This window comes from Myotis daubentonii, chromosome 1 (assembly GCF_963259705.1).
Source record: "Myotis daubentonii chromosome 1, mMyoDau2.1, whole genome shotgun sequence".
In the NCBI taxonomy this organism is placed as follows: Eukaryota; Metazoa; Chordata; class Mammalia; order Chiroptera; family Vespertilionidae; genus Myotis; species Myotis daubentonii.
This window is the reverse complement of record NC_081840.1, coordinates 6,056-247,658: the sequence shown is the minus strand read 5'-3', so window position 1 is coordinate 247,658 and position 241,603 is coordinate 6,056. Positions and strand designations below refer to the sequence as shown.

The 241,603-nt window shown below is 66.9% G+C and overlaps 11 protein-coding genes and 1 long non-coding RNA gene across 28 annotated transcripts; 8 read left to right on the top strand and 4 right to left on the bottom strand.

Annotated features, from left to right (window-relative positions):
- Positions 1-15,067: 15,067 nt before the first annotated feature.
- On the bottom strand, positions 15,068-38,432 carry JAG2 (jagged canonical Notch ligand 2). Of its 3 annotated transcripts, XM_059684699.1 has the most exons (26): positions 38,069-38,432; positions 37,529-37,885; positions 29,815-29,872; positions 28,431-28,682; positions 27,903-27,963; positions 24,514-24,644; positions 24,254-24,373; positions 23,952-24,065; positions 23,612-23,725; positions 23,315-23,428; positions 23,174-23,220; positions 22,924-23,094; positions 21,978-22,128; positions 21,750-21,896; positions 21,554-21,667; positions 21,221-21,334; positions 21,029-21,142; positions 20,754-20,870; positions 20,309-20,336; positions 20,143-20,228; positions 18,933-19,046; positions 18,711-18,826; positions 18,034-18,282; positions 17,252-17,383; positions 16,555-16,711; positions 15,068-16,343 (listed from the first exon to the last, which is right to left on the bottom strand). In XM_059684699.1, the coding sequence occupies exons 1-26, from the start codon at positions 38,132-38,134 to the stop codon at positions 15,862-15,864; spliced, it is 3,726 nt and encodes a 1,241-aa protein (XP_059540682.1). In that variant the 5' UTR covers positions 38,135-38,432; the 3' UTR covers positions 15,068-15,861. The 3 variants fall into 3 exon arrangements, with proteins under 3 accessions (XP_059540682.1, XP_059540691.1, XP_059540701.1); XM_059684708.1 differs by lacking the exon at positions 23,315-23,428; XM_059684718.1 differs by lacking the exon at positions 23,612-23,725.
- Positions 38,433-42,911: 4,479 nt separating this feature from the next.
- Positions 42,912-49,067, bottom strand: NUDT14 (nudix hydrolase 14). Of its 2 annotated transcripts, none has more exons than XM_059684679.1 (5): positions 48,887-49,067; positions 46,655-46,698; positions 46,104-46,168; positions 45,590-45,827; positions 42,912-43,297 (listed from the first exon to the last, which is right to left on the bottom strand). In XM_059684679.1, exons 1-5 carry the CDS (start codon positions 48,965-48,967, stop codon positions 42,985-42,987), a joined length of 741 nt encoding a protein of 246 aa, XP_059540662.1. In that variant the 5' UTR covers positions 48,968-49,067; the 3' UTR covers positions 42,912-42,984. The 2 variants fall into 2 exon arrangements, with proteins under 2 accessions (XP_059540662.1, XP_059540671.1); XM_059684688.1 differs by having other exon boundaries at positions 42,912-43,225.
- Positions 49,068-61,251: 12,184 nt separating this feature from the next.
- On the bottom strand, positions 61,252-101,283 carry BRF1 (BRF1 RNA polymerase III transcription initiation factor subunit). Of its 3 annotated transcripts, XR_009451337.1 has the most exons (19): positions 100,959-101,283; positions 92,839-92,919; positions 87,082-87,255; positions 81,594-81,625; positions 80,101-80,173; positions 73,558-73,707; positions 72,738-72,831; positions 71,932-72,058; positions 71,490-71,529; positions 71,042-71,134; positions 67,674-67,943; positions 66,470-66,531; positions 66,126-66,207; positions 65,999-66,054; positions 65,014-65,264; positions 64,377-64,428; positions 63,748-63,925; positions 62,840-63,349; positions 61,252-61,954 (listed from the first exon to the last, which is right to left on the bottom strand). XR_009451337.1 is itself a non-coding variant. In XM_059684640.1 (18 exons), the coding sequence occupies exons 1-18, from the start codon at positions 101,140-101,142 to the stop codon at positions 63,312-63,314; spliced, it is 2,037 nt and encodes a 678-aa protein (XP_059540623.1). In that variant the 5' UTR covers positions 101,143-101,283; the 3' UTR covers positions 61,252-63,311. The 3 variants fall into 3 exon arrangements, 2 of the variants coding, with proteins under 2 accessions (XP_059540623.1, XP_059540635.1); XM_059684640.1 differs by having other exon boundaries at positions 61,252-63,349; XM_059684652.1 differs by having other exon boundaries at positions 61,252-63,349; positions 66,470-66,528.
- Positions 76,789-79,184, top strand: BTBD6 (BTB domain containing 6). Its single transcript, XM_059684667.1, has 4 exons — positions 76,789-77,244; positions 77,322-77,412; positions 77,497-77,615; positions 77,742-79,184. Exons 1-4 carry the CDS (start codon positions 76,883-76,885, stop codon positions 78,772-78,774), a joined length of 1,605 nt encoding a protein of 534 aa, XP_059540650.1. The 5' UTR covers positions 76,789-76,882; the 3' UTR covers positions 78,775-79,184.
- A 10,978-nt stretch (positions 101,284-112,261) lies between the features above and the next one.
- PACS2 (phosphofurin acidic cluster sorting protein 2) lies at positions 112,262-143,439 on the top strand. 6 transcript variants are annotated; one of them, XM_059684592.1, is made up of 25 exons: positions 112,262-112,670; positions 126,383-126,470; positions 127,048-127,137; positions 128,936-129,061; positions 129,744-129,906; positions 130,316-130,389; positions 130,558-130,614; positions 131,319-131,378; positions 133,001-133,158; positions 133,703-133,793; positions 134,017-134,091; positions 134,449-134,591; positions 134,928-135,060; positions 135,254-135,358; positions 135,429-135,535; positions 135,733-135,887; positions 136,130-136,240; positions 136,584-136,692; positions 137,280-137,312; positions 139,708-139,750; positions 140,692-140,734; positions 140,998-141,133; positions 141,643-141,869; positions 142,007-142,120; positions 142,732-143,439. In XM_059684592.1, the coding sequence occupies exons 1-25, from the start codon at positions 112,552-112,554 to the stop codon at positions 142,848-142,850; spliced, it is 2,679 nt and encodes an 892-aa protein (XP_059540575.1). In that variant the 5' UTR covers positions 112,262-112,551; the 3' UTR covers positions 142,851-143,439. The 6 variants fall into 6 exon arrangements, with proteins under 6 accessions (XP_059540575.1, XP_059540593.1, XP_059540613.1 ...); XM_059684619.1 differs by having other exon boundaries at positions 112,372-112,670; positions 130,558-130,638; XM_059684610.1 differs by lacking the exon at positions 137,280-137,312.
- Positions 143,440-145,214: 1,775 nt separating this feature from the next.
- TEX22 (testis expressed 22) lies at positions 145,215-153,186 on the top strand. The gene is made up of 3 exons (XM_059684570.1): positions 145,215-146,126; positions 152,355-152,471; positions 152,871-153,186. Exons 1-3 carry the CDS (start codon positions 145,965-145,967, stop codon positions 153,045-153,047), a joined length of 456 nt encoding a protein of 151 aa, XP_059540553.1. The 5' UTR covers positions 145,215-145,964; the 3' UTR covers positions 153,048-153,186.
- A 6,222-nt stretch (positions 153,187-159,408) lies between these two features.
- MTA1 (metastasis associated 1) lies at positions 159,409-193,553 on the top strand. Of its 3 annotated transcripts, XM_059684548.1 has the most exons (21): positions 159,409-159,580; positions 176,851-176,918; positions 179,411-179,504; positions 180,518-180,565; positions 180,681-180,807; positions 180,901-180,964; positions 182,555-182,672; positions 184,316-184,418; positions 184,616-184,715; positions 185,669-185,857; positions 187,105-187,179; positions 187,808-187,866; positions 188,198-188,313; positions 188,535-188,686; positions 188,775-188,964; positions 189,265-189,354; positions 190,046-190,198; positions 190,375-190,410; positions 192,570-192,601; positions 192,729-192,880; positions 192,959-193,553. In XM_059684548.1, the coding sequence occupies exons 1-21, from the start codon at positions 159,553-159,555 to the stop codon at positions 193,107-193,109; spliced, it is 2,145 nt and encodes a 714-aa protein (XP_059540531.1). In that variant the 5' UTR covers positions 159,409-159,552; the 3' UTR covers positions 193,110-193,553. The 3 variants fall into 3 exon arrangements, 2 of the variants coding, with proteins under 2 accessions (XP_059540531.1, XP_059540541.1); XM_059684558.1 differs by lacking the exon at positions 190,375-190,410; XR_009451324.1 differs by lacking the exons at positions 190,375-190,410; positions 192,570-192,601; positions 192,729-192,880; positions 192,959-193,553 and having other exon boundaries at positions 188,582-188,686; positions 190,046-190,185.
- A 3,276-nt stretch (positions 193,554-196,829) lies between these two features.
- CRIP2 (cysteine rich protein 2) lies at positions 196,830-201,815 on the top strand. 3 transcript variants are annotated; one of them, XM_059684526.1, is made up of 8 exons: positions 196,830-196,985; positions 199,210-199,304; positions 199,393-199,450; positions 200,149-200,289; positions 200,361-200,429; positions 200,518-200,612; positions 201,152-201,209; positions 201,297-201,815. In XM_059684526.1, the coding sequence occupies exons 1-8, from the start codon at positions 196,943-196,945 to the stop codon at positions 201,362-201,364; spliced, it is 627 nt and encodes a 208-aa protein (XP_059540509.1). In that variant the 5' UTR covers positions 196,830-196,942; the 3' UTR covers positions 201,365-201,815. The 3 variants fall into 3 exon arrangements, with proteins under 3 accessions (XP_059540509.1, XP_059540500.1, XP_059540519.1); XM_059684517.1 differs by lacking the exon at positions 196,830-196,985 and adding an exon at positions 197,214-198,345; XM_059684536.1 differs by lacking the exons at positions 196,830-196,985; positions 199,393-199,450.
- A 6,699-nt stretch (positions 201,816-208,514) lies between these two features.
- On the top strand, positions 208,515-210,199 carry CRIP1 (cysteine rich protein 1). Its single transcript, XM_059684505.1, has 5 exons — positions 208,515-208,690; positions 209,604-209,698; positions 209,775-209,832; positions 209,925-209,971; positions 210,081-210,199. Exons 1-4 carry the CDS (start codon positions 208,651-208,653, stop codon positions 209,963-209,965), a joined length of 234 nt encoding a protein of 77 aa, XP_059540488.1. The 5' UTR covers positions 208,515-208,650; the 3' UTR covers positions 209,966-209,971; positions 210,081-210,199.
- A 2,282-nt stretch (positions 210,200-212,481) lies between these two features.
- TEDC1 (tubulin epsilon and delta complex 1) lies at positions 212,482-218,206 on the top strand. Of its 2 annotated transcripts, XM_059684495.1 has the most exons (8): positions 212,487-213,111; positions 213,207-213,285; positions 213,632-213,834; positions 214,124-214,279; positions 215,458-215,556; positions 215,734-215,820; positions 216,300-216,473; positions 217,413-218,206. In XM_059684495.1, the coding sequence occupies exons 1-8, from the start codon at positions 212,971-212,973 to the stop codon at positions 217,740-217,742; spliced, it is 1,269 nt and encodes a 422-aa protein (XP_059540478.1). In that variant the 5' UTR covers positions 212,487-212,970; the 3' UTR covers positions 217,743-218,206. The 2 variants fall into 2 exon arrangements, with proteins under 2 accessions (XP_059540467.1, XP_059540478.1); XM_059684484.1 differs by having other exon boundaries at positions 212,482-213,111; positions 215,458-215,820.
- Positions 218,207-225,660: 7,454 nt separating this feature from the next.
- Positions 225,661-231,579, bottom strand: LOC132228297 (uncharacterized). Its single transcript, XR_009451320.1, has 2 exons — positions 231,501-231,579; positions 225,661-226,462 (listed from the first exon to the last, which is right to left on the bottom strand). It is a non-coding gene; the product is annotated as an uncharacterized LOC132228297 (long non-coding RNA).
- TMEM121 (transmembrane protein 121) lies at positions 229,222-232,739 on the top strand. Of its 2 annotated transcripts, none has more exons than XM_059684464.1 (2): positions 229,222-229,518; positions 231,262-232,739. In XM_059684464.1, exon 2 carries the CDS (start codon positions 231,417-231,419, stop codon positions 232,377-232,379), a length of 963 nt encoding a protein of 320 aa, XP_059540447.1. In that variant the 5' UTR covers positions 229,222-229,518; positions 231,262-231,416; the 3' UTR covers positions 232,380-232,739. The 2 variants fall into 2 exon arrangements, with proteins under 2 accessions (XP_059540447.1, XP_059540439.1); XM_059684456.1 differs by lacking the exon at positions 229,222-229,518 and adding an exon at positions 229,639-229,773.
- Positions 232,740-241,603: the final 8,864 nt, after the last annotated feature.

Genomic DNA, 241,603 nt, shown 5'->3' with positions numbered 1-241,603 from the left:
GTGCCCGGTATGGGCTCATCCCCAGTAGGGGGCGTGCAGGAGGCAGCCCCTCTCCCTTCCTCTCTCTCTAAAATCAATAAAAACATATTTCAAAACTGCTTGTATTTAAGAAAAGCACTTCTATTACGATCTCTTTTTTCAGTTCATTAGTTATGGAGCAGAGAGGGTGTGTGTTACAGTGCTTGTCTCAACATCTCATACATAAAACCCCAATATGCAAATAGACCGAACATGGCGCGGAACATGGCGGGCAGCGGCCGTGGCCGGATGGTGGAGCAGGTGAGGGGGGGGCGCCAGACCAAGGCGGGGCGCTGGTCGCTGTCATTGGGACCAGACTCTGGTGGTTACTGAAAATTCTTTGCTCCCGCGTGCCACGGTCCCGCCCAGTGCTCGCACCCACTGCCGGCGCCCAGCGCTGGTCCCAAGCGGTCGGCACCATCAGTGGGTGCAAGCAGCGGCTGCGGCCCGGTCGCCCCTGAGGGCTTCTCCACCTCCCCCTGCTCCTGAGGGGCGATCGGGGCAGTAGCTGCTGCTCACACCCGCTGACTGCGCCAGCCCCGCTCTCACCTGCTGCTGGCGCCAGTCCCAATTGCTCCGCCGTCAGCGGATGCGAGCAGGGTGATGCTTCAGCATGTCAGAGTGGCGGTGGGAGCGGAGCTGCGGGCAGACAGGGGACCCCGGGGCTGCAGTGGGAGGGGCCAGGTGGGGGCATGGAGGATGGGCTGAGACCCGCCCCTGTGCCCACTGAGCCTTGCAACCCACAGTTCCTTTCAAGGTGCACACATTCATGGACTGGATCCCTAGTTGTATATCTTCAAACAGCACAGTTAAAAGAATTGTACAGCAAAACCCAGGAACCCACCACTTACATTCCACAGTTAACAACTTACTGTACTTTCTCTTTCACAAATGAATCCATTCACCCACCCATCCGTCCATCTACCCACCATCTATCCTCCATCCATCCATCCACTATCCATCATCCATCCACCATCCATCCATCCACCATCCATCCGTCCACTATCCATCATCCACCATCCATTCATCATCCATCCACCATCCATCCACCCTCCACCATCCATCATCCATCCACCATCCATCATCCATCCATCATCCATCCACCATCCATCCACCCTCCACCATCCATCATCCATCCACCATCCATCATCCATCCACCATCCATCCACCATCCACCATCCACCATCCATCCACCATCCACCATCCACCCACCATCCACCATCCACCCACCATCCACCATCCATCCACCATCCATCCACCCACCATCCACCATCCATCCACCATCCACCATCCACCCACCATCCACCATCCACCATCCACCATCCATCCACCCACCATCCACCATCCACCATCCACCCACCATCCACCATCCACCATCCACCATTCATCCACCATCCACCATCCATCCACCATCCACCATTCATCCACCATCCACCACCCATCCACCATCCACCATTCATCCATCCATCATCCACCATCCATCCATCCATCATCCATCCACCATCCATCATCCATCCACCATCCATCCAACCTCCACCATCCATCCACCCACCATCCACCATCCACCATCCACCATCCATCCACCATCCACCATCCACCATCCATCCACCATCCACCATCCATCCACCATCCACCCACCATCCACCATCCACCATCCACCATCCATCCATCCACCATCCACCATCCACCATCCACCATCCATCCACCATCCACCATCCACCCACCATCCACCATCCACCACCCACCACCCACCATCCACCACCCACCATCCACCATCCACCACCCACCATCCACCATCCACCATCCATCCACCATCCACCATCCATCCACCATCCATCCTCCATCCACCATCTATCCACCATCCATCCATCCACCATCCACCATCCACCATCCATCCATCCACCCTCCACCATCCATCCACCATTTATCCATCCACCATCCACCATCCATCCACCCTCCACCATCCATCCACCATTTATCCATCCACCATCCACCATCCATCCACCATCCACCATCCATCCACCATTTATCCATCCACCATCCACCATCCATCCATCCACCCTCCACCATCCATCCACCATTTATCCATCCACCATCCACCATCCACCATCCATCCACCATCCACCATCCATCCACCATCCACCATCCACCATCCATCCACCATCCATCCCTCTTTCCCTCCCTCCCACTATCTATCCAACATCCCCACAGCTGCTAGACCTGCCATGGCCTGGGTCCCATTTCCCACCCTCCCCACCCCCAGTCCTCACCTGGCCCTGGGTACCAGCTGGAGAGGCCGTGACTGGGACCCTGGCCTTCCCCTCCCCACACCCTCCTCATCCTGCTCCCGCTGCAAACCGGCTAACCTGCTGGTGCTCCTTTCCGCGGGGGCAGGACTCCGGCCACGCGGCGGCTGGAAGAGGGGGTCCCGGGGGACCTGGGAAGGCGGGCGCCTGGGAAAGGGTCCCTGGGCTGGAGGCTGGCAGCGCCCCTGGAGGCCAGCCCGCTTGGGGCACAGTGCCTTCCTGCCGGTGCCTGTGTGAGCTTTGGCGCGGGGTCGGGCGCTGCCTCAGGCTGGGCTCCCCTCCCCACCCCCGCCCTCTGCTCCTGACAGCAGATGACGCACGCACGCGCCCCTGCTGGAAACTTTGTGGTTCAAAGAATTCCCCGCGCCCGGCCGCCTGCGGATGAGCCTCTCGGTCCCTTTCCCGGCAGGGACTGAAGCTCCCCAATCAGCCATCCGGCAGCAGGGGGGCCAGCGCCCCTACTCGGGTCCGGCGGGCAGGAGGGCAGGGGGCATGCCCAGGCCCGTGCGCTCAGCTCCCGCCCCGCCGCCTGGCGGCCGCTGCGCGCACTGCGCCCGCCCGCCTGACGCAGGGCCGCCGCGGAGAGCTGCTGGATGGACGTTGCGGGTCCCAGCGGGCGCGGCCCCCCCCATCGCGGACCCCGTGCTCACAGCCGCGGACACGCACGCTGCTCTCACTGCGCTTGTCCGTCCGAACTTCGCCCTGACTCCCCCGAGGCCATTTCCGCGACTCTCAACAAGAGACCGGCCAGGTGCCACCGCGCCCCAGCTCGTGTCCCAGAGACACGGGAACTTTCCAGACTCGCCCCCGCCCCGCCAGGGCGCAAACCTTCCCTCTGCTCCGCGCCCCCAGCGCTGTCCCGCCTCCCGCGCCCCCCCGCCCCCCCCGCCCCGCCTCCCCCCGCCCCGCCTCCCGCGCCCCCCAACCCCCGGCGCCGCCCGGCCTAGCCCCTCGGTAGCACCCTCCTTCCCGCACCGGGTGGGACCCTGGGGGGGAGCCACGTCCTTTCCACCTGGCGCCGCTGCTGATGTAACAGACCAGCCCAGGACCCGGCCCTCTTGCGAGCTGGGCGGATGAGCCCCTAGGAGCAGGGCTTTCAGCCTGGGACTTAGCATTCGGAACACCTGCTCCTTCCCTCCATCTGCCCCGCCACGCACACCGCGGGGGGGGGGGGCACTGGCCGCTGCTGGACCTGCAAAGAGGCCAAGCGGTGCTGGGCGCGGGGGGGGGGGGGCAGCTGGGAGGCTGCGGTCCGGGCGCCAAGTCCGGGGGGGCAGGCGGAGGCTGAGCTGCTCCTTGCCTGGCCCCGAGAGTCGCCGTTTCTTTCTTTCTTATTATTTTTTAATTCATTTCCGGGAGGAAGGGAGAGGGAGAGAGAGAGAAACACCCATGATGAGAGAGACTCACGGACCAGCTGCCTCCTGCACGCCCCCCACTGGGGATGGAGCCCGCAGCCTGGGCAGGTGCCCAGCAGGAATTGAAGCGCCGCCTCATGCTGGGACCTGCTCCCCCGCAGCTGTCCCCCGGGGAGAGCTCCCCACGCCCCTGTCCTCCGGGGAGAGCTCCCCACGCCCCTGTCCCCCGGGGAGAGCTCCCCACGCCCCTGGCCTCCAGCTGCCGCAGGGCCGGCTCCGCGCTCCAGCCCCGGCGTTCGCAGCCGCCCCGCAGACGCCGAGACCAGCGCTCTCCCGGGCCCGCTGTGTGTGGGTCTCCCGGACTCCGCTCCAGCCAGCAGCCCTCTGCTCCGCGCCCCCGCCCCCGCCCCCGCCCCCGCAGGCCTGCCCTCTCCCTGCCCCCTTCAGGGCCTTGCTCACCCACCTGCTCCAGCCCAGAGAGCGCACAGGTGGATTCGCACTACCGGTAGCCACCAGGGGGCGCCGTGCTCTGGGTGCTGAGTTAGGGTGCATCCGCACCCCTGAGCTGGGAGCTGGGCGTGGGTGGGGGGCTGGGGAAGACAAGACTGGCCTTCGGTTGGCACCGCTGGGCTTCCCGGGAACTGTGCCCACCTCCCAGGTGAGCCCACCTCCCAGGCGAGGAAGCTGAGGCCAGAGAAGGGGTGGCGCCGCGGGTTCTCCAGGTCCGCCTGGGCTCTGCCTCCACCTGGCTGTGTGGCTTTTGGAAAGTCGCCTGACCTCTCTGGGCCTCCGGTTCCCCACCTGTGAAGCGGGGCTGGGCAGGACCAAGTGCTGGACAGCGCGGGTCCCTGGCTCCTGCCGAGTCCGGCCGGGCTGTGGGTCTGGGTGCAGAGGGGTCGGGGGGGGGGGGGGGGTAGGAGGGGACTTCGCCGTAGGTTTGGCCCCACCCAGCAGGAGGGGCCTCTGACGGCTGCCCTCTCGGCAGCCAGTGGCCTGGTGTCCGTGGGGCTGGAGTCTGCAGGCGGGTGGGGCCAGCAGGGGACAGACCTCAGGGGAGCGCCTGGGGCTGAGCCAGCGCACAGGTTGCCACCCGCCGGCTGTGCGCGCGCGCATCCGCACCGTCTGTGTGTCTGGATCCTGTCGCTCTGCGCCCTCCTCGGTAGCATCCACCAGGACAGCCCACCCGCACCCTCTCCCTCTGGACCTGCCCGGGGCCCAGGAGGCCGGGGGAGGGTATCCTTCCCCTCTCCGCACTGAGGTGAGGGCGACAGGCCCGGAGGTGAGTGGCAGGGCCCCGGCCCCACCCTTCTCAGAGGCTCCGCCTCCTGGCAACGTGGACCCCCTTTTGGCTCCACCCAGCCCCTCCGCGTAGGGCAGCGGAGGCCAGGCAGCGGGTGCGGTCGGCCTGGTGCTGGCACCGGCGCGTTCCCACGCTCCGAGGTGCAGGTCCTGGCACCGGAGCCCACCCCACCCTTGCCCCGCGGCGACCGGGGCACCTGGAATGTGGCTGCGGACTCCATCCCCCGGGGCCGCGGATTCCTGTCTCTGTGGGCGAGGGCGGAGGATGCTGCCCGCCCTTTGATCCCTGCCAGCTCCGGGGCGGCTGCCCAGGCCTCGCCAGCTGGGCCACAGGGCGGGCTGGGAGCGAGGCCCCGGCTGGGCAGGGCTCGCTCTGCTCCCCTGCCCGAACCCCAGCTCCCAGGCCCTCCCCCTGCTCCCCTGCCTGAACCCCAGCTCCCAGGCCCTCGCCCTGCTCCCCAGGCCCAAACCACAGCTCCCAGGCCCTCGCTCTGCTCCCGGGCACCCTAGGAGCAACTGACCAGACCCCCCTCCTGCCCTCACCTGGGGACCTAGACCTGCCCCCCCTTTCACTCAGCCTGTGACCGCAGCACCAGCCACACACTCATCCCCCACCCACCCTGGGGTCCAGACCCCCCACTCTTCTCTGCCTGGGGGGCCTTGCCCTACTCCCTGACTCCAGCATCCCTTCACCCCGGCCAACCTGCCCTGAGCCCACTGGGGTGCCTGGTGCTGGTCAGGGCGATGGGCCACCTGAAATTGGGGGGACCCCGAGGGTCCTGGGCCTCACCCTGACTGCAGAGGCCCCAGCGCTGGCTGCAACCCTCCCCCCCAAATGTGCTTGCTTCCCGCCCCATCGCCCCAGCCAGCGAGTTCCCGGCTCAGTGACAGGCACCCAGCCGTGCCCAGCACCCTGACCACCCGACCGGACCGGGCCAGCTCCACGCCGGCGTGTGGGGCCGAGTCTCAAACCCCCAAACAGGAGGGGACCGGCCTCCGGGCGGAGCCGCCCTACACCCCGCGGCCAGGAAGGAGCTCGGGCCCCGCCTGCGGACCCCTAACCTGGGGAACCCGGGCTGTCAGGGCGGCTCTCCTGCCCACGTGACCAGAGGACACCGTCCCTACCCGGGCAGCCTGTACCCCAACCCCTGCCGGACCCCAAGGGGGCGCCTCCTCCGGGAAGAGGGGAGAGGGCGGGCCAGGTCGCCCCTGAGGGGCGGAGACGGTCCCGAGCAGAGCCAGGTGCCTGCGGGGGATGAAGTGCGGCTGGGCCCACGGGGGTCCGCGCCTTCCACGCGGCCGCACCCCGACCCCCAGCAGGCGGGGCGGCGGATTCCTGCGCGCTGGCCGCGCACGGCCCGGAGCGGGATGGGGCGGGGCGGGGCGGGGGGACCGGGCGGAGATGGATGGGGCGGGAGAACCGGGCGGGAGCGCCCACTCCCCTCCGTCTGCCCCCCCCCTGCCCCCGGCCCCGGGCCGCGCGCTTTCCTGCGGAGGCGGGCGCTGCGGGCGGAGGACGCCCCACTCCCGGGAAGGAGCCGGCCCCCCTGGAGCCCTTCGCGGGGCGACCAGGCCGTGCCCACCTCCCGCCGCAGGCTGCACCCGGGCCCGCTGGCTGGGGGTGACCTCTGGCCCCGGGAGGGTGACGGAGGAACGGGGCGGGGGCCTGGGCGGCGGCGCGGCCGGTGTGTCCGCGGCGAGCTCGCGCTGGGCAGCTGCGGGGCTGGGCGGGAGGCGGGCGAAGCCGTGTGGCCCGTGGCTCCGTCTCCATTCATTCATTTCACAGGACCTCCTGGTGCCAGGGTCCTCCGCACGGGGCCAAGGAGGTGCTCGCCCGCCCGCGAGGGGCCTGGACTCTGGGCCCAGGTCGGTGGGGCCTGGTGGGAAGGGCAGGGTCCCCCGCCTCCTCCGGCCCCCGCATCCCCCGCAGCCCCCGCCGGGCTGGAGGCTGCCCTCTCCTGCGCTCTGGGTCCCATAGCTCCCTGCACTGACAGCCCAGGTCAGGTGGGCGCTGGACACACCCTTCTCCCTGGAGGGGCTGATGACAGGAGGTGCTGGGCGGGAGGGGCCCGGGGACAGAGGGGAGAGGCAGGCAGTGCTGGGGGGCGGGGAGTCTTAAAGAGGCAGGAAGGAGCCCCAAGGGGCCAAGGCAGACCAGGGAGAAGCCCGGTGTCCGTGCACAGCAGAGGCGTGAGCGTCAGCGTGGAGGACGGCGGCGATGGAGGAGGCTGGGCTCAGGCCCTGGGGGGGGGAGGGGAGGTGTTTGAGCTGGAGAGCCACACGGTCAGGTGTGCGTTTTAGAAAGCTCGCCCTGGGGTCGCCCCGAAAGCCCGGGATCGGCTGCAGAATGACCCATCGTCCCGGGACCAGCGTCCACTCCATCACATGCCCATCCTGGGTATTAGCCGCGTCCGGCTTCCTGGGGAGACAGCGTCCTGCAAGGAAAACACTGTCCCTGTCCTAACCGGTGTGGCTCAGTGGATAGAGCGTCGGCCTGGGGACTGAAGGGTCCCAGTTCGATTCCGGTCAAGGGCATGTATCTTGGTTGTGGGCACAACCCCAGTGGGGGGTGTGCAGGAGGCAGCTGATCGATGTTTCTCTCTCATCGATGTTTCTAACTCTCTGTCCCTCTCCCTTCCTCTCTGTAAAAAATCAATAAAATATATTTTAAAAAAAGAAAACACTGTCCGCTGCGGTGGGAGTGGCTGGGGAGCGGTCAGTGGGGAAAAGGGGACACAGGTAATACCTCAACAATAAAGAACTTAAGAAAGAAAGTCACTGTCCATGTAGTTTGCATTTTGAGTCTTTTAGACAGATTTCTAGAACCCAGTAGACCAGACCCCTGGTCATCAGCTGAGGCTGCAGAACTGTGCCCGCTTGGCGACCCGCCAGCAGGAGAGCACGGGCACGGCTCCTCCCCTGCTGCTCAGGCTGACCCGGTGGGAGACACCCCTTCTTCTGCCTCCCCCACTGGCCCAACCTCTTAAACCTCAGCCCACCCGAGTGCTGCCCCTCCTCACCTGCCCCCTCCTTGTCCTATTCCCGCTCCCCCCTCCCCGCTCCCCTCCCTCCTGGCTGCCAAGAGATATCTCAAGTCACATCTGGCCGGCCCCGCCCCTGCTCTAAAGCCCGCCATAGCTCCCCATTGCCCACAGGATCAAACCCAAGCTCTCTGGGGAGACCTGCCCGCCCACCCCGCCCCTGCACAGCTGTTTACAGACACCGTCCCCCCCCCCCATTGTGCCCACCCCTTTCTCTGGCACTTGAGTACGGCCACTTCAGCAAACCCTTCCCTGCACTGCCCCTCCTTCCCTACCTCTGGGCTCGCCCAGCCCTGGCTGCCCCCACCTCCTCCCTGGCCTGGGACAGTCAGCGGCTGCCGTGGCCCAGGCTGCCTGGAATCACCCAGAAGCCCTGCCCCTCGGCCCCCAGGGCCACAGCACCCTCACTCCCATCTCCGAGCCCCGGCCAGACTCAGTGTCCCCCAGGCCTCACTGAGGGTTTGCAGAGTGGGACCCTGGCGAAGGTCAGGGCACCTGGCTGGAACACAGTGTCCCAGAGAGGTGTGGTGACTGACTTGGTGCCACGCAGGGAGCCGGGGGTCCAGGGGCTGAGCAGAGGGGAGCACCCCCACGCCCCCTCCAGGTCCAGCCAGTTCAGGCTCCCAGCCCTGTCTCCAGGCTCAGGGAAGAGCTAAGGTCTTCCAGGTCTCCTGCAGGGCCCAGCCCCAGCCCTGCCCCCCTCCCCCCACACACAGGCACACACACACACACACACGTGCACACACACGCAGAGAGGCACACACGTGCACACACACACAGAGAGGCATGCACACACACACACGCAGGCACGCACACACGCACACAGGCACACACACGCACACAGGCACACACACACACACACACGAGCTTGCCGAGCCAGGCCGCAGACAGGCACGCTGCAGCACGCCCTGGCATTCCGGGCCGAATGGGCCGGGAAGAACCCAGGCAGGCCCGGTCACCGCCCAGTCTCTCCCAGGAACGCCGGCCGCAGAGGGCTGAGCAGGAGCAGCCGCACGGCCTGCTGACCCGTGACCGACTGTGGGGGAGAGGGGCCGGGTGTGCTGTCCCGGAGCCACAAAGCCCAGCACAGGAGGGGCGGCCCTGAGCGAGGCCAGGCCCGGGCGCCACACATGGTGGGGCGGGCCCCGCCCAGGGGTGCTGGGGCCGGGGCACTCCGTGCGGCCCCAGATCCCGCCTCACAGCGCACAGCCTCCAGCCGGGCTCCGCACCCACAGGAATTTGGGCACCGAAACTGGCAAGTGCGGCCTAGGCAGCAGCAGGCCCCGTGAGCGGCGTGGCCCTCCCCGTCCGGCCCCGCCCTCTCGAGGGGGAGGAAGATGTCCTGGGTTCCAGTCTTCGCTACGGCCTGGGGCGACATGGCAGGCTCCCCCCCACCATAAGGGACTGTGGGCTCCAAGATGAGCTCAGAATGCGTTAGTTCTGTCCTGGAAAACACACCGTTCCGTTCCTGCTGTTTCCTTCCCTGAGGACCTCGGCGTCCACGGCCACGGTGAACCCTCACAGTCCGCCCGTGGCTCAGGCGGCGTTCAGCGCGCGGCCTACGTGGCGGCTCCCGTTCTCTCACTGCGCCGCCAGCACCTCCAGGCCACGGGGAGCCACAGCGGGAGGGCCGACCCGCATGCTCTCTCCAGCCTCAGCAACGGTCTGGTCCTCTGGCCACGACTGAGCCGGGGCCTGGCTGCTTCCTCCGGGAGAAAAATAAACCCTATTTGTGTGCCTCGGCTCAGTTCCGTTTTCTTTCTTTTTTTCTTCATATTTTCTTCATATTTTTATTGATGTCAGAGAGGAAGGGAGAGGGGGAGAGAGAAGCAGCACCGATGAGAGAGAATCATGGATCGGCTGCCTCCTGCACGCCCCACACTGGGGACCGAGCCCGCAGCCTGGGCCTGTGCCCTGGAGGGAATCAAACCGTGACCTCCTGGTTCATAGGTCGACGCTCAACCACTGAGCCACGCTGTCCGAGCTCGGTTTTCTTTTACTGAGAGCCAAACCATTGCTAGCAGGCAACACAGACACACACACAGACACACACACAGACACACACAGAGACACACACAGACACACACAGACACACACACAGACACACACACAGACACACACACAGACACACACACAGACACACACACACACGTTTCACAGATGATCTGATCAGCACCCTGGTTTTTTCCACAGAACCACTGATCTCAGAGCCTCTCCCTCATCAGAGCCTAGGCAGCGGCCGTCCACCTCCGTGTCCCTGTGGGCACCCATCCTGCACGCACACCTCCGTGTCCCTGGTGGCACCCGCCCCGCACACCACGCTCTCGGTAAGCACCCCGGCCTCCTGAGAAGGGGTCAGGCTTTGGCTATTACAGACGACGCAGACGGAAGAGCCCTCTCCACACGTGACACCGCACCCACACCGGGGGATACACCGGGGGATACACTCGCGGCTGCCCTTCCTTCCCGCCTCCCGCTGGCCCTGGGGGCATCATTCGCCTGCCCCTCCTCCTTCCTCCGCTCGGGCCTTACGCCCTGGTGTCCCCCTTCCGCTCTTCAGGAACTCCTCCCGTTACCCCGGCTCTCAGCCCGGCTGAGGCCGTGACCCCGGCCCCGGGCCCAGTGCTGGGCTCCGTCTGTGACAGAACGGAAACCGATCGTTCTGGGTGACCGGGGATTTTGTCATCCGATCTGCAAATCTGCTCCGTCGCCACCTTATGGCTCATGTTCTTCTCGTCTCCGTTGGCACCTAGTGATGCTGCCGGCACGCGCCCTGCGTGGGCCCTCCCCGGGCCACCTCCAGTGACCTGCCGTCTGCCCGGGCGGCCTGGGGCGTACGTGGAGGGATGGTGTCGCATTGAGGGCATGTGAGCGAGCACGAGGGTGGCCTGGCCGCGTGGCTCCGTGGTGGGAGCGCGTCCGTGCACCAAAGGCCGAGGGTTGGGTGTCGGGGCAGGGACATGCGAGGCCACAGGCTCCATCCTGGTCAGGAGGCCACGGATCGAGGTTTCTCTCTCACTGAAGTGTCTCTCCCCTTCCTCTCGCTCTAAAAACAACAAACAAACAAAGCATATCCTCAGGCCAGGATTATAAGAAGGAATTTTGAACGCGTGGTTTTTCCCATGAGCTGTGACTGGTCATGCTTCCTCCTGCCAGGCTATAACACGGGCCCACGGCTGAGGCAGGTCCTGGAAGGACCTGGATGGACGGAGCAGGTCTGTGACCCCCCAAGAGGGACAGACCCGGGGGAGCCCACGCCTGCTGGTTCCCAGCTCGGCTCCCTGCCCCCGGGAGAGGGAGGAGCGGCAGGCGGGCAGCAGGAGTGACGCAGAGGCACCGAGGGCCAGCAGGCGGGGACGGGATTGGCCAGTGACTCCCATGCGGGGGGTGGGGGTCCCCCACACCAGGCAATGCTCCCACACCAGCCGGGCGTCCAGGAGACCACCTCCCAAGGCACCGTCCAGGCCCGGGGGCACCTGTCCGTCTGAGGCTGCCATGACCCCCCTCGAGGGCGGTCAGTTAGCTACCCGAGTCCAGGGCTCAGGAAACCCAGCGACGCTCTACCGCGCTCCACGAAGGTCCTGAAAGGGTCTGAATCAACAGCCAGATGCAGCCCGGCCGGCGTGGCTCAGTGGCTGAGCGTCGACCTATGAACCAGGAGGTCAGGGTTCTGTCCCGGGTCAGGGCACAGGCCCGGGTTGCAGGCTCAGTCCCCAGTGTGGGGTGTGCAGGAGGCAGCTGATCCGTGATTCTCTCTCATCATAGATGTTTCCCCCTCTCTCCCTCTCCCTTCCTCTTTGAAATAAATACAAATAAATAAATGCATAAATAAATAACTAAGTTACTGTTTAAAAATAAAGAATTAGCTCTTGGAATCATTGATGAGCTCTAAGCATCCTCTGCTTTCCAAACCCATTCGCCTTTGTCTCTGTCGTTGCCCATCTACCTCCTTGTGGGCACCTGGAGAGGACGCCTGGGAACTGCCCGGGGCCCGGGGCCAGGGCCGCCTCCTGGGGTCCTCCTGGGAGCGGGGTGGGGTGCGCGAGCCCTCCTTCCCTCTGCACTCAGGACCCGTCTGCACCACGCAGGGCAGGGCCCTCCGGAGGCATCTCAGCCCTGGCCAGGGCAGGGATTGGAGAGCTCAGGGTGCAGCGAGGGCCACTTCCAGCTCCTCCAGCTGAAAAGATCGAATTCTGCATCTCCGGTCGCTGTGCCATCCCCACAGACTCCCCCCCATCCACGGGCACAGCCCCCCCCCCGCCCCGTCCGACTCCCAGACCTCCCCCCAGCGCCTGACAGGGCAAAGGATGGATCTTGCAAAACGTGTGACGCATAAGCCTCCTTTTCCAAATGACCTCTGTCCCACCCCCTCCCTCTCCCCCACCTGCAGGCATCTGAGGCTAATGGCAGGCCTGGCGGGGGTGCGGGGGGAGGGCAGGGGGAGGGGCGCTGGGTAGCATCGCACCTGCTGGCAAAGCAGCCCACCAGGTGAGGTCATGGCAAGGTCTTCAAACCGGGCAGGACTGGACCGTGGGGGCGGGGGCGGGGGAGCAGCTGCTGTTTCTGCCCAGCAAGACTCTGGGGTTCTGGCTGCCTCTGTCCCCCCACATCCCCTCCGGACTCCGAGGGACAGCTCTGCCCCAGTCAGGCCCCGAGAGGGGGTCGCACAGGCTCTGGGAAGTCAGCCGCCCGCTGGGATGCTGTCTCATCTGGGAGCAGGGCAACAAACAGCTCAAAGAGCCGAGATTCCCTGGTGCCGGGAGAGGCACAGCCAGGCCCCGAGCCGCGTGCAGACCGCGGGTGAGCTCCCCGAACGCCCTCAGCGTCCAGCGCGGCTCAGAGCAGCCAGCCCCCCGAGCCCCCCCTCCGCTCCCCCAGCCCCCATGCTGCTCAGCACCCGAACCAAACCCTCCGCGGGCACCTCATCCAGGTGAGCACGCGTCCTTCCAGCGCGTTCCACCGCCGTGGCCGTGGGCTCGCCTGTCCCGTCGTCCAACGCCCCCAAATGGCCCCTGAAGGCCTGCCCTCCGCAGCCGCGTGCAGGCCGGTGGGCTGTGCACACAGACGGCCTCCCCAGGCGGCCTCGGGCGCAGGGGTGCGGGAGGGGCCACAGGGCCTGCAAGGTGGAGTCGCACAACCACAGTCCTGGCGGGAGACCAGCCTGGCGCCCACTCAGCACAGGAGCGCCCCCGGGGAAGGAAGGCATGCGTCTGCTCCTGGCCCTCCCGGAGCCGGTGCCCTGACGCCCCCCGGCCCCCCGCCCCCCCCCGGAGCCAAACCATCGGCAGCGACTCCCAGTTCATGGCTCCAAGGCCAGGGGGCGGGGAGTGTGTGGGGTAGAGGCTTGGGGACAGGACGTGCAAGCAGCCAGGGAGACGGAGGGACAGACGGGCAGAGCGGGCACAAACGAAAGCGCGCAGCTCTCCGCGCTGAGTAAACCGGGGACGGTGCCGCCGGGGTGCGCAGGGACCCACGCTGGGGTGGAAGCCCCAGGAGCCCTACCTGGGGGGCGGGGGGGGGGCGAGAGCCCACGGGCCGGGAGGCGCAGGGAGGTGAGGATGGCCCTGCCACTGGCCGCATGTTATTCCCTCAGGTGCCGCCGATGAGGGGCAGGTCCCGTGCAGGAGGCTCTTGGCAGGGCCCCCCCCCCCCCGTGTCTCTCCCACCCGCCGAACACCCCGTGGCCACCCCGGAGGGGTTAATGGGCCTGGTCGCCTGGGACCTGCCCTCTGGGGCCGTTTCTTCGGAGACTGGCAGCCTCTCCGGCCCAGGCAGCGGCTCAGTCCCCAGGGCCCGACACAGAGAACGGGCGGAGGTGCAGGAGGGAGGCAGGATCCCAGCCACTGCTCAGCGCCGGAGGCCCCGGCCAGGACGCTGGGTCGGCCTGGCGGCCAAAGGACCCAGGCAGGGAGGGGGCTGCTCTAACCAGGAGGGGAGGACGCAGGAGGGAGGGCGGGTGCCACCAGGCCCGTGTGGGGCGCTGGCTCCGCCCTCGCATGGAGCCACCCGGGATCTGACGGGGCCTCTGGCAGAGCCGGCCTCATGAAGGAGCTGGCAGGCCTGCATGACCGCACCTCACTCCTGACTGCACCTGATGCCTGACTGTGCGCCTGTGTGCCTGACTCCTGTGTGCCTGATGCCTGACTGTGAACCTGACACCTGACTGTGTGCCTGACGCCTGACTCTGCACCTGACACCTGACTGTGTGCCTGATGCTGCACCTGACACCTGACTGTGTGCCTGATCCTGACTGCACCTGACGCCTGACTGTGCACCTGACACCTGACTGCACCTGACGCCTGACTCTGCACCTGATCCTGACTGTGCACCTGACGCCTGACTCTGCACCTGACGCCTGACTCTGCACCTGATCCTGACTGTGCACCTGACGCCTGACTCTGCACCTGACGCCTGACTCTGCACCTGATCCTGACTGTGCACCTAACGCCTGACTGTGCACCTGACGCCTGACTCTGCACCTGACGCCTGACTCTGCACCTGATCCTGACTGCACGCCTGACTGTGTGCCTGACGCCTGACTCTGCACCCGATCCTGACTGTGCACCTGACGCCTGACTGTGCACCTGATCCTGACTGTGCGCCTGGCCTGCGCACCACAGCTCGCAGGGCACCTAGAGAGCCCACAGACGAAAGTGGCTTGAGCCTGTGGCCACCGGCCGAGGCCACCATGCCACGTCCAGTCTGCCAACCGGCAAGATGGGGCCTATGGCCTCGCGACTTCATTCTCTCAAGTTTGACCTCGTAATTCCTTAAGCCGTGGCAGCTCTTCAGGGCTAAGGGACTACTTTATAAAGTTGTCAGCAGGGCGTGGGTGCACCTCGCTTCCGGTCCCGGGAACGCTCCTGCGAGGCACCAATACGCTGAGGCCCTGGGTCAGCAGGACCAGCCACACCGCACAGCCACCGCGGCCACGGGCCCAACGTGCTGCCCACACCCGGCCTCCTGCTCCTGGCCGGCCGCGCGGAGACCGCCCCGCCCACTCCAGGTAACACAGAAGCAGCCCCGAAGAACACGGGAGGCCAGAACGTTTAAGTTATTAAATCAAATATACAGAGTGATTCGTTTAATATGTACATATTTACAAAAATGCACTTTCACGGGGGGGGGGGGAGGGCCGGGGCTGGCGGCGGCGTCCTGTGCCCACAGCAGCGTGGACAGCGGCGAGGGGGTGTGAAGGCACTTGTCACAAGTTCAATACTGCCCGTCCCTGGAGAAGGGCCGTCAGGAAGGGCACTTCAGAACGCACAGTGGAGACCTCTAGGGCGTGTTCCGGCAGGAGCGAGTGAGGACGGGGGCAGAGGGAATGGCTGTGAGCCTGGAGGGGCTGCCGTGGCCTCGGGCCACGCCATCGCCACCGACAGCCACGGCCATGTGGTCAGCCACGGCCACGCGGTCAGCCGCGGGTGGTCCCACCAACAGCCATGGGTCCCCTGAACACCGTGGGCCACGGGTCCCGCCGGCGCTGTGGCCTGGAGCCACGGAGACCCCCACGTGAGGAATAAAAGGGAAGATCCTGTAAACGGGGCGCCACCTCTGGGGACAAAGTTTGGGGAGAACACGACAGCCTCTCCTGCCACACTGCGGACGCGACATGCGGAAACGTACAAAAATAGCCACTATCCGAGAAGACACCCTTGTTTTCCACCTGCCAGTCACTGAATAATTTATACAAGGTCAAAGGAACGTAGAAAATAAACATTTGTTTTTGGTTTTTGGTTTTTTTTACACAAAATAAAGAAACTATGCACACAGCCTCAGCCTCCTGGTCGGCGGTGGGCGGCGCCCGGCACGGGGCGGGGTCCGGTTCGGCCGCGGCGGCGCCTAGTCCTGGCCGGCTCGGCGGGCCTCGTTGACGCTCCTGACCGCCCGGTTGTCCACCTTGGGGCCCGGGGCCCAGCGGGCCGGCCTCCCGGGCGAGCGCCCCGGCTCTTTGGTGAGTTTGTGGGGGAGGAACTTCTCCGCCTCCAGGGAGTCCTCCTCGCTGCGGCCGGGCTCCTCGTCGTCCTCGTCCTCCCCGCCGCCGCCCCGGCCCGCGGGCCCCGGCAGCGCCTCGGCCGCCCTGCGCGGCGGGGGCGTGAAGTTCTTGCACTGGCACAGCACGTCCTTGTGGCCGCCCGGCCGCTCCCGCTCGATGGGGTTGCGGATGGGGTTCAGCGGGGCCCACTGGTTGTTGGCGCTCTCCTCCCGCGGCAGCCGGCTCCGCTCCCGCTCTTTCCTTCGCTTGCGGGTCCACCACACGCAGACGGCCACGCAGGCCAGACACAGCACGCTGAACACGCCGCACAGCACGGGCACCAGCAGCCCTGCGGGCGGGCGGCGGGGGTTCCCAGCCGGGGCTCAGCCTAGACCCAACCCCAGGCCCAGCCCAACCCCAGGCCCAGCCCCAACCCCAACCCCAGACCCAACCGCAGTCCCAGCTCCAGCCCCAACTCCAGGCCCAGGCCCAGCCCCAGCCCCTCCCCATCCCGGCCCTGGCCCAGCCTGGCCCACAGCTCCCCGGCCCCATGCACTCACCTGTGGAGGAGCCGCCCATGACCACGGTCTCCACCTTGACCTCGGTGATGGCCAGCAGCAGCGAGCTGTTCCCGCGCTGCGTGATGGCGGCCACGATGGCGTGCGCGGTGCTCTGGATCAGGCTGCTGTCGGGCAGGTCCCAGGCGGGGCTGAAGGACTGCGGCAGAGAGCGCTGAGGTACCTGCCGCCTGGAGGCCGGCCCCCACCCCAGCGCAGGACGGAGGAGGGCCGAGGCTCCGGCCCAGCGCACAGCCCACCGGCCGCGGTGCTCATGCGGGCGCTGCCCTGCACCAGGGCTGCAGGCAGCTCACAGAGCGGTGGGTCTGGCTGACCGCCCTTCCCACGGGCCCCGCAGCCATCACCATCGCCCTGGGCCTCTCTGTCCTCTCGGATCTGCACACCTGCCCCCGGGCCCCACCTCTGCCTGGCTGAATGCACTGCCCAGTGAACGGGCCCCTGACCCCCAGCCTCGCTCCCCTGGGCCTCCTCTCACCAGGGCACGCCAACACCCCTCTCCCCAGGCCCAGGCAGGGCACCCAGCTCCGTCCACTGCAGCGGGGTGGACTCCCACCTCTGGGTCAGTCACTCTGCCTTCAACTACCTGGGGACCGGCCCGGCCTGGGCCCTGCACCCCAGCCCCTCCCAGGCGCCCGTACAGAGCGGGACCCGAAGAGGGTGGCCGCCCGCCCGCACTCACCATGGCCACCTCCACGGCGCTGGCCTCCGTGGACGGCCGGTCACACAGCAGCACAAGGAGGCGGTCCCGGGCCACTGCCCGCGTGGCCGGCAGGGCGCGGATCCCCGAGCAGATGGCGCCCACCGTGGTGCCCTGGGCAGAGACGGCGGCACGTGAGCAGCCCGCGCATCCCCCAGCCGCCACGCAAGGCGCCTGGCAGGACACGCCCCGCAGCCCGGCTGGGGCCAGTGGGGACACAGGGGGTCAGTGGGGAGCTGTTTCCTGCACCAGACCCGAGTCCCACCCAGGACACAGCCCCCACCCACCCCCAGGGTCCGTCCTGGCGGAAGCAGCACCTGCAGGCCCGAGGGGCGGGGCCTCCCCACTCTGAGCCCCTCCTCACGGGCTCCGAGCACCCAGCCACCGGACTGCCTGCCAGCTGCAGGCTGGCCCCGGCCCCCCGGGAGGCTGAGGGGCCCAGATCGACGGCCCCCGGCCCCCGGCCCCCGGAGTCCAGGCCCCTGGGACGAGGGATCGGCAGGCGCCTGGCTGGGCCGCTCCTGGCTCCCTGCCGCCCCACAGGACACACTGGGCACCACGCCCCGCCTCATCCGATCCCATGAGGCCAGGCTCCCTGAGCAGCCACAGAAGCCACCGGCCCCACCGGCCCCACAGGGGCGGAGCCACGGCAGCGTGGAGGGCAGCCGGGAGCGGTCCCCGCCGTCCGAGTGGCCCCTCCGAGAAGCAGACGTGTCCGGGGCCCGCAAACACTCGGGGTGGGGGGTGCCGCCGGGACGGCTCACCTGGGGCACCTGGTCGCGGTCGAAGCGCAGCGTGAGGCGGGCGCAGTTGTTGTCCAGGTGCCCGGAGCGCGGCACGCAGGGGGTGCTGGGCAGCAGGGGCTCCTCGGGGCCACACTCCCCCCAGGCCGCGCAGGGCGGCTGCAGGCACTGTCCCGGGGCCCTCGCCCCACACTGCTGGCCCGGGGGGCACTGGGCACTCAGCGTGTTGGGCCGGCTGGCCAGCAGGCAAGGCTTCCGTCCGCACCACACCTGGGCCGGCACAGCCGACGACCCACAGAAGCCACAGCGGGAGACAGACAGACAGACAGGCTCGGGGTCAGCAAGTCCCAGGGCCGTGCCCACCCACCACCCAGGGCTCCGGGGCTGAGCCCAGCTCCAGCAAGGACCCCGCCAGGCAGGGAGGCCCCGTGGGAGGGGCCAGCAGCATGCAGGCCTGGGGCTGCTGGAGCCTGAGCAGCACTGGACTCAGTTTCTCCACTGCACAGCGAGGAAAGGGGCCTGGTGGTGCCAGGGGGCCCTCCTTCCTGGACGTCCAGCAGGGGGGGTGGACTTGGTTCGTCCTCCCCACCCCCTGGCAGCAGCTCCTGGGTCTCCCAGGGGATCGGGGTCACGGACAAAGGACGGAGCCCCTTGGGCACCAGGACGTCAGACCCGGGCAGAGCAGGGGCCCCTGGCACCTTGCTGCAGTCCCGGCGGCCATCCAGGCAGCGGCAGCTGTTGCAGTCCTCCACCCAGGAGCTCCCGTGCGGGAAGGGCACCCCCTGGGACCAGCAGGACCTGCCCAACACGATCACTGCGGGGAGAGGAGGCGGGTCGGCGGTGGCACTGACCCCGGAGACCAGGTCCTGCCCTGGCTCCTGCTTGGCACAGCCCCCACCCCCTCCATGCTCCCCGCCTACCCTCCTGGCACCGCGGGCCAGCGCGGCCGGGCGGGCAGCTGCAGCGGTAGCCGTTGATCTCGTCCACACACGTGGCCCCGTAGGCGCAGGGCGAGGACTGGCACTCGTCAATGTCTGCGGAGAAGCGGCCGCTCAGAGGCAGCAGGAGGACGGCGCCCGTGCCAGTCCGGGGAGCAGTCCCAGGTCAGCACGGCCTCCAGGTGCCCAGGGGTCTCTGTGCTGGGCCTGCACTGTCACCGTCACAGCCCGAGGCCTCATGGGCACCGGCCCCTCCGCTCCCTCCACCCCCGGAGCCGGGAGACCAGCCCCTCAGGCAGCCAGGACCTAGCCCAGCGGGTCCCAGCGGGGCACACGCCCAGGGGCACTGTGATTCTAAGGGGGCCATTCGAGAACGAGCTGTTAACAGTGAACCTTCTGCGTTTGTGGTTCTAGGGCCGTGGTCGGAAACTGCGGCTCGCAAGCCACATGTGGCTCTTTGGCCGCTTGAGTGTGGCACTTCCACAAAATACCAACTTCTGCGCATGGGCCACGAAGTTTTAATCGCACTGTACGTGTGCGCCCGCATGTGGTATTTTGTGGAAGAGCCACACTCAAGGGGCCAAAGAGCCGCGTGTGGCTCGCGAGCCGCGGTTTGCCGACCACGGTTCTAGGGGCCTCATCTGCAGCATGTACACACATGTTGTGACATATTTATGCATTTCAGTTTTCTATTATGTTCTGAAGCTTTATTTGCTATTTTTTCACATCACTGCATATTTTTTTTTAACGGTTTCTTAGTGATTTCTTCCTCGGGATTTAACTATCCTTTCGCCCTTTTATTTTTCTCTTTCACGGGTGCCGTGCTCTGTGGAAGCTTGTTTAGACCAAGCTCCTGGCCTTTCAGGCTTCCTCCACGTGAACAGTTAGTTCACTGTTTGAATAATAAGGATTCTATGTCACGCGGGGGGGCGGGGGGGGGGGAACCAGGATTTTAGAGATGCTTAGGTGGGGCGTGGCCACAAAAAGGTTGGCAACCACTGGTCGAGCCCCTCCCCAGGCAGCCCCAGAGCAAAGGGAGGTGTCGGCAGGGCACAGACCAGTGGGGACACTGAGGCCCGGCGTGAGGCAGGAGGGGGCTGTGTCCACACTGTCCTCCAGGGTGTGTGGACTCTGGGGACCCCCAACTGCAGACACCCGAACCCGAGCCCTGTCCGCCTGCCCAGCGCCTCACTGATGCGGCAGTCGGGGCCCGCGAAGCCGGGAGCGCACTCGCAGCGGAACCAGTTGACGCCATCGACGCAGACGCCGCCGTTGTAGCTGCGGAGAGAGGGCAGGTCTCAGGGAGCCCCCGGGCAGGACCAGCACCGGGTCCGCCGGCCCCCAGGGCTGCCACTCACCAGGGCAGAGGGTTGCAATCGTTGGTATCTGCATTCGAGAAAAGAGAAAGGAGGTGGGTGTGGCATCCGCCATCAGAGCCCACGCTGACCACGTGCGCGGGTGGCTGGGGGTGAGGGGCAGGGTGGCCTCGGAAGGCGACCTGAACAGCCGCAGGGGGGCTGGGCCTGGGCGGTGCCTGCAGCGGGAGTGGGCGGGTGGCATGGGCAGGAGCCTGGCTGCAGGCTGAGGGGTTGGCAGGTCCATGGAGGCCAGGACACCCAGGGAGGGGAATGAGGCTGCAGAGCTGGGGGTCAGGGGAGTGCAGCAAGTCTTGGGGTACGACTGTGCTTTGGTGGACAGTGCAGTGGGCACGCGCGTGGGCAGGGGCAGGAAGGGGCAGGCCCAGGGAGCCCCCCCACAGGCCCCACCCCCACGCCTCCCCCGACGCCCTGACCCCGAGCTCACTGTGTGTGCAGGTGCGGCCCTCCCAGCCGTCGCGGCAGATGCAGGAGAAGGAGTCCCCGCTGCCCACGCAGGTGCCCCCGTTCAGGCAGGGGTTGGGCAGGCAGCTGTTGTTCCTGGCTGAGGGGCACAGAGGGGGGTCCTCTCCATCCAGCCCTGGGCAGACAGAGGTCCACACCGCCCCCACCCAGCCGGGGGCAGAGCGAGCCGGGAACGGGGCCGCCCGCCTGCCCATCGCAGGGCAGCCCGTGCCCGGCCCCGGCGCCCGGGCCCCTCACCGAGGTTGCAGGTGCTGCCCTTCCAGCCGGGCGGGCAGGCGCAGCGGAAGGTGTCGCCGCTGTCGTAGCAGGTGCCGCCGTTGCTGCAGGTGTAGGCGTCGCACTGGAACTCGCCTGCGGGCACAGGGCTGCTCAGCGGGCACGCCTCGCAGCGAGCAGGGCCCGCAGGGCGGGGGCCGGGCGGGCACTCACGCGAGTGGCAGGTCTTGCCCTTCCAGCCGTCGTCGCACGCGCAGTAGAAGTCGTTGACCAGGTCGTAGCAGCGGCCGCGGCTGTGGCAGGGATCGGGGAGGCAGTCGTTGGGATCTGGGGGCGAGGACGCCGGTCAACAGGGGGTCACCGGCATTCAGGGAGAGCTGCCCGGGGCAGAGGCCCAGGAGCGGGTGGGAAAGACAGAGAGGGGGGAACGGATGCCAGGCCCAGGCCTGAGCTCCCGGTGGACCCCCGGGTGTGTGGGGAGCCCGACACACAGTGCGGGGCCAGGGGGTGGAGGGGGGGCGCGGGGGAGCCTGGAGGCCCACTCACTGGTGTCACAGAGCTCGCCCTCCCAGCCGCTGGGGCAGAAGCAGCGGAAGGCGGCCACCTCGTCGATGCACGTGCCCCCGTTGCGGCAGGGCTGGCCCAGGCAGTCGTCGATGTCTGCGGGAGGCAGGCGTGAGCAGGGCCCGGCTGGCCGCCCCCCACCCGGCCCCCGGCCCCCGGCCCCGCCACGGCCGCTCACTCTCATGGCAGTAGGCGCCCGTGAAGCCGCTGTCGCAGACGCAGGAGAAGTTGCCCCCGGGTCGGCTGACGCAGTGCCCATGGGGGCCGCACACGCTGGTGGGGGCCCCACCGGCCACTCCTGCCTCGAACCCGCAGCTGTCAATCACTGCAGCAAAGGGGAAGAGGTCAGCAGACCCAGCCCTGCAGGCCCCGCCCCACCTCCCCACCTCTGCAGGCCCCGCCCCACCTCTGCAGGCGCCGCGAGGGCAAGGCTCCCTGGGCACAGAGCAGTTCTTGCCACCCACGTCGTCGGGGCAGGCGCAGTAGTAGTCGCCCTCCAGGTTGTAGCAGCGGGCGCCGTTCTGGCAGGGGCTCGGGTCGCAGAAGTCGACATCCACCTGCGGGGAGGGGCAGCGTGAGGGCGCAGCCCTTGGTACGAGACGCCGGTGTGGCGTCCACTCGGCCTGGACACCTGGCCTCCACAGCCAGAGCCTCAGGGCCTCCCACCCGAGACGTCCAGGCCACTCGCTGGACGGAAACACCTGGGCCGCCAGGCCCCTCCCGCCACCGCGCTCGCGGCGGCCGCTTCCTCTGCCTCGGGCGGCATCCGGCCTTGGCCCCTCCCGCCGGCAGGAAGGCCGCTGCTGACCTTCCACAGGCCTGCCGCCTGGAGCCGGTCTGTGGGTCTCTGCCACACGGAGCCCCGGGGGGACCCCAACCACGGGCCCAGGAGGCCTGCTGGCCAGGAGCCCTGCCCTGTGCACCTGCAGCCCCAAGGCCAGGGCAGGTCAGAGGGAGGTGGGCACAAGCCACCCGTCTGGAGAGCATCCCGCCCCCCCCCCCCCAGGACCAGGCTCGGCACCTGCAGCCCCTCCCACTCGGGCACCTGCACCCCTCCCAGGGCCCCCCTCTCTCGGCGGCCTACATGCTCCACCTCGTCACAGCCACTCACCTGCCAGGCAGTGCGGGGCGCACAGGGCGTGTGCCAGGGCTTGGCATGACCAGCAGAGACCCTTCGCCCTTCCCCCCGCCTCCCCGCTCCGCCCTGCCAGGCCACCCGGACTGTGGGGCCTGGGGCTCCGTCTAGGGCTGAGCCCCGGACACTGTGGGGTCGGTCCTCACAGCAGCCTGTCCGGACCCCGGGGGCGGGCAGGGCAGCACAGGGCCGAAGGGCAGGCGTCCCCCGCACGCACCTCGCAGAGCAGCCCCGAGAAGCCGGGGGGGCAGTGGCAGCGGAAGCCGTCCACCAGGTCCTCGCAGAAGCCGCTGCGGCAGGGGCTGCTGGCGCACTCGTCCAGCGCGAGCTCGCAGTGCCGGCCGCCGAAGCCCCGCGGGCACACGCACTGGTAGCCGTTCACCAGGTCCTGGGCGGGCGACAGGGTGAGCTCCCGCGGGCACCGCCCCCCACGCCTCCCCGGGGGCCGGGCCGCGGCCACCCCTTACCTTGCAGGTGCCGCCGTGCTGACACTGCCCTCGGCAGTCGTCGATGTCTGGGGGACAGAGGGGCGGTCACGGGGGTGGGGTGGGGGGGGGCCGGGAGCCGCCCGCCCCCTCCCCCCCGCCGGCCCTGCCACCCGTACTGACTGATGTGGCAGTCGCTCCCCTTCCAGCCCGGGATGCAATCACAGTAATAGCCACCAATCAGGTTTTTGCAAGAAAAAGCGTTAAGGCACGGCTTCCCTTCACACTCATTGGCGTCTGCGGACGAGACAAGAGGGCGCCATGGGGCCTGGCCCCGCCGCCCCCGAGCCTGCCCCCCGCAGCCACAGCAGCACCAGCAGCCACAGCAGCACCAGCAGCACCAGCAGCCGAACGCACAGCCCGCGGTCCGTGCACACGCGTGCCCCACGGTCCGTGCACACGCGTGCCCCGTGGCCTTACCCAGCCGGCAGGTGGCCCCCACCCACTGCTGGGGGCAGAGGCACTCGAAGCCGTCCACCTGGTCCACGCAGGTGCCGCCCGCCGCGCACGGGTTGGAGGCGCACTCGTCGATGTCTGCGGAGGGACGGGGCGGGCGGGCGTGTGGGCGGCGCGGGAGGCAGGCCCGGGGCCTGGGTCCCGCGGGAGGAGGGCCGAGTGCCCGGGGCTTCCTGTCCCGCTCCCCTGGCCGCAAAGCCCACAGCCACATGGGTGGACGTGGCAGCCGCCGCCCCTCCCCAGAGTGCCCCCTCCACACCCCTCAGGCGCCGGCTGCAGCCCCCGCAGCCTCCCGCGGGCTCACCCAGCGCGCAGGTGGGTCCACTCCAGCCGGACGGGCAGCGGCACTCGAAGCCAGCGGGCACCTCGTGGCAGGAGCCCCCGTTGGCACAGGGGTTGGAGGCGCAGGCGTGCTCAGCTGCATCGGGAACCGGAGGCGGCGGTGGGTGGTGGGCGTGACGGCCCGGGGCCCCACCTTTCCACAGGGCTCCCCTCAACCCCCGAGGCTCCAGGGCGGGGTACAGGTGTGTCCAGGGCAGAAGGAGGCCGGAGCGCTGGGCCTCACGGGCTCCGGAGCTCCAGCCGGGCCAGGCCGAGCCCACCTACCCCGCTCGCAGTTCTTGCCCGAGTAGCCGGCAGGGCAGACGCAGTGGTACTGGTCCGGCTCCGCGTTGATGCACGTGCCCCCGTTGGTGCACGGGTGGTGGCTGCCGCAGTAGTTCAGGTCTGGGGAGCAGGGTGGGCGCTCAGAGCAGGCGCCCCTGGCTCTGCACCCTCCCGGCCACGGCGAGCCCCAGGCCTGCCCACCGCCCGCCGCCCACTGCCCTGCCCGCCACCCTGCCCGCCCGCCGCCCGCCCGCCGCCACCTTTGTTGCAAAGCAGGCCGCCCCAGTTGGTCTCGCAGTTGCACTGCCAGGGCTCCACGCAGCTGCCGTGCACGCAGCCGGGGTACGGGACGCACTCGTCGCAGAACCGCCCCTGCCAGCCGTAGCTGCACCTGGGGGAGTCCAAGGGGCCGGGGGCCCGGTGGGTGGGGTGGCCCAGGAGCGGTGGCTGCTGTGGGTGGCGCAGGGACCCAGGTGGTCACAGGGGCCGCCGCCAGGGCTGGCATCCGGCCTCTGATCTGGAGCAGGCCCGGGGCCAGCGGGGGTGACAGCCGCCAGCAGCCCCATCCCAGGCGCTCCCGGCCGCTGGCCAGGACAGTGGGCGCAGCTGTCCAGTCACTCCTGCCCGAGCTATTCTGGGACCTACCCCTGAGCGGGGCCCCAAGAGCAGGCGCCGGGAAGGGAATCCCGGCCGGGACCCCGGGAACGAGCGCCGACTCAGCCGCACCCCACAGGCACCCGGCCTCGCGGGCCAGCGGGTGAGGACAACGGCTCCTGCCGCCCAGCTGTGTGCTCAGGGCACAGCTCGCGACCTCGCCTGGAACCCAAGGGCAGTCATTTCCCTCCCAACAGAGCCCCACGGAGGGTCCAGCTCGCAGGGGGTGCCAGGCCCCCTGGCCGTCCAGGGGCCGGACTCAGGGCAGGGCCTGACCCAGGAAGCCACCTGCTCCCTGGCCGACGTCACGGAGGGACCTCTGGCTCTAAGGCCACGACCCCAGGCCCGGCCCTGCCCTGCTGTGGGCGGCATCCCCTCTGGGAAGGTGCAGGCGGAGGGCAGGCAGCCAGCACGCGGGAGGAACCGGCCGGCGTGTAGCCTCACCGGGCTGCCCCGCCCCGCCCCGGGCCCAGCCCTGGTCTGACCGGGACACAGCCGTCAGACGCCCCGAGGCCCTCCAGGCCCTGACCAGGACCTAAGGGCCTGCGGGCAGGAGTGACATCAGCCGTGTCCCTCCCACGCCGGCACCGCCACGTGAATGTATTTTTGGACAAGGAAGGAGCCACGACCCTTCCTGGGCTGCCCCCAGCCCGCGACCATCCAGAGGGGCACTGCCCGCCCCGGGGGCACAGGCACAGGGAGGCCGAGGCCGGTGAGAGGGGCGCCACCACCCAGACCGGGTGCCCAGAGGGGTCATGTGGTGGGGGCCGCGCACCCCCATCCGGACCCCCCAGGTGCCCGGGCTGGGCGGGTCCCCGGGCGTGCGGGGCCCTGGGTGGGGCGGCCTCCGCAGGCCCCCACCGCCCAGCTTCCCTGCCCAGGGCTCCAGGGGCCAGGGAGGAGGCGGCAGGAAGGCAGGGCCATCTCCGCAGCATCCGGTGGGGGTGTCCTCGCTGAAACCTGAGCCGCCGGCAGCTGGGCCTCACCCACAGGCTGTGGGGTGGGTGGGGGCTCACCTACCCCCATGCGGCCCTTCAGGCCCCCGTCCCCAGGAGTCCGCCCCGCAGCTTCCTGCACAGCCCACGTCAGCAGGGAGGGTGGGGCGGACCAGCTACCTTCCTCCCCGCTCGCCCCTCGGTCCCGGCCAGCCACCCAGGCCACAGCACTGGGCATCGAGGCTGTGCACGGACAGGGCGGGGCTGAGCCGGGTGTGCAGGCTGGGACCCGGAGAACCCAGGCTCCCGGCCACCAGTCAGCAGGCAGGCCTCGCCCTGGACAGCCGGACGGCCTCGCCCCCTCCCACCTGGGACATGGACCCGCCTGGGCCAGGCCCGCACCGGGTGCCCTCTCGCCCCTGCAGTGTCCCCGCACCTTGAGGGCCACGGGACGTGTCTGAAATCCTGCAGTGAGGGGCCGGCTGGGGGAAGCCCTACCCTGCCCTTCCCTGGGGCCAGAGCCACCACACAAGCAGCGGGGTCACCACCCCCCCTTCCTGGCTCCCAAACCTGCCCTCCTGTCCAAACTCTTTCCTGTGTGACGCTGGGGAAGTTACTTAACGTCTCTGGGCTCAGTGTTCTCGTCTGAAAAACACACAGGGAGGCAACCCACCCACAGGGAGGGCTGGGGACGCGGGGGATTCCAGGCCGGGCAGAGCGCCACTGCCGCCTGCAGCCCCTCCGAGGGCGACAGCCCCACCTGGCACGCCGGCTCCCAGGCCACCCGGCCGCCCTCGCTGCTCACACCCCGGCCAGGCCCCTCGCGCTGCCCCCTCCTGCTTCTCCACACCACAAACTGCCCCCCACTGCTCCCCACACCTCCCACTAGGGTCTCTCCCACCATCCCCCGCCCCCTTCAGGACCCCCATGTCCACACCTGGCTGCCCTGGCCATGGCTTCTCCCCGCGGCACACCTTCAGCAGGAGGCCCGGGCGCTCTGCCTCTTCGCCATCCACCCCCGCCCAGGGCTGTCCACCGCCTGCCACAGCGCCCATGCGTGTCCCGCCCAGGGCTGTCCACCACCTGCCACAGCGCCCATGCGTGTCCCGCCCAGGGCTTCCCTCTGCCTGCCACAGCGCCCATGCGTGTCCCGCCCAGGCCTGTCCATGGCCTGCACAGCGCCCATACGTGTCCCGCCCAGGGCTGTCCACCGCCTGCCACAGCGCCCATGCGTGTCCTGCCCAGGGCTTTCCACCGCCTGCCACAGCGCCCATGCGTGTCCCGCCCAGGGCTGTCCACCGCCTGCACAGCGCCCATGTGTGTCCCGGGCCAGGACTGCCCCCCATAAACCACCCCACGACGGAAACCTGAGGGGCTGCTTTGGAGACATGCCCTGGGCAGGCAGATGCAACCCTCCAACCAGATCTGTCTCCCCCGCCCCCCCGCCCCGGCTCCCGTGCCCGACTCCTCCCGCCTCATTCATGGCAGCTCCAACGCTCGGCCAAGGCTGGAAAGTGGGGGTCCTCCTTGACCTCCCACTCCTCCTCTCACCCCAACATCAAATCCACCCGCCATATCTGCAGGAGCCGCCCCCCTCGCCCTCCTGCTGGGTCACCCTGGCCTTGGCCCTGCAGCGGCCTCCCACCAGCTCTTCTTGCAACGGCCGGGTCCTTCCCTGCCCCTGGCCCAGCTCTGAGCCTCCAGCTTCCCGCGGGTCCCGCCTGTGGTTGCGGCCCCGGCCCCCACCCAGGAGCTCCAACCCCAGGCCCCCCGCTTCTCCTGTGCTGGGGACCCCCATCCTCAGGGGGCTCCGTTCTCCAGGCCTGCGCCTCGGACAGGACTGCCCTGGCCACGCTACATGGAATGGCCCTGCCACGCTGTCCCTGCGGGCCCTCCACACCCCAGGCTCTGAGGACAGCGTCTCCCCTGCACTGTCAGCTGCCCAGGGGCAGGGCCCACATCCCGATGCCCAGCACAGCCCGTGCACAGTAGGCGCCCCCACCCTCTGCTGAGGCAGGAGTGCGAATCCTGACGGGGTGAAGGGGCAGGTCAGCACTCACCTGCACTCCCCGGGCACGGAGCAGCCCCCGTGGAGCAGGTTGCAGCCTTGTTTACACACGGCTGCAACAGAAAGGGCAGAGAGCCTGCTGCAGCGGCAGTGCCGGGCCACCACCAGCCCCCCCCCCTCCCCTCCCCTCCTGGCACCCCCTGGCCCTGCCCGCCCCGCCCCTCCCCTCCTGGCACCCCCTGGCCCTGCCCGCCCCGCCCCGCCCCTCCCATCCCGGCACCCCCTGGCCCTGCCCGCCCCGCCCCTCCCCTCCCCTCCCCTCCTGGCACCCCCTGGCCCTGCCCGCCCCGCCCCTCCCCTCCTGGCACCCCCTGGCCCTGCCCGCCCCGCCCCTCCCCTCCTGGCACCCCCTGGCCCTGCCCGCCCCACCCCTCCCCTCCTGGCACCCCCTGGTCCTGCCCGCCCTGCCCCTCCCCTCCCCTCCCCTCCTGGCACCCCCTGGCCCTGCCCGCCCCGCCCCGCCCCTCCCCTCCCGGCACCCCCTGGCCCTGCCCGCCCCGCCCCTCCGCGGCGCCCGCACCTTCCTTGCACTCCGGGCCCATCCAGCCGTCCATGCAGGCCTTGTTGCCGTACTGGTCGCAGGTGTGGTGGCCGAAGAAGTCGTTGCGGGGCCGGCAGAACTTGTTGCAGGTGGGGCTGTAGTAGTTCTCGGCGCAGCGCACCCGCACCTGCAGCTCCAGCTGCGCCACGTGGCCGCTGAAGTGCAGGCTCTTCCAGCGGTCCTCGGGGTTGACCATGCCCGCGTGCGACACCCGCTCGATCAGCAGCTCCTCTTGGGGGGTGCAGAGTCAGTCGGGCCGCACCGGCTCCTGCTCCACCCCCAACCTGTGCCCACGCTGACGGCCCTCCTGTGCCAGTGCCCCGACCCAGCAGGGTCCACCCCTGGCCCCTGCGATCGCTGGGGCTCAGCCCCACTGCAGGCACACCCTGCTGCCCATGTCTTTTTCTAAAATGTATTTTTATTGATTTCAGAGAGGAAGGGAGAGGGAGGGAGAGACAACCCCACACTGGGGATCGAGCCCGCAACCCGGGCCTGTGCCCTGAGCGGGAATTGAACTGTGACCTCCTGATTCGTAGGTCGACGCTCAAGCACTGAGCCACGCCGGCCGGGCATCTACTGCCCATCTGAAAGCGCCTTCTGTCCGACCCAGCACCGGACAGCCAGGCCTCGCCTCAAACAACCACTGCACAGGGGGCGGGGGGGGGCACGAGCGGCAACCACGGGCACAGGGACCGTGGGACCATCCCCTACGCTTCTGATTGGCGTGGAACGGGGCTCAACGCCTCCCTGACCGGCCCCCGGCCCTGGACCGCACCGCCTCCCCTCTGCCAGGCAGGGCTGGGGCTGCGCCCTGAGCACATCCGCTCCCGCTGGCCCCAGGGCCTTTGCACGTGCAGCTCTGCTGCTGCCCGTGGTGCCTCCCACCTGCCTGGGAGAAACCGCTCTGCCCTGCACACAGGGCCCCGCAGGACAAGCACAGGCCGGCCCGCTCGGGGCGTCTCGGGGAGAGGGCCACCGGGCCCCATTCCAGGTCAGATAGGCAGAGAGGGGGGCACGGAGCTAGAAAGCCTCCCGGGGCGCCCACTCCTCTATGCCACTGACACGGCCCCCAGAACACCACCCACCAGGAGAACACCGGTGACGCCGGGGGCGGGGGGGGGGGGCGGGGGCGGGGGCAGCGCGTGCACATGTCTGCGGTCACCACGCGGCAGGGCTCCTGGCAGCCGGGGTGAAAGGGACACAGGGCTCCGAGTCCGCGGGTAGGAGCGCCTCCTAGCACCGGGGCCTCCTCCCCGCCACAAGGGCGAGGGCCTGGCCACACCCACCCCTGCAGCTGGGGGGTCGCCCCTGCGGGCGGCGCTGCCACCTCCCACCCTGCCCCGGCCTGGCGGCGGGAACTCACCATCCGGGGTGGTCTGGTTGTCCCAGTCCCAGGCCTCCACGATGAGGGTGAAGGAGCGCTACGGACACAGGAGGGGCAGTCAGGGACCCAGCCCCGCGCGGCCTGCGCTGTGCGAACGCGGACCTGCCCTGCCACCCCCTCGCCTGAGCCCAACTCCGCCCTCGGGGTCTGTCAGGGCTTCCCACCCAGCGAGGACCCCCGCCCAGCGCCCTTGCTGGACCCCCTCCCCCCACATCTCAGCCGACCACAGGCCAGCGCGGGCAGGAGGGCGGCTGCTCCCAGACGCAGGCTCAGAGGGCCGAGGGTCCTGGCTCCCTCGGCCGGGCAGCAGGGAGCAGGGGCTGGAGCAGCGGAAACAGGGCCCCCACCCGCACCCCCACCGGGGCCTGGGATGGGAGGGGCCGAGCACTGCTCAGGAGGAAGCTGAGGTCCTGCCGCCAGCCCACCCGAGAGGGTCCCCGAGGTCCCCGGCCAGGACGCGGGGCCCCAGCTCCGGGCCGCCCCTCCCAGGCTCACAGTGAGCAGCCCGCCACCGAGGCCTCGCCAAGACGACCAGGCAGCGAGGGCCGGGGCTGCACCGGCGGGAGAAGGCGGCCCAGGGACCCCTGCTGCGGCTCAGCCACGGTCACCGCCCCACCCACTCCCAGGACCATCTGGTCCTCACGCCCCGGCTATGTGATGGGGTGACAGCACTGCGCCACCCCTGGACCCGCCCCTCTGCAGGGGTAACCAGAGCCTTGTCACTCACAGGCACAAGCCTCCCAGGAGGGGCGGGACTTGGCCTCCCACGGGGTCCCTCTGTGGTTCCCCATCCATACCACTCGGCCACACCGGACCCTGGAGCCCCCCGGGCTGGGGGGCCACAGGCCACCCAAGGGGACCCTGCAGTGCAAAGACCAGACTCCTCCCCTCCCCCACCCTGCAGTCTGGCTGTGCTGGGGACCCACCCACCACCAAGGACCCAGGCCCACCCAGGCTGCTCCCACCACCACCCAGGCCGCTCCCACCACCTCCCAGGCCGCTCCCACCACCACCCAGGCCGCTCCCACCACCCAGGCCGCTCCCACCTCCCAGGCTGTTCCCACCACCCAGGCCGCTCCCACCACCACCCAGGCCGCTCCCACCACCCAGGCCGCTCCCACCTCCCAGGCTGTTCCCACCACCCAGGCCGTTCCCACCACCACCCAGGCCGCTCCCACCACCACCCAGGCCGCTCCCACCACCCAGGCCGCTCCCACCACCACCCAGGCCGCTCCCACCACCACCCAGGCCGCTCCCACCACTCAGCAGCCTCCTGCAGACCCTCAGGCCCAGCACCACCCCACCTGGCCCCCCTCCCTGCCATGGGCATCTGCCACAGCCAACCACACCCACTGCCTCTGGACGCCCAAGGCTGGCCCTTGGGGACCCTCTCCTCCCCCCACAAGACACTGGCCCTCCTGGGCCTCCCTCCCTCATTCGCACCCCTGCTCCTGCCCTGAGCCCCGTCACCACCAGTGCTGCCCTGGGACCCCCGATGATCCCCAGGACCTCACACCCACCGGCTGCCCCTGGGGCCCGCACCCACCCAGAAAGCATGGGCTGAAACTGGGAGCCCTCGTCTGCCCTCTAGGCCACTTCCTGCTGCCGCGTCCCACATGGCAGTCCCCAGGCTAGTCCCACCTCTTGAGTCTCCGTTAGAACCATTCCCCACCCCCACCCTCCTCCACAGGAAGCCGGGCCCAGCCTGCCCACCTCCTCCAAGGGCCGCCTCAGCACAAGGGCCCGCACACCCCCATCCCCAGGCGCCCATAGACCCGCTCTGTCCGCACCTCCCCATATGGGGAGCCCTCTCGGGGCTCCCCCAGCTCCTGCCCTCCTCACAGCCAGCCCAGCAGGTCCGTCCACAGCCCTGTGCACACACAGAGCCCTCCCTGGCACGGATGCCACCCGCAGGCCGCCTCCCCCGGCCATCCCCTCCTGGTGACAGCTGGAGCCCAGCTTCTTCCAAGCTTCGCTGGTTTCACTTATTCGTTCATTCATTCGTTCATTCACTCACTCACTCATTCATTCGTTTGCTCATTCGTTTCTTCCTTTACTCACTCCCTCACCCACTTGTTCCTCGTCCCTCCCTCCCCGCCTTCCCGCATGGAGCCTGCAGAAGGCTCGCTCTGCAGGGGGGCCACAGCCTCTGCCCAGGCGGACAGTGGGCCAGCGGGGCTCCAGGGGGGTGTCAGGGCAGGGCCCACAGTTTCCGCCGGGCCGGGGCTGCAGAGGGCGAGGGAGCGCAGCAGCGACACGGGGCCAGACTGCAATGCCAGAGCAGAGTGAGCGGCTGCAGGGGCCTGCGACCGCCAGGGTGGGCACTGCTGGGAGCAGGGGGCCGGGCCAGGGGGCCTGTGGCCACTACTGGCCAGCCCACCGCAGGGCAGGAGGCCGGGCCGGGCCGCCCGCCCTCAGAGCGGCTGCCGCCTCCCCACCTGGGCACCGGCGGGCAGGGAGCTCCTCCCGGCTCCCAGGAAACCCCACGCCACCCGTTCAGGTAGGGTTACCGCCACCTTCTTGGAGCCCGGGCTCCGGTTACCTGCTCCCGCAGGGACGTGCGCCCGCCCGCCCGCCCGCCCTCAGGGCCGCCGCCCGCCAGCTGGGCTCCTGCACCTGCACAGCAGGAAGCCACCCCGAGAACCTGAGCCGCCCGCGTGCGGGCCCGCTCCTCCCCCCGGGCAGCCCCCAGGACTCAGTTTCCCCTCGGCGGCGGCAGGGGCAGGGCTGTCAGCCCAGAGAGTCCACGGGCCTGGGCAGGGCTCGAGGGGGCCCGTCGCCCCAGGACGGGCTGGGTGGGGCAGGCGGCCTAGCAAGCAGGCAGAGGGACCCAGTGCTCCCCCCAGGTTTGGGGGGCCCTGGCCTTAGTCCCCAAAGGCTGGGCTACAGCTCCTCCTACAGCGAGCCCGCCAGGACCCGCCCGCACTGCACGGGCAGACCCCCACCCCACCGTCCACCGCCTCCTCCCGACCCTGACCCCCAAGGCCAGGTCCAAACCCTTCATCTGACCGTCAGACAGGGTGACGGGGCAGCAGCCCAAAGACGTGGAAATGGCACCGGACACAGGACCAGGTGCACACACCCCACCCCAGGGCTCAGGACTCCCGGTACCTGTGCCCCACCCCACAGGCCAGGGCATCCACAGGGGGAAGGCCCAGCACCAGCACGGCCGTCAGCCCGCTGCCCAGGCCCACGCCCCAGCCTGGCTTGGTTCCTGCACCGTCCCCATGGCCATCCGGCCCCCCACAGAGCGGAGCTGGTGTCTGCGGTGCCAGGAGCTCCAAGCACAGATACATTTCCTGAAACCCGAGCTCGGAGAGGCCTGGGCCTCTGCCGCCATTGTCACTGAGGGGGAGGGGGAGGAGGGGAGGAGGGGAGGGGGAGGGGGAGGGGGCGCCTCCCACAAGGCGTGGGACCTGAGAGATGGCAGGAGGGATGGACCACAGGCCCACACTCCACACCAGAGACCAGCCGGGGTCCCACCCACCCCACCCTCAGGGCCCTGTGTGAAGAGGGTCAGCAGCCCAGGTCCCCCAGGACCTCTGCCGACCGGCCTTGTGAGACGGCTGCCGCCAAGACTGGCTGATCCTAGTCACACCCGGCTCACCTGGGGACTGAGCTCACCTGGGGAGGAGGATGGGGATCCCGCTCACCTGGGGAGGAGGATGGGGACCCCGCTCACCTGGGGAGGAGGATGGGGACCCCGCTCACCTGGGGAGGAGGATGGGGACCCCGCTCACCTGGGGAGGAGGATGGGGACCCCGCTCACCTGGGGAGGAGGATGGGGACCCCGCTCACCTGGGGAGGAGGATGGGGACCCCGCTCACCTGGGGAGGAGGATGGGGACCCCGCTCACCTGGGGAGGAGGATGGGGACCCCGCTCACCTGGGGAGGAGGATGGGGACCCCGCTCACCTGGGGAGGAGGATGGGGACCCCGCTCACCTGGGGAGGAGGATGGGGACCCGGCTCACCTGGGGAGGAGGATGGGGACCCGGCTCACCTGGGGAGGAGGATGGGGACCCCGCTCACCTGAGGAGGAGGATGGGGACCCCGCTCACCTGGGGAGGAGGATGGGGACCCCGCTCACCTGGGGAGGAGGATGGGGACCCCGCTCACCTGGGGAGGAGGATGGGGACCCGGCTCACCTGGGGAGGAGGATGGGGACCCGGCTCACCTGGGGAGGAGGATGGGGACCCGGCTCACCTGGGGAGGAGGATGGGGACCCCGCTCACCTGAGGAGGAGGATGGGGACCCCCGCTCACCTGGGGAGGAGGATGGGGACCCCGCTCACCTGAGTTTTCAGGATGGATACCCTGCTCACCTAGGATCTGAGAGATGGGGACCCTGGCTCACCTGGGACCTTAGAGATGGAGAAGTCTGGGGGTGAGGACCCTGGCTTGGGCCTGGAGATTAGAGATACTTGTCTCCCCATCACCATCTTCCACCTCAGGCCCTGACCTAGCTCCCCAAGAGCCCTCTTATTGACCCAATCTGCCCCCCAGAGCCTGAGACGGTCCCTGAGAGCCACAGTCCTTTCCAAGAAGCCCCGGCCTCAACACTGCAGGGACCTCTGTCCGCTGCAGCCTGGCTCCCCAATCCTCAGGGCAAGGGACAAAGCCCCGGCCGTTTCCAAGCCCACCCAGTGGCCCCACCCAAGCAGGACTCCTGGTGGGAAGGCGTCGGAGGGAAGCAGGGGCCCGGAGTACACACAGGCCCCAGGAGGGGAGTGGGGCGGAGTAGGGTGAGGAGGGAGCCAGGGCTCCACCAGCCCCAGCCCCCAGCTCCCTGGGGGGCAGGGAGCACAGGGAGGAGGATGCTGTCTCCACCGAGGGCAGCACAGGTGCGGGGCGCAGGCCTCGGCCTGGCCAGTGGGCTGGGGGCTCGTGCAGCTGCCAAGCCCCTGGATAACTGAATGCCACGTGGCCGGATCCTGGGCCTCATCCCCCCCGACCTCCCATCTGGGACACGTGGCTCTGACAGGCCACCCCCCCCACACACACCCCTGAGCATGCGATGCCCCCTAGGGACTCCGGCCTCTTGCTGGGCAGCCAGAAGGGGAGGGAAGGAGAAGAGGCAGGCGGGGAGCGGGGCCGGGGGTCCCCGAAGCTGCTGTGTCTGAGGGTCTCAGGTTGGCTGTGCTGTCAGAAACAGGGTCAGCCCCAGGCCCCCCATAACACGCAGGGGGCCTATGCCCACCTCGGCAGTCCCTACCTCTCAGCTTTGCCTGCCACAAGTGACCCGCAGCCGTGCCCAGGTGGGCGGGCACAGCCTCCAGCCAGGCAGCAGACAGCCCCCTCACTCCCACTCGGTGGGGCCTGGCTGCCACCTTGTACCTCCATCAGCCAACGCCTCTGAGTCCACCACCCATCGGCCCTGCCAGACCTGGGGAGCCTGTGCACACACATGCACACACCGCCTCTACCTGCCAGCCACAGCCCAGCTCTGGGCAACGGGTGGCCCCGGCCTCCGAGGGGCACCTGTGGGGTGGGGACAGGAGAGCAGGGGCGTCCTCACACCTAGGCTGCCTCCACCTCCCACATCCCGGCCCCGGCCCAGCCTCTCGGAAGCTGAGCCTGAGGCCCACCTGTAACCACGGTGCAGCCAGCAGCCACCCAGCCACCAGACCAGCCTGGGGGACTGGCAGGGGCCCTGGGGGCGGCTCCCCGGATTCCTTGGGGGCCCACGTTCCACCTCCAGCCCCCCAAGGCCCTCCTCACGTTCCTACCCCAGGGACCCCGAAAGTCCACACTGGCTCCAGCCGAAGCCCCCCGAGGCTGGGCCCAGGCACATCCTCCGCTTCCTGCAGCCACAGCGACGGCCCCGGGGTGCCCCGGGTGCCAGACGTGCCTCAGCTCACAGGACAGAGCGGGACCGCCGCGAGCTGAGGCCCCGTGGCCGCGGAGCGGAAATACCGGGGCGCTGGCATCACCACCCGCTCCACGCCCGGGGTGGCAGCCACACCGTGCTGGGAGGGGAGTCAGGAGGGCCCCAACGCGCACTGCCCCATGGCCTTGCTCCCCCACTGGGGCCGGCCACTCGGCCCCTCCTGGGACATGGAGGGGGGGGACTAGCTGCGAGCGGGAAGAGGGGACCTGCCTGAGACCCAGAGCCCAGCACCCAGGGCTCCCTGGGAGCCGAGGGCCTGCCCATCCCATCCCAGGCCGGGCCGGCCGGGGGGCCCAAAAGCCACGAGGGACACGTGCTGGCCCGCCGCATTCCTCTGAGCCTCCCTGCCCCCGCGCCACGGCTGCCAACTCAGGCAGAAAACACATCCTCAGGTAGCGATCCGAAGCCGCCCTGGCTGGGCCCCAAGTGCAGATGACAGGCTGCGGCCCTGCTCAGACCTGCCTGCTGCGCCGATGTGGGGGCGAGAGGGCGGGCTTATCGGAACTGCCCCGGGCCCTCCCAGGCCCTCCAGGGCCCTCCCGGCCTGCCCCTGCTATCCATCTCAGGGGCGCATTCTCCTGCGGCCCTGGGGTCAAAGGCAAACCCAGAAGGCAGCCCGGCTCAAACGGGCAGGACCATGGCGGGGGGGGGGGGGGGGGGGGGCAGGGACAGCCTCCCTACCAGGTGGGCGGCCAGAAGGGGGAGGCTGCCTGGCCGGAGGTTAGAGGACTCCTGGGGGGCAGCCTACGAGCCTAACCTCGACGGGCCTGGCCTCGACTCCCAGCGCCCACTGGGGCACCAGGTGGGCACATTCCTGGTGCCTCCAGACAGCTGGTCCAGTGGGAAGTCCTGGGTCAGAAGACTGGGCCCCTCGATCACAGCCTGGAGCCCCGCTCCAGCGACTCCCCACTCCCAGGCCCACCCCAGCGGCTGCTGACCCTGCGCACTGGGATCCTGCCCCACCCAGGTCCAGGACTGCAGCACAGGGACCCTTGGGTGCCAGCCCAGGCCTCGGTTCTGAAACAGAACACATCAGCCACCTGGAGGCCTGGCCTGGCCACCCACACCCCGTCAGAGAGGCCCCGTCCATCTGTCCCAGCCCTCGTGCACCATGGCCGGGGGCAGCCCACACCCCTCCTGGCGCACCCAGGTCCAGGGCTCCAGCCCAACCTCCATGCCCCCACCCAGAGAACGGAAACAAGAAGCCACCACAGACGGGCCACAGTCACGGCCCCAGGGCCCCTACTTCTTCCCCTGGGGAGAAGGTGGGGGGGGGTCCTGGGCCAGCAGCAGGGGCTGCAGCCTGCACGCACGGATCAAGCCCTCCTGAGCCCAGCCCCCAACCCCCATCCCCACCCCATCCCGGGGCATCCAGGAAACAGCAGGGCGAGCGCAGACTGGCTGCGGGCCCAGGGCGGCTCCGCCGGGGCCTGCCCCAGACCAGCCCCAGCACGCGCGGTGCACATGCCTCCGCGGCCTGCCGGGCCCCAGGGCGCCTCGCGGCGCTTCCCCACCCAGACAGACACGCGCAGGACGACGCAGGCACACGCCGCGGGCCGCCGAGCATGCGGGCCGCCGCCACCCCACCCTCGCCGAGACCCCCGCGCGCCCACGTGGTGGGGCGCGGACCCGGCCCCACGGAGCACGCGCCGGGGATCTGCCCGCCGCGTGGCGCCCCCTGCCCGGCGCGCCCCGTCTGGGTGCGCGCGGCCGCACGCGGGGCCGGGGCCGCAGGTGCGGGAGGATCGGCGGGCAGGGTGGGGGCCGGCAGGAGAGAGTTGGGGCCCGGGGTGGGGGCGCACGTACCGGCCAGGCGAACTGGAAGGGGATGACGACGAGGGCCGGGTCCTGGTCGCCGCCGGCCCGCGCTCGCGCACGCACCCGGTCCCCCGTGGCACCCGCCGGCGGCAGGTAGAAGGAGTTGCCTCCCAGCACGGGCGTGGCTCCGTGGCCGTAGCTGCAGGGCCCCGTGGGCGTCACCTTGGCCTGGTATTCCTTGAGGCACACGCGCACGTACGTGTCGCACTCGTCGTGGCCGCAGCCCCCCGCGCGCGCGGTCCGGCCGTGGCCGTCGCCGTCGCAGCAGGCGCCGCTCAGCAGCTCCCCGTTCGCGTTCCGCAGCGCGCTCACCCGCAGCTCGAAATAGCCCATGGGCCGCGCCGCCTAAAAATAAGGCAGAGGGAGCGCGGGAGGCGCGGGCCGGGGTCGGCGAGCGGCGCCCCGCCCCCACCCGCAGCGAGCCCCGCCGCGCGCAGCCCCGGGGCTTCCGAGCCGCGGCGCCCACAGGCGGTGCCGCCCGGCCCCGAGGGACCGTCCGGTGCGCCCCGTCCGCACCCCGCGGCTCACCTGCACGCAGAGCGCCAGCAGCAGCAGCAGCCGCCGGGGCAGGCGCCCCCGGCCCCGCTCCCGCATCGCCGCCTCGACCCCGCGCGCCGCCGCCGCCACCCCTGCGCGTCCGGCCCAGCTCGGCCTCCCAGCGCCCGCGCGCCCTCCGAGCGGCAGCGGCGGCGGCGGCGGCGGGCGGAGTCGAGGCGGCGCCGCGCGGGCCTGGGCGGCGGCGAGCGCGCAGGAGCGGCGGGCTCGGGCTCGCAGGCGGCTGCGCTCGACCCGGCCCGGCTCCCTCCCGGCGGCGGCGGCGGCGACGGCAGCGGGTCCCGGCCTCGGCTCTGAGCGCCCGCAGCCAACAAGTTCGGGACGAGACTGACAGCTCGCTCGCCCATTCGTCACCCGCGCACCTGCATATGCATGAGGGGGCGGGGCCGCGCCGCGGGGTGGGGCCGGGGGGCCGGGGGCGCCGGGGCTTTAAAGGCGGCGGAGGGCGCCTCCTGCCCGCGCCCGGTCCGGCGCGCGCCTCCCGGGAAGCCGAGGCCGCGGGGGTTTCGTCGCCGACGCTTCGGCGGCCGATCCCGGCGAGCGGGGACCCGCGCCGCCCGGCGCCCTCTGCCCGCCCGCGCCCCGCCGAGTGCCGGGCGCCCCCTGAGGTCGCCGCCCGGTCCCCTCCCATCATGCGCCGCCGCGCGCTCCTCCGGGTCCCCGGGGAGAGGCCACCTCCTGCACAAACCAGGGCGAGGCCCCCACGCGCGGCGGGCGCGGCCTGGGGCCGGAGCCGGGCCCCACCGACTGCGCTCCCCCTTCGCAAGGAGGGTCCCCTCTCGGAGCCGCTCCCACCGCTCCGCGCTGGCCGCAGGGGGCGCTGCTCCCCGCCGACGCCCGGGCCCTCCCCGCCCCCCGACTCGCGGGTGGGGCAGCCAGGCAACCAGCGCTCCCAGCCGGAGGCTGCGTGTGCCGCTCGCGCCGGCACACGGGTCGCCACCACACATTCGGGGAGGGCCCGGGCCGGGCCGAGCTTGGACCAGGCTAGGCCCCCCCCCCCCCCCCAGAGGCTCCTCCTGCCGTCCCGGTCGCCAGCCCTCGCCCCACCTGCTGCCACACCTCCGGGAGCCATCACCAAGAGCTCCTGGTCTCCAGGCACCGCCTCCCCTCCACCCAGCAGGGCCCCCCAGGACTGGCGATCCCCCGGCTGCCGGGGGTCACGACGTGTTCCACAGGGGTCTTCCGGCCCGACTCCCACAGTAACGGACCCTCCAGCAGATCTGCCCCGGCCCTGGACTGGGTGCCGGGGGTGCGACCGCTGCGGGGAGCTAGCCATTGGCACAGTGAGGGGCCTGGAAGGCCCTAGAGGAAGAGGGCTCTGCAGGAACTGGTTCAGGGCCGGGCTGGCAGGAGGAACTCGGGGGACACGCACTAACCCAATGGCCCTGTGCCTCGGGGATGAATGCCGCCCTACCCGTCTCGCTGCCCATTGAGCAGCCCTGTCCAGAGCCCAGGCCTCAGGTGCATGTGGCCATCCCTAACCTGAGCCCCTCTGCCCGCTGGAAGGGGCAGGACACAAGCCAGGCACCTCCACACACAAAGACCCCTCCTCATAAGAGCCTGCGCCGTGGTCAGGGCACCCCTTTCTCCCTGCAGGGGTGGGGGTTCCCTGTGGAGGTCTGACTCCGCTCTGGCCTGGAGGGGAGAGGAGCCCCCACTTCCAGGGGTCCGAGGCTCCATCCTGCTCATGCCCACTGCCCCGCTACCCACCGAGGCCCTGGGCACCGAGGCCCGCACTGTCAAGCACTGAACAAGGCAGACAGTCCCTGCCCACCCTCAGGCGGGGGCAGACTTAAGTCGGGCAACCCAGGGAGGAGCCCAAGACGACAGGGGGTCAGCCAGGTGAGCAGCCGGGATGGTCCGTGCAGTGGCCCCAGTGAGGGCCAGTGAGAGACAATGGCCGAGGCAGAGGGGTGAGCGGCGTAGGGGAGGCTGGGGCGGGGTGGGCGCCAGGCTGAGCTGGGCCTCTCGGACTACGGTCTTCCTGCTAAGACCAACGGGAAGTCACAGAAAGCAGCTGAGCTGGGTTGGGCTCCACGTTGTGACTTACATTTTCACAAGGATCCCTGGCTGCGGGGGAGGGGTGGCAGGGGTGAGGTCCGGCAGGGAGGCCATAGGTGGCCACTGTCACAGGGTAAGTGAGAGGGGAAGGTGGCCAGTGGCCAGGCGGGGCCTGGAGCCGGAGGGACTGAGGACCAGGGAGTTCCAGCGTGCGCCTCCCTCACGCACCTGGGGCTGCTCAGGCCAGCTGGGGGAGGGAAGGCGGCCTCGGCTGCACCCCCATCCAGAAGCTCCTGTCTCTAAAGAAAAAAAAAAAAAATTTTTTTTAAAGCCCGGCCAGCATGGCTCAGTGGTTGAGCATTGACCTGTGACCCAGGAGGTCACCATTCAATTCCCAGTCAGGGCACATGCCCGGGTTGTGGGGCTTGCAGGAGGAGCTGATCAGTGATTCTCTCTCATCATTGCGCTCTCTCTCCCTTTCTCTCTGAAATCAATAAAAATATATTTTTAAAAACTGGAAGCTGCTGTCTCAGCCAGAGGCACCGGGGGTGACCGCACCCTGCATCTCAGGATCCAAGCTCAACCCGTCAGGAGAGGCCGCCTCCCTCGGGGTCCGGGAGCCCCTGCCCGCCCTGCAAAGCGACGGAGACAGTGGCCTGGCCCAGGGCCTCCCTCCACACCCTTTGGGAGCCGGACCGAGGTCCCTGTGGCCAGGGCAGCTGGGGACGGCAGACCCTGGACGCCTGCCTCCCTGCCCTGGATCTCACCCTAGGGGCCCAGAAGCCCCTCCTGCCTCCTAGGAGCCACGGCCCAGACCTAATGGTGCCCAAGAGGTTCAAGTCAGGGAAGGTGGCCTCTCCCGGGGGCAAGGGGACACACCCCCACACTGGCGGTTGCTAGGAGACAGGAACCCTTCCTCTGAGGGGTCCCTGCAGGGATTGCTGCAGCCTTGGGCCAGAGGGCTGCAAATCTAGGGGTGGTCAGGGCGCCTGCCTCCACCCTTGCCGGGCCAGGCTGCCCTGCCTCTTCCAGGAAGGCCCCCGTGATTGTCCTGGGGTCCACTGAGCCACAGCACCCCTCAGATCCCAGTTCCACCGGCCCCCTAGCCTGGGGCTCCCGCTCTGAGCTCCAGCCCCAGGGGTTCTCCCGGGTGTGCCCTGGGCAAGTGCTCCGCTTGTGCTGGACACCGCACGGATAGTCTGGGGGCCACTCAGCCTGGCCAGGGGGCTTCCGGCCGGCCGGGGTGCGGACTGCCCAGGATTTGGACAGAGCCTGCTGCGCTCAGGAGTGAGCTGTGCTTCCGCCCGCTTTGCGGTGCTAAATATAGCGCTAGGGAGGGGGGTTTCCGGTTACAGCCCCCCCCACCCAGTGCCGGGAAATCGATGCCAGTTCCATTAGGCTCCGTGGCGAGCCGGCTGACCAGCCCCAGGCTGCAGTGAGGGGCGGGGCTGCACTCCAGTCCAGGGACCCTGCCCTCTACCCCACCCTGCAGTCAGGGACTCAGCACATGCCCCAGGGCCCCAAGAGCCCAGGCCCTGCCGGACACCCCTCCCAGGCAGTGCGGCAGGCGGCCCAGAGCCGTGGGCAGTCGGGTGGGCATCAGGCAGGCGGTGCGGGAGGCAGGCAGGGAGGGGCGGGGCACAGCTCCTGCCCTGGGACAGTTCTTAGATGAGCGAGGCCTGGGGCAGCCGACTGGGGTCTCCTAGGGACAGAGTGCAGCTGCAGCGCCCTGGACCCCACAGTTGCCCAGCCCTGCTGGCCCCCTGGACACACCACACACCCTCAGGCCCCTCCCTAGCAGCTTGGCACTCACCTGGCTGGGCTCCCAGGAGGCCCCACCTGGGTCATGGCCGGCATTTGCATATAGGTGTGCTGCTGGGGTGGGTCTATTGGGCCTCAAATGCAGGCCTGCGCTGTGCTGCTCTGCTAGGCTCCGTGACATGCACCCCGACACCGCCTGCCTGGAGGCGGCCTGGGAGGGGCAGGGCGAGCACACAAGGGCAGGTGGGCCCAGCAGGAGCCCGAGGCAGCATGTCCCGCCCCCACACCATCCAGCTGCAGCCCAGGGCCCAGCCCGGGACACTGGGGCCCATGGCAATGCTCCGGCCACCCCGGTCCCCGGACCCGCCCTCCTGTGGGGACAGCACCCCTGGATTCCTTGCCTTTCCCAGGTCAGAGGTTCATGACGCCGGCTGTCCCGACCTGTCCCCAGGGCAACACCCCAGGGGCTGACCAGAGGGTGTGGGGGCTCTAGGGAAGGGCCAGACCAGGTCATCACCCTCAGGTGGGGCCCCATCCCCAGCTGATGCCTGTGACCATGGTGACCAGCACACATGCCCACAGCGGGCTCCTGGGTGCTGGTAAGTGGGCAGCGAGCCCACCTGTGACCCCCAGCGCTCGAGGCCACGCACACAGGCTGCAGGTGGAGGGAGATGGCACCACACTCCTGTGGCCCAGGGGACACGGGCTCTGGGGGTGCCAGCCCAGGCCATGGGGCGGGGGACCTCACTTCTCCAGGGACAGGGAGTGTGTGCCCCCTGGAATGCACAACCCACAGTTCTGCCCCCCTCCTGACTGAGGCCGGCTCAGCCACCACCCCAGAGGCCCCAGCTCACTCCCTGGCCTGGTGCCCAGGGGGCCCATCCCCAGGCCCACTGAGCTGCCCGCCCTGCGTGTGTACCCACCTCCCACCCCGGCCTGGCCTGCCCTTTGGCATAGCCACAGCCCAGGCTTCTGCTGTGGAGTTGAGGGCCCTCTGGAGAGCCCCCCGTCTCCGGGCCTCCCCCGGTCACAGCTCGGAGCCAGTGGACACAGCTGGAGCCACAGGAGCCTTTATTGGGCTGCAGGGTGGGGGCCAGGACCGGCCTGGCTCCAGACCCCCTCGGGGGTCACAGGAGACCCAGGCCGGGGCCCACACAATGGAGGAACCAGGAGATCCCAAAGATGACGCCGAGGGTCTTGGGGACGTCCGGGTTGTCCGAGAAGGCCTGGGCGCCCCCCAGGGGCAGGTGCACGACCTCAATGAGCTCGCCCTCCTCGGCCAGGCCCCCGCCTGGGCCACCCCTCTGGGCGTCTGTCACCTCCGCATAGAACATGGTCTGGCTGGAGCCGGTCAGTCCCACGCCAGCCCTGTGGGTAGAGACAGCGCAGGCTGAGCCACAGAGCAGCCCCCGGCCCTCTCCGCTCGGCACCCGCCCGCGCCTGGTGGAAGGAAGACAGCAAGCCACCGAGCTGTGAGGGCCACGCGGCCAGGACCTGCGCCACCCGAGGAGCTGGCCGTGGTCCAGGCCAACAGGGCCTGGGTCACACGCCGCAGCAGTGAGCTGGGAAGGGGGTCTGAGCCCCCGGGTAGACAGGAGACCGGCCACCCGACCACAGCGGCCGAGGCTCTGAGGGGCGCAGACGTGAGATGAGGGGGCTGCAGCTACTCACTGTCGGGGGCACCGCCCTCCCTGCCTGTTCACGCCAGGCCCTCAGCCAGGGCCTCCTTCCCGGTGGACGTAACCCCCAGCCCCCCGCCCAGGCTGCTGACGCCTCCCCACAGGGATGCCGGTTGGCTGCCAGCAGGGCCACACCAGCTGCCCGCGGGGCGTGGGCTGGGGGGCTTCCCACCGTCACCTGCAGGACACCACGCTGGGGGCAGCAGGTGCAGAGGCAGCCCAATCCCACGCCCAAGGGCCCTCAACCTGAGAGCCTGAGGGTTCCATTCGCAATGGGTGGCGGCCAGAAGGGGGTCCGGTCCCCAGGAGGGAGACCAGCGCCGAGGGCAGTGGCCTGACCGGCTGGTGGGGGGCAGGAGTGGGCAGCGTAGGGACTGCTGGCTGCGAGGACAGGGCGGTGCACGGGCCAGTCTGGATCGCAGGCCCATAATGGTGCGCAGGGGTAGAAGGGAACCAAGGGGGATGTCTGGGGAGTCAGGGGGACCCAGGTCTGCGGCGGCTGCCCTGGGAGACGCCCGGCACACGGGGAGGGAGCAGGACCGCGGCCTTCGCGCCCCACCTCCAGGAGGGCCCCTCACTGACCTCGCCCAGCTGCTTCCTCTGCCCTCCATCCCCTTATCTCCCTCAGACCCTTCCTGACGGCCCGTTTCCGCCGGCGGCACGGGCTGCCTTTGATGGAAGGCCGTCTGTGGGGTTTCCAGTCTGCTTCCTCCGGCGCTGAAGAGCCGGGCGTGGCCTCCGAACATGCCCAGCCAGGCCGGGCACCGCCTCCGCCCTCCCTCACTCATTCCGCAGCCCCTGACCTCAGGCGAAGGCCTGGGACCGGTCACCTGGGACTGCAGGCAAGTGGCCCGGCTCCACACTGGGCCCTGCTGTCTGTTCTGCCCCGGGAGGCCCACAGGGACAACGGCCTGATCTGCACTCCAGCCCCACCGCAATCCTGCTCCCCACAGCCCCCCTCGGCTCCAAAATGCACGTCTGAGCAGGCTGCTCACTGTCCACAACCTTCCATGGCTCCCCAGCACCCTGGGGATCGGGCATAGCCCAGAGGCCCCGCATGTGAAGCCCTTCTGCCAGGACCCCCACCTGCCTTCCTCCTTGCCCACCCCCCAAACCTGCCCCTACCCCAGGGCAGGCCCTTGGCGTCTCCCGGTCCCCAGCAGGCTCGGGGACAGGTAGCTGTGGCGGGCCCCACGGAGGACACTGCAGAGCATGGTCGGAGGCCCCTCACACCCAGACGTCCAGCCCTCCGCATGGAAAGCCTCAATCCATTGAACATGGAGGACCCTGTGGCTCACCTCCTACCCCAAGGAGGCCTGGGGGCCGCTGAAGCTGGGTCGGGGGGCCCAGCCCACCACTGTGTGCCCGGCGCTGGGCTGGGAGACAGAGCCCTAGGGGTGCAGGCCCTGCCTCCGGAGAAGGTGCCCAGCTCAGTGGGTGCAGGGCACTGAGGCCCTCCTGCCCCAGCCTCCCCTGAGGTCCGGACCGTCGCAACGGGCCCCGGGCAGGGGTGGGCTTCCCCCCAACATCCTGTCCTGCAAAGATGGCCCGGCGGTGGGCCTCATGGGATGTGGGCGACGGGGGGGCATCTGGACGTTGGCGGGGCTGGCCCTGAAGTCCAGCGTCCAGGCCACACCTCGTCCCCCTGCCCAGGACACAGCCTTTCCCTCATCCCCGAGCCCCTGTCAGAGCAGATCTGTGACTCACCCCCACCCCCAGGGCCCCATTCTTAATCCCACAGGAAGTGGAGGCATCTGTCCGCAGCAGCTGCCACCAGCCCGCCCCACAGGGCTGGGGGCCGCAGGGCAGGCGCATGGGCCCAGCCTGTCCCAGAACCAGCTCCCAGGCCCCAGGTTCCGGCCTGGATCACGACCTGGGTGGGTTCCCTCCAACCTTCCCCAGCCCCACGGTGAAAACAAGGGGGAGGCGCTGCCCTGCTTGCATGCCCCCGCGGACGGGGCGCTCACTGCCCGTGGCAGCCGGCGCCCTCCCCGGGGCAGGGCTGCAGCCGGCGCCCCTCGCTGGCCCTGCGGGTCCGGCCCGGCCCACTCACTTGTAGGTGGCGACGCGGCGCAGGTCGGCCGGGGCCAGGCGGTAGCCACACTCCTCCCAGGCCTCCTTGCAGGCCACCTCCTCCAGCGACAGCCCCGGCTGGTCCACGATGCCGGCGCACAGCTCGTACATCACGCCCGCCGAGCCCGGCAGTGCCTCCGGCAGCACCCGCGGCCGGTCGGCTTCCACAGCCGCCAGGGACCCTGGGAAGCGGCGCTCCACCTCGCTCATGTACACGGCTGGTGGGGGGGAGGGCAGACCATGGTCACGGCCACAGGGCGGCTGCCTCACCAGGCCTCAGTTTCCCCTGGACCCCTCCCCACATCTGCGTTCTAACCCTCGGAGCACAGGGGCCCCACTCCCTGCCCCGGGGCCTCCCCCGGCCTCAGGGGCCACCCTCACCCGGCCTCAGGGGCCACCCTCACCCGGCCTCACGGGCCCCCTCACCCGGCCTCAGGGGCCACCCTCACCCGGCCTCACGGGCCCCCTCACCCGGCCTCAGGGGGCGCCCTCACCCGGCCGAAACTGCTTCACCAGCACCAGGCTCCTCCGGGAAGAGTTGAACAGGAGAATGGTCACACTGCGGGGCGGGGGGTGGGGGGATAGAGCTCAGCACAGAAGCACCCCTCATCTCACCTCCCTGGGGGCCCTGTTCCCAGCATTCCCAGCCGCCCTCCTCTCCCCGGCAGCCTGGGAACATGGGGCCCTTGCTCAGATGGGGAGAGCGAGGCCCAGGCAGGACCAGAGCTGCCAGGGTCACAGTCAGGCTAGGGGCCCTGGCAGGAGGGGCAGTGGGGTGGGGAAGGCATGTTTGGAAGTTGGGGGCCGGGTGACTGACAGGACATGTGGTCCGTGCTGGCCGGCTGCCTGCTGACCACACTCCCGTGGCCAGGTCACTGTCGAGCCCACACCCCAGGGGTCAGGGGCCAGGCACCCAGACAGCTTCTCCCCGTCCCCCTGGGGTGGCCCACAGAGCAGGGGGAGTGGGGATGTGCGGGGGGGGGGGGGCACAGATGCAGAGGCAGGGTGCCCCCGGGCGTCAGAGGAGCCTGGGCTGGGCCCTCACCTGTCGTACGTCTTCATGAAGTCCCACGACTTCTGGGTGCCATTCTGAAAGAGGCAGGGTGGCGGTCAGGGTGCCCCCCCAACCCTGGGCACCCTGCCCCAAGGGCTGCCAGGACCTGGGAAGCACCCTGAAGCAGGAGGCAGTGTGGGCAGGGTCTGGGCTGAGGCTGCTGGGAGCAGGCAGAACAGACACTATGGGGTTCTAGCAGGCGGAGGGAAGAAGGCATCCAGAATCCTGCCAGCTGGACACCAGCAGGTGAAATGGACATTCACCTGGCCCAGCACCTCTCCATGGCATCCCTGTGGATGAGGCTGGACCTGGGCACTCGGGGCCCTGCCCTGTGGCTGCCCATCACCAGCCCCCCAGTCACTGGGTCAGCCCAGAGGCCCCAGTGAACTGCTGGCCCCACCCCGGGGTCTGTCCAGCCACGACATGGACATGGTCCTGACACGAGAGACCTGCATATATCTACACACACAAGAGAGGTGCCCTGGGGCGGCCCAGCAGGCAGGAGCACCCGGCCGTGTGCACGGAGGGCGCCAAGAGAAATTCCTGGAGGAGGTGACGCCACACAGAGATGAGGAAAGGGCATTCCAAGCAGGGGGGCCTCACAGGCAGAGGGGGGCTCACAGGCAGGGGGGGCCTCACAGGCAGGGGGCGGCTCACAGGCAGGGGGGGGCTCACAGGCAGGGGGGGCCTCACAGGCAGGGGGGGCCTCACAGGCAGGGCCACAGGTGGTCCCGGCAGCGTCGGGCCTGCGTCTGAGCTGGCGGGAGGCAGAGGTGCCCTGGAAGGGTGGTGGCAGCCTCGGTTCCCAAAGGGCAGGGAGGCCCGGGGCCCTGTGTGCGCCGGCTGCCCGGGAGGCCGTCCTCGGGCACTGCCCCCAGGAGCAAGCCTGGGCCTGCCTGCCACCCGCCACCCGGAGCCAGCCAGCCACCCACGCTGGCCCCAGGGAGGGCCTGCCCTGTGCCTGTGCCTGCTGTGCCCACTGCTCCCGCCATGCCTGTCCCGTGCAGGTCTGAGACCCTCAGCTCAGGATCAAAACATCTGCCGGACCTTCTGGTCCAGCCGGGGTGGGTGCAGGGGAGGGTCTGAGGCTGCCCCAACCTGGCTCCTCTTCTGAGGCCCAGACACAATCCTCTCCCCGTCGGACCCCAGGGGTGCCCCGTCTCTGGTCCGTCTGTCTGTCCATAGTACTCCCTGGCCAGGGTAGCTAACGACCAAAGGCTACAGGAGCTCTGGGTGGCATGCACTGCCCACCCGATGGCCCTGGCCCCCAGCCTGTGCCCAGCTCAGCGGTGCCTCAGGTCAGTCCGGTCGCCAGCACCCACCAGGGGGATGTCGCAGCAGGCGCCCACCGAGCTGTGCCCCTTCACGGGAGGTGGGAGGGGCTGCAGCCACGGCCCAGCAGGCATGTGCCCGACACGCAGAGCCCCAGCCCGGGGCGAGCACCCATCAGGCCCCTGCCCAGGAGACGTCAGAGGGGCAGCGACCTCCATGTTCCCACACTGCCCCTCGACTGCCTTGCCCGCCTGCCCCAGGCTAGGGCTGCCAACGAGGGTGCATCCTGGGGCCCCAGGGAAAGTGGGGTGCAGCGGCCTCTCTCAGGCTGGGCTCCAGGGGGGTTGGTGGGGGGCTCCGGGGTCACTGTGCTGAGAGGGCGGGGGCAGGGCCGTCTCCATCTGAAGGGCCTGCAGCGGGCAGCCCGCCCGGGCAGGTGGAGCTGCAAGAAAAGGGTGGGGACCCGAGTGGACAGAGCAGGTCCTGAGAGACGGCCGGAGGCGGCCACCCGCTGGACAAGGAGAGGGGGCGGCAGCCCGCGCTCCCAACAGGTGTTTCCTGGGGACCTGTTTCCACGTGCGCAGGAGGCGGCGTGGGCCCCGCGGGTGAGACTCGGGGCGTGCGCAGGAGGAAGCTCACGAGGCTCGCCACCCGCCCCGCCTCCGCTCCCTCCTCCCGGCTCCTCTTCCCGGGGAACCACCGCCTCCGGGAAGCGCTCCGTGACCTCGGAGGAGCCCGCAGTCCCGCCGCAAAGGGGGCCGGAGGTGCCCTGCGGGGCCCGCCCTGGCCCGGCACTCACGCGGCCTGGGAAGCGGGGCCACCCGCGAGGCCGGGGGCGGGGCTCCGCGAGGTGGGCGGGGCGGGCGCGGGGAGTGGGCGGGGCGGGCGCGGGGAGTGGGCGGGGCTCCGCGCCGCGGAAGGGACGGGCGGAAGCGGCGGCGGGCGGCTCACCTGGCGGTAGTGCAGCGTGAACGGCTGCAGGTAGGGCGAGGCTGCGCACCGGGCCACGGCCGCCCCCTCGATACGCTCCATGGCCGCGGGGAGCCCGGGGCGCGGCGGCCGCAGCGAGTGCGCGCGGGGCAGGAGCGGGCGGACCGGCGGGCGCGTGACGCCGCTCTGGGCATGCGCAGTTGGGGCGGGGCGGGGCGCGCGGGGCGGGGTGCGCTCGGCGAGTGGCGCGCGGAGGGTGCGGCGGGGCGGGCCGGAGAGGACGCGCCCGGGGAGCGATCGCGGGCGCTCGGGGCTCGGGACGGGGCGGGGGGAGCGGCGCCGCGCGCGGTTCTGCCGGGAGGAGCCGAGCGGTGCCTCCCCCGAGGGCCGGCCGCCGTCCCGTGATGGGTCGTCCGGGGGCCGGGGGTGGTGGAGGGGGCAGCCCCGGGAGGCACCGACGGGCCCTGAAGGGGGCAGGGGCGGACCTGCGGGAGGGAGAGCGCGGGGGTCGCCGCGGGGCGGCGCGTGGACACCTCCTGGGAACCTCGTGGCCGGGAGGCGAGAAGGCCGTGCCCGGTCGGCGTGGCTCCGGGGTTGGAGCCGGAGGTCACGTTGGATTGCGGGTCGGGCACGCGCGTGGGGGGCCTGCAGGAGGCAGCCGGCCCATGATTCTCACCATCGAAGTCTCTCTCCCTCCCTTCCTCTCCGAACCAATAAGAAACATTGAAAAGCGCAGGCTCGGGGAGGAGGGAAGGGAGAGCTCGGCCTCCCCTCCGGGCCCCTGGCCTGGGCCGCGGGCCACCCGCCCGGTGGCAGGTGCTGCAGCGGCGCCGGCCTCTGGGCTTGTCCCTCCTCCCAGCGGCCATCCCCGCCCCCAGAAGCCCTCTGGGCTGCAGGGCCCCCCCTTCCGCACGTGGATCCCAAGGACCCCCTCCAAGTGTGGCCTCGCCCCCCCAGGCGCTGCTGCGAGGGGTGCGGTGGGGACCTATGGCCCCAGGAGGGACGCCCAGGTGGGGCTGGCCATGGGGCCTTGAAAGCTGTCCCCATGTTACTATTGCCGCGTGAAAAGCACCCAGAATCCCGTGGCTTGGAGCGCCATTGACGGCCCTCTCCGGTCCGGAGTGGGGCCCCGGCCCGGCCGCAGCTCTCCTGGTTCCTCTGCAGCGAGGGGCAGGGCAGCTGGGCTGGAATATTCCGCAGGCTCCCTGGGATGCACGTCAGCCTGGCCTCTCCGCCCAGGTCGGGGGCCTCGCTTCGTGGCCGGAGCAGCCGGCTGGCTGGGCGTGTCGCTGTGTGGCCCCTCCCGTGTGGCTGGCGTGGGCTGCCCCACAGCATGGCGGTCTCAGCACACGGCCTTGGGCCAGCCCCTGGGAAGGCAAGCAGTGTCCTGCCCCCCTGTGTCCTGTGAGTCGCAGAAAGCCCTGGCCACCCAGGGTCCGGGGGAGGGGACTTCACAAGGGGGGGCACTGGGAGGCGGGTGCTGGGGGTTGTCAGACTCCCTGCTCCCAGCCTCGCCTTGGTGTCCTGGGGGCTGGAGAGCGAGCGCACGCCCGCCCGCCCGCCTCTTCCTCCGTGCACACGGCCGGGTGCTCCTGCCTGCTGGGCCGCCCCAGGGCACCTCTCTTGTGTGTGTAGATATATGCAGGTGTGTCTGTATACACTAGAGGCCTGGTACATGGATTCGTGCACCCGTGGGGTCCCGCGGCCTGGCCTGGGAGGATTGGGCCAAAACCGGCTCTCGGACATCCCCCGAGGGTACCGGATTGCGAGACCCCTCCTGCAGGCCCAGCTCCGGGACCTGGACGCCCACCGGCTCCCTCCTCCCTCCTCCCTGGGTCTGGACTGTGGGTGAAGCAGATCGGGCGACCGTGCCTCAGCAGCAACCGAACCCACAGCCGATTCCACGAGGAATTGCGCTCCCTCCTCTGCTGGTCGAGCGTCTGCCCCCTGGTGGTCGTTGCACGTCATGGCTACCAGGCCAGCGGTCGAACAGTTGGTTGGTGGCTTGGGCTTTTATACATATCGATACTTTATTGATTTCAGAGAGGAAGGGAGAGAGAGAGAAACATCAATGAGAGAGCATCATGGATCGGCTGCCTCCTGCACGCCCCCTACTGGGCATGGAGCCCGTAACCCAGGCCTGTGCCCCGACCGGGAATGGAACCGTGACCTCCTGGCTCACAGGTCGGCGCTCACCCGCGGAGCCACGGTGGCCGGGCTCCAGGGAGCCGCTCCAGGGAGCCTTGCTTTCGTCATGTGCGGGGAAGTAGCGTTGTCATAGTAACACAAGCCGAGGGCTGGCAGCGTGGGTTGCGGGATTTACGGGCCTGCGACCTGCCAGCAAGGCGCCCTCCCGCCCCCCGCGGGAAGCAGCCCCTCAGATGCCCCACGGAACCCCACGATTGGGAGACGGACTCAGAGCCGAGGCTGCCCCCGCAGCCCTTTCACGGCAGCCGAAACCGCGTGTCGTGTCCGTCGGCAGGTGATGGCGCACTGGCCGGTCACACACGGAACGTGGGGCACCTGCGAGGAGCGACACCGCACTCGCCACAGCATGGGTGAACGCCGTTGGCTGCCGGGAAGGGGCGGCCACGCATGTGAACTGCAGGACGGGCAGACCGCGCCGGTCAGAGGTGCCAGGGGCGGGGTGGGAGGAGGGCAGGGGCTGCTCGGTGAGGGCAGGGCTTCCTTTCGGATGAGAGGATGTTCTGGAACTACGTCGTGGTGGTTACACACCGTTACGCGTGCGCTAAATGCCACTGTACACGGTAAAGGGTTCGTGTTCTGTGGACGTCAGTTCAAGTTTTTAAACAATGACAATGGCCCCGTCCATGCTGCCCGTGGCCGCCCACGGCGTCCCCACCCGCCAGGCCGGGCCAGGCCGGGCCGCTGCGGACCTCGGGGTGGGGGTGGGTGAGTTTCTCCAGCGAGACGTGAGTCCGACCATTTTTCTGGAGTATCCAGTGCATCCGGGTGTCTTGGAACTGGGGCCGGGGGCCGAGGGGCCACGGGGCCTCGAAAAGCCACCCCTGACCTGGCATGGAGGGTGGCTGTGGAGGCCGCCGGGCGGAGGCCTGACGAGGAGGCCACGCAGCCGCCCCCCTGCCCCCCAGCACCCCCCCCCCCCCGCAGGGCCTGTACTTGGTCACGTCGACACCGAAGGATCGGGGGATCAGGGTGTAAACCCAGGAGCAGCTGACGGATCCATGTCAGAGGGTCCAGGCGAGTGGGGGCCTCGGGCGGGTCAGGGACACAGGCGCTGGGAGGACGCCCCACAAGAGGGGGCAGGTGCTGGCAGGGCGCCCAGGAGGCTCCCGCTGGCTGCCCCCGCCCTTTTCTGTGTAAGGGGTGAGGACGGGGTGGGAGGGGAGGGTGGCAGCAGCCTGGGCAGGTGGCCATTGGCCGCCTCCAGCACTCGGTCATTTCCCCGACGGGGCGACAGGCGGTCCGCAGGTGAGGCTGCAGGTCAGGGAGTTTCTGACGTGACAGGCGGGGAAACGGAGGCCACCGAGCCGGCCGCTGCGCCCAGCATCGGGGCCCATCAGTGCCTCTGCCTGGCCGCACGGACGGCGTGTCCACTGACCCTGCTCCACGCTCCGGTCTCGCTGAGGACCCCAGACCAGCAGGGGCCAGGGGTCAGCTCTCAGGCTTCCTCTCCGGCCCCAGCGCCCTGTGCCAGTTCCTGCTCCGACTCACGTGGCCGTGGCGGCCGAGTGGCCCCATGTCTGCCCTCGGGGAGCTGGGACGTCAGGCAGAGAACAGACTAGCCTCATCCAGAATGTCCTCAGGCACCCCCAGAATTGTGTCCCCCAAATATCAGGGCACCTGGGCCTCGCCCATCCCGGCTGACAAAATCATCCACCACAGAAGGAAAGGAGAAAAAAGTGATGGTTAAAACCACGCAGAAGGAAGTGTGAGTAGAACGCGCTTCGAGAGAATCATGGATCGGCTGCGTCCTGCCCGCCCACACAGGATGGAGCCCGAAACCCAGGCGTGTGCCCCAACCAGGAATGGAACCGTGACCTCCTGGTTCATAGGCCAACGCTCACCCACTGACCACACCAGCCGGGCCAGAACGCGCTTAACCTGCTGCGAAGTGTGCGTGCTCACAGAGAAAGCGCCCGCCGGCGTGGCTGAGGTCCTGGGTGCACACCCTGGGAGGGGCGAGGACGTGTGCGTGCGTGTGCCCGGGTGGGTGTGTGCACGCGTGTACATGTGCGCTGTTCTGCTGCTGTGGCGATGCCGTCCGACGCCCCTCGGGTCCCGCCGAGCCGCTGCCAGGGTGGAGGAGCCCCGGTTCTCAGCCGCTTAAATGTGAGACGTGGCCTCCGTGCGGAGGAGCCTGGGCGTGTCTCTGTGACACAGCACGGCGTAAAGCATAAGGCCTGGCCGCGGGGCTCGGGCTGAGCCTCGACCTGTGAGCCGGGAGGTCACAGTTCGGTTCCCGGACGGGGCACAGGCCTGGGCTGTGGGCTCCATCCCCAGGGAGGCGTGAGGAGGCAGCCGACCCATGATTCTCTCTCATGATTGATGTTTCTCTCCCCTCTCCCTCCCTCCCTGACATCAGTCACACACACACACACACACACACACACACACACACTCACACACACACACACTCACACACACACACTCACACACTCACATACACACACACTCACACACACACACACACTCACACACACACACACACTCACATACACACACACACACACTCACACATAAATATTCTGTGAGATCAGCAAAGCAGATGCTCGGGAGCCAGGTCATGACGCAGCACATTGCTGGGGCCCTGGGGGACGCAGGGAGCGGGGGGACAGGGCTGCTCCCCCCGAGGGCGCTCTCTCCAGGCGCCGAGAACCATCGCCTGGACCCTCTGACCTTTTTCACACTCTGACCTTTTACCCCCAGCGACACCCCCTTTAGTTTTGACAAACTGCTCAGCTGAGCTCCCAGGAGAGGGGGGGCTGAGAGATCCCAGGGCCGAGGGCCGGCCTCAGCCTCTCGGGGTTCCCAGGGGCCGTTCTGTGGCCGTCGTGGGGGGGGACATCCAAGCCCCCCGGTCGGGCACCTGGCAGCGTTCTGCGTTTCTGCTTCGAACCGCTGGCGTCGGTCAGAAGCCGGTCACGGCAGACACGCCGGGGGAAGCCGCCTCTCGGCTGCCCCGGAGGTGCCATCGCTGTGCCACACGCTCTAATCGGGACGCTGGCCCCAGAGGCAGAGCTGCCCTGCAGCCGCCTCCCCTCCCCGGGCCCCTGCGTCGGACGTCGCACGCTGGAGGCCAGGTGCCTGGGAGGTACCCTGTAACACCTGGCTGGGCCGGGCAGCTCTTTGCTCCACCCTCACACATGAAGGCTGCTGGGCTGGGTATAGGATTCTTCTTTCTTTCTTTCTTTCTTTCTTTCTTTCTTTCTTTTTTTCTTTCTTTCTTTCTTTTCTTTCTTTCTTTCTTTCTTTCTTTCTTTCTTTCAAGAGAAACATGTTGTTTTGTTTTAAAATATATTTTTTATTTCAGAGAGGAAGGGAGTGGAGTGGGGGGGGGGGAGAGAAACATCAATGATGAGCAAGAATCACTGATGGGCTGCCTCCTGCACGGCCCCTGCTGGGGCCTGTGCCCGGGCCCTTGACTGGAACCGAATCCGGGACCCTTCGGTCCGCAGGCCGACGCGCTATCTACTGAACCAAACCAGCCAGGGCTGGAATTCCTGGTTGGCAGTCACAGCACGTTCCCCCAGCCCGTGGTAGGCACTGCTTCGTTGTCTGCTCCGCCCACCCCCACCCCACCTCCGGTGTGGCTGCCTCCATCGCAGGCCACGGGGAGGCCTCTTTGGGGACCCCCAGCATTGATCTGGAGAACGTCCTATTTGGACGAGAAGAGGACGCGTCTGTCCGTCTGTTGCCTCATCCAGACGGACTGTCCCCGTCTGAGCTCTTGGTGTCTGGGGGTCGGCTGGCAGCTGGCACCGTGCTGTCCCCTGAGGCCGTGTTTTTGTTGCGTGTATGTTCCATTTGTCATCTGCTGTTCATGTCAAAGTACTGGTGCCCCTCTTTGTTCATGATGCTGTTATTTCCTTAAATACGTTTTTATTGATTTCAGAGAGAGGGAGAGAGAGAAACATCAATGATGAGAATCATCGATTGGTTGCCCCCTGCACGCCCCCTACTGGGGATCAAGCTGCACGTAACCTGGGCATGTGCCCTTAACTGGAATCAAACCCAGGACCCTTGAGGCCACAGGCCAACGCTCTATCCACTGAGCCGAACCGGCTAGACGTGATGCTATTATTTTTAAATCTTTCTTGTTTAGTAAAATGACTACCCAGCTTTCCCTTGGCTAACAGTTCTCCATCTTTTATTGTCAACGCTGCGTGTCCGACTGTTTTAAGCTTGTGTTGTGACAGCGGAGTACTGGTTTGCGTCCATTGCTGCCAGGCCCAACATAGGCTAGACTTCCTGCCCAGCCTAGCCCTGTCTCCCCCCCGTGGAAGGGTGCCCCCAGGACAGATGGGCACACGCAGGCCAGAGCCAGGCTGAGCTGGGGCAGCAGGGCAACAGCGGACCCATTGCTGGGAGTCCCCTGGCCAGGTCGGAGGGAGTGCAGAGTGGGTTAGGGTGACCCTCCTGGGGAGGGAGGGGGGAAGAGGGGTCAGGACAGCCCCTCCAGGTCCGGGGCAGGCAGAGAGCTGCGAGTGGCTGCTGAGGCCAGCTGCGGCCTCACTCGGGCCCCAACACAGGGCAGAGGCCGGCTCCTGAGACGCGCGCCTGTGGGCGTGGCTGCCCGGTCACCCTGGGGCTGGTGGCTCGACCCAGGTCCCAGTTCCCAACCTCCAGGCGCCCCTGGGTCTCGAAGGGAAACAGCTCAGCCGGGAGCCCCAGGAGCGCACAGCCCATCACAGGCCCGCCCGCCCGGAAAGCGGCCGGGAACAATGCCCTGCGTGAGACAGCCTTCCCCTCGGTGGGAGAAAATAGCGGTCACAGAATGGCGGTTTCCTGCGTTTGTGCGGGGCCTGAGGAGTGAATCACGCCGAGACCTCCCACAAAGAGGAGCTGCCGGCCAAGTCCGCCAGGGCGGGCCCCAGGGCGGGCAGGTCCGCCCCAGCCCCAGCCTCGGCCACTGACCTCCTCCCACTTCGACACCTGCAGAGGGGCCCGGGCTGGGAGGGGGCCTGTGGGCTCCCAGCCGAGGGCTGAGGGTGGAGGAGGGTGCCGGGAGGAGGAGAGCTTCTCTAGAGCCGGGGCTCTGGGGTCAAAGTGGCCAGTGACCTCTGCTCCCCGAGGTCAGGGCACTCTTGGGGCTCGGACCAGGGGCTGCGCTGCAGGTAGACGCACTCCCTGGGTCTCCTTCTGCACGCGAGCAGGGAGTGGGGGGGTTCCCTGGGGATGGGGAGGCGGAACAGTGCGGCCTCCGAGGGCCACCGGGCAGGAGTCCGGTCAGAAGGTGCTAGGTGCCCACTAGCGGGTCCTGGTGGCCCAGGTGGTCAGACCCAGCGCCAGGGGACATGTGACCTGCCAGGGGTGTGCACTTGCCCGGTGGTAGCAGGGGGACCCTGAGGGCACCCCTCCGGCCTTTCCCGCTGACCCAGAGGTGTGAGGGCGGGGCCTCAGTGGAGGAGCCCTGACCCCTGACCCCCACTGTGGGGCCTGGAGGGGCAGCTGCAGGGCCAGGCTCACCCCCCATCGCTTTCTACCTCCACACACACTCCCCAGAACCCCTCCTGAGACCCTCAGGGCTCAGCCTGTCAGCCAGACTCCCATCTCATCTGTCTTCAACCTGGGGAGGGGCTCACGTGACCCAGGAGGAGCCGGCCACCGCCCCTCCCTTCAGCCACGGACCCTGGTCTCCTGGGTGAGGCCCCCGGCTGACCACCCTCCTGCCTACTCCCGCGATTTCTGTCACCCCCACACCAAAACCTCACCATGGCCAGACCACCCCTGCCCTGCAGCTCAGGGTCTCGGCCCTGCATCACCCTCCCCACCCCTGCCCTTGCCGGGGCCGCGCGCCATGGAGACGATGGTGCCAACTACCTGCTTTGGGGACACGTGTCCCTCTCCTGGGGCATCCCTGACACCAGCGTGAGGCTCTGCTGGACGCAGGCTGCCACAGCCACCTGACGGAGGCCAACTGCTGCCCGCAGACCGCCAAGGCCTCGGTGCCAGCTGCGCCGGAGCAGGAGGGGTGCACCCCTCTCGGCCCCTTCCCCCCAGCCTCCTGCCTCCCCCTGCTTTCCCAGGGCAGGTACCCCGGAAGGGGACTGGGGCTCCCCTTTGATTCTTCACAGGTGTTTCCCCCGAATCTCTTCTACATCAGGTTCAGGCCCCACCTCTCCTGGGCCTTCTGGCCTTCAGACCCTCAGGCCAAGGTGCCAGGATGGCACGGCTCCCCCGCCCCCGGGTGCCCAGCCCTTCATCAACACTCGCTGCCCTTGGCAAAGGGCCTGCTGCGCTCCGTGCTGCGCCCCCTGCCCCCCCCCCGCCCCCCCCCACCTTGTTTGCCTCACAAACCCTTCTAGTTACTGCCACGGAGCTCAAGGGGGTGACTGCCACGCCAGCAGCCCCCACCTGCGGGCACACAGCCCGGGGTCCGGGCACGGCTCTCCCCGTGCTCCTGGGCCTCAGGCGGCGCCTTGGCAGCATTTAATTCCTGGGGTGCCCAGCTCTCCTCAGGGGCCCCCAGTCTTCCCCAGCCCTTTATTGCCTACGCCCAGATGAAGCCCCGCCACTTGCTGCCCCCGGTGGTGTTTCTGATCAGGTTGGATTGAGGCGGGAGGGCTTTTCGGGGTGGGATCCGCTGGAGAGGCGGGCACAGGGAGGGCCTGGGCGCCGTGGGCAGGGAGCCCGCGGGCTCGGCGAGCCACGGGGCGCGGATCCCATTCCCCACGCACCGCTCCTGTGGGTGAGCACGTGGCTGAGGCCTGTCCACAGCGCTGCGCTGAGGTGACGCACGCGCAGAGGGGACGAGGGACAGGGACGCCATGGAGGGCAGCACTGCCAGGCCGTGCCCAGCGGGGAGGGAGGGACCGGAGGCCGGCCAGGGGGGAGCACCTGGGGCTGTGCCCTCACGCCCGCCCCGCCCCAGCCCCGCGTCCCAGCCGGATCCGAGTGGGCTCCCCGTCCTGTGCGGAGGCAGCCGGTGTGTCCACCCCGGGGCGGAGCCCCGCCGATGCTGCCGTCACCCTGCCGGGGGCCGGGGGCAGCGGGCAGGCTGGGAGGGGCCCTCGGGCTCCAGGGGGGATGCCCACCCGGGTTCCCCAGGAGGGCACGGCCCGGGCGCCCGCTCCGGATGGCAGACTGACCAGAGGAGCGGCTGCGCTGGCCCAGCTTCGCGCCCCGCCCGGCCCCGGCCCAGGGCGCCCCGGGAGGTGCCGCTGCCTCTGACCCTAGGCCGGGGCGGCCTCGGCTCGGAGCGTTTCCGCCCGCCCGGCCCGCCCGGCCCCGCAGGAAGTGGCCGCCTCCCGAACAAAGGGGCCGGCGGACAATGGCCATTGAATTGGGCCGGGGCGCTCGCGCACGGACGGGCCGCCAGCTGCCCGCGCAGATAAGACCCCGCGCGCTGCGCCCGGACCCGCCGCTGGAGGCTGCGGCCCCGCCCCCCGGAGGCGGCCGAGGAGACCAATCCGGGAGCTCGCCGGGCGGCCGCCCCGCCCCTCCATCTGGCCCCGCCCCCAGGCCTGCCCGGTGCGCTCGGCCGGGAGTCGGGCTCGCTGCTGGGGGCAGGGGGGGGACGCGACACGACAGACGGGACCCCTGGCACCAGCCAGCAGGCCGTGCCCTCAACAAGCCCCGGGCCTGGTGGGCGCCTCCCCCCCGGACAGATGGTACAGGGAGGGCGGTCAGGACAGGGCCCAGGAGAGGGCTGACCGGCCAGGGAGCACTAGTGGGCAAGGAAGGCTTCTTGGAGGAGGTGACACTGTGTTAGGTTTCTCAGGGGAGGAGGGAGCATCCCAGGCATAAGCCTGAGTCGGGGAGAAGCCAGGTGTTTGCAGAAGGACAGGACGGGGGGGGGGGGTGACCACGGGGGGCTGGGTGTGCCCAGGCTGTGGGCAAGGCCTCCACCAGCACTGGTTGGCACCACCCTGACACCTGCTGCCCCTCAGGCCTGCCCTGGTGCAGTGGCTGTGAAGTGGCCATCAGCGGCTAGCCCTGGCAGAGAGAGGGCACACTGTATCCTTCCTGGGGCAGCCAGGCTGTGGACACTGGGGCCTGCACAGGCAGATGCAGGCCCACCAGCCCTGCCCAGCACTGGGCCCTGCCCTCAGGCCACAGGCAGTGGGAGGCCAATGGCTCCTGACTCTGGGGCGCCCAGTTCACAGTGACTCACCGAGAGCCCACCCTGGGGACATTCTGAGCCCTCCTGGCTGGCTGCACTGAGCACCCTATCCCAGGAGCCCTGCCCTCCTGCACCCACCAGCACCCCCCCCCCATGCCAGGACCCACTGGAGCCAAGCACACGGGTCCACCTCTGCCACACACCTGCTCCCACCCACACGCGTGGCTGCACCCCCTGAAACCACCAGGACACCCAGCCTCTGGGGACCCTGCCCCTCCCACCCTGAGGCCCTGGCCCCTCTCCTCCTGCCTCGCTCGCTCGCCCGCCCCCCCACTTCCTCCCCCGTGGCCCACTTGCCTCTCTGTGGCCTGACCAGCTGCTCCTTGGGACCCAGTGGGCCCCTCCCCCTCCCCCCACAGCACCTTGCCCCGAGCACTGGGCACCCTGGGCAACAACAGAACTGAAACGGGATGGGAATGAGGCCACGGCTCATCTTGGTCTGATCATGCAGGGCCGTCCCTGTGTCAGGGGACCGCCCTGGGGTAGATGTAAAGGAACCAGCTGTCTGGGGGGGGGGGCTCCTCACAGCACTGACCCCCCTCCCGGCCCCCAAACGCACACACACACCCTGCAGGTGGTTCCCTGTCCTCTCAAGCCCACCTGGCCGTCCTGCAGCGCCACCTGCTGGCCGGGGCCGGGACCGAGTGCCCCCTGACTTGCAGAGCCCGAGGTGCTGGGCATGGCTGTGCACCATGTGCAGGGCCTTCTTAGGCTGTGCCCTGCACCCGCGGCCACCACGCCCTCCCCAGCACCCAGAGACCCGGGCCGGGCGAGGCCTTGGATGCACCCCAGGCTGCTGAGCTCTGGACCCGCACGCCGGGCGGCCTCCACGCAGCCACTTGGCAGTGAGTAAGCTGGGAGCCCCCTGGGGGTTGGAGGGAGTGTTCCGGGAAAGGGCTTTGGTGGGGAGGGGGCCTGGCTGCAGGGGCGTGGGAGACACGGGACAGCTGTCTCTGTGAGCGCGTAGGTGTGCACGTGCCCACTGGCTGAGGCCGCGTGCGTCGGTGCCCATCTGCCCCCACCTCTGGCACCTGCCCTGACCCTGGGTCCCTGTCCAAACCTGGCCCTGCTGACCCACGGCCTCCTGCCCCAGGGGCATCCCCCCAGCCGCAGGCTCAGCTCCACCTGATGTGATGCCAAGGCCCGGGCAGGGGGAGGGGCCACGGCGGCCACCACCCTCTACCTGCTGGGCAGCCTTTTCCCAAGTCCCCCAAGGCGGCCCCTCACAGGCAAGGCCCACTCGCTGACCTCGAGTGGGGAAGCAAGGACAGTCCTGCCCGGGCAGCCCCTCACGGCCAGGACACAGGCTGGGGGGGTGGGTGCTGCCTCCGGCCACAGGCTTGGCCTCCTGCTCTCCCTCCAGCTGAGCAGCCGTGGCTGCCACCATGGACACGACCCTCCCGCCCACAGCCCCTCCCCAGGCCACAGCAGCATTCGCCGCTCGGCCAGTCAGCTGGGCAGTGTCAGTGCTGGGTTAGGGTCAAGGTTGTGCCAGGGCCAGGGTCAGGGCTGGTCCCACCGTCTGGGGCCCTGCCCTCCCAGGTCCCCGAGGACCCATTGTGTGGGAAGGCGGCTTCCTGAGCAGCGCCCGCTCCCAGCAGGAAAGCCATGAGCCTGCTCTGCCCTCTCAAGGGCTGGGCACCTGAGCCTGACGCCGCAGAGCCCCTCAGCCCCCACCCTTTGCCAGCCTGGCAGGGGCCCAAGCCTCCCCAGGGACCGGCCAACCCTCCAGGCACGTAGGTGCTAACTGGTCACGGAAGCTGGCGGCCACAGGCAGGCACGCCCCACCCAGCACCGGGTTGGCTGGGTACCACCCCCATGGGAACCAAGTGGACCCTCAGTGTCCCCCAGGGGCCGGGGCACACGTGCAAGATGGCTGTGTCCTGCTGCAGAGCCAGGCCCTAGCGATGGCCCCTGGCAGGCCGGGGACAGGCCACGTGGTGTGGCCCTGCGGGCGGGCGGCCTGTGGCAGAGCCGAGCAGCCACAACAGCACCATGTGTGAGGCCAGGCGCGGGGACAGATCGCAGGCCGGCCAAGGATGCGCACAGGACTGCGGTCTTGCAGGTTGTGGCTTTTATTACTCGGGGAACGGGGTGTCCTTGGGTGCAGGGCACCGGGTTGGGGCTTGGGGACAGGAAGACGGGTGGGGAACAGCCTGGGCAGAGGGTCAGTGCCTGCCCCTGCCTCCAGGCTGTGCTGAGGGCCACCAGGGGGCGGGCAGGTGGCCGTGGGGCGGAGGCGTGAAGACCTCCTGGGTTAGCCAGGCAGGACCTGCGGGCACGGACCCCTGGGAACTGTCCCTCTGGGTCTGAACAGCCAGAGTGAGTTCCTGAGTTGACCCGCTGGGACCCTGGAGCCTGGGGGGTGGGGGGTGGGGGGCGGGGAGCGCTCCACACCACTCCCCGGGCCAAGTCCCTCAGCGGCAGAGTGGGCTGCAGGCCCAGCTGACCCTGACCCACCGCCACTCGACCTGTGGGCCCCTCTCCAGGGAGCCGAGGGCCTGAGGGGGGCGGCCTGCTGGCCGGGCCTCAGGGTGAGGGCGGCTGGTCTTGGGGAGCTGGACAGCGGGTGGCGGGGCTGACAGCAGGCCGGCAGGGCTCCAGAGGCGGAGCCATCGTGGACTTTTGCCTCGCGGAGGCCTCCGTAGTCTTGGTAGCATCGGCCGGGCGGCCTGCTGGGACTGGGGACAGTCAGGAGTGTGGGCCCAGCTGGTGACCTTGGGCGGTCACTCACACCCCAGTCCTCTTGGCCTCATGGAGACCTGCCAGGAGCCAGGCAGGAGCCCAAGTTACCTCCAGCGCTTGCTCTGACCTTGACCCTGAGATGTTAGAGTGGCCTCTGCTCAGCAAGGGTCAGGGAGGCCCCAGGCCCCGTCCCTCTGCGAGCCCTGGCGGTGCCCACCCTGCAGCCCACCTAACAGGGCTGAGATGGGAGTGCCCTGTGCCAACCCCAAGGAGGACGCTCAGAGCAGCCGCTGGAGGGACCTGGCCTTCGGGCCGATGTGCAGATGGCATGTGAGTGCTGGGGCCACCGCCTGCCTCCTCCCTGGGCCTGGTGGAGCAGGTCACCTGGGGTCACAGGGTGGACGGAGGAGCACGCAGCCTGCAGGGTGTGGTAGTGGTGGCCTGCACTGGGGGGCTGTCCACAGCCTGCTGGCACCTGCCAGCCGCTGGCTGCTCGCTTGGGGCCTTGCCCCATCGCCCCGTTGGTCGCCCACCACCAAGCAGGTGCTCCAGCAGCGCCTGTCAGCCCCGTGTCCTGGGTGCGGGACCTGCTCTAGGACCTGCTCAAGTGCTCATCTCACCCTCGGGCAGCTGTCCCTCACCAGACCCTCCTCCCTCACCTCGACTTCTGCTTCAGCGCCCGCCATGCCGCCCGCCCTGCACTCCCCTCCAGCCCCACCTGCCCTCGCAGACACGTGGCCTCGAGTCCCAACTTGCAGCCTTTGCTGCACCCAGCAGGGGCCCAGCCCCCCAGGAGACTGAGTGCTGGGGGGGCAGGGCGAGGGCGGGGGCGGGGCCTGGCCTTCCGGGCCGGTCAGGGCCTGGGAACTCTAGAGCAGGGCGGCCAGGCTCAGGGCCCTGCCTGCCCGCCTCCCCTCCCTCTGGATGCCGAGCCCGATGCCAGCTCAGATGTGAGCGCCCACCTCTCCTGGCTCTGGACTCTGGGTGCAGCTCTGGGCGGGCCAGGGCCCGGCGGCGGGAGGGAGCCGAGGACGGCAGCTGGAGTCGAGGGCTGAGCACGGTGCTTCCCAGCGACAGAGAGCACGGAGAGCTGAGAGCCGTGTCCTGGAGCCCAGCCCAGCCTCCACGCCCTCGGACGAGCCGCTGGGCCTCCTGGGCCTCGGTTTCCTCACGGGAACAGGACAGTCACCCTGCAGAGGGTCTTGGGCCGTGAGACCCGCGTCCGACAGTCACGCAGGCCCGTTCAGGCCCGCGCTGCGAGGCCCATGCCGTGCATTGCTCAAAACATGGCGCCAGCACAAGTGCCGGGACGTCCCTCGTGACCACGAGGCTGCGGGGCAGGCGAGGCCACGCTCACACCTGGGCTTGGGGCCCGAGACCGGCCTGGCCCCTCGGAAGCCAGGCTGCACCACGGACGCTGCGCGTGCGATCAGCTCAGTAGCCGTCATCGTCGTCACCGTCACAGCCGTAATCTGCAGAGAAAGACGGCGGCCGCTGAGCACTTGCGCAGCCCGGCACCAGGCCCCGCCCCCGAGGCTCCAGCTCCAGCGGTGGCCTCGGCCACACAGCCCCACAGTTGATGGAAAGTCCCGCAATGGTCTCTGCGGGTCCCGGGGGCCGATGGCCTGGCACGTGGGCGGTGGGGGCCTGGCTTCAGGTCAAAGGCCTGTCTGAGGTGCACTGTGAGGTGGGTGGGACCCTACATCTCGTCTGTGGGCATCACTCCCGGGCACCCCAGGCCCCGGTCTCCCAGGGGCAGGCTCGGCCAGTCCATCTTGCCCACCTAGGGCCTCAAAACCCATAGTCCGCTCCGTCCGGAGTCCCTCCCCGGGTCGCCGGGGCAGGAAGCCCAGCCCCGCGGGGCCCTCACCGCTGCCGCCCATCATCTGCAGGGCACTGACGCAGGGCTCCCCGTCCTCCTCCTCGGGGTCCGGGTCCTCCTCCTCGGCGTCCTCCTCGGGGTGGTACGACACAGGCCCGCTCTCCACCAGCACCGCCGCGGGCCTCCCCGGGTCGCAGCCGCGGGCGGGGGGGTGTGGGGGCAGGGTCTGCGGGTGAGGGGACAGCTCTGACAAGGCTCCGGGCCACCCCCAGGGACGCTGACCGGCCCCTCCTGAGCCCGCACCTGCAGCTGCGCTGCGACCCGGGGACCCCTCTCCTGACAGTAAGGCGTGAAGACCCTGCCCCGGCGGGGAGGGCCGTCCCCAGACCAGCCTCCATCCTCAATGGACGCCGGCAGGACGGCTGCGCCCGGGAATCTGGCCTTGCCTCCCGGAGGCTCTCCGACAGCCCAGGACACGGCCGCAGGCTGGCAGGGCTGCAGGAGGCCAGGAGGACTCAGCTTGCGGGCCCCAGGCCCCCCCGGGACACTCCTCCCCGCGCCCTGGGCCTCAGGACCCCCTCTGCCCGCTGAGCAGCGTGGCCTGTCCCAGCTCCTCACTCCCACGTCTGTGGGGCTGCTGCTCCCCAAGGCCCCGCCCTGGCTGTGTCCACACACACCTCTCCCACGGCTGCCTTCTTAGCCGCCTGTGTGGACACCATTGGCCTCAACCTGAAAGCAAGCACAGGAAGGAGTGAGGGGGGCACGGGAGGGGGTAAGGGGGGCACGGGAGGGGGTAAGGGGGGCACGGGAGGGGGGCACACGAGGGGAGCAGGAGGAGCACTCTTGGGCCCAAGTCTGCTTTTCTCCTCCCAGCAAACAGCTCTGGCTGCCCCCACACAGGTCAGGGTTGGCACCCTCCAGGCCCACAGCAGGGGGCACCCAACTTGTGCTAAGAGCACCCCTCCCCCGGGCCTGCTTTCCCTCCCCATACCCTCCAAACACAGCCAGGGCACCTTTCCCGCTGTCACCTGCGAGGGGCCGAGCGAGGACCACAGCGCTCCCACCTGAGGCAGGCTCCCCTCCGGCCCCACACCCAGGGCTGGTGGCAGGAGGCGGGGTGGGGCGCAGAGCCCACGCGCAGCCCTTAGCCCGACCCTCCGTCCCTCCGGGCACAGCTGAGGGAGCCGGAGGGACCAGAGGATCGGCTGCACCCACAGGGGCCCAGCCCCGCGCTGGGTTTGAGCCGGCACTGACACGGTCCCTGGCACACGGCCCCCGGCACACGGCCCCGGCACACGGCCCCCGGCCCAGCACCTTTTCCCCACGCTGGCCCCGGGGTCGGCCCCGCTCCTGCCGGCCGGCTTCTTCCTCCGAGGCAGCTTCCTGGCCCCGGCCCTGTCCTCGGGCCCCGCGTCCGGCCGCTGCGCGCCGCCCTTGCTGTCCAGGTCGCGGAGCACGCTGTAGTTGATCTTGCTGGAGATGCGCTTCTGCTCCAGCATCTTCTCGATGGCCTCGCCGGCCGTGCTGGCCTGGATCGGCTCCTTGCGCTTGCACGGCTTCTTGGGCTGCGGGAGGCGCACGCGTTACCCCCAACCCACGAGGCACTGCCCAGGGCTCCGGGGAAGGAGGGGCTCATCCACCCCCAGGCTGCGCCCACCTCCTCCTCTCAGGACGGGGAAGGGGCCTGAGCCCCCGCCCCACTGCACCTCCCCAGTGAGGGGGCACTGCCCCAGCCCACCACGCGGCCCCTCCCCTGCCGGCCGGGGCCAAGCAGAGAGGACAGAGCAGAGCGCCTGGGCTGGGCTGTCACCAGCGGGGAGGGTGGGCCCTGGACGTGTCCTGGCGCTGAGCTGAGACCCTGCAGGAGCCGCCTCTGCCTCTCCAGCCCACCAGCCTCCTGAGCAGCCCCCCACGGGGCCCTGACATGGACCAGCTCCAGGCCCCAACCCTGACCCTGCTCCTGGCCTCCTGGCCTCCCAGCCTCCCTCTCTCTGGGTCCAGAGGTTTGCGTGAGCAGCCTTTCGGCTGCCGCGACGCCCGCCTGCCACACGCAAGCTCCTGTCTCTTCTCTGTCGGTTACAGGCCTGACCACTCCCCCAGGCAGCTCCAGCCAGACATCACCGTCCAACCACAGAGGAGCCACTCAGCCACGTTACTGTAACCCACAGGACGGGCAGGCGGGCCCTCCGAGGCCCCGAGGCCCCACAGCCTGCCTGGGGCTCCCCCACAGGAGTGCACAGCCGGCACCCGCCCCCACGCCAGCCCCACTCGTCGGGGCAGTGGTTCCGGCAGCGCCCACCTTCTGCTCCTTGTAGATGCCCAGCTCCTTCTCCTTGGCGATGCGGGCTTCCTTCTCTGAAAGGCCAACAGCGGCTGGTCAGCGAGGGCCCCCCCAACCCCGGGGCGCCAGGGCGGGCGGCACTCACCCCGCTGCTCCCGCAGGTACTCGGCGTTCTCCCGCATCCACAGCTCGGCCTTCACGCGGGCTTCCGCCTCGCTCAGGATGTACTGGGGAGCACAGCGCGCCTGAGGGCTCGCTCACCTGGGCGCCGGGCCTCCCCCCAGGAGGTGCAGGGACACCTTTCCACGGCGCTCCCAGCCCTGGGCAGCTCACAGGTCAGTGCTGGGTCCTCAGGATGGGCGGCCTTCCTGCCGCAGGGCCTGCACCCGGCCCGGTGGGACCCCTGTGGGCCTCGGTCAGGGGTCCCCAGGCCCGGAGAAGCCCCAGCCCCCGGCAGGGCGCGCCTGGGAGGGTGCCGAGCACACTCACCCTGTCGATCTCCAGGTCGTCGATGCCGCTGAGGTCCAGCTCGCCGTCCCCAGAAGTGTCTTCTAGAGGGAAGCACAGCGGTCAGCAGGCTCCACCCCCCACCCCCATCCCATCCTCTCCGGGCTCTCGAACTCCGCTTCCTCCTCACCAACCGCGGGGCTGGCGCTGCTCCTGTGTGTGCGTGTGTGTGCGTGTGCGTGTGCGTGTGCGTGCACAGGGAGAGGAGCTACGACCCCGACGCAGAGGGAGCTAGATCTGCCCCCACGGGCTGCCGGGCCCTCTCCCCGCCTCTGCTGAGCCCCTGCTGTCAGCCCACAGCAGGCATCTGGGGCCCCCGGGCACTCCAAGGCACCCCTTGTTCTCAGCTCCGGCCAGAATGGCCTCTGCTCCAGGGTCCGGTGTCCCCGCTGCCTCAGGACCTCTGCCCCAGGCCTGCGGGACCTGCCCAGGGTCCACGCACACAGAGCCCCTTTGTGGGGTGACCTGACAGGTTTAACTGTCATGCCACCGCCCCTCCCCCAGGCCACCACAGCCATTGGGCAGGCCGCCCTGCCACGCCTGCCCCGCACACGGTGAACCTCAGGCAGCCAAACAGCTTTGCTGAGCAGTGCCCAGGGGCCGGGCCCTCCACGGGGGAGTCAGGGCCGCCTTGCGCAGGGCCTCCCAGCAGAGGAGCAGGACCTGCCGCTGGAAGTGACCTGAGGGAACCGAAGTCCCTTCCCGGAGCGGAGCCCTGTGCCTGCCCAGTGGGTCCCTGTGGGGCTGGGCTCAGCAGGCGATGTCTGTCTGACCGTGGAGACCGTGCCCTCAGCCGGCGCGGCCCCACCAGCTTCGACAGGGCAGAGGATGGGCACAGGGTGCCAGGCTCCGTCCCCAGGGCCCTTTGTGACACGTGGCTGTGACTTCTCAGCTAAGATCTGCCCGCAGGACGCCTGTGCACAGTGCCTCTGGGTCACAGGGGGCAGGAGGGGGCCTGTGGCCACACCTCACAGAGGGCTCTGCCCAGGACCCGAGCCACAGGCCAGCAGACAAGGGTCCCAGAGAGTGATGCCCTGCTGGCAGCGGGGTGTCAGCACCCGCCGGGGTCACTGCTCACAGCCTGCAAGGTGGCCGCAGTGCCCTCCAGCAAGCCCACGTGCCTGAGGGGCGACCCACACCCACCACACCCAGAACCCCGCCCGCCCGCCCGCCCGCCCGCACTCACTGGGCTCCTGGCTCTGCGAGGAGATGCACTCGCGGATGGAGTCTGAGATGCCCAGGCTGGCCGCGGTGGGCAGGGGCCCGAGCAGGGACTCCAGGGCAGGCGGCTGGCCGCTCCCACTGGGGCTGCCCGCGGCCTCCGCGCTGCCGGGAACGCCGCCACCGAGCAGCTCCCGGTAGAAGTCCTTGTTCAGGTGGCTGGCAGCGGCCTCCAGCTCCTCGTCCTCGGCGTCCTCCTCGCCGAACAGGCTGGCCGTGGTGTCCTCGATGGGGCCTGGGGCACAGTCCGCCCGTCAGCCCGCAGGGGCCAGGCCCCGCTGTGGGAACACTCCCCCGGCCCCGCGGGCGCTCCCGCCGCTAACTGAGCTCCTGAGGACGAAAGCGCCTCCGTGGCTTTGTCACAAAGGGCGCCCGCCCGCCGTCCACGCCACCGACCCCGGCTACGCCTCACGCCTCACGCCTCACGCCTCACGCGAAGTTAACACGACGCCACAGGCTTGAACGCAGCAGCTCGGAGGACACCCCCCAGCGACAGCGGAGGAGACCTCTGAGCCTGGGACTCCCCCCGAGGGCCTTTCCCTACTGGTTCTGAGCAAGTGGGAGGAGGGGAGACGGAGAGGGAAACCGCTGAGAGAGACCCTCGCTGGGATGCCTCCCACACGCCCCCTGGCCGGGGCTGGGATTGAGCCTGCAACCCAGGTACGTGCCCTTGGCGGGAATCGAACCCGTAACCTTTCAGTCCAAGGGCTGACGCTCCATCCACTGAGCCACACCGGCCCGGGCACGTTTGAGTTTAGATGAAGCAAAAACTTCTTAGAAATGGCACTGAACGCAGAATCCACAAAACACCGATCAATCGAATTTCCTCAGAACTGGGGACAACGCACAGACTTACTGCAAAGCACACGGCTGACCAGGACGTGTGTCTACGAGACGAAGCACTCACACTCCCTGCCGAGGACACGCCCGACAAAAGCGGCCAGACTCAGCCGGGGAGACCGCTGTGCGCAAGTGAGCACGTGCCCCCAGGACGCCGGGCGGCCACGTGGGCAGCAGAAGGGGCGGGGGTTCTCGGACACACGCGTTCGCCCCCTCGGCCCTGCCCAGGAGGGCACACTGTCCGCACGAGGTGGTGGGGAACGTCCACAGCGCTCGGTGCCGTCCAACACTGTCCTCCGCCGGCCGGCCGGGTCCGCACCGCCGCCTGGAGAGGGACAGGCGCTGCCGGGGATGAGGCCAAGCCCGGGCGACAGCGGAGGGGGCGCGGGCCCTGCGGGAGCAGTCACTTGGCCGCCGCCCACAGCACAGGCCCCTGGGGAAGGGCACCTGGGCTCTGAGGGCTCCTCACGACAGGGCTCAGGTGGCACGAGTGTCCTGCTTCCATCCTGACACGCGTCCCCTGGGACAACCACTTGCTCCCCAGACAGCAGGGCAGTCACGTGGGGACCACGGGCTGGACACTCCGGTGGCTCCGCCCTGCGCACGCAGCACGCGCCTGAGGGAGGGAGGGCCGCCTCTTGCTGGCTGCCCCCCTGCCCCTGCCTCCCAGCCGCCCCAGCACCCCACTGGGAATCCCTTCCCGCCCCATGTCACCAGGGCACAGCGACGCAGGACAGCACATGGCGCCGTGGCCGCCACGGGCTCACAGGCATGGCTCAGGAGGGGGACCCAGGAGCGGCCCCGCAGCCAAGGCGGCCGGCTGTCCTGCTCCATGGGCGCTGAGCCCGGGTGGTCGGTGGGCTGCCGCGCCCGCCACCCTGACCACGCAGCCGCGGTGCGGGAGGGCTGGCGAGGAGGCTGGAGAGAGGAGCATGGGACACATCCGGGAAACTGGTGGACAAACACGACACCGGACCAGGGCAGAGAACACCCAGACACAACCTCGCTCAGACCGCGAGGGCGCTGCACCCACACGGCCAGCGCAGGGTCGCAGATGGGGCCGTGTCCATGGGGCTTAGAAAGCGGAGTCGTGGCCGCAGACAACCCCACAGGGGTGGAGCCCAGGCCTAGGGCATCACCCATGATGCCCGGCCAGACACGCAGGGCACGGCTCACAGGAGGGACACGCCAGCAGCACTGCCCGCATCACGCGATGAGTGCGCAACACAGAAGGCACCTCCCATCCGCCCCGGAGCTTCCACCGTCTCCCGCGGCTCGAGCACCGAGGAGAAACGGGACCTGTGCTGGGAGCGCAGACGGCCCTGCGTGCTCAGCCCAGTTGCAGGAGAGACCACGGCTCAAACACAAGACGCAGCAGCAGCAGGTCCATGTAAAGCCAGTGACAGACGTGCACTAACTCATCAAGAAAGACCCAGAAACAAAGCTACATACAACAACAGAATAAGATAGAAAACGACCGTGGAACAGTAAGATCAAAAGTATCCTAACAGCCGGGCCAGTGTGGCTCAGGGGTTAAGCATCAACCTATGAACTAGGAGGTCAGGGTTCGATTCCCGGTCAGGGCACATGCCCCGGTTGCAGGCTCCATCCCAGTGTGGGGCGTGCAGGAGGCAGCTGACCAATGATTCTCTCTCATCGCTGATGTTTCTTTCTTTCCCTTCCTCTCTAAAATCAGTAAGAATATATATATTTTTTAAAGTATCCTAAGAGCCCTGCCAGTGTGGCTCAGCAGTTAGAGCGTTGATCCGCGCACCAAAGGGTTGGAGGTTCGATTCCCGGTCAAGGGCAGGCACCTGGGTTGTGGATTTCCTCCCGCCTACGGTGCCAAGAGGCAACCGATCGATGTGTCTCTCTCACATCGCTGTCTCTCTCCCGCCTCAGTTCTCTCTGAAAAAGCTACGGAGAAAATGCCCTCAGGTGAGAATTCACAACCAACAACAGCCCAACCCACTTGGTCCATCCTGTGCAGAAGGGGAGCAGGCTGGAGGCAGGACGCAGCCCTGGAGAGGAGCCAGGGCGCCTGCCACCCAGACCGAGTGTCAGGGCAGCATGCCACCACCTGCTCCCGGGCCTGAGGCCGGGCACAGGGACCCGCCCAGAGCTGCCCAACCTGGACAGGGCCGAGCCCTGGGCAGGGGACGAGGGGGCGACCAGAGAAACATGAAAGCACACGGGCACCACGCTGTGCAGGACGCCACAGCAGCTCTGCAGGTGCCAGGGGCACTGACGGTGCCTGGGGTGGGGCTGGACAGGACGGGCACTGAGGGGCACCATGGAAACGGGCCCCAGGGGCCTGCGGCTGCATAGCCAGGGCTGAGCTCTACCACAGGCAGTGAGCAGGGCCGGCCTGCATCTGAGAACAAGAGCCCAAGGGGACGTCAGCCCAGAAGGCGAGTGGACTGGGACCTGGGTCCCGGACAGGGGACACAGGCTGTGGTGACAGGGCGGACAGGGAGGGGCGGGCGCACTCACCGTCTCTCGCCAGGCTGGCCAGTGCCCCCTTGGCCTTGGGCCGGCTGTTTTCGAGTTCAGTCTCGATTTCGTCCTGGTAGCTGGAGATTTCCCCTGAGAGACCAGTGAAGAGCAGGAAGTGAGCACAAACCCCTTTCCTGGACCAAGGTGTCTGCGGGCAGGACAGAGCGAGGGGTCTGCGGGCAGGACAGACGGAGGGGTCTGCGGGCAGGACAGAGCGAGGGGTCTGCGGGCAGGACAGAGCGAGGGGTCTGCGGGCAGGACAGAGCGAGGGGTCTGCGGGCAGGACAGAGCGAGGGGTCTGCGGGCAGGACAGAGCGAGGGGTCTGCGGGCAGGACAGAGCGAGGGGTCTGCGGGCAGGACAGACGGAGGGGTCTGCGGGCAGGACAGACGGAGGGGTCTGCGGGCAGGACAGACGGAGGGGTCTGCGGGCAGGACGCTGCTCACCTTCCACTTCCTCCAGTTTTCTCGACAGGACTTGTTCCAGCTGAAAACCAAGAGGCGAGACCCTGAGCTGAGGGCCAGGAGTGACCAGGATGTCAGGCGGACGCGGCGCCTGCAGGCCGTTACTGGCACAGGGCCCGACGCCCACCTGGCTGGGAACACGCTTCACGGGGCTGATCAAGGCCAGGGCCGCAGGGTCAAGGGCCGGGGTCCCGACCAGGGGACGTGCACAGCTGTCTAGACAAACCTCCCAGGCCCGCGCCAGTCGCCCGGGGGACAGCCTGGGAAGGGGATCCCTGTGCCCCTCCCCCCGGACCGCCATGTGCACCTCCCCCCACACACGGGCACGCATGCAGACCACCGTGTGGCAGCGCAGACGTGCAGCGTGAGGTCGCAGAACCGAGCGCTGACCGGGAGGCGCAGGCCGCGGCGCGGGTGGGCCCACCTGCTTCGCCCGCAGCTTCCGCTGGCCAGCCGTGTACGACGGGGGGTCACACTCCTCCTCCAGGTCGATCTTCATGAACTCGTCCACGGTCAGCTGACTGGTGGGGGTGTCTTCGAATTCCGTGAGCCTAAGACAGAGATGGGACAGGCGCCCTGCTGCCCTGCACAGCACTGACGCCGGCAGTGTAGGGCGCGGCCCCGGCAGTGCTGGCCCCAGCAGTGCCCTGCCTGGCCCTCCGGCAGCCCGTCCGTCCCGCTCAGTCCTGCCCACAGCTCAAGCCCGACTGGGAGCAAGGTGGACGGAGAGGCCGGGAGGAAGGCTGCCGGGGGGCCGTGTCCCTGAAGGTTAGCTCCCAGCACCCTGCACCCTCCCAAACCTGAGAGAATTAAAAGAACTGCACGCGGAAGAGGCACCCACGCCCACCCGCCTGTGACAACACGGGGGACAGGCGGCAGCTACGGCCTGTGCAGCTGAGCCGGGCGGCCGGGGCCTCACTGGCCCCTCGGAACGCGGACCTGGGGCCTGTGTTTGAGCTCAGCTTCCTCAGGTGACAGCCACACTGAACAGGACACGGTGAGGCCGCCCTCAGTGCCCGTTCCTGGCCCGCTTGAGCCTGGGCGATTCTATAAACTGCCGCCCACCTGACCTGCTCAGAGGGGCCGCCAACTGCCGGCGGCCTGGGTGAGGCCCCAGGAGGGACCTGGGCAGGGAGAGGGCGGCCCCTCTGTGCTGGAGCCCTGACCAGCAGGCCGGGCGGAGCCGGAAGGAGGACGCAGCCTGCCCCGAGCCTGCGCACGGCCACCCACCTCTTCCTCAGCGTGGACTCGCACACCTTGACCACGCTGATGACCTCTTTGACGGTTCTCCGGAAGTCGTGCATCCTGGCTGCGACCAGAAGTGCTGGGAAGGAAGCGGGGGTGAGGCAGCAGAACAGGTGCCTGCGACCCAGATGTCAGCTCCCTGCACTGGGCGCTCTGTCCTGTCCATGGTGGCTCAGGCCAGAGCGGGTGTCAGACCCTGAGATCCACACGCCGCTGCCGGGCTCACACGTGCACGCGTGCTGCCCACCCTCCGCGGTGAGGCAACCAGCGTGTGTCCTGCGGACCCGGAGCCGCAGAGCCGTCAGCAGTGCTGGCCTGCGTGGAAGTGGAACTGAGGCCTCGGAACTGGGACGGGGAGGGCCTGTGCTGGGCGGGTGGCCCAGGGGCGGGGGCTGATCCTGGTCTGCAAACTCAGAGACCAGGCTCTGGACGGAATGACCAAGGGCCTCGGGCAGCGTGCGCCCGCTGGAGCTGATGGGGGCGCAGGGGCCCTTGGCGTCCCAGGAAGGAGTGGGCCCTGGGCACTGGGCACAAGGCCAAGAGGAAGGCAGGGGACTCCAGGTCCAGGGCTCCAACAGACCCAAAGGCGTGTGCGGGCAGCTGCCACTGGATACAGTGGACAGCTGACCCCTGGGGGCCGGGGAGCCAACCCGAAAGCAGGCACCCCAGCCGTCAAGCCCCAGGCCCCGCCCCTGCCCCGGCCGGTGGAGGGCACCTGGGAGCAGGTGGGAGCCCGAGAGGGTGCAGGAGGCTGGGAGGCAGCTCTGGAGACAACCCAGCACCCCGGCGGCCAGCAGGCCCGTACCTGCTCCGCAGAGGCCCGAGGGGCGCCGGCCGGTGTGCATCCAGTCCCGCTTCATCCTCTGCAGGAGCCTCATGGCCGTCATGGACACTTCGTGGTTCTTCTCGCCGAACTCCAGCAGGTGGGCGAAGCGCGGGATGTACAGGCAGGGGTCTGCGCAGACACGCGCCTCAGTGCACGCCGCCCCCCCCCCCGGGGCCACCCTCTCCTGACCCTCCACCACAGGCTCCCCAGGACCCCTCCCCGGAACCGGCAGCCCCTGCCTCAGGGAGGGGTCCTGGCCGCCACTGCCCCAGGCTGGGCGGCTGCTGCCTATTGGCGCTGCGAGGCCAGCCCACTTGTTACGTGCTTACTGGCCGAGGCTCCTCCCTGCGCCCTTTTGTCTGCGTGTGTGTCTTCGCCCAAGTGCCTGCTCCCTGAGGGAGGCAGCCTGCTCGGGGGACAGCGCACAGAGGCCACGCGCAGGCGCGCCCCAGGCCAGCTCTGCGCTGGGACGAGGCTTTCTGGGGCCTCCAGCCTCTGAGACAGCAGCACCCGCCATCCTCCGAGCGGACAACTACAGCGGCCCAGCTGGACGGAGGGCTGTGCGGGCGGCGACGCAGCACACAGGGGAGACCGGGGACAGGACTGTCCCAGAAGGCCTTGCTCCCGGGGCTGCTGGGGGAGAGGGCAGAGGGCAGGCTGGGAGGCCCGGGAGGGGCTGGTGAGCGCATTACAGCCCCCACAGCAGCAGGCAGAGGGAACAGGCCCGGCCGTGCCTCCCTCTGTCCACGGGGCTGGTGAGCGCATTACAGCCTCCACAGCAGCAGGCGGAGGGGACAGGCCCGGCCGTGCCTCCCTCCGTCCACGGGGCTTCCGTGCCTGAGCTGGGCCTGGGCGTCCCGAGACCCTCCAAGCGCCGCCACCCGAAGGTTCGAGGCCACAGACAGTGGCACCAGCCCCTGAAGCAGCGCATGTCCCTGAGGGACTGCGTGGACCCCAGCGACACGTGTCGCACCACCAGACCCCACCGCCGTCCAGTCAGCACAGGCGGCTGCGCCTCTTCCCTGTTCCAGGTGCGCAGATGGCAGAGCTCAGGCGCCCAAGGCCACACGCCCTGTGGCCACCACGGCGACTGGGGCTTGAGCCCAGGCAGCCGGGAGCCACAGCCCACGTCCGCCCTGGTGTCTCACTCTGGATTCGTTTGGGGTTTATTTTTTTATTTTACGGTTTATTTATTTACTTTCCAAAAACCTTTCCTGTTGAAAGCATTACAGGCGTCCCCTTTTTCCCCCACTAACCCTTTCTAGCCGCCACCCCCCCCCCCCCGCCCCAGGCCTTCACCACACATGGTGAGTCCGTGGGCTCTGCAGACTCCACACAAGGTCTTTGGTTTCATCTCTGCCCCTCCCACCCCCACGCCCCGCCTTCCCTCTGAGATTTGTGTCTGTGTGTGTGTGTGTGTGTGATTTGGTTTCCAAAAAATATTTTGGGGAGAAAAGCAAGATATGTTTTAAAAATAATGTAACTGTTAAGATTTCTAACTACTTTTAAAAAACATAAGCCATCAGAGCAGGGGGTGAAAAGTGCATTCAAAGAGCCTGCCCTGGTGGGGGTGGGGCTTTGGCATAACTTTAAAAACACCGGTAAAGACAAACCCACCAGGAGAGGGGGTGCCGGGAGGGACAGGACATGTGGACGGGAAGGAAACGGGCGAAAGCGGCAAACCCCACACACAGCACAAGACCTGAGTGGGACTCGTCGCTCGGAGAGAAGGCAAACTCAGGGGTGTGTCTGAGAGACACTGAAGCGAAGCAGAAATGCCCAGAGCGGAGGGGGGCCGCGCCTCACAGCAGGGCCGTCCGTCGGCGGCGTGCAGGGCAGTCAAAGGTGCAGAGGAAATAAGCACCTCACAGGCGAGACAGACACCCGGAGAGACAGCGAGAGCGAAGCACAGCAGAAAGTGCTGGAAACAAGTTCCAATCCAACAACGTGAGACTTTCGCACACACCCTGAGCTGACAGACTGACAAGGGGAAACAGGCGACCCCGTGTTTACCCATGTCCTCGGCCCTGCCGGGTGCTGGACGGTAGGAGCGTCACCGCGACCAGCCACGGCTGTGGGTTTGACTCATGGTCGGGCCGCGGGCAAGAGTCACCCAGTGAGTGCACACGTGGGAGGAACATCAAACCCATGTTTCTCTCTCTGCCCGCCCCCCCCAGCTCCATTTTTAAAAAAATATATATTTTATTGATTTTTTACAGAGAGGAAGGGAGAGGGATAGAGAGTCAGAAACATCGATGAGAGAGAAACATCGATCAGCTGCCTCCTGCACACGCCCTACTGGGGATGTGCCCGCAACCAAGGTCCATGCCCTTGACCAGAATCGAACCTGGGACCCTTCAGTCTGCAGACCAATGCCCTATCCACTGAACCAAATTGGCCAGGGCTCTCAGCTCCATTGTTAAAACAGGCCCTGACGGTGCAGCTCAGCTGGTTGGAGCGTGTCCTGCACACCAAGAGGTGCGGGTTCACCCCGTCAGGCCCAGGCCCAGGCCCAGGCCCCGATCCCATCCTCCGTGGGGCGGGCGATTACGGGAGGCAGCTGATCAACGTTCCTCTCACATCCACGTTCCTCGCCCTAAAGTCAGTAAGAACATGCGTCCTCAGGTGAGGATTTCTGGAAAGGCACTAAGGGGGGAAGTGTCTTCAGGTCACCTGTCCGATAGGGATTAACACCGGGACGCAAAGAACCCCAAGGACTGGCTAACAGCCAAAACCTGATTAGAAAACGGGGAGAAGCCCTGGCCAGGCAGGTCCCCGCGGCCCGGCGGCGGGCGGGACCCCAGCTGGGCGCACACAGGACCCACCACTGAGCCCTGGCGGCGGCTCAGCGGGGAGCCTCCTGTCCACGCAGGAGGGGCGGGCTGGATGGGGGGGGGCGGGGCGCGTACCGTCAAGCAGCCCATAAACAAACGTTTAAAAAGAAAGAGAAGGGGCCGAGGGTGTGGAGCATCCCTGCTCCAAGGAAGTCACCTGGAGCCGGGGCGCAGCTCCAAGGCCGGCCCTGCCCTGGGCCCTAGCAGTCCCGCGGGACACGGGGCCACAGGGCCACCGGGACGCGGGGCAGGGAACGCCGCCTCCACCCCTGACCGCCGAGGGGCGGGGCCGCGGGCGCGCTCGTCGTGCGTGGGGGGCAGAGCCAACCCCGGGGGCGGGGCCGCGGGCGCGCACGTCACCGCGGGGCGGGACGGGGCGGGACGGGGCGGCCCGGGCGCGGTGACGCGCAGCTGGACCGGCGCCCCCAGCGGCGGGGCAGGCGGCGGGCGAGGGAGCGGGGCCCGGGCCCATGCTGCTGCCCCTGGCCTGTCTGCACGGCCGGGTGGCGCAGTGTCTGGCCGCGCTCCTGGTGCTGGCGGAGCCCACCCCGAGGCTCCGGCGCGGCCCACGGACGCCCGGCACCCCGCCCCCGCGCGCCAAGGCCCTGCCCGTGAAGATGGCCGCGGAGCTGTACGCGCCCGCCGCCTCCGCCGCCGCCGCCGCCACCGCCACGGACATTGCCAACAGCAACGCCACCACCGCGGTCAGGAAGGGCCCGCCCAGCGCCCCGCCGCCGGCCCCGCCGCCGCCCCCGCCCGCGCTGCCCGCGCCCGACAACAACAACGTGGAGAGCCCCAACTGGCAGTCCTGCCACCCGACCCTGCGCGAGAGGTGAGCCGCCCCCCACGCCGCGCCCTCGCCCGCCCCCCTCCGCGCCCCGAGCCCAGCCCGTGCCTTTCCCTTTGCAGGAACGCGCTCCTCTTCAACAACGAGCTCATGGCCGACGTCCACTTCGTGGTGGGGCCCCCGGGCGGGGCCCAGAGAGTGCCTGCCCACAAGGTTGGTGGCGGCTTGGCCCTGGAGCGCCCCAAGGCCCCGCAAGGGTGGGAGGCCGGGGCTCAGGGCGGCTTCTCTCCCGCACAGTACGTCCTGGCCGTCGGTAGCTCCGTCTTCTATGCCATGTTTTACGGGGACCTGGCAGAAGTCAAGCCCGAGATCCACATCCCGGACGTGGAGCCCGCGGCCTTCCTCATCATGCTCAAGTAAGGGGGCTCCCCTAGCGAAGGGCGGGTGGTTCCACCGCCTGGCGCCCCGCCAGCCTCCGGGAGGGGAAGTCCCAAGGCCGGTGCCCGCTGCCCGGCGGCCGGTGACCGGCCCTGCCCTGCTAGGTACATGTACAGCGATGAGATTGACCTGGAGGCGGACACCGTGCTGGCCACGCTCTACGCGGCCAAGAAGTACATCGTCCCCGCGCTGGCCAAGGCCTGCGTGCACTTCCTGGAGACCAGCCTGGAGGCCAAGAACGCCTGTGTGCTGCTGTCGCAGAGCCGGCTGTTTGAGGAGCCCGAGCTGACCCAGCGCTGCTGGGAGGTCATCGACGCGCAGGCGGAGATGGCCCTGCGGTCCGAGGGCTTCTGCGAGATCGACTGGCAGACCCTGGAGGTCGTCGTCACCCGGGAGGCCCTCAACACCAAGGAGGCGGTGGTCTTCGAGGCCGTGCTCAACTGGGCCGAGGCCGAGTGCAAGCGGCAGGGCCTGCCCGCCACCCCCCGCAACAAGAGGCACGTCCTGGGGCCGGCCCTCTACCTGGTCCGCATCCCGACCATGACCCTGGAGGAGTTTGCCAACGGCGCCGCCCAGTCGGACATCCTGACGCTGGAGGAGACGCGCAACATCTTCCTGTGGTACACGGCGGCCAACAAGCCCCCGCTGGACTTCCCGCTGACCCAGAGGCGGGGCCTGGCCCCGCAGCGGTGCCACCGCTTCCAGTCCTCCGCCTACCGCAGCAACCAGTGGCGCTACCGCGGGCGCTGCGACAGCATCCAGTTCGCGGCGGACAGGAGGGTGTTCGTGGCGGGCCTGGGCCTGTACGGGTCCAGCTCCGGGAAGGCCGAGTACAGCGTGAAGATCGAGCTCAAGCGCCTGGGGGTGGTCCTCGCCCAGAGCCTGACCAGGTTCGTGTCCGACGGCTCCAGCAGCACCTTCCCGGTCTGGTTCGAGCACCCGGTGCAGGTGGAGCAGGACACCTTCTACACGGCCAGCGCCGTGCTGGACGGCAGCGAGCTCAGCTACTTCGGGCAGGAGGGCCTGACGGAGGTGCAGTGCGGGAAGGTGACCTTCCAGTTCCAGTGCTCCTCCGACAGCACCAACGGCACCGGGGTGCAGGGCGGGCAGATCCCCGAGCTCATCTTCTACGCCTGAGGCCGCGGGCGGGCGGGCGGGCGCTGGGGGGACGGGGCCGCTCGCTTTCCCCCGCGGGACAGGCTTCAGGACTCCAGACCGTTTGTGCGCAGCTGCTGTAGCCAGAGGTATAAGCGAGACGTTTCCGCACGGCCAGAGCCCAGTTCTGAATCCAGGGGCTGGGCCTCATCACCTCTCCTGCACGTTGGGGTGCACACTCAGGTGGAGGGCGGATTTGGGGGCGTGGGCAGCCTGGACCCCACCGGAGGTGCCCACCCCACCTGCTCTGTGGGCTTGGCCGTCCCTCCCACCCTCCTAGATCTTGTTCTGAGTTGTTCTAAGCTTAAGACCTTCCCACCAAATCTAAAACCTGGGAAAAGTCATTTAATATCGTTTCTCTTGAGTTTTAATAAAGTGAGAGCCACAGGCAGGTAGGTGCTGCAGTGTGCTCAGTTCTCAGCCGCCCGGCAGTGGAGGAGAAACCTACGTGGGAAACTGCTCACTGGTCAGAAGCAGCTGCGGCCCAGGGAGGCCCGTGTGCGCAGACCTGCCCTCTGCCAGCAGGCGGGGCCTCCCCCACCTGGGCAGCTGGCTTCCCAGGGCTGCAGCCAGAATGCTCTGGAAAAGGCCAGAAGTCTTGCTCTTGGTCCCGTGTCCTAGTTGCTCAGACGAAGCCCTCCTCTAGGACGGACTCGGATTCGGGGGGGGGGGGGGGGGGGCTCGCAGGGTCCCAGGGTCCAGCCCCTGGAACATGCCTGGCAGCGGGCTCTGGCCTCCAGCAGCTCTCCCTGGGCCAATGCTTTGCTTCTGCAAACGCAGCAGGATTCCGGGGGGGGGGGGGGGGGGACCGGCGACACTCAGCGGGGAGAGGGCCTCCCCGTCCTGCAGCCTCCAGGCCCTCCTACTGGACCCTGCCTGCTCTCCTGGACGCCAACAGGCACAGGAAGAGGCCTGCCCAGCAGACAAAACCGTGCTCCTGGCAGAGCTCCGCCACACAGGCGGCTGTGCGTGCGAGGTCCACCTGCCCGGGCACCTGGCTGCCCGGCGCTTTCCCCACCCGCTGTCTGCACCCTCGTCCACACAGAGGACTGACTGCGGCGTTTGGTTTTAAATCAGAAATAACCGTCACTGCTGAGCTCCTGGGCGCTTTCCCCACGCGCTGTAGCACCCACCCGCCCGCTGTCTGCACCCTCGTCCACACTCACAGAGGACTGACTGCGGCGTTTGGTTTTAAATCAGAAATAACCGTCACTGCTGAGCTGGCAGCATCGGGGACACGTTTCTTGCCTCGCCCTGTGCGCGCCCTCGCACACCCCCTCCAGCCCTCCCCGGCGCGGCCCTGCCTACCTATCGCGGGCGCGTTGATGCAGAGCTCTCTGGCCAGCAGGAGGAACGTCTTCCCCAGCACGTACACGTTCACCTGTGGAGAGCCGGGGGGGTGGGGGGGGGCGTTCGTATGAGGAAATGTCCGCTTTATCCCTTCAGAACGTGCACTTCCCTGTCCAGCTCTGAAGAACCCCCTGCGGCCCCCAGTCCGGCCTCCTCCAGCCCAGCAGGCCCTGGTGCCAGGGGTCCCGCGGCTCCTGCTGGAGGGTCCCCCGAGTCCGCCAGGGAGTGCTGGGCCTCAGGGGGGTGAGTAAGAACAAAACGGGAGCCCAGCCCTCGGCCTCTTCGTTCCCTCTCAGTGGGCAGCCCTGGCCGTGTGAGCTCCCAGGGGGAGGCCCTCACAGGGCAGGCTCCTCCCCCCGGAGCTTCAGGTCTGAGCAAAATGTGTGTCCAGCCTGAAGCTGCGGGTCAGCACGGGGACTGCCGTGGGCCCCGGTGAGCGGGACCATCCACTCCAACCGCCCTCTTCGTCTGGACACCTGACTGCTCCCCATTTCCAAAGCTGGGACCAGAATACACCCGCCAGCAGGCCCCGCGCACTTCCTGCCGCCTTGCCGGGCAGGTGCCGGTGCCGAGGAAGCCGCCTGCCCTGGGCGCCCGCACGTGCGGTGCCGCTTCTCACCCCGGGGCTCTTCCCGCAGGACCTCTGACGCCCCGGCCGTCGGGCGGCTGAGGGGAAAGTCTGCCTGCCCCTCGGCCCAGGCCCCGAACCTGGGGACACTGGATCGGGGCGGGCTTTGCCCACGGGGTGGGATGTGGGGACCCCGCTCCCGCATCCTGTCTGTCCTCGATGGCACGACTTCTCTTTCGGGCCCCTCAGTGGATGGTCACCATGGGCTGACCCAGGGCAGGGGACATGCAGAACCTCAACGGCCCGGCCCCGCCCCCGAGTGTCCCACCTGCTGTCCCTCCTACTGGGCCCCCCGTCACAGCCTTTGGGGATGAGGTCCTACAGCAGTGGTTCTCAGCCTGGGCTGAACATGAGAATCCCCTGGGAATCTTTTAAAATCCTGATTTCTGGGCCTCATCCTCTGGAAATCCTGTTTCTTAGTGATGGGGTAGGGCCACAACATGAGCAACAAAGAAACAGAATTTCCGGAGGACGAGGCCCAGAGATCAGGATTTTAAAAGATTCCCAGGGGATTCTCATGTGCAGCCCAGGCTGAGAACCACTGCCCCACAGGAAGGCGCTTCCTGGTGCCCAGGGGGCGAGTTCCTCTGAACTGACTGTGGATACAGGTTTGGAGGTTGTTTAAAGCGTCCACGTGAGTCCGTTGCTTTTCTTTAAAAGAACTGCCCTTGCCCAAGACCAAGTCCCACCTGGGTCTCTCCCCCGGTGCTGAGGCTGGGCCAACAGGGACCCCGGTCCAGTGCCCCCACCAGAGAGCACGCCCTCGCGTGTCCCTCACCTATGGACCCCCGCATCCCCGAGGACAAGGGGCTCAGGGACTCACCTGGAGCAGGTCGCTGAGGTCCAGGAGCATGTCTGCAGGGGAGTCAAGGAGCAGTGCACCTGGGAACCTGCACTGGCGCCACCCGGGGGGGGCGGGGGGCGGGCGGCAGGTGACAGAGCCTCCCAGCAGGACAGGGAGAGCCCACCCATCAGGTGTCCCTGCACCGGGGGGCCCCGGCACAAGTGCAGGGCAGCATCACTGAGGACTAGGGCTGGGACAGGCTGTGCCCGAGGGGCGGCCGGGGGACCGGCACGGCCCTGTGCTGGCTCTTGGCGATGACTCAGACGCCACCAGAAGAGGCCCTAGTGACTCAGACGAGGCACACGAACCCGCTCGAGCCGCTGAGGCGAGCGCTTGTCCAATCAGAGTGCTGCCGGATCTGCGGCGCTGGGTCCCGCAGAGAAACCCTGAGGCCCTGCCGGGAGGGCGGCCCAGCAGCCACACGGCCACATGCCGATCTCAGGCGTGACTGCCGTGGGGACAGGACACGGGGAAGGCGGGACGGCCGCAGGGACTACAGCGCAGCGACCAGTGACGCGGAGACAGCAGAGCAAACTGACCGCAGAGGCTGCAACGTGGTCCAGCCAGGCGCGCTCGGGCAGGGCGATCAGACAGGACGGCGGGAAGGCCTGGGCAGCGGGGGGCGGGGGGAGGGGGGCGGATGGCCGGGGCACGCACACACTACGGTGACGCAGACAATGTGCGTCTGTCAGAGTGACGTGATGATGTATGACGTGTGGATGCAGGTCCATCAGTGTGACATGCCACACGTGTGCCAGGAGCAGATGGGAGCTGGGTGGGGCTTGGGGGAGGGGGGACACGGGACGACGTAGCACTCCCGTAAACCTAAACTGCTCTAGAAAAGGAAGCCTATTAAAAAAACTATACATAGCCCTGACCGGTGTGGCTCAGTGGATAGAGCGTCGGCCTGCGGACTCAAGGGTCCCAGGTTCGATTCCGGTCAAGGGCATGTACCTGGGTTGTGGGCCCATCCCCAGTGGGGAGTGTGCAGGAGGCAGCTGATCGATGTTTCTCTCTCATCGATGTTTCTAACTCTATCCCTCTCCCTTCCTCTCTGTAAAACATCAATAAAATATATTTTTTAAAAAAAACTATACATATAAAAGGCTAAGCAACCAGCGCACCAGCTGGCACTGACCACCAGGGGGCAGACGCTCGACACAGGAGCTGCGGTGACTTGGCAGCGGTGGTTCCCCGGAACCAGAGAGGAGGGAGCCCCATCACCCGAGAACCACCCCCTCGCAATCCAGGACTCCTCAGGGGATGTCGGAGAGCCGATTTCGCCCAAGATCCCCGCAGGCCAGGCCGAGGGACGCCACCTGCCCGTGGGACCCCGTGTACGCCGCTGTGGCGCCACCCCAGGTGCCAGCGGCCAGGGAGGGAAGGCGGGAGGTTGGCTCCCAGGGTGTGTCCTGCCCGTCTCGCCCCGCCCCGCCCCATAGCCGCCCTCTAATTCACTTCCTCTACCCGCCCAGGAGCCCATGCAAAATAAAGGCAAACACGTGGGCAGAGGCTTGAGCAGGCGCTTCCCGAGAGAAGCAGCGCGCCAGCCTCCCTCCCGGCTCCCGCGGCCACGAAACAGACCGGAGCCGCCTCGGCCTCGCCCTGCGCGCCAGCAACTGGGCCCGCGCCACCTGGGCGATGGCAGCCGCTCCAGGAGTGACAGAACCCGGCGCGGGAGGCTCCGGCCCGAGCTCACGGAGCAGGGCCCACACTCGGGAGGGCGCTGACCAAAGGGGCGCTGGGACCGGCCGCGGGACGATGCTGCCCTTTCCCGAGAGGCCCGGTCGCACGACGCACGCCGGTCAGACTCACCCCGCCACACCACCAGGACCCTGGCATCGCCTTTTATGCCCAGCAAGGGCTGAGCCTCGGGGCTCCTGACGCCCCCTGCAGGCCTGGGAGCGCAAGGCGGCAGGGCTGCGGGGTGACCGGGCCAACCTGCGCGGCTGGGGAGCAGGCACTTTAGGAAGGAGGCTGGAAGTCAGCCTGACCAGGGTCAAGGGTCAAGGGTCAAGGTCAGGGACGGCAGGCGCCTGGCCACCAGCTGGGAGGAAGCTCCTCCTCTGAGCAGGACCGTCTGAGCCACCAGCTCCCGACCCGCACCCCCATCCCCATGGCCTCACCCCAGGCAACAGCCATGCATGCTCTTGGGGCCCAACCCACACGTGTTCCCCACTAATGTGCACTTGGGGTCTTCTGTCGGCCTGGGCCATGGGCCACTGTCCTCTCGGCAGCCTCTGCCAACCTCCCCTCAGGGACGCCAGGCCAGACTCGCTGGGACAGGCAGGTCAGGGGGACCAGCCTTCTCCGCCTCCCTCCGGGTCCCTGCGTGTTCTGGTGGGTGGCGCTGAGTGTGCCCTCTGAGAAGAGACGCAGCAACGTGTAGAATGATGGTGAGCAACACCCGTCAGGCTCAGGCCGGCCCTGAGAGTCCACAGACCCAGGCGGTTCTTGGAAAGGGCGTCCGCGCCCACCGGCTGCCTGGTGCCCGGGCCCAGTTCACCACGAGGCCATCGGCCTCGAGACCATCACAGACGGGACATCACGGGCTCAGACTCACTTCACTGGTGGAGACGTTAACAGGGACGTCAACAGTCAGAACTAAAAGAACAGATTCCTCCACCAGAGCACCCCGCGCTTCGCCAGGCGCCCAGAGACAAGAATCGCCCAGTAGGCCTGACCTCCAGCTGAGCGGTGGGCGGGCAGGGCAGGGAGAAGGCAGCCGGCACCTCCTCCCCAGCCCCAATGGGCCCGAGAGGGTGAGTGCCCGGAGCACAGCGCCATCAGCACCGACCGGAGCCTCGCGGAGAGGCCTGCCCAGCACCGCCGCCAGCTGCAGGGCCCCTGGCTCCGGGTGAGCCTTCCTGCAGGGGCACCACTCAGCACAGGCCCCGCCCCGCCCGGGACAGAGCCCCATGAGCAAGCCCCTCCCCTCTCTGCACACACTGACCCCCGCCCCACAGAGCCCACACGGGGGGAGGGGGGGGGACGGGGACAGGAGCCTCTGGGCGGACCTGAAGGGCACCTGTGGGCAGAGCCGGGGCTGGCACTCTCACCAGAGCTGCGGCCCCAGCACCTGACCTGGAGGACCTGCGGCCGCACAGGACCTGCAGCCCTGCCCCCACCTGCCCGCGTGGCTCTGGGTCATCCCCACAGCAGCCAGGGGAGCAGGGGATGCCGAGGAACAGAGGACCCCTCGGCGGGACCCTCAGCGCCACGGCCGTGTTAGCACAGGAGCCGTGGCAGCCAGGCCCGTGCGGGAGGGAGGCGCCCGCGCTCTAACTGCAGGCGATGTGCACACACCCAGGCACAGGCCTTAAACCCAGGGCAAGCACCGAGGTAAGCAAACCTGTGTGACTAACAAAGCTCTTAAAGCAGAGGTTCTCAACCTGTGGGTCGCGGCCCCTGAAAATACATCCTGCATATCAGATATTTACATGACGATTCATCACAGGAGCAACATGACAGTGATGAAGTAGCAACGAAAATAATTTTGTGGTCAGGGGTCACCACAACATGAGGAGCTGTGTGAAAGGGTCGCGGCGTTAGGAAGGTGGAGAACCACTGCAAGGGAAGCAACAGTGGAACTCGATTTCTCTAAGAGGAGTCGGGGGAGAGGACAGCGAATGGATAAACCTGAACCGGATTGAAAATCCGCCATCACCACTGCTCACAGACCTGAAAGACGGAGACCGACAGGCCGGGAGCCCCCAGCACGGCCGGTGGAGGGAGCGGGTGACAGAGGGTTTCAGGACGTGGGAAGTCATTTCCACCAGGATGGCCCGCAGTCCGAGCTGCATCCTGAAGTCAGTGGACATCGGGAGACCCATCTCCCTGCCCTGCCCGCCCACCGCTCAGCTGGAGGTCAGACCTACTGGGTGACGCTTGTCTCTGGGCGCCTGACGAAGCGCGAGGTGCGCTGGTGGAGGAATCTGTTCTTTTAGTTCTGACTGGCGGCCGCGTGTGGGCGGGTCTCGGCCTCACACCACCAGCCAAACCCATGAGGGCAGCCTGGCCCTCACGGTCACACTACAGCTGGTCAGACAAGGACACTGTCTTCAAAGCGACCAACAACTCCTGAGTCCAGGATCTAAGAAGTAACCATGGAAATTAGAATACATTCTGAACTGAACGACACATCAAACTGCACATTGCGCCCTGGCTGGTGTGGCTCAGTGAATAGAGCATCCACCTGTGGAATGAAGGGTCCCGGGTTCGATTCCAGTCAGGGCACATGCCTAGGTTGCGGGCTCGATCCCCGGGAGGCGGCCAATCAATGATTCTCTCTCATCACTGATGTTTCTCGCTCCCCCTCTCCCTTCCTCTCCGAAATCAATAAAAATATATTTAAAAAGCAAACAAAACAAAAACAATACTGCACGATGCTGAACAAAACCCACCTGCAGAGAACTTAGGGTCTCAAACGCTTACGTTAGAAAAAAACAACTAAAATCGTGTGTCTCAAGGAGCTGGAAAAATAGTAAATCAAACCCAAAGAAAACAAAAGGAAAGAAAGAAAAAGAAGTCACTGAAGTAAAATCAGTGCTGAACACGGGTAAACAACAAAACAAAAGTTTGGTGTTTTAAGGAAGTGGGGAGGGGGAGCCTCCTACGCAACCGGGGGACGCGGCTGCTGGCTGAGCGGCCTGGCGGGCCCCAGCGAGGCAGCATGGAGCTCGGGGACACACCCACGTGCCAGCTCCGTAGGTGCCAGCTCCGAAGGTGCCAGGAGGCCCGAGGGGGAGAAAGCAAGTGGCGATGGAAGCCCTCACACGGACAGTGCGCGGGCACCAGCCCTGAGCCCCACAGCTAGTGGTGAATCGTGCGGTACGTGACTACCTCCCCGTAAAGAGACTACCTGGTAACCCCTTGCAAGACAAACAGACCTGCTCCTGGACAAGACGGGCGGAGGGCACCGCAGTCAGCCGACAGCGGCCCAGGGAGAGAGAGCAGGTCGAGTCTGCAGGGAGGACCTGCCACAGGCCCGAGCCAGAGACAGCCACCGCCCAGGCGGCTCCCTGCGTCTCCCCAACAGGAGCAGCCCTGCTCACGCCCGGCCCGGCCACGGCCCCCTGAGAGAACAGACCTCACTGACCTGAGCAGAGGGGCATGCGGTGGCCGGGGGACAGCAGCTCAGGCTCGGGGAGCCCGCCCAGACCTGCGACCCACAATCCCATTCACCAGCCCTGGTCTGAGGCCAGGAGACAGGGTCCGAGGGCAGCAGCAGGTGGGACGCGGCCAGTGGGCCACTCGGTGCTCTGTGTAGACCTGTCCCTCCGCCCAGGGCCCCCGCACACAGTGGCCCGTCGCCGGGGACAGAAGCCTCCCTACGCCGCATCCTGGCTGCACTCAGACCACAGGCCGCTGACAGCTCGGCTGCAGCCCCAGGAACTGCGCCCCGACATCCCAGAGGCGCTGCCCGAGAACCAGGCGGGTCCCCCAAGGCTCCAGGAGCAAAGGATACGCGGCGTGCCCTCCGTGCGGCACACGAGGTAGAGGCAGGCGGCGATCACGTGGGTCATCTTGCGGCCGCGGGTCAGGTGCTTGCTCACGGCCATCTTGAAGAAGTTGAAGGCCGTGTCCAGGCAGTGCTGGTTCAGCTGCAGCTGGCTCCCCAGGTGGTGGATCTGGCGCCGGCCTGGGACACAGGCGACCAGTTACCGCTGGGCCCTGAGCCGAGCGCCGGCACCCGGCGGCCCTGCCCGCACCGTGCGCCCTCGCTGCGCGCTCCACTGAAACCTGACGCATCCCTGGAGGCAAACTCCCCGTGAATCCACGAGCCACCAAACACTGCTGTCCACGCAGCACGGGCCTGAGACCTCGGCCTGGCGGGGGTGGGCATCATGGCGGGCGAGCCTCCCTCAGTCCCTGACCTCAGGGTGCCGGGGCAGGGCTCCCGCAGCCCTGCAGGACACAGGCTCACGGCTTGGCACCCTCACCTCCCGCGCCATCCGGGCCAGGGCGCGAGCAGCGCCTGGTGCTTCGAGGCAGGGACGATCTGCGCACCCCCCTTCTGAGCAAGCCCCCCCCAGCCCGTAAGCTGCTGCCCCGCCCCCCACGAGAGGCCCTGCACGGCCCAGAACAGAGGCCAAGGCCCTGTGGGGCACGGTGAAGCTGCAGGGTGAAGAGCCGAGGCCTCACCGCTGGGGGGCCCTCCCCCCGCTGCACACCCGCCTGCACCCCAGGCCAAGCCGGTGAGAAGTGGGCTCCGCTCGGCCCACAGAAGACGACAAGCTGGTCCCGCTTTCTCTGGCGAGGGCTGTGGCTGTGGGAGGCGAAGGCTCTATCGTGTCCTCGTACTGTCTGGCTCGTGGCCACCCAACCCACCTGCACAAGCTGCTGACACTGACCTATCAGTGACCACCGCTCAAGGTGGGGACCTGGGGAGCAGCCCCGAGGAACCAGCCTGGCAGCTGGGGAAGAGCTGACTACCTGAGGGACCCAAGTCGCACCCCCACAGAGCCCCCACCCCACCTCACCACGCAGCACTGCTCCCTCGAGGCTGCCCCCAGTCGGGCTGGACCACACCGGGTGGGGTCACTTCCTGTCCCAGAGCTGACAGGACAGCGAGGCAGCAGAGCCCATCGCCAGCTCCTCACCAGCCCGTCACTGTGCTGGGGAGACACACGCAGCCAGCGCCGCGCCCAAGGCCAGGCGACAGAGCAGCTGAGGGGGACCCACTGAGGCCGGGCTCGCTGGGCAGATGTCTGGGGACTCGAAGCCCACGAGGCAGAGGTGTGCCCCGGGGGGCTCCCTCAGGCTGGGCTCCTCCCTACGTCCAGCCCCAGGCGGGTCGGGCTCCGTGACTGTGCCACCTCTTCCGTGCACTGAGGCCCCCGCTGCAGCCTCGCCGCGTGGAGCGTCGCTCCGAGGGTCTGGCACGTCCAGTGTGCGAGCCCGACCCCACGGCACATGAGCCCCCAAAGGGACCCGCGCCCCTGCCCTCACGCCCGCCCCGCCCCGAGCGAGCTGGGACTCAGGCGAGTGCCCGCACGACCGGCGGACTGGACTGGACGCCGCAGCCTATGCAGCTTCAATGGCACACGACGCCGTTACTAACACAAACCCGGCCACACCGACGCCCATCCGCCTGCGCGCTCCGGCCGGTACGTGTCCCATCCCCACGCACTGCCCACCAGAAGCCGCTACTGTGATCAGAGCCCGGCACCCAAAGCCAGCAGGTGCCCCAGGTGCGCTGTGGAAGCAAAGGGATCCATTTAACACGCGTGTTCGTGAGTTTAAGACGCGAGTTCATACAATATGAACTAACCATCATGAGTCACCAGCCGCTGGGGAACAGCGAGATGCAGGAAGAAAGGCCAAGTCGACAGTGGGCAGCTCACGGCAGCAGCTTTCAGAGCCTCAACACGCAGAAGACATGGCCTCACCGGAACCATGAACATGGGAAGTGAGAGCGTGGCCATGGGCTGGCTCACAGCAGAGAGGCCCAGGTGAGACCTGGCGGGGGAGGCGGGGCTGAGGGGGTCCAGGGAGGGTGGTGGCGTGATGGACCATCTCCCCATGTGGGTGCAGACTCTCAACCAGAGAAACCAGAAACAAAGAGGGCGGATCACACAGAGAAGCCAACGCCACAACCTGACAGAACAGGGGGGGCAGGGTGCCTGGGAGAGCCCAGCACCGGGCCGGGGGGCGGGGGGGGGGGGGGCAGCTGACGCCTGCGATGCCTCTGCTGGGACCCACAGCTGCGAGCCCAGCAAGTGCACAATGAGGCGCCTCCTCCCCTCTGCGTGGCCGGACGGGTGAGTGCTGACGGGGAGCAGAGGAGCCTGGAGGGATGCGGCCTGCGCCCCAGCACACCTAACGGGGTGAACAGGGGGGTGGGTGCCCCCCTTCGGGGGATGTCCCCCAAATCCACAGCAAACTCAGATGAGGAGCCTTCTTAGGCACCTGCCCAGGGCTCCTCGGAGAGACAGCACCGAGGGAGGAGAGGCCGCCGTGGGGATCGGTGCCGCTGGCCCGGGGGCGTGCATTAGGCAGCTCTCGCAGCTGCTGCAGTCCTGGATGTGTTCACACAAACACGACACCCCACAGAAGTCAAAGCACAAAGAGCCGTCTCAGCACCTGTGGGCGCAGCCAGAGCCCCGCTTGGAGGAAGGGGCAGCTTCCGTGCAAACCCCAGGAAGCTGGGGAGCTAAAGGCGCAGGTGGACAGCGGCCGGAGGCGGAGCCGGCCTGGGGAAGGCCGCACACACTGCCCTCGCAAGCCCGGCCGGCCGGTTAGAAACCATGGCACCCTGGCCCGGCAGCTGGTTAGAGCACCGTCCCCGGCGCGCCAGGCGGCAGGCTCAGTCTCTGTGAGCACCGACCAATGCCTAAGTGGAACCACAAATCGGTGCTCCTCTCTCCCTCCCTCACCCCCCTCGTTCTCTCGCTCTCACTCTCTCATCAATTAAAAAAAAGAAAACGGCCGCCGAGGCCAGGACTGAAAGGAGGAGCCGAGCACAAGCCGGGTCGGGGACATGCTGTGTCCCAACCTGCCCCGAATGAGTCGGACGACAAGGGACGAGCACGTCTCAGACGGGACGGAGCCCGGCCGGCGGGGCTCAGGGGTTAAGCGTCAACCTATGAACCAGGAGGTCAGTCAGGGCACAGGCCCGGGTTGCGGGCTTGATCCCCAGTGGGGAGCGTGCAGGAGGCAGCCAATCAGTGCTTCTCTCTCATCACTGATGTTTCTCTCTCCCTCTCCCTCTCCCTTTCTCTCTCTGAAATCAATACATATATATACACACACACACTGACAGGAAGAAACAGAAAACCTAAGTGGTCCTATTAAAATCTTATTAAAAATTGTGTTATCAGCCCAGTAGTTGAGTGTTGACCTATGAACCAGGAGGTCACGGTTTAATTCCTGGTCAGGGCACATGGCCGGGTTGCGGGCTCGATCCCCAGTGGGGAGCGTGCAGGAGGCAGCCGATCCATGATTCTCTCTCATCACTGATGTTTCTATCTCTCTCCCCTCTCCCTTCCTCTCTAAAATAAATAAAAAAATATTTTTTAAAAAAGAAAGTGAAAAGCCAAGCCATCAACCGGGAAAATTCAAAATAGTGCACCAGGCCCGCCGGTGAGGCTCAGCACTTGAGCATCGACCCAGGAAGCAAGTGGGCACCAGTTCGATTCCCAGTCGGGGCACTTGCCCAGGTTGCAGGAGGTAGTTGATCGATGATGTTTCTCTCTCATCGATCTTTCTATCTCTCTATCCCTCTCCCTTCCTCTCTAAAATATCAATAAAAACATATATTTTTTAAAAATATGTTCACCCTGCTGGTGGGAATGCAGACTGGTGCAACCACTGTGGAAAACAAAAACTTAAAAATGGAACTCCCATCTGACCCAGTAATCCCACTTCTAGGACCATATCCCAAGAAACCAGAAACACCACTCAGAAAGGACATATGCACCCCTCTGTTCACAGCAGCACAATGTACAAGACCTAAGATCTGGAAACAGCCTAAGGGCCCCACTTAGCAGATGAGTGGATTAGAAAACCATGGTACATCTATACAATGGAATACTATGCTGCCGTAAAAGAGAAGGAACTTTTACCATTTGCAACAGCACGGATGGCCCTGGGGAACATTATGCTAAGCAAAATAAGCCAGCCGGAGAAAGACAAATATCACGTGAGCTCACTCATTTGTGGAATATAATGAACAACGTAAACTGATGAACAAACATAGAGCCAGAGCAAAGCTATTTTAGAATATAATAGAAGTAATCCTGTTATTTGCAGATTTTTAATATTTCCTACAACTTTTGTGATATACTATGTTAGTATAGTTTTGGTAATATTATTATATTTGAAATCTTTTTTCTTGAAATATTAATGTTTATTGCATGTAACATATTTAAAACCATTTTTCTTGAAATATTTATTGCGTGTAACATTATTATATTTAAAAACGTTTTTCTTGAAATAGTAATGCTTATTGCGTGTAACATTATTATATTTAAAATCACTTTTTCTTTAAATAAATATTTAAAAAATATGTGCACCAACAAGGGACTCGAACCCAGGCTGTGGGAAGAACACCCACAAATCAGCAAGAGAAAGACAAGTCGGTCAGAAAGCTTGCGCGTCGGCCTGGCCGGAGCGGCTGGCTGGCTGGGCAGCGTCCTGTGCACATCAGGCTCCCGGCTGTGGGCCCGACCCCTGTGGGGCATGCAGGAGGCAGCCCATCGATGTTTCCAATCAGATCGATGCTTCTCTCTCTCCCTCCCTCTCTCTCTAAAACTATAAAATATAAAAATCTTAAAGAAACGCGTAACAACTTGTGCAGGGGAGGACGAGGGGTGAAAAGCCGGGCGACCAGGGATAGCGAAGCACAGCGGGGGGCGGGGGGCTGCACCCCTGGAGAGATGGTGACCAATGCCGCCACCCACTGCTCTGCACCCACGAGCGGCCCTGACGGCGCCCTCCACAGGGCAGGACAGGGAGTGCACCACGTGCTTTCACATCACGAGGCCTCACAGCAACCGGCCAGCCCCACTGGCACGGGCACCGGCGGACGTGCTCTGGGGTCCACTCTGCATCAGAAGCCAGAGGGCGCGGCCGAGACACCAGGGGCCCTCGGGCACGAGAGGCCCGACTCGCGCACCAGCGACCCTCCTGCCCACACGCCACCCCCAGAGGAGAGCAGCATCTGCCCAGGGAAAGGGAGAAGGCCCCAGAGGCCCGTGAGGAGGAAGCAGCGAGCTCGCACTCGAGTGGGGGGTCACGCTGACGCCAACACAGAGACCCGCGAGGAACCGCCCCCGTGGGGACCTGGCCCGGAACCGGCAGGAACGCCCGCACCAGGCCCCGGGCGAGGCCTCGCACAGCCGGGAGGGGACGTCCTTCGACGTGAGCGGCAATAGAGCCACCCCCTGGCCGCCTGTGCCCCTGCGGAGCACCCGGAAGAGGACCCGACGGCAGGCATGTCCTGCACGCCGGGCCGAAGCGCGACTGGAAGCTGAAGTCCCTGAGCTCTCACAGCCCCACAGGCGCCGGCGGCACCGGGGACCACGGGCGGGCTGGGCAGGCGGTCGGCTCCGTGGCGGAGCGCGGCCACACGACAGGCCCGTCCGCTGGTCTTCACAGAGAGCGGGAGGCAGTCTTCGCAGGAGGCCCCGGAGGGGGCGGTCCTGATGGCCTGGGGTTTCTCCCGGCAGGGGGACCTGCCCCCCACCCCGTGCCCCCCGCCCGCTGCTGGGCCCGGGAGTACCGTTCTGCAGGGTCTGGGCTCGCGACTCCTTCCCCAGGTTCACGTGGAAGCCTGCGCCCAGGGATGGGGCTTTGCCGGCACCTGGAAGGCAAAGCAGACCGTTAGCCCCACGGGGAGCAGAGCTGCCCCCCAGCCCTCGAGGCTCAAGTGTGTCCCTCCCGTGTGTCCCTCCCGTGTGTCCCTCCCGTGTGTCCCTCCTGTGTGTCCCTCCCGTGCGTCCCTCCCGTGCGTGGTCACAGCAGCCGCGCCCCCTCCAGCCGAGTGCAGTCCTGGGCAGGGGGCGCACTGGGTGTGCCAATGGTCACCACAGACTCAGTGTCCTCCAGAAGGAGCAGGGCCAGCGGGGTGCCCGCCCCCTCGGCTGGGACCCTGGCCGCTTCGCGCCTGCGGCTGAGACCTTTTCTAACTTTCTGACACCGGCCGCGCTCACTCAGTCACATGACCAGGACAGGCCTCTGACTGGGACAGTCCCCGTGTGGCCTGTGTTTCCAGCAGCCCCCAATTTTAATTTTAGGGGAAAAAACCACCCCACTCTTCTAATTGACTGGTATGTGCTTTTGACAAGTGAGAATAACACTGCATCCCTGAAGCCCCACCCCCAGGCACTGGGCACCAGGGGCCTAGCTCCCGGCCACCTCCCTGCTCACACACAGGCACCGCGGAGACTGAGACGCTGCGTGAGTTGGGGGGCGGGGGTCAGTGTAATGTTAAGTGCCATCTCCCAGCCTGGCTCCACCCCCACACGCTCCAAAGCCCAGAGAGGGACGCCCGAGGCTCCCGAACAGGCCCACCCTGCCCTCCCTACCTCACCTCCCTCTCCCTGACCCTCCACCCCCAGACGCCCTTGCACTGCCGGGCCTGCTCCTGTTTCTGTGTGTCCCCTGCTCTCCTGTGGGCTGCCCGTCCCCTGCTCTGGCTCCACCTGCTCTGGGAGCTGCCTCCTAAGTCCTGCTCCTCCTGCACAAGCACACATGTGCACACACACGCACTACACACGTGCATACAGGCCTGCACACGTGTCTACAGGTATGCACACAAGTGCTCTCTGTGCATGGCCTCAGAGCATCTCCCTGACCCGCCCCCTCCCCGAGGAAGGTCAGTGGCAGCTGGGAGGGAGGGCCTGCCTGCGAAGCAACCTGTATCTTTTACTCACAAGCACCCCCCCCCCCGGGATTTGTTTACAACAGATAAAGACTGGAAAGCACTCAAGGACCAGGAAGCTGGACCCCCTCCGGCCCAGACATGATATTCTCGCCCTTCAGACGCGCTTCACCCTACCCCAGCCGTGGGCAAACTACTGAAAAAAAAGACTGAATAAAACTATTGAAAAAAAAGACCGTCCCCTTTTATGTAATGATTTTACTTTGAATTTATATTAGTTCACACAAACACTCCATCCATGCTTCTGTTCCGGCCTCCGGTCCAGTTTAAGAACCCATTGTGGCCCTCGAGTCAAAACGTTTGCCCACCCCTGCCCTGCCCTCTACTTCGCCCCCATGTGCGTTTCTATAACAAGATCCGGTGACAGAAGCGCCAACAGGCTGGAGGGAGCCGGCAGAGGCACGGGACTTGGGCAGTGAGGCCACGCCCGCCCCCTTGTGGGCAGCAGGGGAGGGGCCTGCCTCCTCTGGGAGCCCAGTGCTGGGCACGGAGCGCTGGGCCCACAGCTAGCAACACCCCACCCCCGCGAGAATAAGAGCGGCAGGGCCGCACCCGAGGGCCGCACACAGCACGCACGGCTTCCCTTGTACCGCCTGACTGGAAGGGAGGCGGGGGTGCAGCGGGGCGGCCCCGGAAGGGAGGCACTCAGGGGCCCGCAGTGCCCTAGACACTGACGAGACCACGGGAGCCGCCAATGAGTGAGCCGCCAGAGGCGGCGGCAGCATCACAGCCAGGAGCTCAGACCCAGCCACCAGGCCATCTGTCCCAGGGGAGCCCCTCATGGTGGGCACATGCCAGGTGGCGGTGGCAGAGGGACGCCACCTGCTGGCACCCCTGCAGGGCGGGCAGCAAGCCTTTCTCATCCACTAGTGGGGGGTCATCCACCACAGACGTGTGGCCCTCATTACTCATACCTGGGAGACCTCTAGGACTTAGAGACCCTGTGGCTGTGGAAACCATGGCAGGCTTCCAGGAGGAGGGGTCCCTGAGGAAGCAGAGCCAGTTGCTGAGTGAAGCTCCCGGGCCGGGTGCGTCACCAACCCCAGGGGGACACCAGGAAGCACTGCTGTCCCGAGGCCCTCACTTGCCAGCACGGCCCGCGGCAGCGCCCGCCACACGGAGCCACCCCCCGCGCCCGCTGGGAGGCCTGCTCTGCCCGCTCGGCGCCCACGGTCCCAACACACACGGCGTGTCCCGCCCGGCCCTTCCTCAGGACCCGTGAGGCCCCCGCCGCCCACTCCGCCCCTGCCTGGCCACCTGGCCTCCCTGGGCACCGCGCCTTCAGCACCCGGCCTCCTGGCCCCTCACCGGCGGCTGCCCAGCCGCTGAGGCACTCGGCCCGGGCGTCCCCACTCGGCGAGGCGCTGTGCGCGCGTCCAGCCCGGGCCCTGGACTCACATCGGCTGGTCCCGAGCACCTTCCAGGAAGTGGGGCCTGGGGCCTCGCAGCAAGGCCCAGACGCAGAGCACCGGGCGCTCCCAGGAGCCCGGCCAGGAGCCTGGGCGCTGGTGCTGATTGGCATGTTCTGGGCTAAACCCCTGAACCAACTGCCCACTCGGCTCTCAAAGAATGAGCAGGAGCCGAAACCAGTTTGGCTCAGTGGATAGAGCGTCGGCCTGCAGAGAGGTCCCAGGTTCGATTCCGGTCAAGGGCATGTACCTGGGTTGTGGGCACGTCCCCGGTGGGAGATGTGCAGGAGGCAGCTGATCGATGTTTCTCTCTCATCGATGTTTCTAGCTCTCTATCTCTCTCCCTTCCTCTCTATAAAAAAAAAAAAAAAAATCAATAAAATATATTAAAAAAAAAGAATGAGCAGGAGCCCGGGAGCCCGGGAGCTGCCCGACCGTCACCCAGAAAGAACAGGCGTCGGGGAGGCAGGGACAGAAGGGGAAAGCCAACGAAAGCCAAGCCAGTTCTCTGAAAAGCGCAATAAAGCTGATAAACTTCTCAAACAAGAGACGGGGGGGGGGGGGGGGGGGGGCGCACACCGGGCGGAAAGGAAAGGGACATCGGCGCAGACCCAGCAGGCCCACACCTCCACCTGCGGCGCTCCGGCCGCTCCGACCACACCCCCCAGGAGGCAGAGACCATCTAACCCTTAACGGCAACTCAACGACTGAAGAAATGGACCTGCAGGTGAAAACCTCTGGCAGAACCTCCAGGCCCGAGGCTGCACTGTGACCTCGACCACACAGTCCAGGAGAAAACCACCGCCTCCCCCATCTCCTCCAGACAGAACGGAAGGGCCTTCCCCAGCGATCCCAGAGGCCCGTGACCTGACACCAAAGCCAAAGACGGTGCAGGAAACCACAGACCAGTGGTCCACACGAATATAACACAAACCCCAACAGAGTAGGAGCAAATCCAGCCCCGCTGGCGAGGCTCAGAGGTGAGCGTCGGCCCAGGAACCAGGAGGTCACGGTTCGATTCCCGGTCAGGCCCAGGCCCAGGTTGCAGGCTCAATCCCAGTGGGGGGTGTGCAGGAGGCAGCCGATCCATGATGTTTCTCTCTCTCTCTCCCCACTTCCTCTCTCTCTAAAAATCAATAAAAAATATATTTAAATGTATATATTAGCAAATCTATCCAGCAACTCATACACAGAATGATACCCCATGACCATGTGTGTTTACCCCAGAAAACCATGACTGTATCAGTTGGTAACAGAAAAATTATCTAACAAAATTCAACATCCACTCATGATAAACTCTCAGCAAATCAGGAGAAGAGAAGGTCCTTAACTTTACAAATAAAGAACAGGTACCCAGCCCTGGCCCGGTAGCTCAAACGGTTAGAGCATTGTCCCAGTACGCCAAGGCTGAGGGTTCGACCCTCGGTCACAGCACATACAAGAATCAACCAAGGAACGCACAAATAAGTGGAACAACAAAGCCATGTTTCTCCCTCCCCCCCCCTCCCCCAATAATTTTAAAAGAAGAACAGGGACCAACACCCTAGGTAACATTATGCTGCACGGGGGGAGACCACGCTCTCCAGATTACAGAGGGCAGGCAGTCTGCTCTAAGGCAAGAAAGAGAAACAAAAGGAAGAAGTAAAACATCCACTATTTAGAGACAAAGTGGTTGCCTCCATAGAAAACAGAGCTGGAAGCCTAGCGTGGTCAACAACAGGAACCAACCATATTTCTATACACTGGCAATAAACGTGGAATGAAAATTTAAAAAGTTTTGACAATGTTGACAGAACATTGACAATAGTTCTGCCCGGACCTTAGGGTCATACCGAAAGAATGCACAGGAACCCTAGCTGGTGTGGCTCAGTGGACAGAGCACCGGCCTGGGGACTGAGGGGTCCCGGGTTCGATTGCGGTCAAGGGCACCTGCCAGTGTTGCAGGCTCCATCCCCAGGAGGGGGCGTGCAGGAGGCAGCCGAGCCATGATTCTCATCGTTGATGTCTCTCTCTCCCTCCCTTCCTCTCTGACATCAATGAAAATATATTTTAAAAAGAAGGGTGCACAGGAGCTCTACGCTGAAACACAGATGCCACGGCGCAGAGGAACCTACCTGTGAGCCAGAGGGCTGTGCCCACGGCCTGGAGCACAGCACAGTAACAAGGCCAAACTGCCCCACGTGGCTCAGTGGCCGAACAGCAACCTGCGCCCAGGAGCCAGAGGTTCGACTCCGGGTCAGGGCACAGGCCCAGGTTGTGGGCTCCACCCCGTGTGGGGGGGACAGGAGGCAGCCGATCCATGATTCCCTCTCTCCCTCTCCTTCCTCTCTGAAACCAATAAAAATATATGTTTTAAAACCAGTTCATGTCTATTTGCAAACACACACTTATCCGAAGGTTTGGTGGGAAGGACCCACAGCAGCTCACAGCACCGGGAAGAGGGCGAAGTTGGAGGACTCGGCCGGCCACTTCCGGACTCGCGACAAACGCGCGAGGCAGGGCTGTAAGCCAAGGGGCTGCACGGGACCGAGGGGACAGACGGGCCCAGCGGCCACGGCCACGGGAGCCGAGGCAGGTCCCGAGAGGACAGTCCGCAGCGCTGGACGCTGGGAGGGCGCCACCCACAGACTGGGCCTCCCCACACCACACCTGAGTGAAGCCGCCGCGGGTCTAACGCAGAACACACACGACACGTCGCGGAAGGAAACGACACTCTAGGGAGAAAACCACCAGACTGCACAAAAATGTCACCTGTCGGCCAGGCCGGTGCCCAGCGGTGAGCTCGCCTACCAACCAGCAGGTCGCCAGCTGGCTCCCTGCCCGCTGCGGGCTCCCTCCCGGTGTGGGCGCCGCAGCAGCCAGTCAGGCGCTGATCCATTTTCTCTCTCAGATCAATAAGGAAAAATGTGAAACTTTTAGTCAAGATGTTAACCTCCTGCTCTGCAAATCGCATCGCCAACAGCGGGTTTTTAACCAGAACTCGTAAAGACCGTTCAAAGCTCAACGGCAGCAAAACCAACAAAAATTCACAGAGAATCGGCCAAGAGCCGGACAGACGGAGTGGGCGGCCGCTGAACATCCCAGGCATCAGGGAAACGCGCTCTCCCCCGGGGCACCGGGGGGGGGGGGGGGGGGGGGGTGCGGCCACAGGAGCCGGGACTCAGTGTGCGGGAGCCGGGGCTCGGTGTGCGGGAGCCGGGGGTCGGTGTGCGGGAGCCGGGGGTCGGTGTGCGGGAGCCGGGGGTCGGTGTGCGGGGAGCCGGGGCTCGGTGTGCGGGGAGCCGGGGCTCGGTGTGCGGGGAGCCGGGGCTCGGTGTGCGGGGACCCGGGGCTCGGTGTGCGGGAGCCGGGGGTCGGTGTGCGGGAGCCGGGGGTCGGTGTGCGGGAGCCGGGGCTTGGTGTGCGGGAGCCGGGGGTCGGTGTGCGGGGAGCCGGGGGTCGGTGTGCGGGAGCCGGGGGTCGGTGTGCGGGAGCCGGGGGGGGGTCGGTGTGCGGGAGCCGGGGGGGGGTCGGTGTGCGGGAGCCGGGGGTCGGTGTGCGGGAGCCGGGGGGGTCAGTGTGCGGGAGCCGGGGGTCGGTGTGCGGGAGCCGGGGGTCGGTGTGCGGGAGCCGGGGGTCGGTGTGCGGGGAGCCGGGGGTCGGTGTGCGGGAGCCGGGGGTCGGTGTGCGGGAGCCTGGGGGGTCGGTGTGCGGGAGCCGGGGGTCAGTGTGCGGGGAGCCGGGGATCAGTGTGCGGGGAGGTGCGAGCCGGGGGTCGGTGTGCGGGAGCCGGGGATCAGTGTGCGGGGAGGTGCGAGCCGGGGGTCAGTGTGCGGGAGCCGGGGGTCAGTGTGCGGGAGCCGGGGGGTCAGTGTGCGGGAGCCGGGGGGTCAGTGTGCGGGAGCCCGGGGGTCAGTGTGCGGGAGCCGGGGGGTCAGTGTGCGGGAGCCGGGGGTCAGTGTGCGGGGAGGTGCGAGCCGGGGGTCAGTGTGCGGGAGCCGGGGATCAGTGTGCGGGGAGGTGCGAGCCGGGGGTCAGTGTGCGGGAGCCGGGGATCAGTGTGCGGGAGCCGGGGGGTCAGTGTGCGGGAGCCCGGGGGTCAGTGTGCGGGAGCCGGGGATCAGTGTGCGGGGAGGTGCGAGCCGGGGGTCAGTGTGCGGGAGCCGGGGATCAGTGTGCGGGGAGGTGCGAGCCGGGGGTCAGTGTGCGGGAGCCGGGGATCAGTGTGCGGGGAGGTGCGAGCCGGGGGTCAGTGTGCGGGAGCCGGGGATCAGTGTGCGGGGAGGTGCGAGCCGGGGGTCAGTGTGCGGGAGCCGGGGATCAGTGTGCGGGGAGGTGCGAGCCGGGGGTCAGTGTGCGGGAGCCGGGGATCAGTGTGCGGGGAGGTGCGAGCCGGGGGTCAGTGTGCGGGAGCCGGGGATCAGTGTGCGGGGAGGTGCGAGCCGGGGGTCAGTGTGCGGGAGCCGGGGTCAGTGTGCGGGAGCCCGGGGGTCAGTGTGCGGGAGCCGGGGGTCAGTGTGCGGGGAGCCGGGGATCAGTGTGCGGGGAGGTGCGAGCCGGGGGTCAGTGTGCGGGAGCCCGGGGGTCAGTGTGCGGGAGCCGGGGGTCAGTGTGCGGGGAGCCGGGGATCAGTGTGCGGGGAGGTGCGAGCCGGGGGTCAGTGTGCGGGAGCCTGGGGGTCAGTGTGCGGGAGCCTGGGGGTCAGTGTGCGGGAGCCGGGGGGGTCGGTGTGCGGGAGCCCGGGGGTCAGTGTGCGGGAGCCCGGGGGTCAGTGTGCGGGAGCCCGGGGGTCAGTGTGCGGGAGCCCGGGGGTCAGTGTGCGGGGAGCCGGGGATCAGTGTGCGGGGAGGTGCGAGCCGGGGGTCAGTGTGCGGGGAGCCGGGGATCAGTGTGCGGAGAGGTGCGAGCCGGGGGTCAGTGTGCGGGGAGCCGGGGATCAGTGTGCGGGAGCCCGGGGGTCAGTGTGCGGGAGCCGGGGGGGTCAGTGTGCGGGAGCCCGGGGGTCAGTGTGCGGGAGCCGGGGGGGTCGGTGTGCGGGAGCAGGGGGGTCGGTGTGCGGGAAGTGAGGGAGCAGCTGCCCGCCACCCCGCCCCTGGGAAGCACCGCGGGGAGAGAACCGTCCGCCCACAGGAACCCGCCACGATGCTGTCGGCAGCCCCATTCGCAGCACCCACCCCGGCGCCCGGCTTAGTTTCCTGCCACCAGCGGTGCCCGGACCCGACGGGCGCTGCCCAGCCAGACCCAGCGCCGGCAGCGCCACCTCCTGGGCGAGCCTCCGAGGCCCCCCGCGGGCACAGACGCCTCCCCAGGGTGGCGAACCGTCCATCCGGTCCCCGACGCGGGCACGACCGGGGGCGGGCGCGCTCCGCGGTGGCCCGGGGGTGGGAGGGCGACACCGCGGCGGCCTCGGCGGCCGGGGCCTGAGTCCACGCGGGGCCGGCTCCCAGCGGAGCCCGCGGGGGCGCGCGGTGGTCTCGGGGCGGACGCTCCGCCCCCCGGGTTGGAAATTCCGTTAGGACCCCCAGATCGCGCCGCAGAGCTCGCGGCTCCCCCGCCCCGCCCCGGACCTACCGTCCAGCGACACGAACTGGCCCACGGCCGACGAGCCGCCGCCGCTGTTCTCCACGAACTGCACCTCGGACACGATGATGTTGTCCTCGAGCACCGAGCCGCAGCCGGTGCACACGGCGTCGCCGCGCGCGGCATCCAGCTCGATGTCGGTGCCGCCGCAGCCGCGGCACACGCGGCCCGTCATGCCGGCGGCTCCGCGGGCCCGGCCCGCCGCTCCCGCCGCTCGGCCCGCCGCTCCCGCCGCTCGGCCCGCCGCTCCCGCCGCTGCGCCCGTGCCCAGACTCTCGCGAGGCTTCTTCCGCCGCCGCGCCCGCCGATTCGCAGCGGCAGATTCGCCGCACCGTCAGCAACGGCCGCGCCTGCAGGACAGAGAGGCACTGGCGCCGAGACTGAGGAGACGCGACGACTCGAACCCGCGACCTCGGAGCCCCAGCGCGGCCACCGTCCAAACACCGCGAACTAGCAGACCTCGCGGCGGCGCGACGGCCTCGGGAGGAGGGGCGGGGCCTGGGTGGGAGCGCGGCCTGTGATTGGACGGGGATCTGGAGTCGGGGCCCGGGGCGGGACCAGAGTGATGGGCGGGGCCTTGGTGTGAGCGCGGCCCGTGACTGGACGGGAATCTGGAGGGAGGCGTGGCCCGGGCCGGGACCAGAGAGGTGGGCGTGGCCTGGGGAGCCTGAAGCGGTGGGCGAGCCGTTAGTGGTGAGCGCGGCCCGTGACTGGACCGGGAGCTGTGGGCGGGGCCAGGGGCGGGGCCAGAGTGGTGGGCGGGGCCCCGGACGGGCTTTGACAAGCGGAGCATCTGTGCTGGCCGCGGCCACAGGGCTCTCCCGGGCTCCGCGAGCTGTTCCTGTCGCGTCCCTGCACCCCCATGCGCCCCGGTCCCTGTTGTCTGTCCCCACAGGACTCCGCCACCTGCGGTCACCCGTGACAGTTACATGTCGTGTCCCCCCACCCACGCTGGCCATTCTCAGGGGTCCCAACACCCTTGACGGCCCTGGGAATAACCCTAAAAAGAAACGTGCAAGGCTGCATTTTTTAAAGACTTTGAATCTTAGCCATAGTTGCTGACGGGAGCTTAAACTAAATCAGAAAACTGGCAAACTTGTAAATACAGGAACTCCGCACGACTCGGCCGTAAAGTCGATTGAACCCCCATCGTAGGACAACGAGATTTTCGGAGAACTCGATGAGCTGGTCCTGAAGTCGAGGGAAGAGATACTCCCCTACACGCGAGAACATTCTAAAGGACAACGGAGGCCCGGCTGGGTGGCCCAGTGGTTGAATCTCGAACCATGAACTAGGAGATCAGTGTTCGATTCTAAGCCAAGGAAAGGGCACATGCCCGGGTTGCAGGCTCGATCCCCAGTAGGGGGTGCGCAGGAGGCAGGCGATTGGTGATGATCATCATTGATGTTTCTATAGACGCTCCCTTTCTCTCTCTGAAATCAGTGAAAACATATTAAATAAATAAGTAAATAAATAAATAAGGAAAACTCAAGAGGAGCACCAGGTGGGCACCACGCTGGTGGCCCTGCAGCAATGCAGGCAGGGAGTTGTGGGGAGCAGGGAGCCACACTGGGAGGGGGTGGGTGGTGGGGGGTTGGAGGGGGCTGGGGAGCTACCCGCAGCGCCAAGAGGTGCCACCGGGATGAGGACAGTAAGAGAGGGTGTGGGGAGCTGGACCGGCATCCGAGTGTGGCATGGCCAAGCTCCCCAGCTGCCTTGGGAGGCGGGGCGCCGGTGGGAGCAGCTGGGCGGCTGGAGGGAGGGGAGGGGCGGGAGTGGCCTAGGACAGAGCCCGAGGCTGGCGGCCAATGTGTTGGGCACTTTAAAGACCCCGTTCCGCTGCCCTCTTGCTTCCATCACTTCATTGTGTCGTTTTATTGCACTTTGAAGATAATGTACCTATTTTTCCCCTCTGGATGCTTTTAAAACTTCTATTTTCAGCAGTTTGGCTAGGATGTTCCTACGTGATTTCCTGTTACTTACGCTAATTGTGTGGCTTCTGCAGGGCTCTCTCCCCCTCCTCTCCCTGGATTCCGAGGGCACCTGTGTTAGGTGTTTACCACATCCCCAACGCCTCCTCCTCTGTCTTTTCGCCTTTTCCCCTCCATGCTGCCATCTGGGTGTTTGTTTGTTTGTCTTTTAAATATTTTTTATTTATTCTTATTGATCTCAGAGAGGAAGGGAGAGGGAGAGAGAGATAGAAACATCCATGATGAGAGAGAATCATGGACCGGCTGCCTCCTGCACGCCCCACACCGGGGATGGAGCCCGCAACCCGGGCATGTGCCCTCACTGGGAATCGAACCGTGACCTCCTGGTTCATAGGTCAATGCTCAACCACTGAGCCACACCAGCCGGGCTTGTGGTTTTATTTAAACAACTTTATTGAGGCCTCACCGACACACAAAAACTGCCCGGATTAAAATGTATAATTTATAAGTTTCCCCTTTGAAGTCTCCTTGGACCCAACGGTCATTGGATAAACGCACATAGAGCTTATCAAATGAGCCAAATGCTCCTCCTGTCCCTCTCACGCTCACATTGCTAACATCGGTCATTCTTGTCTTGTCTCTTTATTTTCCCCATCAGCCTAGAAGTTTATCCATTCTACTGACCTTCCTAGATGGTTTGGCTCAATGGATAGAGCATCGGTCTACAGCCTGAAGGGTCCCAGGTTCGAATCCAGTTCTCTCTCATCATTGATGTTTTTGTCTCTCTCTCCCTCTCCCTACTCTGAAATCAATTATATATATGTTTTTTATTTTTTTTAAAGAACCTCATTTGGTTTATTGGTTTTTCTACTTCTTTTTTTTTTTTTTTAATCCTCACCCGAGGATATTTTTCCCATTGATCTTTAGAGAGAGAGAGAGTGGAAGGGAGGGAGAAAGGGGAGAGAGAGAGAAAGAGAGAGAAACATCGATATGAGAGACACACATCAATTGGTTGCCTCCCGCACGTGCCCTGACCAGGACCAGGGATCAAACCTGCAGCCAGGTACCTGCCCTTGACTGGGAATCGAACCTGTGACCCTTTGATCCATGTGCTGACACTTTACCCACTGAGCCAAAGCAGCCAGGACTACTGGTTTTCTTCTTTTTCCTGTTTCCTCTTTCACTGATTTCCATTCTGATTTTATCATGTTTTTCCTTCTGCCTAATGAGGGTTTTTGCGTTTTGATAATCCTCACCCGAAGATATTTTTTCCATTGATTTTCAGACAGGGTGAAAGGGAGGGACGGAGGGAGGGGGAGAGAAACATCGATGTGAGAGACACACGTCAATTGGTTGCCTCTGCATGCACCCCACTGGGGCGAGGGATGAAACCTGCAACCCAGGTAGGTGCCCTTGACTGGGAAACAAACCCACAACCCTTCAGTGTGCGGTCTGACTCTCTAACCACTGAGCAACCACCCAGGGCCTAATTAGGGTTTAATTTTCCCTTCTAGTTTGTAAGGTGGGAGATGTCAGGGTGAATCTTGCTCTTTGCAGCACCTGGAAGTTTCCTGTGCGACTTGGTTGTTTAACAGCCGAATCCCCACACCGCCCGCCGCACTGACACACTCCTGTGTGTGTGTGTGTGTGTGTGTGTGTGTGTGTGTGTGTGTGTGTTGCTTTCTGTTCTTAATCTCCCCTTCAGAATTTTCTCTTTTTTTAATATATTTTTATTGATTTCAGAGAGGAAGGGAGAGGGAGAGATAGAAACATCAATGATGAGAGAATCACTGATCAGCTGCCTCCTGCACGCCCCCCACTGGGGATGGAGCCTGCAACCCGGGCCTGTGCTCTGACCGGGAACCGAACCCCTGAGCCCCGCCAGCCGGGCTCCCCTGCGGAATTTTCTTTCTCCCGAGGGACGGCAGTCTCTGCACCGGAGCTGGTTTCCACTCCTCTCTGCTCCTCCTCCCCAACCCAAGTGGCGGCCAAGTCCTGCGAGGCCACCTGCCCAGCGGTCCTTGCCCCCTCCCACTCCACCTCACAGCACCCGCCAGGCCAGGCCTGGGCGTGGGCGTGGGCCCAGACCCCGTGGCCTTCCCACCTGTGACCAGAAGCCCTGTCTGTGCCCCTCACAGCGGACGCAAATCTTTGAAAAGTGCCCTGCGGCCGGGTCTCCGAGGGCCGGAAAGTGCGCAACCCTCCCACCTCCTCTGGTGCCAGCGCACGGCCCGCCTTCGAGCACCACTACCCTCCGTTGACGGAAGGTGACCAGAATCACTTTTGCGAATTGTAAGATGTGGCTCAGTGGTTGAGCGTCGACCCACAAACCAGGGGGTCATGGTTCGATTCCCCATCAGGGCTCCTGCCCGGGTTTCGGGCTCCATCCCCAGGGTGGGGGGTGCAGGAGGCAGCCGGTCCATGATTCTCCCTCATCATTGATGTTTCTCTCCCTCTCCCTCTCCCTTCCTCTCTTAAACCAATAAAACAAGTAAGTAAATACAAAGAGAGGAAACCCCAGGGAAGCCAGGAACCGCGTCCGTGTCCACGTCCCTGTGAACAGCACTGAGGTTGGACCCGCCACGGGCTTCTGCGCGGTGACTCCCCGCGAGCGTCCTCTGCTGGCTTCTGTTGCTCCTCTTCTCTCTCTTCCAACACTGCGCTTGTGCGCTGGCTCATTGCGACACCATTCTCGTCGTGGGAAGCACAGAGACGTATCCAACACAAAGGTGCCCCTTGTTCCGGGCTCACCGCGGCTGGGGGAGCGCCAGGCCCCTCCTCGGCACATTCTTCCTGAGCCAGGGTGTCACACGGCCACTCACAGGGAGACTGGCCCGGCTGGGTGTCACACGGCCACTCACAGGGAGACTGGCCGTGCTCCGCGGGTGGGTGTGCCATCGGCTCATCTTCTGCCCCGGACATCCCTTTGCTTACATTTTGCTGCTTGCAATGCTGCACTCACCTGTCCCCACATCCCTGCGGGCCTTCCTGATTCCTCCTGCAGGATCCGCCGGGCCGAGGGCTGCTCCGGGTCCCAGCCCTTGGAGTGCCACCCTGAGCCTCACCTGCACGGGGGAGGAGCAGGGCGCAGGCCAGCCGCGAGGTGCACGGTGTTCTGACCCGAGGCCCGCGTCAGCCTGTACTGGCCTATGTCAGCATCTCCTCTTCTGTGTGTTTTTTTTTTTTTTAAAAAGAGTTTTTATTGCCCAGCTGGTGTGCTCAGTGGTTGAGTGTCGACCTATGAACCAGGAGGTCCATCCCCAATAGGGGGCGTGCAAGAGGCAGCCGATCAATGATTCTCTCTCCTCATTGATGTTCCTATCTCTCCCTTCCTCTCTGAAATCAATAAAAAAATACTTAAAAAAAGAGTTTTTATTGATTTCTCGAGAGATAGAGAGGAAAGGAGAGGGAGAGAGAGAGAGAGAAACATGGATCTGTCAGCGGCCCCCTGCACGCCCTCTCCCGGGCACTGAGCCAGAAGCCAGGGCCTGTGCCCTGACTAGGGAATCGAACCAGCAACCTTTCAGTGCCCAACCAACCGAACCGCATCGGCCACGGCTACGTCAGCCATTTTCAGCCTGTGTCTCCCCCCGCCCCCAAATTTTTAAACACTCAATACCTGTCTATTTAGTCAGGGGCACTGATCTCTTTTCCTTAGATTGTCAAATTAAAAAGCGATAACAGCCAGCCGTAGCCGGTTTGGCTCCGTGGATAGAGCGTCAGCCTGTGGACTGAAGGGTCCCGGGTTGGATTCTGGTTGAGGACACATGCCCAAATTGTGGGCTCGATCCCCAGTAGGGAGCGTGCAGGAGGCAGCTGATCAATGATTCTCTGTCATCATTGATATTTCTATCTCTCTCTTCCTCCTCCCTTCCTCTCTGAAATAAAGGGAAAAAAATATTAAAAACAACAAAAACCAAAAACCAAACGCTGCTCCATGTGGAACCACACAGATACGACCCAGAAATACAGCTGAGCCACTGGCTGATCCAAAATTAGGATGACCTGGCGGTGGACCTGGTGGCCGACAGAGGCTACTGTCTGCGAAGACGTGGAGTCTGGGCGGCTGCGCCTGGGGTGCCCGCCTCGCTCCCCATCCATGGGCCGTCAGCTTAGGCCTTGGGGAGCGGAGCCGGCTCCCTGGTGGGGATTTGAACTTGTGCGGTTGGATGCAGCTGTACCTCCGGGAGTGTGTGTGTGTGGGGGGGGGGGGGGGCAGGGAGGGCGGAGGGCGCTGCCCCACAGTCTGAGGAGGGATAAACCACTACACAACTGTGCTGCCTCTGCCCTTCTTTGTTTCAGAGCCTCTGCTTTGTTCCGGGAAAGGGAACTGCGTTCCGTGCTTTTTAAAAAACCACTTTCCTGGCCCTGAAAGGGTTTGTTTGCAGGAGATAAGCACCCAGAGACGCTAACCCTCACGGCGCCCACTGCAGGGTCAGAGGCAGCCGGCAGGAGTCCGAGAGCCAAGTTCTCCTGCGATGAGCCCCCTGGGTCTTGCCCTTGAGAAGTGTGTCCATAAACAGAACAGTAAATCAAGCGGCGCCTCGTTGGCCAATTTCCGTGGTGCAAATACTCCCACCCGGGCCAGCCTCCAGCTGCCAGTGCCGGGTCCCTGAGTGCGGAGCCCCCATGCAGACACCACAGGCGGGAAGACCTCAAGGGCACAGAGCGTCGGAAATGCCCTAAACCCGTTAGGAAGAGGGCTGTGTGCCTACTGCCGTTGCTTTTTATCGGATGGTAATTGCTCATTTGATTTGCAATAGTGGATGTGCAATGCGGGGTCGTGTCTTTTGCAGGTTTTTCTGATTGTTGGCGTGTAAGAGTCATTCTGCCTTAAAAGCCAGTCTTTGATGTCTGCGGCCGTTTCCCCCAGTTTTGCTGACCCGGGGCCTCCTCGTCCAGGATGAGGAACGATTTTTCCAACTTTTAGAGATTTTATAGTTTCATATTTCATGATTACATTTCTGCTCCATCTGGAATTTATTTTGGTATAAGGAGTGAAGTAAAGATTCAGCTAAAAAAAAAAGAAAGAAAAAAGTCTAGCCCTGGCTGGTGTGGCTGGGCGTCGTCCCATGAACCAAAAGGTTTCCAGTTCGATTCCCGGTCCGGTCCGGGCGCTTGACCGGGTTGGGGGCTCCGTGCCTGGTAGGGAGGGGGCAGGAGGCAGCTGATGACGGTTTGCTCTCACATGGGTTGCTCTTTCTCCCTCTCCCTTCCTCTCTCTCTCAAAATCAATTTTTTTTTTTTAAATCTTTAAAGAAAAAGAAGTCGAACCTGTTGTCCCAATACCATGTTCTGGGGGAACCTGTCCTCCCCCTCACGGTGGCCTTGCAGCTCGCACCATGCGCCCTCAGCGCTGCCCGCTCCGGGGACGTGGTGACTCCCACCTCATGGCAGACGCGGCCCGTCCTCTTCCTCTGTGGCAAGCGCGTCCAGTTCATGTGCTCGGTTTTCTGTAAACATCTGAGAACTCCTGGACCGTTTCCAAATTAGCACTTGGATGAAAATCACAGCTGAGCCCGCCAGGGTGGCTCAGTGGTCGAGCATCGACCCGTGAACCAGGAGCTTACGGTTCGATTCCCGGTCAGGGCACATACATGCCTGGGTTTCAGGCTCGATCCCCAGGGTGGGGCGTGCAGGAGGCAGCCGATGAATGATTCCCTCTCATGGTTGATGTTTCTACCTCTCTCTCCCTCTCCCTTCCTCTCTGACATCAATAAAAATATATATATTTTTTAAAAATCGTAGCTCAGGTACAGGGGAGAAGAGTGAGTAAACCTAGGGAGGGATTTAACATTTCCTATCGTCTTGCGTTGGATCCCAGGTGTTTTGTTTTCTGTTTCTGTTGCAAACAGCATCTCCTCTTGCACCTGACTTACCGCCGCCCGCTGGTGGTGGGAGTGGTGGGCGCCCCGCCTCTGGCTCAGCATCTCCTTGGGGAGGCTTTCCTCATTCATTTGGAAGACCGACCACTCCTGCTACCCCGTCTCCCAGCGCCCCGGTGGCCCCGCCTCCTGTGCTGGCCAGGCCTGTGTGAGTCACAGCTGTGAGGAGGCCCCTGCATGCTGCCCCCTCCTCCCAGTCTCCCCGATACCTGCCTCCAGTGGGCGGTGCCACCGGTGTCTCCTGTCAGTATGATTATTCACATGCCCATTAAAGACATGTCCCCTGCCCCTGGCATGGCGTGCCTCACCCTTTCCCCTTTCCCCTTTCCCCTCCCCATTGTCCCTCACACCCTCTTCACTTCACACTCTCACCCATTCTAGCTGCCAGCCTGCTGACTCTTCCTCCCAAACCCATCCCACCTGCCTCCCCGCTTCCCGACCTCCGCCTCTGTCCACACCTCCCTCTCCCCTTCTTTCTTTCTTTTTAGCCTCACCTGAGGATATTTCTTTCCCATTGATTTTTAGAGAAAGTAGAAGGGAGAGGGAGAGACAGAGAGAAATACCAATATGAGAGAGACACATCGATTGGTCGCCTCCCGCATGCCCCGGACCTGCGCCCGGAGCCTGCAACCGAGGTACGTGCCCTTGACCAGAATGGAACCCAGGACCCTTCAATCCACAGGCCGGTGCTCTATCCACTGAGCCAGGCCAGCTGGGGACGCACTTCCTGCCGTGGAAACAGTGTCTCCTCCCCTTGGGAATCCACAGCACCTGCAGGAGCAGAGTCGTGACCCTGACTGTGCAGGTGGGCTCCGCCCTGCACACCTCCGCGGGAAATCTGAGGCTTTAATTCACTTACTCGTAAAAACACGGCTGGAAAGGGGCACGCCGACCCCTGAGCAAAGGCTTTCAAGGTGCTCTCCTGGGACCCCAGGGCTCTGGATAGCACTCCCCTCTGGCTTCCAGCCCAACCACACCCAGCCACCCCGTTGTCCAGGGGGTTCCTCTTTTTTTTTAAAAAAAATATTTTTATTGATCAGAGAGGAAGGGAGAGGGAGAGTTAGAAACATCAATGATGAGAGAGAATTGTTGATTGGCTGCCCCCTGCACGTCCCCTACTGGGAATCAAGCCCGCAACCCGGGTATGTGCCCTTGACCGGAATCGAACGTTGGACCCTTCAGTCCGCAGTCTGACGCTGTATCCACCGAGCCAAACCAGCCAGGGCCAGGGGGGTTCCTCTTGAAGTAAGTTCCTGCTTTAAAGATACAGCCCCCAGAAGGACCAGGTGTGCTCCACGCATTCGGGGGGTGTCACCCATGCCAGGCTCACCGGGAGGGTGTCCTCCTGCCGCCACGGCACCCGCCTGGGACCCGCGTCCACCGAAGGAGGATGAACACAGTCACTTTCAAACTCAGAAGGTGACCAGGCACGCAAGAGGTTCCGGCCAAAAACACACCTCCGGCCACCAGAGCGGCGTCTGTCCGCGTGGGGCGTTTGGAAAAGAGAGGGCCCCCACCTCACCACCACCATGTTGGTGCCCACATGGTCCCAGCTGAAACAAACAAACACACGCCTTGAACACGTGTCTCTGTGTCTGCGTCCCCGCCTCGCCCAGAGTTTATCATTTATTTAATGTTTTTGAAATGTGTTTTTGTTGATTTCAGAGTGAGGAAGGGAGAGGGAGAGAGAGAGAAACATCAATGATGAGAGAGAGAATCATGGATCGGCTGCTCCTGCGTGGCCCCTGCCACCCGGGCCTGGCCGGGAATTGAACCTCGACCTCCTGAGTCATGGGTTCAGGCTCAGCCACTGAGCCACACCAGCCAGGCAAGCGTTTCAGCGTTTTCACCGTCGTGGTGACCTGGGCGGGGGGCTGGGGGGCTGGGGGGCTCTGGGCCGGACTGTGTGCCGCCACCTCCCTGGCTGCTCCCGGTGGCAGGTGCCTAACTCCTGTGCCTGTTTCCCCAACAGTCAAATGGGGATGGGACCCGGCGGCTGTGGCGGGACAGGCTCCCAAGGGTGCCTGGTGCGGAGGAGCCCCCCAGCTCCACGGGGGTGTCAGGCCCCCGTGTGCACGGCTTAGTCACCCCGACTTCCTCACGTGACCCCCGGTTGTTGTCCTCCTTGCCAGGGGGCGACGCTGGGGACACAGACACAGCGCCAGGCGGCCCGGTCATCTGCCCGCGCTGTCTGTCGATGGGTGTGTGTCCCCCGCTGTCACCCACAGCAGCCCGTCCTCGCCAAGGGCTGCCACCCTCCCCCTGAACGCCCCGTCTTGTAGGTACAAGACCCACAGGTGCCAGGGGCAGGAGCAGCCCTGTAAGACAACACCCCGTCAGCTGGCCGAGCGGCACAGCCCCCCAGGCTGTCAGCTGCGCCCCCAAAGGGACAGGCACACGTGGGAGACACAGCTCCTCTTGTTCTCTCCCGAGCGCGCCCTTGGCTTGGAGCAGCCGCAGCTGTTTTCCGCTCCAGATAGCGGGTTACAGCTGGAGGCCGGAGGGGGGTCCTTGCGGGGGGTTGGGGGTGGGGGGGGGGACTGCAGGAGCCCTGGGGGCCGTGGGAGCACGTGGATTTGGTTCATTTCAGCAAAACTATTGGAGACCACAGGACGCACAGGGCGGGGAGAAGAGCAGCGGTGTGATGCGGGGAGCTCTCCCCAAATCTCAGCCCCTGGCCACTGACCAGACCCGCCAGGGCTGGGGGAGGGGACTCCTCGGCCCCCAGACCCAGCTGTCGGTTCCGGGACCTTTCCCCTGCCCGACCTGTGGGCCGGGTAGCAGCTCCGCCCACCGCCCCCTGCTAGCCTGGGTCCCCAAGTTCACTGGGGGCCCCCCCGGCCAGGCCTGCCCTGCACCCAGACATTTCTCTCGTCTTCGGTGAAACACGCAGAAAAGGCGCCGCTGGATAATGAGGCGGCTCCGGCCCAAAAGGAACCGGAGGGGATTCACGGGGCTCAGTTCCACCCCCCCCCCAGCAGGAGCGGGAGCTGGGGGGGGGGGTGCCCCAGGGCTCCGCACGCGGAAACCCCTCCGGGGGCGGGGCTGTGGGCGGACGACCCAGGTCCTCCCGCTGCTCCGCGTCCCCCCGCCGCCCGCCAGGCCTCGTGGGGGACCGGAGGGGCCCGGCAGTCTGGGGGCTCGTGGGAGAGACGGGACAGGAGGGCACGGCGGGCTCCGGGACGCGCAGAACCCGGGCTGGTGCCTGGGGACGAAGACTGCTCCGGGGGGAGGTGGGGGGCTGCCCGGCCCTGGGTCTGGGAAGCGCGCTAGGTGGGCGCCCCCGCGGGAGGACCGGAGTCCCGCTCAGCCCATCCGCCGCTCCCGGGGGGCGGGGCGGGGCGGGGCGTGGGGCGGGGCCTGTGCGCAGGCGCGGGCGCGCGCTCCCGCGGGGGCGGGTGGGGTCCTCGCGCGGCGCCGGCGGGGCGGGTGTGCGCTCACCTCACTTCCGGGGGGCGCCCGCGGGCCGTGATTGGGCCTGAGGTGCGAGCGCGCGCCCGCCTAGCCAATCGGCGGCGCCTGCGGCGCGCGGTCCCAGCCCCGGGGGCGCGCGGCGCGGTCCCGCCGGCGGGGGCGCGCGAAGCGGGGCGGGGCGGCTGCACTTGGTCGCCGCCCGCGGGCCCGTCCGCCGCCCGCCCGGCCGTCCCAGCCGCCCAACCGCCATGTGACCGCGCCACCGCCCTCCGCCCCGGCCCGCCCGCCGCCCGCCGCCGCGCGTCCGCGGCCCGGCCGCAGCTCCAGACCGCCGAGGAGCGGGGGGCCGGCGCCATGGCCGAGCGGGGCCGCCTGGGCCTGGCCGGCGCGCCCGCCGCCCTCAACACGCCGGTGCCCATGAACCTGTTCGCCACCTGGGAGGTGGACGGCTCCAGCCCCAGCTGCGTGCCCAGGTACGCCGCCGCCCTGCCCACGCTTTGTTCCCGCGCGCACCTGCCGGCCACCGGGGCCCCCGCCCGGGGCCGGCCACCGGGACCTCGCGCCGGGGCCCCCACCCGGGGCCTCCCCCCGGGACCTCCGTCTGGGAACTCCCGGGACCTGGCGCGCGGGCCGGGGCGTCTGCGCCCCTTTGTGGACACACGCGTCCCTGCGAGGCGCCCCCGAGCGCGGAGGTGCCCCAGGGCCGTCTCCCAGGCTGTCCGGGGCGCTCACCTGGTGGGTGCCCAGGGATGGGGTGGGCGCTGGAGGAGCTGACCCAGGCCGTCTCCTCCCCACCGGGTACCACGGATTCCTTTTCCATCCAGCCGCACTGTGAGGTCTGAGTGGCCTGGGAGTGACCCCCAGGGCACCCTGTCCAGAGGACACCCAGACCTGGGGCCGCCATCGTGTGCCTTCACCAGCACATCCTTCATCCGCCGCGGTCCTGGGGTCGGGGGTCCCCCCGCACTTGCACTGTGCCTGGTAATCTGGGGCCGGCTGCCTGGACATGTCCCTGCCCTTTGCAGCCTGCGGTTAGGATCCCGTCGCAAAGACACTCCCGTCCCACCTGGGGGAAGCCCCTCGCCCAGTGGTCACAGCTGGACCAGGCTTGTCTGCGGGCCAGCCCCACTCCGCTCCGCTCCCAGCTCCTCCGTTTCAGCTTCAGCTCTGCTGTTTCCTCCCGATGGTGGCTCCTGCTGATGAAACTCCAGGCTGGTGGGGAGACAAGCGCTTGCACCAGGGCTGGCTCTGGAATGGCCAGCGGGCTGCCGGGGCCGCAGGGAGGAGCGTTTGGAGGGGGGGGGACCTACTGGGGGAGCTCCGGAGTGCCATCCAGGCCCAGGACGCGGCTGGCGTCGCCCCTCAGTGGGTCTTGCGGAGTGAGGCGTTGGGGGTGCAGAGGGCTCCCCCACCCCCTAGAGCTCAGGGCCCGGCTGTGCTAGTGGGCAGGGTGGGCCTCGAAGCCAAGCTCCGGAGTTTCTCCCCGGCCTGGACTCCTCTCCTTTTCCTGTCTTGGAAGTTGCCCCAGCGCTGGGCCCCACAGCCCGGGGTCATCCTGGACCCTCCCCACCCCCCAGCTTCTCCTGCCTGCCCCCCTGCATGGTCACCAGCACCCCTGGGCCTTTTATGCTCTCCTCGTCCATGCTCGCCTCCTCCTGGCCACGTGTCCCCAGACTCCGTGCAGAGCGCAGGCTGCCTGGCCGCGTGTCTAGTAGCTTCCCGGGCTCCATGACAGACCACAGACTCGTACCTGGGCCTTTGGCGGCGGGGGGTGGGGGGGTGCAGGAGAGGCCGGCGCGGCGTGGGGGGCTGTCCCCCCGGAGCTGCAGTAGGAGCCCACTTGGCCTGTGTGCGGGGCTGTGGGGTCTTGGCTGGATGGCACGGGTGTCGGGGAGCTGCCATCGGTGGTCAGAGTAGGGGGCCCTCCCTGTCCCGAGCGCGTGTCCTGGCCAGGCTGGGCTGAGCTGTGCTCCGCGGGGCCTTATGGGAAAGGGGTCAGATTTTCTCTGCTCTCGGTTTTGCCCGATCTCTACGTTTCTGAGTGGCGTCCGTCCGATGTCTGTCCCTCTGGGGTGACCCCACCAGACAGCAGGTGCTCCTCTGCCGTCCGGACCTTTGGCTTGTTTCCGGTTTGGGCTGCTGTCGGCCTTCCGTCCTGCCCCTGCCCCTGCCCCTGCCCCTGCCCCTGCCGTGCGCACATGCTGGCAGTGTGGTTTGGGGGGGGGGGTGCCCAGTGTTACTCTCAGGCAGCTTCCCAGTGCGCTGTGCCAGCGCCGGCCCCCTCCGGCCTTCTTGCCAACTCTGCCTGGCTGAATTTTTGCCAGTCGGTAGGTGTGAAATGGAATCGTGGTTTTCATTTGCGTCTCTCTGATGCAGGCACCTGTGCGTCCTCGTCAGGGAAATTCCTCCCCTTTCTTCTGCCCGTTTCCCCTCCTCCGCTCCGTCTCAGCAGCTTCCTTGGGGGGCTAGCGAGGCCTTTGCCTGGGTTTGTTGGGGCCCCCTCTTCCGACCGGTGTCCTTGGCCGTGTGCGGCCCATGCTGCTGCTGGGCCGGCCTCGTCTCTTTCCTGCTCATCCTCTCAGGTGGCGGCGGTGGTGGCGGTGAGGGCGGTGGCGGGTTCGTGGATTCCCTTGTGGTGACACAGCGCTCCTCCCCCTCCCCTTGAGTCCCCCCCCCCCCCCCGACCCCAGCAGAGCCTGGTCACCTTGGATAGCCCGTTGCCCTTCCCCTGCTGAGGTTCCCGTGTTGATGGTTAGTTTCTGGGTTTGGACATCTGTTCACATGCTACTGTTCCCCCACGTTTTAAAAAATATATATTTTTATTGATTTCAGAGAGGAAGGGAGAGACAGGAACATCAGTGATGAGAATCATTGATCAGCTGCCTCCTGCACACCCTCTAGTGGGGATCGAGCCCGCAACCTGGGCATGTGCCCTTGACCGGTTGAATCTGGGACCCTTCAGTCCGCAGGCTGACGCTCTGTCCACTGAGCAACACCAGCTAGGGCCAGAGCTACGTTTAAAAAATATATATGATTTTATTGATTTTTTAAGAGAGAGAGTAAGGGAGAAAGAGAGAGAGAAACACTGATTTGGGAGAGAAAGACCCATCAGTTGCCTCCTGCTTGTGCCCCGACAGGAATCGAACCTGCAACGTAGGCATGTACCCTGACCAGCAGCCAAACCTGCACGGTTTTGGTGCGCGGGGCGACACTCACTAAGCCACACCAGCCAGGTGCTCCCGCGCTCCCCTGGGGCCTCCTTGTCCGTCCCTTGGCCTGTCTGAGGGCGTCACAGAGGTTCGGTTTACACTCAGATCTTCAGCTGGAAATGCATTGTGACAGCTGGGTGCCCAGCGGCCACCCCACCAGCCAGAGGTCTGCATGTCGGCTCAGCACCCCTGCAGGCGTGTGTCTCCCCCACCCCCCAGTTCCAGGACCTCAGCTCCGGGCCCGGCCTCGTCCTGCGGCCACCGTGGCCGCGGAAGGCGCCCGCCAAGCTCCCTTTAAACCTGTGGCCGGGGTGGGCGTTTGGGCTGCTCCCAGGTCGGGCTATTGTGTTCAAACTGCTGGGCCCACGGGGCTGTGTCCTCGCTCTTCTCCGGAACAGCTGGCCGGCGGGTGGTGCCGGCCGTGAGAAATGGCCGGTTTCCCGACGTGGCGGCACCGTGGCCCAGCCACCAGCTGCTGCCATCCCGGCCGTCGTCCCCTCGGTCTTAGCTCTCCCGTGGCTGTGATGGCTGCTCCTCGGGCTTCACGCTCTGCTCATTGCGAGGGGGTGTTGAGTGCAATCCAACACTTTTTAAAAAAATACACATTTTTTATTGATTTTGGAGAGAAAGGGAGAGGGAGAGCGGGAGAGAGAGCATCAATGATGAGGAGTGTGGATCGGCTGCCTCCTGCACGCCCCACACTGGGGTCGAGCCCATGACCCGGGCCTGTGCCCTGACGGGGAATCGAACCCTGACCTCCTGGTTCACAGGTCGACGCTCAGCCACGTTCACCGCCGGGAGGCCGTGGGTCCCTCGCGTGCTGGCACGTGTCTGTCTCCCGTTACCTTATCTGTGCATTCTCCCGTTACCCTTTCTTTAACCTGACGGGATGTTTCAGTTTCTTCGTTCCCAAATGCAGGGGGTTTTCGAGCTGCTCTCCCGTTGTTGAATCTGTGGCTTCTCCGCCCGCCATTATTCTGGAAAGTTCTCGGCCTCTTTCTGCGGCTGTGCCTGCCCCGTTCTCTGTCTCCCCACTTCCAGAACTCCGGCCCACGTAGCCCCTCCCACGGGCCGGCTCTGCGTGTCCCTGAAGAGTGGCAGTTCAGGCCTTCCTCCCGCACTGTCCGTGGCCTGGGCGAGGCGCTGCTGCGGGCGGCTCCGGGGAGGGGCGGGCGGGCCCCAGTCCTGCCCAGAGCCTGGGCGGGGAGCTGCCGGCCGGCCGGCCGCCGGGCCTGTCGTTACGTTGAGGAGGATGCCGCGCTCAGGATGTGGGCTCGCTTGAGTTTGGGGAAGTCGCTGATCTGTTTCGAGGGAGTGTGTTGGGAGGATGGTGCGGGACTGAGGTGGGGCTGGCTGCCTGCAGGAGCGAGTGGATGGGTGGGGGTGGCAGGGTTCGAGCTGGGTGCAGCCTGGCACCCCTGGGAGGGGGCGCTGCATCCAGGAGAGACTGAGGAAGCTGACTTAGGGGCGCACGGCCTGTGGACTGGGCCTCCGGGCGCCCGGCCATAGCTGCCGCCCACTTGCCCACCGCTGTGCGGGTGCCTGGCGGGTGTGCCCTCGCGGTGCGTGAAGTGGGACTCCTGCTGGGACCCAGGCTGTGGCAGCCTCTCCCCCCCGGGCTGGCTCCCGCGTCTGTCCGTGTCCGTGGGCTCCCGGTGCCGGGGGGGGGGGGGGGGAGCGTGTGCTCAGTCGGTGCCAGACGGCTCTGCGGGGAGGCCCGAATATGCGTGCCCGGGTTGAGAGCCGGTTCCTCCTGGCTGGGGTGGCGTGGTGTCCTCCGTCCGGGCGGACTGTGAAGGGTGTGACACACAGCGAGAGCGGCTGTCCGGGCGGACTGCGTTCCTGGTCACTGCACTGTGTGTGTCTAGGCCTCCAGCGAACACCGACCCTCGTCCACTCCGGCGAGGCAGGCACGGTGCCCACATGGTGCCCGCTGCCCGGGGGATCCTGCCCGTGGAGCTCAGGCTGCAGCCGCAGGTCCTGTACGTGGGCAGGACGGGCCCCGGGGAGCGTGGCAAACAGGCAGAGCGGGTGATGGAGACGCTGGAGCGGGGGCGTCTTTCTCCTGGCGCTGCGGGGGCTGCGGGGGCTGCAGGGTGGCGGCCGCGACCCAGCCAGGGAGGCGCTGTTCGCAGGACCTGCAGGGATGGGAGGCTGTGGCCTTGGGTCTGGGCAGGGGCAGGCCTGGGTGTCTCCTGTGCCTGCCCCTCCCCCTCCCCCTGTCGCTCCAGGGGGGGGGGCGGTGGGACCTGCCTGGGGTCCAGAGCAGCACGGCCTCTGGCCCCTCCTCGAGGGTCAGGCTGTTACTAGGAACCCGGTCGGAGCGGGTTCTGCTGGGCTCAGCACCTGCGCAGCTCAGGCGGCCGGGAAGGTCGTTGTCCGTCGTCTGGGCAGCAGCAGGCGCGGGTCTGTGAGTCTGGCGGGTCCTCCTGCCTGTCCTGGGCCCTGGCCTGGGTCCACTGGGAGAGAGATGCCCACCCTGGTTCCCTCTCTCCTGGCCGCCTCCTGGAGAGCAGTCCTGGGAAAGGCGCTGACCGGCTGCTCGCAAACGGGCCCCCCCCCCCCCCGGCCTGGGGCACACTCAGCACTTTGGCCCCGGCTGACGGACTCTCCTTCCCTGTCACCACCGCAGAGGACACGGGGTGGGGACAGCTGCCACCTCAGCTGCCCACTGACTCGGGGCCTGCTCTGGGCGCCCTGTGCCGGCGCTGCCTCTCCGTGGAGAAGCCGGCGGGCAGAGCGCAGGCCCTGGAGCCAGGGCAGGGGCAGCAGTGCGGGTGGGAGATCCCACAGACCGGCGAGAGGCCTGGAAGGACGCGTGACCGGGCGGCCCTCGGAGCAGCCCACGGCCCTCCTCCCGCTCAGTCCCTGCTGGCTGTCCAAGCAGCAGGAGTGGGGTCATGTCCACCCGCCACTCCCACCCCCACCCCTCCACACGGCCCTGACCTAGGGGGGCGCAGAGCGGCTGTTCCTCTCCCGTGGGCCCCAGTCCCGGGCTGGCCTCTCCCCAGGCTCCCGGTGCTGGGCCTGCACGGGAGGAGGCGCAGGGCGGGCGCGGTGGGCGGCCGAGATGCGCTTGTGGTTGGCAGGGGCTCTGGTGGCCAGCCTGGCACGGCCTGTCCAGACCCCCTCTGGCCTCTCGAGCCCGTGCCCGCCTGGCATGTGTTTGTCCTTCAGCGTGTGCTCCCGGGCCTGGCCCTGTGCTCAGTGGTTAGACTGTCGCCCGCCCACCAAAGGCTGTGGGTTTGGTTCCTGGTCAAGGGCATGTGCCTGGGTTGCAGGTGTGATTGCCAGTCCCGGCTGGGGCGCCTGCGAGAGGCAGCCAGTCGCTGCCCCTCTCTCACATGGATGGTTCTCTCTTTTCCTCTCTGCCCCCCACCCCCACCCCCACCCCCGCTCTAACAACCAATGGGAAAGCAGCCTCAGCTGAGGGTTAACAAAAGATTTGCTCCCTGGCAGCTGTCGCCTCCCCCTCCTGGACAGAAACCCCGGAACCAGGCCGTGCGCTCTCCCCGCGGCTGCCGTGCCGCCCGCACCGCCCGAGGACTGGCCTGGCCCCTGGCCGGGGGGCACTGGCCCAGGGGCTCTAGGGGAGGTGGGGTGCCCCGCGGGCCCTGCCTCTGAAGGGCCGCACACCAGGGGCCTGGCGTCCTCAGGGTCATCGGTGCTCGGCCAGTGGCCGCAGCCTCTGTCCCCCGGGCCTGAGCTCTCCCAGGCTCTTCACCTGGCTCCTCACCTGGCTGGCGAGGGCCAGACGGCCCCTTTGGGGTGCAGCTGGGTGCACACCTGCAGCATCCTCCCCGACCCGCAGCCCCGGTGCCTGGCGGGGCCAGTGCACCCTCCTTGGAAGTGAGCCTGCGGGTCCGGGGAGGGACAGCCTGACGGGGCGGGAATCTGCGCCCTGAGAGCCGTGCGGGGCCGAGGGAGGCGCTCAGCACCGGGAGAGGAGGCGCCAGCCCCACAGACCTTCCCCAAGAGGAGGGACCGAGGCCGGGTCCCCACCCGGCTCAGCCACCAGCGCGTGGACAGCCCCCGGCACAATCCTGGCTTCAGGGTGAGCGGCCGGGGCCCAGGAGGTGACCGCTGGGCCCATGGGGGTGGTGGGAAGTGGCCGCTGAGCCCGCCTCAGTGTGGCCCTGTCCCCGGGAGCCTGGCACACGTGGTCAGAGGCTGAGAAGGCCCGACAGCCGGGGTCAGGGCCAGGCTTCCAGAGGGCCTGCTGCTGGGCGGAGGCTGTGGGGACCGTGGACCCCATTATGGGGACCCCAGGAGTTTTATTGGTGCTGCACGGAGCCTGCTGGGCTGTGGCCCAGGGAGAGGCAGTGAGGAGGGCCGGGGGGCGGTGGCCGCGGGAGAGGGGGAGCAGGGCGAAGCGAGGCCGGAGCTGCTGCCCCCAGCACCGGTTTCTCAGCAGAATGAGTGGAGCAGGAATGGCAGGGGTGAGAGGGCGGCACAGCGAGTGGAGGGGAGGGGGCCAGGAGGGACAGGGCCCCGGTGTCCCTGACCTGGGGGCCGTGTCCAGCGTCTCAGGTGTGATGGGCGTGGGTGGCGCCAGCATTCACACGCGACACCCTGGGGCCATCGCTTCGTCCCTGGGGCTTTGGTAGCAGGTCCAGGCCGCAGGTCACGCAGGGAGATCATGTGGCCCCACCTGGGTGCTCTTGGGGCTCCCAACCTGAATCTCTGCTTCCTGTGCCCGCTGCTGCCCTTCACCCGGCTTCCCAGCCGGGCCTGCGTGTCACTGCTAAATACAGCCCGTGGGGCGTGGGGGACCCTCACTCACAGGAAAGCCCTGGGCAGGGCCTCGCCAGCCCGGGACAGTGTGGGGTTCCCTGCGGCGTTGGTGAGGTGCGCCGCGGCCTGGCTGTGGGCTGGAGGCGGAGGGGCAGGGGTGACCCCGGGCCTCTGAGTCACCCAGGCGCAGGATGCAGGCCTGCGGGCGGGCCCCCTGATGGCTGGGGCCAGAGTGGCGGCCTGGAGCTGAGGTGGGTGCGTGTGTCCCACGTTGTCCGCACAGTCCTGGGAGCCGCCCCACAGACAGGCAGCGCTCTGCAGGGCCAGGTGGCCTGCTGCTGGCAGACGTCCGCTGGCCATGCTGCCCCTCCCCCCAGCCTGGCTCCACCTCCTCCTGTGCCCTGTGGCCTGTGGGGTTGGCCTCTGCTGGGCGGAGGTGGCACGGACCCAGCCCCCCTCCCGCCACCCCTTCCGAGGAGTCCCAGCCGCCCCAGACGAAGCCCCGACGGCCCCTGCCTCCCGCAGGCGCGTGCTGGCCGTGGGCGCGGAGAGGCACCTCTGACCTCTCCTGATTAGCAGGAGGCAGCGTGTCCCGATAAGGCCCAGACACCAGAGAAGGCTGCGCTGGGCCAGCGAGCGTGGCAGCGGCCCAGCCCGGGAGAGGTGACCGCGCGGCTGCGGGCGGGCTGGAGCCTCACTCTGCACAGCCGCCGCAGGGCCGCCGGCGGGCCCCCCCAGAGCCGAGCAGGACCGGGGTGCCCCCATCCTCTCCCTGGAGGCGGACGGGGTGTGGGCCCCCTGGCCAGCTGCCACTGCAGAGCCCAGCGCCCACTGAGACAGACACGCGATGGCACCGACGGGTCAGCCCAGAAACAAAAGGCCCCTCAGTTCTCCCTCCTACAGACACAGTCAGCACGTTTGGGACCGCAGAGGCCTGGCCCGTGTCCCGTGTCCCGTGTCCCGTGTCCTGTGTCCCGTGGGCCTGGAGGGCCGCGGCGGGAGTCAGCGTTCTACAGGGCCCACCCGCCCAGCCGGCTGCATTTTCCAGAAACCCATCAACGCGCTCCTCCGTGCCCAACGCTGCCATGGGGGCCCCGGTGCCTCCAGCTGGCAATGCCGGGGACCGCTCGGTGGGCTACAGAGGGTCCCCGGGGGCCCCACAAATCACTCTTTCAGAACAAAGCCTGGCCTCGGCTGGTCACACAGCCCGCGCACCGTGGCCCCACGCACAGCCTGGAGATGCCCCCACACCCCGCGCCCTTGGGGGGCCAGTGCTGAGCCCGTGGCTCTGCCGGCGTGGAGCGGCTCCCCGTACACGGGCCGAGGGCTGACACCCAGCACGGGTGAATCTGGAAACCGCCCCGGGGAGGAGGCCAGAGCAGAGGCCCCGGCTGGGGGGTCCCCGGGACAAGGGCAGTGCAGCGGGGCGCCTGCCGGGGCCAGGAACGCGAGGGCGGTGGCCAAGGCCGGGTGTCCCTGCGGGCGGGAGAGGTGCTGGAGTTGGAGGTAGTGGCTGCGTCACCGGCAGAGGTCCTGCCTGCACACGGCCCACAGGGTCCGCTCTGTCACGTGTGTCTGCCACAACAATGACAAGTTGTAAGAAAAGGGGACAGGGATGGGGCTAGACCCCAGGACACCAGCCGGCAGGCGAGCGGTGCTGTGTCCCGTGCGGACCCTGTGTGGCCGACGCAGCAGGGGCCCGGCCGCGCGGGAGGATGCACCTCTGCGGCCTTCCGAGTTGTGGTCTCGTCCCCCTGTGCTTCCCTAAGAGCCTGTGTCCTCGGACGCCTGCCTCGGTCTGCACGGCCCTGCAGCCCTGTGTCCGCCCGGCGCTGTCCCTGGCTTGGTTTGTGGAGATGTCCGCGTTTCAGGCCGTGGAGGAGTTAGTGGCACTGTCTGCCCAAGTCAGCCCAGCTTGTGAGCGATCAAGAGAATGAATGAGTGAGTGAGCGAGTGAGTGAGAGAGTGAGTGAGTGAGTGAGCGAGCGAGTGAGTGAGCAAGTGAGCGAGTGAGTGAATGAGTGAATGAGTGAGCGAGTGAGTGAGTGAGTGAGTGAGCGAGTGAGTGAATGAGAGAGGGAGTGAATGAGTGAGAGAGGGAATGAATGAATGAGGGAGTGAATGAGTGAGTGAGGTGAAGGCACCCTTGTCCTGGGCGCACAGAGGGCCTGGGGTGCGGTTGGGCAGGGCCGCCCTGCTTGCTCTCTGAGTGGTGGAGCCCTGTTTGGGAAGTTATTTTTTTAAATATGTGAATAAGTTCTATATTTAATTTATTGATTTCAGAGAGGAAGGGAGAGGGAGAGAGAGAGAATCATGGATCAGCTGCCTCCTGCACGCCCCCTACCTGGGATCGAGCCCACAGCCGGAGCATGTACCCTCGACTGGCATCGAATCCGGGACCCTGCAGTCCACAGGCCGACGCCCTGTCCACTGAGCCACACCAGCGAGGGCCACACGTGGGTGTTACTCAGCCTGGAGGGCCTTGCTGCAGCACGTTGGCGATGGGTTGAGGTACACTTAGGTCCGTGGCTTCTCTAACGTCTGGAAAAGGACTTTTCAAACGGCAGGTGCAGGGCATGGCCAGATGCTGATGCCACCTGACACAGAGCTCCGCCTCCCACCTCGGGCGTTGGGGTTGGGGTCCTGCAGAGGCTGTGCGGCCCCTCGTGGTGTGGCCTGCGCTCCTGGTTGGTGATGACAATGCACACAGCTCATGGGCTGTGTCCCCTCCAAGTGTCTTCTACGACGCGTCCAAGTCTCTGCCCACTTCCTTTTTTTAAGTAAAGGAAGTTTCCAATTACAGCGACGTTCCGTGTTACCGCGGGAGCTTCAGGTGCACAGCGTGGCGGTTACACAGGCACAGGCCTTGCCAAGTGCCCACCTGGCACGCAGAGTCGTGACAGTGTTTAATGTTTCCATTGATTTTTAGAGAGAGGGAGAGAGAGAAACATTGATGAGAGCCCTGGCCGGTGTGGCTCAGTGGATAGAGCGTTGGCCTGTGACTGAGGGGTCCCGGGTTCGATTCTGGTCAAGGGCACGTACCTCGGATGCAGACTTCTCTCTGGCCTGGGCCCTGGTTGGGGCTCGTGCAGGAGGCAGCCAATCGACGTGTCTCTCTCACCTGGATGTTTCTCTGTCTTTCCCTCTCTCTTCCATCCTCTCTGAAATGAATGGGAAAATACCCTCCAGTGAGGATGAATAAAAAAAGAAACATGGATGGGAGAGGAGCACCATCAGCGGCGGCCTCCTGCACGCCCCCCACGGAGGATTGAACCTGCAACCGGGCCTGCGCCCCGACCGGCACCCGCACTGCGACCTCTTGGCTCCTGGGTTGACGCTCAGCCTCCGAGCCAGGCCGCCGGCTGTTGCGCTCTTTTCGCCCTGTTTCCTCCCCTCGGCTTACACCCCGGCCACTGTTCTGTGACCACCAGCCTGTACGTCCAGCCCCTTGCCTTTCACTCGCCCCTCGTCCCCCGGCGCCCACCGGCTGTGCTGCGGGCTGCTGACTCTCACTGTTGGTTCTGACCGTTCTCCGTCTGTTCTGGACGAAGCGCCGTCAGCTGGGACTTGCACCTTTTCCTCCCGCTCTGCGCGTGCTTTTCACAGAGCAGAGCTTTACTTGGCTGAAGCTGAATTTATCCAGCTCCCATTTCCATTGCCGGGCACCTGGCCGCGGCTCACAGCACCTCTGCAGGCGGAGGTGGGGGCGGGAGTGGGAGCGGAGGGCCCGCCTGGCCCCGCTCCTCAGTGTCCCCGCATTGGGGCGCTTTGCGGGTCCCAGGAGTTTAAACGCAGCGCGTGGAGGCCGGCGGGAAAGGCCTGCTGCGGGCCCTGCAGTTGCGTTGGGCCGGCCGGGCCAGGCCCCTCCTCGCTCACTGCGGCCGCTGCCCTCGCAGCTGTCAGCTCAGATCCTGCCCTGGTTCTTGTTAGATTTAGGTTTTTCCTTTTTTGCTTTGGAGCCACTGTAAACGGAATTTAAACATCAGCTTCCTTCCCGGCCGGCGTGGCTCAGTGGCTGAGGGTCGACCCATGAACCAGGAGGTCCGGGTTCGATTCGGGTCAGGGCACAGGCCCGGGTTGCGGGCTCCATCCCCAGTGTGGGGCGCGCAGGAGGCAGCCGATCGACGATTCTCTCTCGTCATGGATGTCTCTATCTCTCCCTCTCCCTTCCGCTCTCAAATAAAAAAAATACACTGAGCTTCCCTAGTGTGCACAGTGTTTTAAAAACTGGCTTCCAGGTGCTAGCTGCTGCTGTGGAACGACGCTGCTGCGCTTGTAGGCTCTGCAGAGCTCCCTGGTCCAGGAGACGCTCAGGGCGCAGGGTCCGCCGGCAAGAAGGGCTCAGCGGGCTCCGTCCGTCGCACGGGGATGTGGCGTCGGTCAGGTGCTTCTGGCTCCGTCGAGGAGGGTTAGGTCTTCCTGACCCGGCCTGGCGACTGGCGATGACTGATTTCTGACGGGGAGCCAGCCCGGCGTCCCTGGACACGCGTGTGGCCCCGGGGCCTCGCCAGGCCGCTGCTGGGAGGGTCCGTGTGGGGCCGTGCCTGCTGCGTGCGGTGCTGAGCGGCCCGCTGCTCCCGCAGCCAGGGGCTCGGCTCCCTGGGTCTTGTTTTCTGGAAATCCGACGTAGAGCTGGTGCGGCTTCTTCCTTAGCCTCTGGGTCGGTTTGCCTGGGTCTCTCCTGCGGAGTTTCTAGCTGTCAACTCAGCTTAGTGGGTGCGGCTGTCCAGACGGTGTCTTCGTCCCGGGGGCGGGGGCGCCTGCGGCCAGGTTCTCCGAGCTGGTGCGCGGCGTCTCAGGCTGTGCTCACCCCCGTCCGCGCGCCGTGCGGGCAGCCCTCCCCTGTGCCCAGCACACCCAGCTTTTCTTCTTCCTTCGTCGGCGGAATCTTCCCAGGAGCCGGCTTTTGGGTTGGTTCCCGCTCCTGGTCTCCGCCTTCCCCTGGGTCTGACGGGCGCTCTCCTCGTGTCCTCGGGGCGGGTTGAGGGCTTTCTCCAGGGGCTCAGGCGTGGTGCCCCCGGCTCTGCCTGGCGGTGCCCGCGAGCTCCCGGACGGGCCGCGGCACCTGCTGCCTGTCACTGTGGCCTGTGGGTCGCGAGGGTCCCGGGAGCTTCCCGGCCGCCGTGCCAGTGGGGACCGTTCGTCCGGCTGGCCCAGTGCCTTCAACGTGCTCACGTGGTTTTGTGGCCCAGGCGGGGCCTGTCCTGGTGGCACTAACCCCTCCGTCCGCTCCCCCTCGGTCCTTTTCCCCTCGTAGCCCCACAGCCTCGCGCCACTCTGGTGCCAGCAGGCGCTGTGCCCGTGGCCCGGCATGTCAGGCCTCTGCCCTGCTCCTGGGGTTCAGGTGCCACCGTGGGGACCGAGTGAGGCTCTGCGGGCGGGCCGGGAAGGCTGGGTGTCCCGACTGGGACACGGGCGCTGGGACTCGGTCAGGCTGACGACCGGGTGGGAGAGCGCCAGGGCTGCTGTGAGCGCGAGAGGCCTGCGGCCTGGCCCCCGGACGTGGACGTGGGCTGCGCACACCCTCCCTCTCCTGTCCTGGTCGGTGCGCTGGGGACCCAGCCTGTGCGGGGGCTTCCTGGGAAGCGGGCCTCCTGGGACAGCGCCCGCTGGTCAGTGCAGACCCTGCCGCGAGGCGGGTGGACATGCAGGCCTGTCCCCCAGGCCCTCCCTCAGGGTGGACACCATCCTTCTGACTCGGTGTTGCCCAGAACAGAGGGTGGAGGCGAACCTGGTGGGTCAAGGAAGGCTCCCAGCCAGTGGGCGGGTGGGCGGGGCCTCGGGTGGGAGGCTGGCGCCCTCACAGCGGGGGCACTGGCAGCCTGGTCTCCTGCCTGCCCACAGACCCTCACCCAGTCACCTCCGGGACCCTCGGAGAGGGCGCCTGGCTGACTGCCGGGGGTGCTCACCACTTGCGGGGACCCAAAGGGGGTCCTGGGCTGGGGCTCCTGGGAGACTTGGTGGCCCGTCTGCCGTGGTGACTGTGGAGCTGGAGGCCATGGGCGGAGGGTGGTGGTCCAGCTGTGGCTGGGGCCTTTCTGGGCTTGAGGTGCATGGGAGGGCGCGGGCACCGCCCAGGCGGGGGGGGGAGGGTGCGGACACCGCCCAGGCGGGGGGGGGGGGGGCGCGGGCACCGCCCAGGCGGGGGGGGGGGGCGGGCACCGCCCAGGCAGGAGGATGGTGCGGGCACCGCCCAGGCGGGGGGGGGGGGGGCACTGCTGAGCCTGCCTGTGCCCTTGCAGGTTGTGCAGCCTGACCTTGAAGAAGCTGGTGGTCTTCAAGGAGCTGGAGAAGGAGCTCATCTCGGTGGTGATTGCTGTGAAGATGCAGGCGAGTCCTCCCTACCCGCCCCCCGCCCGGGCTGGAGCGGGCGGCTCCGCGGGCAGCAGGCGCGAGTGTGTGCGGGGAGCCGGGAGCCTCGGCCGGGCGGTCGCCCAGAAGGCAGTGATGCTCCAGCTGGGACCCTCCTGGGGCGCATCCTGCCCCTGAGAGAGCGGATGGGCCTCCCCCAGGGCGGCCGACTCTCCCTGTGCTCGCACCCTGTGCCTGCCACCCCCCCACCCCCACCCAGGGCCCGGCCCAGCGGCTCTCCCCTCTCGCTCTGGGGCCCTGGTGCTCACGCGCCCTCAGCAGGGGGTAGGTGGCAGGTGTCAGGAGGGCCCCTTCGCCGGGACCTGCTGGGCCCCTCAGTGGCTGTGGGTGCCCCTCCTGACTTCTCGGTCCTGAGGCAGATGCCCAGGGGCCGCGAGGGCCGAAGACCCATGTTCCCACACGGCCCTTGGGAGCTGGGACCCGCTCCCCAGCCCGGCTCGGTCCTGCGTGAGGAGGAGGGGCGTGGCCGCGGTGGCTGGTGTGGGCAGAGGGTCCCCTCCCTGCGACGCTGAACCACACGCTGTCTTCCGCCCAGGGCTCCAAGCGCGTCCTGCGGTCCCACGAGATTGTGCTGCCCCCCAGTGGACAAGTGGAGACGGACCTGGCACTGACCTTCTCGCTGCAGGTGGGCCTCCAGGTGACAGGCTGCGGCCGCCCTCCTGGGGGGGGGGCTGGACGGTCGTCCCGTTTGGAGCAGACGGGAGGAGCACCTGGGAGCTCGGGGTGCGAGTGCGGACCCTTTGCCGTGGGCCGTGCGTGTGGCTCGGCTCACCCTGGACACCCCGAGGAAACAGGCGCCCCTGGACTCTGTGGAGTCCTGACCGGCCCGACCTGGCCCGCAGGGCAGGGTCCCGCCTGCGCGCCTCTGGCCGTGTGGGACCCCGCTCGGGCTCCAGCGGCCGTCCCATTGAGCCCCCTTCCCGCCGGCCCATCTCGCACCCACTGCAGCTCCTCTCACTGCGTGAGGGACACAGGGAGACCCCGAGAGCCACCGCCCACCCTGGCCCGGCTCTGCCGGGCGGCCGCGGACCCCGCTCTGACGCCCACGGCACACCTGGGTTCTGTGCTGGTGTTCTCTGGGGGAGGGGCAGGTTTGTTGGAGTATAATTTACAAAGTGCACACTTCATCCTTTTTTTAAAAAGACATGCACAGCCCTGGCCAGTGTTGCTCAATGGGTAAAGCGCCAGCCCACACACCAAAGGGTTGCAGGTTCGATTCCTGGTCAAGGGCTTGTACCTGAGCTGTGGGTTCTCTCCCCACCCCCGGTCGGGGCTCCTGCAGGAGGCAACCAGTCGATGTGTCTCTTAGTCAATGTTTCTCTCTCTCTTCCCCTCCCTCTTTTCCACTCTCTCTAAAAAGCAGTAGAGCCATAGCTGGTTTGGCTCAGTGGGTAGAGCGTTGGCCTGCGGACTGAAGGGTCCCGGGTTCGATTCCGTCAAGGGCACATGCGTGGGTTGTGGGCTCTCGGTCCTCAGAAGGGGGCGTGCAGGAGGCAGCCGATCAATGATTCTCATCATCGATGTTTCTCTATCCCTCTCTCTTCCTCTCTGAAATCAATAAAAAAATATTTTTTTAAAGCAGTGAAACGCATCTTTGGGTGAAGATTAACAACAACAAATAAGACGTGCACGGTGTGAGCACGTGGAGTCAGTGCAGGACAGTCCCCTGCCCGCTGTGGGTTTTAAAATACATTTTTATTGATCTCAGAGAGGAAGGGAGAGGGAGAGAGAGGGGAACATCCACGATGAGAGAGAATCATTGACCGGCTGCCTCCCGCTCGCCCTGTACTGGGGACCGAGCCCGCAGCCTGGGCACGTGCGGAACTGAACCTGGGACCCTCAGTCCGCAGGCTGACCCCACCCGGCCACCCACTGTTTTTCGTTACCCAAGGACGTGCTTTTGTAAATTGATTTTTCGAGAGAGGAAGGGAGAGGGAGAGAGCGCGGGAAGCACTGATGCGAGAGGGAGACGACGATTGTTGCCTCCCGCACGGGCCTGGCGGGGCGGGACCTGCAGCCTGGGATGTGTCCTGACCAGAATCGAACCCGAGACCCGACTTTGCAATGAGGCACTCCAACCGCCGGAGCGCCCGCCGCCAGGCCCATCCCCCAATTTTTGAGATTGGTTTTCGTTTGTGAGCTTTAAGGAGGCCTGAGAGCATTTTCCTCTGACACACGTGCTCTGGGGTCCTGCACCCCCACCCGCTGCAGCACGTGGGGGCGCGGGACGCCCGGCCGCCTGCCCTGGGGGAGAGGGTGCTGGGGGCGGTGGCCCCCGTGCCCCCAGCAGCCGCACATCTGCCCGCTAGTAGCTGTTCCTAGTGTCGGGGTGAGCGGCAGTGACCTCCGCGCGACCCCATGACCTGGGGGCCGTGAGCCTGGCAGGTGGGGGGTGTGGACCACAGCGTGGCCCCTCCCCACAGTACCCCCACTTCCTGAAGAGGGAAGGCAACAAGCTGCAGATCATGCTGCAGCGGAGGAAGCGCTACAAGAACCGGACCATCCTGGGCTACAAGACGCTGGCCGCGGGCGCCATCCACATGGCCGAGGTGAGGCGCCCTCCACGCTCACGCCCTCTCCGGGCCCGCGGCCGCCGGCTGGGCAGCTTCCGCCTGGAGTGGGTGTGGCCCGTTCCTCCCAGGAAGTGTCCCCACCAGGGCCGCCCCGGTCCCTCCTGGGCCCTTGTCCCGAGGGCGCGGCAGCGCGTGGGCGGCCCTCGCGGGCGGCGTGGTGTCAGGGTGGCCGGGGGACGTAGAGTTGGAGGGGTTCCCTGGTGAAGCGGGGTACGTCCCGCTGGAGCCACTCCCTGCCGCCACCTGTGCTGGGGGACCTGTGGGAGCTGCGGCCTGGGCGCGGGGGTCCGGGGGGCCACGGGGCCTGTTCGGGTGCCGGTGGGTGTGCCGCACAGGCAGGGCCCCTGCAGTGGCTGGTCTCCGTGGCCCTCACGTACCTGCAGGCACAGCCTGTGAGTTGGTGCTCGTGTGGGAGCTGCTGCCCACACCCTGTGCTTCTGGGCAGCTGGGCTGGGGACCCTCCTCCCTGAGCCTTCAGGCCCTGGTGACCGAGCCTGGTGCCGGCCACCCAGCTGGGCCCAGCATGCTCCCTCCTGGCCCCTCCCCAGCCCCATGTCCTCCCTCCTGGCCCCTCCCCAGCCCCATGTGCTCCCTCCTGGCCCCTCCCCAGCTCCGTGTCCTCTCTCACCCTCTTCCTGCTGGCACGGTGCCGCCCCAGGTGATGCAGCGCCCGCCCGAGGGCGGCCAGGTGCTGAGCCTGTGCAGCAGCGTCAAGGAGGCCTCCGCCAAGGTGGCCGAGATCTGGATCTTCTCCCTGTCCAGCCAGCCCATCGACCACGAGGACAGCGCCATGCAGGCCGGCCCCAAGGCCAAGTCCACGGGTGAGTGCCTCCGCCAGGGCCCCCTCCCTGCCTCCTGCCACCCTGGCCGTCCTCCCGGGGTGGCTGTGGGCCTCCCAGCCCTGCCCGCGGAGGCCGTGGCATCGTCCGTAAGCAGAAGCCATGGGGTTGATGGAGGTGCCTTCCGGGTCTGGGCACAGGTCCTCGCATGGCCTGCCACCACCATCCCTGTTGGGGCCATTGTCCCCGTGGGGTGAGGGGGCAGGCGGGGGGCCCAGTCCCGCCTGAGATGCTGGCTGAGACCTGTGCTGGGCAGGAAGGGCCGCGGGCGTCCCCAGAGGGTTGGAGGGGGCACGTGGTGGTGGAGAAGCGCAGCCCCCCCCCCCCCCCCGCCCCGGGGCCAGGGCACCGGGCGGCATCCGAGGCGCCGGCCTCCGTGCTCTGTTCGCAGACAACTACTCCGAGGAGGAGGACGAGAGCTTCTCCTCCGAGCAGGAGGCCAGCGACGACGCGGCGCAGGGGCAGGTGCGGCCACGCGGGCGGGGCCCCAGCAGGACCCCCAGCTGCGGTGCGGGCGGCGGGGGTGGGGGCTAGGCGCCCGCCCGGGGGGAACCCCAGGCGCCGGGGCACCTGGGAGGCGGCCCCGTGGGGGGGGGCGCACCGGCCGCCCGGCCTCAGCCCCTGTCCCTGCAGGACCTGGACGAGGACGACTTCGACGTGGGGAAGCCCAAGAAGCAGCGGCGCTCGATAGTAAGAGCGGCGTCCATGACCAGGGTCGGTGGACACGGCTTTCCTGACGTTGGGGAAGGGGGCGGGGCCAGGCCAGGCGGGGCGGGGCCGGCCGGGGGCGGGGCCAGGCCGGGGGCGGGCCCCAGGAGGGTCGGGAAGTGACGTCTCCTAGAGACCTGTGAAGGTGGGAGTGGCCACGCGTGGCCGTGGCCGTGGCCTGGCGGGGTGTGCGTGGCGCTCTGTGAGCCAGCTCCCCCGGCAGGCGCGTCACGTGGGGGCCCCAGGCTGCCCCCGGCTGCCCACAGGGGACTGGCAGGGCTGTCGGCCTCCTGGCTCCGCGTGTCACAGAAGGTCCCACTGGTCCCAGTCCCGGGCGCAGCTGCCCCCCAGCTGTGGATGGGGAGCCGGGGGGGCCTCCTTGTGTAGGGCTGCCTCCCACCAGGGCGGGCTGAGAGCAGCCAGAGCTGCGCATGCCCTGGCCAGCCCATCGAGTCCAGCCGGGGGCCCCTCAGGACGGGCAGTGGCCGCAGCCACAGCTGCGTGGGCGCTGGGAGAGCCATGGAGGTGCTGGGGGGGGAGCGGCAGGAGGGTTCAGGTGCCCGTGGCGGAAGCCCCTGCTGCTGAGCTCTGGAGAGCACGTCCGCGGGCACAGGTGGCGCGGGTGTGAGCCTCGCTCGGGGCGTGCCCGTCCGGCCCACGGGTCTGAGTCTGCTGTCCTCCCGCAGCAACAGAACTTCAAGCAGAAAGTCGTGGCGCTGCTGCGCCGGTTCAAGGTGTCCGAGGAGGTGAGCGAGCCCCTCCCCCTCCGCCCCGTCGCCCTGCCCGCTCTCCCCACTGGTCACACCTCAGCTCTTTGTCTGCGGGGGCGGGTGGGGTGGGGACCCCTCAGGCTGCAGCCGAGGCCCAAGGAGACCCCCTGCTTTGTTTCTTGAATTTTCACTCAAGGACCAGACCTGGGGGCGGGGCGTACGTGTCTGAGCCCCGTCCGTGTGGCCGTCACAGGGCCCAGCCCCGCGTAGTCTCCCCACAGCCCGCCGGCCATCCTGTCGGTCACACCCCAGCCGCCTCTTCGCAGGAGTCGACCAGCTGTCCTCAGACTCCCCTGGAGATGCGGGGGCCCAGAGCAAACGCAGCCGTGGAGGAAGCAGTCAGAGGACTCGTGCCCTCTGACCTCATGACCATCCTCAGGGCTGAGAATCAGGGAGCCCCCTCAGGGCTGGGGGCCGTCAGGGGAGCACAGGTTGGAGTTCAGGAGCAGGTCCCGTTCGGGGTGCTGACTCCCTAGGGCCACTTGGGGGAACAGGTCTCACAGCTCAGGGAGCAGGCAGCTGGACGTCCATGTGCCCCCACACCTGCCCCCCCCCACGCTGGCCCCCCCCCCACACCTGCACTGAAGCCAACGCAAGGTGGATGGAAGACCTGAGTGTAGGGGCTGAAACGATAAACTCCTGCTGAGAGCACGTCGGGCGCGGCCTCTCGGGGTGAGACCAGAGAAACACCGCACCGGCCGGTGGCTCAGCGTCAGAGCGTCGTCCGGAGGCACCCGGGCTGTGGGTTTGACCCCACGCAGGGCACGTACGAGAGTCACCAGTGAGTACGCGGGACGCACAAGTGGACGGCAGGTCGATGCTTCTCTCTCTCAAATCAAAAAGAAAGACGTGAACCAGCCCGTGAAATAGAACGTTTTTGCAAGTCACGTCCGTGACGCGCCCAGAACACAGGGCGACTCGGAAAGACGCTGCCACGAGGCCACCTGCCCGAGGAGCCGTTTGGCAACGGGCTGACCCGCATTTTCTTCAGAGAAAGTGCACGCGGACCCAGGGCCTGTGAGAGGTGCCTGGCGTCCTGGCCTCGGAACGCAGACCCAGCCACGGAGGCGGCAGGTGGCCCGGCACGCGGAGGGCGGGGACACAGGATGTGGGGGTGCGGCACCCGCCCAGCCTGGGGTTTGCTCATGGGGGTGAAGTGCACACGAAGACCGGCCCCCGTCCCGCAGCTGCGTGTAGAGGTGCTGGCACGCCCCACGCCGTCGCCAGGATGGGCTAACGGGTTCTCCGTGCCACGGCGCGGCTGGCCGTGGAAGGGTCCGCTGGCGGCAGACAGGGCTGCAGGGCTCCGCCCGCTGGGCCTGACGCAGGGCCCGGGAGAGGCGGGCCTCGTGGGAGCCTCCTGCACCCCAAGGGAGTGGTGGCCACGCAGAGCACACCCCTGCGCCAGCCTGCACCCCGGTCGGCCGTCCACGCTGCAAAGGAGCCTCCATCCGTGGATCCCTGATCGCCCAGCGCCTGGGGCAGTGGGCAGTGGAGCGGCTGGAGGGAGGGGCACCTGTGGCTCTGTGCCCTCTGCCCTTTGCCTGCGACCACCCTCCCCGAGCCTGGGCCACCTCACACCTCTGTCCTCGCTGCAGGTCCTGGACTCGGAGCAGGACCCCGCAGAGCGCGCCCCCGAGGTGGAGGAGGACCTGGACCTGCTGTACGACACCTTGGACATGGAGAACCCCAGCGACAGTGGCCCCGACCTAGAGGATGACGACAGCGTCCTTAGCACCCCTAAGCCCAAGCTCCGGTGCGCGGGGGACCGGACGAGGCGGGGGAGGGGTGGGGAGGAAGGGGGCTCAGGCGTGGGCCAGCGTCGGGGGACAGCACGCGTGGAGCCCACAGGTCCCGGGGAGCAGCGGGTTGGGTCACACTCGGAAAGCTGGATCCCGGGGGTGTTGCCTGCAGGAGGCGGTGGGGGCGGTGAGGCTGGCTGTGGGTGCTCCCAGGGTGCTGGCGGCCAGGCAAGGCGCCCTCACAGGAGGGCAGCCGGAGGAGAGGGCACACTCCGGGGTGAGGTGTGGCCTGTGGCTGCGTCTCCGACGGCGCCCTCTGTGCTGTCCTGTCCCTGCGAGCCGGCGGGGTGGTGGGGTGAGCGTCAGCCTGGGCGCGGTTTTCAGGGACACCGTCCATCTCAGCGGAGCGGGGCTCGGGCCGCCGGCCGCCCGTGTCCTCCCTCGTGAGGTGGTTCTGGACGGGGCCTCTGGGGAGCTGCTCTGCCCGGGGGTCCCTCCAGGGGCGGTGCCGTGCCCTCAGGTGCGGAGGGTCCTGGACAGTTACCCCGCCCTCACTAGGCCCTACTTCGAAGGCCTGTCGCACTCCAGCTCGCAGACGGAGGTCGGGAGCGTCCACAGCGCCCGAAGCCAGAAGGAGCCTCCCAGTCCGGTAAGTGCTGGGCAAGTGCTGGGTGGCGGCCGCGCTCCCCACCGGCCGGCGGCAGGGGGGCCGGTCCGACCCCGTTGTCGCTGCTGGGTCACTTACACACCGAAGCCGGAACCCAGCGCTCAGGTGCTGGCTCTCGTGTGGCCCAGCTCCTCGCCCGGCCAGGTGACTGCCCTGAGCCCACACCCACGAAATCCCAGCCTGTCTCCCGGGCCTCTCCTCACAGGCCGACGTGCCCGAGAAGACATGGGCCCTGGGGGGCAAGCAGCCCAGCGACAGCGCCTCAGAGCCAGTGGCCCACGTAAGCAGACACAGTTCCCCCGTTGCTGGAGCACAGACCGCAGCCCTCTGCTCAGGCCGCCAGGGCCACTGCGGGCCCGTCTCTGCAGACAGGGTGTGCCCGCCTGGCTGTGGGCCCGCCCGGAGCACTGTGATGGCTCCGCTGCCCCCGGGGTTCTCAGGAGGGTCCTGGGCTCGGGCCGCTGGGGGGTGTGGCGCTGGCTTCCCTGTGGTGCCAGGACCAGGAGCGCCGATGGGAGGTCGGTGGGCTTGGATCAGCGCCCCATGCAGAGCCGCCAGCCTGCAGGAGGCCTGAACACACCCCCCACGCCAGGGACCCCGGCGCGCACGCCTTTCCAGCAGCGTCTTCCTCCTGCAGAGCACGCCCACCCCCGGGGAGCAGCCGGCACCGCCCCAAGACAGCCCGGAGCCCGAGACCTCCGCCCTGGACGTGTTCACCGAGAGGCTGCCGCCCAGCGGGCGCATCACCAAGACCGAGTCCCTCGTCATCCCCTCCACCAGGTGACAGACCGCCCACCGGGAGCTCGTGTGGGAGGGGCCTGCCCTGGGGGTGGACACCCCGCAGCCGCGGCTGCGATGAGACTCAGGAAGCGCCGACTTCCGGCAGCGCCCGGAGGCCCACACTGGCCCCGACACCCCCGGCTCCGGCTGCGCCAGGTCCGCGGGTCTCAGGGCGGCTGGCTGCCTGCTCCAGGCGGGAAGGTCTTGGTGGCCCCATCGCCCGCCAGGCCGGTGCCCATGCGAGGCGCGTGTGGGGGGAGCACACCCTTGGAGCCCACGTGAGGCTCCAGGAGCGCCGGGCCGTGAGCGCCTGGGCCCACCGGCCTGTCGTCCCAGGTCCGAGGCCAAGCAGGCCGGCCGCCGGGGCCGGAGCACGTCCCTGAAGGAGCGGCAGCCCGCGCGGCCGCAGAGCGAGCGGGCCAACAGCCTGGACAGCGAGCGCTGCCCGGACACACGCAGCCACCTGCAGGTGGGTGCCCCATCGTCCCCTCTGCCCGCCCGCCCCGCAGCCCGGGCCCTGGGCTCGAGGGCCCTGCGTGCCTCTTGCCCGGTGGCCTCTGCCCAGAGTTGAGTGCTGCCCACTTCTGGGTGCTGCCGGCGGGGGGTGAGGGGGTCGCTGTGGGGACACGGCTCCGCCCGGTGTGGACGGGCCGTGTCTCCAGATCCCCAGGAAGACCGTGTACGATCAGCTCAACCACATCCTCGTCTCCGACGACCAGCTGCCCGAGAACATCATCCTCGTCAACACCTCCGACTGGCAGGGGCAGGTGGGCCGGTGTCCGCCCTGGGGGGTGGAGTGGGGGGCGGCCCGAGGCCCACCGTCGCCCTTGTCCCCAGTTCCTGTCGGACGTCCTGCAGCGGCACACGCTGCCGGTGGTGTGCACCTGCTCCGCGGCCGACGTGCAGGCCGCCTTCAGCACCATCGTCTCGCGGATACAGAGATAGTGAGTCCCCCATCGCCGCCGCCCCGCCACCTTGGGGTCCCTGCACCGGCCTGGCCTGGGGGTCCCGGGGGCCGCGGGCGGATCCGGGTGGGGGTGCCGGGCCACGTGTGGCCTCGGGGGGCCTGGGGCTTGGGGGGCACGGCAGTCCCTGTGAGGACGGCCCTGAGGTGTCCGTCCCTCTGTCCCGCCCCCCCCAGCTGCAACTGCAATTCCCAGCCCCCGACGCCCGTGAAGATCGCGGTGGCGGGGGCGCAGCACTACCTCAGCGCCGTGCTGCGGCTCTTCGTGGAGCAGCTGTCCCACAAGACGCCCGACTGGCTGGGCTACATGCGCTTCCTGGTCATCCCGCTGGGTGAGCGGCGCCCTCGTCCGGAAGCTGGGTGCTGGGCTCGGGCTCTGTTGTCAGAAACGCAGCGCGGGGCCTGGCTCAAAGCCGCCAACTCGGCCGCCGAGCCCTGCTCACTTGTGGAACCCCTGGCCCTGTCAGTCACGGGGGGTGACGAGTCCTGGGGGACCCCTCCGGGCCCCGGGAACAGCCCTGCCTCAGGGTGCGCAGCGCTGTGGGCCGGGCCAGACACCGCTGCTTCCCCGCAGGCTCCCACCCCGTGGCCAGGTACCTGGGCTCCGTGGACTCGCGCTACAGCAACTTCTTCCAGGACCTGGCCTGGCGCGACCTGTTCAACAGGCTGGAGGCCCAGAGCGCTGGTGAGGCGGGGTGCACGCCCCTGCCAGCCGGGCTGGCGTCTCCCGAGACAAGACCCCACTGCGCCCCCCTGCTCAGCCCACCACCCTTGGGTGCCGGGACGGGAGGGTGTGAGCAGGCAGGCCCAGCCAGGACACTCGCTCTGCCAGACCTGCGAGCCCCGCGCTTGGTGACCGTGCGCTGGGCTGGGAGAGGCAGGGCCTGGGACCCGGGGGGTCAGCCTTTGGGATGTGGCGAGGGCAGCAAGGACCCGCGAGGGGGCAGGGGACAGGGGCCTCGGGAAGCGGGCAGTGAGTGGGCCCAGCACACGCCTCAGCCCTCACGACCCCGTGTGGCCTCGTGCAGTGCAGGACACGCTGGACATCGTGTCGAGGATCACACAGTACATCGCGGGGGCCAACTGCGCCCACCAGCTGCCCATCGCCGAGGCCATGCTCACGTACAAGCAGAAGAGGTGCCTGGAGGGCCCGCCCGGGGGGTGAGGGCAGGCGCGAGGGCACCCCCCCACTGCAGACCCCCGCGTCCCGGCTCCTCGGGGACAAACCCCCTGGTCCACGGGCTGGGCCGGGTCCGGCCGCCCCGGCCTCCACAGCAGGACCCTCCCTGGCCAGGCGCTCGGCAGGCTGGTGGGGCTTCTGTGCCGTGTGCTCCGATTCCTCATGAAAAGCTGCGAGAGCGGCTGTCACTGCTCCGCCAGCAGCCGGCACCCCGGCCGGGAGAGCAGCGTGCCCTCCCTGGGCAGGCGGCCAGCGGCGGGAGCCGGGCCTGGGTGCGGGGAGCCGAGTGCACAGCCAGCCTGGGGGCTAGGGGCCTGAGCGGCCCCTGCTGGGCCCAGCCTCGGGCCGGGTCCTCGGGGAGCCTGGGCCCGGGGCTCCCCGCTCGCTGGGAGGTGAGCGGCGCCAGCTGTGCAGCCGACCACAGCGAAGCCCTCTGCACCGCGAGGGGGCGGGCAGCCTGCCGTGCCTTTGCGGGACCTGGCTGGCCCGGGCTGTGTGCGTAATAACGTGTCCGTGTCTTCTCTCCTGGCGGCTTTCTGAAAAGGAAAAAGAACTTCCATTTTGACTTTACCCTCAGGTACCGCTGTCTCTGGGTCTGCCCCCCTGCCCCAGGCTGGTCTTTAGGGGTGTTTAGCATGTCAGCAAGTGGGTGCGTCCCGAAGGCCCTGCCCAGGCTCACCTCCTCCTGCTGCCGCGCCTTGGTGCCCTCCCCTGGCCGGCAGGCGCCCTCCTGGGAGAGCCCCACGCAGGGTCGCAGGGTTGTCGGTCCAGGCGCCCCCAGGAGGAGGATCTCAGCCCCCAGGACCGTCCTGCTAAACACGCCTTAGGGGCTCGAGAAAGACCAGCGTGGTGCCCGCCGACCCCCCTCCCCCGTCCCGGGGCTGTGCTTGCTGGGCGCGAGGACCCTGCAGCCTGGGCCAGCTTCTCATCTCCCCCAGTTGGCTGGTCTGAGCAGCAAACCAGGGTTTTGGGGGACCCTGGCCCTCCCCCGTGCCTGCCACCTGCCTCTGTGTTACAGGGGTGACACTGGTGCCCAGGGTGGGGGGCTCCAAAAGCCCTGGATGGAGCCCAGCAAGGCCCCGCCTGCCGGCCACCTGCGTGCAGGGCTCGGAGGCCTGCAGGTCAGCCTCTGCTGGGACAGCACACCCTCCTGCCCACCCAGGAGATGTGGGCGGTGGGCACAGCCCTCCTGGCCCCTCTCCAGCCCCAGCCTCGAGAGCATCTGCCAGGAAGGCCCTGAGGCGATGCCTGCTGTGTGCACCCAGCAGCTCAGGCACAGGGTGCGGTGCCCATCCTAACCTACGGCCTCGCTGAGCAGAGCGGGGGCCGCCCCAAGGACAGGTTGAGGGTCTCTGTGGCAGCCCGTGTCACCCCTGTCCCGCCGGCCGTGTCGGGGGGCTGATGTCTGCATGGCCAGAGACGTGGCTTGGCTTTGAGAGTCGGTCCGGCAGCATCCGTGTTGTGGGTCCCCAGCCGTCTGCCTCCCTGAGGGCCGCTCGAGGGGAGGGCTGGGGGACTGGCTTGCCGAGGCGGTGGCCTGTGGCTGGAGCCCGCTGGGCACTGGCCGGAGCCCGAGGCCACCCGCCCGCCCGCCTTGGATGCAGAAGCCGCTGGGCCCAGGGCTTGGGCTTTGCTGTTGAAAGTGGAGAAGCGGGGCCTTTCTTTCCCGTGTCCCCTTCAGAGCAGTGACGGCCGAGGTGGTCCTTTCCGACGGACGGACCGACTGTAGCCGCCTTACCCCAGCGTGCTCTGGGTGTTGGGCAGGGGTGGCCTGGTGGCTGGGGGGAGGCCCTGGTCCTCAGCACGGGCAGGCGGCCCTACACCTGGTGACACCCACAGGCCACGTGGGCACGACGGCCAACCCTGTACCTGCCCTCAGGCTCCCGGGTTTGGGGGAAGGAGGCAGAGGATCAGCTGGGACAGAGGCCAGAGCTGGACCTCAGCCAGGGGGACACCCCCCGCAGGAGGAGGCAGGAGGCACTGCCGTCCCGAGGCCCTGGAGACAGGCCCGGGCCGACCTCGGCGTGACCTCCCGAAGGCCAGGGAGGAGACCCGCCTCCCCCACTTCTGGGCCTCAAGCCTGACCCGAGAGCCTCAGCCCAGCCCCGGCCGCTGGCCAGGCAGCTGCTGCCGAGGGGCCTGGGGGACAGGGAGGGGGTGGGAAACGCAGCTCCCGGAGCTTGTGCAGAGCCTGGCCTACACAGAGCCCCACCGCCCGCGGCTCACGCAGCAGCTCGGCCCAGAGCTCCGTCTGGCTGTGGGCCACGCTTGAGCGTCCCTGCGTTGGCACGTGGTGTGTGACCCTCGCCAGGCCAGGCCTGGGCACAGCCCCGCCCCCGCCGCCCTCTGGTTGGCACCACTTTCCCCGCCCATCCGGGGGAGAACCTGCCCCAGTTGCCACGGAGGCCCAGATGTTCCCTTGGGGCTGGCCCTGGCCGGTGTTGCTCAGTGGGTAGAGCGTTGGTCTGCCGACTGAGGGTCCCGGGTTTGATTCCAATCAAGGGCATGTACCTCCATTGCAGGCCCCCCCCTACCCCCCCACCCCCCCACCCCCGTCAGCGGCATGTGGGAGGCAACCAGTCGATGTGTCTCTCGCGTCGATGTTTTTCTCGTCTCCTCTCTCTAAAAATCAAAAGAGCCTCCAGTGAGGCTAAGCCAGGGGCGGGCAAACTTTTTGACTCGAGGGCCACAATGGGTTCTTAAGCTGGACCGGAGGGCCGGAACAAAAGCATGGATGGAGTGTCTGTGTGAACTAATATAAACTCAAAGTAAACATCATTACATAAAAGGGGACGGTCTTTTTTTTTTTTTTTTTTTTTTTTAGTTTTATTCATTTCAAACGGGCCCGGATCCGGCCGTAGTTTGCCTGGTGGAACGCGGCCCCCCAGCTGTGCTCCCTTCTGTGGGAGCGCCCCTGGGCCGGGCGGGTGGGTGGGCGCTGCCGCCCCTGAGCCGTGCCTTTCCTCCCGCAGCCCCGACGAGGAGTCCTCGCAGAAGTTCATTCCCTTCGTGGGGGTGAGTTGTGCTGGGGGGGGGGGGGGCGCTGCCCAGGGCTCTCGCGTCCTGGCTCTGGCTGGGGCACTGCACGGCAGTGGCAGATTGTGTGGGTCTGGTTTTGCGTTAAGTGGATTTTTCCAGAACCTTCGCCAGTCTGAGCCTTGGAATCCCTCCTGTCTTAAAGCTCGTGGCCTCGCGTCTAGGTGACTGGCAGGCTCACACGTCGGGGTGCAGGCGCATGGGCCGGCCTGTGGCCTGTGAGCCGGCAGTCCTCCCCCTCCCCGCGCCGGGCCAGCCAGCTGCTCTCCCTCGGCTGCCCTGAGTTTTACCGCCCGTCGTCCACGGCGTGGCCTCCCTGGAGCATCGCCCTGAGAGCCGGAGGCAGCCCGGTGACGGGCCTCCCTGGGGGCCTCCGTCCAGGGCACCGCCCGGGACCTGCTGCGGGAACGGGCCTGCCCGCGGTCAGTGCAGCTGCCAGCCCCTCCACAGGACGCGGCACCGCGGTCGCTTTAAGCACGTCCGTCCGCACGTCCGCTCGGGCCTTGGCCGCCCGGGGCTCTGAAGCAGCGCCTGAGCCAGGCGCCCGAGCAGCCCTGGGCTCTGCCTGAGCGGGCGGGGCTCCCTCGCACCCATCCTGCCCTCCGCCCGTTGCCTGGCGCTCACAGGCGGCTGGTTGGCTGAGGGTGGGCTGGCAGGCGGGGCCGAGAGGCTCCCACAGAGGCCACTGTGGCCAGCCAGGGCCCTGCAGCCGTGGGCCTCCTGGGAGCGCAGGTGCCCGCTGCGTGCTGCCGCTGCCTCCCCAACACCTCCGTGAGCGAGGGCCCTGGCGGCACCGCGCCACGGCCGACAGCCGGGCCATGCTGCCCTGCGCTGGGCTCGGGCCACAGACAGGAGGGGCTGGGAGCCGGGCTGGGGAGCCCCGTGCCCCCCCTGCTGCCAGCGTGCCTGTTGATTTCCAGGTGGTGAAGGTGGGAATCGTGGAACCATCCTCGGCCACGTCAGGTACCCCCCCCCCCACCAGCCTCTCTGAGGCCCGAGGGCACAGCCACCTCGGGGAGGGAGGACCCCCTCGTGGTCCCTGTACGGCTTCGTGCACCTTGGGTGGCCCCCTCCACCCACATGCCAGGGAGGCCTGGTAGCTCCCAGGCCCTGTCCCGCTCCCCACGCACACCCCATCCCACAGGGCCGCCCCACCTCCCTGCCGCGGCCTGGCACAGCCCCAGGCTGCTCCGGGCTCAGCGCTGTCCCCTAACTCCTCCCCAAAGGAGACTCGGATGACGCGGCCCCCACAGGCTCCAGCGTGCTTTCGTCTACCCCGCCGTCCACGTCTCCCGCTGCCAAGGAGGCCTCGCCCACCCCCCCCTCCTCCCCGTCAGTGAGTGGGGGCCTGTCCTCCCCCAGGTAAAGGCGGCCACCCCACCCGTCCCTGGACGTGCTGTCCGCCTGGCTCCTGTCCACTCCCCTCACGCCTGACACCATGTGGCTCCGGTCAGAGAGCGCTGGCTGCCCCGGTGCAGGAACTGAGGGTCTGGGGGGGGGGGGGGGGCGTGGACAAGGATGCCGGGTCGTAGGGGTGGGCGCAGGTCCTGGGCTCGCTCAGGAGACAGACAGCTTCATCGAGGACAGGACCGCGCAGAGTGGGAACACAGGATGCCCTGTCCACAGGCGGGGTTCTGGGGACCACCTCACGGGAGGTGAGGGGGAGGTCAGCAGCCCCTCGGGTCTTGTGAGCAGAACCCACACTGGCAACACTTGTGCGGGCCCTGGGGGCCTCTCGCCGCATGGGCCCTGAGGTCACGGCTGCCCGGCTCCATGGGGCTGCAGCTGTGACGAGGCACCTCCCGCCGGCAGCAGCCACGGGTGCACCGTCCCACGGTGGCCGGACGGTGAGCCTCCCTCTGCTTCCCCAGCCAGGGCGTCGGCGCCGAGCTGATGGGGCTGCAGGTGGATTACTGGACGGCAGCCCAGCCCACAGACAGGAAGAGAGATGCGGAGAAGAAAGACGTGCCTTCCGCCAAAAACACGCTCAAGTGCACCTTCCGGTCTCTCCAGGTCAGCAGGCTGCCCAGCAGTGGCGAGGCCACGGCCACGCCCACCATGTCCATGACCGTGGTCACCAAGGAGAAGAACAAGAAGGGTGAGCGGCGGCTGCCGTGGGGGGGCGCCATCGGCCCTTCCATGTGCCCCGGGCGGCGGGGTCCCCGTGGGCAGGGGTCCCGGGCTCCCCCAGGCCCCGAGGAAGCAGCAGGTCAGCACGGCCCCTTCTCCTCCTAGTGATGTTTCTGCCCAAGAAGACCAAGGACAAGGACGTGGAGTCCAAGAGCCAGTGCATCGAGGGCATCAGCCGGCTCATCTGCACAGCCAAGCACCAGCAGAACATGCTGCGGGGTGAGCGCGGCCTCCTGTCCTCCGGCCCGCCCGGCCCTTGACCCAGGGCCCCGGTTCTGTCGGGAACGGGAAGGCAGCCGCAGAGCTGGGAGCTTTCCAAGCCCCCCTCCGCGCATGCCCTCGCTTTGCTGTGAAACGCCTGTTGCCCGAGCCCGGCTTTGGTCTCGTGTCTCTGAGGCCCTGCGTGTGCGACGGCTCTTCCGGTTCTGAGCAGTGGCTCCGGGACCCTCTGCTCCTCGGGAAGAGGCGCGAGTGGAGCTCTGGGTGCTCTGCCTGGGACAGAGGGCGCTTGGGGGGGCCCTGTTCGTGGGCTCGGCCCGTGCTGGTGACCCTGGGGGTTGAGAATGCTGCCTTCTGCCCTGATTGGTTCCACCGGAGGATGCCTCCCACCCATCTGCAGACCCTGCTGGGCGGCAGGTGTGAGGACCAGCGGCCCCCGTGCCAGGGAGAGGTGGCCACGGGTGGCTCAGAGGGCAGGCGGCAGAAAGGCCTGGCCAGCAGGTCCTCGTCCCCCGAGAGCCTGGGGGTCGCTGGGGGGGTCAGGCCCCGGCTGGAGGGGTGGGCGCGCTGCTGGCCCATGGCAGGCGGGTCAGGCCGTCTTGTCCCCGCAGTCCTCATCGACGGCGTGGAGTGGAACGACGTGAAGTTCTTCCAGCTGGCGGCCCAGTGGTCCTCCCACGTCAAGCACTTCCCCATCTGCATCTTCGGACACTCCAAGTCCACCTTCTAGCCCTGCCCTCGCCCTGCGTGGCCGAGCCCGGGAGGCCCAGCTGCTATTCTGTTAACATTTCAGTTTACGACAGAGACAGACCCTGGAAACACAGCCGAAACCGTCTTAAGTGCGATTGTGCTACAACCTGGAAACTAACGGGGTGGCCCCCACTGGGAGCCCCCAACTGCTCTGCTTATTAACCAGACGCCCTGGCGGGCGGGAGGTCAGGCGGGCACTGTTGAGCTGGAGAATCCAGGAAGGTGTGTTTCGGCCTCAGGACCCCTAACACTCCCGGCGAGAAGGGCTCTCGCCTTCTCCACCTGCCCTTCCTGGCGGCCAGGACTCCGCTTCCCGTGGAGCCGGCTCAGCCTGCGCCCAGGACTCTGCTTCCTGGCCCCACAGACTCAGAGCTGAGCGGCCAGAGGCCAAGGGCTGGCCCCCATTGGCGGCGCCCTGAGCAGAACCCAGGGGCAGCCCGCCAGCCTGGGCCCAGCTGCCCACCAGCCAAGTGGTTCCCAACAAACTCCATCCCCACGGGCAGCGGGGGTTTCACAGCAGCAGCTATTTTTAATGCTTTTAAATACATGTTACAATGTGGCTGCCAAACCAGTCCATCGCTCCTCTCACGTCCCGGGGCCAGGGCTGGGCACCGCCAGCAGCCCCGCCCTGCCCAGCCAACACCCGCCTCCGTGACCCGCTCCCTCGCTCCCTCGGGGGGCTCCTGAGACACCCGTCCGTGAGTTGTCCCTGCCCCAGACTGGGCACACCCGGTGGTTTTCTCCTCCCTCCACCCCCAGCCCCACCTGCTGGCTGGGGGGCGGGGTGGGGGTACAGCAGCCCTGGGGTGGCCTGGGGAAGCTCGGGCGGGGTGGCCAGGCACCGTGGGAGCTGTGGGGACAGCCAGGAGACCCCCCTGGGTGGAGCACCTCAGAGTTAGGGTTTGGGTCCTGTCCTAGTTGGCAGCCCACCGACACCTTCCCACACCGCCAGCATCCTCCCCGGCCCTGGCAGCCCCCCAGGAGGCTGTGGGCCCGGTTTCCTAAGGCCGAGCGAGAGCCATGCAGCTGTGCTCAGCAAGTGCCAAATGCAGGGCCTCACCAGCAGGGGTCCCGCCTGGGCCCTCCCTCCCTTCTCCCCCGGAGGCCGCTCAGGATCTGAGTTCACGCCAAGGGCTTTGGGGCTGCTGGCAGACAGGACACGGGCATGGCCGTGGGTGAGCCAGGCCTGGGAGCCGGCGGCAGAATGCCGGGCCGAGGCCCCAGAGAGCACCTCCGCTCAGTACACCTGCGGGCGGTGCAGGGACCAGGGCCTGAGGCGGACCGGGCGCCCCCCACGCCTCCCACCGCCGGTGCCGGGGCCCGGTCACTGCCCGGCGGGGAGGAAGCAGGTGCAGGTGGCCGCCCTCGGCTTCTGGCCTCGGCTGGTTTTGGTGGAAGTGGCCAAGCGGCTGTCCCGTCCACCCCGGAGCATCCAACCCCTGCCCCCCCACAGCTGTGTCCGGTACCCTGGGGGTGGGGGCCGGGCACCTCTGCCCTGTGCCCGGGACCTGCAGAGCCCGTCCGCCCGCCATCGCTGGGCCTGGAGGGGGTGCGGACCCCTGGCCCCCACGATCCGCCCCCGGGAGGGAGCGAGGCCCGGCCACGGGAGCGCGGGGCGGGCCGGGGGCGAGGAGCGGCGGTTCCCAGCCCCAGCGCCCCCTCCTGCGGCCCCTCGGCCCGGGGTCAGGCCCGGGAGGCCGCTGGGCGAGGGGGGCTCCTGGAGGCCGGGGCCGGCCTCGCTGCGCGGTCACCCCGGCGCGGACCTGACTCCCGCTGGGGCCGGGCCCCGGACGGACGGACGGACTCGTGGCCAGACCGCCACCCGCCCTGAAGGGCCGGCTGCTGACCACCCGCTTCTCGGCCTCGGGGGCCGGGGGGGCGTCGCTGCTGCTGTTTAAGGGACACGGGGCTCCTTCAGGGCCTTTTGGGGACAGAATCGTCCGCTCGCGGGTGCGGAGGCGGCACGAACTGCGGGAGCCCCAGACCCCGCCGCCCCCCGCCGCCCCCATCCAGCCGTCGGGGCCGCGGGGAGGGCGGGCTCCAGGGCGCAGGCGCGCACGGGCCGGAAGCGGAAACGGCGGGGCGGGACCTGCAGCGGAAGTCGCTCCGCTCCTCCTCTCAGGCTTCGGAATTCCGTGGCCCCGCCTCTGCCCTTCGACCTCCCAGCATCGTGCGCCCCGCCCTTCCCCTTCCCCCACCCCGTACCCCAGTGTCACCCCTCCCCCACCCGTACCCCAGTGTCGCCCCTCCCCCACCCGTACCCCAGTGTCCCCCGTACCCCAGTGTCACCCCTCCCCCACCCCGTACCCCAGTGCGCCCCGCCCCTCCCCCACCTCCATACCCGAGTGTACCCCGCCCCTGCCCATCTCTGTACCCCAGTATGACCCGCCCTCCCCACCACTGTACCTCAGTGTGCCCCGCCCCTGCCCCACCTTGGCACCCCAGTGTACCCCCTCCTGCTGACCGCTGTAACCCCATCTGCTCTCCCCTGACCAGCGCACCCCCAGGCCCCCTCCCAGTCTCCCTGGGTGTCCTGCCCCCTCCCCCCTCGGATCCCTCTGGGCCGGGGTGCGGTTCTGCCACGTGGAGGTGAGGTCACAGGGGCTGAGGCGGCGGCGGGGACCCTCAGTCCTACCCGCGGGGCCGGAGCCTGAGCAGAGGCGGGGGTCCCGGGGAGCCTGCGGGGGGCAGTGGGGCTCGGCCCAGGGACCCATGAGGATCAGGTGGCGGCAGGAGCTGAGGCCCCGGGACCCGTGGGTCCGCTGTGGAGTGTCAGCGCCTGAGGCTGGGCCACGGGGACAGGGAGCCCCGGAGCCTGGGAGCCTGACCTCCGTCTGCGGGGAGCCCCGTCCTGACCTCCATCTGCCGGGGGCGGGGAGCCCCGGAGCCTGACCTCGGTCTGCGGGGAGCCCCGTCCTGACCTCCATCTGCCGGGGGCGGGGAGCCCCGGAGCCTGACCTCGGTCTGCGGGGAGCCCCGTCCTGACCTCCATCTGCGGGGAGCCCCGGAGCCTGACCTCTGTCTGCGGGGAGCCCCGGAGCCTGACCTCCGCCTGCGGGGAGCCCCGGGGACCTGCCACCGGCTGCCGGCGCTCATGAGCATGAGCCTGAGCATGAGCGGGAAGCATCTGCTGGGGGGCGCCCCCCAGAAGCCGGGACCCCCGCTGCCCCCTGAGCGCCTGCCCAGTTGGCCTGACGCCCGGAGCCAGCCCAGCGCGCAGAGCGGCCGCCAGCAGGTGCTGGAGACTCAGGACTGGGTAAGCCAGGGCCTGCCCCCCCCCCCCCACACACACACACAGAGGGCGAGGGCTGGCCAGGGTGGCGATCGGTGTGCGAGGGTGAGCACGGCTGAACGGCCCAGCACAGGGGTGGGGCTGGGCACCGGACTGGCCTCCTCCCACAGCCCCCAGGGCTGCAGGCCGCCCCCCTGCCTCCGCCAGGCACCCGGGAGGGGGCACCTCCAGTCCTCACAGCGCCCTCACCCTGGAGCTGCCTGTGTGCCCCCCACAGCCGCTGGTTCCCACATGGTGGCTGCCGCCCCGACTTCTGTGTGACCCCGTGTCAGGGCCGAAGCCTGGACGAGCCAGGTGCACAGGTGCCTGTGGGTCCGAGTGGGGACCCCAAGAGCTGAGTCCCCAGACAGGTCAGCTCAGATGCCCGTGAGGTCCAGGCTGGCGCGTAAAGAGGCGGCGGGCGGCCTGGCCAGTGTGGCTCAGTGGACAGGGTGTGGGCGTGCGGACTGGAGGGTCCCGGGTTTGATTCCGGTCAAGGGCATGTACCTGAGTGCAGGCTCCATCCCCAGCTCTGGTTGGGGTGCCTGCAGGAGGCAACCGCTGGATGTGTCTCTCCCATCGATGTTTCTCTCTCTCTCCCCCTCCCTTCCACTCTCTAACCACCAATGGGAAATGAGGATACAGAAACCCCACCCAAAACAAAAAATTAACAGTCACTGGGAAAAGAGAGAGCGGGCTCCCCAGCTGCCCTCTGAGGCCGCCGGGTGCCCTCCTGCCAGGTCCTCCACCTGAGGGGGGGGCCGGGGGGGACCCTCGGCCGACTTCCCAGGCCTGGCAAGCCAGATGGACGTGCACAGCGTGCCACCCGTGGGCGGACCGGGCTTCCTCGGAGCCCAGGAGGAGCCTGGCAGCTCTTGGGCAGGGTGACCCCTCCCCACCCCGTGTCTGCAGATCCAAGAGGAAGGCGGGGCTGTGGGAGTGGCAGGGGGGCCGAGGCCGGGAGGCCGGAGAGGAGAGCAGGATAGAAAGGCCCGGGGGGAGTGGCTCCGAGGAGAGGGGGTTGGACAGACCCCGAAGGGGTGCAGACCCCTGTTTGCAGGCTCCCAGAGTGTGGCTTGGGCGTCGGGAGTCCCTGCAGCGTCTCCCGCACGCTGTTCATCTCTCCCCTGTCCACGCCCCCTCCTGTCCTGCCCGGTGGCCTTCCTCCTGGCCCCTCGGCGGGCCGCTCCTCCAGACCTTCCCGCGCGGGCCCCTGGTCAGGCATCCCCTCCAGGCCCCGAGCCTGACGAGTATAAGTCCTCCCCATCCTTCCCTTTGTCCTGTCCCTTCCCAGCCCAGGTCCCAAGGGAGCCGCCTGACCTGCAAGGTGCACGTGGGCGCCCAGGGCCCCAGGGTGGGGACACGTGCTCACAGACGGCAGCACCCTCCGGCGGAGGCCTCCGCGGGGTCTGCAGGCCTCAGCACCCTCCCGCGGCAGTGGGGCCAGCTGACACGCTCTGCTTCCGAGGAGCCTGCTGACCCGGCCAGAGGGCTCTGAGGAGGCGAGGACCCCCAGGACAGAACGGGCCGCGTTCTGGTGGGGGCACAGGCTGGGCAGAGCAGGCGGGCGGCGGCACTCAGCAGAAACGGGCCCCGCCCCTGCCCTGCTGATCCGGTCCCTCTGAGTGGGACTCAGCCGGCACCGGGAGGAAGCGGCTATGCGAGGGGACTAAACCCCTAGGAAGGACGAATCAAAACCATGGCTGTGCCAGGCGGGCAGGGCCTGCTGCAGGTGTCGCCACCCCGGCCAGCCTCGCCCTGGGCAGCAGTGGGCCCATGCAGCTGGCCGGGAGCTGGGGGAGGATCGTGAGCCCGGGGGCGGTGGCCGCACAGCACCCTGGGGGACCTGCGGCTGCTGGTCAGAGCAGGTGGCGTCCGTCCACGGACCGGGCCGGAAGCGGGTGGCGGCCCGGGAACCAGCAGCCTTGCGGGCCTGAGCAGCAGGCTCTCGGAGGACGTGCCCGGGAAAGGCCGCCGGACAGCGGGTCACCTTCGCAGGAAGCAGGCTGCCGTCGAGCGAGCTGTGAACCCCGCACAGCACGGCCCAGGCTGGGGCAGGAAGAGACGTGGTTTCCCGGCAGGCGGACCCGGCACGGAGGGTTCTCCCAGGCCCGTCATTCCAGTGTCATTAGTGGTGAAAATGCTAAAACCTTTCTTTTCCAATACGGCAAAGTGCTCCAATGGGAAAATAAGAATAGGTTCAGCCCTAGCGGAGAGGCAGTCAGAGCTCAGAGCTCCGTTTTCAAAGCAGGGGTCCTGGCATCTGATGCATGAGCAGCAGGACGGAACAGGAAATGGAGACATGGCCTGGCCGGTGGGCTCAGTGGATAGAGCACCAGCCTGTGGACTGAACAGTTTTAGGTTGATTCTGGTCAAGGGCACGTGCCCAGGTTGCAGGCTCAATCCCCAGTAGGGGGCAAGCAGGAGGCAGCTGATCAGTGATTCTCTCTCCTCATTGATGTTTCTGTCTCTCTCTCCCTCTCCCTTCCTCTCTGAAATCAATAAAAAAATATATTTTTAAAAAATCACTCCTATAACCTCACACCTGTCAGAATGGCTACCATCAACAATTCAACAAACACAAGTGCTGGCGAGGATGGGGAGAAAAAGGAACCCTCTTGCACTGCTGTGGGAATGCAGACTGGTGCAACCACTGTGGAAGACAGTGTGGAGTTTCCTCAAAAAATTAAAAATGGAACTCCCATTGGACCCCGTGATCCCTCTTCTAGGAATATATCCCAAGAAATCAGAAACACCAATCAGAAAGGACATATGCACCCCTCTGTTCACAGCAGCACAGTGTACAAGACCTAAGATCTGGAAACAGCCTAAGGGCCCCACTTAGCAGATGAGTGGATTAGAAAACCGTGGTACGTCTATACAATGGGATACTACGCTGCCGTAAAAGAGAAGGAACTCTTACCATTTGCAACAGCACGGATGGCCCTGGGGAACATTATGCTAAGCAAAATAAGCCAGCCGGAGAAAGACAAATATCACGTGAGCTCACTCATTTGTGGAATATAATGAACAACGTAAACTGATGAACAAAAATAGATACAGAGGCAGAGCAGCATCGAACAGACCATCAAACCTCAGAGGGAAGGCGGGGGGAGGGGAGGTTTAAGAGATCCACCAAAGGACTTCTAGGCATGCGTATAAGCATAACCAACGGACACAGACAGCAGGGGGGTGAGGGCGGGGTGGGGAGGGAGGAGACATATGTAACATTTCAACAGTAAAGAATTTTTTTAAATCACTCCTTAAAAAAAGAAAAGAAAATCAAGACATTGACCAAAATGCCGACAGAGGCGCAGTGTGGGTGGGGCAGGAGACGTCCCTAAGCGGCGTTGGGCACGTGGGAGCCCCGCCTCTCGCTGGGAACCAGGACAGCCTCGGTGAGATGCGATGCCCTACAAGGACGAGAAGAAACCCTGCAGTGGGGGCGGCCCTCCCAGCCGAGCCTCGGGGTCCAGAAACCACGAAAGAAAAGGGACACGATGGCGGCTAAAGAGCAGCAGACCTGCCGGGAGCCACAGCTCCTGTCGGGGAAAGGCCAGACCTCACAGCCGGAGCCCTGGACGCCCTCCAGCACAGGATGGGTGACGTCGGGCGGAAAGGAACTCCAAGCGCAAGGAAGGCAGAAGCGGATGAGCTCAGGGCGTGCAGTCCTGGGAGAAGCGTCGTGCCCTTGGGGTCGGCAGTGGCTTCTCGGACGTGGCACCAACCACACAGGCAGCAAAAGGAAACACAGATGCGTTGGATGGACTGCACCAAAAGGAAAAACTTAGGACCACCACAGGACATGGTCACCGAGTGCAGTCAGCTCCTGGGTGGGAGGACATGTGTGCGAGTCACACATCTGCTAAGGGCCTGGGATCCAGAAGGCACGGAGGATTCCTAAAACGCAACGACAGTAAGCAATAATCCGAGGCAAAAAGCAGGCAAAGGACTTGAAGAGACATTTCTCGAAAGCCATACAAATGGTCGGGTGTGTGAGAAGGTGTCCACACCGTTAGTCGTAGGGCCGTGCAAGTCAGACCCCAGGGACACCCCTCAGACCTGCTAGGAGGGCTGCCGTCACTCACCAGACGGGCGAGCAAGTGGGTGATGATGTGGAGACAGGGGAGCCCGCGGGGGCGGCTGCGGGGGGTGGACGTGTGGCCCAGCAGCTCCACTCCCGGGCGCTCCTGTGAAAGGCCAGGAAGCAGAGACGCGGCAGACGTTGGCAAACCCATGCCCACGGCAGCCCCTTCACACATCCCAGAGGTGCCGGCCACCAGTGTCCACCTGTGCGCGTGCCATCCGCCCCACGGACAACGCCCTGCCCGGCTCCCACTCGGGTGGCCGGGTGGGCCGTGGGGACGTTAGCTCAGCGAAGTGAGCCAGACACAGGACAGACACTCAGCCACTCGCACGTGGCCTCTAGAGGTGTGCACTCAGGTGAGAGCAGACGTGGGAGCCGGGCGGAGGGGAGCTGGGCTGGGCTTTTTGTTTGTTTTGTTAATCCTCACCCAAGGGTTTGAGAGAGAGAGAGAGACTTCGTGTGTGGCTCCCTGTTCATGCATCTTTGGTTGCTGCCTGTATGTGCCCTGACCAGAGATCGAACCCGCAACCTGTGCGCATTGGGACGATGCTCTGACCCACTGAGCCTCCTGCCAGGGCACCAAGGACATTCCACAGCAGCCGCAGAGCCCCCTCAGTGACGTGTGGGCGGGCACCCCAGGCAGTTAGGAAAGCAGTCGTCCCGCCCATGAGTCTGAGCTGCCCAGCCACTGGCCCGTGAGGAGGAGAGGGCAAAGGTGAAGGAGGGCCACCATGGGCCCAGCTCACACTGGCACAGAGCGCCCTGCGGAAGGCCATCGGGGCACCCGGAGACGGACGTGCTCCAATCCCGCGCGGCTCTCCAGAACCAGGGAACCAGGGCTCTGTCAGGGCCGGGGAGGGGGGGCAGCACAGACGCGCTCAGAGAATCTGCTGAGCAAATGAAGGTGCTATGTGTCCCGGAGGAAGGAATTTGGAAATTTGTAAAATGCTCCAATGGACAAAAGGAGGAAGACCACACCATTTGCCTCTATGGGTGATGAAGAAGAATGCTAGTAAATTCCAGCTTATTTCCTTAAAAACAAAACTGAACACCTGTTGTCTTTTTTAAAATTAATATTTTTATTGTTGACATAATATTTCCCTCCTCTGCCCCTCCAGCTATTCCTCGCCGCCCCCCACTCCCCCATCCCCCGTTGAAGCTGAACGGGGGCGGGGGGGGGACGGGCGGTTCTGAGTGGGCCTCACCGGCGCGCTCCTCGCAGACTCGGGCCTGGCAGGGAAGTGGAGCGTCTCCGTGACGACGGCAGGGCCTGTGCACAAACCAGGGAGCAAAGGGAGCTCTAAGCGCCCCAGAGAAAGACGCAGGGGCCGCGTTTGCCGCTGGTATATTGTCTCCCCAGACAAACCACTCGACAGGAGGACGGTGCACGACCACCATGCGAGCGTCACCGGCCGGCAGACGGGCCGCGGGAGGAAGGCTCTGTTCATGGGCCGCGCTGCAGACTCCCCGCGGCCGCCACGGACGGCTCTGGGGTGACCGGACGGGCTCTGGGGTGACCGGACGGGCTCTGGGGTGACCAGACGGGCTCTGGGGTGACCGCAGCAGGCCCTGCCCGGGGGGTTGATGTCTGAAACCTGCCGGATCCCCCAGTAGCTAATCCAGTGCAGGTCCATTTCTGTTACATTTATTTGTTTTTATACTTTTATTGATTTCAGAGAAGAAGGCGGGGGGGGGGGGGGGAGAGAAAGAGAGAAACATCAGTGAGGAGAGAGAATCATGGATCGGCTGCCTCCTGCACGCCCCCCACTGGGGATGGAGCCCTCAACCCAGGCCTGTGCCCTTGACCGGAATCAAACCCGGGACCCTTCGGTCCGCAGTCGGGTGCTCTATCCACTGAGCCACCCCGGCCAGGGCTGGGCCCGCCTTCCCTGAGGCCACAGCAGTGGGGCTGCTGTTCTCAGGCCCCGGGCGGGGGGCTCAGTGCCGCCTCCGCACCAGCCCCCAGGCCTGGCCCCCCTCGGGCTTCCCGCCTGAGCCCTGCACACAGCCCAGCGGGTGGCGGGCATCCTGGCCTGGGTGGTGGGAGCCGGGCCAGGCCCCAGGGGCTCAGCATCCCCCGCAGGGGCGCGGGGGGTCTGCAGGTCCAGGGACCTCTGTCCCCTCAGGTGAGCGAACCCCTGGAGAGCAAGCGCCCCTCCCGCCACTGGAGCCTCAGCATCGAGGAGCGCAGGCAGCGGGCCCTGCAGGACGCCAGGCAGAGCCGCCCCGGCTCCCACGGCCAGGTGCATGGAGGGGGGGGGCGTGGGTCACGGACGCCTCTGCCCAGCCTCACCCCGCCCCTGACCCCGCGCCCCCTACCCCACGCCCCTGACCCCACAGCCCTTGACCCCGCGCCCCTGACCCCACGCCCCTGACCCCACACCCCTGACCCCACGCCCCTGACCCCACGCCCCTGACCCCGCGCCCCTGACCCCACGCCCCTGACCCCACAGCCCTTTACCCCGCCCCTGACCCCACGCCCCTGACCCCACAGCCCTTGACCCCACACCCCTGACCCCACGCCCCTGACCCCGCGCCCCTGACCCTGCGCCCCTGACCCCACGCCCCTGACCCCACAGCCCTTTACCCCGCCCCTGACCCCGCGCCCCTGACCCTGCACCCCCACCCCCGCGCCCCCACAGGACATCCTGCAGATCGTGGCACGACTGGTGTCTGAGGACGTGGACAAGGATGTGCTCATCTTCCACCCTCCCCGGTCGACCGAGTCCACCCACGCCTTCCACGCCTTCCTGACCCGCAGCTCGCCTTTCTGGCACAACATGACCTCGGCCTGGGCCTCCGGGTGCCCGCCCTCCTGAGCCCACCAGGCCTTTCGGGGGCCCTCCACACCCCAGGGGCCCGGGCCAGCCCTGCACGCCCCCCCCACCTGCGTGCCCTGCCTACTGCTGGGCTCGCTGGTTCTCTCTGGTTCCCCTGAAATTAAATAATTAAATGTGTTCCAGGACGGCATTCCTCAGGCCCTGGGGGGAGGCCACAGGGACTGGGAGGTTCTGATGGGGGGAGGCCACAGGGACGGGGGGGGGTTCTGATGGGGGGAGGCCACAGGGACGGGGGGGGGTTCTGATGGGGGGAGGCCACAGGGACGGGGGGGGGGTTTCTGATGGGGGGAGGCCACAGGGACAGGGGGGTTCTGATGGGGGGAGGCCACAGGGACGGGGGGGGGGTTTCTGATGGGGGGAGGCCACAGGGACGGGGGGGGGTTCTGATGGGGGGAGGCCACAGGGACGGGGGGGTTCTGATGGGGGGAGGCCACAGGGACAGGGGGGGTTCTGATGGGGGGAGGCCACAGGGACAGGGGGGGTTCTGATGGGGGGAGGCCACAGGGACAGGGGGGGTTCTGATGGGGGGAGGCCACAGGGACGGGGGGGGGGAGGTTCTGATGGGGGGAGGCCACAGGGACGGGGGGGGAGGTTCTGATGGGGGGAGGCCACAGGGACGGGGGGGGGTTTCTGATGGGGGGAGGCCACAGGGACAGGGGGGTTCTGATGGGGGGAGGCCACAGGGACGGGGGGGGGGAGGTTCTGATGGGGGGAGGCCACAGGGACGGGGGGGGAGGTTCTGATGGGGGGAGGCCACAGGGACGGGGGGGGGTTTCTGATGGGGGGAGGCCACAGGGACGGGGGGGGGGAGGTTCTGATGGGGGGAGGCCACAGGGACGGGGGGGGGAGGTTCTGATGGGGGGAGGCCACAGGGACGGGGGGGGTTTCTGATGGGGGGAGGCCACAGGGACGGGGGGGGGTTCTGATGGGGGGAGGCCACAGGGACGGGGGGGTTTCTGATGGGGGGAGGCCACAGGGACGGGGGGGGGTTCTGATGGGAGGAGGCCACAGGGACGGGGGGGGGTTCTGATGGGGGGAGGCCACAGGGACGGGGGGGTTTCTGATGGGGGGAGGCCACAGGGACAGGGGGGTTCTGATGGGGGGAGGCCACAGGGACGGGGGGGTTCTGATGGGGGGAGGCCACAGGGACGGGGGGGGGTTCTGATGGGGCAGAGGGCTGGGCAGGGCTTTGGAGGACATGATGGCCTCCTGCTCAGAGACCCCGATGATAAGGGGGTGGGTGAGGAGGGCGGGGCGGGCGGGACGATGCCCCTGTGCCCGCATCCCGTCAGCAGGTCTGAGCGGGTGACAGTCCGAGGCCGGGTGGCTCTAAGGCTCCACGGGCGTCACACGAGACCCCGGGGTCCACTGGCTCACACTGCCCTCTCCACGGTCTCATGAGGCTGGGAGGGCCACCTGCCCTCCGCCCTCCGCCCTCCGCCCTCCGCGTGGCCTCGGGCCTCTGCATGAGGCCTCCCCCGGGAGCTGGGTGACAGGTGGCCCCGGCACCCCCACTGCAGTGGCAAAGACCTGGGGTTTAGGGTTGAGGCCTGGAGCACCACCTCCGCTGGGAAGCCCGCGTCCTCCCCGTCCTCCATCCCCGTCCTCCCCGTCCTCCCCGTCCTCCCCGTCCTCCATCCCCGTCCTCCCCGTCCTCCCCGTCCTCCCCGTCCTCCATCCCCGTCCTCCCCGTCCTCCCCGTCCCCGCAGAGCGCTGCTGCCTCGGTCACTCCCTGTGGCTCCCCAGAGGTGCAGGCAGGCCCCCGGGGTGGGCTGGGCAGGTGTGGGCCAGGCTGCCTTCCTTCCCAGAGGTGCCAGGGGACGTCCACTCCTGGCCCGTCCAGCTTCTGGAACTGCCCGCATCCCTGGGCTCAGAGTCCCTTCCGCCAACTCCCAGGTCAGCAGCGTGGCATCCGACCCCCTTCCCGCCTCACTTCTCCCTCCTGCCTCCTCTCCTTTTAGGGACCATGGGACTGTCCGGCTGCTGGCACCCGGGATACTGTTTTAGGGTCTTCGGGTGCCGGGAGCCGGTCCATCCTTGCTGTTTCAAGGGACCTGGCATGTATGGCATACGGTTCTTAATATGTTTGCTCACCTTCTTGGCACTGTGTGTTTTAACCAAGGTCTCTGAGAAAGGTTGTTTCCCCAGGTAGGGATTTTCCCCTGAAGTTAGGGAGGGAATAAAACCTCTTAACTAAGTGCCAGGCGGGTAATTAATCACTTTAACTACGAACAATCATGCTTAAGCTACATAATCTTTACTCCCTGGAATGGAGATAAGAAACGCCCTAACCTTTGGAATAGAGATTGATAGGATTGGAATCAACTGGTATAAATACAGATGCAACAAGACAGCAAGAGACAGACTTCAGAAGACAGAACCTACACAGAACCTACAGACAGAAGAACTTTGCTGGAGAGAACATGGCAAAAGATCCTGGACTGAACCTGACTACAGAAATATGGCAAGAGAACCTGACTAGAACCTGGTGACCGAACCTGGCTAGAGATCTCAGACAGAACCTGGCTGGAGAACCTAGCGAGGGAACATGGCCACAGAACCTGGCTGGAGATCCGAAGCAGAACCTCTCTGGAGATCCAGACCAGAACTTGGCTGGAGATCCTGGCTAGGCTGCTGATCAACTGAACACTGTCTCCGTGTCCTTCCTTCTTCACCGACTCCGTCCTCACCTTTGGGGACCCCTGGACCCGCTGGGGTTGGACACCGGCATTCGGGGAGCAGCCTTCACCCCTCGCTGTGAGACCGAGCAGTTACGGTGGGGAGGCGTGGATATCGGGGAGGAACTGTCTTCCCAGGGCTCCTGGCACCCGGGGGCTCACATCCCAGCGCACAGGACACCCACAGCCCAGAGTGACCGACCCCAGGTGCCAACCGTGCCCGTGCTGGGTGCCCCCAGGGCTCCCCGGCCGACGGGTGGACAGCATCAGTCCTGCTAGGACGCCACCGTCACGCTGCCGGCAGACACTGCTTTGGGCTCTGCACTCGTCCCTCTAAACGGCCGCGGCGCTGCTGTCCCCCCCCCCCCCCCAGCAATGCGCTCAGGCTCCCGGGCGGCCCCCCGGTGCTCTGGCACCGCCTGTGCCGTGAGTCAGGCCTGTGTGGAGGAGGGTCGGAGGCCACTGGACACACCCAAGCAGTAAGGGGAGCCCCTCCGCCCGGGCCCAGCCCAGCCACTGCCCCCCCAGAACAATGACTGCTTTGGTTGCAAGCGCACTCTCTATTCAACAAGCTACAACCAAGTGTGCGTGTTTTTAAAAAGTACCTTTTTATTGCTTTCAGAGGAAAGGAGAGGGAGGGAGAGAAGCATCAATGATGAGAGAGAAGCATGGATCGGCCGCCTGCTGCACGCCCCCCACTGGGGATGGAGCCCACGTCCCCGGCATGTGCCCCGACCGGGAGTCAAACCTGTGACCTGATTCATAGGTCGATGCTCAGCCACTGAGCCACGCCAGCCGGGCAAAAAGCTTTTAAAATGTTGCCCACGATTTCATCGCCAAGACGGCCGCTGCTGCGCTGGGCGAGGCCCCTCGGCCGTTCCTAAGGCCGGGGCCAAATGACAGTCAGTCCTGAGGGCCGGCTGTGGGCGAGGTGGGTGCTGCTCCTCCCCAAGGTTAAACGATCCTCCAGGACTGTTGAGAAATCACAGAACCAGGGCCGGACGGTGCCCCTTGGTTTGAGCAGTAGGAGCTGGCTGTCCTGCCCCCCTGTGCCCCGCCTGACACCCCCGGGTCCCTGTGCCCTGGAGGCCCTTGTGCCAGCTCACCCCGCCCCCCGCTCTGCCCCTCCGGGTTGGTGGCGGCTGTAGCCTCAGTGGCTGGATTTAAGCTCGGCTTTTATACATATACCAGAGGCCCAGTGCACGAAATTGGTGCGGGGGGGGGGGTCCCCTCAGCCCAGCCTGCACCCTCTCCAAACTGGGACCCCTTGGGGGATGTCTGGGACCCCTTAGGGGACTGCCGGTATCCTGGACTGCTGGCTCCTAATCGCTGACCTGCCTGCCTGCCTGCCTGGTCACCTCTAACTGCCCCCTGGTGCCAGCCTGGTGGCCCCCAACTGCACCCCCTCCCCCGCCAGCCTGGTTGCCCCACGCAGCCTGCTGTTCAGTCATTTGGTCATCCCTCACTACTCCCCCTGCCGGCCTGGTCACAGGCAGCCATCTTGTGAGGGTGTGAGGGTTAATTTGCATATCATCTCTTTATTATATAGGATTATATATTTATTATATATATATTTATTATATAGGAAAAAATATATATATATTTTACCATACTTTATTGTTGAAAGTATTACATGTCTCCTTTTCCCGAATGACTGCCCCCCCCCGCCACTCCCACCCCAGGGCAGGCCCCCACTGCCCCAGTGTCTGTGCCCATTGCTTATGCTAATGGCTTTTGTATTTTTAAAGACGTTCATGTGTGGCGGGGCCTGGTGGGGCGGGGGGGGGGGGGTTCTAGGGTTAAAGGTGTTTTCTGGAGGCCTTCCTGCTCCCAGGGGACTTGGCTTTGCGTTGCCCAGACTCCTGTTCAGGCTCCAAAGGGGCTGCGACTGGCCAGCCCAGCAGCTGGTACCTGTCTGGGAGGTGCCCGTGGGCAGGTCTCCCTGGGTCATGCCCGCAGGCTCTCGGGCTCCTGGGAGCCCTGGATCTGCCTCGCAGGGCGTCTGCGCCCCGAGCCTCTCCTCGGCCCCAGTGCCGACTCGGCCTCCACCCTCAGCCGGGCCCACCCTCTGAACGAAGGCCAGCCCGGCCCTCAGAGCCCCCAGCGGCAAAGCCAGCGTCCCCGGGCCTGCCTGCTCGCCCACCAGGGGACAGACCCCTGGGCCCCCCACCTCCTGACCTGCAGGCAGCGCCCCGAGATCCCTGTGCCAGGAGGGGCTTGTGTCACCGCACCCCCTCTCCCCGCCGTCTCCTCCGCTGGTGGTTGAGCACCTCGGGGCTCCTCATGCCCAGGGTGCCCTCTGCAAGGTCTCCCAGCCTCACGCCCGCCTCTTCCCGCGTCTGTTGAACTGCGGGGGTGGCCTTCATAGGTCATTCCGCCCAGACCGGGTCTGCTCTGCGGCTAATGGGTGAATCCGACCCTTTGCCCGGCTCTGACACGGAGGAGCAGGTGGCAGGCCTGGCATCGCCCGGAGGCGTGGACCCGGCAGGAGCTGGGCCCTGCGCTGCTCCGTGAGGGCCGCCTTCTCTCTCCTGGGGAGACTTGGAACTCGGGGGGCTTCCCTCAGACCCCGGGCCTTGGCCACCTCCCTGGGTGGAGGGAGACCGTGGGCTTCCTGCCCGGCGGTGGGTGCTGTGCCCGGCGCGGCCTCCTGTCTCGGGGGCACGGGGTGCTGGGTGCCAGCCCCACAGCTGCTGGCACTTGTGGGCCCGGCTGGTCGCGTGCTGGGTGTTGGTAGGAGACCCTGTGCTGCAGCATTGCTCCCCCCTGGACGACCGATGCAGGCCACACAGCGAGGGGAGCATTCCCCCTGGCCCTCACCCCTACCCCTCACCCCTACCCCTCACCCCTCAATATCCCCCGTCAATCACAGCTCTGGTCCCGCCCCCTCGGCACCCCTGGGCTCTGGCGGGCCCGCCCTCCTCGCCATGCCTCCAGGGGCCTGTGCCAGGGGCCTGTGCCCGGGCCGCCACCCCCAGGCCCCTGCACGCAGCTGGGGTCTCCGAGCTCCCACTCCATGTTCCTCCAACTGGACCCCGTCCCTCCTCCAGCCCAGACCCCCTCCATCTGAGTAAATGGGGCAGGAACCCGGGGTCTTGCTCAGAGCAAACCCCACCCACCCTGCACCCGTCCCTCGCGCCCAGCAGTGCAGGGAGCGCCACCCCTCTGCTCCAGCTTTCCCCTGGGAGCCTCAGAACCTGGGCACAGGGGAGACGTGGGCACAGGGAGGGCCGGGCACAGGGGGACCTGGGCACAGGGGGGACCAGGCACAGGGGGGATCTGGGCACAGGGGGACCTGGGCACAGGGGGGACCGGGCACAGGGGGCATCTGGGCACAGGGGGACCTGGGCACAGGGGGGATCTGGGCACGGGGGCCTGGGTACAGGGGGGATCTGGGCACAGGGGGTATCTGGGAACAGGGGGGACCTGGGCACGGGGGGGATTTGGGCACGGGAGGGACCTAGGCACGGGGCGGGGGGGGGGACCTGGGCACAGGGGGATCTGGGCACAGGGGGGATCTGGGCTCAGGGGGGATCTGGGCACAGGGGGCACCGGGCACGGGGAGCGGCCTGGACCGGGAGGGGAGGCCCGAGCCCGGAGGCGGCGGGAACCAGGCCCCTCCCCCGCGCGGCCCCGCCTCTTCCTCTCCCGCCCGCGGCCTCGGTCCCTGCGCGGCCTCCGCGGCGGCGGCGGCGGCAGCGGCCCCTTTAAACCGCCCGCCCGCCCCGCGCCCCCGCCCGCCGCCCGCGCCTCCATTTTCCCGGCCCCGCCGCCCGCGCTGCCCGCGGCCCCGCCGCCGCCGGACATGGCCGCCAACATGTACCGGGTCGGAGGTAAGGCCCCGGCCCGCGCCCCCGCCGCCCCCGGCGCCTCCCCATCCGCGCGGGTGCGGGGCGCGCGGCCCACCTGTTGGGGCGCCTGCGTGGCCGGCGGGGGCGGCGGGCGGGGGCGGGGGCGCCGAGCATCCTCGGGCCGGGCCTGCCCCCGAGCCGATCCCCGCGGGAGCACGTGGCCCGCCTCCGGGGCCGCGGGCTGGGGTCCCCGTGGCCGCGGCGCGGGGGGCGGGGAGCGGCCTGCGATGGGCCGCCGGGCCGGGCTCCGCCAGGGGCGCCTCGGGGTCCCCGCCCGGCCCCGGAGGCCCCGAACTTTCGCTGCTTCCTTCCGGCGCCCCAGCCCCGAGGGGGCGCTCGGCGGAGCGGGGGGCCCGCTCCCGCTGCGGGGCCAGGACCGGTTCGGGGCCCCCGGCCTGGCGGGAGGAGGTGCCCTGTGCCGGGGTGTCGGCGGGGCCCAGCCTCGTGTTCTCCGCGTCACCCCGCCCCAGGCCGCCCACCCCTGGGTTTCGGGGTCACGCTCTCCGTCCAGCGGGGCCTTGGGCGGTGGGCGAACGTGGCACCTGCCGGATGGGGGCCTGTCCCCCTTTGGGGGGAGGCAGGAGTGTCAGCCCCAGGGTGCTCCTCGCCCCGCCCCAGGGAACCCCATCCCAGCCCCCGCCCCGGCCCCTGGGCCTCTGCTCCCCCCCCCCCCCGCCCTGGCCCCCCCCATCCTAGGCACCTCCCGAGGACCCCCAGCCTGGCCTGCGGCCCCCCTGGGTTCTGCCCACGTGACAAGGTCCTGGGGCCCCAGCCCACCCCCTGCGCCCCCCCCTCCAGCCAGACCCCCCTCTGGCCGGTGCCCCCCTCCCACCCCCCGCCTGGCCCTGCGTGTTGAGTCAGTGAAGGAGCAGCCAGTCCCGGGAGGCCCCGGAGGGCAGGGTGCTGGGCCCTAAGCTGCCTGTGCCTGCGGGGAGGGGGGTGCAGGGGGACTCAGGGTCTCCCCTGGCGTGTGTGGCTGAGAACTCGGTGGGGGCCTGACCACCCCCAGATCCTCCTGGGCCTCGGTTTCCCGGGGTGTGGACGGCTCCTCCAGGGGGGCCTGGCCAGCCCCAGGTCTGCATGCCCCCCTCTGAGGGGTCCTGGGGTCCCTGCCGCTCCCTGTGGGAGCCCCTGCCTGTAGCGGGTTTCTGAGCGGGAGCCCGGGGCGCCGAGGGGCTCCCCTGGGCCTGGCCGGGCCGGTCCGGCGGGCAGGGCGCCGGCAGGTGAGCATCCGGTGGGAAGTGCATCTCGCGGGCGGAGGGGCGTCCGTAAGCCCGGCCGCTCTGTCCCGAGTGGACTCTGGCTGGGGCACCGCGGGACCCTGAGAACAGAGCCTTTTCCGAAGGAGCCGGCTTCTGCAGGGAAGCGGGGGCACCGGCTAGATTTGAGTTTCAGCTAAACAGCTTCTGGGCATCACATCCTAACTGTGTGGCCCCAATAAACGCGAAAAACCTACGGCGGAAGCCAGTGACCTGGGACGGGCCCGGGGTGGGGGGAGGGCCTGGGGGGCGAAGGCGTGGCTGCAGCTTTGTGCCCGCGACCAGCTGGGTGCGGTGGGTCCGCCTGCGAGGGGACGGGGCCTGGTCTTCCCAGGGGAGTGACCTGGCCATGGACAGAGGCCTCTGTCCGAGGCAGCGGTGCCCGTGTGCAGGGCGGGGGGCCGGACGGGGGGCAGGGGCAGGGGTTCCGCGGGCTGCAGCGGTGCCCGTGTGCGGGGCGGCCACGGGCCTGTCGCCGTCGCCTTTTCCCTCCGGTTTCCTTTTTCCTTCTGTCCCAGGAAACGGACACCCGTTCCGTGGGGTAGTTTGTTCTTTTAAAAATACACCCGAGAAAGTGACGGGAGACCCTCCCGGGGGCGGGCGGGCGCTGGGCGCTCCCCACGGTGGACTGTGCCCTGTTGCTCTCCTGCGTCAGTCCCTGCCGCTCTCACAGACGCCGCTTTCGTTTTATTTTAAACTTTGGACCAGGTGAGGCGTTTGTGTACGTGAATCCCCGGCTTAGAACTGGCCTGCAGGGGAGGCTCCGGCCACGGCCACGGCCACGGCCACGGAGCCGCCGGGCCTTGACGGGAAGAGTGGCCCTTCAGCTCCTGGATTAGAAAAAGAAGCTGCCGTCGGGTGGGGAGCGTGTCCGGGCAGGACCCTTAGGGCCCAGGCGCCCCTGCACCCTGCACGTCTGCAGGGCCTTCCTGGGTGCCCTGACCGTGGACGGGGTGGGCGCCCCAGGGGGCGGGGTGGGCCCGCGGCAGGTGGGCTGGCACAGCCTTCCGGGGCTCGGGTGCTGCTGCGTCTTCACAGTGGCTGGGGTTGGGGGACTCTGGCTGGGGGCAGCTGCCCATGTTGGGGTGTGGCCCGTGGGGAGGGCCTGATGGGTGGCTGCCGGCGCTGGGTCCTGGGCTGGGCTCCTCAGATGCCCACAGGACGCCGCCTGCTCTCCCCGTGCGCGCCAGGGCCCCCGCAAGCCCCGGTTTCTGGGGCGGGTGGGCCTCGGTCCTCCTCCCGGGCGGGGCGCTGTGCCCGGCCCCCGTGTGGCCCCGCCTGCCGCCGGAGGGCCCGCTCCCCTGCTTAACCGCATCGCGGCTTTGGAGCTGGGGGTCCGGTCCGCGGCCTGGAGGGCCTGTGAGCGCTGCCCGCTCCGCCACCCGCTGGCCTGGGCCCCGTTGGGGAACGGCACACACGCGCCTTGGGAACCCGGCTCCCACCGCCCCGCGGCCCCTTCCTCCCGGGGGCGGTGTCCGTGCAGCGTGGACATGCGGGTGCCATCAGCGCCCGGGCTGGCGTGGCAGCGCCGTGGCCTCGTGGCTCACAAACAAGGGGATGTGTCAGATTCTGGAGGCTGAGCGTCCAGGCTACGCCGGCTCCTGTCCCGTGGCGATCCGTGCCCGAGTCGGGGAGCGCTTTTTTTATCTATTTTTTAATTGATCTCAGAGAGGGAGGGAGAGGGAGAGGGAGAGAAACAGCAGTGATGAGAGGAGCTCTGGTTGGCGGCCTCCTGCACGCGCCCCCCCACACACACACCCCGGGATGGAGCCCACAACCCAGGCCTGTGCCCTGACGGGATCAATCCCTGACCTCCTGGCTCCTAGGTCGACGCTCAACCCCTGAGCCACGCAGCCCGGGCCAGGTGCAGGGAGCGATTTGACGTGAGGGACCGGTGACCCCGCCTGGGCGCCACCTCCTGGCCTGACTCCCCAGGAGGCCCACAGCCCGGTGCAGCTTTGGGTGGTCCGTTCTCACGTGGACGCGGGATCTCGCGTCTCGTGCCGCGGGGTGGTTTGTCTGAGGTTCCCGCCCGTCACGTCTGGGCCTGGTCAGCTTCTGTCTGCGCAGCGTCCTGCCAGGTGTGCGGGCATCACCACCGGCCGCGTCCATCGCCCTGGTGGTAGGTGGTGTGGGGTGTCTTCGCCTGTGTTTTTATTTTTTAAATCCTCACTGAGGACATTTGTTTTTGTTTTTGTTTTTAGAGAGCATCAGTGTGTAGGGAAGTGTTGCTAGGCTGCCTGTCACACATGCCCCCCCGCCCCCCCGGGACTGAACTCACAGCTTAGGCCTGTGCCCTGACCAGGAGTCCAGCCTGCAGCCTTTGGGGCGGGCGGACGGACGGACGGACGGACGGACGACACGCCAACAGGCTGAGCCACCAGCCCAGGCTCATGTGTTTTTGTTTTGTTTTGGTTTTTTTTGAAAATTTTTTTCTTGCTTTCAGAGAGAGATGGAAACATCAATGATAACAGAACCATTGATCAGCTGCCTCCTGCATGCCCCACACGGGGGATCGAGCCCACAACTGGGCATGTACCCTGATTGGGAATCAAACTGTGACCTCCTGGTTCCTAGGTCGACACTCGGCCACTGAGCCACGCGGCCTGCAGGGCTGATGTGTTTGTATTTGCCGGCCATGTGTCCTTGGTCAAGTGTCTGCACAGATCTCTGGCCTGTTTTTTAAAATCGGGTAATTTTCTTTCCTTCTTTCCTTTTTCCCTCCTTTCCTTTTTACAGTTCGCAGGTGATGTTATTTTGTATTATTTTGTATCAGCATAGTGGTTATCTATATATCTCTCTATATAAAAGCCTAATATGCAAATTATCCCCATGGGAGTTCGACCGGGAGTTCGATTGCTTGCTATGACGTGTGCTGACCACCAGGGGTCAGTGTGGGATGAAGGAAGGCCCTGGCTGGCAGCTGAAAGACCCTGATCGGCCCTGATTGGCAGCCAGGCCTAGGGACCCTACCTGTGCCTGAATTTCATGCACCAGGCCTCTAGTCTATCTGTGTAAAAGGCTAATGTGCTAAGTGTCCCTCCTACCATCCGCCGGTCGCTGTGACGCACACTGACCACGAGGGCACAGACGCTCAACACAGGAGCTGCCGAGCTGCAGTGACTTGGCAGTGGCGGTTCTAGGGTGACGCACCCTGAAACCAGAGAGGAGGGAGCCCGATTCCTCACGGGGCCGTGCGATTCCACCTTGGGCCGTGGGTTATGTTGTTGCTGGGGCACTGTCGGCCCCAAATCTGGTTTACTGCACACGTGCGTTTGCATTGCACACCCTGTACGGCAGCAAGTTTGCAGAGAGCCCTCTCACACTCCGGGACCCCTCAGGGGATGTCGGGGAGCCGGTTTTGGCCCCATCCCTGCAGGCCAGGCCGAGGGACCCCACCTGCCGAGGGACCCCGCTCACTTCACAGACGCTGGGAGGGACCTTGGCTCCAGGGCATGTCTGGCCCGTCTTGCCCAGCCCTGCCCCTCCGGCCACCTTCTAATTCATTTCCGTTCGATGTGCACGACTCCGTGCACCGGGGCACTAGTACGGTTTATCAAGTGACCCCGATGTCTCCAGCGCCACCTGCATGTACGTGGTTATTACAGTGTCACTGACTGGTTCCCCGGCTGTGCGTTAGACCCCTGGGACTCTTCTGTCACCCCAATCTACCTCTCAATCCCTTTCCACCCAGTCCCATCAGTCTGTGCTGTTTATAACTCTGTTTTGTTTTGTTTGTTAATTTTTCTCATTGGATTCCACATGTAAGATCGTACAGTATTTTTCTTTCTCTAATTCATTTCACTTGGCATAGTACCTTCTAGGGCAGTGGTCCCCAACCTTTTTTTGGCCAAACCCCACCTACCCATTTCTTTTCTTTTTCTTTTTCTTTTTTTTTAATTTATTTTATTGATTTTTTACAGAGAGGAAGGGAGAGGGATAGAGAGTTAGAAACATCGATGAGAGAGAAACATCGATCAGCTGCCTCCTGCACACCCCCCACTGGGGATGTGCCCGCAACCAAGGCACATGCCCTTGACCGGAGTCGAACCCGGGACCCCCCAGTCCACAGGCCGACGCTCTGTCCACTGAGCCAAACTGGGTCAGGGCCCCCACCTAAGCACCTCTAAAATCCTGGTGCCCCCTTGTGACATAGAATTCTTATTATTATTATTTCCTGTTCACGTGGAGGAAGCCTGAAAGGCCAGGAACTTGGTCTAAACAAGCCTCCACAGAGCACGGCACCCATGAAAGAGAAAAATAAAAGGGCGAAAGGATAGTTAAATCCCGAGGAAGAAATCACTAAGAAACCGTTAAAAAAATAATATGCAGTGATGTGAAAAAATAGCAGATAAAGCCTCAGAACATGTCATAGGGAACTCTTAGGCGTAAATCTGTCACAGTCTGTGTCCACATGCTGCAGATGGGGCCCCTAGAACCACAGGAAATGCAGAAGGTTCACTGTCAATAGCGCGTTCTCCATGGCCCCCTTAGAATCACAGGGCCCCCTCTGGGGCGTGCCCCGCCGGGACCCGCTGGGCTAGGTCCATTCATGTCCAGATGATAAGATCTCATTCTTTTTAAAGATGGAATTGTTTACTTTTTAAAATACCTTTTTAGTGATTTTTTTTAGAGAGAGGGGAAGGGAGAGGGATAGAGAAATAGAAACATTGATGAGAGAGGAACATCACCGTTGGGCTGCCTCCCGCACGCCCCGCGCTGGCCCGCAACCCGGGCTGTGCCAGGAATTGGACCGCGACCCCCGGGCTCATGGGTTGATGCTCAGCCCCTGGGCCCCGCTGGCCGGGCTCACCTTTTTGACGGCCGAGTAGTATTCCGTGTGGGTTTGACCCACATCTTCCATCCCCTGGTGTATTGCTGGGCCGTGGGCGGCTCCCAAGTCCCGGCTGTTGTTAATGACACTGCAGTGAACATGGGTGCGCAGAGTCTTCCGAGTTAGTGTTTGGGTTTCTTTGGATAAATTCCCAGACGCGGAACTGCTGGGTCATGCAGCAGCTCCATGTTTAATTTCCTGAGTAACGGCCGCACCATCTGCACTCCGCCAGCAGCACAGGGGTCCCCTTTCCCCACGTCTCCCAGCAGCGCCCAGGGGTCCCCCCCCGCGTCTCCCAGCAGCGCCCAGGGGTCCCCTTCCCCCCCCACGTCTCCCAGCAGCACAGGGGTCCCCTTCCCCTGCGTCTCCCAGCAGCATGGGGGTCCCCTTCCCCCCGCCTCTCCCAGCAGTGCCCAGGGGTCCCCAGCCCCCCCCCGTCTCCCAGCAGCGCCCGGGGGTCCCCTTCCCCCGCGTCTCCCAGCAGCACGGGGGTCCCCTTCCCCGTGTCTCCCAGCTGCTGGTGTTGTGTTGGGTGTGAGGCCCTCCATGCACTTGCCCAGGCCGTGCTCTGCAGCTTCTATGGTTTGCGGTTCTGCCTCTTTTTTTTAAAGGAATGTAGATTTTAAGAAAATATATATTTTTTATTGATTTTAAAGAGAGAGAGAGAGGAACAGCAATGATGAGAATCATCCATTAGGTGCCTCCTGCTCGCCCCCTACTGGGGCTCAAGCCCAGAACCCGCCTGTGCCCTAACGGGAAATCAACCATGACCTCCTGGTTCATAGATCGAAGCTCTGAAATTAATGTGTGTGCATATAATTTTAAAGAGGCAGGGCCCGGCTGGTGTGGCTCAGTGGTTGAGCATCACCCTCTGAACCAGGAGGTCAGGGTTCGAGTCCCGGTCAGGGCACAGGCCGGGGTTGCGGGCTCCATCCCCAGTGCGGGGCGGGCAGGGGGCAGCCGATCCATGATTCCCTCTCATCATTGGTGTTTCTCTCTCTCCCTTCCCCTCTGACATCAATAAAAATATATATTTTTAAAAGCAGAGGCTGGGCTGGGATGCTGTGTGTGAGGCAGCGGCTGCGGAGCGTCTGCCGGGACCCCAGGACCCCCTGCACGTGGGCGCTGCCAGCCGGGCGGTCCCCAGCGGCTCACGGTGGAGGCGGAGGCCGGCGGTGGCTGCAGTGTCGGGGTCCCCGCGGGGTCCCTGCTCGCTGACTGACTGCGGCCTGAGTGTCGCTCCTGCGGGGGGAGCCGTGGGCCGCCTGCACCCACCGAGCCCCGGGCCGAGGAGCGGGCGGGCGCGGGTTTAGTGCGGGCGGGACTGCACCTGCCCAGCCACGCGGGGCGCAGGGGGGGGGGGTGGGGCATCGGCCCCGGGCGCCCCCAGGAGCGGGCCCTGGCCCCGGGCGGTGTGAAGAGGCCCCGGCCCGGTGTGGCCGCATCGCCCGGGCGTCCAGGGCCCAGGGGCTCGCGGCGGAGGGCGGGCACTTTGCCGAGCTGCGCGGCTGCCTCCGCACCGGGACCCACCCGCGGCCTCGGGGTGTCGGGCCCTCACGCTCCGGCCGTCCGCACCGCCTGTGTCCCGGCTGCAGCCCAGGCCGGACCCTGGGCCTTCCGTCTGCCGGGAGCCGGTCCATCCTTGCTGTTTCAAGGGACCTGGCATATATGGCATACGGTTCTTAATATGTTTGCTCACCTTCTTGGCGCTGTGTTTTAACCAAAGTCACCTCTCCGAGAAAGGTTGAATCCCCAGGTAGGGATTTTCCCCTGAAGTTAGGGAGGGAATAAAACCCCTCAACTAAGTGCCAGGCGGGTAATTAATCCCTTTAACTACGAACAATCATGCTTAAACTACATAATCTTTTCTCCCTGGAATGGAGATAAGAAACGCCCTAACCTTTGTAATAGAGATTGATAGGATTGAATCAACTGGTATAAATACAGTTGTAACAAGACAGAAACACACAGAACTCAGGAGACAGAATTCAGAAGACAGAACCTACACGGAGCCTAGAGACAGAAGAACTTCGCTGGCGAGAGCATGCCAGAGGATCCTGGACCGGGACTGGCCTCGGAGCCTAGAGACAGAGCCTAGCGGGAGAACATGGCAAGGGATCCTGGACTGAACCTGACTACAGAGATTGGCAGGAGAACCTGACTGGAACCTGGACACTGAACCTGACTGGAGAGCCTGGACAGAACCTGGCTGGAGAACCTAGTGAGGGAACATGGCTACAGAACCTCGCTGGAGATCCGAAGCAGAACCTCTCTGGAGATCCAGACCAGAACTTGGCTGGAGATCCGGGCTAGAGATCCTGGCTAGGTTGCTGATCAACTGAACGCTGTCTCCATGTCATTCCTTCTTCGCCGACTCCGTCCACACCTTTGGGGAACCCCTGGACCCGCTGGGGCAGGACCCCGGCATATGGCGCCCGAACAGGGACCCTTAGGTAAGCCCCCCCACACTCGGGATGGATAGGACTCCACCATAGGAAGAGGGTGGATAGTCTTTGCCTACTCCATCCACACCTTTGGGAACCCCTGGAACAGGATTCCCTTAGGTAAGCCCCCCCCATTGAGAACCCCCACACTCGGGACGGATAGGACTCCACCAGGGTGCTACAGACCCCCCTATAGAGGATAAGTAGGGTAAGAAGGTGGATAGTACAGAACTTAGATTGAGAAGATGTGCCATACTGAGTCCAAAGAAAGAAGACTCTGTATTGATCTTTAGATTAAGAAGATGTGCCATACTGAGTCTAAAGAAAAAAGACTCCGTATTGATCTTTTAACATATATGCTTGTTAGCAGAGGAATTAAGGTTACTCCCAGTCAGACAGAACATTTTATACAAGAAATACGTCCATGCTTTTCTGAGGAAGGAAAGGTGCCGGAAAGGTAAATGTAGAGGCATGGGAGAAGGTAGGCCCAAGGAGCCTTATCCTTAACCCCACTGCAGCCTTTCCACCCCGGGAAAGTGCAGGATTGGCAAGCTCTCCCTGGGGTGATAGATCAGGACTCAGGTAATAGCAGAAAGCGCCAATCCTACTCTTAAAATGGATACAAGAGAGCGTTTCAGGTTTTTCTTTTTAATGCTTGCTTTTAAAAAATAAAAAAGGGGGAATTTGCCGGGAGCCGGTCCATCCTTGCTGTTTCAAGGGACCTGGCATATATGGCATACGGTTCTTAATATGTTTGCTCACCTTCTTGGCGCTGTGTTTTAACCAAAGTCACCTCTCCGAGAAAGGTTGAATCCCCAGGTAGGGATTTTCCCCTGAAGTTAGGGAGGGAATAAAACCCCTCAACTAAGTGCCAGGCGGGTAATTAATCCCTTTAACTACGAACAATCATGCTTAAACTACATAATCTTTTCTCCCTGGAATGGAGATAAGAAACGCCCTAACCTTTGTAATAGAGATTGATAGGATTGAATCAACTGGTATAAATACAGTTGTAACAAGACAGAAACACACAGAACTCAGGAGACAGAATTCAGAAGACAGAACCTACACGGAGCCTAGAGACAGAAGAACTTCGCTGGCGAGAGCATGCCAGAGGATCCTGGACCGGGACTGGCCTCGGAGCCTAGAGACAGAGCCTAGCGGGAGAACATGGCAAGGGATCCTGGACTGAACCTGACTACAGAGATTGGCAGGAGAACCTGACTGGAACCTGGACACTGAACCTGACTGGAGAGCCTGGACAGAACCTGGCTGGAGAACCTAGTGAGGGAACATGGCTACAGAACCTCGCTGGAGATCCGAAGCAGAACCTCTCTGGAGATCCAGACCAGAACTTGGCTGGAGATCCGGGCTAGAGATCCTGGCTAGGTTGCTGATCAACTGAACGCTGTCTCCATGTCATTCCTTCTTCGCCGACTCCGTCCACACCTTTGGGGAACCCCTGGACCCGCTGGGGCAGGACCCCGGCATATGGCGCCCGAACAGGGACCCTTAGGTAAGCCCCCCCACACTCGGGATGGATAGGACTCCACCATAGGAAGAGGGTGGATAGTCTTTGCCTACTCCATCCACACCTTTGGGAACCCCTGGAACAGGATTCCCTTAGGTAAGCCCCCCCCATTGAGAACCCCCACACTCGGGACGGATAGGACTCCACCAGGGTGCTACAGACCCCCCTATAGAGGATAAGTAGGGTAAGAAGGTGGATAGTACAGAACTTAGATTGAGAAGATGTGCCATACTGAGTCCAAAGAAAGAAGACTCTGTATTGATCTTTAGATTAAGAAGATGTGCCATACTGAGTCTAAAGAAAAAAGACTCCGTATTGATCTTTTAACATATATGCTTGTTAGCAGAGGAATTAAGGTTACTCCCAGTCAGACAGAACATTTTATACAAGAAATACGTCCATGCTTTTCTGAGGAAGGAAAGGTGCCGGAAAGGTAAATGTAGAGGCATGGGAGAAGGTAGGCCCAAGGAGCCTTATCCTTAACCCCACTGCAGCCTTTCCACCCCGGGAAAGTGCAGGATTGGCAAGCTCTCCCTGGGGTGATAGATCAGGACTCAGGTAATAGCAGAAAGCGCCAATCCTACTCTTAAAATGGATACAAGAGAGCGTTTCAGGTTTTTCTTTTTAATGCTTGCTTTTAAAAAATAAAAAAGGGGGAATTTGCCGGGAGCCGGTCCATCCTTGCTGTTTCAAGGGACCTGGCATATATGGCATACGGTTCTTAATATGTTTGCTCACCTTCTTGGCGCTGTGTTTTAACCAAAGTCACCTCTCCGAGAAAGGTTGAATCCCCAGGTAGGGATTTTCCCCTGAAGTTAGGGAGGGAATAAAACCCCTCAACTAAGTGCCAGGCGGGTAATTAATCCCTTTAACTACGAACAATCATGCTTAAACTACATAATCTTTTCTCCCTGGAATGGAGATAAGAAACGCCCTAACCTTTGTAATAGAGATTGATAGGATTGAATCAACTGGTATAAATACAGTTGTAACAAGACAGAAACACACAGAACTCAGGAGACAGAATTCAGAAGACAGAACCTACACGGAGCCTAGAGACAGAAGAACTTCGCTGGCGAGAGCATGCCAGAGGATCCTGGACCGGGACTGGCCTCGGAGCCTAGAGACAGAGCCTAGCGGGAGAACATGGCAAGGGATCCTGGACTGAACCTGACTACAGAGATTGGCAGGAGAACCTGACTGGAACCTGGACACTGAACCTGACTGGAGAGCCTGGACAGAACCTGGCTGGAGAACCTAGTGAGGGAACATGGCTACAGAACCTCTCTGGAGATCCAGACCAGAACTTGGCTGGAGATCCGGGCTAGAGATCCTGGCTAGGCTGCTGATCAACTGAACACTGTCTCCGTGACATTCCTTCTTCGCCGACTCCGTCCACACCTTTGGGGACCCCTGGACCCGCTGGGGTTTGGACCCCGGCATCCGTCCTCACGGTCTCGCGTGCGTTCACGGCCCGGCCACACGGCCAGCGCCTGCAGGTCCTGTTTCTGGGGGGGCCTCCGCCACGGGGGACGGGGCGATGACGCCTGCAGAGCAGAGGACAGGCGGGGGCGGGGGACCTGCCCGCCTCCGCTATCGGCTAAGGGCCTTGCACCAGGAGCGGGTCCCGGGGGTCCCACTGCGATCGTGGCCGCGGCGGAGGCCTCGGGAGTTCGGGGTCCGGTGAGCCACGCAGACCAGCACGTGCCCACAGCGCCCCGCCCCGCGGTGCCGCCCCTGTCCCCGCGGTGCCGCCCGCGCTTCCTTACCTGCAGCCGCCCTGCCCGCCAGCCCAGTGCCCGTCGGCCCGCACCCCACACGGGAAGGGCCACAGACTCGCCTCCTGTCAAAGGCAGGAGCTTCAGTTGCAGGTTCGATCCCTGGCCCAGGTGGGCGTGTGGGAGGCAACCAGTTGATGTGTCCCTCCCTCCCTCCCTCTCTCTCCAAATCAGTGGAGCCGGCCGGTGTGGCTCAGTGGCTGAGCTCCACCCAGGAACCAAGAGGTCAGGGTTCTTGATTCCCCGTCAGGGCACGTGTCCAGGTTGTGGGCTCCATGGGGGGGGGGGGGGGGGCGTGTGGGAGGCAGCCGGTCAGTGTCCTCTCTCATCGATGTTTCTCTCTCTCTCTTTCTCTCTCTCTCTCTCATAAAATCAATAAAACCTATTTTTTACTTTTTATTATTATTATTTTTACTATGTTTTATTGATTTTTTACAGAGAGGAAGGGAGAGGGATAGAGAATTAGAAATATCTATGAGAGAGAAACATCGATCAGCTGCCTCCCACACGCCCCCCACTGGGGATGGGCCCGCAACCAAGGTACATGCCCTCGCAGGGAATTGAAACTGGGACCCTTCAGTCCGCAGGCCGACGCTCTATCCACTGAGCCACACCGGCCAGGGCTACTTTTTATTATTATTATTTTTAATTCTCACCCAAGGATATTTTTTCATTAATTTGTAGAGAGTGGAAGAGAGGGAAAGACAGAGAGAAACATCGATGTGAGAGAGACACATTGATCGGTTGCCTCCTGCACGAGCCCTGACCAGGGCCTGGGACTGGAATCGAACCCGGGACCCTTTGGGCCACAGGCTGACGCTCTATCCACTGAGCCAAACCAGCGGGGGTATTTTTCTTTTCTTTTTTTAAATATATTTTTATTGACCTCAGCGAGGAAGGGAGAGGTAGAGAGACATAGAAACATCAATGATGAGAGAGAATCATTGGTCGGCTGCCTCCTGCACGCCCCCCACCAGGGACCGAACCTGCGACCCGGGCATGTGCCCTCGACCAGAATCGAACCCGGGACCCTTCAGTCCACAGGTCGACTCTATCCACTGAGCCAAACCAGCCAGGGCAATAATAACGTATTTTAAAAAATCAATGGGAAAAATAGCCTCAGGTGAGGATTAATAAAGTGAAAAATAAGAATGGTTTATCGTGGGGCAGGAGCAGGGTGGGAGGGGGGCATCTGTAATACCCTCACAGTAAAATCAATGTAAATAAATAATCATTCGCAGAGCCTTTCGTCTGAATAAATTCTGCTTGGCGCGCACACGCGCGCGCACACACACACACACACACACACACACAGCTCGACTGTCACCAGGAGGAAGGGAGAGAAACATGGATGTGGCGCTGCCTCCTGCTGCCCCTCTCGCCGCGAGTCGCACCGGCCGGCTGAGCCCCAGCGCCAGGGCGGACGCTGGGTCTTGAGTGACCTGTGGACCTTCGTGAAGTTGATGTGGGTGTTCCGTGTTCCTGGAGCAGCTGTGGACGGCACTGCAGACACGGGCTGAGTGCGCGCGTGGGAGGCGCCTGTGGGGTAGATGGCAGCTCCCGCGTGGGGCCTGGGCGGCGGGGGCGGCCTGCGGACCCGGAGCGTGTGTTCCCGCTGAGTGAGGCTGTGGGTGTTCCCCGAGGCCCCTCACCGAGTTCCAGTTTCCTGTGACCCCGTTTGCTTAGGAGTTTTTATCGGGAGCCCTGGCCTGCATGCTGAAGGTCACGGGTTTGATTCCCGATCAAGGGGACGCACCTGGGGTGCAGGTCGACCCCAGGCCCTGGTTGGGGTGGGAACAGAGGCAACCAGTCGATGTGTCCCTCCTCCTCCTCCCCCTCCTCCTCCCCCTCCTCCTCCTCCTCCTCTTCCGTCCCTTCCATCTCTAAAAACCCATGGACAGAATATCCTTGGGCAAGGGTTAACCAAAAAACCAACACAACATGTATTTTTGCTGTCAATCCCCCTGAGGATGGTCCTGTTGATTTTTGGAGAGAGTAGAAGGTGTGGGCAGAGACAGGGATGTGAGAGCTGCCAGCGAGGCACATGCCCAGAATTGAACCCAGGGCCCTCCCTTCAGTCCACCGGCCGACGCTCTAACTATAACCAAACCAGCCGGGGCAAGAAAAAGAAAGTTTTTATCAGGAGCTAGAGGCCTGGTGCACAGATTTGTGCACCGGTGGGTCCCTCGGCCTGGCCTGCAGGGATCGGGCTGGAACCGGCTCTCCGACATCCCCCGAGGGGTCCCGGATTGCGAGAGGGCGGGACCGCCGGAGGGCTCCAGGGCGTGTCCGGCCCGTCTCAGCCCCAATTGGCCCAGCAGCAGGCTAACCTACTAGTCCAGCGGTTCTCAACCTGTGGGTCGCGACCCCTTTGGGGGCTGAACGACCCTTTCACAGGGGTCGCCTAAGACTGTCGGAGAACACATATATAATTACATATTGTCTTTGTGATTCATCACGATGCTTTAATTATGTCCAATTTGTAACAATGAAAATACATCCCGCATATCAGATATTTACATGACGATTCATAACAGTAGCAACATGACAGTTATGAAGTAGCCACGCAAATCATTTTACGGTTGGGGGTCACCACAACATGAGGAGCTGTGTTAAAGGGTCGTGGCGTTAGGAAGGTTGAGAACCACTAGTCGGAGTGTCTGCCCCCTGGTGGTCAGTGCGTGTCATAGCGACTGGTTGAAAGCTGGGGCACTCAGCATATCAGACTTACTCTATGGGATTGTTGTAGAGGATGTGGGTGGCGCTGTCGTACCTCCTGCCCTGCGAGGCTGGTTGCTGTGCTCTGTGGACATGGCTCTCCGTGTTGGAGCAGCCTGGGTCCCACTGACCCAGTGGCTCTGCAGCTGGTGAGAGGGTGGGGGCCTGTGAGCCGCCCACCGGCAGCGGCTTTGGCGGGCGGCCTGCTGGGGACGGTCCCCTCTGCTTTCCGGAATGTTGAGCTGGAGTTGCTGGGATCCGCCCTCCGGGCCGAGGGTGCGCTCTCCGGGCGGCCCGGGCGGGTCCCCTGGTCTTCCCGCGGGAGCCTGGCCGTGTGTCTTTGAAGCGATGGCCCGTTTCGTCCTTGCTGCCGGGTTTGTGGGCACGAAGCCCTTTCTCGCGCCCTCGCCACCTGCGGAGGCCGCGGGGTCTGCCAGCCCGTCCGGAGCCAGGGCCGCAGGTCTGGCGGCTGGCCTGGGTCCCCGCTGTGGCGTGTTCCGTTCGGGGCAGTGTGGATCGTTATTTCGGGGTTACCTGGCTCTCTAGCTCCTTAGAGTGAAAGCTTTGGTGCTCGGTCGGGCTGAGACTTTATAAAACCACTTTACTGAGACCTGAGCTGCACGACATGAAAGCCCACGGGTGAGCCCTGGGGCCCTCACCAGCTCCAGCTGCCCTGGGGCCCGAGGTCGGAAAGTCGCTGGCACCTAGACAGCCGCCCGCAGACCTGGGCGGGGAGCCCGTCTGCCCAGGAGCCGATCTCAGTGGCCCGGCAGGTGGGCCCGAAGGTGTGTCCTCCAGGTGCACGTCTGCAGGTCCGTGGTCACGGCTGGGGCCCCTCCACGGGGTCCAGGCAGCCCGCGGGGACATCGTGTGCTCAGGGCTGGGCTGGGCCTTCGTCGTTAGTTTGCCGAGTGGGGCCCGGTGTTGGCACTTGGGCGGATCGAGGCGTCACCCCTGTTCCAGCGAAGGTGAGCCTCTCACTCGGCCGGCCGTTGGCTGTGAGCTGTGCGGGCGGGACCCGGGCCTTCAGGATGGCGAGGGGCCTTCACCTCCTCCCTTCCCTCCTGTTCCAGATCTGAGGGTGTGAGCCGTGTGGGGGATAGGGCTCTGGAGTAGGGGGCTGTGACCTGGGGGGGCTCTGGCCTGGGGGGTGGGGGCTGTGACCTGGGGGTGTGTGACCTGGGGGGTGGGGGCTGTGACATGGGCGGGGCGTGACCTGGGGGGTGGGGGCTGTGACCTGGGGGTGTGTGACCTGGGGGGTGGGGGCTGTGACATGGGGGGGGCGTGACCTGGGGGGTGGGGGCTGTGACCTGGGGGTGTGTGACCTGGGGGGTGGGGGCTGTGACATGGGCGGGGCGTGACCTGGGGGGTGGGGGCTGTGACCTGGGGGTGTGTGACCTGGGGGGTGGGGGCTGTGACATGGGGGGGGCGTGACCTGGGGGGTGGGGGCTGTGACCTGGGGGTGTGTGACCTGGGGGGTGGGGGCTGTGACATGGGCGGGGCGTGACCTGGGGGGTGGGGGCTGTGACCTGGGGGTGTGTGACCTGGGGGGTGGGGGCTGTGACATGGGGGGGCGTGACCTGGGGGGTGGGGGCTGTGACATGGGGGGGGCGTGACCTGGGGGGTGGGGGCTGTGACCTGGGGGTGTGTGACCTGGGGGGTGGGGGCTGTGACATGGGGGAGCGTGACCTGGGGGGTGGGGGCTGTGACCTGGGGGTGTGTGACCTGGGGGGTGGGGGCTGTGACCTGGGGGTGTGTGACCTGGGGGGTGGGGGCTGTGACATGGGGGGGGCGTGACCTGGGGAGGTGGGGGCTGTGACCTGGGGGGGTGGGGGCTGTGACCTGGGGGGGCTGTGACCTGGGGGGTGGGGGCTGTGACCTGGGGGGTGGGGGCTGTGACCTGGGGGGGCGTGACCTGGGGGGTGGGGGCTGTGACCTGGGGGGGCGTGACCTGGGGGGTGGGGGGCTGTGACATGGGGTTGTGACCTGGGGGGTGGGGGCTGTGACCTGGGGGGTGGAGGCTGTGATCTGGGGGGGTGGGGGCTGTGACCTGGGGAGGTGGGGGTCGTGACATGGGGGGTGGGGGCCGTGACATGGGGGAATGGGGGCCGTGACCTGGGGGGGTGGGGGCCGTGACCTGGGGGGGTGGGTCGTGACCTGGGGGGGCTGTGACCTGGGGAGGTGGGGGCTGTGACCTGGGGGGGTGGGGGCCGTGACCTGGGGGGGGTGGGGGCCGTGACCTGGGGAGGTGGGGGCTGTGACCTGGGGGGGTGGGTCGTGACCTGGGGGGGCTGTGACCTGGGGAGGTGGGGGCTGTGACCTGGGGGGGTGGGGGCCGTGACCTGGGGGGTGTGGGTCGTGACCTGGGGGGGCTGTGACCTGGGGGGGTGGGGGCCGTGACTTGGGGAGGTGGGGGCTGTGACCTGGGGGGGTGGGGGCCGTGACCTGGGGGGTGGGGGCTGTGACCTGGGGGGGTGGGTCGTGACCTGGGGGGGCTGTGACCTGGGGGGTGGGGGCTGTGATCTGGGGGGGTGGGGGCTGTGACATGGGGGGTGGGGGCTGTGACATGGGGGGTGGGGGCCGTGACCTGGGGGGGTGGGGGCCGTGACCTGGGGGGGCTGTGACCTGGGGGGGTGGGGGCCGTGACTGGGGCCGTGCGGCAGGTGACACTCTCTGTGCTGTTTGCAGACTACGTCTACTTCGAGAACTCCTCCAGCAACCCCTACCTGATCCGGAGGATCGAGGAGCTCAACAAGGTAGTGTGCGCACACGTGCATGTTGTGTGTGCTGTGTGTGCACGTGTGTGTGCTGTGTGTGCACATGTGTATGTTGTGTGTGCTGTGTGTGCACGTGTGCACATATGCGTGTGTGGGAATGAGTGTGTGTGGGGAGGAGGTGCGCCCTTCCTGGGCCCCCCCCTGGTTTGACTCTCACCGACAAGACAGAAGCCGCCCGGCCTCTGAGCCCTGTCGGGTGGGGGCCTGGCCCCTGTCTGCCTGCCCGTCCCCCCAAACCACGTCCCGAGGGGCACAGGCGCCCGGTCAGGGACAGGCAGGGACACCCGGGGCGCTGCGCACGGGCGGGGGTCCCGCGGGGGGGCACGGGGTGTGGGGGGTGTCAGCGTGGGCCTGGAACAGCACGGAAGCCCCCCAGGGAGGGTCCTGGAGGAAACCGGGGCGCCGGCGGGGCTGACGGGCGGGGGACGGCAGGGCCCCCCAGGATGCTGGGCTCTTGTTTTCTCCTCCGAACTTGGGTTGGACACCGGTTGCATTTACACTGTGGTCCTGAGAGAATCAGATCTTTACAAACTAGAGAAACGGCTGTTTGGGAAGAAAAGGGAAGGCGGGGCTGAGGCATGAGCGCGGGGACATCAGGTTGGGGCACGGCCAGGCCCTGGGGACGGGGAGGGGCCGCCGCCCGGGCAGAGCCCGGCCAGGCTGGCGCCGGGCAGCTCCCAGACCCCTCCGGACGCCAGGAGAGGCCCTGAGAGGGCCGGGGAGGAGGCCCCGGGAGGAGAGGGGAGGAGGGGGGCCGCGGGCGGGCGGGCGAGCGAGCGGGCGAGCTCCCCAGAGGCCTGGGTGGCGGCCCTGCCCGGCAGCAGTCGCAGGAGACGTCCTGGAAGCAGAAGCCAGATTGCAGGAACCTTAGGCCTAGAAGACGGGCTGTGCGGGTCTCAGCGAAGGACGAAAGCAGAGGCAGCCGACCCCATGGGCCGGGGACCCCACTCAGCCTGCTCCCCGGTCTCACTGGGCAGCGTGGGGCGGCCTCAGGACCGAACCGTGGAGCGCTGCCGCCCGCGCTGGCTCCCGGGGCTCAGGACGCAGGCGAGGGGCCCCCGCCGTCCCGTGTCCCCCCGCGCCCGTGGGAGCCCAGCTGCGGGAGGGCCGAGCAGATGGGGTCAGGTTGGAGCCGTCAGGGCCGAGGTGCGAGGACGGGCCGCGCACGGGAAGGAGCCGGAGGGCAGCTGCCATGTCTGGCCTCCTCGCCCGAGTGGGACAGGCAGGCCCTGCAGGTGCCCGGGCGCAGCTGGGGACGGGGGACACGGGGCACATGGGGCCGAGTGCGTCACATGGAGGGAGCGTCGGGGGGAGGGGGGTGCCCTCAGCCGCCGTCGCCCTCCCACCCCCCCTACCCCCACTCCCCACCCCCCTCCCACCCCCACCCCGGGTCTGCGTGTCCCAGACGCTGGCGGCGGCAGGTGCTGGCAAAGCAGCCGGTTCGCACTCCCCGGGCTCCCGGGCTCGGGGCGCCCTGCTGAGGCCGGTCTGTGGAGGAGACCCAGGCACACGCCCCCTCGCCATGGTGTGCTCCGCCCCTGGCCATGGTGTGCTCCGCCCCTGGCCATGGTGTGCTCCGCCCCTCGCCATGGTGTGCTCAGCGCGGGGAGCACTGTCGCGGGGACCCTGCGGGGTGGGGCTGTGGAGGGAGCCTGTGTTGTCATGAAAAACGTCCTCCGTTCCTGTCGGTCGGAAAAGCTCTGTCCTCCTGTGAGGTCACCTGCCCGGCGACCTGCCTCGCCCTCCGTGTTCCCTGTGCTGAGTGTCCACAGCGGCTCTGCCCGGCGCTGGGCGGGCGCCACGGCCCCGGGCTGCCTCTCGGATCCCCCGCATCCCTGCCCGGCGCCTGGGGTGGTGCTGGGTGGACAGCTGCCAGCGGCCACCTGTCCCTCACCGGCGGCGGCCCCCCCCCCGTCCCTTGGCCCCCCGTCCCTCACCTGTCAGTGGCCCCCCCGACCCTTGGCCCCCCGTCCCTCACTGGTCAGTGGTCCCCTGTCCCTTGGCCCCTGTTCCTCACCGGTCAGTGGCCCCCCGTTCCTCACCGGTCAGTGGCCCCCCGTCCCTTGGCCCCCCGTCCCTCACCGGTCAGTGGCCCCCTGCCCCTTGGCCCCCCGTCCCTCACCGGCGCCTCGGAGCTGCCAGGGCGGTGGATGCTCAGCCAGAAGGCAGAGCAGCTTTGGCTGATCCCTGGTCATGGCTGACCTTTCTGGCGGCTGGGGGTCAATCAGGCTCTGGCCCCGAGCAAGGCCTGCCTGCGGGAGGAACTCAGAAGCCAGGTCCCCTGGAGGGGGAAGAGAAGGGGGGGGAGGAGAAGGGGGAGGGGGGAGGGGACGCAGGGGGGAGAAGGGGTGGGGGGAGGGGACGCAGGGGGCTGGGGAAGGGGGAGTCGGGGGGCTGGGGGGGAGGAGGCGGGGGTCCGTGGGGGGGGAGGGGCAGAGCTGCCGGGTGACCCCGCCCCCTTGCTGCTGCAGACGGCCAACGGGAACGTGGAGGCCAAGGTGGTGTGCTTCTACCGGAGGCGGGACATCTCCAGCACGCTCATCGCGCTGGCCGACAAGCACGCCAGTGAGTGCCCCTGCCCCCCCCCCCCACGGCCCCCTCCTTCGGCAGCTGTGGCCTGGGGTGCTGTGCGGCTCACCCCGCGTCCCCGCAGTGTGTGGCCCAGGCGGTGGTGCGTGCCCTTCCCCCGCCCGCTCCAGAGAGCAGGTCCCCGGGAGGGGAGTGTCACTGCCTGCAGGGGGGTGCCCTGGTGCAGGGGGGGGCCCTGGGTGCAGGGGGGGCCCTGGGTGCAGGGGTGGGGCCCTGGGTGCAGGGGAGGCCGTGGGTGCAGGGGTGGGGCCCTGGGTGCAGGGGGGGCCCTGGGTGCAGGGGGGGCCCTGGGTGCAGGGGGGGGGCCCTGGGTGCAGGGGGGTGGGGCCTTGGGTGCAGGGGGGTACAGGGGGGCCTTGGGTGGAAGTGGGGTTGTGGCCTGGGCCTCGGTGCGGTTTGGTACCACCTTCCGTGGTCTCTGGCCACCGAGTGCCCTGGCAGCATCCCCGTGCCGCAGGTGCCGCACCCAGTGGGTGCTTGTGGGGCCCAGGGATGGGCAGGGCGGTGCGGAGGCCCGAGTGTGGGCACTGCCTGGAGCAGCCGCCTCCCCAGTCCCCGCCCGCTACCCCCGCCCACTACCGACTGGGCGGCTCTGGGATTCCCTGCGGCCACCACTGGGGGGCAGCAGAGGCCGGGGCTGGTGGTGACTCTCGGCCCAAGGGCAGGGACCCAGGTCAAAGCCAGTCACCGCCAGCCCTGGGGGAGGGGCCACAGCTGGAAACGCCGCTCCACACCCCCCCTCCCACACCCCCCCTCCCACACCCCCCCTCCCACACCCCTCCCCCCACACCCCCACACCCCTCCTCGGGGGCCTGGGCCCGCAGGGTGGGGAGGGGCCGGCAGGCAGCCCTGCCTTGGCGTCCCACAGCCCCGCATCGTGCCCTCAGGGGCACCCCACCCCGGCCGTGTCTGCTGGGTGCCCACGCGGAGGCCTCCCTGTGCCCGCAGCCCGTGGGCAGCGCTAACCCTGCCCCCCTTCTGTCCTCCAGCCCTGTCTGTCTGCTACAAAACCGGGTCCGGGGCTGACGGCGAGGAAGGTAGGGCCCTCGGCTGGGCAGGGCTGGGCTGGGCAGGGCTGGGCTGGGCTGGGCTGGGGGCTGCGGCCCCGCTGGTGCGGGACCAGGTGTGGGACCCGCTGACGCCCGGCTGCAGGGGAGATGGAGGAGGAGATGGAGAACCCCGAGATGGTGGACCTGCCCGAGAAGCTCAGGCACCAGCTGCGGCACCGGGAGCTGTTCCTCTCGCGGCAGCTGGAGTCGCTGCCCGCCACCCACATCAGGTAGCCGTGCGGGGAGGTGCGGGGAGGGGGCACGGGGGGCACGGGGGGGGGCATCCACGGCGGGCAGCCCTCCCGACACCCCTGTCTCCGCAGGGGGAAGTGCAGCGTCACTCTGCTCAACGAGACCGAGTCGCTCAAGTCCTACCTGGAGCGGGAGGTGAGGGCCACTGCGGGGGAGGGCTGCTTCGCCCAGGCTTGGCGCCCAGCCCTCCCTCCCTGGCCCTGCAGCTCCCCTGGCTCGGGCGCCCCCACGCCCACCCCCGCTGCACCTCCACCCTGAGGGCCTGGGGTGGGCAGGGCTGGGCCTGTGGTCGCCCGGTGGTGAGAGGGCCTCTGAGTTTATAAAATCAAACAGGTCAGCGCAGCTGTGGGCTCGGGGCCCAGCCTCGTCCCTCGTCCCTCGGGCAGGAGCGGGGCGCTTGTGTTGGAGGCTGCCCCCCTCCCCCCGGCGGCGCACAGCCGTCCCGTGAGAGCTGCCCCTGGCAGGGCGGGTGCCGAGGCCCATGGGTCAGTGGCGGCCCAGAGGGCAGGTCACGTGCAGGGCAGCGCTGGGCACGTCCACCCCCCACAGAGCCGGCCTCGCGGGCTCCCTGGGCGGGGGGTGGGGGGGGTGACGGCGGATGGCGGAGACAGGGTCCTGGGGGGCAGCCAGGGGCCGTGCCGGGGCCTGACGGGTCGCAGTCGGGAGCCTGAGGAGCCGCCGGCAGGCGGCCTGGAGCCGGCCACAGGGGCCCGCGCGCGCGGCAGCTCTGGGTGACCTCTCGCCCGCGGAGCCGGGGCGCGGCCGTGGGTGTGGGGCGCCCCCTCGTGCAGCCACAGGCCGAGGGCGGGGAGGCCGTCGGGAGCAAGAGGCGCAGCGCGTGTGCGGGGCCTGGACGCGGAGGCAGCTGGGCTCAGGAAGCGCTCGTCTTCCACGCAGCGGAGAGGGGTGCCCCGGGCCCTGTGACTGGCAGCCTTCCCTGCTCACAGCCGGGCCCCCAGGCCAGGCCCACTCACATGTCCCCTCTCAGCCTGGGCTGGCGGTCCGGGGGGCGGGGTCCGGGGGCGGGGTCCGGGGGGCGGGGTCCTGGGGAACAGGGGTCTTGGTGGGCGGGGTCCTGGGGGCGGGGTCCTGAAGGCGGGGTCCTGAAGGGTGGGGTCCTGGGGGGCGGGAGTCTTGGTGGGCGAGGCCTGCAGTGAACAGGACTCTGCCCAGAAGGGCGCTAGGGCCTCTGGGAGGCGTGACGCCGTGACGCCGAGGGGCTGGTTAATTTCGGGGGACAGCAGGGACTGGGAAAGCCCTCAGGGAGGGGAGGCTGCAGGGTGGGCAGTGGGCAAGGAGCCGGGCCTGGCCGCCCGCTTGTGGCTCAGCCACAGGCACTTCCAGGGAGCACGGGGGTGGGCGCAGCGGTGTGGACGGCAGGCGGCTGCGTGCGGGCCGGGCAGCCAGAGGCGGGCGGCGGCTGCACCCACAGCTCGGCCGCGTCCAGGGCGCTCTGTGACTTGGCGTGTGCGTCTCCTGTGACGATCGCAGGAAAAACAGCGTCTTCGAGTGCCATGCCCAGAACCTGTCAGACCCCCCCCCCTCCCCCCGCGGCCTGGGGTTTGGGCCGCTGTTCACGCTCCCAGGAGCCCTCCCCACCTGCTGCAGGGGGAGGGCGCGCTCGGTGCCCGCCAGCCAGCGGCCACTCAGCGGCTGGCGTCGGCCGTGGCCGCTCCTCGGGGCTGGGCAGGCCCGGCCGGTGCTCACGGCGGCGCTGTCTTCCAGGACTTCTTCTTCTACTCCCTCGTCTACGACCCGCAGCAGAAGACGCTGCTGGCCGACAAGGGGGAGATTCGTGTGGGCAACCGGTACCAGGCAGACATCACGGACCTGCTGAGGGAAGGTGGGCGCCAGCGGGCTCGGGAGCGGCGACCTAGGAACCAGGAGGCGGCTGGGTCGGTTCCTGGTCAGGGCAGGTGCCGGGATTGCGGGCTCATCCCCAGTAGAGAGCGTGCAGGAGGCAGCTGACCGTGCTGATGTTCTCTCCCTCTCCCTTCCTCTCTCTGAAAACACCAATAAAAACACGGAAAGGAAAGTGGTGGCCGCACACGGGCAGCCTGCGTCCCTCCTGCAGGCACCAGGCCGGGGCCCCTTTGAGCCGGGACAGGCCGAGCTCGGTGAAAGCCGCCTCCTGCAGCCGCCTGCGGCCGGGGGCCTGGCCCCTCTGTTTCCCCGTCTCTGAAAATGGCTGCTGCCGTGGCCACCGTCACCTCCTCTCCTGTCACACCCACCTGGCTGTCACCCGCCCCCCCGGCTGTCACCCCCACCTGGCTGTCACCCCTCCCCGGCTGTCACCCCTACCTGGCTGTCACCCCCCCCGGCTGTCACCCCCACCTGGCTGTCACCCCCCCGGCTGTCACCCCCACCTGGCTGTCACCCCCACCTGGCTGTCACCCCTCCCCGGCTGTCACCCCCACCTGGCTGTCATCCCCCCCCCCGGCTGTCACCCCCACCTGGCTGTCACCCCACCCGGCTGTCACCCCCACCTGGCTGTCACCCCCCCCCGGCTGTCACCCCCACCTGGCTGTCACCCCCCCCAGCTGTCACCCCCACCTGGCTGTCACCCCTCCCCGGCTGTCACCCCCACCTGGCTGTCACCCCCCACCCGGCTGTCATCCCCACCTGGCTGTCACTCCCTCCCCCCCCCCCCCCCCCGCTGCCGTTTCTGCCAGAGGGACGTTTCTGTGTTGGCAGTGACATAAGATTGTTGGCTGAGCCCCGGGCGGCACAGCAGGGACACCTGCTTGTATCAGAGCGTCTCCCACGCTGAGCCTGGCGCCCTGGGGCCGGGTGCACACGCTGCCGGCCAGGACCTGCCTGCCTGTCCCCTGCCCGGGGCTCTCAGGACGGGCTTGCACTGTGTGACCCCGGGGTCTCTGCCTGCCCTCGGCCGGCTCCTCCCGATGGACATCCCAGCGAGGGTGCCCTTGGCGTCCAGGGGTAGCTGCCCAGCCCTTCCTGAGTGACCTTTGTGAGGCCGCGGCCTCTCGCCTCCTCCCATGGCCGTGATGTCTCATTTCTGAGGTCTTGCCTCCCGCACACTTTTGCATGTGCCTCACACACGCACACCGACACACTTACATGTGCACATATGCCACCCACCTACACAGACAGGCATACACGTGCACACCCTGCACACATGTTCACACACGCACATGGTCACGCTCATACACACACATGCTCTACACTACGCACACATGATTGCATAGACGTTCACGCGTGCACACACATGCCCTTCCTGGTGGTTGGTGTGTCGTCTGTCTGCCATGTGGTCGGGTGTAGGAGTCGCTCAGCCAGGCTGACGGCAGGCGGTGTGGTGGCAGCGCCGTCCCTTCTGCCTCACACACACGGGTCTGTGTCCCGTGTGGTCAGGCTGTGCCACCTCCCGTCACGTGGTCCCCACGGGGCAGGCAGGCCTCGGCCCCAGAAGGCATCGGGCAGCCCCGGTCTCCTCGCAGCCGTGGTCTCAGGCGCCTCTTCCCGCAGGCGAGGAGGACGGCCGCGACCAGTCCAAGCTGGAGACCAAGGTGTGGGAGGCCCACAACCCGCTCGTGGACAAGCAGATCGACCAGTTCCTGGTGGTGGCCCGGTGAGCGCGCTGCCCGGCCCCGGGCGGGTGGGCGGGGGTCTGTCCCGCCGGGGCCCCCGCGCGAGGGCGTCTCCAGTGGGTGCCACTCCTTCCTGTCCCTGGGCCGCTCCTGTGCCAGCCGTTGTGCCCAGGTTGTCCTGGCGCCGTCTGCCAGCCGGCCCGCCAGCCGGCCCGGGGTCAGCTCTCTCCTCCCCCAGCTCCGTGGGCACCTTTGCCCGGGCCCTCGACTGCAGCAGCTCCGTCCGGCAGCCCAGCCTGCACATGAGCGCCGCGGCCGCCTCGCGGGACATCACCCTGGTGAGTGCTCTCCGCGGGCAGCTGAGGCCAGGCACCACCACCCAGGGCACCTGCAGGGCCAGCACCCGCCGTGGGAGGGGCCCCTGCCCGGGGCCCACACGTCCTCACACCTGGTCCCTCACTCACATCCACATGTACACACATTCACACACAGACACATACATTCACACACACACACACTCACACATACACATTCGCGCGCGCACACTTGCGCACACAGACACACAGACATTCACTCACACAGACACATGCATATTTGCACACACTCGCACATACATACACAGACATACTTGCGCGCGCACACACAAACACACATACAGAGACAGAGACATTGACACGCACATGCACACACAGACACAGAGACATACCCATAGACACACACATGCACACTCATACAGATGCACACATGCACACACAATCACACACACACACGCACACAGAGACATTCACACACACACACACACAAAGACAGACACATGCACACTCATACACTCACACATGCACAAACACACACACATACACAAACACACTTATGCTCACACATACACAGACACATGCACGCTCACACAGAGACACTCACACATACACACTCTCACATAGACTCACACACACACACCCTCCCACCAGTGACATGACAGCTCTCTGCCCCCAACCCCATGGCTGTAGCATCTGCCCTGCCTGGGCGCTCTCTCCCTGGAGTCATTGCACCAGCTGGGGGCGGGGTGTGGCAGTGAGAATTAGGTCCATCGCCCACCAGGGCTCCCCATGCTGGTGTGACCCCCCCCCCCCCGGCCCAGGCCTGGCCAGCCCATCCCCACCCTCATCACTGCCCCCCTCACTCCTGAGCCCCCCAGGGCTCTCTCCTTTCTTCTGTCGGGGAGGGTTCCCCATGAGTCCCTGGGTGGGCACAGGGGTGTGGGAGGCCCGGCGAGTGACCCTGCGTCTCGCCGCAGTTCCACGCCATGGACACGCTGCACAGGAGTGTGTACGACGTCGCCAAGGCCATCTCGGCGCTGGTGCCGCAGGGCGGGCCCGTGCTGTGCCGGGACGAGATGGAGGAGTGGTCGGCCTCGGAGGCCAGCCTGTTCGAGGAGGCGCTGGAGAAGTACGGGAAGGACTTCACCGACATCCAGCAGGACTTCGTGAGTGCGCTCAGCCCCGCAGGCGCGTCCCTGCCGTCACGGCTCCTCGCACGCCCGGGGCGAGGGTCAGGGCTGGGCGTCACGGTCCTCACCATCTTTCTCTTTTTTAGTAGATTCTTATTCATCTCAGAGAGGGAGGGAGAGGGAGAGAGATAGAAGCATCAGTGATGAGAGAGGACCATGGATTGGCTGCCTCCTGCACGCCCCACACTGGGGATCGAGCCCACTACCCGGGCCTGTGCCCTGACCCGGAATCGAACCCGGGACCTCCTGGTTCCTAGGTCGACACTCAGCCCCTGAGCCACGCCGGCCGGGCTGCTTGTTGTTTTAACCAGCTGACCTCCCCTTGCCATGTCCTCCACGTGTGTCCCTTGAGGGTGTGTACCCGGGAGCACGGGGCTTGTCCTCACGTGGGCCAGCACCCTCGGGCCCTCCCGCCCTGTCTCATGAAACACTTGCCCTCAGAAAGGACGAGGGGCCTGGGGTCGCTCTCGGCTGTGTCTGTGTGGGGGGTGGGGGGTGACCAGGAGCCCATGGGTGGCAGGCGGCCCGTCCCGAGGGCCAGAGGCAGGGGAACGACCAAGGGGGCGGCGGGGCCGCGGCCCGGAGAGGGTGGCACGGGCGGGCCAGGGGCGCGGCGGGCACGTGGCTGACGTCCACGTCTCGGACGGCCCGCGAGGCAGACGCGTCTAGAACGCTGAGCCAAGTGAGCAGCACCTGTCGGGCCACAAGCAGAGCTAGAGGGGTGGCCGGCTCGCACGGGGCGGAGGGCTCGGCCAGAGCAGGGTGTGCGGGGCGAGCGGCAGCCTCGGGGGCCTGGCCGTGGCACCCCGTCCTGCAGACCTGCGATCCCCTGTGACAGGTCCGGTGGCACCATGCAGGCGGGTCTGAGCCTCGCTCTGAGGCGGCGGTCGGAGCTGAGTCGGGCCCAGGCCTGGCGCCCCGCGTGGTAACAGGGCCTGGCCTGTGGTGGCGCCATGAGCCCAGGCACCAGGCGTTCCTGGAGAACCTCTGGGCGCCCGGCATGTGTGAGCTGAGCGCTGGCGCACGGCGAGTTCAGCAGTTGTGTTGGCGAAGCCGCACGCTCACCAGCGGGACGTGGGCCTGCCGTCCTCGGCCAGGAGCTGGCCCGGGGGGAGGGGCTCAGGCAGAGCCGTGACCTAGAGAAGTGTGTTTAGAAATGGGGGGCTGCTCCCGGCGGTGTCCTGGGGCGCACGGGGCCTCCTCAAGTGCCCTTCTCTCCCCAGCTGCCCTGGAAGTCACTTACCAGCATCATCGAGTATTACTACATGTGGAAGACCACCGACAGATACGTGCAGCAGGTGGGCTGGGGACCACGGACAGACACGTGCACAGGTGGGCTGGGGGACCACGGACAGATACGTGCAGCAGGTGGGCTGGGGGACCACGGACAGACACGTGCACAGGTGGGCTGGGGGACCACGGACAGATACGTGCAGCAGGTGGGCTGGGGGACCACGGACAGACACGTGCACAGGTGGGCTGGGGACCACGGACAGACACGTGCACAGGTGGGCTGGGGACCACGGACAGACAACATGCACAGGTGGGCTGGGGACGTGCACAGGTGGGCTGGGGGACCACCGACAGATACGTGCAGCAGGTGGGCTGGGGACCATGGACAGACACGCGCACAGGTGGGCTGGAGACCACGGACAGACACGTGCACAGGTGGGCTGGGGACTACGGACAGACACGTGCACAGGTGGGCTGGGGACCACGGACAGACAACGTGCACAGGTGGGCTGGGGACCACGGACAGACACGTGCACAGGTGGGCTGGGGACCACGGACATAAGCATCCCAGGGCATCGTGGTTCCATGTGGCAGAACCTGAGGGGCTTTGGGGTGACACCGGAGCTCCGCTCCCTCCCGGCAGCACCTCCCTGGCCGCCTGCTGGCCTCACTGACCCTCTGTTTTGTTTTAAGAAACGCTTGAAAGCCGCCGAAGCAGAGAGCAAGTTAAAGCAAGTTTATATCCCCAACTAGTAAGTGCTCGGCCCCCGCCCCGCCCTCGGCCGGGTGGGCACAGGGGGGCCGTTGAGGGCCCAGGTGCCTGGTGGGGGTGGCCCCGCCCTGGCTCTCCCTCGGCCTCCCAGGTGGCACGCTGCCCAGGCCGGGTCCACCTCCAGGCTGAGCCGAGCGCCAGGCCGGCAGAGCTGGAGTGTAGACCAGGGCCTGAGCCTCCACGGAGCCGCTTCAGGATGCGGGCGAGAAAGCTCGCACCCGGACCAGAGGATGGGCGGCGCCGGGGAGCCCGGCCCCCGAGGAGCTGCGCCCTGACGGCGGCGCCCGCGCCCCCTCTCTTCCTCCCCTAAGTAACAAGCCAAACCCGAACCAGATCAGCGTGAACAACGTCAAGGCGGGCGTGGTGAACGGCGCGGGGGCTCCAGGCCAGACCCCCGGGGCCGGCCGGGCCTGCGAGAGCTGTTACAGTAAGTCCCGGCCGGCGAGCCCCGCCTCCGCAGGACGCCCGCCCCGCCCCGTCGGACCGAGCCGGCCTGGGGGCGGGGGCTGCACGCCGCCAGGGAGCCCTCCGCCCGGGGACGCGGGGACACGCAGGCGCGGTGCGGCGGGCGGGCGGCCGCGGTGTGGTGCCCTCTGCCGTCACTGGTTCTGCTTAAGGATCCGTCTATTTCAACTTTGTTGTCCGTAGCCGCCCAGTCTTACCAGTGGTATTCTTGGGGTCCCCCTAACATGCAGTGTCGCCTCTGCGCGTCTTGTTGGACGTATTGGAAGAAATACGGTGGCTTGAAAATGCCAACCCGCTTAGACGGAGAGAGGCCGGGACCAAACCGCAGCAACATGGTAAGTGGGCCCCTCCCCGCCCCGCGCGCGCCCGGCGGCCGGCCCGCGGTCATGGCGCTGTGTCGGGGCGGCGCGCCCCCTTCCGCAGAGCCCCCACGGCATCCCAGCCCGGAGCAGCGGGAGCCCCAAGTTCGCCATGAAGACGCGGCAGGCCTTCTACCTGCACACCACCAAGCTCACGCGCATCGCCCGCCGCCTGTGCCGAGAGATCCTGCGCCCCTGGCACGCCGCCCGGCACCCCTGCCTGCCCATCAACAGCGCGGCCATCAAGGCCGAGTGTGAGTGCGCCCGCCGGCTCCGCCCACCCTGCAGGAGGGGGGTGCGCGTAGGAGGGGCGTGTGCACAGGAGGGATGTGTGTGCATGTGTGTGTGCAGGAGGGTGTGTGTATAGGAGCGGGGTGTGTGCAAGGGGTGTGTGTGTGTGCAGGGGTGTGTGCGCAGGGGGGTGTGTATGTGCAGGAGGAGTGTGGGCGGGGTGTGCTGTCCTAAGCGCGCTCACACACGCACACACCCGCCCCCGCCCGCCCGCGCCCCCCCCACCCTCCCCCCGCTTGGCGCCCACACTGCTGGCCCCACAGGCACGGCCCGGCTGCCTGAAGCCTCGCAGAGCCCGCTGGTGCTGAAGCAGGCGGTGCGGAAGCCCCTGGAAGCCGTGCTCCGGTATCTCGGTGAGCCTGCCCTGCCCTCCCCCCCTTCCCCTCCCCCAGCTGCTCCTGGGTGCCCGAGCCAGGGTGGCATCTTCTGTGGCCGCCTAGGGCAGGCGTGCTGGGTGGGGCCTGTGCGGCTGCACAGGGAGGGCTTTCCTGGCCTGGGGACCCTGAGCACCTCAGCCGGCGCCTCCGTCCAGCTTCGTGCCCACAGGGGGCCGGGCCAGGGCCTCAGGGGGCGGCAGGGCTCGCGCTTGGCCGGCTCGGGGGCCCCTGAGTCAGTGGAGGTGACTTTCTGCCCGTGAAGGACATTCCGGAGCGGTGAGCTAAGTGCCCACTCAGACCGAGTGGCTTGGCACCGTGGGCTCTGGGGTTGTGGCCCTGCCCGGCCTCGCCCATCCTGTGGGAGGAGGCAGCTCCTGAGAGTCGGCAGTTGGGGGGGGGCACGTCCTGGGCCCGGCATTGGGGCCGTTAATTCATCCTCTGGCCGGCGGCCAGCCTGCTGCCAGCAGCCCCGGTGGCCTGGACGCGGAGGCCTCTGACGGGCCTGCTGGCTTATGTCTCTGTCTGCAGTCCGTGCTCCTGGCCCTGGTCCGCCAGTCGGCTGGGCTGGGGTGCGGGGACCGGCCTGGATGTGGGAGTGGTGGTGGGTCCTCCCCGTGGGCATGGCCCGGTCGTCCCCACCTTCACACGCTTCCTGCTGTGCCCACAGAGACCCACCCCCGCCCCCCCCAGCCCCACCCTGTGAAGAGCGTGTCTGGGGTGCTCAGCGGCCTCACCCCCGCCAAGTCGGCGCCCGTCATCAACAACGGCTCGCCCACCATCCTGGGCAAGAGGAGCTACGAGCAGCACAACGGCGTGGACGGTGAGTCCCGTGGGGCGGCCAGCGGGGCCCGGGGGCGTGGCCAGCGGGGCCTGGGGGCGCGGCCAGCGCAGCCTGCAGCCCAGCCCCGCCCCGCCTGTGCCCTGCCCGCGCCCTGCCCGCGCCCCGCGCCGCTGACCGTGCTCTCTCCTCTCTCCCCTGCCGTCGGGCGCTGCCAGGCAACGTGAAGAAGCGCCTCTTGATGCCCAGTAGGGGTAAGGCCTGGCGGCCGCCGGGGCTGTGTGTCCGCTCGCGTGGGCGCGGCCGGGGCTCGGGGCACGTCCGCGGGGCAGTCCACGTGGGCCAGGCCGCGGCGCCCCCACTTTCCTTGCCTCTTGGCAAAAAGCTCAGAGCTTCAGGGCTTCAGCGGCCCGGTGCCCACTCCGGGCCCACGGCCTCTGCCCTCGGCCGTCCCGCCTCCAGCCGGCGCCTGGTCCAGGGACTGTCCTCGCGCCGCACCGGCGCCCCGCTGCCCGCTGCGCTGTCTGCATCGCACTGTGACTGCCGCATGCCCTCAGCCTCTGCTCTCGTGGTCGCCGTGTTGTGCCTGCAGCTCGTGTGCGCCCTGCCTGGGGGGGTGATGGACGGAGCTGTGGGTGTGGTTGGCGTGGCCGGGGAGGGCTGCCGGGCCCAGGTGGGCACCAGGGCTCAGTGCCCTCAGGGGAAGGGGACTGAGCTTGGGGACGGGGACAAGGCCGCGTGGGGTCCTCTCACCATGCGTGGGGTTGGCAGTGGCTTCAGGAGGGGCTCTTGGAGGTCCAGGTCCTGCCTTTGCCCCTCAGTTGGAGGAGGGCATCAAGGGCTGTGGGGCCGTCAGCCTGGGCTGGGGACACCTGCCCTGGGGAGCGGGCCCGCCCAAGTCGGGTCGGCCCGCAGCAGCAGCCACACAGGGTGGACGGAGCCACGAGGAAAGGGAGGATTCGGGGAACGTGTCCTGAGCTCCTGCCAGCCCCTTGGATGGGAAGTCGGTGGCACCCTGGCACCTTGGGCCGGCCTGGCTGGAGGGCGGCTGGTGCTCTGGGGGCTGGCCAGGCAGTGGGGGGGGACCAGGCTCAGCACCTCGGGGCGTGGGGAGTGGGCCTGGCGGGGCCGGCGTGGGGGCCGCCAGCCAGCCGTCTCCTGGGCACACCTCCCCGCTGCACCTAGGAGCCCCAGCGGGCACGCCCTGTGGGGTCGCCGCCCTGGCCCCCCAGTGCCCCTGTGGCCCGAGGGACCCCGGGGAAGCCCACAGCGCGGGCACAGGGGCCGTCAGCAGGCGCCCTGGGCTTCGGGCTCCTTTCATGAAAGCGATTAACACGCAGGCGCGTGGAGTCCGTGTGCACTTGCGGGTTTTTCTAAAATGGGGTGCTTCCGTGTTGTCTGTCGAGCGTGTGGTCCTGAGCGCTGGGCAGGGCCAGCCCCACCTGGGACCTTAACTCACTCCTGCCCCTCACTCTGCGCCCGCCTCCCCGCCTCCCCCGGGCACGCGCCCACGCTAACACTCAGTGTTTTCTTCTCTCCGCAACCCGGCCCTTTTGGTAGGCACTTACCTGGGTAAGTAGTGCCGGGCCCCGCTCTCACGTGGGCACATTCACACGTGGACACGGTCACACAGAGACATTCATACACATGGACACATGGGCACACTCACACGTGGACACGGTCACACAGAGACATTCATACACACGGACACATGGGCACACACAGACACACTCACACACATGTGCACACTTTCACATAGACACGCGCACATGGGGATGCTCACACCCTTTGCACTCATACACATGGACACACACACTGACATTCATACACGGGCACTCTTACACACGGGCACACTCACATGGACACACATGGGTACCCTCACACATGGGAACGCTCACACACACACACACACACACACGCCCAACACATGGGCACAGGGAGGTGGTGTGGCCCGACTTTGCTCAGGTTCTCACGCAACATGCATGTGGAGCCGGGGCCTCGGTGCAGCTGGGCGGGCGCCTGTCCTGACTCCTGGCGGGAGCTTGCGGCTCCAGCCCCCCAGCCTGGGGTCAGTGAGGGCAGCCGGCCACCTGGGGTCTGAGCGTGCTGGCCGAGGAGTGGCCATCTGTGAGGGCAGCTGTGCTGGGCGGGCCCGGTCACAGTAGCCAGGCCTCCTCTGCCAGCTGAGTCAGCGGCGCGGCCGGGGCTGTGGTTATGAGGCTGACGCCCTCGGAGCCCGGGAGCTGGGGAGCCGCTGGCTGGGCCAGACCCAGGGCAGCTGAGGCGCCTGTCCCAGGCCCCGCTGGGTGTGGGCTGGGGGGGGGGGAGCCCTGGTGGCCTCTCCACAGGCAGGCCGAGGGTGCCCAGGGTGTGAGTGCGCCACGTGCCTCATGTTCTGTCCCCCTCTTGTCAGGCCTGACGAACCACGGACAGACCAGGCACATGGTAAGAGGAGGGCACACGTGTGCACATGGCCCTGGGCTTGGGGAGGAGGTCCAGTGGGACCCGTGGAGGGCAGGCAGGGGGTGCAGGCTGGAGGCCCAGGGACACCCCTCACACCTCCCCTTGCCAGGGACCAAGCCGGAACCTCCTGCTCAATGGGAAGTCATACCCCACCAAAGTGCGCCTCATCCGGGGGGGCTCCCTGCCCCCCGTGAAGCGGCGGCGGATGAACTGGATCGACGCCCCTGACGACGTGTTCTACATGGCCACCGAGGAGACCAGGTGGGGCCCCGGCCACACGGGCGGGCGGCGGGGGTTGGGGGGCGTGCGTCCTCCTCACCGGGTGCCCTGCCCTCACAGGAAAATCCGCAAGCTGCTCTCGTCCTCGGAGACCAAGCGCGCGGCCCGCAGGCCCTACAAGCCCATCGCCTTGCGCCAGAGCCAGGCCCTGCCGCTGCGGCCGCCCCCGCCCGCGCCCGTCAACGACGAGCCCATCGTCATTGAGGACTAGCCGCCCTGCCCGCCGCTGCCCGGCGCCGACCACGGCCCGCCCCGCCTGCGCCCACCGCCCGCCCGGTTTTGGTAGTGCCCTCCCGCCCCCGCCCGCAGAGAAGGCGCCCAGCCCGAGGGGGGACGCTGACTCCCGGCGGCGGGCGCTGATCCTAGCTTTGTGTTCCTTTTCGGCCGGAGCGGAGCGAGGGGCCGCCCAGCGCCCGCACCACCCCGTGCGGCCCGGCGGCCGGAGTCCTGTTGTGTTCTGTTGAAGGTGCCGTTTTAAATTTTATTTTTATTACTTTTTTGTAGATGAACTTAAGCTCTGTACCTTACACCTGGAACGTCAGGGCCGGCGCAGCCGGCGGCCGAGCTGCCTGGCGGGCCGCCCCTTGTCTTTTCAAGTAATTTTCATATTAAAAAAAACAAAGGAAAAAAAACTCATAAAAAAGAAAAAAAACAAGTAGGCCTTCTTATGTCTTTTGTCTCTATTCCGCTCCCTGTCCGAGCCCCAGCCCCCACCCCCACCCCCACCCCGGCACCTCGGAGGAGCCGGCCCAGGAGGGACAGGCCGCGCGGGGCCCTGCTGGCCGGGCGGGTGGGCTGTGGGTGGCTCTAGGCCCAGCGGACCCCCCCCCCCCCCAGGAGCCCCAGGGAGCAGCATGTGGCCCTTGGCTTTCCTGGCCTCCCTCCCTCACCTCCGCCCACACCTGCCTCCTTCAGGGCCTGGCCCAGCCCACCACCCTCCCGAGGGGCTGGGAAGAGGGCCGGTGGGGCTCCGGGCCCTCACGGCAGAGCGGACACTGTCTGAGGCAGGGTGGGTGGCCAGGGCCCCATCCACCGTGGCCGTGGGGCAGCCAGCACAGTTGGGGTGGCCGGCCCGCCGTCCTGCTCCTGGCAGAGCCCTGCCCAGCTGTGGCCGCGAAGCCTGGCAACCCCAGCAGGTGTGGTTTCCTCATGGGAATTCACTCAGATTTCAGCAAGGGCTTCTCAGAAACCCTACCTTGGGCATCCCCGCACCCACCCACCTGCGGCCGCCAGCCCAGCCCGGAGGGGCTGAGGGAGGGACACAGACGGGCTCCCTCCTCCCGCCTGAGCCCCGCCTCCGCTCCCCTGCCTCCCCGTGAGGCATGCACATCTCGGCAGGGGCTGGAAATAGAAGCCACTGCTCACTGCTGGGGAGATAAGGGGCGCCAGGCCTCCCTCTGACAACCTGTGAGGGAAGGAGGGTGACAGGCCGGGGTGTCGCAGGACGGCTCAGCACCCCGGCCCACTCCAACCTGCAGCCCTGCCCCCGCAGCCCCCGCTGCCCAGGATGCAGACCACAAGGTGACCTTGAGAGCTTCCCCGCGGGAGGGGGAGGCTCTGCCCAGGCCCTGCCTCCGGCCCCCCAGCCCCCCTTCCCTCCTGAGGCTCAGGGCACCCTCCCTGCCTGCTGCCGCCCAGGCCTGAGCAAGGTGGCCCCTACCCTTCCTGCTGGGCAGACAGGCCCTGAGGAGTACGCCCCCCGCCCAGGAGTGGGGAGTGGGCACACACTGGGGAGCAAGGGCCGAGGGCGCCACCCTTGGAGGCCCCGCACAGGCTGCTGCCCTGTCGCCCCGGGGTCAGGGCCATCTCATGCCGACTAGAGTGGTCCCCACGGGGCCCTGCCTGCCGAACGCCCCACACCCTCGGGGAGCCCAGCCTGGGTCCCGCAGACGGAGCTCCAGGATCCTGATGTCATCTGCCAACGTTGCCAGGACGACGGGCACAGGAAGACTGGTGATCTGGTGGATGCCATGCCACTGTGGCCCCAGGGGAGGGATCTGCCCCCACGCCAGGCCCCGCCACCTCAGGGCCCTGCCTGCTCACCTGGAACCTCCCTGGTCCCTGTCACCCTCAGTGGCCTCAGGTGGACGCTGTTGCTCTGTGTCCATTGGTCAGTGACCCTGCCCACCAGGTCCAGAATAGCCCTGGGGCATGAGGGAGCCTGGGGCCTGGGGCTGTGGCTGGGGGCAGGGCACTGTCCCGTGCTCTCCAGGGCATCTGGCCAGGGCCAGATGCCATTCCTTGGACCCACCCCGTTCTCTCTCCAGGCAGGGCTGGGCCCGGGACCTCCCCCCAGACACCTGTGCGGGCCAGGCCGCCTCCACAGCGGTCAGTCCTGCCACTGTCAGAGGTGGAGTGGCAGGATGGGGAGCCTGGCCGGGGCTCCCAAGCGGAGAGGGCATGGTAACTGCCACTTGGTGGGCACCGGGCCAGGAATTAAATTATTCAGGGACACCTGAACCGGCCTGAGCAAGGAGCAGGCTGAGAATGAGTGACCTGGGTGAGCCCCACAGCTGGCCACCCTGTCCAGGAAGGGACCGAGGCCTCCTGCCCGCCTCTGCCCGGGCTGGCTCGAGGCCAGAGCCGGGCGCCGGAGGGGGCTGGTCAGGCTGGTCGGTCAGGCTCCGGGGAATCTTGTGTTTCAGTGGCTGTAGGGTGTGAGTGTGCGGGTGGGGGGGGGGGGTAGCCACACCAAGGAGCTGGCCAGGGCAGGGCGCCAGGAACCCTGGGTTCGGGAGGTTGGGGACACTGGCTGCTCCTCCACTCCACTGGTGAGGGACGGCGCCAGGCCCCGCCCCAGTCTCCGGCAGAGGAGAGTGGGTGAGGGGTGCTGGTCCTGTCACCTGGGCCTGGAGGGGTCTGTCCGCCTGACAGGTTGAGGCTCAGCTGGGGCTGGGGGCCCAGAGAAGGGCCTATGGTGAGGGGAGCCCCGAGAGGGCGGAGGGTCCTCCAGGTCCCCTCAGGTGGGAGTGCGGCGGGGTTAGGGCGGATCCTGCAGGCTCGGGTGGGCTCGGGGAGGTGGGCGTGGCCGGCAGCCCCTGTAGGGGGAGGGCTGCAGGGCCCTAGCCGCCCCCCCCCACCCCCGCCTGCCCCTCCAGAATGCTCTGAGGCCAAGAGGCTGGAGGTGGGAGGCTCTGGGCCCTGCTGGTGGGTCCAGGAGAGGGATGCGCCGGCCGGGCTCCAGCGGAGTGGGGCGCCCCTCCCCGCGCTCCCCATCTCCCCCCCTCTCCGCCCCTACCACCCCCTGGAGGGCATAGAACACCTTCCGCCCCAGCCAGCCCCGCGAGCCCCGGCGCCGGCCGCCCCCTCCCCGCCCCTTCCAGCAGCTTCTCTCCCGCTGTTTTTGGAAGCGGCGGGCGCCCTGCCCTCCACCCGCTGCGCCCTCGGCACCACGGACGGTGTGGGGCGGGGCGCGGCGGGGGGGGGGGGGGCGGGAACCGGCCTTGGGCCGCGTGGCCGACCCGCCAGGAATCCGGCTCGGATCCCGCCGCGCGGCCGTTGCTATAGAAACCGAGCAACAAAGGGATGAGGGGCGCGCGACAGGGTGGGGGTGGGGTCCTCTGGGGGAGCCCGGGCGCCTGGGCCGGGCGTGGCGGGCGGGCCTGCCGTCGGGCGTCCGTCTGCTTGACCAGGGGACGCCCTTCCGGACCCAGGCCCCGCTGGCCCTGACGCCCCCAACCGAGGGGGCCGCGCACTCCCTGTCCCGCCCCGCCCGCAGCCCCGACGTTGCCATGGAAACAGGCAAGGCGCGGTCAGACCAAGGCAGAGGCCGCCTCGTGCGCGGGGCCGGGGGGCGCCAGGCAGGTCCAGCCGCCCCCGGCCCGTCGCCTGGCAGGTGCACCCCCGCCCCGGCAGCGCCCCCACTCCAGGCTGCGGAGCCCGGGGGGCGGGATCCCGACGCCCCGCCCCGGCCGCGGAGCCAATGGGCGCGCGGACAGCCCGGCGGGCGGGGCGGGCGGGGCGGGCGGGGCGGCCAAGGCGGCGGCGGCGACGCGGAGACGGGCGCGGGCCGAGGGCGCGAGCCGACCGGGTGCACCGACGACCATGGCCTCCAAGTGCCCCAAGTGCGACAAGACCGTGTACTTTGGTGAGTGCCCGGCCCGGCCCGCGCCCCGCCCGCCCCGCGCAGCCTCGGCTGCAGACCGCGGAGCCCCGCGGAGCCCCGTGCGCCCGGCCGCCGCCCTGGGATGCGCGGCCCCCGTCGGATCCGCCGCGCGGCCCGTTCGGGTGCGGCCGGGGCTGGAGCTGAGCCGGGGTGGGGGCGGCCACGCCCGGACCCAGAAACGGCCGGTGGGGGTGGGGCGCGGGCGCGCGTGGCCCCCGGGATGAGGCCGGAGTTGGGGGAGCGTCCCGGGTCCCGGGCGCGTCGCGGTCTCGGGAGGCGCCGAGCGGAGCGCGGGTCAGGCGGGCCCCGTGCTCGGAGCGCCTCCCTCGCTCTCCGACTTTCTGGGACCTTTCCCGCGCACCCCGCCTCGCCCACCCGCGCACACATGACATGGCCCGGCCGGCGTGGCCCCAGAGAACCCCCACCCTCACTCTGGCCTCAGCCCACGCTGGGCCGGGGCAGATCCGGGCTCGCTCTGGACTCGGGCCACGCGGGGGCGGCCTTGGCCTCTTCCCCCGCGTGTCCCAACCCGCTTCCTCGGTGCGAGTCTCCCAGGACTTCCCCACGGGCGGAGCGGGGCACGAGCGAGTTCCCCTGAGCGCCCCCGGGTCAGAACAGCCCAGGACAGAAGCGGGCAGAGGGGCGGGGGTTGGCGCTCTCCCCTCCCCGCTCCGCCCCTCCCACCCGCCTGCGAAGAGGGGAGACCGGGCCAGAAGGCAGGATGGCCAGACGGGTGGGGACAGACAAGGGCCCCTTTCCTGGTCACCCTGGAGCAGTGGTCAGGGGCCAGGGTGGGGACAGGCCGAGTGAGGGAAGCCGCCTGGCCTCCCTGCTGACGGCCCGGGACCGGAGGAGGCGGCGGCCAGCGGTTGTTTGCTGTTCCCAGAGGGAGGGACTGGATTTGGCCTGGAGAGCCGCTGGCCTGGCCGCGAGCCGAGGGGCTTCCTGCCGCCGCCGCCTCCCAGGAGCCCTCAGCCCTCCATCCACCCCAGCGAGGGCTCCTGCCGGGGGTGCAGGGCGGGAGACAGCCCCGGGTCCTCCTGCCCACCCTGCTGCCAGGTTTGCCCCCAGCTGCCCTCCCGCTGGGTGGACAGTCCTATGGACGAGGCGGAAAAATGCGCTGCCAGCCTGGGCGGCCGGGCTCCTAGCAGGAAACAAAGGCGCTCAGACCCGCTGGCGGCCGTCCTGGCCGGAGGCGCTGGCGGCGGAGGGGGGGGCGGGATCCTGCCCACCGCCCAGCAGGCTGCGCCCCAGCACCCCCTCCTCAGTAGCCGACACCTGAGTGTGAGCAGAGTGGGACGGGGATACTGTGCCTTTGTGTGCCCAACAATGGTGCGGCCGGGTGGGGTGGCCGTTCCTTTCCAAGCCATAGGCCCCGTGAAGTCTGTCTCCCCAGCTCGGCCAGCGATGTGCGGCTGTTGACCTGTCCCTGGGTCTAAGGGTCATCCCCTGCCCTGAGTGGCCACGTCCCAGAACCCCAGGTGCAGGTGGCGGTGGTGACCCTGACCTGGCCAGGGGAACGGGCGAGGACTCGGCTGGCACCATCTGAACAGCCTTGGGCTCCCGAGCTCCCGCCTTGCCCTGGTGGGGGCCTGAGGGACCCTAGGGGAGGCCCGGCCCAGACAACACCTCTGTGTGAGGCGGGCAGAGCTGCTGGCCGCCTGCCCCCACCCGGAATTCCGGCTGCTCCCCGGCCTTTCTTCCTGCCCTCTCCTCGGCCCTTTTCCTGCCATGCACCCTGGAGAGCCCCCCCACTTCCCTTCATTAGGAGATGGCCGAGCAGCCCCAGCACCGTGTGGGGGGATGGGGAGGGGGCCCGGCCGACCCTCAGCAGCTGGTCCCAGACCCCGGGCTCCACAGCAGCAGCTGGAGGCAGTGGGTGGGGACGCTCAGGGCCAAGTGCAGACAGGCAGGCTCCTGTCCCTGGGGTCCCTCCCGGGGGTGGAACTGGCCTCCCCACAGGGGTCTGGAGGCTCAGGGCCACTCCCCCAGACCGGGGCCTCTGCCAGCTCCACCGGAGCCTGACTGGGGTTCGGGGCTGGTCAGGGATGTGAGGGAGACGGTGAGGCAGGTGTGATGCTGAGGTTACTGAGGACCCTCCAGCTCACAGCCCTGGGGCAGTGAGGGCCACCCAGACCAGGGGGACAGCGTGGGCCCTGAGGAGGAGAGGGGGTGCATGGCGGGCTCTGACCTCCTGTCCCCCCAGCTGAGAAGGTGAGCTCGCTGGGCAAGGACTGGCACAAGTTCTGCCTGAAGTGTGAGCGCTGCAGCAAGACGCTGACGCCCGGGGGCCACGCCGAGGTGAGCCTCCCTCGGGCTGGGCTGGGGCCACATGGCTCTCCCCCCGCTCGGCACCGCCCTCACCCCGTGCCCCATGCCCTCCACCTAGCATGACGGGAAGCCGTTCTGCCACAAGCCCTGCTACGCCACGCTGTTCGGACCCAAAGGTGAGCCCAGGCGGCCGCCCTGCTGGCTCTGCTCTGGCTGCCGGGGAGAGGGTGTGTGTGGGGGTCTGGGGGGCCCTTTCCAGGACTGTCCCAGCTCACGGTGCCCCCTGGGAGAGGGTCCTGACCCCAATAGGATGGGCCGTAGAGAGCCATTTTCTTTTCTTTCTTTTTTTTAAAAAAATATTACTATTGCCCTGGTCGGTTTGGCTCGGACAGAGCATCCGCCTGCAGACTGAAGGTTCTCGAGTTCAGTTCCGGTCAAGGGCACATGCCCGAGTTGCGGGCTCGATCCCCAATAGGGACATGCAGGAGGCAGCCAATCAATGATTCTCTCTCATCATTGGTGTTTCAATCTCTCTCTCCCTTCCTCTCTCTGAAATAAATAATATTTTACAAATAAATAAAAAATATTATTCATTTCAGAGAGGAAGGGAGAGAGATAGAAACATCAATGCTGAGAGAGAATCATTGATCAGCTGCCTCCTGCACACCCCACACCAGGGATGGAGCCTGCAACCCGGCCCGTGCCCTGACCGGGAATCGAACTGTGACCTCCTGGTTCCTAGGTCGATGCTCAATCACAGCCCCGCTGGCCGGGCTGAGGGCCATTTTCTGAGAAGCTGGGTGCGGTGTGAGGCCTGGGTGGTGGGCGAGGGCACGGGCCACCCCCCACACACACCGTGCCTGCCTCCCCCCAGGTGTGAACATCGGGGGTGCCGGCTCCTACATCTACGAGAAGCCGGCTGTAGAGGGCCCGCAGGTCACTGGCCCCATCGAGGTGCCCGTGGCCCGAGCTGAGGAGCGGAAGGCGAGTGGCCCCCCAAAGGGGCCCAGCAAAGGTGGGCCGGGCTCTGCGTCGAGGGGGAGGTTCGGGAGCCCCTTGGCGGCCCTGACTCGCCTCCCCCCACAGCCTCCAGCTTCACCACCTTCACTGGGGAGCCCAACATGTGTCCTCGCTGCAACAAGAGGGTCTACTTCGGTGAGTGAGCGCCCCGCCCCGCCTGGGGAGGGGCCCGCCCGGGGAGCTGCCGGCCCAGGGCCTCGGGTCACCCTCTCCCCCTCCCCAGCCGAGAAGGTGACTTCTCTGGGCAAGGACTGGCACCGGCCGTGCCTGCGCTGTGAGCGCTGCGGGAAGACGCTGACCCCGGGCGGGCACGCGGAGGTGAGGGACGCGCACGGGCTCGCCCAGGGGGCCGGGCTGGACGGGAGGGTCCTGGGCGGGGCGCGCGGGTGGGGATGTGGGGGGGGGGCGGGCGTTGGGGAGGGGCCTGGGCGGGGCACGCGGGTGGGGATGTGTGTGTGGGGGGGCCGGGCTTTGTGGAGGAGCCTGGGAGGGGCGCCCGGGAGGGGGTGCGGGAGGGGGGGGCAGGAGTTGGGGCGGGGCCTGGGAGGGGCGCGCGGGTGGGGATGTGTGGGGTGGGGGCCGGGCTTTGTGGAGGAGCCTGGGCGGGGCGCGCGGGTGGGGCCCCGGGGCTCGGACCGGAGGGCCGCGCCTGGCGGTGGGGCCTGCCCCCTGGTGGCCAGAGCGGAGGCTCGGTGGCATCGCGCTGTCGGCCCGCCCGGGCCCCCACCACCGAGCCAGGGGGCTGGTCCTGGCTTTGGGAGCTTTCGGGCTCCGGGATGTGTGTGAGGAGGAAGCCACCAGAGCGGGAGGGGACAGGGGAGTCGGGGGACCCCCACCTTACCCCCTCCTGCCCCCAGCACGATGGCCAGCCCTACTGCCACAAGCCCTGCTACGGAATCCTCTTCGGACCCAAGGGTGAGTGTGGCCCGGCAGGTGGGGAACCTGGGGCCCCCTCCCCACCCCTCCGCACCCCCAGCACCCCCTTTTGGCCGTTCTCCACAGGAGTGAATACTGGAGCTGTGGGCAGCTACATCTACGACAGGGACCCGGAGGGCAAAGTCCAGCCCTAGGATCCTGCCTGCCCAGGGCCCACTGCTGGGCCCCGGGGGGACCGTGCCCAGCGGCCCAGTCCTGCCTCAGTTGGTCCGGGCCCAAGTCCGGGGCCTGCGTGTTGGGGGAGGAGGCCGCCACCCATGCCCCTAGAGGCGCCTGCCTGTGCCCGCACCGCGACCCCCTGGTGTGTCCTTGGGCCTCCTTGCCTGTGCGACCCACGTGTCTTCAGTCTGTCTCCTGGCCCCGCGTGTCCCCACGGGCCCGGGCGAGCCTCACGCTCCCCCTCCTGCTGCCCACGCCTCCCACTGTTATTTATCGCCCTTGGCCGGGCGGCCACACCACGCCCCGCGTGTCCCCGGACGGGCCCTCTGCTGTCTCCCACGCTCCTCCCAAGCACCGCCCACCACCCTCCCGTGGCTCACACGCAACGCAGACTTTTGCTCAATAAAATGTTTGAGGATCGCTGGACCCAGCGCCGTGCTTCTGGCTGTGGGAGGGACCTGAGCCCAGCACAGGCCCCGTCTCCGTCCCACCCACGAGGGCTCCTGGCGAGGCTGGCCCGGCTTCTGGGGCAGCAGGTCCTGTTCCCAAGGTTGGCGGTGGCGGGAGGGAGGCTGTTTTGAGCTGTGGGGCCCACACAGGGTGGTGGGAGGCCTCCTGGGAGTGGGGTCCAGGAGTGGAGAGGGGCCTTGATTGCTGAGGTCACCTCCCTGGAGCCTAGGGCTGAGCCTGGACCCCGGGAAATGCCAGCTCTGGGCGTCGTCAGGAGATGCCTGGGGCCATCAGAGACCCCAAGGTGCGGGAGGGGTCAGACTGGGCACAGTGTCAGGGGCATGCCACGTGGGTCTGGGGGGTGGGGAGACAGGTGAGCAGAGGGGTGGATAGCGTGAGGGGGCCTTCAGCCCGGACTGAGCCTGGAATCCCGAGTCCCCCCCCTCTGCTGTGGCTTTCATGGGCAGGGCTAGCAACTTGGTTGCCATGGCGGCCAGCCTGCCTCAGCGCTGGTGGTGGCCCAAGAGCGTGCCCAGCCAGCGTCCCCGAGTCTGTGGCTGCGGTAGTGGCGGAGTCGTTGAGGCCTCCCCGGGCGGGGGCTGCAATGCTCTCCCCATTTCAACCGGACCCCCTGGGAGCTCCGAGGAGCCCCCTCCTGGCGGCACATTTCCCTGTAGCTGCAGCTCCTGGGCACCCCGCCAGAGGGCGCGCCTTCCCTGCCCCTGGGCGCCCTGGGGCAGAGACCGCGCAGACCTCCCCGGCCCCCTGGCCCCCAGCACCCGCCCCCAGCACCGGCCCCCAGGTGCCTCTCCCTCCGCGGAGGCCTGGGCGTCTGGGCCTGGTCACCTCCGAGCCTCGGACGGCCGCCCCTCCTGTGCCCCGCACCCTGGCCCTGGACACCGGCCCCTCCCCCGCCCACCCAGTTCGCGGCTCAGGCTGAACCTGATGCCAGGCCCTTTGTCCGACGGGCAGCCATCCGTGTCCCTGGGGGCGGAGCGACCGGCTCCGATGTCCGGTGAGGCCCGGCCCCGCCGGGCGCCCAGCGTTCCCCCCACCTGGCCGGCGCCGGGGGTGCGGCCAGGGGTGAAGGGCGGGGGGGGGGGAGGGCAGGTAACCCCGGCCCCACCCCGGCAGGGCCGGACAGGTAGGGGCGCCGACGCGCGCTCGAGAGGCTGGCACCGCCCCTCCCCGTCCCAGCGCCCCAGGGAGAACCGACTCCCCGAGCGCCCCCGCCGCGGCCCGGGGCGGCTCCCGGTGTCCGATGGGAAATTCCTGCGCTGGCGGCGGGGGGCGCCGCAGGGCGCAGCCGGGCCCTCCCTCGGGAGCCTGCATGGAAACTATGCGGGAGGAGACGCGGTGCCGGGCGCGCCGGGCCCCAAACTGGGGGCGGGGAGGGGGGTGGCGGGACCTACGCGCACGGAAGGCCCGCCCAGCCCCGCGTGGGAGGGGGTGCAGTGGTCGCCTGGACGCGGAGCACCCCCGCCCCCACCGTCTGGCTAAGGAGGGCGCGCCCCGTTTCCTGCGGGCGCAGGATGACGCGCCGCCTTATTTGTTTCCAAGGGGTTGTTATGGGAACCGGGGCGGGGCCGCTACTGTGGGGCTTGGCGAGGCGTCCCTGGCGCGTAGGTGGGGGACGCGGGGCCCCCCAGCGAGACAGGTGCTTCCTCCTCCGGCTCCCGAAGCCCTGGCCGCATCCGCAAGAGGCAGGGGACGGGCCCGGCCGGTTGGCTCAGTGGGTAGAGCGCAGGCCTGCGGACTGAAGGCTCTCCGGTTCCATTCCTGGTTAGGGCACATGCCGGGGTTGTGGGCTGATCCGGATCAATATTCTCTCTCATCATTGATGTTTCTATCTCTCCCTCTCCCTTCCTCCCTGAAATAAAAATATATTTAAAAAAATAAACGATGCACGACCCCTGACCCCTGCTCAGCCAGCGAGGCGGCCCTGAAATGCCATCTGACCACCACCTTGCTGTACCCCCAAACCCCAGGGCTGCGCACACCTGACCTCCTTCACCGTCCTGCGCCCCAACCGCCCCCCACCTCCCACTGGTCCAGCTTTCCCATGACTCCTGGCCGGGCCCCTCTAGGTCCCTGCCACACCCCTCTACCTCTGCCCTGGGCCGGTGGGGCCCTCTGGCGGGTGCCCCCACTGCCCCAGTTCCGAGGCCCCCAATTCTCTGGGCAGCCCGCCCCTGCTCCTTGTGGACCCCATGCAGCTCAGACTGGACTCCCTGAACTTCTTAGGAGGGTGGGTGGGGGGTGGGGTGCTCTGCCCTGGGTCCGAGCACCAGCTGCCCATTGGCTGTGGCCCGGGGCTGAGCGCCAGGGCCCCTGGGGGCGAGGTCGGGCGAGGGCTGATGGTTCCAGGGCCAGGTGTGGGCAGCAGGTTTTCCCAGGCCGGCCTGGCTGTGGCCTGGCTGTGGGGAGGGCCCCTCTGGCCTCTCTGTGGACCCCAGGCTGGCCGGGGGAGCTCACGGCTGCAGCGCCCCCGCCCTCTGCCTGCCAGGCCCTCCCCAGAGGAGCCTTCCTCCCCTGTGGGCCCAGCAGAACCTTTCTGGGAAAGGGCATCTGTCTGCCCCTCCCCCAGGCCTCAGGGCCAAGAGGGGCGTTGGGCCCAGCAGGCCTGCCCTGGGACCAGACCTTGGGGCAGACAGGGGTTCCCCGGAGACAAGCTGCTGAAAATAGGCCCTGGGAATGTCTGAGTCCCTCACTCGGCTAGGCCTGGGGGGGGGGGGGCGGGCTGGGGCCGCAGGAGCTGCTCTGGTCTCCAGGCTCTGCGTCCTGGGCACATGTTGACTGCTCAGGGCACCTGCGTGTGTGCAAGAGCAGGGGACATTCTTGCACCTGTCCACACCCCTGACTCATTGGGACCGAGCAGCCGAGCAGCCGGAGCAGCTGACCTGGAGGCCAGGGCGGGGCGCTGGGCGTGGCTTCGGGGGTGAGGCCTGAGGCCGGAGCACATGCCGCCCAGCCCTGAGGAGCAGAACTTTCCCCGTGGGGTGGGCGGCGGCTGCTGTGTGGATTCCTTAGAGGTCACTGGCCCAGCCCTGCGGCCTCCAGGAGGCAGGTCCTGCCTGGTCCTGCCTGCCCCCGCCCAGCCTCAGGGGCCTGTGAGGGTGGGGAGGGGCGCAGAGGGAGGGGTGCAGAGGGCGGCCTTGGCTCTGTACCCAGGACCCTGCATTGGCCTCCCCAGAGCTCAGCCCTCGGTGCCCTCCTGCTGTGCTGGCACAGCCACAGCGCGGGTGTTCTGGGCACAGGAGCAGCCGGGGGCACGCAGCTGGGTGCTTTGTGTCCTGGCCTGGCCGCTCTGTCCTTCATGCTGCAGACAAGGTCCTGGGTCCTGCTGGCCGCTGCTGGGAGCACTGGGCGGGCAAGTTGGGGCCGCACCTTGGGGTATGTGAGGGGGTTCAGTTCTTCCATTTGTTGCTGCAACATGTGCCACTAGCACCCACAAAAGAGTGGGGTCTGGGGTGGAGGGCCTGACAAGGCCCTGCACTGGCTCCTGGTCCTGAGTCCGGTGGACCCAGGTGGACCGGGTCAGCACCGCTCCCCACGGCATCCTGGGCCGGTGCCCTGGCGCAAGCAGGAGGCCTGCACCTGGTGGGGCCCAGGGCTGGGGGGTGCCGAGAGGCCACGCCTCAGACGGACATGGAGTCTGGGGGAGGCAGGGGCTGTCCACCCACGGCCCCCCGGAAGCTGGTATGGGGCCCCCACTCCATGGGCAGACGGGACAGATTGGGGGCTCAGGGGAATTGGAGGGGCACACCAGCCTGTGGATGAAGCTTTTGGGGGGCTCATGTGCGTGTGTGTGTCCCTGAGTGTGTGTGTCCCTGAGTGTGTGTGTGTCCCTGAGTGTGAGTGTCCCTGAGTGTGTGTGTGTGTGTGTGTGTGTGTGAATCCAGTGTCGGAAAAACCACGCTGCGTACCAACCAGAGGGCGAGGCCATGGCCCTCTCCCCTGCCCCCTGTGTTTCCCGCCCTGTGACCATGGCAACGGCAATAACAGCAGGACTCATCGCCCAGGTTTTCAAGGGGGGGGCTTCCACACAGGGTGAGGTTGGAGTTGCAGTGGGAGGAGGGGGAGGGGAGGACGGACACTGGTACACTGCCCCCCTGCCCTGAGCTGGGGCGTGGGTGGGTGGGTGGGTGGGGTGTGGGCTGGGCAGAGATATGGGAAGCCAAGTGGTCTGAGAGGAGCCTGTGCCCCCAGCCACAGGTGAGCCCACAGGCAAGGACACACACACACACACACACACACACACGGCCGCGCAAGTCCGAGCACCCATCACTGGCTGACCCTCTAGACCAGCGGTTCTCAACCTGTGGGTCGCGACCCCTCTGGCGGTCGAACGACCCTTTCCCAGGGGTCGCCTAAGACCATCCTGCATATCAGACATTTACATGACGATTCATCACAGTAGCCACATGACAGTTATGAAGTAGCAACAAAAATAATGTTATGGTCGGGTCACAACATGAGGAACTGTATTTAAAGGGCCAGAAGGTTGAGAACCACGGCTGTAGACGGAGCCGCCTGGCACCGAGGCCTCCGCCCAGCGCACCAGGGGGGCCGCTTCCTGGGACCTGCAGGTGGTGTGTGCAGCCTGTGCGGCTGGGACAGAAGCCCATCTCCCCCCCTGCCCTGCCCCCATGACCACCGGCCTCCTCCTTCCTCCCGTTGGCTCGTTGGCTCGGGGATCCGGAGCCAGGAGATGACAGCACTCGGGGCCCGCCCTGCGGCTCCGGGGCCGCTGCCTCCGCGAAGGCCTGGGCGGCACCCCGGGTGGCGGGAGCACGGGGAGCGTCCGGCCAGTGGCCTTTGCTCCAGGGACCACAGTGAGGTGCCCACGGGCCGGCAGATAGGGCCGCGGCCCCCGTGTGGCAGGAGCAGACCAGGGAGGGCGGGCGGGCGGGAGACTGGGGGTCCCACCAGGGCAGAGCAGGCACCCCGCTCCCGAGGGCAGGGGACAGCCAGCCACTGAGGGGTCCCAGGACCCGGGGCCTGGGACAGAAGCCCATCTCCCCCACTGCCCTGCCCCCATGACCACTGGCCTCCTCCTTCCTCCTGTTCTCGGGGATCCGGAGCCAGGAGATGACAGCACTCAGGCCACACAGGCTGCACACACCGCCTGCAGGTCCCAGGAAGCGGCCCCCCTGGTGCGCTGGGCGGAGGCCTCGGTGCCAGGCGGCTCCGTCTACAGCAGTGGTTCTCAACCTTCTGGCCCTTTAAATACAGAGCCCCCGAGGGGGGGTCCCGGGGAGGAGGGAGCCAGCTGAGGGAGGTGGGGGCGCAGGCCATGGGGCATGGGGTCTAGTGTGGCCCCCTCACAGACAGGAGACTCTGGGGTGTGGCCTCCATCACCCATGAACCCTGGGAGCTCCCACCCTCACACAAGCTGGGCTCCTGGGGTGGGTGGAGGTGTTGAGATGGGGGCACCCAGGCTGCCCCCTGTATCCCAGGATCCGGCTGCAGGGCTTGGGGGCAGGCAGGTGGGCTTCAGGGAGGGGGAGGGAGGGTGCCTGGGTGCTGCTGGGGCGGCCAGGAGCCCCTGAGCCCTGTGGGAAGGTGGTCCCCTCCACAGGGATGATGTCCTTTGGGGGATGGGTGTGTTGAGGGGAGATGAGGACGCTGGTAGGGGTGGCGGCCCGGGGAGGAGCCCTAGGCAGAGGGGAGGGAAAGCTGGGGCAGGCGGAGGGTGGGGGTGGGGGGCTGGTGAAGCCAAGAAGCTGGGTGTGGCACGGGGCGCTTGGGAGCAGGGATGGGACAGCCCCCCCAGCACAGACCGGGAGGGCCTGAGTGAGTGAACAGGCGGGAGCCGGGTTGAGGATTTTCAGGGAGCGTCCCCGGTTTCCCACCTGCACCCTGGCGCTGGCGGTGCAAGGATGGCTGGGGACCCCGGGCCCAGCCCCAGCCTCCTGGACCCACCCCATTCCCTGGGCGGGCGGGTCCCCCGGTCTCTGCCTGGCACGGGGAGGCGTGGGCCAGCGTGTCCAGGTCAGCGAACTCGGGCGCCCCGCCCATAGGCGCTTCCCCGGAGAAGAGGACACCCCCACCCCCACCCCCACCCCCACCCCGGGGGCTGGACTCTGGAGACAGCCTAGGTGGGGCGCCCACCATCCCCCCAGCCCCAGGCCCAGCCGTGCTGTCTCCCGAAAGGGGGGACCCGCCCCCCTGCAGTTCCCTCTCCGAATCCCTCTGGGACGTCCCCACTGCGCGATGGGATTCCCAGGGGGTGGGTGTCTCGCGGAGGGGCGGGCCCGGGTGGGGAAGGCCCGGGGGAGTTCCTGGTGGCCTCCCCACCCCCCCGCGGGCTCCCCCGGCGGCTCCAGCCTCTGCCCCAGGACCCGGGAGGGAGTGGGGTGTGGCCGCACCTGCCGGCCTCTCACAGGTGAGCCCTCCCGCCCGCTCCCGCCCGCTCCCGCCAGTCCCCTGGGGCTCCAGCCGGTGGGGAGCCCCGTGCGCACATCCTGGACTCGGCGACTCCGCCGCCCGGGGCCAGGGGTGGGGCTGGGCCCCGGGGCCCCCACGGTCGCCCGCGCACCGAGCCTAGCGGTCCGCTCCGCCAAGCCCGGCGCCTGCCCGGAGGCGGGGACGGACCCGGCTGACCTTTCTCCGCCCCCCCAGACTTGGAGCCGAGGTCCTTGGGTCCCGGCCCAGAGTTGGGGGGCGGGGCGCGAGGGGCGGACCTCCCAGAGGCGGGGTCCCAGGTTCCCTGAAAGACGAGCGCCCCACGGGACCCACCCAGTCCGCGCGCCTCCCGGTTCCCGCCGTCGGTCCGTCCGCCCGCGCCGCCGCCACCGCCGCCGCCGCCATGCCCAAGTGCCCCAAGTGCCAGAAGGAGGTGTACTTCGGTGAGCGCCCCCACCGCGGTCCCCCCGAGCCCGGCCACGGGCGCCCGCTCAGGGCGCTCAGGGGTGGGGCGCCCGGGGCCCCGGGAAAGCGCCCCGTCCGCGGCCGCCGGGTGTGCAGTAGGGACCCCCGCGTGGGGTGATCCTGCGTCTCCCGCCTCCGGGTCTCCCCATCTTTAGTCCGGGTTTCTCCTGCCTCCTCGTCCCGGGCGCAGCCTGGGCGGGGACCCCAAGGGCAGAAGGATCGTGGGGTCCGGCCGCCCCTCCCAGCCCCGCGCCGAGTGAAAACAGACCCGGAAACCAGCGCCCCGGGCGCTGTCCCAGGCGCTGCGGCCCCGCGGGGGCCGCCTTCCCGCCCTGCGCCCGGGTCCCACCCGCCGGGTCCCGCCCTGAGAGGCGCAGGAGGAAGTGGGAAGTCGGCGGGGCCACGGAGAGGGCGCCCCGCAGGCCCCACCCCGCGGGTGCAGAGTCTGAGGGCTCCGCCCCAGCCAGGCCTCCTGACCCCCAGGCCCGCCCGCAGCCCAGGGCCAGCGCCCTCCCATCTGCTTGGCTGGACGCATCCAGGGGACTGGAGGGCCAAAGGCCATGGGCGCCCTGGCCGCTGTGGCTCAGTGGATAGAGCATGGGCCTGCGGACTGAAGGGTCCCGTCAAGGGCACAGGCCGGCCTCGGGCTGCATCCCCAATGGGGGCCTGCAGGAGGCAGCTGATCAATGATTCTGATCATTGAGTCTCTCCCTCTCCCTTCCTCTCTGAAATCAGTAAAAGTATTTAAAAACAAACAAACAAAAACCACAAAGGCCATTGAGACTTGGGGTGGGCCCCCGGGCGGAGGCGGCCGGAGAGCGGGAGCGAGAGGAGGGGTGCGCCCTGCGCCCCAGGGCAGCGTCTCAGGGGAACCTGTCTGCCCTTTTGCAGCCGAGCGGGTGACGTCCCTGGGGAAGGACTGGCACCGGCCCTGCCTCAAGTGTGAGAAGTGCGGGAAGACCCTGACCTCGGGGGGCCATGCCGAGGTAGGTGGGGCCTGAGGGCAGCAGGGGTGGGGGAGAGGGAGGGGGACAGCCCCTCATGGCCTCTCTCTCTCTGCAGCATGAAGGCAAGCCCTACTGCAACCACCCCTGCTACGCCGCCATGTTCGGACCCAAAGGTAAGCTCCCCGAGGCCCCACCAGCCCCCCACGCCGGACCCAGCCCCCCAGGCCTCTGGCCACCTCTCACCTGCACGCTGTTTTCTCTGTAGGCTTTGGTCGAGGTGGCGCTGAGAGTCACACCTTCAAGTAGACCCAGGTACACCCCACCCTGATCCCCAGACCAGCCGGCCCTCAGGATGGGCCGTCACCCCCCGCCCACCCCCCCACCCCCGTCCTGAGCGAAGCCTGCCCCTGTCTCTCCGCAGGTTGTGGAGGCCCCACCCCTGGCTGCCCCCTGGACCTGGACTGCTGCCCCTCCAGGCTGATGCCCAGCCGTAACTCCTGGGGCTCCACAGACCCCACGCCCTCAATAAACCTGAACGGGAAGCCTGCCTATGTGTGCCTGTTGTTGGGGGGGGGGGGTCCTGACGCGCACCCTGTGCCCCGAGGGGTCTGCGGGGGCCACTGCAGGCTGCAGCGCCCTCTGCAGGGAGTGGCTGGCCACCCTGGGCAGCCCCATGGGGCCCAGCTCTCCAGCTCTCAGGCCCCAAGGTGCCCAGCCCCATGGGGCGAGGGGAAGGCATGGGCAGCCAACAGGTCAGCGGGAACACCAGGCCCCGGGCAGGAGTGGGAGGCCAGTGCAGGGTGAGTCAGCTGAGCTCGCGCTGGTTCCGGTTTTGAGCTTGGGGGAGCTGTGGTGGGGTGTCCTCGCCCGCCCTCCCCACTTCTTGCTGACCCAACCCTGTTCCCATCCTCACCCATCTCCCCACCGGACACCACTGCCCCTCACTGGCCATGTGCCCGGGGACTACCCAGTGGCCCGCTGCCCGAATGGGGCATTTGAGGACTGGCTGTGCAGTGACCACTGGGGGCTTTTTGGAAACTCCCATGTCAGTTAGGCCGCAGCTGGGGACTTGGCCAACCCCAGAGCCCTCCCCACGTCCCCTGCCCCCCCCCCCGCCTCCCCCCCCCCAGCCGGCCACTCCCGCTTCGGCCTGCAGCCGCCACTCCTCCCTCCTGAGTCTCTGCTGACCTCTCTGCTGAGAGAGCCAGAGGGGTGATCTCAGCCTGAGGCCGCTGCCCCAGGGCCTTGGTGGGGCTCCTGCAGGCCTGGCCGGACAGGCCGGGGGGCGGACAGGCTGGGGGGCGGACAGGCTGGGGGCGATCAGGCCGGGGGGGCGGACAGGCCGGTGGTTGGACAGGCTGGGGGGGGGGCGGACAGGCCGGGGGGCCGCGGGCGGGCTGAAAGGCAGCTTGCAGTGAGGGGTGTGAGACAGACAGACGGGTGATTTGCCCTGGCCAGGCAGCTCGGTTGGAGCGTCCCGGACATCCAAAGGTTTCGAGTTTCATTCCCACTCAGGGTATGTACCTAGGTTGTGGGTTCGATCCTCCCTCGGGACATGTATGGGAGGCAACTGATAGATGTTTTTCTCTCCCTCCCTCTGAAAATCGATAAAAATATAGCCTCGGGCCGTAGCTGGTTTCTCAGTGGTTAGAGCGCTGGCCTGTGACCCAAGGGTCCGGGCTGGATTCTGGCCAAGGGCACGTACCTCGGTCGCAGGCTCCTCCCCGGCCTGGGCCCTGGTTGGCGCTTGTGCAGGAGGCAACCGGTCGATGTGTTTCTCTCACACTGACGTTTCTGTCTGTCTCTCTCTTCCACTCTCTCTAAAAATCAATGAAAAAATATTCTTGGGTGAGGATTTAAGAAAAAAAAAAAAGGAAGATGGAGTGACTCACTGAATTCCCAGAGGTGGGAGCTAGAGAGGCTGGGGCAGCTGAGGCGAGGTTCTCAGCGGACAGTGTGGGCTGGGCTGGGGACACAGTGGGCAGCAGGGGCACAGGACAGTGTGTCCCGAGCTGACGGGACACGGATCGCTGGGTGGCAGCAGAGATCCCCCAGGGGGCAACTTGGGGTGAGTGTGGAGAGAGCTGGCCTGCAGGGAGAGCCGGTCAGCCAGGAGAAGGCAGGGCCAGACTGGACGCCGGTGCTGGTCTCAGCCTGAGCTGAGGCTGGACCTGGGACCTGGGAGGGGACCGATGGGGGGGCCAGAGAGCAGGCGGCACGCCCTGAGCTGGTAAATGGGGGGAGGGGGGTTCCAGGGCAGGGGACCCAGGGCACCTGAGGAGGAGGCTGGGGAAGGAGGTCAGCTTTGAGGTGTCACTTATGCCATAAACGGCACCTGCACACATTCAGTGGCGTGTAACCCGTTCACAGGCTGCTGCAGCCTCAGTCCACAAAAGTTCCCTCGTGCCCCGCCCCGGGCCTCCAGGCCCAGCCGCCCGCCCGGTCCCTGCACCCGCGCGTTTCCGGACACGTGCGGACGGTGCACGGACGCGGCAGCACGAGTGCCTCCGGGATGGGCTCCCGCACTGCCGGCCGCCTGGGCTGCGGGTGCACAGAGCCGCGGTGACTTCCGTGTCCGTGGGCACCGTCTCAGGCTCCGGGACGGGCTGTCGGGGGAACACGCGGCCGCCCACCCGCGTTCCCAGGTTCCTCCAGACTCTTCGGTGGCGGGAGGGAGGGGGAGCTGGTGGTCGGGACACTGGGGGCTGGCGGGGGGCCGGGCCGGGAAGCTGGACGTGTGGATCTGCGGGGAGAGCCTCTGGCCTCCCGGAGGAGCCCCCCCCACCCCGAGCTCAGCGGGGCTGAACTGCGGGGGGGGGGGGGCGGCGTATCCAGGGCCCGTCCCCGCCACCCGGTCCCGGTGCGCGCTGCGGACTCGAGCGCCCCCTGGCGGCCAGACCCGAGAGGGCGCCGCGGAGGTCGGTGCTGCCCGTTTACGCGACACTCGCGGCGGCCCGGGTGCCCCGCGCGCGGCCACGGACCCTGCGGCGGCGGCCAGGCTACGGCTCGGGGGAGGCGCTGATGGGGGGTCTGGGCCAGCGGAGTCGGGTGCAGCCGCTATTGGGCCGCACAGAGCGGACCCCGGGAACTGTGAACGCCGATTGGTTCAGCTGGGCCGGAAGTGCCTCCGCAGCGGGCTGGACCGACGGCACTCACACGCCGGGGCCGCCGCTCATTGGGCCGGGGCCGGGGGCGTGGCCAGGCCCGCGCGGGGATTGGGCGCGGGAGCGGCAGAGGCGGCACCGGCGCGGGGATTGGGCGCGGGCACCCGCCGCGGCGGAGCGCGGACGTTCAAGGCCCGCGCGGGCTGCATGGGGCGGCGGCGGCGCCGGGCGGACCTGGCGGACGCGGCTGGGGCTCTGCCCGAGGCCATCGCCGCGCTGAGCCGCTCGCTGCCCGCCGGGCCCAGCCCCGAGATCTTCCGCCGCGCCAAGTTCGACCGTCCGGAAGCGGTGAGGCCCGCGGGGCAGGCGGCCAGGCCCGGTGGGGCCCCGGGCGGACGCTGGGAGGCCCCGGGCCTGCTGACCGCCCCGCCCCGTTCCCGCAGGCGCCCGCACTCTGGCGGCTGCTCTTCCGCGTGCTCTCGCTGCTGCGGGCTGACCGCGCCTCGGCCTCGCGCGCCCCGGGTAAGCCCCGCCCCTCCAGCCCCGCCCGGGTGGGCTCGGCACCACCCACGGCTCACGGCCCCGCCCACTCGGGTAAACCACGCCCCCGCGCCACGCCCATCCCGTGTGAGCCCCGTCTAGGTAGCACCCGCTTTCGGGGAAGCGTTCACGCCCCTTAGGCTTTGGCCCCGCCCACCCATAGGTCCCACTTAGCCCCGCCTCATAGGCTCGGCCCCGCCCACCCACAAGCCCCGCCCCTCCACCCAGGTTAAGCCCCGCCCCTCCAGGCCTGATTTTGGGAATCGTGGGGGTGTCCCCTAGGGCCGGGGTGCAGCGGGCGCCCCCTGAGCTGGCCTCCTGCCCGCAGAGGCCCAGGCCCGTTGGGTGAAGGCGGCGCTGCGCGCCCAGGGCTACCCCCGGCTCGGGCTGGCTCGGCTCCCCGAGGACGGGTCCCAGGGCAGCCGCGAGCTGCTCCTGGCCCTCGCCTGGCTCCTGGCCCGGGAGCCCCTGCCCGAGCGGCTGCTGGCCCAGACCCGCGTGCGGCTGGGCGACGAGATGCCTGTGTGTGAGGTGAGTGTGGGGTGAGGGTGAGCCTCCCACCCGCGGCCCAGACCTGGGGTGCGGCCGCCAGACCTGCGGGGACAGCCCGGTGTGGGGGGTCGGTGTGGTCATCCTGGCTGCCCAGGTGAGGACAGAGGCAGGGCTGCCCTTGGGCCCCGCCTCTGCCCGCCCTCCTCCAGGGCAGGGAGTGTGCCCACGGGCTCTGGCCCTGGCTCTTCCCCTGGCACCCTGGGGACCCCACGGCTCTCAGCCTCCTTTCTCGTTCCCCTTCTGGGCCTGACCTGTGCTCCCTCTCCAGTGTGGGGCCCTGGCCAGCCCTGGCCAGCCTGCACCGCGGGTGGACGCCGCCGGCCCTGTGGACGTACGCCACCTGCAGTGGCTGATGGGAAAGCTGCGATTTCGGTGGCGAAACTTGATGGCCAGTCAGCAGGAGCAGTGCGCCCTCCTGGGCAAGGTAGTGCCTCTGGAGGCCTGTCCACGCAGGGCAGTTACCCCCGGCTCCGGGCTGCCCGGCTCCTCTCCCTGCCTGTGGCCTGTCCCTCCAGGCCCTACATGGGCGGGGCCTTGGCCTTTGGCTGATGAGGACCTCCCGGGCCTGGCGGGGGGCTCACTGGTTGGCCACTGCGGGGAGCCTGAGCCTGGGGCTCCAGGTGCTCCAGGAGGGGGCCTGGGTCAGGTGGGGCTGGACATGGCTGGGACAGGGAGCCAGTGGGGCCGGGAGCCAGTGGGCAGGAGCCTGTGGGGCAGGGAGCCTGTGGGGTGGGGAGCTGGTGGGGCAGGAGCCGGTGGGGCAGGAGCCGGTGAGGCAGGAGCTGGTGGGACAGGGAGCTGGTGGGGCAGGAGCCGGTGGGGCAGGGAGCCAGTGGGCTTGGCTGTCCTGTCCACCGAGATCCCCAGAAGCCTCAGGTTGGTGTCACTGAGCAATGCCACGGGCTCAGGCCTGGGGGAGTCACGGCCTGGGCAGCTGCCCCTCTCGCTGTGTCCTGGGTGTGGGCTGGTGGGCGGTGGGCAGCTCCTGTAGGTTCTTGAAGGCCGATAGGGCTCAGCCGGTGGGCACAGGTGTCCCCCACAGGTCCAGTGCCAGTTCTGGGCTGGGAGTGGGCTGGGCAGGTAGCCTTGGGCTCCCTCCTCGGTGCGGGGCCCCTCCACCTGCATGCCCACCCCAGCACAGGGCCTTCTGCTTGGCTGGCCCCGGGACCCTCACTCCCTCCTGCCGGGCCTCGGCTCCAGCCACTGCTGCAGCTGGGGGCACGGCCACCTTCCGGCCTCACTGGCGGCGCAGCCCGCTCTGCCCCCCAGGCCACACAGGTTGCTCCGGGCCCCGCCTTCGGCCCCACTGGACCACGAGCCCGTCCACAGGCTGTTTCTCTCACCACACGGTCCTGGCACTTGGCGAACTGAGGAGGGAAGGAAGCAGAGGTGGCCCTCTGCACCCCCTGTGCCCCCGGGGCTGGGTGCGGTTGGGAGGCTGTGGGGGAGCTGCCCAGGGCCCCTCGCTCTGCAGGCTCTGGGCCAGCGCGGTCCCTGCAGCGGAGGACGGTCCTGCCCGGGGCCGACTTGGCAGGTGCGTCCCCTCGCCTGTGAGACGCCCTGAGGGGCCCTGCTCAGCCGGCCCTGTGCTGCTCGTTCCAGATCCACGCGTACACCCGTGGCTGCCACGGCGACCGCAGCCTCGGCCACCTGTCTGTCGCCGAAACGGAGCTGCTCAGGGACCCGGAGGGCGGCCGGCAGGTCAGGGCTGGTGCTTGCGGTGGTAGGGACCTGTTCTTGTCTGCCAAGATCGCCATCTTGCCTGTGTGTGGGGGGCCTCTCCCACCCCTGGGCCACCCCGGGGCAGGAATGCAGACCCGCTCATGTTGCCTGGTGATGGGGACGCCTGAGCGGCCTGCCCTCTGGTTTGCGCTGCAGCTGCTGCAGAGGCTGGAGAGCGAGAACGCCCGCCTAGAGGCTGTGCTGGAGTGGCGGCGGCGGGAGCTGGTCTTCTGGCAGTGGATGGTCAGGACCCTGAGACCCGCCATCTCCCTTCCTCCCTCCCTCCCTCCCTCCCTCCTTCCCTCCCTCCTTCCCTCCCTCCTTCCCTCCCTCCCTCCGTTCCTCCCTCCCTCCTTCCCTCCCTCCCTCCCTCCTTCCCTCCCTCCTTCCCTCCCTCTCTCCCTCCTTCCCTCCCTCCCTCCCTCCTTCCCTCCCTCCCTCCCTCCTTCCTTCCCTCCCTCCCGGCCTGGACCACAGCCACCCAGGGCGTGGGGAGTGGGAGGCCCGCGGTGCTGTGCCTGGGGCTCCTTCCAAATGCCCAGTGGTCCCCTCTGCCAGCTGTGGGGGAGCCGACTTCTCGGGTTTGCAGGCCACCTGGGTGCTGGGAGCTGCCCGGCTTGCCGTGTAGCCTGGGCCTCCGCCCCCGCTGGCTGGGTGCTGGGTCTGGGCTGTGCGTGTGGTGCCCAGGCCTGTGCTGCCCTCACTCGGGTCTCCCTCTGCAGGACACGGTCCTGGGGGCCTGCCCCCCGGAGGCCTCACAGCCCACGTTCCCGCCCGGTCTCCGAGGGCGTGGGCGCAGGGCCGGGGCATGGGGCCCGGTGGCGTGGGAGCTGCAGGCCCTGCAGGAGGAGCTCCAGGCGGCAGTGGGAGCCCGGCGGGCGGCCTGGGCAGCCAGGGTGAGGGCGCAGGGCTGCCGGCACGCGTTCACAGAGCACGGGAGTTCACGTGGGTTCCGGAGCATGGGTGGTGTGCTCAGGGGTCAGACTCCAGCGGAGGAGGAGGTGCACGGGCGGCCCCCCCAGCGCCCGTCCCAGGGGCCTGTTCAGCCTGCTGGGGGGCAGGGAGGGGCAGCCCTGAGGCATCTTGAACTGTGGGCGGGTTTCCCCAAAGCCTTCAGTGTGGCCTGAGGGCCCGGCTCGAGGGGCCTGGTGGTCTTGCTGCTGTTCAGGCCCGCCCCCAGGCGGTGACAGCTGACGCCTGCAGGGGGTTTTGTACAGGAAAGGCTGGCACCTGTCCTGGCTCAGGGCCCTTGATGCTTTCCTGCTGGGAACCCCCGGGGTCAGGGCCAGGGCGTTCTCTGGGGCCATGGGTGAAGCCTCCCCGCCAGCACTGGTGGCCTCAGCCGGCTGCACCCTCAGTCCAGTCCGCCTCCCCCTCCCCCTCCTGGAATCAGGACCGGGCGGCTGGGCTGCCCAGGAGTGGCAGGTGGGGCTGAGGTGGGTGTCCCCGGGGTGCGTGTCCTGGGGGGTCTGAACTCTGGGGGGGTCTGAACTCTAAATGGGCCCCAAGGTGTGCCCCCAGACCCCACCCTGGAGAGCTGGTGACCCTGAGGGGTGGGTCCTGCAGGACTGGGGGGGTCAGGTTGTTGCCCTGTTGCCGGGAGCCCACAGCTGCTCGGGGTGCAGGGTGGGGAGAGGGTGACGCAGGGCCCGGAAGGGCCGGCCTTGGAGCTGGTGCGGGGTTGGCCTTGCTTCCCTGGGAGCCGTGGGATCGGGGCGCGTGGGGGCCGTGGGGCCCCTGGGGGCGTGCCAGGCCCCGAGTGCGAGGGCCCTGAAGCCGTGTCTCGGGGCTGTGGCTGCTCTTGGCGCTCGTGTCACCAGCTTCTCCCCTTGCAGGTCGGAGGCCAGGGGCCGGAGTGGAGCGCCGCGCGGCAGGCCGCACAGGAGGCCGTGGGCCAGGAGCTGGCAGCCCTGCGGCAGGCCTGGGCGCGAGGCGGGGGCGGGGGCCGGGCCCAGCCCCACGGGCCCCACCGGCTGGTGAGGACCGAGGCTGGGGGGCCAGGGGGCCCGGGCCTGCGGGCTGCTGAGGTGATCGGGGCGCTGAGGAGCCGGGAGGCCTGCCTGGAGGAGACGCTGCGCCAGCTCCAGGAGCAGTGCCGGCAGCAGCTGGCCAGGCTGGCGGGAGCCCTGCCCGGCCTCATCTGGATCCCGCCGCCCAGACGCTGAGGCCCTGCTGCGTGGCCGTGGGGCCCACGGAGGAGCAGCACCCCGAGCTCCGGCCCCGGCCCCTCCATGCTTTGGACAGAGCTCAGCCCCTTGGCACCAGTAGCGGGAGCGGCATGGTCGTCCCCCCGCCCGGGTCAGGACACGTCCAGCGCGGGGGCCGTGGGCTTGGTGGGTCGAGCGAGGACTCAGAAGTACATGCAGAGACCTCCCTGCAGGGCCCAGCTAAAGGCCGTCCCTGTCTGGACACGGGTGGGGAGGGACCCTGGGCAGTGGGGGCCAGAGGGGCCGGGCGTTGGAGCGACAGGTGTGGCCTGTAGCCCGGTGGTGCCAGGGCCCTGGGGGCAGGCATTGCCCTGGGCGCCCCCTGGCTGTCTGCTGTCCCTCATCCTGGCTGCCATGCCACCTGGGCCGGGCCTGCGCCTGGTGTTTGTGGGGGCGCGTGGGAGCTGGGGTGGGGGCAGCGCCTGGTGTTTGGGGGGCGCGCGGGAGCTGGGGCGGGGGCAGCGCCTGGTGTTTGGGGGGCGCGTGGGAGCTGGGGCGGGGGCAGCGCCTGGTGTTTGGGGGGCGCGTGGGAGCTGGGGCAGGGGCAGCGCCTGGTGTTTGCGGGGGCGCGTGGGAGCTGGGGCGGGGGCAGCGCCTGGTGTTTGCGGGGGCGCGTGGGAGCTGGGGCGGGGGCAGCGCCTGGTGTTTGCGGGGGCGCGTGGGAGCTGGGGCGGGGGCAGCGCCTGGTGTTTGCGGGGGCGCGTGGGAGCTGGGGCGGGGGCAGCGCCTGGTGTTTGTGGGGGTGCATGGGAGCTGGGGCGGGGGCAGCGCCGGGTGAGGGGAGGGCCACCGTGGACAGAGGGGCTTTGTGCCTGAGGCTGCTGGCCCTGACAAAGAGACATCTGTGTGCGGGACGTGCCGCCGCTGGAACCCCTCCCCGGAGACGCAGGCAGCCTCAGCCCTGTCTCCCAGCAGCTCCCCACTTCCCAGGGCCGTCGAATCCCAGATCCCCACCTGCTGCTGGGCAGGTGAGGGGCCGGTGGGTGGGCCACCTCCTGCTGCTGCCACTGGCCAGCTCAGGTCCAAGGCCACTCCTGCCCCTGGGCCTCTGGCCCCACCCCCTTCTCCTGCCTGCCCGGGGGTGGGGGTGGGGGTGGGGAGGGGTTGGGGGAGATGCTGGACCCACAACATGGGCACCAGCTCCTCAGCCAGTCCCTGGCCGACCAGGTGGTGGCCAGCAGGCCTGTCAGGAGCCACCCCTGGCCTTGTCCTTGTGGGGCTGGACCCCAGGGAGTGCCTGGGCCTGTGCCCGCCCTCCTGGCCTGGAACCCTCCCTCTGATCCCTCAGCTGCGCCCCCCCTCCCCCAGCCCCTCTCAGGTCTCCTCATCCCCGCTGGCTCAGCCGCGCCCTCTGACGGTGTGAGGTCACTGGTGCCCTGAGGCATCCTGACCCCAGCGGGACCCTTCCACCTCGAAACCCCTGCCTCGAGGGGGCTGCCATCGGCCAGGACGGCCTGGGCCCTGCGACCTTGGTTCGTAGGGACCCAGACGAGAGTCATTGTTACGGGACCGTCACTCCTCAAACTGGCCTGTGGGGAATACACTCCGTCATGGCACGGCACCCGTGTCCTGTGACTTTAGTGGCCGATCGTGACCCGCGAGGGGCCCGGCCCGCGACGCAGTCCCCACGGCGCCAGCTCCTCCGAGGGCTGCCGTGACCGGAGCCCAGGGGCCCTGCCGCTCTGAGGTCCGAGCAGCTCGCCACGCGGGCGCCAGGTGGGCAGGTGGCAGGTCGGTCCCCACACAGGCTGCCGTGTCTGACCACTTCCGAGGGGCCACGCGAGCGCATTGCCCCCAGCTCCAGGCAGCCTCCGCCCCTGCTGCGTGTGACGTGACAGTTCACAGGCCTGACCCAGGGCCCTCCTCCTGCCCCCCCACCCCAGGGCTCACACCTGCCCCCCCCCCCCCGGCTGACACCTGCCCCCCCCCCCCCGGCTGACACCTGCCCCCCAGCCAGCCGAGACCAGCGGGAGCGTGAAGGCTGCACTGTGGGACCGGTGGGACAGCCCTGCAGGAAGTGGGCTGGTCTGTGAGGAGCGGCTTCCTCAGGCCGAGAGCAATGAGGAGGCTGCTATTCGCAGGCCACAGAACGTGCAGACCGGCCGGAGCGGGAGAGTTTATTCGTGGCTTTTGTAGCTGATAGAACTGGTGTGGAGACCAGAGAACTATCACTCATTGTGAAAAACAGACAAAACACAAAATGAGCAAAATCCCAGGGCGGGCACCTCAGAGAGGAAACAGGAAGTCAGATAACTGAGTCAAAATGTTTACCTTCTGTAACCAGGGACAACCAGGGTCGGGCCCAGCGCCCTGGCAGCATCGGACCGAGGGGTGGGCGCACTTGGGCTTGTGCGGACGCCCAGGCCCCTGATGGAGTGAACCCCGTCATCCAGAGCACCCCTTCTCCCCAAACTGGGCCCTGCCCCGTCACCCCTCCCCCGGCTGAGCCCCACCGTCCACCGGCTGTCTCCAGGGTGTGACTCCTCCAGGGACCCGCGCGGGTGGGTCACAGTGCCCGTCCCGTGTCTGGCTTGTTTCACTCAGCACGACGTCCTCACGGCCCCTCTGTGTTGTGGCAGATGTCCAATGTCTGTCCTTTTTTGTTTTTTAAAAAAAGTATATTTTTATTGATTTCAGAGAGGGAGAACCATGGATCGGCTGCCTCCTGCACGCCCCACACTGGGGATGGAGCCTGCAGCCCGGGCCTGTGCCCTGACCGGGAATCAAACTGTGGCCTCCTGGTTCATAGGTCCACGCCCAACCTCAGCCACGCCGGCCGAGCATCGTCCCCTTTTAAAGGCTGAGCGATGCCCGAGCCCAGGGGTCCTCAAACTCCGGCTCGCGGGCCACATGCAAACACAAGTATTGTATTTGTTCCCGTTTTGTTTTTTTACTTCACAATAAGATCTGTGCAGTGTGCATAGGAATTTGTTCATAGTTTTGTGTTTTTTTAAACTATAGTCCGGCCCTCCAACGGTCTGAGGGACGCTGAACTGGCCCCCTGTTTAAAAAGTTTGAGGACCCCTGCCCTAGCCAGCTTGGCTCAGTGAATAGAACATCGGCCTGCCAACCGAAGGGTCGCAGGTTCGGTTCCTGTCAAGGGCACGTACCCCAGTTGCAGGCTCCATCCCCGGCCTGGTTAGGGGGACAAGTCCTAAACCACCAGTCGATGTTTCTCTTCTCTCCCCTCCGCTCTCTAAAAATCAATGGAAACGTATCGTTGGATGAGGAATAACAAAAACTAAAAGAGGCTGAGCACCGTTCATTGTGTGGATGGACCAGTTTGCTGTTCACCCATGGCTTGTGCCCACGGGTGTGTCCACGTCTCTGCTGCTGTGACTGGTGCGTGGACTTCCCTTTCCAGTTTGGGGGTCCGGCTGTCTGGATCAAGAGCCAGGTGTGCGTGTGATGGGACCACTGTGGTCCCCAGAGGTGCTGGTGTGTGGTGGGGAGGGGCCAGGTGGTGGGCTGAGGTCTCAGGCTGGCACTGTCCACCTCTGAGGCTCCCACTCTTCCACGGCGTCGTGGCCGCTCAGCAATTTTTCCCAGCGCCCTCGGCCAAAACACACACCTAACAGCTGTTTACAGAGCCAACAACTTGAGTATTTAGGTCCTAATGACCTGGTAGCAGTTCAGAAAAAACCCCAAAACAAAGCAACAATAGCACATATTATTGGGAAAAAAACAACGAAACCCTTAATTCTCTGATAGCTGCACTTCCTTACTAACAGAGTGTCTGGCCCTGCACCCCTTCTCAACCTCAGTCAGCTAGGGTGCTGCCGCCCGAGTCACCCCAGCCTCGTCCACTTGTGCCACTGCAGCTGCTGTGACAGCAGCCTTGCAGTGCAACCCAGGATTGAAACGCAGAACTCAGTCCAGCCCTAGCCGGTGTGGCTCAGTGGATAGAGCGTCAGCCTACAGATGCAAGGGTACCAGGTTCGATTCCGGTCAAGGGCATGTACCTTGGTTGCGGGCACATCCCCAGAGGGGCGTGTGCAGGAGGCAGCTGATCGATGCTTCTCTCTCATCGATGTTTCTAACTATCTCTCTCCCTTCCTCTCTGTAAAAAATCAATAAAATATTTTTTAAAAAAAGAAAGAAAAGAAGTCAGTGCAATCATTCTCAAGGCTCCTAGCATGGCCAGCCCTGTGGTGTTTTCCTCGAGAATCCAAAATGCCTTAAAGTGCCTGAGAAGGCCCTATGGCACCCTGGGGTGCCGGGGTCCAGCCCCCGCGGTCCAGGGGTTCCCAAAGGTGTGGACGGCGTCGGCGAAGAATGAAGGACACGGAGACAGTGTTCAGATGACCAGCACAGTCAGGTTCTTCTCATGGCCCTGTTACCGCTGCATTTACACTACTTGATTCTAGAAGCACGCCTCTGTAGCTACAGCAGGGTGTGTTTTGGGTCCTCCTTTGACCTTCTACAGTTCCCTGTTTTCTTATGTGACCTTTGCTACCAATCTTATCTCTATCTAGCTCTGTTGATTTTAATCTTATCCACTGTCTATGCTTCTACATTCTATTCCAAAGGTTGGTCTCTGTGTTCCATTGTAAGGGCTGGTTTGTTATGTCTATTCCACGGTCACTATCTACTGCTCCACTGTGAAGCTACAAGGAAGAAACTGAGGGAGGTTTTCCTCTTCTGTGGCCCCAGTAAAGGTTATGTAGCTTAAGCGTGATTGTTCTTGGCTATGGCGACTACCTACCTGCCTGGCACTTAGTTGAAGTCTTTCTGCTCGCATAGCTCGCATTAGATTTTTAGATAAGGAGCTGCCTGCATTGTTTGCAGCGGTATTTCTTTAGCTGTTTGATGGTTGTCCTCTTAGCCTTGCTGGTGGTCTTCCCTGGGACTGCCCTGCGTCGGCGGGTTTTCAGGGCCATAGGCTTTGGCATTTTCTCTGGGGGCAGACCCCTGGGGATGTGGGCCTAGCAAGTCCCAAACTTATAACCAACAGTCTTAGTCTGAGTTCCTCATAAGTGGTATACGGTATTTCTGTAATGCTAGGGGGTTTCACTGATTTATTCCCTTCCCTAGCCCCGTTCATCCCTAACTCCAGGGAAACATCCCCACCTGGGGAAACAACCTTTCCCGGGGAGGTGGCCTGGTTAGAACACACAGCGCTAAGAAGGGGAGCAAACATATTAAGAACAGGATGCCATAGACGCCAGGTCCCTTGGAACATGTGCTGTGCAGAGTTTCTTCCCTGCAGCGACTGTGTCAAGCAGCAAGGATGGACCGGCTTCCGGCACTGGGGTGCCTTGGCACACACTTTGGGAACTGGGGCTCTCACTCCTGAAGTGTTTGTGTTTCCCGCTGAGCACTGTGAAAAAGCTCCGTCCTCCGAGCTGTGTGCACAGCCGGTCCCTGCCCTGCAGGCTCTTCTCTCGAGGCCCCGTGGGCGCAGGCGTGGGGTGTCCACGCAGGGGCAGACCCAGGGCACCTGCCAGCCCACCCCGGCCGCACCCCTCCCTCCGTGCTCTCCGGTCCACGGGCCGTGTCTCTGGTCCTCGCGCTGTGGGCTTCCTCCCTGCCAACGGCCTCCTCACACGCCGTGGTCACGTGTCGGGGACTGCGGTCTCCCTGACGCTGCTCTGCAGGCTCTGAGGAGTCGAGATACGGATCTCGTCGGTTTGCGCGTTATAAATGCCCCGTCGTCATCCGGTTACAAACCTGCTGTGGTTTCCCTTGTGGGGCAGAAATGTAGGCTTTGTTTTAATCGAGCTCGTCGCTATTTTGCATCTTGGTTTTCACAATTAACTTTTTCGTCCTTTTTGTTAATCCTCAGCTGAGGATATTTTTTCCTTTGATTTTTAGAGAGAGTAGGAGGGAGGGAGGAGAGGAGAGAGAGAGGGAGGGACATCCATGTCAGAGAGACTCATCGATTGGCTGCCTCCTGCACACGCCCCACCAGGGCCGGAGTACAGACCTACACCCTGCGTGCCCTCGATGGGGAATTGAACCCAAGACCCTTCGGCTCATGGGCCGATGCCCTGCCACCGGGCGCCCCGCCAGGGCAGGCCGCTTTCCTTAGGAGGCGCCTCCCTCTCCAGGTCACGGGCTCCTGCGTCCCCTTACCATCTGGCCTCCGTCCGCTGGAGGCACCGCTGTAGCTGGCGTCACGTGGAGTCGTGTTTCTCGGGACAGCGAGCCAGTTCCCGCCACCGCCTTTGGCCATTCCCTCCTGGGTGACCTGTCACTCAGACCCGCACTGCGCCCAGCGCCGTGGCCGCAGGCATCTGCCCCCCTCCTCTTCCCAAGACCGAATGGGGTCAGACTGAGACACTGCCCTCCACCGAGGGCCCTTTTCTTAATACGTCGTGAGCAGCTACTGAATTCCATTAGTGCTTTCTGCATCTGCTAATGCTTTCCCTTCACCCTGTTAATGTAAAGAATTGTGTTTAGCATATAAGCACGACCAATGGACACAAGACACTGGGGGATAAGGGAGGCCGGGGGAAGGTCAAGGGGGATAAAAAGGAGCCATATGTACTACTCTTTGTAATATTTTAAGCAATAAAGCAAAATTAAAAAAAATTTTTTTCACTCAAAAATAATTGCAGCCCTGGCCAGTATGCTAAATGGTTAGAGCACTGAAGGGTCGAGGGTTCAATTGCTGGTCAAGGGCATATACCTGGGGTGGGGGTTTGATTCCTGGCCTGGTCAGGGTGTGTGTGGGAGGGAACCAATCGATGTGTGTGTGTCTCTCTCTCTTTCCCTCCCTCCCACTCTTCTTTTTTTTTTTTTAAATATATTTTATTGATTTTTTACAGAGAGGAAGGGAGAGAGATAGAGAGTTAGAAACATCGATGAGAGAGAAACATGGATCAGCTGCCTCCTGCACATCTCCTACTGGGGATATGCCCGCAACCCAGGTACATGCCCTTGACCGGAATCGAACCTGGGACCTTTCAGTCCGCAAGCCAACGCTCTATCCACTGAGCCAAACCGGTTTCGGCCACTCTTTCTTTAAAAAAAATATTTTTATTGATTTCAGAGAGGAAGGGAGAGGGAGAGAAAGATAGAAACATCAGTGATGAGAGAGCATCATGGGTCGGCTGCCTCCGGCACGCCCCCTCCTGGGGATCGCGCAACACCCTTCAGCCCCACATTCTATCCACTGAGCCAAACCAGCCAGGGCTCCACTCTTTCTTAAAAAAAAAAAAAAAAATCAATGGAAAAAAATCTCGGGTGAGGATCAACAAAAAAATTAATGAAGATAATTATAATTGCAAATAACGCGGAGGAAGTTCCCACAGCTCCCACGTCCTCAGTGGACATTCACGTTGCATCCCCTCCCACCACTGGTGACATGTATGTGACATGCACACCGTGTGATACACACGCAGCAGGCGCCTGCTCATACGATTGGCACGGGCCCTCTCGCCCTCCGAGAACCAGCTGCAGACGGACTGCGCGGCACCCTCACCCCGGGGTGTCCCCAGGTCATGGCTTTCTCCTCAGCTCGGCCACCGGAGCCAGGAAATGACCACGCGGCCCGTCTGACCGCAGGCCCTGCAGCCCCCGCCCCGAGGACGGCCAGGCTCCCGGCCCAGCCCGGCCGTGTGCTCACTTGGTGCCCCTCCCCCCGGCCTCCTTCCATCTGGAAGGTTCCTCAGTCTTTTCTTCCTTTTTTTAAAAATTTATTTTATTTTAAAATATATTTTATTGATTTTTTTTTTTACAGAGAGGAAGGGAGAGGGATAGAGAGTTAGAAACATCGATGAGAGAGAAACATGGATCAGCTGCCTCCTGCACACTCCCCACTGGGGATGTTGCCTGCAACCCAGGTACATGCCCTTGACCGGAATCGAACCCGGGACCTTTCAGTCCACAGGCCGACGCTCTATCCACTGAGCCAAACCGGTCAGGGCCTTCCTTTTTTAAAAAATTAAACATGTTTATTGCCCTGACTGGTTTGGCTCAGTGGATGGAGCGTCGGCCTGTCGACTCAAGGGCCCTAGGTTCGATTCCGGTCACGGGCGCCAAGAACAAATAAATAAAAAGAATGCCTCCTTCTTACGGGCCACTGCCTGCGGAGCCTAGTGCGGCCAGGCCACCCTTAAAAAAAACAAAAACAAACAAACAAACAAACAAACAAAACATGTTTATTGATTTCAGAGAGGAAGGGAGAGGGAGAGAGAGAGAAACATCATGATGAGAGAGAATCATTGATTGGCTGCCTCCTGCACGCCCACTCCTGGGGATGGAGCCCGAAACCTGGGCATGTGCCCTTGACTAGAATTGAACCCAGGACCCTTCAGTCCACAGGCGGACGCTCTAGCCACTGAGCCACACCGGCGAGGGCTCTTCCCTTTTTTTTTTGGTTCATCCTCACCCGAGGATATTTTTCCCATTGGTTTTTTGGAGAGAGTGGAAGGTAGGGAGGGAGGAGGGGGAGAGAGAGGAACACTGCTCTGTGCCCCTGTGTTAAATGCCTTGTAGAAGTAGACTGCATTGTCTGCCGATGGACACTCTATGGATTTGGAATTACCGGAGTCAATCTCGCATTTGGGCTTAAATCTACCAACTTGCTCTGAACCCCGTGTCCCCATAACCCCCAACAGTTACTGGCTCACAGCGTCTTCATGGGTGTGGAGGTATCGCATCAGCAAAACCTGCGTTTTCCGAAGTCGACCATCTCCTCGCGTGCTGACCTGCCATCCTCTTCGGTGAAGTGTCTGTTCACAGAGTTTAGACTTTAAGAGCTTTTAAAATACTCGAGGCCCGGTGCAGGAAATTTGTGCACTGGGGGGGCGGGGGGGGGGGCGGGCGGGAATCCATCAGCCCGGCCTGTGCCCTCTCGCAGTCAAGGAGCCCTCGGGGATGTCCGACTGATGGCTTAGGCCAGTGGTTCTCAACCTTCTGGCCCTTTAAATACAGCTCCTCATGTTGTGACCCAACCATAACATTATTTTCGTTGCTACTTCATCACTGTCATGTTGCTATTGTTATGAATCGTCATGTAAATCTCTGATATGCAGGACGGTCTTTGGCGACCCCTGTGAAAGGGTCGTTTGACCGCCAAAGGGGTCGCGACCCACAGGTTGAGAACCGCTGGATTAGGCAGTCAGACATCCTTAGCGCTGCTGCGGAGGCTGGAGAGGCTCCCGCCACCACCCTTGCGTACGCCAGCCATGAGCCCGGCTTCTGGCTGAGTGGCGCTACCCGACCACCAGGGGGCAGCTCCTGCATTGAGCATCTGCCCCGTGGTGGTCAGTGTACGTCATAGCGACCGGTCGTTCTGCTGTTTGGTCAATTTGCATATTCGCCTTTTATTATATAGGAGCATTATATAGGATATTCTGTGCGTCTTGTGTCCAATGTGTGATCTGCATACACCGCCTCCCGCTCTGTGACTTGTCTTTCATTCTCTCACAGAGAAGTTTTCCATTATGTCTCCAGTGGATCAGTGGATCTTTATGGATGGTGCTTCTGGTGTCACGTCTAAACATATTTTTTGGCCTGGCCGGCGTAGCTCCGGGGTTGAGCATCGACCTATGAACCAGGAGGTCACGTTTCGATTCCCAGTGCTGGCACATGCCTGGGTTGTGGGTTCAGTCCCCAGTGCGGGGCGTGCGGGAGGCAGCCGATCAATGATTCTCTCTCATCATTGATGTTTCTATCTCTCTCTCCCTTCCTCTCTGAAATTAATAAAAATATATTTAAAAACCCAAACATTTTTTGCCTTGCCACAGGTCATGCAGCTTTTCTTTTATATTTTCTTCTAAAAGTTTTATAGTTTTACATTTATTTTTTAAAAATATTTTTATTGATTTTAGAGAGAGGAAGGGAGAGGGAGTGAAACATTGTTGAGAGAGAAACATAGATCGGCTGCCTCTTGTACGCCCCCTGCTGGCGATGGAGCCCACAAGCGGGGGATGGGTCTGGCAGTGCCCAGGACCACGCCCAACCAACTGAGCCACACTGGCCAGGGCTACAGTTTTACATTTGGATACATCATCCATGTTGCGTTAATATTTGTAAAAGATGTAAGGTTTAGGTTGGAGATAATTTTTTTGCACTTAGATGTTTAATTGGTGAAAATACTATTGTTTCCCTGTTGAATCACCTTTATTTTTTAAAAATATATTTTACTGATTTTTTACAGAGAGGAAGGGAGAGGGATAGAGAGTCAGAAACATCGATGAGAGAGAAACATCGATCAGCTGCCTCCTGCACACCCCCTACTGGGGATGTGTCCCTTGACCGGAATTGAACCTGGGACCCTTGAGTCCGCAGGCTGACGCTCTATCCACTGAGCCAAACCGGTTAGGGCTATTTAAAAAAAAATAAATTTCTATTGATTTCAGAGAGGAAGGGAGAGGGAGAGAGAGAAACATCAGTGATGAGAGAGAACCATTGACCAGCTGCCTCCTGTAAACTCCACACTGAGGATCGAGCCTGCAACCTGGGCCTGTGCCGTGGACTGGGAATCGAACCTGTGACTTCCTGGTTCATAGGGTGACGCACTGGCCGGGCTACGTTAGTTAAAGTTAATTGGTGGACCAGAAGGGGAGTTCCTCCACCTGGAAGGAATCTGCCCCACTCTGCAGCTCCCGGCATGCTGGGCGGAGCCGGACTCCACGCCTCCCCCCAAGACCCGCTCAAGGCAGGGCCTCACTCCCTCCACTCCCACTGGGCCCTGCACCGAGGGCCCAGCCAGGGCGATCAGCAGGAGCCAGACCTGCAAGGCACCAGGAAGAAACGAAACACCTCTATTCGCAGGGCCGGGATCCTGTGTAGAGGCCACGGCGCGGGATCCCGCACCCCAGTGCTAGGAGGGGTCAGCGAGCTCAGTAAGGCTGCAGGATACAAGAGCCACAGAGACCCCGAGACCCAGAGAACGCTCCCATGTATAGCGGCATCGAGAATGAAATACTCAGGAATACACGCAAGAGCAGGAGGCGCCGCCCGCCCGCCGGCCCAGCGCTGACCCGTGAACCGGGTCTCCGTTCCATTCCCGGCCAGGGCACAGGCCTGGGTTGCGCCCGGTCCCGTGGGGGCCGTGCAGGAGGCAGCTGATCAGAGACCCTCTCTTGTCATTGATGTTTCTCTCTCTCCCTCTCCCTTCCTCTCTGAAACCAATAAAAATACATTTAAAAAATTCTTCCTTTACGGGGAACCGCGCTATTCAAGAGTCAGCAGTCTTTCCAAAGCAGGCCCCGCGCGCGGGGGCGGGGAGGGGGGGGCGGGCGGGGGCGTGTCTGTTTGGGGCCACAGTGTACCCACAACAGACCCCTCCCTCGAACACACATCGGATGCACCTCAGAAAGGGTCACGGAGCTCAGTGCGTAACCCAATGGGGGGGTCACCGAGCGCCCCCTGCAGAGGCTCAGCGGCCAGCCCTCGGCGGGGTCAGCTCCGCGAGCGGAACGGGCTCCCACGGGCCTGCTGACGCGGGCGAGGGGGGCACCGTGTGGGCGGTCGGGGCTGGGGCTGCCGCGGGATTTCAAGACGCCCCCTCCGGCCGTGTCAGGGCTGCGGGTGAGGCGGGTTCCGGGCCTGCGCGTGGACCGGGGGTGTCCGGCTCCCCAGTGCCGCCCGCGCTGCCGCTGCGCAGTGCTGTCGCCGTGGCAACGGCGCCGGACCCCATCCCCGCGGGCGGCCGGGCTCGTGGGGCGCGGGGCGGGGCCTCGGGCGGGGTCGGGGCCGCAGCGGAGCGGACCGCGGAGGAGGCGGCCTGGTCCCGGCGGAGGCTCGTGGCCCGCGGGGCGCAGCATCGGACCGGGGGCGGGTAGGTGCGGGCGGGCCGGCGGCTGCGTCCGTGGAGCGGGGCGGGAGCCGGGCCGGGCGCTCGCACTGGCGGCGGCGGGGGCGGTGGGGCGCGGGCGCGCGGAGGCCTGGGCGCAGCAGCGAGGCGCAGCCCCGCCTCGGACCTCGGTCTGGTGGGGGCGGTCGGGGCGCAGCCCTGGTTCCCCCCTCGTGGGCACGGAGGCTGGTGCCGGGGAGCAGAGCGCGGGGCTGGCGGGCGAGAGACCCGGGGCCGGCTGTGAGTTCGGGGCGGAGGGCGTGTGGGACCCGGCGACGCGGCAGCCGGGGCGGGAGGGCGGGGGCCGGGCCAGCGGCGGGGGGTTCAGGCCCTTCTGGGCTGTGCGCGCAGGGACCAGGCCGGCTCCGAGCGCTCGCCTGGGGATGGGGTCCCGCTCGGGTGCGGAGGGACCGGGGGAGTGGATGCGGGAAGGGGTTAGCGGTGCGGGAGCGGGGGGGGGGGGGGCGGGGGGCGGGGTGCCGCTCTGGCTCGTTGGCCCCACTGAGCGGAGGGGGGGATGCCCAGGCCGCCGCCGCAGCCAGAGGGGGTCCTGGTGTGTGTGGGGGGCTCCCTGGGCCAAGCGTGTCCGCCCAGCGGGGGGAGCAGAGGGGGTGTGTCTGGGTGGGGAGCAGGGGCGCATGACGGCGGGGAGGCAGCGGCACCCTCTATTGCAGGTGTGAGCTGAGTGCTGGGGTCCCTGGGGGGTCCCCCCATCAGTGAGGGCCGCGTGGTCATCGGAGCAGGCCCAGCATTGCTCCCCAGGCACGGGTGGCATCACACTTTATGTCCCTGTCCAGACACGACAGTGAACAGCGCCCTGGGCCGGGCGCCGTGGAGGGGAGGGGGCGAGGGTCGCGGCGGGAAGTGAGTCTGCGAGTGACTCTGGGTGCGTGAGGGCGCGCGGGCCTCCGTGTCCCCCGGGAGTGAGCCGGCCCAGGGCTGTGACCCTCCGCCCGGTGTGGGACCCTGACCAGCGCAGCCACAGCAACTGGTGCCAGGGGTGCGGGAGGCCCCGGGCTGCGGACCCCAACCTGAGTCTTGCGTGAAGGTGCAGGGGAGGGGGTGCAGGGGCCGCTCCACAGTGCGCAGGCCGCGGGGTGTGCTGGGCAGGGGCAGGGGCAGGGGCTGCGGCCAGGACGCCCGCCTCCAAGGCTGTGCAGCCGTGTGGGAGCAGCGCAGAGAACGGGCCTCATGCCCGTGGAGGGTGGGCCCCGGGGAGACCAGTCGGCCGGGCAGGGCGGATGCAAGGCCGGGCAGGGAGGCTTGGAGAGGCTTGCGGGATGGAACCCTCTGTACTTGGACGCCTCTCAGTCCCGGGTCAGAATCCCGGCTCTCAGGATGGCCTCCCCATTCCCCAAGGGCGCAGGCCCGCCCGGCGCGGCGCGGGGAGAGAGGACGCCCGGGTCCCCGCGGGAACCGGCTCAGGCGTGGGGCCTAGGCCGCCAGGGCCGGAGGGATGGCGGCGTGGGCTCGGCAGGGATGAACCACCGGGCCCCGGGGACGCGTGCGCGCGCGGCGCGGAGAAGCCACTTCCGTTCCGTTCCTTGGCCGGCGGAGGCGGGAAGGAGAGCGCGGGTCTCCGGTGGGGCTGCAGCGCCCCCTGGAGGCCGTGCGGCCGACTCCGGGGCCGGGACGCGCCTGGGCGCGCGCGCGAGCCACCGAGGGCGCGGGAGGGGCGGGGGGAGGCCGCTCCGCCGCGCTCTGACCTTTCCTCTCTGGTCTCCCCAGGTTCCGAGCTCGCGGGCCGGGAGCCGTGGCGCCCTCGGGGCGGCTGGACGGGCCCCGCGGCGCCATGTCCGCGGGCTGAGCGCCGCCGCTGCCGGGCCTCGCCCCGCCTTTCGCGGGGGCCGCGCGCCCCCAGGCCGGGGTCCGGGCGGCCCACCATGGTGCTGCCGCCCCCGGACCGGCGGCACGTGTGCCTGACCACGCTGGTGATCGTGGGCAGCATGGCGGTCATGGACGCCTACCTGGTGCAGCAGAACCAGGGCCCGCGCAAGATCGGCGTGTGCATCATCGTGCTGGTGGGCGACGTGTGCTTCCTGCTGGTGCTGCGCTACGTGGCCGTGTGGGTGGGCGCCGAGGTGCGCACGGCCAAGCGCGGCTACGCCATGATCCTCTGGTTCCTGTACATCTTCGTGCTGGAGATCAAGCTCTACTTCATCTTCCAGAACTACAAGGCGGCGCGGCGCGGCGCGGGGGACCCGGTGGCGCGCAAGGCCCTGACGCTACTGCTGTCGGTGTGCGTGCCCGGCCTCTTCCTGCTGCTCGTGGCGCTCGACCGCATGGAGTACGTGCGCACCTTCCGCAAGCGCGAGGACCTGCGCGGCCGCCTCTTCTGGGTGGCGCTGGACCTGCTGGACCTGCTGGACATGCAGGCCGGCCTGTGGGAGCCGCCGCGCACCGGGCTGCCGCTGTGGGCCGAGGGCCTGACCTTCTTCTACTGCTACATGCTGCTGCTCGTGCTGCCCTGCGTGGCGCTCAGCGAGGTCAGCATGCAGGGCGAGCACATCGCGCCGCAGAAGATGATGCTCTACCCCGTGCTCAGCCTCGTCACCGTCAACGTGGTGGCCGTGCTGGCGCGCGCCGCCAGCCTGGCGCTGTCCCGGGACAGCCGCGTCTCGGCCATCTTCGTCGGCAAGAACGTGGTGGCGCTGGCCACCAAGGCCTGCACCTTCCTGGAGTACCGCCGCCAGGTGCGCGACTTCCCGCCGCCCGCGCTCGCCCTGGAGCTGCAGCCGCCGCCGCCCTCGCAGCGCCGCGCCTCGGGGCCGCTCCCCCCGCCGCTACACGGCCCGCCCGGCCGCCCCCGCGCGCCCTCGCCCACGCGCGACGCTCTGGACACGTGACAGGGCCTGCCCGCCCGCACCCCCCCCCCCACACCCGCGGGGGCGGCGCGGAGACCTTGGCTGGTGGGGTGTGCGGTGTGCATGGAAGGGGTGGGGCGGGCTCCCCACGGGCCGGTGCTGGGAGCGCCCGGCCTGCAGCTGCTTCTTCCTCTCAGGGACCCTCGGACCCCGGACCTCAGCCCCGTCCCGCTCAGGAGCCCGCCCCAGAGCAGCGGGTGTGCGGAGGGGAAGGCCGTCCCCTGCCTGCGGGCGCCTGGGAGGGAAGGGAAGACAGAGGGGGAGGGAGGTCTGGTCCCTGGGGTCCCTCCTGGGGGCCTGTGGCTCAGAGTTGGGGCCAAGAGGCCTCTGTCATTTTAAAGACTCATGTTTACAGTTTTGTACCCAAAGTCTCACTGCTGCCTGTTTGCGTCCTGGGGAGGGGGGTGGGGTGTGTGTGAGAGAGTGATGCTGGGGGGGAGGGGGGCTCCTGGGGGGGTGGGGGCGGGCAGAGAGCCCTCTCCAATCTCAACTGTCCCCATCCCCAGGGGCACCCTAACGCCAACCCAGACCCACCCCCAGGGTCCCGAGCCCATGTCCCTGCCCCGCCTCTCAGGCCCAGAGGGTCTCCAAGCCCCTGATTCTGCTGAGGTGCCCGAGGGCCCCCCAGTTGGGCCCTTGCAGCCTGAGGCCAGGAGCCTGGAGCCCCGCCTCACCTCACCCCGCCTGGCACTGGCGCAGACTCCCTGGTGCCCGCAGCGGCCCTGGCCCAGGCAGCCTGGTGCCCGGAGGGGCAGGGAGGACAGGGCACTGATGTCCACTTGCAGAGCTTACCTGGCCTCCGCCAGGGCCCCTGCATGGTGGTGTGACCTGGGCACCTGTCAGACCCAGGGGGTCCAGTGGCCTCTGGGGGCTGCCGCCCTGGCTGGGGTGCCTGCAGGGTGCCCAAGGGGTTACACATGTCAGAGGGCCTGGAGCAGAGTGGAGCCGGGGCAGGTCCCCATGGCAAGGCCCAGGCCCCTGACCCCTGACCCCTGAGGGTCTGTACCAACCACTCTCAGAGGCTGGGCTGGGGCACGGAGGGGGTCCCTGGAGCCTTTCCTCCAGCAGCGGTTCAGGTGTGGCTGGAAGGTCACAGGGAGCCCGTGGGCAGGTGGCAGCGTCACCCCTGCATCTCCCCTCCTTCCCCACTGCCACCGGGGTTTGGCCTCTGGGAGTCACCTGCTCTTTTTTTTTAATTGATATGTTTGTATTGATTTCAGAGAGGAAGGGAGAGGGAGAGAGCGAGCGAATCATTGATTGGCTGCCTCCTGCACGCCCCACACTGGGCATGGAGCCTGCAACCCTGGCCTGTGCCCTGACAGGGACTCGAACCCTGACCTCCTGGTTCATAGGCTGCTGCTTAACCGCTGAGCCACGCTGGCCGGGCGTGGGAATGTCTATTCCTCAGCCAGCTGGCCTCTGGGATCACTTTCCGCTGTGCAGGGACGAGGCCATGGCTGCACCCGTCCCGGGCCTGGCCCTTCGACACCTCCAGGCAGCAGCTCGGGCAGCAGAGCCCAAGTGGGGAGCAGGCCGACCGCCTCCTTGGTGTGCAGAGCCTGGAGCAAGTGGCCTGGGGGAGTGCGGGGCGGGGGCGAGCCGTGGGGTCAGTGGGAGCCGCTTGGGAAGACGGGCAGGTTCGGAGAGCGTGAGGGGCTGCCCCGGGAGCGGGACAGTGTGTGGTGAGGTCTCAGGAGGGTGAGGCCTGGGGAGGACCAGGGCGAGGCCTGCAGGGCCAGCTCCTGTTGCTCTGAGTGTCCGGGCCAAGCCAGCGCCCCCCCCCCCCGCCCCCCGATAGGCCGGAGCTGGTTTGCCCTGGGGAGCCCCATAGGGACAGGGAGGGGCCGTGACCTCAGCCTCGGAGCGGGGGGTCAGGAGGGTCTGCCCTGATCTCCCGGCTGCCTCTTTCGGGGTCCCACCTGGTGCGATGTTTCCCTGGGAGCAGCCTCGCTGCCCTGGGTCGGGGGCAGCTTTGGGGACACTGGGGGGGGTCCAGCCCTTCCTGAGGCTCCCTGTTGCCCTGTCAGGTGGGAGCTGGTGTCCCCCAGCTCGGCTCCCTCCCAAGATAGAGAAGGCGGGGCTCACCGACCCCGGGGCACCCCAGTCCACCTGGCTGGCCCTCCGTGCTGGTCACTCCCTCCCTGGCCGCCCTGGTCTCTCACCCAGGACCGTGGCCCTGCTCTGTCCTGACTGGTTTAATGGCCCAAGTGCCCTCCGACTGTGTCTCTGAGGCCCAGGGGAGGCCCAGGGGAGGCCCAGGTGAGGCTGCAGGTGAGGCTGCAGGTGAGGCCCATGTGAGGCCCAGGTGAGGCCCAGGCGAGGCCCCACGGTTCCCATGAGCTGGAGCTGTGGCCCTGCAGGGCCGGGACCGGGGCCTTTGTTGGTTGTGGCCAGAAGCGCTTGCCCTTTGCATCTGCCTTGGGAAGAGGCCTGCCCTCCCTGGCTTCCATGGTGGCCGGTGGGGGTCAGACACCAGAGCGCTGGCCACTGTCGTCCCCTTTCTCCTCAGCTCCCTGGTCCCAGTGGAGGTCAGCTGCCCGCCCTCCCCGGCCCTGATGCTGCACCCAGGCAGAGACCGCCCGTCCCCGGCCCTGTGGGAGGGCCTGTCCGGGAGCCAGACTGAGCGGAGGGCCCGGACGAAGGACCAGGACTGTCAGGTGCTGGGAGGGACACCCCACTGGGAATGACACCCTGCTGGGAGGGACACCCTGCTGGGAATGACACCCCGCTGGGAGGGACACCCCGCTGGGAATGACACCCCACTGGGAGGGACACCCGGGGGTGTCGGGGCTGAACCAGGCATGGTGGGCGCTGGGCCGCGGGTGGCGTGGGCAGGGGTGGGGTTTGGGCTCTGAGAGCAGGGTCCCCGCCCGTCCTGTTCTAAGTGGGCGGTGGTGCGACAGGGTCGGAGCTGAGTGAGGTCACTGTGGGGACACCGGGCAGCCCGGCGAGAGCATGGAAGGAAGTTGGGTGTCAAGCAGCAGGGAGGTGGGCTGTGGGACCTGAGGATTCCTGGGTGTGGAGGGAGGTCAGGGGGGAGGCGAGGTCAGGGAGGAGGGAGGGGCGTGTGGCCGGGAGGTGGTGTGTGGCCGGGAGGTGGCGCGGGGCCGGGAGGTGGCGTGTGGCCGGGAGGTGGCGTGTGGCCGGCAGGTGGCATGTGGCTGGGAGGTGGCGTGTGCCTGGCAGGTGGTGTGTGCCCTGCAGTGCCCCCAGGCGAGGGCAGATCCACCTCCTCACAGGCCTCACAGACAAGAGGCGCCGGAGGACAGAACCCAGACGTGGTAACAGCTGTCTGGGCAGCCATCCCTGCCAACACCCCAGAGGGGGATGGTCCTACGGGAGAGGCAGTCCCACTTCTGGGCGCGTGGGAGCTGGCCCCGCCCAGGCCTCAGGTGCCTCACCCGTCACTGTCACCAGGGAGTCGGGCATCGCCTGGGAGTCGGGCATCGCCAGCCCCGTGCTCAGGGTTCCTGCCAGCCGCCGAGCTCAGAGTTCGCCTCTCCGTGGTGGGGTCAGACTGGGCCGCGAGGACAGACGTTGGGGCTGCCTCAGTTTCCCCTCTAAGCTGGGGACTGTGGGGATTACATGAGGTGCCCAGGGGACAGGCCGAGGACAGAGCCCGGTGTGGGAAGGGCAGGTCCGCATTGGCTGCTGTGGTCGGAGTCCTCGGAGAGAGCGCCAACATCCGCCACGGCCGTGCTGTGGGCTCCCTGCAGGCCACGCCTTCCCTCCGTCAGGAGATTGAAGCGACTGGACCGCGTGTGAGCTGCACACGGAGCAGGCGTGCTGGCCGGGCCCTTCACTGAACGGCCCGCGTGGTTTCACCGGGGAGCTGCACCGCCTCACAGCCTCTTGGCCACGCGGGGGCGCTCAGGGACTCGACTCCTTTTTTATTTTTTAAAATATATTCTTATTGATCTCAGAGAGGAAGGGAGAGGGAGAGAGAAACATCAGTGATGAGAGGGGATCATGGATCACCTGCCTCCTGCCCGCCCCCCACTGGGCATCGAGCCCGCAACCCAGGCAGGTGCCCTGATGGGGACTCGAACCCTGACCTCCTGGTTCATAGGTGGACCCTCGGCACGGAGCCCCGCCGCGGGCTCTATTCATTCTTTATAGCCTCAGGTGAACAGGGAGGGGTCACGGGGGCGGGGGGGGGCGGGTTGATGTGGGGGCGCACAGTGCTGGGAACTCACCAGTGTCTCTAACCTGTGGTGCCTCAGCCGGGCCGCCGGGGGTGGTGCTGGCGCTGGAGACCCGTGCGGGGCTGGCAGACCTCCGCGAGGCTGCAGCCGGGCCGTGGCTGCCCGCACAGGCCGCACCTTCCCGCCCTGGGGACACGCCTGTGGCTCTGTAGTGGGAGACGGGGTCACGGGTGGGCTTCGCGGGCGCAGGCAGAGCGGGTGGGAGGGGCGGTCGGAGGGGGGACAGGTTCTGGCCGATGGGACCCCCCACGACGCTCACCTGCCGGGAGCCCCGCTGGCCCGGGTGCGGCCGGCAGAACATGCAACGCCGCGGGGCGGCCACAAGGGGGCTCCCGGACCCCACGCTTGCGGCTGCCGGCACCGCGGGCACCCCGCCTACCTGGAAGCCGCACCGGGTCTTGCGGGCCGAGGGGGAAGACAGGGGGAGCCTCCCGCCCAGTGTCCCTGATGTGATCTCCTGCAGCGTCACTGGGGTCCCTGTGCCCCATCCGCGGGCCGGGAGGGATGTGTCGCCGCCTGGAAGCTGCCGTTCCCCAGGTCTCCTCGCCTTTCAGCCCGTGTCCTGTCCATCCCGTCCCAGGGCCTCCCGGGACGCGGGCGCCGTCCGGTCCGCACCCAGGCGCCTGGTGTGGGAGGACGTGGCCGCTCCCAGGGCCCGGCAGGTGTTCCGCGGGGTTTGCACACGGCTGGTGTGGCCACGTGGTCCGTGTGGACGGTCACCGTGACGCTGGCCGTGGTCCCTGGCCGAGGTGTGCGGTCGGTCCTGCACCGGGACCGGAGCCCCCCCTTACCGGCACACTGTGGCCTGGAGGGGCGCACCCCGCAGCCCACCCCTGGGTGGGGACTGCTCCTCCGAGCGGGCGGGCTTCTGCCTCAAGGACGTGGCTTCTCTCAGGGAGACTGGGCTCCTCCCCATGTACAGGCACATACACGCGTGTACACATCCACTCCTCGTGGGGAGAGTGCAGGGAGGGTGGGGAGGAGAGCGAGAGGGAGACACATCCACTGGCTGCCCCCTGCCCCCCCGCTGGCGCCTGCGATGAACCTGCAGCTCAGAACCCGGCCCCGTTGGTTCGAGGCGGAGGCTCTGACCATCAGACGCCGGCCAGGCCCAGGTGCAGTTTATTTAGTGACTGACGTGCGGACATCTGCTTTGATTTAGTTTTGCGGCTCCGGCCCGGGAGCTCATGAGTTGGGTCGGGTCTGGGGAGGACCTGTGACCAGTAAGTCTTCCCCTCCCTCTGCCCTTCGCCCTCTGCCCCCACCTGCCCCACCTGCCCAGCCAGAGGTCTGGGAAGAGCCTCCTGCTGACCACGGGCTGCGATGCTGCTGACGGCCACACGGGGGCAGCAGAGCCCTGCGAGTGCTGGTGCTGGTGTGCAGCTCAGAGCTGCTGTGCTGGGCCTGGGGGCCAGGAGTGGGCCAGAGGGGACATCAGCTGGGCGGCCAGCCCAGGTCACCTGACCCCGTCCCCTCCAGGCTGCAGGCTGAGCTCACCACAATAGCACGGCCATGGGGCTGAGCTGGCTGTGCCCCGGGTGAGCGTCCACCCTCAGGGCAGTGTTTGGAGACCTGGGGGGCACTGGGCCCTGGACACTGAGATGGGTGCTTGGGACACAGCTCGGGGACCTCACTCCTGGTCCCCTGTCCCGTCCTGGGCACCTCCACGGTGGGGACCCAGTGGGGCAGGAGGCGGGTGCCTGGTGCCTGCCAGGGAGACAGCCTGGGCCCGGGGCCTCTCGGGACTCCAGGGGCAGGTCAGCTGGAGGCGGCCAGGAGGGTCCCGGTCCCAGGCGACAGGGGGACTCACAGTCCAGGTGGCAGGGTCTATGGGACCCCCCGGGGGGCGCTTCCCAGGCGCTCGCCCCTGCACGCGGTGTGGGTTTGCTGCTCCCAGGGGCCCCGTTGGAGGTGAGCACGTTGCCGTCAGCTTTGGAGCAAAGGTGGTGCGTCATCGCCTTCAGAAATGGAAAGGCTGCTGCCCCCCCGCAGGTTCTGCCCCCAGAGGAGGCCCTCAGAGCTTCCGGGACCTGCAGCTGAGGTCCGGGACGCACGCTGGCTCCAGCCACCCCTGGCCCTCGGGGCACGGACGGGTCACTCGGAGGTGCCAGACGGACTCCAAGGCCCCCACCCGCGGTCTCTCCAGCAGGGAGTCCAGCCTGTCACAGGCGGGTCCTGGGGCGGGTCTGGAGCCTGTGCCATAGCGCAGAACGGCCGCCAGGGGGAGCACGAGCCTGCTCTCTGGTCGCTGGGGATGGGATGGGTTTGAGGGGGCTGTGACCATGGGGAGGACCTGCCAGTGAGACCTGAGCCCACGGAGCCCCAGACTGGCCCGCCCTTGCCTGCCGGTGCCCGGCCACCTGCCCTTCAGTCCGGATCGTTCCCAACCCTGTTCTCATCCAAAATGCCAGGAGCTGCAGTGTGTATGGGTGTGTGTGTGCGAGTGTGTGTGTGTGTGTGTGTGTGTGTGTGTGTGTGTGTGTGTGTGAAGAGCTGAAGGGTGTCCCCCAAATCCATAGACTGAAATCCTAACCCAGGACGCCGCCCGCAGCTGTATATGGAGACGGGCCGTAAAGAGGTGATGGAGGTGAAATGGGGCACCTCATGGGCCCCAGTCCCCAGGGAGTCGGGACCTGAGGAAGAGGCGGCGAGGACACAGAGCAGAGGGACAGTCACGCGGGGACGCGGGAGGGGATGGTCGCCTCCGCCCAGGGCGGCCTCGGGGGAACCAGCCCGGCCCGACTGCGGGCTCCGGTTCCAGCCGCCTGGGGGCCCCTGGGCCGGTCTCATCGCTCGTCTCCACCGTGAAACTCTTTCCCGAAGGTCCTCTCCCGCCTGCGGGGCCGTGCGTGCCCGTCGCGCTTCCCGCTGCCACTGGGCTCTTTAGTCACAGCACTGACCCCACCTGGAGCCCACACCCCAGGTTCCAACCACCGCCCTAACCCCCCGAGCGCCTCCTGGCACTGGCTCTTTTTTAAAAAGTATTTTTATTGGTTTCAGAAAGAAGGAGAGAGGGGAGAGAAATACACAACCATCCACGATGAGAGAGAGTCACGGATCCGCTGCCCCCTGCGCCCCCGCTGGCGCCTGCGATGAACCTGCAGCTCAGAACCCGGCCCCGTTGGTTCGAGGCGGAGGCTCTGACCATCAGACGCCGGCCAGGCCCAGGTGCCGTTTATTTAGTGACGGACGCGCGGACATCTGCGTTGACTTAGTTTTGCGGCTCCGGCCCGGGAGCTCATGAGTTGGGTCGGGCCGGGGAGGACCTGTGACCAGGTAAGTGCACGTGGGCCTGGCTTTCCGCCAGGTGAGCGCCCCCAGCGCGTGCGGGGCCTGGTCTGTCTCCGCGAAGCCCCCCATCCGCCGCCCCCAGCCCCCCGCCCCCGCCCCCGCGGTGCTTGCTCCTCTGGGTGTCCGGGCTCCGGAGGGGCATCGGGCGGGGTGCGCGGTGACAGGCAGGTCCCCTTGAGCTCAGAGGCCGCCTGGTCGGGAGCAGGTGCGGCGCGCACAGCGGCCACCAGGGGGCGCCCCAGCTGCGGTGTCGCTGGTCACGGAGCGATGGGTGCAGACTCCAGGGACTGGCCCCACACCCGGTGCTGACACACGTGCTCCGAGGGCCCCCCCAGGAATGGCTGCCCGCCAGGACCTGCTGAAAGGGAGCCTGGGAGAGGATGCGGGGTGGATCCCGATGTCCCTCTGGGCCAGGGGGGCGGGCTTTGGGGAGTGTCCCCCAAACTGCAGTGATAAACACAGCACCCCACCTGACCGGTGAGCAGGTGGCCCCTCAGGCCTCCCACCTCAGGCCGGACTGGGCCCGGAGCGTCAGGACAGCAGACACGCCTTGTGCCCGCAGCCGCTGACCCTCTGTAAGGACCCAGAGGCCACTGCCCTGAGAAGGTGGGGGCGACGCCCGAACCCAGAACTGCCCACTGACGGGGCCCAGCCCTGGGCCAAGGCTGAACCAGACACACCACCAGGTGGTGCTGTCCATGTCTGCCCCTCCCTCTGCCCCTCTCTCTGCCCCCACCTGCCTCACCTGCCCGAGTCTCCTGCTGACCACAGGCTGTGATGCTGCTGACGGCCACACGGGGACAGCAGAGCCCTGCGAGTGCTGGTGCTGGTGTGCAGCTCAGAGCTGCTGTGCTGGGCCTGGGGGCCAGGAGTGGGCCAGAGGGACGCCTATGGGGAGGTCAGCCCTAGGTCACCCGAGCCCTGTCCCAGGTCACCTGACCCCTGTCCCAGGTCACCGGACCCCAGAACTGCCACTGACAGCCCAGCCCCAGTCTAAGGACCACCCCCCCAGGTGGTGCTGTCCATGTCATATGCCCCACCCCTGCCCTCTGCTCCCACCTTCCCCAGCTGAGAAGAGCCACCTGCTGACCACGGGCTGCGATGCTGCTGACGGCCACACGGGGGCAGCAGAGCCCTGCGAGTGCTGGTGCTGGTGTGCAGCTCAGAGCTGCTGTGCTGGGCCTGGGGGCCAGGAGTGGGCCAGAGGGGACATCAGCTGGGCGGCCAGCCCAGGTCACCTGACCCCGTCCCCGCCAGGCTGCAGGCTGAGCTCACCACAATAGCACGGCCATGGGGCTGAGCTGGCTGTGCCCCGGGTGAGCGTCCACCCTCAGGGCAGTGTTTGGAGACCTGGGGGCACTGGGCCCTGGACACTGAGATGGGTGCTTGGGACACAGCTCGGGGACCACACTCCTGGTCCCCTGTCCCGTCCTGGGCACCTCCACGGTGGGGACCCAGTGGGGCAGGAGGCGGGTGCCTGGTGCCTGCCAGGGAGACAGCCTGGGCCCGGGGCCTCTCGGGACTCCAGGGGCAGGTCAGCTGGAGGCGGCCAGGAGGGTCCCGGTCCCAGGCGACAGGGGGACTCACAGTCCAGGTGGCAGGGTCTATGGGACCCCCCGGGGGGCGCTTCCCAGGCGCTCGCCCCTGCACGCGGTGTGGGTTTGCTGCTCCCAGGGGCCCCGTTGGAGGTGAGCACGTTGCCGTCAGCTT

Bases quoted from the DNA above. Each gene is read 5' to 3' on its own strand.
- JAG2 (XM_059684699.1), bottom strand. From the start codon at position 38,134: ATGCGGGAGCGGGGCCGGGGGCGCCTGCCCCGGCGGCTGCTGCTGCTG. The intron at 24,645-27,902 runs GTGAGTGCTGAC...GGACTCCCCCAG, and splicing joins TCCGTGCCCGGGGAGTGCAG to GTGCAGCTACGGCTGGCAGG. The intron at 16,344-16,554 runs GTGAGTGCATGG...GCCCGCCCGCAG, and splicing joins CATGGGCGGCTCCTCCACAG to GGCTGCTGGTGCCCGTGCTG.
- NUDT14 (XM_059684679.1), bottom strand. From the start codon at position 48,967: ATGGAGCGTATCGAGGGGGCGGCCGTGGCCCGGTGCGCAGCCTCGCCC. The intron at 46,699-48,886 runs GTGAGCCGCCCG...TGCCTCTTTCAG, and splicing joins TCACGCTGCACTACCGCCAG to AATGGCACCCAGAAGTCGTG. The intron at 46,169-46,654 runs GTGAGGGCCCAG...CCCGCCCCGCAG, and splicing joins TTCATGAAGACGTACGACAG to TGTGACCATTCTCCTGTTCA.
- BTBD6 (XM_059684667.1), top strand. From the start codon at position 76,883: ATGCTGCTGCCCCTGGCCTGTCTGCACGGCCGGGTGGCGCAGTGTCTG. The intron at 77,245-77,321 runs GTGAGCCGCCCC...TTCCCTTTGCAG, and splicing joins CACCCGACCCTGCGCGAGAG to GAACGCGCTCCTCTTCAACA. The intron at 77,616-77,741 runs GTAAGGGGGCTC...CTGCCCTGCTAG, and splicing joins GCCTTCCTCATCATGCTCAA to GTACATGTACAGCGATGAGA.
- BRF1 (XM_059684640.1), bottom strand. From the start codon at position 101,142: ATGACGGGCCGCGTGTGCCGCGGCTGCGGCGGCACCGACATCGAGCTG. The intron at 63,926-64,376 runs GTGTGTGTGGAC...CCTCACCCGCAG, and splicing joins AGAAGGCAGCCGTGGGAGAG to ACCCTGCCCCCACACCCCCC. The intron at 63,350-63,747 runs GTGAGGGCCCCG...CTTTCTCTGCAG, and splicing joins GCAGATGATGGGCGGCAGCG to ATTACGGCTGTGACGGTGAC.
- PACS2 (XM_059684619.1), top strand. From the start codon at position 112,552: ATGGCCGAGCGGGGCCGCCTGGGCCTGGCCGGCGCGCCCGCCGCCCTC. The intron at 133,159-133,702 runs GTGCGCGGGGGA...CGCCCTCACTAG, and splicing joins ACCCCTAAGCCCAAGCTCCG to GCCCTACTTCGAAGGCCTGT. The intron at 136,693-137,279 runs GTGCCTGGAGGG...CTTTCTGAAAAG, and splicing joins CTCACGTACAAGCAGAAGAG to GAAAAAGAACTTCCATTTTG.
- TEX22 (XM_059684570.1), top strand. From the start codon at position 145,965: ATGAGCATGAGCCTGAGCATGAGCGGGAAGCATCTGCTGGGGGGCGCC. The intron at 146,127-152,354 runs GTAAGCCAGGGC...CTGTCCCCTCAG, and splicing joins TGCTGGAGACTCAGGACTGG to GTGAGCGAACCCCTGGAGAG. The intron at 152,472-152,870 runs GTGCATGGAGGG...GCGCCCCCACAG, and splicing joins GCCCCGGCTCCCACGGCCAG to GACATCCTGCAGATCGTGGC.
- MTA1 (XM_059684548.1), top strand. From the start codon at position 159,553: ATGGCCGCCAACATGTACCGGGTCGGAG. The intron at 184,716-185,668 runs GTGAGTGCTCTC...GTCTCGCCGCAG, and splicing joins CCTCGCGGGACATCACCCTG to TTCCACGCCATGGACACGCT. The intron at 188,687-188,774 runs GTAAGTGGGCCC...CCCCTTCCGCAG, and splicing joins GACCAAACCGCAGCAACATG to AGCCCCCACGGCATCCCAGC.
- CRIP2 (XM_059684517.1), top strand. From the start codon at position 198,102: ATGGACGAGGCGGAAAAATGCGCTGCCAGCCTGGGCGGCCGGGCTCCT. The intron at 200,430-200,517 runs GTGAGTGAGCGC...CCCCCTCCCCAG, and splicing joins CAACAAGAGGGTCTACTTCG to CCGAGAAGGTGACTTCTCTG. The intron at 200,613-201,151 runs GTGAGGGACGCG...TCCTGCCCCCAG, and splicing joins CCCCGGGCGGGCACGCGGAG to CACGATGGCCAGCCCTACTG.
- CRIP1 (XM_059684505.1), top strand. From the start codon at position 208,651: ATGCCCAAGTGCCCCAAGTGCCAGAAGGAGGTGTACTTCG. The intron at 208,691-209,603 runs GTGAGCGCCCCC...GCCCTTTTGCAG, and splicing joins CCAGAAGGAGGTGTACTTCG to CCGAGCGGGTGACGTCCCTG. The intron at 209,699-209,774 runs GTAGGTGGGGCC...CTCTCTCTGCAG, and splicing joins CCTCGGGGGGCCATGCCGAG to CATGAAGGCAAGCCCTACTG.
- TEDC1 (XM_059684484.1), top strand. From the start codon at position 212,971: ATGGGGCGGCGGCGGCGCCGGGCGGACCTGGCGGACGCGGCTGGGGCT. The intron at 213,112-213,206 runs GTGAGGCCCGCG...CCGTTCCCGCAG, and splicing joins AGTTCGACCGTCCGGAAGCG to GCGCCCGCACTCTGGCGGCT. The intron at 215,821-216,299 runs GTCAGGACCCTG...CTCCCTCTGCAG, and splicing joins TGGTCTTCTGGCAGTGGATG to GACACGGTCCTGGGGGCCTG.
- TMEM121 (XM_059684464.1), top strand. From the start codon at position 231,417: ATGGTGCTGCCGCCCCCGGACCGGCGGCACGTGTGCCTGACCACGCTG.